Here is a 288358-nt window from a genome sequence, read left to right on the forward strand (position 1 = left end):
AGAGTTGGCAAAAATGACCGGGAAGATCAGAAATCAGAAAGACCAAGACTTCTAATAAAGATTGGGGAAAATTTATATTATACATGGGAGACGACTGTAAACAACTGGATTCTTTAGCAGGATTCAAATAACACTTGTAATGTAACAAAGACTTTGGATACAATGGATAATTGAACAATCAATAATATGCAGCAAAAAAGATTAGCAAAGAACCCGTGGGGGTTGGGGTGGAAGGAAGTCTAAAGATTTGGAAGAAACTTGGTTATTTGTTCTTATATGCGATTTTGAGTGTAATTATCAATTTGTAAAACCAAATAATTTTTTTATATTTATATAAAAAGAATTCTGAGAAAGAATACCCCTGAACCTCAGTGAACAGGTTTCTTTCTTCTTCCTCCTCCCTCCTCCCCTTTCTTTCCTCCACTCACTTGACACCTCAACATTCCATGAATCCAGGAAGCTCACAAGTCCTTATCAAGCGGTGCCTTTTTTTTCTTTTTAAAAACCTTTCTTTACAAACATATATACTTCTGCATATGTAGCGAGTCTCACGAGCAAGTAGAAACCAATACTTTACTTTTGGGTGCCCCCATTATGTTTCCAAACTGAGAGGTGCTCAAGCGCTCTTCTTTTGCTTGGGATTTGTTATTTTATTTTATTTTTGATATTAGACGAAATTAGGACGATGACATTTTCTGTGTGCGCCCTCTGCTGCCTGACATTCAGCATAGCACTTAAGCTGAGGTCTCATCCTCACAGATCAACAACAGGCGACCCGTAGACTTTGGTCTGCTTCTCTTCACAAAGGAACACAATAAACTGTCCTGTACTGAGTCAAATCATTGGTATGTCTAGTTCAGTATTGTCTAAACTCACTGGCAGCTGCCTTCCAGGATTCCTTCCAGTCAAGAGATCTTCCTAGTCCTACCTAGAGATACCAGGGATCAAGTCTAGAACCTTCTACATGCAAAGCAGATGTCCTACCCCTGCCATAAGGCAACATATTAAAACCTCTGTACAATAACTTTACAATACAATTTTACAGTAATTTTACCTAAAAATGCTAGCAGTTGACGTGTTACAGAAGATAGCCCTCTTACTTTCACCCTTTAAAATCAGTTTTTTGGGGGGAAAGTCATGGAAATTTTGCTTTGCACCAAAAAGAAAGAAAGAAAGAAAAATATTTGTCATGGCTTTAGGTGACTGAATTAGTGGGTGTTTCCCCCTTCTTAAAAATTTAAAGCAAGCTTTATATAAAAGCTTTTCCCAACTATGTTATGTTATGTTATGTTATGTTATGTTATGTTATGTTATGTTATGTTATGTTATTATTTCTTAATTGTGCAACCCACCTTCCTGCCAAATGATGCTCAAAGTGGCTAACAGCAGTGAAATACAAAGTATAGTACAAAATAGCAGTCAAAAACGTACAAACATCAATAAAAATCAATAAAGCTGATCGAAACAACAGCCAGTTGAACAAATTGCAACATATTAATTGTACCCATAACAAGTCAGCGCGTGACATTGAAGACTTGTCTGAATAAACACATCTTCACATGCTGGTGGGAGGCCATTGGAGAAGGGGCTTAGAAGGAATTGCCAAGCCTGGGAAGCAACACTGAGAAGTGCCTCTCCTGAGTTTTTCCCAAATGGGCTTCAGATGTTGGCCAGACCAGAAGAAGGGTCTCTCCTGGAAGAATACAGCCCTTCATATAATATCGGCTTGTATCCAGCTAAGTTCTCCTTAGAGAAGACCCACTGAAGTGAAGAGACCTAAGTCAGGGTGCCATCCTAATCATAAGCCCATCTGCCCTATACATTTAAAGTAGTTTCATTCCACTAGAGCAGCTAGGAGATCTCCTATTCCCCTCACAGAGCTACAATTCCCACAGTTCCTTGGGAAGAGGTGTTGATTATTAATCTGCTCTGGAAATTGTAGTTCTGTGAGGGGAATGGGGGGTTCTTAGCAACTCTTGGTACCCTTAACAAACTACAGTTCCCAGAAGCCTTTGAAGGAATCCATGACTGCTTAAAGTGGAAGGATATAGCATTAAATGTATCAGGCATGTGAGGCCCCTATCTACCATAGCTTTCAACGTTTCCCTTTTTTAAAGGGAAATTCCCTTATTCTGAATAGGATTCCTCGCAAGGAAAGGGAAAATTTGACAGCTATGCTATCTACTCAAGACTAAGTCCCATTGAATTAACAGACAAGGCACACCTGCAATCTGCAATCCTAACCCAATTTACTCCCAAGTAAATCAGACTAGGATTGTAGTTTAGTCATGTCCATTAATTTCAGTGATTCTACTCTGAGTATGACTAGTATTTGATACCACCCCAATGTAACCAGTACCTTGAATGGTGCCCGCAATTGGACCAATAACCAGTGAAATTATTGTCACAGGGAAATCACATTCTCCTTATAATGACCCCCACATTGTATGAGAGTACCAGTTAACCGCAACTGATAGCCCTTTAAATATACCTCGCAAGCAACCTAGCCTCAGCAAACGTGTCTACGTTTAGAAAACACCCCCCCCCCAGCTTTGATCTGTGCAACAGCCACTGCACAACAAAGTCATCCCCAAAATCAGCAAAACCTTTCACAGGAACTGATCACAACAAAGCAGTGCTTGAATCCAGGGCAAGAGTGTGAAATCATACAGTCAGTTTAGGCATACATGTTTGCATGCAGAGTCAGGAAAAAAACACCACAAGAATCAATCACAAGAACCAGAAATCAGTCCTGCAGAGCTCAGCAATAACTCTTTGAAATCAGTGTACTATCTGGTATGGATATGTTTGGTCCAGTTCATCAACACAGAGCAAAAACTGCAAGGACCTCAGAAGACGATGCCAGAGTTCTCCCAAGATTGGCCAGGTGGGGTCACTCAAAGGATGATCGGGCAAAAAACAGCAAGTTCCATTGCTGTCAAGGCTGATGGATAAAGGAGAGGGAGAGGTTCAATTCTTGGACCGAGCAACTTGCTGTTCCTTGAGCTTAGTCCTGGAAGAAGGAGGTAAGCTGAGTTAAGACTCAACGCATGGAGAGAAAAGGGGAGGCAGAGTTGAAGCCAAGAGTGAAGAGGCTGAGACTTGAAGAGTAAACTCCTAGTTCTTCTCCCATTCTAAGGTATTCATGAACAGTCTCTTCTCAGTAGCATGGATATCCCTTTTGAATTTGAGCCCTGAATGGCTGGGGCTGAGAACATAGCCCATGGGGGTCACCAAGTTGACTAAGCTTGGCCAAAGGCAGTCATCACGAAAAGGTGGAAACTCCGAGCCAGGAATCAGACGTAGCAAAAGCTTCTGTGAATGCCCAGAGAAGTCCCACCACAATCCAGAAACCTTCATAGTCCTTCCAGATGTGAGAGAGCCAATGGACAGCTGACCCAGAAATAGTTATTTTGGAGTCCTGGGGAAATTTGCTGCCCAGGGAATGTTCCAGCCTGTCATTTCAGTGGTGGACCAGAAAGGGCAGGAGAACATAGATCTGTGGCCTGCCAGTTAGCCCAGGCAGTTGCTGAATGCCTATGCTGCAGAATGTGGCAGCATTTGGATTTTTGTCGTCCCGGCTCTGGCCATTAGCAGTGGCAAAAAAAGATGGCGGCCATATGCTTTGCTGCAAGCAGACACCCAGCTCGTATTCACACAACTCATACTCTCAGCCTGGAAAAATAGTTCTGTGAAAGTGACCCAAACCCCCACCCCACACACATGCACCCCACAACGTACAAAACAAATGGGAGAAAGTCACCCATCAAGTCCAGAGAGAATATGTGTGCTCCTCTCTTTCAAATCAAACAGATGTAGAAAACCAGTGCTTTGCTGTACCCCTAAGTGAATCAGGATGGCTTGCCATGATAAGACAGCAAGCACAGCCGTCAATGAAATCTTCATGACTCCACAGTAGAGTTACATTGTTCTGTTGCTTTCAAAGAAGTCTTATCTGTGCATGTGCAGCTCAAAATTTGACTTCTGCTTCCTAATCAACAGTGATGCGAGAATCCAGCTGCTGCCTGTTGCATTATTCTTATCTCATCTCATCTCCATGGACCTACATAAATGGGTTCTTCAGTGCTTCTTGCAGAACCGAATTTCCATCACACAATTTCAGCTTCACAGAATAATTCGCAAAGATACTTGTAGGTCCTCCTTGCATGAATGTTAACTTTTTTTTTTTGGCATACCAAAAAATGGTGCTCCATCCTGAATGGAAGCCAGAACCTGAGTTCTGTCAAATGGCCACTTGTACCAGCAATTTATTCATTGGATGAGTGAATGGATGCTCCCCAGATGGATGAGAATTCTTCATTTGAGCAGTGTAGTCCAACCAATCAGTTTTCATTAGGGTAGCCCAAATAATCAGTGTTTGGAGACTTCATGGGCTGTTTTATTCCCCATGATGGTTGTTGCTCACGTTATTTCTTGGCACGAAAAGCATCTGCAGCAATGGCTGGCTTTCATCTGGATGCATTGACAAGTCATTGTTTTTTGGAATGTGGTTAAGACCTTGATCTTTTAGAGTCCGGATACTGCACCTTCTCAGGAAAGTCACCAGGATAGCCTTCATCATCACCATGGCAATAAACTTCCCAACACAACCACGGGGACCAAATCCAAAGGGCTGAAAGTAACGATGGGGGACCTTCACAAAAAAACAATTTTCGAAGAAAATTAAAATTAAATTAAAAAATTTCATAAACAACACCCCAAAACACTACACTACACACACACACACACACACACACACACACACACACACACACACACCAAGGGAGATCTGTTCACCCCTATTCCACAACTTTATTTTCCTTCCAGTTCACTCTTCCCTGAGTTCCACTCCAAAATTCTGGAGAAATTAAATAGGGAAATTACTAAAAGCAATTCTGGAGCACATGCAGTTTGCTGCAGTTTTTGTGTGACTCCCTTCCCATTACGAATCAGTTTCTATACACTGGTAAAACACTACAGAAAAAGAAATCTTTTGTCAAAATTCTTTTTGGACAGTGTTTTACTGGTGGGCACACATTCTCTTGTGGCAAAGTTGAATTTGAACTCATATCTAAGTCTGCCTTTACCTATTAGACTTAATTTTATCACCAAGAACTTCCCTGTCCTATACAAGGCAGGACCCAGATCATATGTCAGCGGTGGGGTCTCAGGGCCCTAGCAACTAATTGAAGAGACCAGATACTGATGCTAATGAAGCAACAGCCTCAAACAATTAAAAACAAACAAACCCCAAACTTACGTTTTTCTCAAAGTTGTCAAGTGAGAATTCATTTGGCTTTGGGAAGAACTCAAGCTTATGTATGCGCCCGATGTTCAGAATGATGTTGGTTCCTTTCTTGACAGGATAGCCATCAATCACATCATCTTGCAAGGCTTTGCGCATGACCAAGTCCACGACTGGCTGGTATCTCATGCTCTCAAGTATAAAATTCTCCACCACTTTTAGCTTTGGGATGTCCTCACTTTGGATATCTCTGTCACCTTTAGGAAGCATGTAAGATAAAACAGCTGGTCTCTGATATCACCACTGAGAAAGAGCTGAAATGACATTTCTGCACAGATTTGGAATACGGCAGAATTGTAGAATTCATTTGTACACTTTTAAAGCCAGCTTTTTAATTTTGCTTCAGTATAAAAACCTAAAACTTGAGTCTTGCTGATCACTTCTGAGAAACAGACTATCAAGACTACATCCTCACTTGATGTCTCTGTTGTGGGACTGAACCGCTGCAGATAGCAGGTGGGAGAATCATGTGAAAACAAAACAAAACCAATTCCCTGCACAGTCCAAACTAACAGAGCCATGGCGCTGAAGCCCTGAAATTAAGTTGGCTGTTGGGGTTTCAAAGACCCATACATAGTCCTCTGCAAGCACAAACAATCAGTGATCCTGTAGAGAGACACTTGAAATGATGATCAGCTGGTGGTGCTTGCAGAGAGCAGCACTGAGTGAGCACTTTGAAGTTCCAACCATCAGCTTATTGTCAGGACTCCAATGTGGCAAGAACTGATCACCCAATGTTGTTGTGATGTGAGGTGACCTACAGCTGTGTAGGAGACCATTCCCAGTTCCCCACTCCTGCTTTTGTTAGTTATCAACAGGTCAGCAACATTTCACACCAATGGAAGTTTCCAGAGTGCTTTGAATGCCACAGAGAGAGTATCACAATAAATAATCCAGCCTAATTTTTGAACATTCAGCAGTTATCAAAGGCACAAGAGCCATTCTATTCCCTGCCGCCAAATTAAAGCGGCGAGCCTAGTGTTCAGTGGGGTTTTACAGAAAACATTTGGATCATTATCTTTGGATCACTAATAGTTTGGACCCTTTTAAAAGAATATTTGAAATATAAATATAGTAGTTTAAACTCTGTTGCAGTATTCAAGGAACTTCAGTAATAGTTGCAAGGCAGATATAAGAATTAAGATATATTAAGAAAAAGTTTAATTATGATAAAAGTGTGTATTGGCAATAAGTAATATGAAATTGAAATATGGAGTAGACGGGAGGTTGGGTCTTTAGTGTTAAGACGAATTTATGTTTCATTGTTTGTTAAGAAAATTCTGTGTCTATGGTTATTCCTGTGTGTAATTTGGTATTTGTGTTTTCTCTTTTTTCTTTTTTTTGCTGTATCAATAATAAAAAAAGAATGCCACAGAGAGAGTATCACAATAAATAATCCAGTCTAATTTTTGAACATCCAGCAGTTATCAAAGGCACAAGAGCCATTCTATTCACTGCCGCCAAATTAAAGCGGCAAGCCTAGTGTTAGGTGGGGTTTTACAGAAAACTTTGGGATCATTATCTTTGGATCACTAATAGTTTGGACCCTTCCTAGCTCAAAGTACATATTTGTTCATTAGGGAAATCACCCTTCTCTTCCAGTGTCACTGAATACTTACCCATCACAGCCTCTATTTCCTTCACCATCTCCTTTTCCACCTGAGGGTGTTCTGCAATCAGCACTAGCATGAAGAACAGAGTCACCGAGAGAGTATCTGGAGCAGCTATCAGCATTTCCAAAACACACTGGTTGACCATCTCACCAGTTAGGTCTCCACGGCTCTGAAAGATTGAATGGGCAGGTGATGGCTACTAGACTTGGTTGCCAACAACAGTGTCAAAATCTACTCAGATCAGCGAGCAGTGAGAGAATGAACTCAGTAGGGCAGTGTGTCTAGGGCAATGCATCAATGCATCAGAGGACCAACAGCTGGTTATGTTTTGGAAATGTGCAAATCACTCAATTTTGGTTTCTCTCAGGTTCTCATTTCCCCCTCAGTCTTAACTCTAGTTCCCCACATTTCCACATCCAGCATGTGGACGTCTTTAAAAAGCTCTCGTGGAAATTTACCTGAAATTATGTGCAAAGTTCTCCTAATATACATGTGGCGTAATGGTTAGAGTATCGGACTATGACCTGGGAGACCAGGGTTCGAATCCCCGCTCAGCTATGAAGCTCACTGGGTGACCTTGGACCAGTCACTACCTCTCAGCCTAAACTATCACACAATGTTGGTGTGAGGATGAAATGGTGAGGTGGAGAACCATGTACACCACCTTAAGGTCCTTGGAAGAAAAAAGGTGGTATATAAATGTCTTAAAACAAATAAATAAACATTTCTAATATGCATACACTTGCAAACCAATTTCCCCCAATATAATGCATTTTTGCATGCAATTTCTGTGGACACTTTACCCTAGTATATGCCTTTTTGTACACACTACTTGGCAGGAGAAAAGTGCAAATTCCGAAGGACAGCTGCGCATAGCTGTCAACTTACAGATTTGAAAATAAGGGACCAGCAGCCTTGGAAATAAGGGATCAGCAGCCAAAATAAGGGATTTTCAGAGCACAGGTATGTTCAACCTCTGAGCCCCTCCGAGCCAAAGGCAGAAAGCCCAGCCAGCAGCCAAACGAACCCTCAAGCAGTGGTTCCCACAGTGCAGCAACCCGGCAAAGGGGATGCAGCAAGGAAAACCACCGTCACCTCTCCGCTGGGAAGCGCTGAGCAAAGGCGAGTCCCCAGGCAACGCGGCCGATTTGATCAGCACAAGGCATGCAAGCTCCACCCCCCAGTCGTTCTTAGACTCCTTATTGGAGCCTCCCTCCTCCCTGGCCGGCAGGGAGGGAGGGAGAGGAGCTGCTTCCTTTGAAACCCGGGAAATTTACGGGACATCATCAATAAGGGACAGCAGCGGGACACGGCGCTGGGATAAGGGAGTTTCCCGCCAAATAAGGGACGGTTGACAGCTATGCAGCTGCGTTTCAGTTTGCATACTGTTTCTGAAAGTGTGGATTGGATAGGTTTGCTGATTTCGCCGACGGAATCCCATCTCTCTCCCATCCCTACTGTGTTTGTGGTGGGAAAAGCCAGGAATAAATGAAGCAATTTGCTCACCACAGGTGGGGAGAAGTCATAGGTCCATGGCAGAACACATCCTTTGCATACAGAAGGTCACAGGTTTCATTTCCTGGTGCTTCCAAGCATGGCCATAGTCAAGGGGGCAGGCCCCCCTAGATCCACAGAAATTACTGAAAAGCATGCCCCCCATGATTCCCCCCCCAAAACTCACAACTTTGATGGATCTCCTAAAAAAAGCTCAACAGCTACCTCCCCCAACAAAAATCCTGGCACACCCATGTCTCCAGGTAGCAGATGAGGGGAAAGCTCAGTACTTTGAGAGTTGCTATATGTCAGAAGACATAATACTGAGCCATAGTCCCACAGGATGTAGCGATGGCCACCAACTAATTAATGGAGGATCTGGCTATCATTGGCTACCAGCCATGGTGAGGAGCGGGACTCTTCATGGTCTCATCTAGAGGGACTCTTCTTAAGTTCTTAAGATACATGAACTATCTGTTCTATTATTTAAAAAGGAACTTTCTGTAAAAGCAGCATTTTTTGTGCCCCAATGTGAGGTGATCAATTACAGATCATGCGTTATTTTATTTTTTTAAATCACCTGAGCAAAAATCAGCTGTGATGCAAAATCCATGTGGTCCTCCAGTTTCTCAAGTTTGAAAAGCTCTTGTCGTTTCTTCTCTATTAAGATTTCGATGACTTCTTTCAAATCCTTCCTAAAACAGAAGGGATCCAGTATATCACTTAGTACCTGCAGTGCCTTGGTGTAAGAATCAGACAGCCCTGTACATTTCAACCTATACTGCACTTGAACAGGAAGTAAGTGACATTTGTCTACTGCAGACACAGACATGCACACCCAAACAGAACCCCCCCAACCTTTCACAACCTGTGGAGACCATACCCTCCATTGTCCTGATTTTCCAGGGACAGTCCCGGAATTACAGAAGCCATCCTGGTTTCTGATTTGATCCCAGAATGTCCCAGTTTCCCTTTTTCCTCCCCTCAACATCTCGGGGAACAATTAAAAGTGGTGTGTGTGTGTGTGTCTGTAGATGCAAAAGCAGAGTCCTGTTTCTGCTGGAAATAAAATACCTGCACCAAAGGTAAGAAATGGTAACACTGACGTTTGAAGTCTTTCCTATAATTTTGAAGGAATCCACTTTAAATTATTTAATTGCAATGCTTTCTTAGGAAACATGTGGAGCGTTCAGTCCTTGATTGTAAGTGGAGTCTTACACTGTCTACTCAGAAGTAAGTCCCACTGTATTCAATTGAGCTTACTTCCAGGTAACTGTAAAGACGGTGCAGAATTACACTGCAATCCAAGCACTTTTTACTCGTCCCACAAACGAAGACTCTAGAGTAGGTGTGTAGGCAAGGCACGCAGTCCTGGCCCACTCTCAGTAAAATTGCTGCTGTTGCTGGTACTTACGCAGACTTCTCATACTTTTTATACAGCCAAGAAATCTTAAAGTAGATGTCAGGTTTCAGGAGCAGCGCTTGCCAAGCATCAAAGTAGTTTTGGATTTTAAGCACAACTTCGTTTTCTGAAATTACACACAAATGACAAGGGAAACAGAAACATAAATGGAAAGAAGCTCCAACACCGTGAACAGCAACCCATTGATGGGGCCAACCACATCCTTCTGGAAAATTGTAAGGCTAGGTTCTGATTCATGTATTCTTTTTTCCAGAAAGTGTGGATTAGGGAAGTCTGGTAAGAAGTGAATCTTAATTTCTCGACCATTCCAAGCAGGGAATTACATCCGGGTGTAGAGGGGGTCTCCTGTAACTATCGATTCATCCACTTATTTAGGAAAATTACATTGCTTCCTATCAGTGGAGAAGGAAAAAAACAACAACACCCAGAAGTGGCAGCAGTGAATAAAACAAATGAAGGAAAAGGATCTCAACAGGCAACTGAAATGGTTAATTAGGAAGGAAAACAGAGACCCAACTCTTTTTGGTGGGTTCAGCCAGTCTAAGATCTTCCAGGTGATACGTTAAACCAGCTTTCCCCAACATAGTGCCCTCCAAATATTTTGGACTACAACTCCCATCATCCCTAGCCAGCATGGCCCATTGCCAGGGATGGTGTGAACTGGAGCTCAAGACATCCACAGATCCCCAGGCTGTGGAAGTCTGTAGTAAATGCACAATGACTAACTGACAATCTCACAAATTAAGTGGGACATCAAGACTGTGCTCACCCACCCCAAAGGAGTCTATGGGTTGTAGTGAACAGTCCTACTCAGAGTACACCCATTGAAACCAATTACCTAAGTCATGTCTATTAAGTTCAATGGGTCTACTCAGAGTACTACTTCCAGTGCACTGGAAGAAGCAAAAATCATGAGTGTCAAAGCAATGATTCTTCAACATTAACTTCGCTGGACCGGTCATGTTGTGCGGATGCCTGATCATCGTCTTCCAAAGCAACTATTCTATTCTGAGCTGAAAAATGGAAAGCGTAATCCTGGTGGTCAACAAAAGAGGTTTAAAGACTCCCTCAAGGCAAATCTAAAAAATGTAGTATAAACACCGACAACTGGGAAACACTGGCCTGTGAGCACTCTAATTGGAGAACAGCCTTTACCAAAGGTGTCGTGGGCTTTGAAGATGCTTGAACTCAGGACGAAAGGGAGAAACGTGCTAAGAGGAAGGCATGCCTGACGAGCCCTCACCATGATCAACTCCTGCCCAGAAACCTGTGTCCTCCCACTGTGGAAGGATGTGTGGATCCAGAATTGGCCTCCACAGTCACTTATGGACTCACTGTCAAAACTGTGTTCATAGAAAACAATCTTACTCGGCTATGAGTGATCACCAGAGAAGAAGAGACTCTGAGTAGGGTTTGCATTGAATGGCTTAAATGGGTGCATTCATATGTACATAGCCTGACATCCCTTCATCCCCCAAAAAGAGATTTTGTACTTCTGCCTTCCTTGGGGTTCCACCACACCTCCCCAAATTTCCCTCTTATGTGCAGATAGTGATGATTTGGCTAAATAAGCACCCACACCCATCAGTGGACTTTGGAAATAGAGGGGTTGATTATGGAATCATGGCGAAGCCTAAGAAAGATAATTTCAGTACCGTCAAGAGGAATCCCAAGAAAAAGTCTGTTTGACGTGTCCAGCATGATACGTCTCATGAGATTCAGGCTGTTGAAGTATTCAGGCTTGGGAGCCGACTCCGTTAGGTGGTTCAAATGTTCAGCCGTTGAGTCAACACAAATAGATACCATCCGCACGAGACCCGGGCCAGAGAGAGCTGCAATTTCACAAATTTCCTTATAGTCTAGACAGTTTGGTACTGAGCTATATATTTCAAGGGGAAGTGCCCAATCGGGGAAGCAAAATGGAAGTCTCTAGGGCTAGCACTAGGCTCCAGTAAGCCTTAAATTAATATCACACACAATTTTATACCCCCTCATGTAATAAAAATCTCTAAGCAGTCTCCAAGCAACCATATGAATACAACTGTGGCCTTCAATACTAAAAACTAGATAAAAACCTAAGCACAACTGTCCAAATTGAAGTAGGCAACAGGGGCAACAGGGGGTTAAAAGCGAAGAGGCAAAGCCCAGGAAAACTTTGGAATATATACACAATTTTTAACTACTATCTCTGCCTCATGAATTACCTAAGGGAGGGCATGCCAGAGGGAGGTTGCTCTTGCCAAGAAGGATGTCTTCTGCATCCTCACTGAGTGACAATAAACCAGCCTTGGACTGACCAGAAGGGTTTCATCAGAAGATCCTTAAAGATCAGCTTGGTCTGCACTAGGGGAGGCAGTCTGCTAGCTATAATGGTCCCAAGTTGTTTAGGGTGTCTAGTGTCAGCAGAAAACCCCTCTGAATTTGGCTCAGGAGCTAGGAGGCAGACAGAGCAGATCCTTCCGCACCGGTGTAATATTTGTAAAAATGGGTGACCCAGCAAGCACCCTGGCAGCTGCATATGGAAGTTGCTGCATCTTCAGAACCTGGTGCAAAGGAGGACCCACACAGAGGACATTGCAGTAGTCTAGCAGCGAGGTTGTCGTCACATGGACCTCCACGGCAAGGTTATCCTGTGCAAGAATGGGCATAGCTGGTACACAAACTGGAACGGGTAAAAGGTGCTCTGAGCCACTGAGGCACAGTGGCAGCAGGGGCATCTGGGACTTCAAATTGGCCCCAGTGGTTTGGCTGGGTTGGGCCAGTCAGTGAGGGTCTCTTCTGAGCCCCGAGACCCTGGGCAGCTCCTCATCCCTGCTGAACCCTGAGACCAGGCCTGGAAGTATCTCAGTGGAGTTACTTGCCGTTGTTTGAGTTTGAGCTACCCTTGCTCATTTGGCATGGCAGCCATCCTCTCCTACTTATTTATTTAAATGACATAAACTGACTGCACTTTCAAAACAGGAATAGATGCTGCAGGGAGAACCAGAAATCCAGAGCTTACCTTTGGTGAAGAAGGGTCGGATTTCTTTCCAGAGTTCTGGGTTATTGTTAAATATGATTCCGTTCTCATGCATGCCGATGCACTTTAAGCCCAGCTTGCTCCCAAATCGAGAGGTGTAATGCCCGTATTTCATTACGTGGAACATACCTGAAGATCTAGCAAGCAGAAGAAAGACTATTAAGACCGCATTCACATGGCAATTCATTCTGTTTCCTTGATGTTTCCCTAACTGTTAACTGTGGCATTGTATTCAAGATTCCAAACCATGTAAAATCCACTTCCGGAAAACAAATGGAATGTCGCACACGTTTAGCACTCATTTTCGTGTTATTTGAATCCTGGTGAAAAACCACATTTGCAGCCCCCTTAACTTGGGAATAAAATGACAAAATTTAAAACAGTATCCCAGCATGCAGTTATTTCCTGCAGTTTTCATGAGGGGAAAGTGGGATAACAGAAGTGCACATGTGCAGAAATGATGGGGGAACAGCAACGTCGCTGAATCAGTCTAAAAGTCACAGGGCTATGGCACAACAGGTACTGCAGTATGAAAGGAAGAGGAGACCTAGCGTTATATTCTGGAAAAAGAATGCAATATTCCCCATGTCAACAAACTCCCCCAATGTCAGCAAATTGCTTCCAGTCGGATCATCGCCAGTGGCCAATCTCTTCCTCTGATGGAACAAAATAAAACCCACAGATTTTTTTATTTTATTTCTTAGCTCAGCACAGAAGAAGACATAACAAGTTGATTGGCAGAGTGTTTGACGTTGTCTTTTATTACGGCAGCTGTACACAACTCCTTCTGTGAGATTTTGGGTCACTTTCTGGCACAGACACTATCTTTGCAGACCATTGCAGTCTTGTGAGATCCAAAACCAGAACAGATGCTGAAAGCTAGGCAGGGATGTTGAGGCTGAAGACATTGGCAGGCTTGAACTTCAGCAGTTGGCATCACCAGAAGCAATGGCCTGGTTTGTTCCCACCCCTCAAGGATATCCCAGAGGGTACCACTTGGCTTTCTCCAAAGAAATGGCGAGCTGCTATTGGGAGTACCTTCATCAGACATCTGCTGAGGCCTCCACCTGCAAGGGGTAGTTTCTGATTTTTCCAATCTGATGTTCAGTTTTACACACTTCCACATCCCTTTGCAATTTTTCCAGGGAAGACGTCAGGAAAACTCTTCAGCATTTTAGCACAAGTTTCTCCACACACATTTCTGTAAAGCGTTTTTCTTCAATACAATGCATTTCTGCATGTTCTTTTCACAAAGATATGCACTTATATGCACACACTTCCCATAGTGTTTACATGTTCTTTTTTTTTATTAATTGAATTTAATTGTGACTACCAGGTTACAAAAAAAAGAAACGAAAGAAAAGTTAGTTTCAAAAAAGATAAGTTGCCACACTGAGATCCAGCGCTGAGGGCCTTCTGGCGGTTCCCTCATTGCGAGAAGTGAGGCTACAGGGAACCAGACAGAGGGCCTTCTCGGTGGTGGCACCCGCCCTGTGGAACGCCCTCCCATCAGATGTCAAAGAGATAAATAATTACCTGACATTCAGAAGACATCTTAAGGCAGCCCTGTTCAGGGAAGTTTTTAATATGTAACGCTGTACTGTTTTTAACACTGATTGGGAGCCGCCCAGAGTGGCTGGGGAAACTCAGCCAGATGGGCGGGGTATAAATAAATTATTATTATTATTATTATTATTATTATTATTATTATTATTATTATGAGCCCACATTTGAGAACATTTGTTGAAAGATGGTTCACAAATAAATCATGCCAATACCAGAAATAAATTAAAATGTACGATTCAGGTTTTCATCATTTTTCTGTTTGTGCAGCTGCCGGTTTATCCTAAGACCAGCAACTGAAGCTGAATGTCCGCAAGAGGGAGCTATAAGCTAAGAAATATCAGCGTGGTGTCAACAGCAAAGCTCCACAGTGCAAGGAATGTGATGAGGTTGGGTTGTCACATGGGCAGGAAAATGCAACCAAGACAACGCTCAACTTCTGGCCTGGCCTTCTCCCATCTCTTAACAGAGGTGCGCCTTGCAGAAATTAGCAGGTGACTTTTTAATGGCACAAAACTACATAGGACATGAGTCAAGGCATTTGCTTATGACGGTTGAGTTTTTCTGACAGCCTAGATAGCTCAGTGGGCTAAAGCATGGTGCTGATAATGCCAAGGTCACAGGTTCAGTCCCAGTGTGGGACAGCTGTATTTTCCTGCATTGCAGGTGGTTGGACTAGATGATCCTCATAGCTGTCAACTTTTCCCTTTTCTCACAAGGAATCCTATTCAGAATAAGGGAATTTCCCTTTAAAAAAGGGAAACGTTGACAGCTATGCTCAGGGTCCCTTACATTTCTACAATTCTATGATCTATGACGTGTTCTCTGAACTCTACAGACTAGCCAGCATCGGGGCTCCTAATCTAGATTAGGATCCTGGCATGTGGCTGGGGGCTTTAATTCCCCCACACTGAAGCCCTGATTCAGATTGGGCCCCTTGCAACAAAAGCAGGCAGTGTTTTCTACTGCTCTTTATGAGCCTGGTTTTCCCAGTAGTGATGTATGGAAGTGAGAGCTGGACCATAAAGAAGGCTGATCGCCGAAGAATTGATGCTTTTGAATTATGGTGCTGGAGGAGACTCTTGAGAGTCCCATGGACTGCAAGAAGATCAAACCTCTCAATTCTTAAGGAAATCAGCCCTGAGTGCTCACTGGAAGGACAGATCCTGAAGCTGAGGCTCCAAGACTTTGGCCACCTCATGAGAAGAGAAGACTCCCTGGAAAAGACCCTGATGTTGGGAAAGATGGAGGGCACAAGGAGAAGGAGATGACAGAGGACGAGATGGTTGGACAGTGTTCTGGTCCATGGGGTCACGAAGAGTCGGACACAACTAAACGACTAAACAACAACAAAATTCTTTACACAGAGAAAGATTCCATTTCAAATTTTCCTCTTTAGATTCTCCTCTCACTGCCATGGGAAGTCAGCAGTAAAAAGAGTGCAGTCAGCTCCATAAAACTAGTGAAGAAGGATCTAGCCAGGGTTGTGCCAGTATTGGATTTAGGGCGATGTGGGTGGTTCCCCCACGAAGGTGGTGCAAGATTGAGAAGATCCATTTTGGGGTACCAGATTTTGACCTCACCCAGGGCACCATATTAAAAAGATTGCCCAAGCCCACCCCTGGTTGTGCCCTACCAATCAGACCTATGATGTCATTGTAATTAATCAGTATATACGTTCTCTCAAATACACAATAAATAAATTAGAGTAACCAGATGCAAACACTAAGAAGTCTCAAATGCCGCACCCTTTCCTTGTAGAAATTATGTCAACCAGATCGCCTCATGCTCTCCGCTGTTGACACTCTCAACAGACTCTGAAAAGTTCATGAGACAGGACTTGCCCTTGCAGAAGCCATGCTGGCTGTGCTTTAGCAAGGCTTGTTCATCTACCTGCTTGGTTATTTTATCTTTAGTGGTACTTCCCACCTGTTTTTTCAGGACAGATACCAAGAAATTTCCTCTTACATCTGGACACTCTAATAGCAATAGTTACTCTCCATCCAGACTTTCAGAAATCAAAGATTTACTTGCTAATAATGAGGGTCTCTTCTCCGTTGATCCAGACTCTCATAAATTCACCGTACATCTTGTTGTAGTAGTTACAGGCACTGCCAATACCCATCCAGAGGAATCTCCAATGCGAAATAAGGGGACCAATCCCCATACAGTAGCCAGGGCCTAAAAGAAGGGGGGGGGGAAGAAAGATGGATTTTATCAGTAGCATCCATTCATATATAATATTTTGTTTGTTACTATGTTATGTATGTTTGTGATGCTATATTGTAAACCACCCTATGAGCCCTGGATGAAGGGTGCAATAGAAATGGAATAAAAAAAATTGAACAATGTGGTGCTTCAAAATTTCCCTTATTGTGAGGATAAAAACGGGGAAGGGAGAACCATGTATACCAACTGAGCTCTGGGGAGCAGTGTGTGTGTAAAAGTGGCATAAAGGTAAAGGGTAAAGGGACCCCTGACCATTAGGTCCAGTCGTGGCCGACTCTGGGGTTGCGGCGCTCATCTTGCTTTATTGGCCGAGGGAGCCGGCGTACAGCTTCCGGGTCATGTGGCCAGCATGACTAAGCCGCTTCTGGTGAACCAGAGCAGCGCACGGAAACGCTGTTTACCTTCCCGCCGGAGCGGTACCTATTTATCTACTTGCACTTTGACGTGCTTTCAAACTGCTAGGTTGGCAGGAGCAGGGACCAAGCAACGGGAGCTCACCCTGTCGCGGGGATTTGAACCGCCGACCTTCTGACCGGCAAGTCCTAGGCTCTGTGGTTTAACCCACAGCGCCACCCGCGTCCCTCCAAAAGTGGCATACACATAGCTTATTTCTCCAGCCAAAACTTGCTGGAACTCAGAATTGAGCCCCAGGCAGCTTGTCGTGTACAATAGGAGTTGTAGTCCTGTAACATAGGTTCCCCAATCCTGATACTATCCGTAAGGTTGTTACAGTAATTGGAAGGATATGAGAGGGCTAGTTTAATCCAGCCTGGCATTTGTTTCACTGCTTTGTTTATTTTGAGAGTATGCCGCAACCTTTTACGCCAAATGATCTCTCAAGGCTGCCCCAGTCATATGCTCCAAATGCGGTTTGAAAAAATGCAGACAATGTTTTGAAAACAGAGCGAGGCAAATGTGTAAGATATTGGCTCTTCTCCAGGTTGTGGAGAATGGAAAAGACCAAATGCATTTCAGCATGAAATTGCTCCACTGAGATCGATGAAGTGATGCTCTCACACGAACTTCTACAGTGTCAAGCTTCCTGATTTCTCTTAGTTTACATTTTTACAAGGCAGATTTAAAATAGCTTCTTGGCAAGTACGTATGTTTAGAGTTTTTGATATATCCTGTGCTTCTTGTAGGTAGATTTAATAAATGATAATATCCCATCCTAAACTTGCTTGCTTAGAAACAAGTGTTGGGATCACAACACTGGACTGGTATCTTAAGTCTTGTTTCCCTGAGAAATAAATGCAGCTAATTCAGTCTGGCTCCCACCCAGAGTTTCCAGTAGGCAGAATCATCTTGCTGGATGCGACAGAGCTGGGAGCAGTGAAAGTTTTTCTAGAAAAAGAGGTGCTGGAACTCACCATGAACACCTCCCTCGTTCTCTTCAAATGGCAATGGCACCCACCTGAGAGTTCTGGCTGAAAAAAAGCCCTGGCTGGGAGACAGTGACTGAGCCAAGGTCACTCAGTGATTTTCACTGTCTGAATGGGGCACCCAACCCTGGAATGACAAAGGTGTGTGTCGAGAGAACACAGGGAGCTAGCCTAGTCTCCCTGGTCCACTGACTGCATGCCACTGGTGTTTAGGATTCCAAATCTGAAGGACCAGGCACTTTGAGAAAGGGAATTTCTCCCATTGATGGGCTGACGGGAGATCAATCAATCAATATCCTTTATTCGACCGATAGTCAGAAATAAAACACAATAATTATAAACTATAACATCATAGGGGTACATAAATAAGGTAGGGCCACAGTACTAGACCTCTCACAGATAACCCACATCAAGGCATTCAGTTATACGTTTCCGACACTTGAGTGCTAGGAAAAGAAATTTAGCCACTGACAAAGTTGTTTTCCCAGAAGACTTATTTAGCAGATATGCTGCCTGCTTTCCTCTTTGTCGGGAACTGAGCTGGGGTAAGTATGGGGTTATAAGATACTGTCTTAAATCGTTATAGCTGGGACAGCTCAGTAAAATGTGCTCTGTGGATTCTACCTCACCCAATGCACAGTGGCATAATCTCTGGTCATATGGGACTCCTCCATATCTTCCCTTCAGAACCGCCAAGTCAAGAACATTCAGCCTAGCCGCAGTAAATAGTCTGCGGTATTCCACGTAGTGGATATCCGCCAGGTAGCGAGCTGGAGCAGCCCGATACAACTGCTCCCCCAGAAACAACCCAGGTTTCACACGGGCTATGTCCTCCTTGTTGACGGGAGATGAGAATTCAGCAACCCTGGTTCATGGAATCCTCTGCTACAAGGTCCCACTCACTTGTATGGCTTTCAGGGGGAGTTAAACATCAAGTCAGAAGGGACCTCACAGGAACAAAGGATATGTCTTATGCAGGGTCACACCATTAAAATAATAATAATAATAATAATAATAATAATAATAATAATAATAATAATAATATACCCCGCCCTCCCCAGCCAGAGCCGGGCTCAGGGCGGCTAATACCAGTAAAATTATAGTAAAAACGTAATAGGGAAAAAACCCAATTTAAAAGACAGGTTAAAATGCAATTTAAAATGCAGCCTCATTTTAAAAGTAGCCCATAGATCAAAGCATAAGGGGAGGGAAACATAAGGGTCAGACTGAGTCCAAATCGAAGGCCAGCTCTGTCTTGCAGGCCCTGCGGAAAGATGCCAAGTCCCGCAGGGCCCTGGTCTCTTGTGAAAGAGCGTTCCACCAAGTCGGGGCCAGTACTAAAAAGGCCCTGGCCCTAGTTGAGACCAATCTAACCAACTTGCGACTTGGGACCTCCAAAATGTTGCCATTTGTGGAACTTAAGGTCCTCCGCAGGCATACCAGAAGAGGTGGTCCTGTAGTTACGTGGGTCCTAGGCCGCATAGGGCTTTAAAGATCAAAACCAGCACACCTTAAACCTGACCCTGTACTCCACCGGGAGCCAGTGCAGTTGGTAGAGCACTGGATGAATGTGATCTCGCGGCAAGGACCCCGTAAGGAGCCTCGCCGCGGCATTCTTCATCCGCTGCACCATGAACTAGGTCCATCTAGCTCATGGTTGTCTATATCATGGGTAGGCAAACTAAGGCCCTGGGGGCTGGATCCGGCCCCATCGCCTTCTACATCCGGCCCGCAGACGGTCCGGGAATCAGCGTGTTTTTACATGAGTAGAACGCGTGCTTTTATTTAAAATGCATCTCTGGGTTATTTGTGGGGTATAGGAATTCGTTCCCCCCTCCAAAAAAAAAATATAGTCTGGCCCCTGACAAGGTCTGAGGGACAGTGGACTGGCCCCCAGCTGAAAAAGTTTGCTGACCCCTGATATTGACTGACAGCAGCTCGTCAGGATTTCAGACAGGCACCTTCTAAAAGCAGAGTACAGTGGTACCTCGGGTTAAGAACTTAATTCGTTCTGGAGGTTTGCTTTGATCTTAACCTGAAACTGTTCTTAACCTGAGGTACCACTTTAGCTAATGGGGCCTCCTGCTGCTGCCATGCTGCCGCCACACGATTTCTGTTCTCATGCTGAAGAAAAGTTTTTAACCCGAGGTACTATTTCTGGGTTAGCGGAGTCTGTAGCTTGAAGCGTCTGTAACCTGAGGTACCACTCTAGATACTGGAACTGACTTCCGGTGAGTTCCAACTGAAAAAAACCAGCCCTGGCTGGGGACAGTGACCGAGCCAAGGTCACTCAGTGATTTTCATTGGCTGAATAGGGCATCAATCCATGAAGCTGACTATCTATGACCAGTTTATCCTGGTGGCACAAAGGATCGGTCTATCTGGCTCTTAACCAGAAGGTTGGTGGTTTGAGCCCACTCAGGGTGGCTGTGAGCAGGAATCAGGGCATTTCAGGGTGTTGGACTAAATGGTCTTCCAGCTCCACAATTCCGTGATCCAGTAATATGCAAAATCCTGTCTGAACATGAGAAATAAGCAAACAATTAAAGTGACACCAATGCCAATAGATATGTATTAGGAGCAAGGCACTAACAGCAGCATCCTGCAGAGGTCTACTCCGAAATGAGACTGAGTTCATCGAGAGTTCAGGCTGCAGTCCTAACACTGAACGCAAGAGGACTTGCTTATGAAGAGACAAGGTTAGGATAGCACTCTGCTCATGCCTCAGATCAGTGGTCAGCAAACTTTTTCAGCAGGGGGCCAGTACACTGTCACTCAGACCTTGTGGGGGCCGAACTATATATTTTTTTGGGAGGGGGAGGAATGAATTTCTAAGCCCCACAAATAACCCAGAGATGCATTTTAAATAAAAGCACACATTATACTCATGTAAAAACACGCTGGTTCCTGGACCGTCCGAGGGCCGGATTTAGCAAGTGATTGGGCCGGATCCGGACCCCAGGCCTTAGTTTGTCTACCCATGCCTCAGATGAATCAGTGGCAGGGACAAGTAACATGAGGAGATTAGTTCTAATGGGATGAAGCGTGAAGGGAAGATTGAAATTGCAAGGTGCTTTCAGCTCCTGAGAGGCCATGCACTTTTTTAAAATTGCAAATAAAATAGAAGATAGCCCAGATTATAATATGATTGCTTTCATTTGCCATTTCTAATTCTCCTTGAAGGTGAGATTTCTCCCCCTGTCTTCTGCATATACAGTGGTGCCTCGCAAGACGAAAAGAATCCGTTCTGTGATTCTCTTCGTCTAGCGTTTTTTTCGTCTTGCGAAGCAAGCCCATTGACGGATTAGCGGATTAGCGCTATTAGCGGCTTTTAGCGGCTTATCGGCTTATCGGATCAGCTGATAAGCGGCTTAGCGGCTTAGAAAAAAGGGGGGGAGGGAAAAAAACCAGCAGGAACTCGCAAGACATTGTCGTCTTGCGAAGCAAGCCCATAGGAAATTCATTTTGCGAAGCACCTCCAAAACGGAAAACTCTTTCGTCTAGCGAGTTTTCTGTCTTGCGAGGCATTCGTCTTGCGGGGCACCACTGTATTTAAAAGTGGAAATTATAGGCTATCTCATACACAATGGATTGCATTCAATGTTAGTCAGAGTAGTGTGACGCAGGATGTTGGACCTGGGAGACCTGGGCTTAAATTCCTACTCTGTGCCCTTCACCACCATTCAGCCTGGCCTACCTGCTAGGGTTGTTGTGAAGCTCATATGAAGAAAGGAAAATCCATGGATGCAATATTGAGATCCTTAGAGGAAAGGTAGGGTTTAAATGCAGTAACCGGTGAACGAATTGAAATTCATGAACATGGTTAGGAACATATGACTTATCCTAAGTCAGACCGTGGTTCCATCAAGTTCAGTATTGTCTACACTGACTGCCAGCAACCCTCCAGCAATTCAGGCAGTGGTCTCTCCCAACCCTGCCTGGAGATAAAGCTGGGGTCTTTTGCATTCAAAGCCCCTTTCCCAATTATCTCAGATCCTTTACTTGAAATGGGTCTTCTCTGAGTAAAAGTTGGATGCAAGCCTCTGCTTTGAAAGAACTTACCTGGTATGGTTGTTGCTTCTTCAGAAGTCCACATCAGGAACAGGAAGCCTATGAGGAGCAAGACTGGGACTGTGGCAATTGGCATCGTCTCTGAGACCACGCTGGTGATATTGTACTGCATCGGATTGAAGGCTTCCATGATCGTCTTTGCCCAAGGCCCGAGCTAATCGATAGTCCTGCAAGAGCAAAATGAAAATCCAGCGTGTTGGGAGAGCACTGACAAAACACTCCGTCACTTTGGGTTGTTATCGTGGCTCCAACTGATGCCTTGCAACGCCCCCCTTCTCCATCCCATAAACTGAGAAAGCCTGTCCCACTACCAGCTTTACTTTATGACAAGGCCAGTGGTTTAGATTAGACAACGGCAGCAACAAGTCAAAACAAGAGAAGATACGCTCTTTCTTTCCCCCCACCAAACAAAAGGGACTCCGACCTTGGAATTGGCGCGCAGGTTTGTTCGCGGCATTTCAAGCCAAGGGAGTTACTATCTCCCAAGCTTCCCTCAAGTAAGTTGGTCGGCCGGCCAGGATGCAGACCTGGGACCCTGTGCCAAATTTCTAATCAAAGGAAAAGGAAATTAAAAACCCTGGGCTGTGAGCAGAGCCCCGGAAAGCCTTTCATCCTCATCACCTTCCGACAACCATTGCAAGGAGTGACAGGAGCGTCCTTGAATTTCAAAGACGACTGAACATATTTCCCCGGCCACACTGGGAAGGCTGGGCCGTGCCTGTGAACGAAGAATTGGCAGGGTCTGCGACTAGAATATCTCTGCGTGGATTGTGCAAAGCTTTAATTTGTAATGGCCATCCATTCGGCTGTCAAGGTTGGCCCAAGGAACTTTGCTGTCCGTGGCAAAGAACAAAACGGTGCCACGCGAATGCCCATTCTGAGTAGAGTAGCCGACAGGACTGGCTGCTGAATCCTACTTCAGTGCTGGCAACGGGGCACTGCCCTGCCCCGAGGGAGATTGTCAAGGTAGTTATAAAAATAGAGGGCAACACACAGCTCTCTTGTCCAACAGAAGGGCCTGGCTCAGGGAGATCGGGAGCAAGGGCTGAGGGGCAATAAGACCTACACCAGCAGCTGATACTTCCAGGAGGCTGGGGAAAATACCCTCCAAGTGTCCTGATTTTCTAGGGACAGTCCCATGGCCGCTGCTGCCAGCCTCCTCCCTTGGGCAGCTCATAGCAGCTGTTGGATAGTAAGGAAGAAGGAGAGGCTGTGTGGCACACCGGCTCTGGGGGCAGGTAGAGGGCAGGGCTGCCCTGAGAAGGAATAAAGGAGGAGCAGAATGGAGCGCAACGAGTCTTGATTTATTATTATTATTATGTGCGTCTAATCTTGCCCCTTTCTAAAATGCATTTATTGGTGGCACAAATTGGAGGCACAAATACAAGATGGGTGACACCTGGCTTGAGAGCAGTACATGTGAAAAGGATCTAGGAGTCTTGGTTGACCACAAACTTGACATGAGCCAAAAGTGTGACGCGGCAGCTAAAAAAGCCAATGCAATTCTGGGCTGCATCAATAGGAGTATAGCATCTAGATCAAGGGAAGTAATAGTGCCACTGTATTCTGCTCTGGTCAGACCTCACCTGGAGTACTGTGTCCAGTTCTGGGCACCACAGTTCAAGAAGGACACTGACAAACTGGAACGTGTCCAGAGGAGGGCAACCAAAATGGTCAAAGGCCTGGAAACGATGCCTTATGAGGAACGGCTAAGGGAGCTGGGCATGTTTAGCCTGGAGAAGAGGAGGTTAAGGGGTGATATGATAGCCATGTTCAAATATATAAAAGGATGTCACATAGAGGAGGGAGAAAGGTTGTTTTCTGAAACAACCTGAAACGGTTCTTAACCTGAAGCACCACTTTAGCTAATGGGGCCTCCCACTGCTGCCGCACAGCCAGCACTCGATTTCTGTTCTCATCCTGGGGCAAAGTTCTTAACCTGAGGTACTATTTCTGGGTTAGTGGAGTCTGTAACCTGAAGTGTATGTAACCTGAAGCGTATGTAACCCGAGGTACCACTGTACCAGAAACTTTATTGTCAGTTAATGCTCGTTTTGCTTTGCATTTGTGTACTTAAACCGAGATTGGGCATTTGTTTTTTGTTAGGTAATGATTGAAATTACCCTGTGTTTGACATGCTCTATATTTCATATAAGGGACGCGGGTGGTGCTGTGGGTTAAACCACAGAGCCTAGGGCTTGCTGATCAGAAGGTCGGTGGTTCGAATCCCCACAACGGGGTGAGCTCCCATGCCTCAGTCCCTGCTCCTGCCAACCTAGCAGCTCGAAAGCACATCAAAGTACAAGTAGATAAATAGGTACCGCTCTGGCAGGAAGGTAAATGGCGTTTCCGTGTGCTGCTCTGGTTCGCCAGAAGCGGCTTAGTCATGCTGGCCACATGGCCTGGAAGCTGTACACTGGCTCCCTTGGCCAATAAAGCGAGATGAGCGCCGCAACCCCAGAGTCGTCCACGACTGGACCTAATGGTCAGGGGTCCCTTTACCATTATATTTCATATAGTTTGATGTTTTGAATGTTGTAAGATAAAGCAATTTAAACAAAATAGTAGATAAGGACAGATGACTTTACTATTTTGTTGAGATACATCTGGCATGAAACCAGTGACAGAGTTTTGGTTAACGAGAATTGTTCCTGGGCCAGAAAAAACACATCACAATTTCCCGCCGCATTGTTGCAACAACAGGAAAGAAGCATGTTTCATCCTTTCCTGGGATGGACTGACGATTGTCTGGTTAAGTTTAGACAGACAGGAGCAATTGCTCCCTGTAAAGGGGGGGGGTGACATTTGGGATGGCCCACCTTCAGAGACTAATGGAACCTGATGTGTTCCTAAATGCTCTGTGGGGATTTCCAGTGGAGAAGGTTGGCAATCTGAATGGCAGATGAAGGTGATAGACTATATGGGACTGGCTGAAATGACCGGCAGAATCCGTGACCAGGGGAAAGAGACGGCGGAAGAAGATTGGAAGAAATTCAAAGTTTATCTTAAGAAACATTGTAAAATCAATGAGTGCTAAAATGTCGAGGTTTTAGGGAAAAGGGGATTACAGCTGTAAAAGATTAAGTAAAAGAAAAGAATAAGGGAAAAATTCGATAAAACCAAGTGTTAGGATTTGCTGAAATAATTTTGGAAATTGGGATGTAGAAAGGGGAGGTATGGGGAAGTCGGCGAAGTAAGGTTTAAGAAAAAGGGATATGAAATTATACATGTTTGTTCGTGTGTTTGTTTGTTTGTATTGTGTATTGTATGTGTTTATAAAAACTGGGAAAAACCAATAAAATTTTATATATATAAAAAAAGAAGGTTGGCAATCTGGTTGAAGCCTTTGTCTCACTATGGAACGGGAAGATTAAGTGAGCGGTTGACACAATCTCTCCTGAATGCCCTCTATGGCATTTTGGAGCTTGAGCAGCCCCTTAGTATTCTGAGTAGCTCTGGGTTATGAAACATGCCTGATCAAATGATGCATGATTTCCCGCTTGGACTACTGCAATGTGCTCTACATGGGGATACCTTTGAAGGTGACCCAGAAACTACAACTAATCCAGAATGCAGCAGCTAGACTGGTGACTGGGAGGGGGCGCCAGGACCACATAACACCAGTCCTGAGAGATCTGCATTGGCTCCCAGTACGTTTCCGAGCGCAATTCAAAGTGTTGGTGCTGACCTTTAAAGCCCTCAACGGTCTCGGCCCAGTATACCTGAAGGAGCATCTCCACCCCCATTGTTCAGCCCAGACACTGAGGTCCAGCTCCGAGGGCCTTCTGGCGGTTCCCTCACTGTGAGAAGAGAAGTTACAGGGAACCAGGCAGAGGGCCTTCTCAGTAGTGGCACCTGCCCTGTGGAACGCCCTCCCACCAGATGTCAAAGAGAAAAATAACTACCAAACGTTTAGAAGACATCTGAAGGCAGCCCTGTTTAGGGAAGTTTTTAATGTTTGATGTACAGTGGTACCTCAGGTTACATATGCTTCGGGTTACATACGCTTCAGGTTACAGACTCCACTAACCCAGAAATATTACCTCAGGTTAAGAACTTTGTTTCAGGATGAGAACAGAAATTATGCAGTGGCGGCACGGCAGCAGCAGGAGGCCCCATTAGCTAAAGTGGTGCATCAGGTTAAGAACAGTTTCAGGTTAAGAACGGACCTCCAGAACGAATTAAGTACTTAACCCGAGGTAACACTGTATTTATCGTGTTTTCAATATTCTATTGGGAGCCTCCCTGAGTGGCTGGGGAAACCCAGCCAGATGGGCGGGGTATAATTTTTTTATATATTATGATTATGATTATTTGTATTATTACTACTTATATTACTACATCTAAGTGGTGTGCGTCTCACTCAGAAGCAGAGGTGTACCTAGGGGCTGACCAGGGGAGCACCACCAAGGGCACAGGACCAGGGAAGCACAAAAAATTCATCTTCACTCTGCCTGTGTGGTGTAGTGGTTAAGAGCGGTAGACTCGTCATCTGGGGAACCGGGTTCACGTCTCCGCTCCTCCACATGCAGCTGCTGGGTGACCTTGGGCCAGTCACACTTCTTTGAAGTCTCTCAGCCCCACTCACCTCACAGAGTGTTTGTTGTGGGGCAGGAAGGGAAAGGAGAATGTTAGCCGCTTTGAGACTCCTTAGGGTAGTGATAAAGCAGGATATCAAATCCAAACTACTCCTCCTCCTCCTCCTCCTTCTCCTCCTCCTCCTCCTCCTCCTCCTCCTCCTCCTCCTCCTCCTCCTCCTCTTCTTCTTCTTCTTCTTCTTCTTCTTCTTCTTCTTCTTCTTCTTCTTCTTCTTCTTCTTCTTCTTCTTCTTCTGCCTCAGAGTGGCTAGGAGCCTGTTGGCCCATCTGTGCATTCCCTAGGCTGCTCCTCCACTGCTTTGGGTGGCCGGGCGAGGTGCGCAGCCTCCTCTGGGCATCTCAGCAGAGGAGTCTGGTCCCTGGCATGGGCCATCACAACAGCCCTGTGGGGCCCCTACCCAGTCGGCCAGCGGCGCTATTAGAAGTGTGAGTGGAGTATTCAGTGGGGCTTGGAGGGAAGAAAGACGGAGAGTGTAGGTGAGAGTTGCAGGAGGAGGGAAAAGGAAGAGAGGGAGGAGGCAGAAGGGAAAGCAGTGTGCAGAGGGAGGGAGGGAAGTAGGGCGGCAGGCAGACAGATGGACCGATGGAGGAGGAGAAGGAGGCGATTGGGAGGTGGAGCAGAGCAGACCTGACCCCAATGACTGCTGAGGAATTCACTGGTGGAGAGTGAAAGAAGAAGAAGAAGAAGAAGAAGAAGAAGAAGAAGAAGAAGAAGAAGAAGTAGTAGTAGTTTGGATTTGATATCCTGCTTTACCCAAAGGAGTCTCAAAGTGGTTAACATTCTCCTTTCCCTTCCTCCCCCAGAATAAACACTCTGTGAGGTGAGTGGGGCTGAGAGACTTCAAACAAGTGTGACTGGCCCAAGGTCACCCAGCAGCTGCACGTGGAGGAGCGGAGACACGAACCCGGTTCACCAGATTACGACTCTACTACTCTTAACCACTACACCACACTGGCTCACAGGCAACCGAAAGCAAACTTTTTGCACTTCTGGTCCATGGTCTTTCCTGGTTTCGGAGATGCTGGTACATCTTCTTGCCAAGGGTCCAAGGGCTGTGGGTGGGTGCCAATACAGCTCCTTGCATGGGTGCATGGCAGCCTAACTACACCTTTGCTCAGAAACCAGTTGAACGTTGGCCAGAGCACAGAATCGTGCCTACCATGTGGCTATATGAGCTGCCAAAAAAGGGCTGATTTCGCAGCTTGCATTGCATCCTCTAGTAGCTGGCTGGCAGAGAACATCACCTGGAGTCCATTATTCCATATTCTAGTGCTTTACCAGTTGCACTGGCTCCCAGTGGAGTATCGGGTCAGGTTTAAGGTGTTGGTTTTGACCTTTAAAGCCCTTTGTGGCTTAGGGCCCTCATATTTACGGGACCGCCTCTCCTGGTATGCACCGCAGAGGACCTTAAGGTCCATGAATAATCATAGTTTAGAGGTCCCATGCCCTAAGGAAGTCAGATTATCCTCCACCAGGGCCAGGGCCTTTTCAGTGATGGCTCCAACCTGGTGGAATTCTCTGTCCCATGAGACCAGGGCCCTGCAGGATTTAACCTCCTTCTGCAGGGCCTGTAAGACAGAGCTATTCTGCCTTGCTTTCAATTTGAACTTAGCCTGATCTTTTATTCCCCTTCCTTCCCTCCCCCTTCCCTTTTTATGAAGATTACCCACTCTAGGATCCCACAGCTAATTCCCCCCTGGTCTCCTCGCTGGCCCAAATAGGACTGATTTAGCCAGCTAGCCCTGGTGATCATCTAATGTTTATTGGATGGATTTCCCCCCAAACTGATTTTTGAGTTTAGAATTTATCGTTAGTTACGTTTTATACCTATTTTATGCTGTTTTTGTTGCATCAATTAAGTGTTTTATTTTTGTTGTTAGCCGCCCTCAGCCCGGTTTTTCTGAACTGGGAAGGATGGGGTATAAATAAAAAATTATTATTTATTAGTAGTAGTGGTAGCTATTGTGACCTTCTCTCTGAACTGACTCTCTTCAGCTAGATATGTGTTATATGTGTGCATATCTTCAGTAAAACAAAATCTCCTTTTTTCTATGGATTGTTCCCCCGGCCCCCCTTGCAAATTGCAAAGCAAGTGTGGGGAGGGTGATTTCCATCAGGATTATAATTTGGGAGCTATGCTTCTAATGGAAATTGCCCCACCCCCGCCATGCCCAAGATTGCATTTTAAAGCCCATTGACAGGGTTGCAAGCAATGCAATTAACATAGCGTGTAAGTAAGGCTGAGAGATTGTGACTTGAATTTGAACTCGTGTCTCCTTGTGTTTAGTCTGATACTCACAGGTGGACTACAGTTCTCATCACCTCCAGCCATTGGTCATGTTGGCTGGGACGGATGGAAGTTGGAGTCCCACAATCTTTGGGAGGCCAAAGACCACCCACTCCTGCTCTAACCACTGAACCACACTGGCTCTTATCCTTATGCCAACGCTGCAAAGTAGATTAGTATTGTTGCAAGCGTGGGCCCATCACGGCTAGCCTCAAATGGTGCCCCTTTCACAGAAGCTGATGTCAACACTCTGGGGCCCCATGTAATTTAGTTTGCCAAAGCCCCTTCTAGCAAGTTGGTGGTTGAGGTGCAATTCGAAAAGAAGAATTGCCAGATATTATTTTTAGCCAATGCGCTATGGCAATGGTTCCTAATTATCTAACTACTGTGGACTCCCTGTTTTGTAAAAGCTAAACTATGGACCAGCTGCTTTTGATTTTCTTTGTATCTCTGCGGTAGTTTTTGTTATGTGCATGGTGCCATGGACCCCTCTGTGGTCTGAACCACTGAGCCTCTTGGGCTTGCTGATTGGAAGGTTGGCGATTCGAATCCCCACGACGGGGTGAGAGCTCCTGTTGCTCTGTCCCAGCTCCTGCCAACCTAGCAGTTCGAAAGCACACCAGAGCAAGTAGATAGATAGGTACCGCTGCAGTGGGAAGGTAAACAGAGTTTCCGTGCGCTCTGGTTTCCATCACAGTGTCCTGTTGTGCCAGAAGCGGTTTAGTCATGCTGGCCACATGACCCGGAAAGCTGTCTGTGGACAAATGCTGGCTCCCTCGGCCTGAAAGTTAGATGAGCGCCACAACCCCATAGTTGCCTTTGACTGGACTTAACTGTCCAGGAGTCCTTTACCTTACCTGGGTGGGTTACTCTGCGAGCTACCAATTGGGAACCAATGCCCTATAACATCCTTCCTGTGTGTTAAAGCACATTTTTCTTAATCTCTGTCTTCCTTTGCTGTCTAGGATGATGCAGCAATTCAGAGATTTTCGTTGTCCTTGAATCCGGGCCAGATGAGATTTTGCTGAGTAAGAATTGCGGAAAGTTTTCAGATATAGGGAGAATCCATTTATCCCTTAAGTCTCTGCGCAAATCACATTCCAGCACATAGTGTTCTACATTTTCAATGACAGAATACGAAGACCGGCAAGCTCTGTATCTGTGGTCTATTAATTTACTTAAATCTGAACGGCGACAGGCAAATAACTATTGACTGAAACCCTCCTGCTCCTATTACATACTGAAACCGACCTCTTATGGCTTCCAGAATGAAAGAAACATTCAGTTGCTACCTGTAAGCTGTGTATCTGGTCTGTGCCACGGATCTTGGGTTGAGACGGGGGAGAATTTCGACTCGGTTCACATTTAAAGGTGTATCTACCCAATTCACACTTCCTGAAGCGACTGAAGAACTGATACACAGCCATCCTTTGAAATTTGCAAGGATCTGACTTTTGCGATGTAGTTTACAAAAATGGTTTCTTTTCTTCTTGTTCATAAATAGTGGGCAAGGTATTCTATATCCCTGGTCTCTCAGGCACAAGAGGGCAAGAGGGCACATGGGGACTCATTGAAAGTGGGCCAATATATGAGGCACAGGATCCATGCGATAATATGAATCTCTAAATGCATAGGAGCAGAGTGATCACAATATTATGTTGGCAGATACTTTCCTCGATTTGCCTTGTACAAGCTTGCAAGTGTGCATAGTTTAATGAAAATTCATGCTTAATGGGAATATAAAAATTGTTTAAAATGTATTTATTAGGGATAATCTGCACAAATACGAATAAACTAATGGAAATAAGATGCTAACATTTGTTAAGGGAAAACAGCTTGCAAAAATGGATCCACTAGTCAAAATGGCATTGTGAAAAATGTGTTGGGAGAAATCTGCGCTAAAGAGCATAGCTGTTGTGGCTAGTAGCCATTGAGAGCATTATCCTCCCCCCTTGTCCCTTAATATTTTTTGAATGCAGTCTCTTTTTAATGTAGTTGATGGAAAAAACAACAACAGCAACAACACACACATACCAAATGCAATTTTGTCATGGCATTCATTGGAGCCGTACTTCTTTCAAAAGACACATTTTATGGGTTCTCCAAAGATGAGGACACCTGCTCACAAGTATTTAGACTTCCCTGTTGGTTTGCCCATCACATTTTTTTTAAATGTACCACTTCTTTAGTTGTTGCTGTTTAGTCGTTTAGTCGTGTCCGACTCTTTGTGACCCCAGGGACCAGAGCACGCCAGGCACTCCTGTCTTCCACTGCCTCCCTCAGTGTGGTCAAACTCATGCTGGTAGCTTCGAGAACACTGTCCAACCATCTCATCCTCTGCTGTCCCCTTCTCCTTGTGCCCTCCATCTTTCCCAACATCAGGGTCTTTTCCAGGGAGTCTTCTCTTCTCATGAGGTGGCCAAAGTACCGGAGCCTCAGCTTCACGATCTGTCCTTCCAGTGAGCACTCAGGGCTGATTTCCTTAAGAATGGAGAGGTTTGATCTTCTTGCAGTCCATGGGACTCTCAAGAGCCTCCTCCAGCACCATAATTCAAAAGCATCAATTCTTTGGCAATCAGCCTTCTTTATGGTCCAGCTCTCACTTCCATACATCACTACTGGGAAAACCATAGCTTTAACTATACAGACCTTTGTTGGCAAGGTGATGTCTCTGCTTTTAAAGATGCGGTCTAGGTTTGTCATTGCTTTTCTCCCAAGAAGCAGGCATCTTTAAAGACTTCTTTAGTACATTTATATAAAAAAGAAAAGGTAAAGGACTCCTGGACAGTTAAGTCCAGTCAAAGGCGACTATGGGATTGCGGTGCTCATCTCGCTTTCAGGTCAAGGGAGCCAGCGTTTGTCCACAGACAGCTTTCCGGGTCATGTGGCCAGCATGACGAAACCACTTCTGGCACAACGGGACACCATGACGGAAACCAGAGCGCGTGGAAGTGCCGTTTACCTTCCCGCCGCAGTGGTACCTATTTATCTACTTGTACTGGCATGCTTTTGAACTGCTATGTTGGCAGGAGCTGGGACAGAGCAATGGAAGCTCACTCCGCCACGGGATTCAAACTGCCGACCTTCTAATCGGCAAGCCCAAGAGGCTCAGTGGTTTAGATCACAGTGCCACCCGTGTCCCATATTACATTTATGCCCAAGATTTCTCACCACCACCAAGCAACTCAGTGCAGCAGACCAGGGAGATGGGTTGTCCAATCTGGGCACTGACATGCCTCCGATCTGCTTAGCTAAAGCAAGGCAATTGCGCCACATGTTTCTTGTGAAAGCCATTGGCTAGAAGCATTAATGTTCGTACACAGTGCACTTCAGCACATGTACCAGTGGTAGCAAAAGAATAGCAGCGGCAATGAACCGTTAAGCTTCCAGCAATGGTGCTGTGCTACTTCTATAGCTGTGCAACTTCTGAAACTGTAACAGCTGACCACTTTGCAAATGGTTCCTGCAAACTTGATGTTCTGACTGTGAGAGATACCGGTGTAGCCACAACAATAATTGCCCTAAAATCAGCAGCTGCACTGTGGCTGCAATCTGAAATATCATACGAAGTAAATCCCATTGAAATCAGAAAGGCCAGGGTGATTGTGAAGGTTAGATAGCAAGATAGCAAGAAGTCCAGAGACCAATAGCCCTCTAGCTATTCTGGCTTTTGGATAGCCCCCCATGAAGCCTCCGTAGGGCAGCGGGAGGAAGGCTCCCCGCTGCCCTGCGGAGGCTTTGTGTGGCTCTTGTGGGATGTGGGGGGCTCTGTCACTTCCCCCACCTCCCAGAAAAGCTCCCTTTAAAGAGCGCACGTTTCTTGCGGGAGATGGGGGAAGGTACAGAGGGCAGCTTACCCGCGCACAGCCTCTTCCAGGTAGGGGGAGCCTTCATCCCATTGCCCAGGAGAGGCTTCAGCGGCTATCCCAGAAGCCAGAACAGCAAGAGGCTATCCCAGAAGCCAGATCCCTCCTGCTGTTCTGGCTTCTGGGATTCGGATTCCCCCCCCCCTTGTTTCCACCCCCACCCCCACAAACTAGGTGCGTCTTATCGTCTGGTGAGTCCTATAGAGTGAAAAATACGGTGCGTTTTTTTTGCTCTAAAGCAGGGGTGGCCCTCCAGATATTGCTGCCCCACAATGCTCATCAGCTCCAGCAAGCATGGTCAATGGCTAGGGCTGATGGGAGTTGTAGTTCAACAACAACAACAAACCTATGGTTACGTAAAACATACACGATAAACACACAAGACGTAACCGGCTGTACTTTTGAATAAACAAGGTATACTATTCATTGTATCAAATTGTAGATTTCAACAGAAGTTTCATAAAGTTCAACGAAAAAAGCAGAAGACCCAGTAGATCAGTTCCACCCGTCTGTTCATAGAGTCCAATAATCCACCTGAAGGGTTGTTACAGTCCCACAGAATCCTTTCACAGAGTCTAAGACAAGGTTTTTCCGGAATATTAGCATTGTTTCGCCATCCTAGGCTTCATCAATAGAACAGGCTCATATGTAAGATTACAGGATATTGGATCTTATAGCATAGTAGTGGTTGCAGTAAGAAACGACTGTTACCAGTCTGTTCTACTGATGAAACCTAGGATGGCGAAACAAGGCTGTAACAACCATTCATGTGGTTTATTGGACTCTATGAACAGGCAGGTGGAATAGACACTTATACATGTATGGTCCTTATGCATGAACTGACTAGAGAATGAACTGATCTACCAGGTCTTCTGCTTTTTTCATTGAACTTTATGAAACTTTTGTTGAAATCTACAATTTGATACAATGAATAGTATACCTCATTTATTCAAAAGTACAGCCGGTTACATCTTGTGTGTTTATTGGGAGTTGTAGTTCAGCAACTTCTGGCGGGCCAAAGGTGCCCCAGAGCACAGTGGAGAGCGATGATGACACCAGCGCCACAAAACACAGCAGGAGAGCCAACATTGCTAGGCTGCCCACAAATGTCAAAAAAGAGAGCAAAAGTATCACTGCCAAATCAGGCGTGTGCACCCTGTGGCGTACTGACAGGCCACCTGAGCCACCCAAAAAGGCAATGGCTCACAGTCATGGAATGAGGAAAAAGTGAATGTTTTACCCATCAGAAACAGCGAGAGCCGGGTGTTTTTCAAGAAGGGGGTCAGGAACCAAGCAGAAGTGGTGGTGGGACAACAATGGGTGGTCAGAGGAAGAAGACTGGGAAGAAGAGGGGTCAGAAGCTGAAGGGGTTAGTGAGCTGGGAAAGTCGTGGAAGAGAGACGTCCAGAATCAGAGACAGAATAACAACAACAACAACAACAACAACAACAACAATTTATTATTTATACCCTGCCCATCTGGCAGGGTCCCCCCAGCCACTCTGGGCGGCTTCCAACAAAACACTAAAATACAATAACCTAGTAACCATTAAAAGCTTCCTTAAACAGGGCTGCCTTCAGATGTCTTCTAAAAGTTTGGTAGTTATTTTTCTCTTTGACATCTGGTGGGAGGGCGTTCCACAGGGCGGGCGCCACTACCGAGAAAGCTCTCTGCCTGGTTGAAGTTGAAGCTGGTGAGTGGGAGGAGGAAGGCCAAAAGCCAGAGATGTGTCAGGGTGGGGAAGAGTCACAGGGTGGTGAGAAGCTCCCCTCCGCCTTGTTTCTCAGAACCAGAAGAGGCATGAAAAGGGTGGAGAAGAGGTTGGCTGCACAGAGGCACAGTCTCTGACTGCTTGGGAAAAACCCTTTGCTCAGCGCTTCCTAGCAGAGAGGTGACGGTGGTTTTCCTTGCTGCATCACCTTTGCTGGGTTGCTGCGCTGTAGGAACCACCACTTGAGGCTTTGTTTGGCTGCTGGCTGGACTTTCTGTCTTTGGCTCGGAGGGGCTCAGAAGTCGAACATACCTGTGCTCTGAAAATCCCTTATTTTGGCTGCTGATCCCTTATTTTCGAGGCTGCTGGTCCCTTATTTTCAAATCTGTAAGTTGTCAGCTATGCTACTGACTGTGAGGCATAGGTGACAAGTCTCTGGGGCCCTGGGTGCCTGAGCATCCACAAATTTCCCCATGAAGGGGCCGGATACCCACAGATTTTGGTGCCAGGGCCATGCACGCTGCATGGCACCCATGGCTCCGGGCATCCATGGTCATGGAGCCAGGTTGGCGCTCCTGCTGGGCGAGATGCCTGCCTGAAACAATGGAAAGGCACTGCTAGTCTGTCTAGACAATACTTGGCCAGATGGACCAATGGTCTGGCTCTGTATAAGGCAGCTTCCTATGTTTCCACTTCTCCCAAAGTTTCCTGGGAACTGTAGTTTGTCAAGGGTGCTGGGAATGGTAGTTCAGGGAGTAAAGTACAATTTCCAGGATTCTTTTTCTGACTGGGGAAATTGTTTTAGATGTATGGTGTGTACAGAGCTTTGGTTCCTCCCTGCTCTCTATATTGGGCTACCTTTGAAGGTGACCCGGAAACTGCAACTAATCCAGAATGCGGCAGCTAGACTGGTAACTGGGAGTGGCCACCGAGACCACATAACACTGGTCCTTAAAGACCTACATTGGCTCCCAGTATGTTTCTGAGCACAATTCAAAGTGTTGGTAAAAAAAAAAAAGGTAAAGGTCCCCTGACAGTTAAGTCCAGTTGTGAACGACTCTGGGGTTGCGGCGCTCATCTCGCTTTACTGGCCGAGGGAGTTGACGTTTGTCTGCAGACAGTTTTTCTGGGTCATGTGGCCAAAGCAGCGCATGGAAATGCCATTTATCTTCCCACCAGAGTGGTACCTATTTATCTACTTGCACTTTGACGTGCTTTCGAACTGCTAGGTTGGCAGGAGCAGGGACCGAGCAACGGGAGCTCACCCCATCATGGGGATTCAAACCGCGACCTTCCGATCAGAAAGCCCAAGGTTCAGTGGTTTACACCACAGCGCCACCCCTAAACGGCCTCGGTCCAGTATACCTGAAGGGGCGTCTCCACCCCCATCGTTCAGCCCGAACACTGAGGTCCAGCTCCGAGGGCCTTCTGGTGGTTCCCTCACTGCGAGAAGCGAAGTTACAGGGAACCAGGCAGAGGGCCTTCTCGGTGGTGGCACCTGCCCTGTGGAACGCCCTCCCATCAGATGTCAAGGAAATAAACAACTACCTGACTTCTGGAAGACATGTGAAAGCATCCCTGTTTAGGGAAGTTTTAAATGTTTGATGTTTTAACGTGTTTTTAATATTCTGTTGGGAATTGTCCAGAGTGCTAGTCTGTGTAGACAGTACTTGGCCAGATGGACCAATGGGTGGAGTATAAATAATAAAATGTTGTTGTTGTTGTTGTTGTTGTTGTTGTTGTTGTTGTTGTTGTTGTTGTTGTTATTCCTCCCCTCTTTCCTCCCTCCCGATCTTTCTCTTTGACTTATTTTCTTGCAGCTGCTACTTTTCCTTCCTGCCTCAGCAGAGGAGTCAGAAGGTGCAGTTTGCAGACACAGTCTTACTGTGATCATGTTGCAACAACAAACAACAGCAACAACCCTGAGATTAAGGTCATGACTGGAGTCCCTGTCACTCTCTTAGGTACCATTGTACTCCTGCCTGTATTTCATTCAGCACACTGGACAAAATATTGGACTGAGTCATACGTTCAATTAGAGTAAAAAAAAGTGTGGCTTTTTACTATATTTCCTTTCAAAACACTCTCAGCAAAGTTCAATCAACAAGTCTAGCTGTACCTTGGACAGAGCCGCCGTGTGTCCCCATGGGGAATAATTTTTCCCTGCTGATATTTTTGAGGTTATTTGCAATAACCTGAAGTCACAAGAGTGAAGCTCCACACACACCCCGTCCCGTCTGAATGGGAGTTAAAATAGTTCAGACCCAACCTAGCTAACCCAAGGAGAGGCCAAAAAACGAAGGGGAAAGTTTGACAGAGACAGAGCCAAATGGCCGAAATATTGGGAAATTCTGGTGCAAGATGGAGACAGAATAAAATTGCAGAGCTTTGAAAAATTGAAAAACAAAGTGCGAGATTGGCTCCATTATTATCAAATAATGGAGGCATACAAATTGGACAAAAAAGTTGGTTTCCAGGTGGAAAAATCAAATTTGGAAACAGAATTGTTAGATCCAAAAACCAAGAATTTGTCAAGAATGCATAACTTGCTGTTGAAATGGAACACTCAGGATGAAACGGTGAAATCAGCTATGATTAAATGGGCACAAGATGTTGGACATAACATAATGATGGCTGACTGGGAACAGTTATGGACCACAGGTATGAAATTTACGGCATGTAATGCCCTAAGAGAAAATTTAATGAAAATGATTTATAGGTGGTACATGACACCAGTTAAGCTTGAAAAAAATTACCATTTGCCCGATAATAAATGTTGGAAATGTAATGAGACTGAAGGTACATTCTTTCACCTTTGGTGGACGTGCCCAAGGATTAAGACATTCTGGGAGATGATTTATAATGAAATGAATAAGGTATTTAAATATACCTTCCTTAAGAAACCAGAGGCCTTTCTCCTGGGTATGGTCGGCCAATTGGTGCTAAAGAAGGATAGAACTTTTTTAATGTATGCAACAACAGCAGCAAGAATACTCATCGCGAAGTATTGGAAGACACAAGATTTACCCACCAGGGAAGAATGGCAGATGAAGTTGATGGACTACATGGAATTGGCGGAAATGACTGGCAGAATCCGAGACAAGGGAGAAGAGTCGGTGGAAGAAGACTGGAAAAAATTTAAAGACTACAGCAATATTGTAAAATTAAGGAATGCTAGAAGAATGTTGGAACGAAGTGATATGGCTTTAGTAGAAAGGTTATAAGGAATTAAGTACAAATAGAATAATAGAGTATTAAAGGAAAAATAAGGTTGAAATGTGTTAAGATAATTATAGGATAGGAAACAGGGAAAGATGGAAAGGAATTGCTGACATAATTAATAGAAGTGGAATACAAAAAGGGAGGTGTGAGGAGGTCGTGGAAATATGTGAAAGAAAGATAAGATATTGAAATTTATTTTTTTCCTTTTCTTTTCTTTGTTGATGTGTTTTTAAATTGTTTTTGTTTTGTCTTGTTAGTTTAATGTTTTAGTGTAAGGTAGTGTTTTTGTATTGTAATGTATTGTTTTTTCTTTGTTTTTTGTAGTGTTTAAATTGTTGTAAAAGCAATAAATATTATTTAAAAAAAAGTTTGACAGAGACAGAGAGGGAAAACAGGAAGGAAAAAAAGTGGGTCTAAGTCTGCTGAATCAAACTTCTCCCCTTTCTCTAGCCCCCACTGCTCTGGCCGCTATGGTTTCCACACTTTCATTTATTATGTATTTATTCCATACAATTTATACCCTGCTTGATTGTAAAAAGAAAAGGGGGCTGGAAACCCTCAAAACGGTTTCCCAAAAAGGGGGGGGGGGAGGAGAAAGCAACAAAATTATCAATAAGAAAAATTAGCAACAACAATGTGAGGAATAAGTGGTATAAAAATGTAATAAATAAATGCAACCATTGGCTTCTAATGAGATGTGCCTTTTTCAAACCACACCTCCTTCTGAGTCTTCTTAATTATTGTTATATGATTAAACCCTGAATGCTCTGCCTGAAAAGTTCTTCACATTGTTACTACCATTATTATCAATAAATGCAGTCTAATGAGCTCATCAAATGGCAAATTTACCAAATTCATCTCCAGCTAAGTTTCACCCAGACTAACCCCCCCCCCCGAAATTTACTGACCTAAGCTTCTTGGACCTATTCATTTCAGAGTGCATACAACCCATAATAATGGTCTTTGCTGAGAGAGGTGGGGGGGGGTTTCGATTTATGGCACCAGGTGGCAAATCATCGAATTGGAATTGGAAGGGACCCCATGGAGCATCTAGCCCCCTGCAACGCAGCTGCCCCATACAGGGATCGAACCTGCAACCTTGGCATTATCAGCACCACCCTCTAACCAACTGAGCTATCCTAACATTATTCTAAAAACAGATTAAAACTCGCGGCAACTTTCTTAACATCTGGGCAGGCTTGTCTAAAGAATACATATATATATATATATATATATATATATATATATATATATATATATATATAGCAGGTACTGAAAAGTGTACAGTGATATCAATAGGCAGGGAGTTCCAAAGATGCTGCCACACAAAACGATCAAGTTATTACAAATTTGAAACAGGTATTTCTGTGGTACTTGTAGCAGTGCCAGTTCTGCCAATCACCTTGCCAACAAAGGTCCGTTTAGTAAAAGCTATGGTTTTCCCAGTAGTGATGTATGGAAGTGAGAGCTGGACCATCAAGAAGGCTGATCGCCGAAGAATTGATGCTTTTTTGGACTGCAAGAAGATCAAACCGATCCATTCTTAAGGAAATCAGCCCTGAGTGCTCACTGGAAGGACAGATCCTGAAGCTGAGGCTCCAAGACTTTGGCCACCTCATGAGAAGAGAAGACTCCCTGGAAAAGACCCTGATGTTGGGAAAGATGGAGGGCACAAGGAGAAGGGGACGACAGAGGATGAGATGGTTGGACAGTGTTCTCGAAGCTACGAGCATGAGTTTGACCAAACTGCGGGAGGCAGTGGAAGACAAGAGTGCCTGGCGTGCTCTGGTCCATGGGGTCATGAAGAGTCGGACACAACTAAACGACTAAACAACAACAACAACAACAACAACAACAACAACAACAACAACAACAACATATCTACTAAGGCAGTCTTCATTCATACTTCTGTATATTGGCCTGGAATCTTTTGTTGAAGGTCTAGTTGAGAAACATTTTTAAATTAAAATAATAGGACTGCGTCCTAAGGACATGTAGCTGGGCTACAGACAGGAAGGGAAAGGGGTGGAGTATAAATTTCCAAGTAGCAGCCAACAATCACGATAGCTTAAGTGGCTATTATTTACAGAACACAGAGCTGTTAAGTGAGGGACACAACATGCCGCTCAGATACCTAGGATAATATAAGGGTAATTGCTTCCCTTTTAAAGGAGAATGGGACAAAATGAGGATTTTCAGGATGTTCTGTCTTGAGTTGTTAATTCCACTGTGATATATTTCCACCTCTCCTCTCCCAAAGCACATCCGACAATGCCAGCTTTGTTACTTTTCAGAAAAAGAACACCAAAAACAGCAATCATCAAAAGTAGCTTCCAGAATAGATGGTAATTTCACATTGCACCTTTCGCCCTCCATTCAGCAACTTTTTGAAGGAGAACAGTGGGGACATCAGCTCAAAATAGCCATCAAAAGGAGCAATTGGTACCCAACATCTCTGTTTATTGTGGTTTTTTTGGAGAGGGAGAAAATCTGTCCTGTGTGACCCTCCCTTTGCACACTGTATCATTATTTTGCAAGATCTCATTCATCTCTGTTGCTTCTAAGGGCTGCCTTAAAAGTTAGAAAAGCTAAATAAAAAGACACTTAAGTTTTCAAAGGTGCTTGGTGGGGGGTGGGGTGGGGGAGAGAATGAAATATTTTATTAAATTTCGCTGAGGCTCAAGTTACACTTTCCATAGAATTGAATGGTCCTTTCCTGTGTTGGAATGCTGCATGGAGAAAAAGGCTAGCTAACTCTCAGCTTTCTCTGCTCTAAGTCACCCTCCCAAATATGCTCTGTCTCACTGTCCCAAAATGACTGGTTAATCATGGAATCAGAGAGCTGGGAGGAACTTCAGAGATCTTCTAGCCTTCCCTGTTTCCTTGCTTTCCTCATCCATTTTAGTTTCATTCAGCTCCTCAGTTTTATTGTTTGCCTTTTCATCTGAAGGCATTTCAGAAGTGAATTTATTAACCATGGTCTCATTCCCTTCATTTTTAACTAGACTGTTATTTTGTATTTTATTAGTTTCTGTAAAGGCAGATGCTTCCAAGCCTACTCCATCACAACAAAGGGTAGTACAACTTTTGCCACTCTTTCAGTTTCTTTAGTTGCTGATTAGGAATTTGAGGGACCAAATGGATGGAACGGAACATCAGGCAAATCGCCAAGAAAATCTCCACGTCTAATGACACAAGAACCAGTACAAAGTCTGCGGCAGAGCACACTAGCCAAACGTTCAGATGTGTCACCATCTGTTAACCCCCCCAAATCAGGGAATTTTTCTCACTTACCAGGGACCAGTTTCCTAACTAAAAATGAAAATGGACTGGTCATTTCTTCGTCAGAGGGCAAATGGGCAAAGTTAGCAGAGGATCAAATACTCCCCCCCCTCACTGTATATGTAAATCCCCCCTCTCTCTCTGGGGTAGGGGTGGGCAACCTTCAGAGCTTACCTGTTGAGGGCTGCATGGTGCTGGTGTGCAGGGCAAGAGCTAATGATGGGCAGAAACAACAGTGTCCTGGATGAACTAGTCTGTTATAATGGCCACCTGCTAGTCCCTGTTCTCTGTGACTATCTGAAATTAGAATTCAAAATCCTATGCAGAAATGAGCCTCACTGGGATTGCTGGGATTAATCTCAAAATAAAAATTCAATGCACTTTTTTTTTTTAACTACAGTAGACCCATGCATTTGCTGTCCTGGAAATTGAGGGAAAGTAATTCCTTTCTGACTTTAGTGTGCTATACAGACACACTTGGTATAGAAGCCTACCAGTTTGTCCTCATGCAGCTGAGCAGTCTATTCCCCAAGCCATGCAACCAGAAAAGAAGGTTTTGTTTAAATTATGTTTGTGAAATAAATTACTCTTTGAAAGTACATAAGAAGATAAACACTTTTGAAAGCCAGGAAAAATAAGGAGGGAAGGAACTTGGGTGGAAGGGAAAATGGGGCAACTTTGGGTAGTTCAGGGGCAACAAGCAAAAAAAATGAAGCTTTTCTTCTTCTTTTGGCAAACCAAGGTTTCCTAATGCATTTTTTAAATGTTATTTTCACAAATATATGCATTTTTGTGCACACAACCCCCAGTATAGGCATTCTTGTATACATTCCTTGGCTGGAGAACTGCATTGCAAAATTCGGAGAAGTGTGACTTCTGAAGAGCGGCTGCATTTCGATTTGTGTATTGTTTTCGAAAATGTGAATGATGTATGGTAGGTTTGTCATTAAATGCCATCTGAATTGAATTCGCCCCCCCATCCCTACCTGCGCTCTAGGGAGTTATTGTGGGTCTGTTGATTTGCTGCTTCTTAGGAAGTGTCTCCCTCCAGTTAGGCTCACTTTTATCCTTGTAAATAAAGCTCACAGATTGCAGAGCTACCTTAAGTCCACCTTAGAAGAAACCCTGGGAAGTTCTGCCTCTCTAGACTAGATCGCTAGTCAAAGAAGTGGAGAAGAACACATTAACAATACGACAGAGTTTATATCTCATGTACATGGCTGGTTTTCCAAATAGCAAAAAATATTGCCGAGGCATTTAATAATCCACAAAGTGCTCTCTCTTTCTCTTTCTCTCTCTCCCATCTGAATCTGGGTTCTGTCACTACATCCAAAAACTTCTTTTTCTTTGTTCAAAACAGATGATCATCAACACCTCTCCTTCCTTCCCCAAATAAACATAGAACAGTATCAACAGAATGCAAAGCAACTCAGGGATTGAATGCATTATTATTTTTTTGCAACATTCTAAGGAGCTATTAGGCATTGTAGCCCTTGACAGAATTATTTCTTTTAAAAGAATAACCTTTGGGTGCACCCCTTGCTGTTTAAATGAATATCTAGGGTGTGAAACCCATGGAAACATATGAAAACAAGGAGAGAGAACATATATTTCAGAACAACAAAACAAACTTCTTTTAAAAACAATGGAAAGAGAAGAGCAAATTTAATTTAGGAGGCTGACTGGGGAATTTCTCTTTTCCAGTAAGCTGACTCAAAGTGTTCAAAAAGAATATCCGATAAAAACAGGCTTGTAGGTCTTGCCAATGTCATCAGTGGAGAGTCACCAGATCATTCATTCCTCCAGTTCAGCTACAGGTAATTCTTTTGCATGAAGGTCTTTTAAATTTATCAGTTTGGTCAATTAAGTTCTCCTTGCAGAAGCTGAACCCCTCACCGCCCCCCTGTCTAATTTGGAGTAACAAAAACCAACCCAAATTTCAACACGATCAACAAAGAAAAGCTTCTTCCTTTTGGGTGATGGAAATAATGGAAAAAGTAATGAAGTAGAGAAGCAAGTTTGCCTTGGGAAGCAGTCTCCCTGTTGCTCTAGCATGCCACACCATTAAAAGTTACAGAAATAGCTGCTTCTCTCAGCTCAAAAAGATTTAAGCCCAAAGCAAGTTTGGAGGAAAATTCTGATCTTCACTGAGTTACAATAACTACAGTTGTTCAGGCAGGGGGGAAAGGTATCCCCCCCAAAAAAAAACCCCCTCCCCAGGATACATTGAGATGAAGGCAACTCAATAAATAACTCACAATCAAAACTCCAATACTTTTTCATATTAGTTTTTCATCCCACTATAACACATGTTAAAATAGAAAAGTTTCATAAAGTTACCTGGTTGTTTTCTCACTTCCGTTTTCTAGGTTCTGCTCTGGAAGTCAGCTGCAATAGTTAAATGATGTGTGTGGTCTTTCTAAAGATCAGAAAAGATTTCCTGGTGATCACTCTTTTTGTAGCATCTTTTCCTGTCTCTCTCTCTCTCTTTTTTTTAAACTAAAGGTACTCCTTGTTGCTAAGAGATTGGTTGCTAAGAGATTTTTGTGTATGAGGAGGTGGCAGGTCAGGGGGCTTTGCAACCCCAAAGAGAATTTTGTAAATTAACCTCTCTAGCAGAATGTACTTAAGCCCCTGCCCCAAAATCCACTGACGGTGGATTAAAAAAGGAATCCAGCTGAAAAGAAATTAACCTGTTTGAATGCTCAGTGGCTTGACGAGGGAGCTACAAGAGATAGTTTGGCGAAGAGCAACAATGTGCTGTTAGTTAGGCAAAAACTTTGATGCTCAGCATCACAATGCGAAGATGAAGGTGAAATGAGACTTAGGATTCATGTGGCAATTGCAAACTTGAATGTAGCAATCCTGGCCATCGCTCCCTGTCTGGTTATATAGCCTGGAAGATGTGCTATCATTACATGGGGCATTTACTTGCCCTGTGAAGGGGAAATGGAATGGTTACAGACGCTTCAGGTTACAGACGCTTCAGGTTACAGACTCCGCTAACCCAGAAATATTACCTTGGGTTAAGAACTTTGCTTCAGGATGAGAAAAGAAATTGCACAGCGGTGACACGGCAGCAGCGGGAGGCCCCATTAGCTAAAGTGGTACCTCGGGTTAAGAACAGTTTCAGGTTAAGAACGGACCTCCAGTGTTCAACAAGCATTTGACAACAAACCACAGAGCAATGGAAGCTTAAAACTCTTTAAGCTAGCTCATAATCTGTCCAGAAGAGCACTCCTATCTTTTGCATGTGCCAGGCAGACAAAACATAACTGACAGCCCTAATGTGCATAATGCATAACTGGGGGAAACACACAAGGACATGAAGTAGGGCTGCTGTTTGTGTGGCCTGGGGAGGGGTCACAAGGGCCAGATGGAAAAGTACAAAGGGCCTGCACTAGACTCTCGATTGTTGTTGTTGTTTACACAGTAGCGGGACACGGGTGGTGCTGTGGTCTAAACCACTGAGCCTCTTGGGCTTGCTGATGGGAAGGTCGGCGGTTCGAATCCCCACGACGGGGTGAGCTCCCATTGCTCTGTCCCAGCTCCTGCCAACCTAGCAGTTCAAAAGCACACCTGTGCAAGTAGATTGATAGGTACTGCTGCAGTGGGAAGGTAAACAGAGTTTCCGTGCGCTCTGGTTTCCGTCACGGTGTTCCGTTGCGCCAGAAGCGGTTTAGTCCTGCTGCCCACATGACCCAGAAAGCTGTCTGTGGACAAACGTCAGCTCCCTCAGCCTGAAAGCAAGATGAGCTCCGCAACCCTATAGTCGCCTTTGACTGGACATAACCGTCCAGGGGTCCTTTACTTTATACATCAGCACTGTGCATGCTCGGAATACACACACCTGATGTGATCCAGGGCATGATCCTGCACTTTGGATTGACCCCAACGCAGGCCAATCTGGGACTGTCCTGACCTGCACCAAGGCCCTGAATAGATTTGGGGTCTGACCCTAATGCTAAATTAGGATTTAACTAAGCATGCAGTCAGGAGACGGGAGGAGGAAGAGGGAGATACTGTGTTTCCTCTCCCCACCCATGGTTGCACTGCAGGGAACAGGATTGAATCTTGTGCTCACCACCTGGTGAACAGAGAATTCAGTCCTGCCAAGTGCCGCTCTGCCAGGGAGTTCTCTGCTGGGAATGAGCTGGGGAAGCAGAACTTGCGGGCGCTGCCTGCCTCCTCTCCTCCAATTCCTCCCTCCCTGACCACCCCACTTTTCTCTGCCCCGAATCACTCTGGTTGGGCATTCTATCTCAATCTGATTTGGCTGAAGCCCACTTCAGCCCAAACTGGTTTGGGATTCAGGCATCAGATGATCTCCATGTACAGCCTCCTATTATTTCACTGCTCTTGCGCAAATATTTGTAGAAAACCCCTTCACCGCTGCTGCACTGCAGTAATCATTGCTGGGATCCTCACACAGCGGTAGCAGCCGAGACAAACTTTTCTAAAAATAGGCAGCACGGCAGCTGTAGGAAAATTGTTTGGTGGCCCAGGGCAATTGTTGGTCTTGCATTCCCTTTGTAGAAGTTCTGCATTTACTTATCAATGCAAACTCTTTTGCATTTGAACCGCTGGGCCACAACGAGAATGCGAATGCGTCTCGTAAGGTCAGCATCAAAGCGGTTAAATAATGCGAAACATTTTATTTCTTTATTTTTGTAATGAAACGTGATTCAGTGAAGACTTCTTTCATGTCAAAAGAATTCCTGGAACTTTGTATAATGAAATCGGAATAACTGGCACTGTTGTTTGTGACAATGATCTCTAGGTTGGACGCTAAACATTCTTCACCCTGTGTAGGCTTTTGAGTGAATTAACAAAGTTCTTTTTTATGCCATTTAAAATGAGGTAAGCCTTGTCGAAATTGACAATGGACCTTTGTGGAGGGAGGATGCAAAATGCTTTCTAGAACAGCAAGCAGAGTATTTTCCTTTTCCATGACACCCCACAGTTCTTTATAACAGCACCTAAAAAGAAACCTCTTTTTCTGCATGACTACTGCGGGGTGTATTGGGTGTTAGGGGAGATGTAGTACCTCTGGTGGGGGAGACGCCATACTCCTTTTGGGGTAATTTATCTGCCTTCGGTCCCCACCCTGCACTCAGCTCTCACCTGTGACTCCTAGAAGCTGTAAGCATGTGACAGAGGCCACATCCTGGGAAATGGCTTTGGCTGGCTGGCTAAACCAGGGGAGGGTAGCCAGTGTATCTCAAAAACTTTCAGTTAGGGACTTCGCTTGCATGTGAAGGCAGGTTCTGGTATAATAATAATAATAATAATAATAATAATAATAATAATAATAATAATAATTTATACCCCGTCCTCCCCAGCCAGAGGCAGGCTCAGGGCGGGTAACACCAATAAAATCACAGTAAAAACATAATAGGGGAAGAAGGAGGAGGAGGAGGAGGAGTTTGGATTTGATATCCCGCTTTATCACTACCCGAAGGAGTCTCAAAGCGGCTAACATTCTCCTTTCCCTTCCCCCCCCCCACAACAAACACTCTGTGAGGTGAGTGGGGCTGAGAGACTTCAGAGAAGTGTGACTAGCCCAAGGTCACCCAGCAGCTGCATGTGGAGGAGCGGAGACGCGAACCCGGTTCCCCAGATTACGAATCTACTGCTCTTGACTGGACAAGCCCAATAGTGGATCCAACAGACAAGAAGATGGTTTCTGCAAATGCTATAGAGGGAAGTGAGGGGCAGGTGGGGCTTGCCAACCTGGGAAGGTAGCCCATCTAGGCGAAGGAAAACTCTTCTCGTAAACCTCCACTGCCTTGTGGGTTATCTTCAGGAGAAGGAATCCTACACAAATCCAGAGTGGAGTCCTTAAGATGGTTGGATGGTGCCTTCCATGGCTAATTCCAGCAACTGCTGTAGCTAAACTGCTGCCAAACATTTTGCTCTGCTTTCCTTTGGACCATGTGTGTATCTGAAGAAGTGTGCGTGCACACAAAAGCTCATACCAAGAACTAACTTAGTTGGTCTTTAAGGTGCTACTGGAAGGAATTTTTTTATTTTTCCTTTGGACCATATCAGTGAGGGCGAGAGAGGGGTCTTGTCATCTGGGCAGCCCAGGAGCTCCAGACACGCTGCCCAGGTTTGCAACCCTTTGGTGCTGCTAACAGAAGCGGAGCAGGCTGGGAACGTGGCATATTTTGCTTGTTTATCTACAAATATACAAATAAAGCATAGACTCTCCAGCCAGTGGGCCAGTCCATGCCCAGCTGCCCATCAGATGACATCACTGGGTGCCATCCATCAGTCAATGGTCAGGAGCGTGATATTCAACCCTGCTGGGTCCTGCTTTGCCAGTGGGTTTCCTGAGAGCGTTAATCTCATGTTAGCAGTTCCACTGTACTTAGAAGTTCAGATTGTGGTGACCTGGAAGAGGGCATTCTCTGTGACAGCCCCTGCACTGTGACCTCCCCTTCCCACTTTCATTATGGAGTTTCCATTGCACGCTGAAGATCTACCTCTTTACCCTGGCCTTTCACCCCTGAGATTGATGCTTTTAAGACCCCGCTCTATGCTCTTGAGTGTAATTGAGTTTTTGAATTGATTTTTAATATCTTTAAGTTGTTGTAGCCCGCCTTGGGACCTCAGGGTAAATAGTGAGTAAGGAACTGAATCAATCACAACACCAGCAACTTCAGTGGGATGAAACTGGCACCCATCAAAGTGGTATGGGAAAGCTGGCGAGAGGATTCATTTGTTTGGCACCCCCACCAAGGTAAGCCATGCAAAAGTCCAGTGGGTTGATTTGAGTTCTCAAGCATGCATTTGCAATCCTGCTGCATGCCCTTCCCACACAGCTATAATTCTCATGCAACCATAACAAGGCTGAAGCCAAGGAGCTCACTCACCGAGACATCTGGTTTGGAAGCCTGCAAAAGAGCAGCTTAGGACAAGGATGGGCAGAAGGAAACAGCTGTGGTTTCCTAAAGCCAGGGACTAGTCAGGAGAAATCATAAACCAGGAATGCCTCAGGGCATACCTGCCCTACAATGTCTCAGCTTCATGAAGGTGCTGAGATTTCTATTTAAGATGAATATCCCTGCCTCCCATTTTTCAGAGCTACAGTTCCTAAATTTGATGGGGAAAGGAAAGCGTTATTAATCCTAGTCTAGGGATGGGAGGATCTCTCAGTCTGGACTCTTCCTTACTTTCCCACTCATAAATTCAGTTCTCCACATTTCCACATTAGTGCCCCCCCTCACTTTTTAAAGAGCAATCATGAAAGTTCATCAATATTTTAGTGCAAATTCTCCAAAATTTCTCCTAATATTCTTTTGTGCATGATTTTGCCTAATGTACACATATTTGCAAAGCAATTTATCCTAACTAAATGCATTCTTGTACAGTGGTACCTCGGGTTACATACGCTTCAGGTTACATACGCTTCAGGTTACAGACTCCGCTAACCCAGAAATAGTGCTTCAGGTCAAGAACTTTGCTTCAGGATGAGAACAGAAATCATGCTCTGGCGGCATGGCAGCAGCAGGAGGCCCCATTAGCTAAAGTAGTGCTTCAGGTTAAGAACAGTTTCAGGTTAAGAACAGACCTCCGGAACGAATTAAGTACTTAACCTGAGGTACCACTGTATGTCATTTTCACTAACATATGCATTTCGATGGATGTTTTACTCTAGTAAATGCCTTTTTGCAAACATTGCTTGGCTGGAGAACCATATTGCAAAATTCAGAGGAGCAATTAATTTTGAAGAGACAGCTGTGTTTCAGTTCACATATTCTTTCAGTAAGTGTGAATTAGGTAAGTTCATCTTTATATGCCAACTGATTCGAATTCCTCCCCCATCCCTATCCTAATCTGATGAGTAGATATGCCCTGAGAATATATTTTGATTTCTTGGTTGAGGTTTTATAACTGCAGTTCCTGCTCTTGGCTGAAGATCATGCCAAAAGGATGAGCTGAGAAACCAGCTGGTAACCTTTTCCTTAAACCCAGTAGTTTCACTGTGTAAGGGATGGAATTAAAATTGGCATTATTGCTTTCTCTTAAAAAGAGAGAGAAAAAAGAAACATGTTGTTCAGTTCAAGAGGTGTTCTCCACTGCCTAATTCAAAGCATAATAGGACCCCATCAGCGCTAGGAAAAGCGAATTGGGTTAAATTGGCCTCTTTTATGGCTTTCTTCCCTGTATCACAGTTAAATGCTTCCTTTCAGCAGAGAAGTTAATATATCACATCATTATGACATATTGTATTATTATGTACTCCCTGCACCCTCTGATGGACACCCAAGCCAACCTCATACTGAGTTAACAAGTCTGTGCTTTCAGAACGCGGGATCAAATGCTCCATAAAAATTTCCCCTGCACATAGAAAGGTAGGGTATCAGGAAGGCCCGCCCAGACATGTGACATCCCCACACACTTGCAGATTGAATGTCAAATGTGAAAAATGAAATATCTGTGGCTGGATCCATGATGGGATCTTCTGACATCTTTCTTTTATAAGCTTAAAAGCCGACATCTTTACAAGCACTCGGATTGGGCTCAGTGCAGCAGCACAGGGGTGGGGTGGGGTGTTGTGGGGTGGGTGGAGGTTTTTTTAACCCTCTTCTCTTTCATTTTCCTGATAGGCAGCAGGTGCCTCCAGGTTGTCAGTATTTTGCAGGAGGGATTCATACACATTCTGGGAAGTTTAGGTAAAGGTAAAGGGACCCCTGACCATTAGGTCTAGTCGCGGCCGACTCTGGGGTTGCGGTGCTCATCTTGCTTTATTGACTAAGCCGCTTCTGGCGAACCAGAGCAGCGCATGGAAAAGCCGTTTACCTTCCCACCGGAGTGGTACCTATTTATCTACTTTAGTCCTGCTGGACGCATGACATGGAAAACTGTCTGTGGACAAACAGTGGCTCCCTTGGCCTGAAGCGAGATGAGCGCAACACCTCATAGTCACCTTTGACGGGACTTAACCGTCCAGGGGTCCTTTACCATTACCAATAATAACAAACAAACAAACAAACTTCATGTTGAGTTCCCCCACCTTCCCCCCCAGAAAAGAAGCACTGGGGATAAGCAATAACAATCATTCCTAGTCATTACTGAGAGAGGTTACTCAAGGCTGTAGCTTTTGACAACAGCCACGTATTATCTCTATGAGTTGGTTCAGCCACAAAATATTTCTAGAATACTATTAATTCCTGTACACTTGAATATTTTGTGCACTTAAAAAAAATCTGCATTAGACTTGTTCCCTAATATAAAGCCTAGAGCTAGATTGGATATTTCTTGGGATTATTTATTAAAGAGGTCAAATATTTCTAAGGCAGAAGCAATTTTCTTCCTAGTATTGTGTGAACACCACTTGGAGAACAAGAAGGACCTCTTTGAGATCTCAGCCAAATGCAGTTAGATCTCATGCACTTGCAAAGACTCCACTTGTACCAATCTGCCCCCTCTCCAATCAACAGTTGTAAGATTCAGATGTACTTCATGTGACTTTTATGGTTCCAAAATTCAGGAGTTCACACTCCTGAATATTTGGGCCTTAAGTGATTTTGTGCTTCTTGTTGTAAAAAACACACAACAGAAAACAAAACAAGACCATCATTACCTCTCCTGTTCAATGTGTGTTTGAAGTTTCCACTGTTCAGCAATTGTTGTTTTCTCACTTTGCCCCCTTCTTGTTGCAAATTACTTTCAAGCTTCGTTGGCACAATGGAGGTCAAAATGACCCATGCCAAAACTTCATTCTGAAGCACCAGGTGCCTCTTATCCATTCTGTTCCTCTCTTTATTATATGCATGGCTTCTTCTTTTTAATCCAAATTCAAGCTCTGATTTACTTCTATGGCCAATAGGTTGACTCAAGGTTGGATCTCCTCCCTCTGGACTAACTGTACGTAATTTCTCCTGAAATTAACTCATACCAGGATCATCATTAGGCACTCAGTGGGATGAAATGAATTATCTAGACCAGGGATGAGGAAACTTTGGCCCTCCAGGTGTAGATGGACTCCAGCTCCCATCAGTCTCAGCCAGCATGGCCAATGTCCCATTACTAATACTGGGAGAGCCAACAATATTAGCCACCCATGATCTAGACCACCGATGAACAGACTTGGAGGGTTTCATGGAGGTTGGCATCTGGTGGGACTGGTAGGGGAGAAGGCAGGGACCCTCAGGGGGCAATCATGTTGGTGGCCCTAGAAGTCCCATGATTCCAGAGGGTCCTCGTTGATGCTGTGGAGCATTCAGGAAGGTCTGCAGGAAGGTCACAAGCAGTGAAAATCACTTGACCCAATGCAGGTAAGAGATCATTTCTGCACCTACGATGTGGCAGTGATTATGGCAAATGCCCCAGTGGATCAACCTTAACTGATCACGCATACAATGAACTCTCGAAGAGGGATGTATGCCAACCTTGTAATGGTCATCAGAATGGTAAAATCTGGATTCTGAAAGGATAGAACTGCAAGATTTGCCAGAGAGAGAGAGAGAGAGGGAGAGGGAGAGAGAGAGAGAGAAAGTTAAGTGGCAGACTAGGAGATGAGGTTTTAGTGGTCAGCATAGATGAAAATGCACAAGGATGGATCCTTGATTTTACATCCCCTCCATTCTCCATCTCAGACTCTCTGGCACAGAAAGACTCTGAGCAATTTTAATGGGTTGAACAACCTGTTGTCTGTTCCCTCACAAAACAAATGCATGAGGCCTCCCATATTAGGGTTGCCATATTTCAAAAAGTAAAATTCCTGACCAAAAAGGTAGAGCTTTTTTAGGGAAACCTAACCCAAAAATCTGTGGGATGTGGGTGGCGCTGTGGGTTAAAACACAGAGCCTAGGAGTTGCCGATCAGAAGGTCGGTGGTTCGAATCCCCGCGACGGGGTGAGCTCCCGTTGCTCGGTCCCAGCTCTTGCCAACCTAGCAGCTTGAAAGCACCTCAAAGTGCAAGTAGATAAATAGGTACCGCTCTGGCGGGAAGGTAAACAGCATTTCCGTGCGCTGCTCTGGTTTGCCAGAAGCAGCTTAGTCATGCTGGCCACATGACCCGGAAGCTGTACGCCAGCTCCCTCGGCCAATAAAGCGAGATGAGCGCTGCAACCCCAGAGTCGGCCACAACTGGACCTAATGGTCAGGGGTCCCTTTACCTTTACTTTAACCAAAAAATACTGAATTCAAGCTTTTTGATCTCTTTCTGCTGCTTTTTCCATTGCATTGCCATACATCCAGGTCTTTCCTGATACTTTTTACGGATTCGGCAAAATTCCCCCCGATGCCATTTTTACACCCGAAAACCAGGACATGTCAGGAATGGCAAGCCTATCCCAGTGTTTCCCAACCTTTTTTGGGCAAAGGGACACTTGTTTCATGAAAAAAATCTCGAGGCACACCACCATTACAGCCCCGTGACGTCAGCGCGCAGCGTCACGCCGGGAGGGACATGAATTGCTAGCAAATTACATAATCACCTCCTTGAGGGCTGGCTCATCTTCTCCGAAGGCAGAACCCCATTAATTAACAGGACAGACTCACACCATAGCCAAGACGAGGGGGGGAAACCTCAGTCATGCACAGTCATGCACATGTGGGGGCTAAATGAGGACGAAGACCGGGCAGAGAGCAGGGTTCAAATCACCCCACCTGGCCAGGACAATCCCTGGGTGCTCCCTTGGGCCACTCGCCTGACCCACCTCACAGGGCTGTTGTTGCGAGGATAACACGGGGAGAACCACGCGCGCCCCCGGGAGCTCCTTGGAGGAGAAAGCGGGCGATGAATGCAATGCACGAAATATATGAGAGGCGACCAGGTTTTGCAGGTGAGGGGCCCCCGCCAGCCTCCGCTTCCAACACCCGGCGCAACGACGCCGAAGTTTCCCCCCGGGCTCGGCTTGGGGAGCAGCGCTGCTCCCCCCGGCTCCCCTTCGCCCTCTCGGCTCTCTCTGCCGCCCACTGGGGACCCCCCTCACCTGCCAAGTCCGGAGCGCCGGTGGAAGTTGCATGCATGCATGCAGGGCGCCGCGTTGCCATTGCATTGCACTGCACTCCATGCAACGCCTGCACGCATGCATTGCCTTGCATGCCCGCCAAGGGGTCTCCCCACGGTCCGATGCGTCCCCTCCGGCGCGGATGCAGCATTGCAAAAATAACCCCCCCCGACGCAGCCCTACCTGGGGGGCAGCCTCCGCCGCCGCCGCTCCGCCTCCGCGGGGATCCCCGGGCTCCATCCTGCCGCCCGATCTCCGCCGGGGCGCAGGCAGGCTGCGCGGGGTCTGCGCGGAAGAGCCCCTGCCCGCCCGGCCGCCGCCGCTGCGCTCATTCCATGGCCGGGAGAAGAGCGCTTCAAACAAAACGCCCGGCCCGCCAGGCCACGCTGGGAAACGTAGTTTGCGCACCCCGCGCGGGCGCGGAGCCCAAGGGCGAGGGGACTACGGATCCCGGCAGCCCCCGCGCCGGGGACGGAGGGGGAGAGGCCGGGTGCAGGGATGGAGGGACGGGTGGGCGAGCGAGCGAGTGAGTGGCAGCCGCCAAGCCTTGGCCGAGAGCCAGGAAGGGCCTCCCCGGAGGAGGAGGAGGGAGGTGCAGAGCGGGAGGGAGGGAGGGAACCCCAGGGGTCATCTAGTGACGGCGCCCCAATCGAAAATTTGACTTTAAAAAAAAAATCTTTCGAATTTTTTAATTTTTCCCGCGGCACACCAGGCAACATCTCGCGGCACACTAGTGTGCCGCGGAACAGTGGTTGGGAAACACTGGCCTATCCCATACGCTCATAGAATCAGAAGGAGAAATGTCGTTTCCCCTCTAGTGATACATTTTATGAGGCAGCAGCTACCATTCAAAGAAGAAGCACGCACACACACACACACACGAAAGAGCTATCTGTGCAGCTGAGTCTTTATTTTATTATTATTTATTAAATTTGAATACTGCCCTATACCCACAAGTCTCAGGGCGGTTCACAACGTGAACTCACAAAATTCACAGCAAAGAGATAGGGCGCTTTAGACAGGTGGGTTATCAGCTGAGTATATAAGAGGTGAGACCATATTTCAGGTGTCCTGGGCCCAAGCAGTGCAGGGCTTTATGCACCAGAACCAGCAAGTTCCACTTGGCCCAGCAGCTAATTGGCAGCTAGTGCAATTCTTTCAGCAAGGATGTAACATGACAGCAATACCAGACCCTCCGAGTGTCCCTATTTTCCAGGGACAGTCCCGGATTTACAGAAGCCATTTCGGTTTCTGATTTGATCCTGGAATGCCCCACTCTTCCTCACGACTTCCCTATTTTCATTGAAGAAATGTTGGAAGGTATGGCTCCCGAGCCATCTGATGGCAGTCCTGTATAGGGAAGTTTTTTAAAAAATGTTAAATGTTTTATTATGTTTTTATATTTGTTGGAAGCCACACAGAGTGACTGGGGCAACCCCGTTAGATGGACAGGGTAAAGGTAAAGGTACCCCTGACCATTAGGTCCAGTTGCGGACAACTCTGGGGTTGCGCGCTCATCTCACTCTATAGGCCGAGGGAGCCGGCATTTGTCTGCAGACAGCTTCCGGGTCATGTGGCCAGCATGACTAAGCCGCTTCTGGCAAACCAGAGCAGCACACGGAAATGCCATTTACCTTCCCACCGGAGCGGTACCTATTTATCTACTTGCACTTTGACGTGCTTTCGAACTGCTAGGTTGGCAGGAGCTGGGACTAAGCAATGGGAGCTCACCCCATTGCGGGGATTCGAACCGCTGACCTTCTGATCAGCAAGCCCTAGGCTCTGTGGCTTAGACCACAGTGCCACGAGCGTCCCTATATAAATAATTATAAATAGTATTATTATTATTATTATTATTATTATTATTATTATTATTGAAATTATTATGGAATAGGATGCCCCTATTTTCATCCGAGAAATGTTGGAGGGTATGCAGTATCTTGCCCCAATGAGCAGTTGAGCCAAGCAGTTGAGCTGCAGCTTTCAGACTAACCTCAAAGGCAGTTCCACATCATGAATGCACATTAAAGAGGACAAGGGGCAGGGGAAAGCCCTCACAGTAAAAACTGTTGTGGCATCCACATCAAACAAAATTCTGATCCTTGGAGAATCCTGTCCCTGGGGTTGCACTGCATCTTGCTTATCTGGATTGTGACCAATAGAAACCCTGTGCTTTTGATTTTGTGCCGGCTGAGGCACCTGCCCATTTGAAGCTCTGCTAAAATGCCTGGCTCCTTTCCCACAGCTTGCCAAACAGATGCACACCAGCGAGGCTATCTTGGTTCGAGGCCAAACTCCGCAGCATTTTTTGTTGGTGACCCAGAGTTGAAAGGCTCTCTATCTCATTGTCATCCCCTGGACATTCCCCACCATTGGTCTTCGCATGCAGGAATGTTGACATTTTGATTTCCGTCTCCTACTCCTGCCTCTTCCTTGCTGAACTGGCACACGAGAGGAAAATGCTGCTTAGAAGCTGCCTTTATCACCCTTTGCCTGCAGAGAAGGGGCTGCTGCTGTTAACTTTGCAGCTGCAAAGAATATCCTGGTTTGAGCCAAACAGCTGCAGAACCATCTGCAGAACAAATAAGTGGTCCTTTCACAAGCTTCCTCTCTTCGGTACTCCCTCGCTGAACATTTCTTCAAAACATGTTCCAGTGGCGTGGAAGAGGAAAGACGAGTGTCAGGCTTATCTCCTCGGGTACTGAGCAAACAAAAACATGACCTGTCTCCATCTTCCTTAAATCATTAATCTTGAGATGCAAACAAGACTTGAGTTTGTGTCATCCAGAGGAAGATGTTTGAACCACTTACAGACAGATTTCTTAGAAAGTTTATTTGAATGCCTACATCTCCAACCCCAAATGGGTGGACAGGAAACAGGTGGTCCATGGGAAGGGTTTTCTAGCAGCACTTCAGAACTTTTCTGTCATTTCTCAAGGCAGACAGAAAAACACTTGGCTTTGCTTGCTTCTGTTTCCCGATGACTCTTCAAGCCGGCTAGCCAGGGCATTGCTGCGCAGATGGGAAAACTTCAATCGACGCCGTCTCTTGCTCAAAAAGTTGTTGGTTGGCACATCAACCACAAATATAAGGGGAAGGAGGGAAGCAATTTCTACCCAACAGGTTGCTTCTGCCTTCTAGTGCTAAGGCACTGAGATAAATCTACAAGCACTAGACTCTTAGTTTCAAAGAGTATACAATTTTTAAAAAAACTTTTAAAATAAAATTAAGCCTATTTAACTGCTTGTGTTTAGGTTCTGTGGTTCTACATTGATTCTCCTCCCTCCTGGTGTATATTTCCCCTTGTCCTCCCCTCTCTGATTCTCTGATTGGCTGGGGCCAGGCCGGGACCTACATCTCCACTGAAGCTTCTAGATCAGTTGTCCAAGGTCACAAGTGAAATAAGTCAATTTCTCCCCTTTCTCCCCTAAAAAGCAAACTTAAGGACACAATTATTTCTTCCTTGCCCCGTGCAATTTGATGCTGTTCACATGTAAGGACAAACTGATCCGATTTGCACTTTCCAAAGCACTACCGCCCTTCAAAAAGCCAGTCTCCTTCAAATTTTGCAATGCAGTTCTCCAGCCAAGTAAAATACATGCACTAGGATATGCATTTGTGTAATGTGCGCATAAAGATGCACGCACAAGTGAAAATATCGTACAAAAATTCATTTTAATAGGGGAGATTGCGTTGAAGAATGGAAATATTGGGCAAAACTGCAAAGAGAAATGTGTATCTTAACAGGAATTGGCATGTTCCCCCATATGAACTCCCAACTAACTTCACAATATCCTGTTGGCAAAGATGGAGAAAGACGACATTCCTTGAGGAGATGGTGAGGGGAAGTTGACAAGAAGTCCTCTGCTGAGAAGTGGTTTCAGGACTTCTCCTGCCCATGGTTTTCCCGCTGCCTCCTGGCTTCTCGTGGAGCAAGCAGATTCTTGACTGAAGACAGGGAAGCCTCTTCCTCTAATGCTTAGCAGTGACTCCAAGTTTTTCATGGCATCCTCATTCTCCTGTTCATTTTTTCCTTCTTCACACACACCAAGAAGCCACCCCATTTCATCTGCAAAGCAACCCTGTGGAGTGCATTCAAATGAATGGCTATCAACCAAAGACTGAACTACATGGCTGAGGACTTGGAAACTAGAGCTCCCAACTCCAATAATTGTTGTTGTTTAGTCATTTAGTCATGTCTGACTCTTTGTGGCCCCATGGACCAGAGCATGCCAGGCACTCCTGTCTTCCACTGCCTCCTGCAGTTTGGTCAAACTCATGCTGGTAGCTTCGAGAACACTGTCCAACCATCTCGTCCTCTGTCGTCCCCTTCTTCTTGTGCCCTCAATCTTTCCCAACATCAGGGTCTTTTCCAGGGAGTCTTCTCTTCTCATGAGGATCTGTCCTTCCAGTGAGCACTCAGGGCTGACTTCCTTCAGAATGGATAGGTTTGATCTTCTTGCAGTCCATGGAACTCTCAAGAGTCTCCTCCAGCGCCATAATTCAAAAGCATCAATTCTTCGGAGATCAGCCTCCTTTATGGTCCAGCTCTCACTTCCATACATCACTATTGGGAAAACCATAGCTTTAACTGTATGGACCTTTGTTGGCAAGGTGGTGTCTCTGCTTTTTAAGATGCTGTCTCCAATAACATAACACTCAAATTTCTACCTGTCATTGGCTGGCAAGTGGCTCTCTTCTTAGATTCCTTCCCTACCTGACAGATTGAGTGAATCATTTCACCTCACACTTCTGTTTCCTCATGTGGAGTACAACCCTCATCACCTGAAGGGATGTGACCATTTTGCCGTGTATTCTGCCTCCCATCCTACCACACGTATGTTATGGAGATTTTGCCACAATTTTTACCAAACATGTCGTCAACTTCTCCCTAAAACAGAACTGGATCCAGTCAAAGGGCCAGATGCGGAACTGGCCCACCCTTTGCGGGGCATGTGGGCAGGTGATTCAAATGTCAAGCTGTGGGAGAATCTGACAACCTAAAAGCAACACAACAGGCTAATAATTTGATCACAACACTTTATATAGCCACTAAATTGTATCTTCTGTGGGAGAAGGCAGAGTCTAGTCTCTGATTTTAGCGCTGTGCTCTCACAGCTCTAGGGACGCGGGTGGCGCTGTGGGTTAAACCACAGAGCCTAGGACTTGCCGATCAGAAGGTTGGCGGTTCAAATCCCTGCGACGAAGTGAGCTCCCATTGCTCAGTCCCTGCTCCTGTCAACCTAGCAGTTTGAAAGCACGTCAAAGTGCAAGTAGATAAATAGGTACCGCTCCAGCAGGAAGGTAAACGCCGTTTCTGTGTGCTGCTCTGGTTCGCCAGAAGTGGCTTAGTCATGCTGGCCACATGACCCGGAAGCTGTACGCCGGCTCCCTTGGCCAATAAAGCGAGATGAGCGCCACAACCCCAGAGTCAGCTATGACTGGACCTAATAGTCAGGGGTCCCTTTACCTTTACCTCACAGCTCTAAGGTTGGAGATATCCCCGACTCCAATCTTAGCCCTGTGGTGATTAGCATTACAACTGGAGAAAAGAGATACCTGATCTTGGATGGTGATAACAGTTCTTCATGCCTGCCATCATAGAACACCAGATGACTGACAGATGGGTGTGGTTTGTCCAAAACAGGCCAAATTCAGTGGCCTAGCAGACTGGACATGGCCCACCACTGTCCTGCAATTTCTCAGAATGCCCAAGTTACCCTCAGTGAGATGAGATAATTCACCGCAGACTAATCTGGTTATATTTATGGACTCAAGACAACAAGCTTACCATGCGGCTGCCTGCACACTACAGTGAATCACTCTTTGATAGCTGGTCATCTGTGCGAATCTAGCAGGGGAAACATTTCTCCTCTGGATGCTGCTGAACTACATTTCCCATAATTCCTGGCCATTGGTCATGCTTACTGGAGCTGATGGGAGTTGTAGTTAAAGAACATCTGGAGGGTCAAAGGTAGTCCACACCTTATGCAGCCAGCAACCTAGAACTTTTTATGCAATCCTCAGTCCAGTGGCTGATACTGGATTTAATGGTGCTACTCTGGGGTAAGAGATTTCAGAATTGCAGTGCTAGTAATCGTTCAGCAATGTACAGTTCAGCTTCTTAGGCTTATTTTCAGCAAGTATTAGAAGAGCTGTTGGCTTCCATTGCTCTTCATTTCAACAGCAATTTCGTCTCTTAGAGCTGTCAGCATTTGCTACTTGAGCACATTAGCGTCTGCTCAGGAAACATGAATGGCGCATGATGGACTTGTATACATGAGAACCCGGAGCACAATTAGAAGCCATTGGACTTAATTCAAAGCCCATCCAAAATGATTGCAGACATTATCTCTCTCTGGAATGACTTCGTAGAATTGCTACTCAGGGAACTTTAGATTAGGGAGGCTTTTTTGTCTCCTTGAGAATTAGAAAGTTGAGTGTGAGCGTTGTGAAATGTAGCCATGCCACAGCGAACGGTGAGAAAGGGTGGATGGAGTACCTGAAAGTGAAGCCTCTGAGATACTGAACAGCTCCTGAACTCTGGATGGGACTCACCACCCATGATAAGGGCCATTACATGCCATGACTATACCACTGCATGAGTACAGGAGAATCAGTCTCACAGTGGTCTTGGTGGCTGTTCCTGAGTCTGAATTAGAGGATTAAGTTGGATTCCAATATTTGTACCATCTGCCCTCAATACAGATGTCAAGAGTCAGCACATCAGCCTGCAACATTGGATTGTACATTTGGAGGAGGGATCCTAGCATCTCAGAGGGATGTTGGTGGGGAGCCTCTTCTGGTCTGAGGGTCTAATCATCATCATCATCATCACCATCACCACCACCACACCACCACCACCATTTATTTATTTATACCCCACCCATCTGGCTGCATTTACCCATCCATTCTGGGCAGCTCCCAACAGGATATTAAAAACACAATAAAACATCAAACATTAAAAACCGTCCCAGTTTCTGATTTGATTCCAGGATGTCCCACTGTTCCTTAGGATGTCTCTATTTTCACTGGAGAAATGTTGGAGGGTATGGAGTTATGGGACCCCTGAGCCAAGGAGATAAGTAACTATACAACCTTTAGAAGACATTTGAAGACAGCCCTGTATAGAGAAGTTTTTTTAATGTTCAACGTTTTATTGTGTTTTTATATATGTTGGAAGCTGCCTAGAGTGGCTGGGGCAACCCGGTGAGATGGATGGGGTATTATTATTATTATTATTGAATAGGCCATCACTATTTTCATCGGAGAAATGTTGGAGGTTGTATTCTTATGCTTTTATTTTTGGAGACTGAAATAATATTTACTGATACAGGAAGGCATCGCATTAACAATGGTGCATAGAACTGTTTTCTCACACAACCTAGCACACACTTCCTACTTTCCTAATTTATTTGTTTTAAAATTATACCCTACCCTCACCCTTCAGGGGAAAAAGCTCTTAGAACAGGTGGCAACCAGTAACAGCAAGGCAAAACCAATGAAAACACTAAAACAACCTCACATAATAAAAACAGCCACACCAATTAAAAACAGCAGGGGTTAAAGCATTGTCTCCATCACAGGAGAAGGAGAAAACCAAGTGCAACAGATATTTTAAAGAGAAAGCATGGGAAACAAAAACGTACCGTATTTTTCCGTGTATAAGACTAGGTTTCCCCCCTTTGAAATAATGTCAAAAATGTGGGGGGAGGCATCTTATACATGGAGGTCATTTCCCCCCATTTTCTTAGATCAGAGTCCCCCCAAATAGGGGGCGTCTTATACATGGCAACGTCTTATAGATGGGAAAATATGGGGTATTTTCATCTGGTGTTGGAAAAACTTCAGGGCTGCTGCCAGAGGAGACACCCTGAGGTGATTTTATCCCATATGGGGGTCCACAGTTGATGAGGCCCTCCTTCTGACCAGCATCCTCGTCCACCACATGACAGGATGAGACGGGTGGTAAAAACCTCTGGTGTGTGGTAAAATTGTCCATAGTTGGCCAGATGATACTACCATTTTGCCACACATTCTGCGTGGCAAGACATTTTCTCCTGAAGGTGTGATAAAATTTGCAGGTGGCAGGATGAGTTGACCAGTCCACCTTGCATTTTACCACACAACTACCCCTAACATGTGATAAAAGTCTCCTTAGACATTGACCAGATGAGGCAACCATTTCACTGCACGTTCTGCCTCATTTTATCACTCGTCTTTCCTTCCTGATGAGATTAATATCTGAGTTGCAATGGTGGTGGTGGTGGAATCCTTCCCGCTAAGCACCCTGGGCAAAAACTATTCATGAAGTCAGCCCAACAAAACATTATGCAAGTGGGGCTTAGCTGTCAGCATAATTCAAATAGAAACAACCTTCTTACCTGCTATGTTCCAGTGTGAAAAAGAGAGACTTATTTCAGCCAGAGATCAAGTGAAGAACTATTATCCATCCAGCAAATTTCTGATGGATTAGTCAAACTGTGTTGTTGTCTTCCTGCCTTTCCCCCCTTTGCGTTAAATCTTCCTACTTGGCAGCCGGGGGATTAATGTCACTTAGAGACCAATATTCCCCAGCCACGGTTTATATATTACAAATATTAGTCCATTGCAAGTTGGAGGAAGCAGCTGAGAAATAACGGCCATCTCTGCATAGCCCTGCGGCATCTTGGCTTCAGATACAGAATTCACAACTTGGAGAAACCACTTTGCCGGCTGCTTGTCAAGTTTACCAATCCTCGCATAGTAGGTTGCTTGTCTGTGAATGCATTTGGATTGGATTGGGTTCAGCTAGCCTTACCCATTTAGCAACTTCATCTGCAAGGAACCTCACTGCAATCCAATGGAATAAGGTGCCGTTCCAACGTAAGCAGAACCAGGGGGCTGCCTGCTGGAGTTCCAAGAGAATCTGGTAGTCGCTGGTAGGATCAGATGTGGTGACACCGTTTGCCAATCTTCCTTTGGAAACGAAAACCCCACAAGTTTCCAGTTGTCTTGTTTGTCAGTATTTAGTCAAAAACATGCCGTCACATTAGGGCAATTCAGATGAAGTTGTCTTTCTGGTGTAACCCAGACATATTCCATTAAAACCAATGAGTCAGTCCATCTATGCCCCTGAACGCCAGTCGGTAGAGAGCACTAAGCCGTGGTAGAGGGACACAGGTGGCGCTGTGGGTTAAACCACAGAGCCTAGGGCTTGCCGATCAGAAGGTCGGCGGTTCGAATCCCCGCGATGGAGTGAGCTCCCGTTGCTCGGTCCCAGCTCCTGCCAACCTAGCAGTTCAAAAGCACGTCAAAGTGCAAGTAGATAAATAGGTACCGCTCCGGCGGGAAGGTAAACGGCGTTCCTGTGCACTGCTCTGGTTCGCCAGAAGCGGCTTAGTCATGCTGGCCACATGACCCGGAAGCTGTACGCCAGCTCCCTCGGCCAATAAAGCAAGATGAGCGCCACAACCCCAGAGTCGGTCACGACTGGACCTAATGGTCAGTGGTCCTTTTACCTTTACCTAGAGAGCACTTGGGTAATGTTTGTGGGTTTCCCATAGGCATCTGGTTAGGCACTGGGAACTATCCTCCACCAGGGCCAGGGCCTTTTCAGTGATGGCTCCGAACTGGTGGAATGCTCTGTCCCATGAGACTAGGGTCCTTCAGGATTTAACCTCCTTCTGTCGGGCCTGTAAGACAGAGCTATTCCGCCTGGCCTTTAATTTGAATTCAGCCTGCTCTTTTATTTCCCTTTTCTTCCCTCCCCGTTTATGAAGATTACCTGCGCTGAGACTCCACAGGTAATTCTCCCCTGGTCTCCTCGCTGGCCCAAGTAGGACCAATTCAGCCAGCTAGCCCTGGTGACTATCTAATACTTATTAGATGGATTTTCCCCAAATTGATTTCTGAATTTTCTTGTTATTCGTGTTTTTATACTGTATTTTATGCTGTTTCAACAATTAAGTGTTTTAAATTTATTGTTAGCCGCCCTGAGCCTGGTTTTCTGAACTGGGAAGGGCAGGGTATAAATAAATAATAATTATTATTATATTATTTTAAAAAACCACTCACTCCAAGGTAACACCCAGCTGTCCCACTTTCTATAATCGAAAATTTGTTTCATTCCTCAAATCCAGTTACACAAGCTGACATTCCTATGAGCAAAGGCCATTCTTTCCCTCTTGCGGCCACTGAGATATTGTCGGATTCCAACTGCCATCGTCCCAGGTGATTGGCCACGCTGGTTGAGGCTGAGGTTGGGGGAGAAATTTGATTCCGTTTGCATTTCAACAAGATACAACTGAATTCGTACTTATTGGACCAATGCATGAACCGGAGCACACCGATCCTTCTCCGAATTTTGTGGTGCAATTCTCTGATAAAACAATGTTCGTTAAAGAGGAAAGTGTGCATGCAAATACAGGTACTAGTAAAAAAAATTAATATTAAGATGCATTGTATTAAGCGGAATTGTTTGCATTAGTCTGCATACTCAAATGTGTTCATTTGGAGAAATTTGTGATAAAATGCTGACCATTTTTCATGGGGATTTAATATTATTATTTTAGTAAAGGTAAAGGGACCCCTGACCATTAGGTCCAGTCGTGACTGACTCTGGGGTTGCGGCGCTCATCTTGCTTTACTGGCCGAGGGAGCTGGCGTACAGCTTCCGGGTCATGTGGCCAGCATGACTAAGCCGCTTCTGGCGAACCAGAGCAGCGCACGGAAACGCCCTTTACCTTCCTGCCGGAGTGGTACCTATTTATCTACTTGCACTTTGAGGTGCTTTCGAACTGCTAGGTTGGCAGGAGCAGGGACCGAGCAATGGGAGATCACCCCGTCACGGGGATTCAAACCGTGACCTTCTGATCGGCAAGTCCTAGGGTCTGTGGTTTAACCCACAGCGCCACCCGCGTTATTATTTTAAAAATGGCTAATTGCATCGGAAATGGGGAGAACTGAGCTGAAGATTAGAACATGAGGAACAGAGAGAAACCAAAATTGACAGCTTTGTTGCTGGGGCTGATGGGAAGTGGAGACCAAGGATGTTCCCCAAGTCTGCCTTAGGCTCTGGGTGAGTTATTAGAGTGTTAACGTCTTACTCACCCCACCAACATTTGGAGAGGCTCGCAGACAGGCACAGTGAGGCATGTGAATCTAAACATTCATCTCGTGATCTTGGGAGTTCTCATATGAGCTCATTTGCAGTGTATGCATCCCATGTGGGCGGGGTGTCGTGCTTATGGCTTCCCACCTCAGGAATCCGTCTCAGGAATCCCATGATAGTTTGCCATGCTGACCTTCTTTTGTGATTAACTGGGCATTGCAAGCGGGAAGAGAGCTGTTGTCCTCAGGTTCCGCTTCTGAGCTTCCCACACGCATCTGACCGACTGCTCTGACAACAGCATGCTGGACTAGAGAGGCATTTTGGTTTAATCCTGCAGCCAGGCTCTTCTTGTCTTCTTCTTGTTATGTTTCGCTTTCAGTTTTTCACATTTTATTTATACTTTTCAAGTTTATACATTTCACTAGCTTTTTACATTTCACTAATTTTACAATCATTTTAACATTTCAAAACTTGGCTTCTTTCCCCCTCTTTCTGTGGTTGTTCCTTAAATTTATTTTTAATATCCTCTGCAAATCCAAATTAATTTACCGTACTTTTCTGTGTATAACACGCCCCAGTGTATAAGACACCCCCTATTTTGGGGGACTCAAAATTAAGAAAATGGGAGGAGATTGTGTATAAGACTACCCCCCCTTTAACATTATTTTTAGTAAAAAAAACACCTAGTCTTATACACAAAAAGTACGGTAATTTGCTCATTTGTTCATCTACTTTAAATATAAAGGTAAAGGTACCCCTGCCCGTACGGGCCAGTCTTGCCAGACTCTAGGGTTGTGTGCCCATCTCACTCAAGAGGCCGGGGGCCAGCGCTGTCCAAAGACACTTCCGGGTCACGTGGCCAGCGTGACATCGCTGCTCTGGCGAACCAGAGCCGCACACGGAAACACCATTTACCTTCCCGCTTGTAAGCGGTCCCTATTTATCTACTTGCACCCGGGGGTGCTTTCGAACTGCTAGGTTGGCAGGCGCTGGGACCGAACGACGGGAGCGCACCCCGCCGCAGGGATTCGAACCGCCGACCTTTCGATCAGCAAGCCCTAGGTGCTGAGGCTTTTACCCACAGCGCCACCTGCGTCCCCGACTTTAAATATATACTCTTATAAAACTGTAGTTTATTACAATAACCCTGCCAATGATCTTATCTGTTTACAATTTATCTGTAAATATTCAATAAACCATTTCCATTCAATTATAAAAAGTTTGTTATCTTGATTTCTTTTTCTTCCGGTAAGTTTTGCCATTTCTGCATATTCCATAAGTTTCAGTATCCGTTCTTCCTTTGCTGGGATTTCTGCTTCTTTCCATTTTGGGGCGAGTAACATTCTTACTGCTGTAGTACATGAATATGCTTCTATACAGTTCTATACAGTTCTGACCCTGTAATTCCCAATAATTCTTCTTGCATTCTTATGCCTAATTTTAATATTAAGTTCACTTGGAACATGGCTTGGGAGGAGGTTATTTGTCTGCCGGAACAGTCTGTGCAGCGGACACGGTAACTGATTTTGCATCTAGTCCTCTTCCCCTCCATAGTTGCCTCTCCAAAGTCCTGACTCGAAAGGAGGGAATCATTAGCCTGCCCAAGAATAATGGCCGTAATAGTTAAGGACGGACACTATGGGCTCTACCAGAAGATCTGTTTATTGAGCATTCTTCCTGATTCACTTGCACAAAGCTTACACAGAGGTTCAGCTACTTCCAATCTCCACAGTGCATTCATTCTGATTTGTTTGCAGGTAGGTGATACAGTAAGGTAAAGGACCCCTGGATGGTTAAGCCCAGTCAAAGGTGACTATGGGGTTGCAGCGCTCATCTTGCTTTCAGCCTGAGAGAGCTGGCGTTAGTCCACAGGCAGCTTTCTGGGTCATGTGGCCAGCAGGACTAAACCGCTTCTGGCGCAACGGAACACTGTGATGGAAACCAGAGCGCACAGAAATGCCGTTTGCCTTCCCACCACAGTGGTACCTATTTATCTACTTGCACTGGCGTGCTTTTGAACTGTTTGGTTGGCAGGAGCTGGGACAGAGCAAAGGGAGCTCATCCCATTGCGGGGATTCGAACCACTGACCTTCCAATCGGCAATCCTAAAATGCTCAGTGGTTTAGTCCACAGCGCCACCCGCGTCCCCCAGGTGATTCAGTAATGAGCACTGGGGCTGCACTGATCTTCATTTGCTTGTAGGATGTTTATATATCTTCCCATTGATAATTTGCTTATTCACACCATACTTTCCAAAGCTTTACCACATCACAAAAGTCTCTCTCTTATTTTAGTGGAGTTGTTGCACAATATTGCAAGTGTCTGCTCCATCGGGGTGGTTGGGTCTGCTCCCATGTGCTAAGCTGGCACATGGTTCTAATACATATTTTTCCTAGGACTGCTAGGATAGCTCAGTCAGTAGAGCATAAGACTCAAGGTCATGGGTTCGAACCCCACAAAAGATTCCTGCATTGCCGGGGACTGAACTAGATGACTCTTGCGGTCCCTTCCAGCTCTACAATTCTATGGTTCTGTGGCCATATTTCAATGCATCCATGTTCATTCTATTTGTTTGTTACATTATTTTCAAACTTTTTTCACTATAGGAAGGAAACCTTTACAAAAAGAGGAAAGGAAAGGAAAGAGAAGAACATATTGTTATAGACTGAAGGGACTCCTAAACCCTAGAAATTAATAATGACTGCTCCCCACATCAAATGGGGGGCACCTTTTGTGTGGTCGCACGCAGCCCCCTGGATCCTAGTGTGGCTCCCGGTAGTACAGGCTGGCTTCACCGTCCCCAGGCTGGATACCTGGAGGTCTCCGCCTACTCACCCAATCAACCAATCCCGCCAGGGGAGGCATTGCCAGGGGATTGGCCAGGTAGGGAGAGGGACCGCCCTGCCCACACATCGGAAGGCGAATCTTACCTGTGATGCGTCAGTTGGCTCCAGAGCTTCTCCCACCCTGCCCTCCCTCAGTTAAGCCTTCTTTCGCAGGTTAACCTCTTCTCCACAGGTACACGGGCGCTGCTACATCATGGTCGCTGTTGAAGGGCCGGAAAGGAATTTTCCTGCATTGGCAGGTTTCACCTTACCCGTAGCAAAACATCACAACTTTGGCGGTCTGTGGACAAACGCCGGCTCTCTCAGCCTGAAAGCGAGATGAGTGCCGCAAACCCATAGTCGCCTTTGAATGGACTTAACCGTCCAGGGGTCATTTACCTTTACCTTATATTGTAAATATAAGTACTTTACCTGTATAGTTTTTACTGCTATGTTGCTGAGAACTAGCACAAGACTATGAGTAAGTAAACCGTATTTTAAACTTACTTCTCAGTCTGTTGTCTGATTCTTTGTTAAGCAGAGTAAGAAAAGAGTGGATAGGCTTGCTTTGCAGCTGGACTTAATTAAAATAAGGCTTCACAGGCTATTCCTATTCCTATTCCTATATGCTCTCCGTTTTTCTGCTTAGGATGAGACTTCAAACTCATCCAATTCCTTAAATTCAGAGTCTCCACATTTCAACACCTTGGGCATTTTTAGAAATTTTAGTGTCTGCCAAGCTGCTTGTAGTGACTTTTTCACCAAGCATGCCAGCAGGGAAGGGCGGAGAGATAACTTAATTTTCACCCTTATAAAGCAAAAGTTAACTTATGCAAAAAGTAATCTCCTAGGAAAACCAACAGGGACGAACCTTCCAGAAATGTGGCATTTTAAGAAAAGTTTCTTCCAGCCGTTTGGCAAGCCATGCTGAACAGTGGGAGTCCTTCTTTCCTCTTGCCATCTTTAGGTACCATCTCAGTGCCAAACTCATTGAGACAGCTTTTTAAACAGTGGGTATTTCTGTTGGGGATCCAAATCAACAGACTTGGAAATGTGCTGTTAAAAGGCAAAAATTGTCCCTTTTTAGAAATGAGGAGAAGGAGATATTTTGTGCTGACTCCAAACCCAACGATCAACAATAAGATGGTGCCCTGGGTAGAATTCAGGCACAAGCTCCAAGCCACAAAGGCTATGGTTCGAAGGCAAGGGTGGCCAATGAGGTGCCCTTCAGATATTTTTGGACTCCAAGTTCCATCAGCCCCAGCCAGCATGACCAATGGTCAGAGATGATGGGAGTTCAATGAGCTCCATTGAAAATGGCCCATCCATGAAAACCAGGAAGTGACCTCTCCAGGCAATGGGATGGATCTTCTTACCTCTGTGGCTGCAATCTCCTGGGTGATGTGGACGCCGTTAGGCAGTTGAATGTGCATGAAGACTCCATCCATTTCCTCCTTCCCACCCATCCCTCCGTACAGCCTCTGCTGCTGGTAACCCACACTATACCACTGTGCTGGTCCCGTGGGTTACCCGAGAGGCAAGGTCCAAGTCCGGTCCATGGTCAAAGGTGCAACATGGAGGCAGTCCGTAGTAGCTGAAGCTGGGTGCAGGGCAGGGAGCCGGGTGAAGTCAGGAACAGGCTTGCAAGCAGGGAGCCACGGCGGGTCAGGCAGGAAAGCAGGACAGGGTGCAGGCAAGAACTAGCAACCAACAATGTTGCTCCTGCAACTTGGGACTGGGGCTGGCCGGCTTTTATCTGCCCCAAGGCATAGGGCGGCCCCGGTCCACAGGTGACTCGCCTCTCCTGGCCTGGAGGTGAGCACTCCTCCTGTGGGAACTTAGTTCCCTCTGCCTCTCTACCCTGAACCTCTGCAGCTCAGGAGAGGCTGGAGGGTTACCGGACCCAGAGGCAACTTCAGCCTCCCCTGACGGGGCTGAGAGTGGAGCACCTGCAGGCAATGGGTCCTCCAACACCTCAGGCGCCAGAGCAGACTCAGCTGATGCCTGCATCTGAGGATCCAGCACAGGTGAGGACCCTTCAGGCTCAAGCCCCAGCCACGGCTCAGCTGGTTCTGGAGGCGGGGAATCCTGTGCAGGCTGGGATCCCTCAGGTTCAGCATCCGAGTCTGAATCCCAGGCCATCACAGCCACTGCTTCCTACACAGAGTAGACTCACTAAAATGGATGCATTTAAGTTACCATATTTTTCCATCTATTGGATGAGGTTTTTTGACACAAAAATCATGTCAAAAAAACTCAGGTTGTCCAATACATGGATAGTGGCATAGGGGGAAGATGGCACTGCGCGTGGGGAGCGATCTGGGGGCACTGGCTGGCGGTGTGCAGCTCCCCCCCCCCCGATGATGTTGCTGCAGAAAGCATCCTCTGGATCATTTCCTGTGAGCAGCAGCATATGGGAAGGTGCCCTCCAGCCAACTCGCTGACTGGCTGGAACGCAACTTCCCTCTATGCTGCTGTGTGAGGGAAACACTCCCTAGATTGTTTCCCACACACGGCAGCATCAGGGGAAGGTGCCCTCTTTAGGATGTGAAACACAAGAGCAGTCAAGTACAACATTCCTAGAGTGAACATGTTTGCACATGGGGAGGAATGTTTGTCCAGCCAGCAGGTAAACTTCCTGTTTCCTTCTAGGCTGGGACAGACTTCCTCTGCATGTGACTAGAGGTGGGTGTGACCTCACCTGTGCAGGTAATGACAAAAGCACAGGGCAGGGCAGCCATCTCTCTCTTTTTCACCACATGCATCGAAGACACAACATCTACTAAGCCAAAGATGCCCTCTTGGCTTCCAGTCAGGAAGGGACTGTCTTCTTATGAGATAGATTCCAAGTGTATGTTACTTCATTAAGCTAAGTCTGCCTTCTGGGATCTGATTGTGAACAGAATGTGAGTAAACTCTTTTTATACTTTTGTAAAAGACTGTGTCGTCTCTTATATTTTATGAGGGAATAAGGGGGAAGTACCAGAACAGTTATTATAGAGGCTTTAGCGAGCCTGAGCAAACGCATCAGTTGCAAAGTTTAAAATAAAGGGGAATGTTACTCTGCTGAAATTGTGGAACTTGTTAACACAAGTTGGATAAGGATATAATCAGACAATATATCCTCTCCTGCATCCCTGAACATTCCCACGCCCTCTGGCCAACCGGCTGGCTGGCTGGAGCACAACGTTCCTCGATGTTCTTGTGTGTGGCAAAACGATCTAGGGAGTGTTTCCTGCCCGCAGCTGCATGGGGGGAGAGGCTCAACAACTTTGGGCCATCTCCCCTCATTTTCTTAAAACTGAGTCCCCCCCAAATAGGGGGGAGTCTTATACATGGGGGCGTCTAATAGACGGAAAAGTACGGTAGTCCTTTCCAATAACTTCAGTGGGTGTACTCTGCATCGAACTAACATTGGTGTCAAGGACTGGGCAGAGGAGCAATGGTGGAGACCGCCTCCCCATCCTGACCCTTCCAGGGAGGAGGAAGAGGAAGATAGTATAGATTTACAACAGGGGTTTGAGGGAGGTAGCAGCTCAGAGGCAGATGAGGGGGAAAGCTGGGAAATCATGGGAGAGCCGGAACAACACCCGGCTGACACGTTGTCATTAGAAAGCATTCCAGACCCTCCATCTCCCAGAACCCGGCAAGCCTTAAAAGTAGGAGAGCAAAGAGTTCAAAGACAGAGGGCATATAGCAGCAGCCGTAGAAGTGACGAATGAGGAAGTGGGAGAGACGGGGGGGTGGAGATTCACTCGGGACAACACCATTATCTAAGAGGCTGGGTTCTATAGCCTCTCTCTGTAAAGACTGAAATAAAAAAGGATGGCAAGAAACTTTTCCATGTCTTTATACTTTCCTGGGCAGCCAGCCGGGAGCCACTGACAGCATCCTCACAATGGGATACAGCCCTATAGTGGGAATTGTAAACATAATGAGTAGGGAATAAATCCTGTTGAATGCTTTGGGACATTTGTCTGGGAAAACATGCCTAGGAACGCACTCTGAATACACCTAATGACGCACCACAGCTGGGTGTCCGAGAGGAGTTGCAGATTCTGCCAGAAGTTCTCCCCCACTACCCTCCTTCTCCCCAGTAGTATGTGACAGCTGACTCCTACTTGCCCAGAAGTGAATACTTCCATATATTAAAAGCACAGACAACTCTACCAGGATGCCAAAGGAGGGACAGATCACTCTTACTGGAACAGCATAAGAAAGGAAAGCAGCAAGTGTGTGTGATTCAGCCCTAAAACTTTGTGTCAGCTAATCTCCCACTCACCATCTCCTTCTGTATTCATCTGTATATTCAGATACATCAAAGAATATTCACCAGGAAATATCATCAATATTTTAATAATAATAATAATAATAATAATAATAATAATAATAATAATAATAATAATAATAAATTTTATTTATATCCCGCCCTCCCCAGCCGAAGCCGGGCTCAGGGCGGCTAACAACAATAAAACAGTACAAAAGTACAACATAAACAACATTCTAAAATCATTCATTATAAAAATTAATTAATTCAAGCCACTAGCAACCATTGGGCCAGAGCTCTGCGAAGATTGCCGAGGGAGGGAGTCAGGCTGTGCCCTGGCCAAAGGCCTGGTGGAACAGCTCTGTTAACATCTTTATATTGCAAATATAGCAGAAATAAAAGAAATGCCAGCTCACATGAACATCCGAATAATCCATCAATCCTATTTTAAACAGATATATTAATATAGGCAGCCCATCTAGCCAAGCAGATGTCCAAGTGAAATGGAGAGTTATGAGATATACCTTTGGATGGAGAAGGGGCGGTAAGATCTTCAGACCACTGAGGGCTGGATGGATGATCTTTTATCCCAACTACCTTGAAGTACAAGTCTCCTGGCAACCACAAGGAATCGCAGGATCCACATTTGTTGACAGTCTGCTAACTTCCACATCACCTGACTATCATTTAAAAGCATGTGGACATGTGCAAATATAGCGAATTTTTCCAAAATAAAGTTATTACGAGCAGCAATTCCTGACCGCAAAGAAGAAACTCTTTTTCAAATGCCAAATACTGTCTCAATAGTTTCTCCATGAAGGCCAGTGCTTCAGTCTAACTGTTTCCAAGTCCAGCCCTACCATGAGAACACACTGAGCCACTGGGCACAGACAAAAGATTGGGACAGGTGGGAGAAAGCCAATTTGCCTATCCTTGCCTGTTGCTGTCTCTAACCATCTGAAGAAGAAGAAGAGAAGAAGAGTTTGGATTTGATATCCCGCTTTATCACTACCCTAAGGAGCCTCAAAGTGGCTAACAATCTCCTTTTCCCTTCCTCCCCCACAACAAACACTCTGTGAGGTGAGTGAGGCTGAGAGACTTCAAAGAAGTGTGACTAGTCCAAGGTCACCCAGCAGCTGCATGTGGAGGAGCGGGGACGTGAACCCGGTTCACCAGATTATGAGTCCACCACTCTTAACCAATACACCACACTGGCTTTCACATCTGGGAGAATTGGTGGCAGTGCTGGGTGAGGGCCTAGGCTCAGGCAACCCCAACTGCTGCGGCTGACACTCCCACACCCCAAATTTGATTTTTATTAGACAATTGTCTGGAGACAGTGATGGACTACTGGTTGGTTGATTTATTTAAAATACAATAATTGTTACTGGCTAGGTCTGAGTGCATGCATTGTTCTTATGCATTTGCAGCAACATTAGTCCCAGCAAAGGAAGAATGGATACAAAAACTTATGGAATATGCAGAAATGGCGAAACTTACCGGAAGAATAAGAAATCCAGACAACAAACTTTTTATAAGAGAATGGAAATGGCTTATTGAATATTTATAGATAAATTGTAAACAGATATGAACAATGGCAGGATTATTGTAATCACCTGCAGTTTTATAAGAGTATATATTTAAAGCAGATGAATAAATGAGCAAATTAAGTTAATTTGGATATGCGGAAGAAATTAAAAATAAATTTAAGGAACCACAGAAAGAAGGGGAAGAAAGTCAAGTTTTGAAATGTTAAAATGATTGTAAAATTAGTGAAATGTAGAAACCTGAAATGCATAAATAATTTTTTTAAAAAAGCATTTGCAGCAACAAAAAAGCATTTGCAGCTTGCCAATAAGAAGGTCAGTGGTTCGAATCCCCGCAACGGGGTGAGCTCCCGTTGCTCAGTCCCTGCTCCTGCCAACCTAGCAGTTCAAAAGCACGTCAAAGTGCAAGTAGATAAATAGGTACCACTCCAGCGGGAAGGTAAACAGCATTTCTGTGTGTTGCTCTGGTTCGCCAGAAAGTGGCTTAGTCATGCTGGCCACATGACCCGGAAGCTGTCTGAGGACAAACGCCGGATCCCTCGGCCTATAGAGCGAGATGAGCGTGCAACCCCAGAGTTGGTCACGACTGGACCTAATGGTCAGGGGTCCCTTTACCTTTACCTATCTCATAACACCAATACTTTGGCCACCTCATGAGAAGAGAAGACTCCCTGGGAAAGACCCTGATGTTGGGAAAGATGGAGGGCACAAGGAGAAGGGGACAACAGAGGATGAGATGGTTGGACAGTGTTCTCGAAGCTACCAGCATGAGTCTGACCAAACTGCGGGAGGCAGTGGAAGACAGGAGTGCCTGGCGTGCTCTGGTCCATGGGGTCACGAAGAGTCAGACACGACTAAACGACTAAACAACAACAACATCTCATAACACCATTTTATAATGTTATATATTTCATCCCAGGGCTGCTATCCCCATTGATACACCCATCCCTAAATTCTGATGTACTGGTCTTACGATGTGTTCAGAAGGGCTGCAGGTCCGGCTACAACCTACGAGTCATGCAGTATGCAAATAGTTAGTAGGTCACAGCCAGGATGAAGTAATGAGATACTAGTGGATGTAGCAACCTCGTATCAATTGCCTTCATTCAGGTTTTTTGGGGGTTTTTTTGACCAATCACTTTGATCTGTTGCTTTGGGTCATGAATGAGCTGTTATAACCACCCTCTTTTGGTTCCATTTGATTCATTCATTTGAATCGTGTTCTTTGGTTTGGTTTGATTTGGTTTGATTGCTCCCTCTGGACCGCTTTTCCTGTCTGATTCATCTTCCCCTTTGCAAACAAATGTTTGATTGTATGAAGGAATTCCGGGGAAGTTTCTGGGAAAAGTGTCTCTTCGCTGCCAGTGAGTTGATCTTGTTTTTTAACCATCTCCTCATCATATCCACATTCTTGGTGTTTTCCCGGCATTTGTGTTGCTGAATAACTATTCTACCTAGTGCTGAAGACAGATGCAAAGAATTGCTGGCTTTTATTTTTCCAAAATAAAAAAGGATTGGGGAACAGCCACTGTTTTTTCTTTTATTTGCCTTGGCGGGTGTTGATATGACCTGAAATCTGTTTTGTACCAAGCATGATCTAACCTACCGGTAATTAACAGAGGAGTCCTAACTATAGGAAGCCAACAGATCTTTCAACACCTTCAGTGAAGCCACCGTAAGTGACCACTATCTCAAGCTTCATTCAGAAATGGGACTACTTTCGGTTGAGCTGGACCAAGCCAGGCAGAGGGAAAGCAAACATTTATATTAAACTCTGTATTATTGTCTTACTCTGCCCATTTCGCTAGGGCAAGTTCCACTGACATGCTAGGTCACGCAACCAAACTGAAAGGGGTTTGGAATAGGTTATGCCTGCCCTGCCCTGCCCTACCCCAGCCACAGGCCCAGAATACCTACTTTTCTGGACTTACCCTGGCCTCAGTCCAGCTGGATTTGGCCAATCTGGGATGAGGGACTTAATAATACAGTCATACCTCAGGTCGAAGTTGCTTCAGGTTGAGCACTTTTGGGTTGCGCTCTGCGGTGACCCAGAAGTAACGGAACACGTTACTTCTGGGTTTCGCTGCTCGTGCATGCACAGATGTCACGCGTATGTGCAGAAGCGACAAATTGCAACCTGCGCACGCGCACAGTCACAGGTTGTGTTCGCTTCAGGATGCGAATGGGGCTCCAGAACGCATCCCGTTCACATCCTGAGGTACCACTGTAATTAATAATAATAATTGTATGATTTATACCTCATCCATCTGGCTGGGCTGCCCCAGCCACTCTTGGCAGCTTCCAACACATAAAAGCACAATAGAACATCATCATCATTAGAATTTATATACTGCCCAATACCTGTGGGTCTCAGGATGCTTCACAGAATAAAATAAGCATATAAAACTGCAAAATACCTAATAAAAATAAAAACAACAACACAATATGCCCTCCCCCCAAAAAAACACATTTTAAAAAGGGCATGGGATGTAAATCAGATCAACCAAAGGCCTGATTAAAAAGGAACTTGTTTGCCTGGCGCTTCAAGGTGTATAATGCAGGCGCCAGGTGGACTTCCCGGGGGAGAACATTCCACAGATGGGGAGCCGCTGCAGAGAAGGCCCCGTTCTTGTGTTGCCACCCTCCAGACCTCTCGAGGAGGAGGCACACGAAGGAGGGCCTCAGAAGATGATCTCAGGGTCCGGGTAGGTTCCTATGGAAACGAATGGAAACATTAAAAACTTCCTGATACAGGACTGCCTTCAGATGTCTTCTAAAAGTTGTATTGTTATTTATCTCGTTGACAGCTGGCAGGAGGGTATTCCACAGGATGGACACCACTGCTGAGAAGGCCCTCTGCCCGGTTCCCTGTAACTTCATATACTCTGGCATAGCTCCTACTGAGCTGGGTGTGGGATGTAAACACAGGAGCAGTCAATGACAACATTCCTAGAGTGTACATGTTAGAACATGGGGAGGGATGTCTGTCCAGCAAGCAGGTAAACTTCCTGGGGACGGACTTCCTCCGCATGTGACCAGAGGTGGGTGTGGCCTCACCTGTGCAGGTAATGACAAAAGCACAGGGCAGGCAGCCATCTCTCTCTCTCTGCCATTTTCCTTCGATGAGGAAGCATCTAAAAGATGCTCTCTTGGCTCTCAGCCAAGAGAGGAGATAAGGTCTATCTTGCAACAAGATAGATTCTAAAATATATGTAACCTTTTAAGCCTGTCTACCTTCTGGGATCATGTTGTGAACAGATCGTGAGTAAACTATTGTATACTTTTATAAAGACTGTGTTGTGTCTTGTATTTTAAGAGGGAACAAAGGGGAAATTACCAGAGTAATTATTATAGAGGTTCTAGCGAACCTGTGCACACGTTACCGTTGCAAACTTAAAGGGGAATGTCTATAAACTCTGCTGATATTTTGGGAACTTGTTAGCACAAGTTGGATAAGGATATAATTAGTCAATATATCCTCTCCTGCACCCCAGAACATTCCCACACTGGGATGGGAGACTTGGCCGGGCCCAGGCTTAGCCTGAGATCTGCCTACTCGAGTCAGGCTCTTGGGTTTGGATTGTGCTGCTAGCCTGCCTATACAAGTGGCCCTTGCCATTTTATTTAGTGCTTCTCTTGATGGAGAAGCAGCCAGGGCTGGCCCATCCATGAGGCAAGGTGAAGTGACTGCTTCAGGTGGCAGAATCCACAGGGGCAGCAAATGCCTTGAGCTGGCCCTGGCAGTAGCTATTTAGCCTTAACTACATAAAACCTCCAGCTTAGAAGTCCTGGTGCCTTTGGATGCCAGATGCTGAGAAGCACCACCAGCAGAAAGTTGTTGGGAAATAATTTATAATGAATTGAAAAAAAAGTTTAAATATATCTGTAATGGGTTTGAGTTACTCGTGGGTAAATTGTCCCCGTTAGGGGGCTTAATTGCCTTGGTTAAACCGTCCTGACTGCACAGCCCATCTCAGCGTGGCTGCCTCAGTCGCTAGCAGAATCTGACTGTGGGCGTTTCTTAAACCTTTTCCAGCATAAAAGCTGTTCGACTCCCAGTCGTCTCCGCCTCTCACTGCGCGGGAGTCTTCTGCGCAGGGAGGGCGTGGGTAGTGGAGGATCAGTGCTCTCCTCACTGATGTCCAGGGAAGAATCCCGGAGCTCTCCCTCCGCTTCCCCCATTTGCCCTCCTTGATCCCTGGTGTTACGCCGATCTCCTTCCTCCTCTACCAAGCTGCGTCTCCCCCTGGTGCTGGTACCTTCTCCTGCAGAATCGGGGAGCCTCTCCTTCGCCCTTCACTCTGATGTCAGTTCCCTGACAATATCTTTCCCCCAGAAAAAACCTAGAGTCCTTTTTTGTTGTGGATAATTCAGATGGAAATTCCCAGGTGTCAAAAAAATGTTTTTTATTTTATTTTATTTTTAAAAGGGTTATTTATGTATGCCACTACAGTGGCCCGTGTTTTGTTAGCCCCAAAATAGAAAACGAGCAAGGTCCCAAGCAAAGAAGGTTGGTAACTTAAACTGGTGGAATATGTGCGGGTTGTGGGTCTAATGTATAGAATAAGAGAACAAGAAGAACATTCGTTTAAAGAAGATTGGGAAATATTTATTGAATATAAGGGGGGAAATTGTGTACACTTGAAAACGTTGACAACATTAAGATAAATTCAACAGTAATAATGAAAGTAATAATGGAATACTGAATGGTTTAGTTTATATAAAATATGCAGGGATGTATGCTATGTAAAATGAACCATGGAAAGAGAAGAAGGGAAGTCATTGAAATTTCAAGGTTGTATAAATGAATATTCTAAATTGCAAAACAGAAAATTTAATAAAAATTATATTTTTTTTTAAAAAGGAAAGGAAAAAAAGAAAGCTGTTGCCTTTCAGACTTCACTAAGGCGTCCAGTTGGCCACTGCAGGAAGTACGACGCTGAACTAGATGGACCTAGTTGCAGTTGATCCCTATAGATGTCAGCCTTTGCCAACCAGGTGCCCTCCAGATGGTTTGGGTCACAACTCCCATCAGCCCCGGCCAGAAGGGCACTAGGCTGAGATAAGTCCTCACACCTCAGTGCTTAAGCAAACCACAAGCTGCTTGTGTTTGTGTTTATCAGGATGTGTGAGAACCGCCCATTAGGTGTTCCTGTTTTCTGTGGGTCCCGGGGATTGTTCCAGCATTTGACATACGACTTGGGAGTCTCAAGAAGCAAAGTGTTTTTAAAGCACTGCTGCGATTTTAACAAAGGGTAACTGGAGGTATGATATGTGAAATGCATGGCACACAAATGAATACTTGCACAACCTGATACTTAGCAAAAGAAACAGCTGGAGCAAAACAGAGAAGAAAAGCAGCTTAAGAGAGCTTAGAGCAGGGGTGTGGAACTGGATCTGGCTGGAAGGCTCTCTACAAGCCAGCTTTGACTGGTGGGTGGGAAGCACCCACCTGTCAATCACCTGGTGTCATGATGATATCAGGTGATGACTTCAAAGGTGCTAGGTCTCAGCACCCATCAGTGGTGAGAGCAGCTCCATTGTTCTCACTAGGGACCTGCAAAGGTTTTACCTACCCCTCACCCAACAACTCATATGGCATCAGATGTTGGGCTGGTGGGGATGGCTTCAGGGAAATGGCATCCTGGGCCTCATTAGCCCTGCCTGTTAGAGGTTCCCCACTGCTGGCTTAGAGCAGGGGTGCCAACCTAAGTAAAAGATGGAGGGACCAGGTAATCCCCACCTGGCATAATCAATCACAAGGCGTGCCACACACAGCCCATTGGAATAGCAATGCCCATCAGCTTTGGGGTGGCCCAGCCCCCTCAAATATTTTATTGGAGGGGCAAAGGGATTGTGGCCCCCAGGAGTTGGCTCCTATGGCTTAGAGCAGTGATGGCCAAACTTGGCCCTCCAGTTGTTTTGGGACTACAATTACCATCATCCCTGACCACTGGTCCTGCTAGCTAGGGATGATGGGAGTTGTAGTCCCCAAACAGCTGGAGGGCCAGGTTTGGCCATCACTGGCTTAGAGGAACCACCAGGGTATGTCTTGATGCCTGCTGATGCTGTTCTCAAAGTGCCAGGAGATACAGAGGCGGAACCTGCTTCCTTCCTGCCTTGTGAAAGCAAAGTGATTTCAATAAATGTAATAATAAATAAAGTGCTTTTGCTGTGTCTAGCACCCATGGGTTGGGAGGAGTGTTTTTAGTTCATTCCCTTGTGTGGAACGTCTGGGGGCTGCGTGCCAATAATGATGCACAGTAGGCTATATCCCAGCCTTGCAAAAACAAGAGGGTTCTGTATATACAACCCCACCTTCATCTTGGCCAGCAAGAGGCATGGCCACGGTTGAGGGACACCTTCCAGGCAAGCAAATGTGCTCAAGGAAGGCATGGAGCAGGGCCACAGAGGGGCACAGTTTGGGGAGTGGGAAAGGCCCTGGGAGTGTATTGAGGGCCAGACAAGGAGGTCTGAAGGAACATAGTTGGCCCCTGAGCCTGAGGTTCCCCACCAGTTTCTACAAAACGTAGTTTGAAGACAATGAATCATAGAATCATAGAAGAGTTGAAAGAGACCACAAGGGCCATCGAGTCCAACCCCCTGCCAAGCAGGAAACACCATCAGAGCACTCCTGACATATGGTTGTCAAGCCTCTGCTTAAAGACCTCCAAAGAAGGAGACTCCACCACACTCCTTGGCAGCAAATTCCACTGTCGAACAGCTCTTACTGTCAGGAAGTTCTTCCTAATGTTTAGGTGGAATCTTCTTTCTTGTAGTTTGGCTCCATTGCTCCGTGTCCGCTTCTCTGGAGCAGCAGAAAACAACCTTTCTCCCTCCTCTATGTGACATCCTTTTATATATTTGAACATGGCTATCATATCACCCCTTAACCTCCTCTTCTCCAGGCTAAACATGCCCAGCTCCCTTAGCCGTTCCTCATAAGGCATCGTTTCCAGGCCTTTGACCATTTTGGTTGCCCTCCTCTGGACACGTTCCAGTTTGTCAGTGTCCTTCTTGAATTGTGGTGCCCAGAACTGGACACAGTACTCCAGGTGAGGTCTGACCAGAGCAGAATACAGTGGCACTATTACTTCCCTTGATGTAGATGCTATACTCCTATTGATGCAGCCCAGAATTGCATTGGCTTTTTTAGCTGCCGCATCACAAGGTAGGCTACATCCACTGCGTTCCCTTCATCTACCAGGCTTGTAATTCTGTCAAAAAAACGAGGTCAGGTTAGTCTGACATGACTTATTTTTCAGAAATCCATGCTGACTATTGGTGATCACAGCATTCCTTTCTAGGTGCTCACAGACTGTTTGCTTAATGATCTGCTCCAGAATCTTCCCTGGTATTGATGTCAGACTGACTGGGTGGTAATTATTTGGGTCCTCTCTTTTCCCCTTTTTGAAAATAGGGACAACATTTGCCCTCCTCCAGTCTGCCGGGACTTCGACTGTTCTCCAGAAATTCTCAAAGATGACTGCCAGTGGTTCTGAGATCACATCTGCCAGTTCTTTTAATACTCTTGGATGCAGAACAAGAACAGGTCAAGCCATGGCCACCCCTGAATGCCAGACTCTGGAAATGGATGAAGAAAGCATCTTGAAGAAAAGCAAACTTATATAAAGCCATGGTTGGCGTCTTAGAATGTCTGTGCATAAAGGGTTCTATAGCAATACTCCATTCTTATTATACTTCTAGTAAATAATGAAACAAGAACAACACATCTGAGAGAAGCCCAGATCTCCCACAAAGTTGCACAGATGGGGAACTGAGCGCTAATATTCCCCCCCTGCTATGCTCCAAATGGTGGTTCAGAGTGATGATGATTCCTTTAATCTATCAATTTGTTTTGTAATGGATAATAAAAGACGGGGATGGGGTGGGGAGAATGATCAACCACACTTTTTTGATTCAAATGCATAACTCTATTTAAGACACACTCATGAACTGCTGTGATCTTAGTTGGCCTCTATGTGGATTTATTGTTTTTTATCATAGCTATGCTCTCTCTTTCTATGTATATGTGTGTATTAGTTTAGTAAACTGTCCTACGCATTCTTTGGGGGTGATCTGTTGTGCAAACTAGATACATTCTAGCCGATCCTACCATAATTCCCCCAAAATTCATGTATAGATAAAGGTCACAACTGCACTAAACATAAGCTGTTTCCTAGTTCTGCTGGATCTCTCAGTATCCTTTGATACCATCAACCATGACATCCTTCAGGACCGTCTAGAGGGGCTGGGAGCATTGTTATACAGTGGTTCTGCTCCTTCCTCCTGGGCCATGTCCAGAAAGTGGTGGTGGGGGATGAGTGTTCGGACCCCTGGGCTCTCACTTGTGGGGTGCCCCAGGGTTCCATCCTCTTCCCCATGCTTTTTAACATCTATATGAAACTGCTGGGAGAGATTATCAGGGGGTTTGGGCTGGGTGTTCATCAGTATGTGGATGATACCCAGCTCTACCCTTCTTTTAAATCAGAACCAGTGAAGGTGGTGAAGGTCCAGTGTGAGTGTTTGGAAGTGTTTGGAGGATGGATGGCCGCTAACAGATTGAGGTTGAATCCTGACAAGACCGAAGTACTGTTTTGGGGGACAGGCGGCAGGCTGGTGTGGAGGACTCCCTGGTCCTGAATGGGGCAACTGTACCCCTGAAGGACCAGGTGCGCAGCCTGGGAGTCATTTTGGACTCATAGCTGTCCATGGAGGCACAGGTCAATTCTGTGTCCAGGGCAGCTGTCTACCAGCTTCATCTGGTATGCAGACTGAGACCCTACCTGCCCGCACAGACTGTCTCACCAGAATGGTGCATACTCTGGTTATATCCCGCTTGGACTACTGCCATGCGCTCTATGTGGGGCTACCTTTGAAGGTGACCCAGAAACTATAACTAATCCAGAATGTGGCAGCTAGACTGGTGACTGGGAGTGGCCACCAAGACCATATAACACTGGTCCTGAAAGACCTACATTGGCTCCCAGTACGTTTCTAAGCACAATTCAAAGTGTTGGTGCTGACCTTTAAAGCCCTAAACGGCCTCGGCCCAGTATACTTGAAGGAGTGTCTCCACCCCCATTGTTCAGCCTGGACACTGAGGTCCAGCACCGTGGGCCTTCTGGCAGTTCCCTCCCTGTGAGGTTACAGGGAACCAGACAGAGGGCCTTCTTGGTAGTGGTGCCCACCATGTGGAATGCCCTCCCATCAGATGTCAAGGAAATTAACATTTACCTGACTTTTAGAAAACATCTAAAGGCAGCCCTGTTTAGGGAAGTTTTTAATGTTTTTTTTTTTTTATAATAATTTTTATTGCATTTTTTCCAGATTACAAATAGAAGAGAAAAAAAACATAAACAGTAAAAAGAAAAGAAAAGACAGAAAATCTCAACCATTTCTTCAACTTATTTCAGAATTCTATCGGACTTCCCCACATCTCCCGCATAATGCATTCTTAGCAATAAAATTTATCAGCAAATTATAACCTTGTTTCATGTGTTTCTTTTTTGCTTTCAATTGCAGTTTAAGTTTAAATCTCTTGTTTTCCATTTACTCTTAAAATATAGCATATTGTCATTTTTACCCAGTTAAACCTTAATTCTTTCATAAAAATTATCCAATTTCTTATATAAACCACTTTTGTTGCTGGGGCTAACGTTCCAAATCATACGGCGTCTTAAAGTTCATATAACTTATAGTACTTTTGCAAATAGTCCTTAAATTTTTTCCAATCCTCCTCCATAGCTTCTTCTCCCAGATCTCGGATCCTTGCAGTCATCTCGGCTAGTTCCATGTAGTTCATCAATTGCGTCTGCCAGTCCTCCAGTGTGGGCAAATCTTGAGTCTTCCAATGCTTAGCGATAAGGATCCTTGCTGCAGTAGTAGCGTACATGAAAAGAGTTCTATCCTTCTTTGACACCTTCTGGCCGACAATGCCCAGGAGAAATGCCTCCGGTTTCTTAGGGAAGGTGTATTTAAACACCTTTTTTAACTCGTTGTATATCATTTCCCAGAAGGCCTTCACTCTTGGGCAGGTCCACCAGAGGTGAAAGAATGTCCCTTCAGCCTCCTTACATTTCCAGCATTTATTATCGGACAAATGGTAAATCTTAGCAAGTTTGACTGGGGTCATGTACCACCTGTATACCATTTTCATAATGTTTTCTCTCAAGGCATTACATGCCGTAAACTTTATACCGGTGGTCCATAACCTTTCCCAGTCCTCAGACATGATGTTATAACCAATGTCCTGAGCCCATTTTATCATGGCTGATTTAACTGTCTCGTCCTGTGTGTTCCATTTAAGCAGCAAGTTATACATTCTCGATAATAGCTTGGTCTTTGGTTCTAACAGTTCTGTCTCAAGTTTCGATTTTTCCACCTGGAATCCTGTTTTTTTATCTAACTTGAAAACCTCATTAATTTGGGCATAGTGAAACCAATCTTGCACCTTACCCTTTAACCTTTCAAAGCTCTGCAACCTCCAATTGTCTCCAATATTCTCTATTATTTCCCAATATTTCGGCCATCCGGCCTCCATATTGGGTTTTTTCCAAGCCTTGGCCTCTATTGGTGATACCCACCTCGGAGTCTTGCTTTCTAATAAGTCTTTATATTTTTTCCAGACCATAAATATTGCTCTCCTGACAATATGGTTTTTAAACATTCCATGTGTTTTTGCCTTGTCATACCACAAATACGCATGCCAACCTAACGAGTTATTAAAGCCTTCCAGATCTAGGACATCAGTGTTTTCCAACAAAATCCAATCTCTCAGCCAGCAGAAGGCTGCAGCTTCGTAGTATATCCTTAAGTCCGGCAGGGCAAATCCCCCTCTCTCCTTTGCATCAGTTAGTATTTTAAACTTTATTCGGGGCTTTTTGCCCTGCCAGACAAATTTAGAGATATCCTTCTGCCACTTTCCAAAACATTCCACTCTGTCCACAATCTGTAAGGCCTGAAACAAAAACAACATCTTTGGCAAAACGTTCATTTTTATAGCCGCAATTCGACCTAACAAGGATAACTTCAGTCTTGACCAAATTTCTAAATCTTTTTTAACTTCTAACCAGCATTTCTCGTAATTATCTTTAAATAGGTTCAAGTTCTTGGAAGAGAGATTAACCCCCAGGTATTTCACTTTTTTAACAATGTTTAGTTCTGTTTCCTTCTGAAACTCTTCTGTTTCAGTAGCTGTCAAATTTTTCCCTAACACCTTAGTTTTTTGCTTGTTCAACTTGAAACCCGCCACCCGACCAAATTTCTGTATCAGTTCTAAAACTCTTTTTGTACTAGATTCTGGCTCCTGTAATGTTAAAACCAAGTCATCTGCAAATGCTTTCAATTTATATTGTTTCACTCCGACCCGAATTCCTTGTACCTGCCGATCCTTCCTTATCATGTTCAGCAAAACCTCCAGGACTGAAATAAACAATAAAGGGGACAGGGGGCACCCCTGACGTGTTCCTTTTTCAATCTGAAGTTCTTCTGTCACCACATTGTTCACTATCAACTTAGCTTTTTGTTCGGAATAGATTGCTTCTATTCCGTTCTCAAACCCCCTTCCCACTCCCATCCCTTCCAAGTTTCTCTTCATAAATTTCCAAGAAATATTATCAAAGGCTTTCTCCGCATCAATAAAAATTAACACTGCTTTAGTGTTAATGTTTGTTTGTAAAAGTTCCAGAATATCAATAATGTTCCTGGTGTTGTCAAACAAATGTCTACCAGGGAGAAAGCCTGCTTGGTCCTTATGAATTACTTCATTTAAGACCCTTTTAAATCTATTTGCCAAAATGTCTGCAAATATTTTGTAATCCACGTTCAGGAGTGAGATGGGACGGTAATTCTTAAGTTGAGTCTTTTCAGTTTCCACTTTAGGTATCAAAGTGATGAATGCTTCTTTCCACGTATCTGGTGCCCTCCCTTAGGGAAGTTTTTAATGTTTGATTCTATTTTTAATATTCTGTTGGGAGCTGCCCAGAGTGGCTGGGGAAGCCCAGCCAGATAAGCAGGATATAAATAAATTATTATTATTATTATTATTATTATTATTATTATTATTATTATTATTATTATTATTATTATTACAGCACTGTTATACCACTGCAGTCATCACTTCTCCCAAAGAATCTTGGGAACTGTAGTTTGTTAAGAGTAGTTGTTTTAGGGGATCCCCCTAGTCCCCCCACAGAGCTACAATTCTCAATTTCTCTTCCCTGGGAATTCTGGGAATTGTAATTCTGTGAGGAGAATTGGGGGGCTCGCCTGCTGCTTTTGTTACATATCTTCAGGTGCCAAGCAAATACCTTCCTCTTCATCCGGGCCTTTGGTTAATTAACCAATCTATGGTCTTTTCAACTGTGTGTTGGGGGCAGGGTATTTTGCGGGCTTGTTACTACATTATGTATTTCTGTGCTTTTCTGTTGTGAACCACCCTGTGACCCTTGGGTGAAGTGCAGCATGGAAATTCAATAAATAACTTCAGATGGACAGCACAGCCTTCGGGACAGCAGAAGCTGCCTTTGGTCTAGTTGGATGACTCGTCCGTCCAGTGCAGTGCTGTTTGTGCTGTCTGTCGCAGGCTCTCCACCTTGGTCAGACCATACCTGGAGTCCTATGTCCAGTTCCGGGCACCACAATTTAAGAAGGATATTGATAAGCTGGAACATGTGCAGAGGAGGGCGACCAAGATGATCAAGGATCTGGAAAACAAGTCTTATGGGGAACGGCTGAGGGAATTGGTTATATTTAGCTTAGGAAAGAAGAGACTGAGAGGCGATATGACAGTCGTCTTTGATCAGCGATGGAGCAAGCTTGTTTTCCCCTGCTTTGGAGGATAGGACCTGTACCAATGAGTTGCACTTGCTGATCAGAAGGTTGGTGGTTCAAATCCCCGCGACGGAGCGAGCTCCCATTGCTCTGTCCCAGCTTCTGCCAACCTAGCAGTTCGAAAGCGCACCAGTGCAAGTAGATAAATAGGCGCCACTGCGGTGGGAAAGGAAACGGTGCTTCTGTGCACTCTGTTTTCTGTCACGGTGTTCCGTTGCACCAGAAGTGGTTTAGTCCTGCTGGCCACATGACCCGGAAAGCTGTCTGTGGACAAACGCCGGCTCCCTAGGCCTGAAAGGGAGATGAGCTCCATAACCCCACAGTCACCTTTGACTGGACTTAACCGTCCAGGGGTCCTTTACCTTTTACTTTTACCAATGGATTCAAGTTACAGTGGTACCTCAGGTTACATACGCTTCAGGTTACATACGCTTCAGGTTACAGACTCCACTAACCCAGAAATAGTACCTTGGGTTAAGAACTTTGCTTCAGGATGAGAACAGAAATTGTGTTCCGGCGGCGCGACAGCAGCAGGAGGTCCCATTAGCTAAAGTGGTGCTTCAGGTTAAGAACAGTTTCAGGTTAAGAACGGACCTCTGGAATGAATTAAGTACTTAACCCGAGGTACCATTGTACAAGAAAAGAGATTCCAACTAAATATCAGGAAGAATTTTGTGATGGTAAGAGCTGCTTGACAGGGGAACAGACTTCTTTGGTAGTGGACTCTTCTTCTCTGGAGGTTTGCAAGCAGAGTTTGGATGGCTGTCTGTCATGTAGAATCGAGTTGAGGTTTTTGCATTGCAGGGTTTTGTACTAGACGACCCTCGGGGTCCCTTCCAAACTCTATAGGGTTTAAAGAGCCCTGTCTGGAGCAGTCAGGGCTCGATCCATCTGCCCGCAGGACACGTGTTTTGCGCGGAGCCTTCTCCCTCGCGGGCTCGCCCTGCGCTCGCCTGCTGGGTTGGCCCGTGTCCCGGCCAGCCTCTCTCCGTCCCTCCCAGCGCCGGGGCGCCCGCCACTCGCAGCCCTTCCGCCCCCGACGGTGCAAGCCAGCCGCCCACGGGGCATAAGCGCCTCCCCGTCGCGGCCGAGCCCCTGCCACCCCCCGGCCGAGTTGTCCCAGCGAGGAGCGCCTGGTCCGTCGGGCGTCGCGATGCAGGGCCAGGCAGCGGGCAGCCGGGCGCTGTGCTGCGCGCTGGCTGCCGTCGGGTTGCTGTCGGCGCTCAGCGCCGCGGGCACCGTCTTCTTGCTGGGACAGTGGCGGGAGCTGAGCGCCGCGCTGCAGGCGACCCAGGAGGAGGTGGCGCAGATGCGACAGCCCCAGGTTCCGCCGAGCGCGCTGCGGCACCTCCGCGACAGCGGCACCCCGTCGGACGGCGGCCTCGCCCAAGCGCCGGGCGGCCGCGACAAGAGGAGCCAGCGGAGGCGCGCCCTCGCCAAGAGCCACATCCGCGCCGAGGACGAGGACATGCTCATGATGATGACCTACTCCATGGTGCCGGTAGGGGGCGCTCTGGCCTGTCGAGGGGGAGGAGGGGTCGGGGTCGAGACTGGGTTTCTCCCTAGAGATCCAGAGAGAAATCTGCGCTTGGAAAGCTCCAGTTATCTGCCCCCAAGGTCAGGCTTGCTACCCACAAGTCCGCACTGGCAGAGCTCCTGTTCTGCAGCCAGTGGAAATCCAACAGGTGCAGCTTGCGCTATGGAGAGGGGCAGAAAATCAGTCCCCCCGGTTGGACCCTTTTAGGGTAAAGGAGTATTGGGAAATGATCCACAATGAACTGGGAAAAAACAGAGTCCATTTTGTTGGGGATAATTCAGACTGAAATTCCCAGGTGTCAAAAAAGCTAATTTATGTCTGCTGCTGTGGTCCATGTTTTATTAGCCCCAAAATGGAAAACGAGCAAGGTCCCAACTAAAGAAGAATGGAATATGCACAACTCGCAGACTTAACATATAGAATAAGAGAAAATAATTCTGTACAGCTGAAAACGCTGGCAGCATTAAGATAAATTCAACAGTGTAAACCAAGTTTTGATGGGTGCAATAATGGAATACTGAATGACATAGTTTTTGTAAAATATGCAGGGATTTATGATATGTAAAATGAACCATGGAAAGAGAAGAATGGAAGTCACTGATATCTGAAGGATGCAAAATGAGTATTTTAAATGGTAAAACAGAAAACGCATAGAAGAAGAAGAAAGTTCCCCCTGTTGGATTTCAGCTGCTCTTCGCGGCACCGGAACGAGGCCAGCAGATAAAGATGGCAAGGGGGAATGAAGGCCCCGATATTTGGTGAAGGTGGGGGGCCTGAAATATCCAGGGTTAGCATCACCCCCTGTGTCAAAGGCTCCTGTTGCTTGACAGCTACAGCTTTCCCTGTCTCTGCATGGCCGCGCTTCAGAAAGGCACCACCTGTTGAATTTTGCGATCTGAAGCCTGTTAGAGGATTTCTCCATTCACAAGCTCAAAACTGTGCTCAGGATAATGTACTCTAATCAACCTGGGTATGTGCAGGATACCAGCCAAAGAGTTAATAATAACTGTTGAATTGTGTGCAGCCATAAGCAGGGTATCATTTTTTTAAAACCAAAAACCAAAACCCTATTGATTTAAATAGCCAGACATTCCCAGGTTCAATCTCTGTGATATCCAGGAAGGATAATGTACTCATGTTGAGTTGGAAGGGACCCAAAGGTCATCTAGCCCAACCCCTGGAATGCAGGACGGAGAAAGACTTCTATTCTGAAACTGCAAAGAGTAACTGCCAGTCAGTGTAGACACAAGCTAAATGGTCCGATTCAATAGAATGCAACTTCCCATGTTCCTCTTTTTGTTGTGCTGTGCAAGACCTCCAAGTGTGCTACACAGCAGGGGCTGGAGGAGAGGACTAGGGAAGGGGGCAGGTTGCAGATGCTGCAACTCTCTCCCCCTAGGTTTAAATGGGAAGAGTCAATCTCCAGGTTGTGATCCTGGTGGTATTTTGGACAGCTTGTTCTGCACTCCCAAGGTGAGCCAAAACATCAGCTGAACAGCAGTACTTAAAACATCAACACCTCTGTAAGGTGGCACTGTGGTCCAAATCACTGGGCCTCTTGTGCTTGCCAATCAGAAGGTCGGCGGTTTTAATCCCCATGATGGAGTGAGCTCTCGTTGCTCTGTCCCTGCTCCTGCCAACCTAGCAGTTTGAAAGCACACCAGTGGAAGTAGATAAATAGGTACCACTTCGGCGGGAAGGTAAACAGCATTTCCGGGTGCTTTGATTTCCGTCATGGTGTTCCGTTGCACCAGAAGTGGTTTAGTCCTGCTGGCCACATGACCCAGAAAGCTGTCTGTGAACAAACACTGGCTCCCTTGGCCTGAAAGCGAGATGAGTGCCACAACCCTACAGTCACCTTTGACTGGACTTAACCGCCCAGGGGTCCTTTACCTTTACCTTTTTTCCTAAAAAGGGCAACACCTCTTAATTTTTCTTTACAGCCCTGTAGCTTTGAGCACCTCCAAACCCTCTGATTTGTTGGAGGAATCAACAGCCTTAGCAAACTATCCGAAAACCCACACTCTGCCTTTATACCACTCTCATCCATACTTTTGCTTGACCTGTATTTCGATTATATTGTGTACCGATTGATTCCTCTGGGTCCAAGAACTTTTCTGGTTGTTCTGCAGCTGTGTCTTGCAAAGCTCCAGTCTTATCTGCTGAATTTGATCTTATCAGTTGCACAGAAAATCCAAAGAGAGATTTTGCTTTACGAAGCTTTGATTCGGTGGGTTAGATCAGATTTTCATGAGGCACAGCTGCATAACCACTAGAACAGATTTGTGATTATATGGTAGCTTATGTGCACACTCAGGGAGATGGCTTGACAGTGATAGAATTTATGATCCGTTCAATGTTTCCCCCATAAAATACTTTATCTGTAGCATTGACAGTTGCTGTGGGATATTTTGTATCCTAAGACAGAACCACAAGGTATGCAAACGCTATCTAATCCTAAACTGCATTGCAGTAAAAACAAAACCAGAACTTTCTTCCAAGATATACAACAGTTGTCTGAGCGATTATATAGTCACAACGTGTCTACAGCTGACACTCAGTTTAGAGAGTTGTCAACTGGCCCAGGCTTCTGTGCCTTTAATGATCTGTAACACTTGGAAGCTTGCCGTAAGAACATAGGAAGACAGTTCGGAAACTTCAGCTAGTGCAGAATTCAGCGGCCAGGCTGTTCACCGGAGCAAGATGATTTGAGCATATTACACCGATCCTGGTCCGGCTGCACTGGCTACCAATTACCGTATTTTTCACCCCATAGGACGCTCCGTCCCATAGGACGCACCCAGTTTTTTGGGGGGGAAATAAAGGGGGAAAAAATCCCTTTATTTCCCCCCCAAAAGCAGGTCGGGGAAACAGAACCAGGTCGAGGAACAGCGGGATGGCGGCGCTGCGCCTCCCTGCTGTCCCCCGAGCTTGTGGGGCTGGCCGATGTCTGCCCCGCACGAGGGGCGCTCTGCATCAGGGCGCCCCGCCTGCGGGGCCGGCAGGTTGCTATCCGCAGCGTGGGGAGCCTTGCTGGGAACTCCTGCAAGGCTCCCCACGCTGTGGATGTCTGCCTGGCACGGGGGGCGCTCTGCTTCAGGCCGCCCCTCGCGCCGGGCAGCAGGCTGCTATCCGCAGCGTGGGGAACCTTGCTGGGAAGTCCGGCAAGGCTCCCCACGCTGCGGATGTCTGCCTGGCGAGGGGGGCGCTCTGCTTCAGGGCGCCCCGCCCGCCGGGCGGCAGGCTGCTATCCGCAGCGTGGGGAACCTTGCCGGGAAGTCCGGCAAGGCTCCCCACACTGCGGATGTCTGCCTGGCGAGGGGGGCGCTCTGCTTCAGGGCGCCCCGCCCGCCGGGCGGCAGGCTGCTATCCGCAGCGTGGGGAACCTTGCCGGGAAGTCCGGCAAGGCTCCCCACGCTGCGGATGTCTGCCTGGCGAGGGGGGCGCTCTGCTTCAGGGCGCCCCGCCCGCCGGGCGGCAGGCTGCTATCCGCAGCGTGGGGAACCTTGCCGGGAAGTCCGGCAAGGCTCCCCATGCTGCGGATGTCTGCCTGGCGAGGGGGGCGCTCTGCTTCAGGGCGCCCCACCCGCCGGGCAGCAGGCTGCTATCCGCAGCGTGGGGAACCTTGCCGGGAAGTCCGGCAAGGCTCCCCACGCTGCGGATGTCTGCCTGGCGAGGGGGGCGCTCTGCTTCAGGGCGCCCCACCCGCCGGGCTGCAGGCTGCTATCCGCAGCCTAGACATCCCTGCCGGACCTCCCGTAGGGCTGCCTAGGCTGCGGATGTGTTCCTGAAGCCTGGAGAGCGAGAGGGGTCGGTGCGCACCGACCCCTCTCGCTCTCCAAGCTTCAGCAAAAGCCTGCATTCGCCCGATAGGACGCACCCAGATTTCCCCTTCATTTTTGGAGGGGGAAAAGTGCGTCCTATAGGGTGAAAAATACGGTAGTTTCCAGGCCCAATTCAAAGTGCTGGTTTTGACCTATAAAGCCTTAAACGGCTCAGGACTGCAATACCTCGAGGACCGCCTCTTTCTATATGAACCTACCCAGACCCTGAGGTCACCTTCTGAGGTCCTCTCCTTCGTGTGCCTCCTCCTTAAGAGGTCCAGAGGGTGGCAACATGAGAACGGGACCTTCTTTGCAGTGGCTCCCCATCTGTGGAATGCTCTCCCCAAGGAAGTTCACCTGGCGCCTTCATTATACACCTTTTTAACCAGGTCTTTGGTTGATTTGACTGATATCCTATGCCCTTTAAAAATGTGGCTCTTTTGGGGGTGGGGTGGCGGGTGTTATTGGGTTATTGTGTTTATTTTGATTTTATATACAGCCGTACCTCGGGTTACATACACTTCAGGTTACAGACTCCGCTAACCCGGAAGTAGTACCTTGGGTTAAAAACTTTGTTTCAGGATGAGAACAGAAATCATGCTCCGGTGGCGCGGCGGCAGCGGGAGGCCCCATTAGCTAAAGTGGTGCTTCAGGTTAAGAACAGTTTCTGGATAATAATGGACCTCCGCAATGAATTAAGTACTTAACCCAAGGTACCACTGTATTGTGATCTTTTCTGTGAACCGCCCTAAGACCTCTGGGTATAGGGCAGTGTATAAATTCAATAAATAATAAAATCATAATAACAGGAGGAGCTTGACTTCAGAATCAGGCGAAAGCCCCATCTAGTCCAGTATTCTGCTTTCACAGTGGCCAACCAAATGACTATGGGAAGCTTGCAAGTGAGACCCAAGCAGAACCGCACTCTTTCAACCATAATTTCCAGCATCTGGTATTCAGAGGCATAATGTCTCTGACTATGGAGGAAGAAAACAGCCATCAGGGCTAGTGGCCATTGATAGTCTTGCCAATGTCCAAGGAGCAGCATCACATTCCAATTGCTGCAGACTAAGTGATGGTTAAAAGTGCAGGTGCCAGATCTGGGTGTAAAGCTGGCGACCCTTTCTGTATTTACTTGCCAATACTTGACCAAAAAAAGTTTCCAGGGTGGTTTAAAGTGAACTGCAAAATGAAATCTGAACCCAGAATAAAACTGGCAGCGAAGAATGCCAATCTTAAAAAATGCAAGAAAGGAAAGGGGGGATACAATTGAGTGGCAATTTTATCCATTCATTACTTTAATTTTAAAGATGGGTATACATAGGATGGAAGAACTTCTATTGCACATGTCTTGCTTGTGGAGCTTCTGCCCAGACTCAAGTATCAAGTACCATTGAGCCAGGTGCTTGGATTATGTGTTCTGAGATCTAAGTCTTTGCTGAATTTTTTTCTGAATTTTTGTTTTGTTTTGTTCCTCCATCACGCCAACCTCTAAAAGGCATGCTTACTTTCCATGCTTGCTGCTTTCTCTTGCCTCCTTACCCTCTGAGTGTCAGAGAAGCCTGAAGAGCCTGCATAAATTACCCACGTCTTTGTGGCTCCATAAGGTCTCACCTGTTCAGACCCTTTCTTTAGATCATTCCTGTTAAAGGGCTGCTAAAGGGCTGCAGCACAGTGGTTAGATCATCTCCTTTGCATGCAGAAAGTCCTATGTTCTATTGCTGGCAGGTCCAGGGAGTCTGGAAGACAGCCTGGAGAGCCACTGTCAGTCAGTGCAGACAACAATGAGCTGGTCTGGTTCCGTGTAAGGCAGTTTCCTCATGCACATTTCTTGGGTCACTTGTGAAGGCTGTCAAATGAGCCAGTGTTTCGCTGCTTTTGCTTCATCTTCCTTCCCCAAGAGTGAGAGAACAGATCGAGCTCTCAAAATTTCAAAGGTAATGTCATCTGTTCTGCAGATGTTCTTCCCAAAGGTAAGAAATGGAAAGGATGGGGGAAAACAAACACAAGACAATTTGGTTTTTGTTATGTACTGAGTTGAATAGGATCCAAAAGGTAGCAGTCTGATTGGCCCCAGAACAATAGGATCCAGAATGCAGCAGTCTGATTGGTCCACAGGAGCCACCCAATCCAGCTCCCGGTGGAAGTGAATCCGCAACCTGATTGGCCTACAGGTGACTCCCGGAATTAGCCAATCACGTGAGGCCCATTGTGTAAACAATGTATATAAAGCAGAAATTCTGGGGGAACTTCCATTCTTCCTCACCACTATGAGCTGAATAAAGAGCATGAAATCCACTCTCGACTCCGAGTATATTTCAGTTTTAGTTGCTCTCTAGCTAGCTGTCCTCCTGCCAACCTAGCAGTTCGAAAGCACATCAAAGTGCAAGTAGATAAATAGGTACCACTCCGGCGGGAAGGTAAACAGCGTTTCCGTGTGCTGCTCTGGTTCGCCAGAAGCGGCTTAGTCATGCTGGCCACATGACCTGGAAGCTGTATGATGGCTCCATCGGCCAATAAAGCGAGATGAGCGCCGCAACCCCAGAGTCGGTCACGACTGGACCTAATGGTCAGGGGTCCGTTTACCTTTACCTTAGCTGGCCGTCAGTGTTCCCCTGAAGCTGTTTCCCAGTGTTGTTCTACTTTGTGTAGATCCTGGGAGTGGGTGGGAAATCTCAGTTAGTTTGTGTCTACATGTATTAAGTTGCTGGAGTGGCTTCGCAATCAAACCATCTTCCCAGGGAACCCTGGGAATTGTAGGAGTGTGTGTGTGTGTGTGTGTGTGTGTGTCCTGACAACCCTTGGCCTCCTGAACAAACTACAGCTCCCATAATTCTTTGTGGGAAGCCATGGCTGTTTAAAAGTGCCATTATAGTGTTTTACATGTATGCTGTAGGTGTGGGCTGAGTGTAGGGGGTCCATTGCAGGCCTCTATCCTGTCTTATACTCCCCTCCCATCTCATACTCTGGTTTTTCTTCAGATCATATAAATCTTCTGCTTTTTTGCTAAATCCCACTGTCTTTTGCTTGGCAACAGTGGTGTGGAAATTCTATGAGTAAAAGAAAGAGGCTTTCATCCTTTTTGCTGGGCGCATTCCTATGTCTTCAGTAGCTCCCGATCTAGAGACAAGTATTGCAGCAATGAAAAATCAGTGGCCATTTTTCCATCCCTCGATTCATTCTTTTGTGTCAAAACAAATTGCAGGACAAATTCCTCCTCCTCCACCCCCACCCCCAACCCTCTCGCTCTCTCTTAATAGACTCTCGCTATGATTATGCCAGTTGACAAAGTGTTTTCGTTGAAGAAGCTCTGCAAAGAGTGAGCAATCAGTCGCCCGACTTTGTGAACAAAAGCGTGGAAATGGAAGCAAAATAAGCAAAGAGGAGAGGGCAAGGAATCTGGAGGGCAGTCGTGATATTCTGGCATGGCTATAGATTGGACGACGGTGCAGAACAAAGAAGCCCAAATCTGTAGTAAATGACTCATTCTCAGTTCGGTGAAAAGCGCCGCGTGGAATGTGAGAGGAGCACTTTGATGCGCGTCCAAAATTCCTTGCTCATCAACCCTATTTGTATTATGTCGCTGAGCAGAGTTTGCTCGTGTTCCAGATAGGGCTTGCTAATAATCTCACATTCTTTTCTCAAGACCGCCCAAAGGCACAGCCTCAAAATGTTTCCCAAAGGCAAACATGGGTCGTGTGTCTAGATGCAGAAGAGAACCGGATCCTGCAGTACCTTTTAAATTGGGGTGGGGTAAGCCTGTGGATCCTGAGATGTTGCTGGACTACACTTCCCATCATCAGCAGCCATTGGGCATGCTGGCTGGGGCTGATGGGAGTTGGAGTCTAACATCTTCCTGGATAGCTCAGCAGGTTAGAGCATGGTGCTGATAATGCCAAGGTCGCTGGTTCGATCCCCATATGGGACAGCTGCCCATTCCTGCACTGGAAGGCCTGCATTCCTGAATCATCTGGAAGGCCACAGGTGCCCCATCCTTGTTTTCAGTGGTTGTACAGAGTATGGGATTATGTAATTGTTATGCAGGATGTTAAGTTGTGGGCGAACATATCAGACGACACAGCGATTCTTCCAACAGCTCTTGTTTATTCACAGGCCCAGAACAGAACTGGCCTGAAGGCTTCAGCCAACCTGCTTATATAGAGCTCAAATACAAAGCAACAGTAACACTTTCTGTAACTATCCAGTTACAGATAGGTAGCCGTGTTGGTCTGCCATAGTCAAAATAAAAAAATTCCTTCCAGTAGCACCTTAAAGACCAACTAAGTTAGTTATTGGTATGAGCTTTCGTGTGCATGCACACTTCTGAAGAAGTGTGCATGCACACGAAAGCTCATACCAATAACTAACTTAGTTGGTCTTTAAGGTGCTACTGGAAGGAATTTTTTTATTGTAACTATCCAATCACTGAACGTCATTTTCACTTCCTTATTTGCATATGTGGACCTGAGTGAAAACTATCTACAGTATCCCCCTGCTGGCCCAGGGTGAGAACTTCAGTACATAACACAGGATAAACTCCTGGGTGATATGAACAGTTTGGAAATGCTTGCCTATTGATCTTAGGCAAACTCCTTCTCTGGGCTGTTTTAGGCACCTGCTAAAACCTTTCTTGTTTAAACAAGCCTACATAGACATTGTGGGACATGGGTGGCGCTGTGGTCTAAACCACTGAGCCTAGGGCTTGCCGATGAGAAGGCTGGCGGTTCAAATCCCCGTGACGGGATGAGCTCCCATTGCTCTGTCCCAGCTCCTGTCAACCTAGCAGTTCGAAAGCACGCCAGTGCAAGTAGATAAATTGTGGCGGGAAGGTAAACAGCATTTCCATTCACTCTGGCACTCATTATGGTCTACCAGTAGCGATTTAGTCCTGCTAGCCACATGACCCGGAAAGCTGTCTGTGGACAAATGCCAGCTCCCTTGGCTTGAAAGCGAGATGAGCGCCACAACCCATAGTTTCCTTTGACTGGACTTAACCGTCCAGGGGTCCTTTATGTTTTACCTTTTACAGACATGTATATTTGCCATATATTTTAATTTGTAAGTTGTTTAACAATAATAACAATAATAATAACAGTAACAACAACAACAACAACAACAACAACAATAATAATAACAATAATAATAACAATAATGATGATGTATGACGTGTACCCAGCTAAAGCTTTCTCAGACTAAACCTGTTCATTCATTTTAATGGATGTACTTAGGGCAGGAGAACAACCACAAAACTAGGATGGCATAATTGGTAGCAGGGGGAGAAAAGAGGATGTGGAAATGATAGTGTTATAAATCCTGCTTCTATGCACGTAGCTCAGTGGGAGAGCATCTGCTTTGCATGCAGAAAGTCCCAATTTCAATCCCTGGCATCTCCAGGTAAGGCTGGGAATGCTGCCCCCCTGTCTGAAATCCTGGATAGACACTTTCCACCAGTGTGGACAGTACTGAACCTGATGGACTCGTGGTCTGGTTTAGTAGAAGGCAGCTTCCCAGGGCTCCCTACTTCAAACTCCCAGGTACCCAACAATGGCCATGCTGGCTTGGACTGATGGGAGTTGGAGTCCAACAGCACCCACAGGACGTTGTGTTGGCTTCCCCAGTTGAAGATTTCATACCCTCCAACATTTCTCTGATGAAAATAGGGACGTCCTATTCCATCATCATCACCATCACCATCATCATCATCATGAATATTATTATTATTATTTTATTTATACCCCATGCATCTGACTAGGTTGCGCCAGCCACTCTAACGTATATAAAAATATTATAAAACATTAAACATTAAAAAAACTTCCCTATCCAGGGCTGCCTTCAGATGTCTTCTAAACGTTATATAGTTACTTATCTCCTTGGCTCAGGGGTTGCATAACTCCATACCCTCCAACATTTCTCCAAGGAAAATAGGGATGTCCTAAGGAGAAGTGGAGGGACGCGGGTGGCGCTGTGGATTAAACCACAGAGCCTAGGACTTGCTGATCAGAAGGTCGGCGGTTCGAATCCCCGCGACAGGGTGAGCTCCTGTTGCTCGGTCCCTGCTCCTGCCAACCTAGCAGTTCGAAAGCACGTCAAGGTGCAAGTAGATAAATAGGTACCGCTCCGGCGGGAAGGTAAATGGTGTTTCCGTGCGCTGCTCTGGTTTGCCAGAAGCGGCTTAGTCATGCTGGCCACATGACCTGTAAGCTGTACGCCTTCTCCCTCGGCCAATAAAGCGAGATGAGCAATGCAACCCCAGAGTTGGTTACAACTGGACCTAATGGTCAGGGGTCCCTTTACCTTTAAGGAGAAGCGGGACATTCCAGGGTCAAATAAGAAACAGGGACAGCTTCTGTAAATCCGGGACTGACCCTGGGAAACAGGGGCACTTGGAGGGTCTGAGATTTGCAGCAGCAAAGGAGTGGGGTTAGGATGGAGGGCACAGATGGAGGGCACACCCTGCTCCCAGCCACAATATCACAAGTCATGACATTGGAGAGTTGCTGGGAGTTCACTCTGATGCTTATGCTTTGAATGAGTAGGAGCATGGTACCCGGTTCTTCTGATGCCTGATTAAAAAACATAGACCCCCACCCCATGGCCTTAGCAGTTAAGGCCAATGTGTTCTTTCAAAAATGTGCTTAGGTTGCATTTTGACGCTTGTCCTAACATTGCCCTCCTTTGGAACACTACATTCCCTGGTTTGTCAGCAATGATGTCTGTACAAAAAGTAACCAGCATTCATCCCTTTAAATTATTTCCTTTGTGCGGTGGGCCACTACACCCCCACCCCCATCCCAAGCTCTCTTCTGTCCTCCTTCCAGCTTATCAGAGTTCAAATACATTGGGAGTACAGCCTGGGAGGGGGTTCCAAGGGCCACATAGAAAGGATTGGAGGGCCACGATTTGCCTGCAGTCCTGAGGTTTATCACCACTGCTGTAGGAAAGAAGTCATGAATTAATAGTTAATAAAAGATCACAGATCCACTTCAAATTGGAAACTGGATTTTTGTTCCTGTTAGGCTTTCAAACAGAGGCTGGTTTGCCACCCAAGAGGGATGCTGTATCAGTGGATCACAGGCAGGGGTTGGGCTAGAGAGCCTTTGAGATCCCTTCCAGCTTTATGCTTACTATATAATTGCAAGTGGAGAGGGAGCTCAACTGGGTACTTGTACACTCAAAAATGTTTGGTCTGACACACTTGGGAAGCAAATCTTTAAGACTGTACAGTGGTGCCCCGCAAGACGAATGCCTCGCAAGACGGAAAACTCGCTAGACGAAAGAGTTTTCCGTTTTGGAGGTGCTTCGCAAAACGAATTTCCTATGGGCTTGCTTCGCAAGACGACAATGTCTTGCGAGTTCCTGCTGGTTTTTTTCCTTCCCCCCTTTTTCTAATCCGCTAAGCCGCTTATCAGCTGATCCGATCAGCAGATAAGCCGCTAAAAGCCGCTAAAAGCCGCTAAAAGCCGCTAATAGCGCTAATCCACTAATCCTTCAATGGGCTTGCTTTGCAAGGCGAAAAAACTGCTAGACGAAGAGAATCACAGAACGGATTCTTTTCGTCTTGCGAGGCACCACTGTATTTTGGGCCTCAAGTTATAAAGGACAACTTGCCTTTGGTGGCCCTCTCACACTTGCTGGGCTTCAATATGAGTTGCAGATCTAGACTTGTCTCCTGATTGGCAGGTTTACCTTGAACAGTGACTCGAGCAGAGACACAACAGGGATCTTCCAGCAAGGATGTAGAATTGCTCTGTATCTCTTCATTTGGTGTGATTGGATTACTGTAACACTTAAGACACAGAGATGCAGCAGAACCATCTCCTGCAGCAGCAGAGGCTGGTTGGAAGGTGGCAAAGTTGGGCTTTTTGACATGCAGAGACACAATGGGCAGCCACCTCTGAAGATCATGCTTAGTCTATGCCTTGGGAGTGGTTGAGTGACCATTCATTCCTGATGCAGAAGGATGCTGAATTCTCCAACTCCCTGCCCCAAGAAATAATGATCGGAAGAACTCAGAGTATTTAAGCATGCAGAGATGCAGCGGGCAACCTCTTAGGAACATAAGATGAATTTTGCTGGATCATGCCTGTCTAACCTCTGGATTCCTACGGGAACAAGCTAAGCATGTAGACATTCAGATTGCCTCTCACCCTGGAAATGTCATAAATCCATTTTGACCAACAGCAACTGATAGAGCTGGGCTCCATGGATTTGTGCTTTGGAGCTGAGAGCAGCCTTTCTGCGTTTAATTGATTTATTTATCTCGAGTTGTGGCACAGTCTGTTTTAAAGCATTATTCTGATGTGCTAGAATGGTATGGAAGCTGTCTAAATGTTGCATTCTGCACCCTGCCATAAAGATACCGTGTTTTATGATTTCAGGTCCGGGTGATGATCGAGATCTGCAACAGCACAAAGGGAGTGTGCTTGACAGGTATGCTGGAGAATTTGTGATCGGGCAAACTGGGGACTTTTTTCTGTCTGTGCCTATTTTATTGCTGCTACACCAATGGGAGAAATTTGCCACCAGTATCACTACCCAAAGCTGCTCTAAACCAGGGTCTTCTAGGAGCATGTCTAAGTGTGGAAATACAGCTGATTTTATCTATCTATCTATCTATCTATCTATCTATCTATCTATCTATCTATCTATCTATCATCTATCTATCTATCTATCTATCTATCTATCTATCTGATGGCTTTTATATGGTTAGAGGGAGAGGAACTGTTCCTGCTCCACTTCTGAATGCCTTGTTGCAGCCTGCTTGCATTGGCATGCTCTAGACCAGGGGTCAGCAAACTTTTTCATCAGGGAGCCGGTCCACTGTCCCTCAGACCTTGTGGGGGGCTGGACTATATTTTTTTTGGGGGGGGGGATGAATGAATTCCTATGCTCCACAAATAACCCAGAGATGCATTTTAAATAAAAACACACATTCTACTCATGTAAAAACACCAGGCAGGCCCCACAAATAACCCAGAGATGCATTTTAAATAAAAGGGCACATTCTACTCATGTAAAATTAACCTGATTCTGGGACCGTCCATGGGCCGGATTTAGAAGGCGATTGGGCCAGATCCAGGCCCCGGGCCTTAGTTTGCCTACCCATGCTCCAACCCAGCTTTCTGCAACCTGTTCTTACTGGACTGCAAAACCCATCATCCCCGACCATTGGCTATGCTGGCTGAGGCTTATGGGAATTAGAGTCCGAAACACCTTGAGGCCAGCAAGTGGGGGAAAGGAGCTGCTAACTTAAGCGAGTTTGCAATATTTCAGGTTGGTCCTGATAAAGAAATGGCACTACTGGTACTTTTGGATTGCTTTCTTAATGGCAACACGGCTAATGGAAACCTTTGGCTTCCATTGGCTTTGGCTTCCATGTTCTTCATTTATCCTTGGTCTCCCAATAGTCAGGGGTAATGGGAGCTGCAATCCAATCCAGTGTAGAGAGCCACAGTTTCCCCATCCCTGGTCTAAATGGAACTTGCTGGCTATAAAGATCCAGCACAGTCCATCAAGTGCATTTTTGGCCTAGGACCTCAGGGATAAACAATGACTTGACGTCTGTTTTTCTAGATCAGGTGTGGGGAACCGTTGTCCTTCCACCAGATGTTGCTGAACCAGCATGGTGAATAGCCAGGGATGATGGCAGCATCTGGAAGGTCCAATTTCTCATACCTGGACTAGATACAATGGGGACGAGTCGCTGCTACGTAATTCTACACATCTTGCATGCAAAGGCTGATGAATTTCCACAAGGACTTAAAAAAACAACAACCCACAAACTGATTTGGAGATGTGGAGAATTGAATTTAAGATTGGATGAAATGAGAAACGGTTAGAAACAGAAATTGATCAGTTTGCCCATTGCTAGTTTCAGGTTCCCAACAGTCAAGCAGGGACGAGGAAGCCTTAAAGCAGGATCTTCGCCACCATTTAATTCAGCTCCGTTGTTTTGTTTTGGCACAGCCTTCAGATCCCATGCACCATTTTCATGTGCGCTGAAAACCGAGATGCTGAGAGCTTCTTGGGAGGCACCAAAAATACAAAGGTGTAAAGGACTGGATTATGTTGGCTGGCAGGAGTGAAAAAGCGAGTGCGCCACAATCCTCAGCAATGAGACTACCCTGAGGAATGCATGCTTTGTCAAAAGAGCAATTGGCTGAAATTTAAGCGGGTGCTGGGCTTGGAACAGAGAAGGAAGTTTGTTTGTTTGTTTTGAAAGATTAGCCATCAGTGAACTGAACTGGGTGGTGGTAGAGGAAGGATTATGTTTCTGTATTTTTCAAAGTATTATGTTGTGCGTATTATGAGCAGTTTCCCACATAAATACAGCAGCAACCAATGCTTCCTTCCTGAGTAGGCGGGGCAAACATTTTTCGCAAGGTTACACCGACATTTTCGTTTAACCTTTGAGCACATTTATTTATTTAGAGCATTTGTACCCTATTCTTCAGGCTGCCAACCTCCCATCTTCATAGCTGTCAACTTTTCCCTTTTCTTGCGAGGAATCCTATTCGGAATAAGGGAATTTCCCTTTAAAAAAGGGAAACGTTGACAACTATGCCCATCTTATGTTCAGCCGATGTACATGTGTAAACTCAGAGACTGGGGCACATGTAGCCGAATTGTGGAGGAGGGTGTGGACTGCTGGTTGCCTAAAACCTGTAGAGATGGGAAACATGTGGCTCTCCACAAGTTGGACTACAATTCCCATCAGTCCCTGTCAGCATGGCCAACGGTCAGGGCTGATGGGAGTTGTAGTCAAACTGACATAGTTTACCCATCTTTGTTTCAAAGCAGGGATCGGGAACCTCAGGCTTGGGGGGCAAATGCAGCTCTCTGTCTCTCCCCTGGGACTCTCCCAAGGGACATCCTCTCTCCCCAGGCCATATCCCACTTAGGTTTCATTTCACACCTTCCTTGAGTGTTCTCACCTGGCTGCAAGGTGTCCTTGAGATGGATGGAGGACAGAGAGGGGGGTTGTGACAGTGTCAGTGTGTACAGCAACTAGCCTGCTGTACAGAGGTAAATTTACATTCATTTATCCTCTTTTAAAAATTATTTTTATTAATTTCCCAAATTATTACAAATCAAACCAAATTACTTTTATTTAATACAATTTCTTAAAATCAGGTATTCTGCTCCTGTGGCAAACATATGTCAATCATTTCCTCCCGTAGTTGCATCTTCTCTTGTTTAATGTCCAGTGGGTCTTTCACTTGTCGTTAGTCCATTCCTGCAGCTGACCACATTATTATTATTACAGTGGAAACTTGGAAGCTGAACGCCTTTAAAGTCAAACATTTTGGCTTCTGAACAATCAAAAACTGAAAACGTTTTTCAGAAGCTGAACATCTGACATGCCTTCCGCTGCTTCCGATTGGCTGCAGGAAGCTCCTGCAGCCAATCGGAAGCCACGCCTTGGTTCTCAAACCATTTCAAGAGTTGAACAGACTCCTGGAATGTATTAAATTTGAGAACCAAGCTATGACTGTATTATTATTATTATTACTTCCTACTTACAAACAGTGCCTCTGTTACATCTTATAAATATGAAATCCATTTCACGTGTGTAGTCCTTTTATGTACATTGTTGTTTCAGACCTGGCGTGCTGGGATAATTAATTAATATCTTCCCATTTTATATTTATTTAGTCATCTGCTTTTGCTTCAACATGTGACACTGCCTCCCCTCCCATAAAAAAGCTCCCCAGAAGGGAACACTTAGGCTGAAATATTTTCTCCACCCCTACCTAAATGGTTACACATATCCTTTGTTTGTTTCAATGTAATTTTCAGTGTGATACAGTGCTACCTCAGTTTAAGAACAGCCCTGTTTAAGAACAATTTGGTTTACAAACTCCGCCAAACCGGAAGTAGTGTTCCAGTTTGCGAACTTTACCTCGGTCTAAGAACGGAAACTGAATGGTGGAAGGGCACCGGCGGTGGGAGGCCTCATTAGGGAAAGTGTGCCTCTGTTTAAGAATGGTTTCGGTTTAAGAATGGACTTCCGGGACGGATTAAGTTCTTAAACCGAGGTACCACTGTACTGGGATATTCATTGGAGTGTTATTTCCAGTTTTGGAAATGAGTTTGGAATGCACTGACTATTCTCTCTGTCTCTCTCTGTATGTGTCTAGGACCACCAGGAATACCAGGTAATATCCCGTCTCCTGTATGTTCCCATAGCGCGATGCAACAGATTCTGTCTCTAAGCTTAAGCACTAGCTGAAATAGCTGCTTTTACTGTCCTTCCCTGCCTCCCCTTCCCCTTGTTTGTATACTGTAGACTAAAAAATTGTATACTATGATAACATGGTAGATAGATAATGTAAGGATATGTATAATTTTATAACATGCAGAGAACATGGAAGCCGCCCAGAGTGGCTGGGGAAACCCAGCCAGATGGGCGGGGTACAAATAATAAAAGAATTAAAAGAAGAATAATATGTGCTGAGAATCAGAGAGAGGAGCTGAGAGAAGTCTCTGGGAGGGAGGAGGGAGGGTTTGAAGGGGGAAAGGGTAAAAAATAATGAATATGATATGTTTTGATAATTTGTTATGTTGAAATTGTTAATAAAAACTTTTTTGAAGAAAGAAAGAGAAACAAAATAGATCCTGCCAACACAATCAATCAATCAATTGTATACTAGCATGATGGGGTGAGCTCCCGTTGCTCAGTCCCTGCTCCTGCCAACCTAGCAGTTCGAAAGCACGTCCAAGTGCAAGTAGATAAATAGGTACCGCTCTGGCAGGAAGGTAAACGGCGTTTCCGTGTGCTGCTCTGGTTCGCCAGAAGCGGTTTAGTCATGCTGGCCACATGACCCGGAAGCTGTACGCTGGCTCCCTCGGCCAATAAAGCGAGATGAGCGCCGCAACACAGAGTCGGCCACGACTGGACCTACTGGTCTGGTTACCTCTACCTTTTACACGATTCTTAAACATAGCCCTGTAGGAGAACGTCAGTCAGTGCAGCGCTTTCATTTTGCCCTAGCTGCAGTTTCTGGATCAACCCTAATGATAGCGGTGGCAGCTGTATCTTCTCCTTCTCTAGCAGGTCCCAGGGCTGGCTAAAGCAACATAAAATCCCGCATTAAAAACAGTTGAAACAAATGGCCACCACAGAATTGGGCTGCGTTGTAAAAAAAGGTAAAGGTTAAGGACCCCTGGACAGTTAACTCCAGTCAAAGGTGACTACGGGGTTGCGGCGCACATCTCGCTTTCAGGCTGAAGGAGCTGGCATTTGTCCACAGACAGCTTTCTGGGTCATGTGGCCAACAGGACTAAACCGCTTCTGGCACAACGGGACACCATGGCGGAAACCAGAGCACACGGAAACGCCGTTTACCTTCCCACGGCAGTGGTACCTATTTATCTACTTGCACTGGTGTGCTTTCAAACTGCTAGGTTAGCAGGAGCTGGGACAGAGCTATGGGAGCTCACCCTGTTGCACAGATTTAAGCCGCTGACTTTCCGATTGGCAAGCCCAAGAGGCTCAGTGGTTAGACCACAGCGCCACCCACTGGGTTGTAAAAGCACACATCTCAAGGGTCAAAGGCCACTTCTGTGAGGAGGGACTTCCACAATATAGGAATAAGTCTCGGAAGGCTTCTGAGGTCTCCTCCAGGAGTTAATGCGCTGAAGCAGGTGCTGACAACCTCCAGAAAACCCGAATGGACGACTATGTGAGAGTGCGGCAGAGGCAGCAATGGAACTGTGTTCCCTCCAGTCTTGTGCAACAAGAGTCAACAGGCTCCAATTTCCATTTAAATCAGTGGGGGCTTCTTCCAAATAAACAGGCATTGTGCTGATCTGCACAACTTTTTGTCTCAGTTGCAGTTGAGAGGTTCAGCCTTCCTTCTTGCTAAAGGACCACGGCTGTCTTTGTGAACAAATAGCACAAGTCTATGCAGGTTTGCTCGGCGCTGAAGCCTCACTGTGTTCCGTGGGTCTTACTCCCTTGTGGATTATGGAAACCTTTAAATTTCCCATAGGAACCCCCCAAAGTTGGTATGGATGCAGCATATTTCTGGAATGTTGTTGTCAGCATCTCAATATTCTCTTCCACCAGCTGCATTATTGCACCATCAAAAACTGCTAACTTTCCTCGTTCCAAGCCATTGGAAGGCAAACACAATGACTTAGGCCTGCTTTTAATTTCTAGTCCATAGTGTCTTTCCTCCCTTCCATATGTTCCACATGTTATCAGTTAAATTTCTGGATATTATGAAACTGATGACACAGTTGTCATTATGCTGTAGAAGAAAGCAGCATTTTCTTCTGGGTTTCTTACGAGACTGTTAACTTCAAAATAAAGCTTTGCAAATTAAAAAGGGGGAGGAAAGAATGAGGGGGGCACATATGATGCTAATTTAGCTTTAGATGTACTTCTGATGTTCATTTGGCATGAGATGTCCTTTGTTTATTTACCACTGAGGAACCTTTCCTTGAATGGTATTAATAAAAATGAGGGGGATGCAATTAATTCCCTTTATAAATCTATAAATACAGAAATTCTGCAGCTTAGCAGGTCTGGGAAGAAGGGTGAGAGGTAAATGCAATTTGAAAAGTAATGGAATAAATACTTTTTGATGATATGTAATATCCTATGCGGGGGCGTGGGACTCCCTGAAATGTATTTCTTTGATTTTGTCAGGTCCTCCCGGGCTTGATGGACTGCCTGGTCTTAACGGATCAGATGGGGATCCTGGCATCCCTGGTCAGAAGGGAGAAATTGGAAAAAGAGGGAAACCAGGTATATTTTTGGACTTGAGAATGACATATGCAGCTGACCTTCCCCCTTTATTGTATCTTCTCTCCCCACCTCGATCCTTGGAGGAAGTTCTGAAGAAGTTCAAACAAATCATGTGGTGCTGTTCTCTTGCGATGACTGTACCACTTCAGACTGGAGGTGGGAAACCGCATGTCTGAACACTGTCTCTTGAAATATACTTGGAGTCGAGAGTGGATTTCATGCTCTTTATTCAGCTCATAGTGGTGAGGAGGAATGGAAGTTCCCCCAGAATGCCTGCTTTATATACATTATTTACACAATGGGCCCCACGTGATTGGCTTATTCCGGGATTCACCTGTAGGCCAATCAGGCTGCGGGTTCACTTCCACCTGGAGCTGGATTGGGTGGCTCCTGTGGACCAATCAGACTGCTGCATTCTGGATCCTATTGTTCTAGGACCAATCAGACTGCTGCATTCTGAATCCTATTGTTCTAGGACCAGTCAGACTGCTGCATTTTGGATCCTGTTCAACTCAGTACATAACAGTCTCATTTCAAAATCCCTCTCCATGTGGGAGATAGCTAGGTCTGTAGCACAAGGGCTGCAAGAATGGCAAAGTTTTGCTGTTGGTGTTGTTAAAAAGGGAAACAAACAACTTCCCCTTGTCTTTAAAAGTAAGCCCATCCCACCTGACAGCTTTTTGATTGGGCCTGGCCCTCCCCAAAGATTTGCCAACATCCCTCCAACTTTATTTTTTTATTATTTATTTGCTTTTGAAAGGGATGAAAGGGTCTCCAAAAATGAGGTTTGTGTGCATGTATGTGGTCCAGCCTGAAGTGAGATTAGGGATTTGTTGCCCCTGGCAGGAATCAGATCTAGAATGTCTGAGGTAAACCGTGGTTACCTCACACTTTCTGAACATGCCCATTGTTCATTTCCTTCTTCACTGGACGTAAAGCTCAAGGCAGAGTTGAGCCCCACGCTATTTCTTTTGAGAAAATTACTTCAAATAAGCTCAAACCCACTGGGAAAACATGATGGATTGAACTTGAAAAACAAAGCATTGTTCTGGAATGTCCACAGAGGGCACTCGATTCTACGATATTCCCTTCTGGGTGTAGTTAATCACATCTCAAGAATGGTATTGAATGTTCCCTCTTTTCTAACAGGATTGAAAGGAGAACCTGGAGAGAAAGGTGAAAAAGGGGATCCTGGAGAAATTGGCTTGCCTGGGAAAGAGGGAGAGCAAGGAGAAAAGGGATCGAGGGGTCCCAAGGGGGACAAAGGTGATGCGAACAATGAACTCATGGCAGAAGGTGAGCTAACAGGCGCTCTAATAATGTATAACTCATAGAAAAACATCATATCAATGAACTCCCATAGAGTGCTCTTTGTGTTACTCGAAGCAATGGCCACAACCACACCATATACATTTAAAGCACACGGAAATTGTACGGTTTTTCACAAAAATAATCTTGGGAACTCTAGTTTTTTAAGGGTGTTGGGAATTGTTGCTCTGTGAGAAGTTCCAAGGATTCCTGAAGGGAAACCACGTGTTTCAAAATGTGCTTTAAAGCGGTGTGATCAAGTGTTCTCCTTGGCAGGGTTTTCTTCCTATATACATAAAAATGTAAGACTGTCGTCACACAGCTCCCACTGGATGATTCATTGCACTGTGTCACAGGTGGCTTTCTAGTTGGATGAAAGGAGTGCTTAGCCACGGCAACATTTTAGGAGGAGTAAGATGCAAAAGGTTACCATGGGGGTGGTTTGTGTGCAATGGGGGGGTTGCACAAAAGGAGACGGGGGAGGCATGGACCCTCAATTAGCTGGTTAAGATCAGTCGTTCTGAAAACTAGCCTCCTTGCAGCCTGGCTCCACCTCCCTGTAGATGTTGTTGGACTCCCATCACCCAATCATTGGCCATGCTAGCTGAGGCTGATGGAATTTGGAGTCCAACAACATCTGGAAGACACCAGGTTAGGGAGATCTGCTGCAAGCGATGTTGTTCAGACTCTGCAGAGCCTCAGATTATGGTGTTGGGCTTCCCAAAATAGGACATGGCAGTGTTTAAATTTGGACCTTGGGTCTGGTAAGCTAAAGCCATACCTCATGTTGCGAAGGCTGCGGGTTACGTCTTTTCAGGTTGCGTCCTGCGGCGACCCGGAAGTACTGGAAAGGGTTACTTCCAGGTTTCGCCGCTTGCGCATGCGCAGATGCGCAAAATGACGCAATGCGCATGCGTGGAAGCAGCGAATCGTGACCCGCGCATGCGCAGACGCGGGTTGCGTTCTGTTCAGGTTGCGAATGGGGCTCCGGAACAGATCCCGTTTGCAACATGAGGTATGACTGTATAACCTTCTGTCCTCCCGTGAATCTACTTGATAGCATCTCTCAAAGGGATATGTGCCAAACTTGTAAATGTACTGGCCAAAGGTAACTCCTCTGCTTTGGTGTTCTCTTAGGTGCAAAAGGTGAGCCAGGGCCTCCAGGACCCTCTGGCCCCCCAGGGCCTCCAGGACCTCCAGGGCCACCTGGGAAGCGGAAAGCTAAGGCCCAGGTTCAGGAGAAAATGTTCAGCTCAGAGTGTACAGGTGAGTGCTTCGTGATGCTGTAGCATATTGAGCTAAAATGTCGAGCTGCAGATCGGGGAGTCCTGCCTTTGTCATGAACTCACGAGGTGGCCTTAAGCATGCCCCTTCCTCTCAGCCTCGGTGCCCCCATCTGCAGTAGAGGGGACAATAATAGTAGCTTACCTTACAGGGTTGTGCTAAAGGTAACATAATAGATAATGTGCGAGAATCAGTTCGAACACTCGAAACTGCAATAGAAATGTTTGTTATTTTTATTAACGATATGCACTTTCCATCTTTACCATGGGCAGACTTTGAGTTTAAAAGGTCTACAGTGGTACCTCAGGTTACATACGCTTCAGGTTACATACGCTTCAAGTTACAGACTCCACTAACCCAGAAATAGTGCTTCAGGTTAAGAACTTTGCTTCAGGATGAGAACAGAAATCGTGCTCCGGCAGCGCAGCGGCAGCAGGAGGCCCCATTAGCTTCAGGTTAAGAACAGTTTCAGGTTAAGTACGGACCTCCGCAATGAATTAAGTACTTAACCTGAGGTACCACTGTACTTTCTGCTAGAACCCTGACATCCATCGATCTGAGCAGGGGCCAAACGGGGGTACAGAAGCTTAGGAAGCCTCCAAACAAACTTGCCGCATTTCAAGCTTAGCACTTAGGGTTGTGTCCAATTGTGGCACAGCCTTGCCCCACCAGATGCCCCTCATATGTTCTGGAACACATGACATACATGCCGACATGTTAACAATGATAATCATGGGCCCCTCGAGTGGAACCTCGAGTTGCGGACGTAATCCGCCCAGAGGCACGTCCGCAACTCAAAGCGTTCGCATCCAGAAGCTCTGCATCTGCGCACATGCGTGGCGCAATTTAGCACTTCTGCCCATGCACAAGCAGCAAAACCCAGAAGTAACTCATTCTGGTACACGCAACCTGAAGCGGACACAACATGAGGTATGATTGTACATTTGAAGCAGGAATATGCCACTTTGAACAATGATGGCTTCCCCCAAAGAATGCTGAGAGCTGTGGATTTTTAAGGGTGCTGAAGATTGCTAGGAGACCCCCCCATCCCAAAGCTCACTAGGAAGAGGTTTGATGGTTTAAGAGCTTGCAAATTGTAGGTCAGTAAGGGGAACAGAGGTCCTCCTGGAACCACTCCCTGCACCTTTAACAGGCTATATTTCCCAGAATTCTTTGTGGGATGCTTTAGCTGAGATTCCTGCATTGCGGGGGCTGGACTAGATGACCATTGGGGGGATCACTCCCAATTCTACAATTCTATGATTCTAGGACTTTTCAATGTGGCATGATGCATTCAGTGCCGATTGAGACGATGGCTTCTCTGAGGATGAAAAGATCTCACAAAGGGTTATTGACTTTCTTTCATTTCCCTCCTCCATCACTCCTTCAACCTGGAATCCCTTTAGTGTGGCTGAAGTGAGCTTGTCAGAGGCAAGGGCCAATCCTGTGGACATACTTGAAGAGATAAGGGAGGAAGGGCAGATAATGCTTCCTTGTCCAGAAAAAGAAGCCTTTGAAAGTGAAACTTTGCTTTCATTATTGCAACGAGAGACCAGGAACTGCCAAGGTTGCATTTAAATTAAAAACTCCATCGGTGGTCCCTGGAAAACTTGGCCTCACTAACGTGGTGCTTTTATCTTGACTTCTGATGGAAATGGAGCCCTGCTGCTGCATTTAGGTGGTGATGACGGATTCCTGCTCATTTTGTTGAGCGGGGTCCTTGACCTCTGGCTCAAAGTCCTGCCCTGGTACTTTACCAGCTTCACAGACTTTCAGCTCATCCTCTTGGACCACAAGCCATTTTGACCAACCTAGACATTTGGTCTAGTCATCATTTGTGGTGTTTTTTTTTCTGATGAGTTCTCCCCAGTACATTAGTTCGTTGTGTTGCTTCTCCCTCTTCTGTTTCTGGATTGGAGTCATCAAGGCTTGGTGAGTAAGAGGTGACATGAGAGAAGTTTATAATGGTGAATTTTGGACATGATGGAGATGTAAAAGATTTGGATTATTATAAAAGATGTAGGAGGAAATGATAAACAACAGGACCCACAAAGGGGAGGAGGGAAGTCCGGGAGATTCTTTGGAATCTTGCTTTTATGTTGGATATGTGATTGCAAAACTTTAATCTGAAAAAAACGAATAAATAATTATTTTTAAAGAGAAGTTTATAAAATTATGCATGGTATGGAGAAATTAGTATTAGTATTAGCATACCACCCTATACCCTCGGGTCTCAGGGTAGCAACATAAAATCACAATATAAAAACACAAAACCCATAATAAAATAATAAATAATAATAAAACAAAAACAACTTAATAATCCCCCCCCCCGCTCCCTGACACATTTTAAAAGGGCATTGGACGTCAGTCAGCCAAAGCAGATAAAGAAAAGTTTCCCTCCTCTCATTTGTGGGCACCCAATGGAGCTGAGTGCTGGAAGATTCAGGACCAGGAAAAGAAAATGCCATATTTTCCCATGTATAAGACTGGTTTGTTGTTGTTTTTACAAAAAAAAAAAAGGTTTAAAATTGGGGCTCGTCTTATACACGGGTAGTGCTGAGGGGTGTTTTCTTAACTTGGAGTCCCCCCAAATAGGGGGCGTCTTATACATAGAGTGCGCCTTATACACTGAAAAATACAGTACTACATCATGCAAGGCACCATGGCCAGATGCCACCATGGCCAGATGTTTCTAAAAAGCAGCTGCTGGGAACCACAGGAAGGGAGAAGGCTCTTGTGATCACATCCTGCTTACCAGTTTGCTATAGGCAGCTGGTTGGATCCTGGACTAGACGGCCCATTGGCCTGATCCAACGAGCTCTTCTTATGTTCCTACATTCTTCTCAAGCAATGTCCCATAAAGAACCTATTTCCCATTGTGCTATTTCTGGAGCGTCTCACCTTTCCTTTTAACACGGACCCTCGTAATGAGCCTGTGAAGTGGGAACGTGGTCCTTCTCCAGTCCTCGGAACAGGCTGTGCCACTTCAAGGATGGCAGAGGAGAACATTGCTCTTGCCCTCTCCTCCTTGTACTATTTTGGGGGCTGCTTGATTAGCTCACGCTAGGAACTAGCACCCCACAGATTCCATCCCATGCTGTGTCTAGCTTCTGTCTTATCTGGAACAAGGAGGAGGAGGGGGAGAAAGGGAGATTATTAGTGGTAGGGATATGAGCAGCTGTTTGCAAGGTAAGCCTTGGTTTGTGGGTAGCGGGCCTCCGGCGAACCCATGCTGATGCCTAAATCCATCCATTTCTCTCCTTGCTGTGACTCTGCTGGCAAGGCTAGAATTGGCGAGGGATGGAAGGGATCTCAGTCTCGCAATTTCAGCAGCCTCTGCTTAAATACCCCCCAGTGAAGCAAAGCTCACCTCTTCCTCAGTCAGATTGTTCCTCTGCAATCAGCTCTTGGGCTTATATACTTCTGATTTTCAGACAGTTGCCATCTATGTATCTCCAGGCCTTGGATGAACTGGAAACACAGTCGTCCTTAGACTTCCTTGTTTCCTTTCGTCAAAGCTTGTTCCCAAATGCAAATCCTGCTCTTGGCACATTGGGAATGCCAGCCTGGGCCTTGACTGTTCTACCCAAAAAGATAAAATGCTGTTTCAGAATGTTACGGGGCCTTGTTGAGAATGTGAACTGGGGGGAATGGATAGAGAAAGAGAGCATTCTCTCCTCGTGTAGCAACTCAGCACAACTTTGTAAGGTTGGCGGTTAGGCATTGGCTCAATGTTTTGTGGAGGGGAAGTGGTTGGCCTGCCCTTCCAATTGCTGCTGCTAGGGAATTCCGTTAAAGGAATCCAGGGGCTCGCCTTGCTTTTGTCCGAACCCTGTCAAGGGGCTAGGGCCACGCCAGAGCCCCTGGGAACAGCTGGGGTGAGCTGTGAGACTGAAGCCAGCTTCTCACTCACCCAGGATGCTTTCCCTTACTGACCTCTGGTGGTGCCCAATTGTCAGTCCTGTTCCTGCCGCAGTGCAGGTTCAGGTAGTCTGGAACCATGCCTAAGCAACCACTCACATGCTGTAATCAATAAAGTCGTGGCCAAAATTATTGCCAAAAGCCTTAACCAAATTTCTGTGTCTATTGTGTCTTTAATTTTGGGCTCTTCACACACAAATTGCCGTGGCTGGAAAGAGGTCACATGGTTAGATCAATGAGAGACACGTATGAAGCAAGGGGCTTTTTATGTACTAATGGATGTCTTGATTTCACAAACATCTTGGAGAGATGATGAATTTATTTTCCTATCTTTGGCAGCCCTGAAAATATGGAAGTCATAACAAAAGCCCAGCAGAAGCAAAACAGTGTTCTGAAAAGCCATTGGAAATAGTGGCTTTCCCTTAGCCATTCTTCCATTTAATTCTTGTTTTTGTTGTTGTGTAGATGGACTTGTCTCCAGCTAAGTAGGCCCGCTGTAAAATAGCCGTGTCCATTCACTTCAGATGGCCTACTCTTGAGTAGGACTGGTGTTGGATGCAACCCAGGAATAGTTCATGCAACGTTAGATTGCGTGTCAAAATAATAACAGCTCTCTCTGTGTGTTCCTCTCCTTCTGTGCACTGTTTAGGGGAGACCTGTGCTATCCCAAATGACGATACCCTGGTGGAGAAAGCGAAAGAGAAGGGACACCTTCGTCAGCACAGAAAACCAGGTAGCCTGTGCTAAAAATGATTGCTTGGCTTACTTAAGGCTGGCCAGTGGGGCTGATTTTGTTTTTTTGTTTTTTAAATGATATTTATTGAAATTTTACAGACAATAAAAGGTTACAAAATTAAAAATGAGAAATAAAAAAAGAATAACAATAATAAAAGAAAAAGAGATACAAAAATACAAAGACAAAACACATAAAAAGTAAGAAAAAATTAAAAAGAAATCAATATTTTCATGTCTTATATTTCATTTACTTGTTTCCTGACCTCCTCTCACCCCCTTTTTTGTATTCCAGTTCACATAGTTAATTCAGCAAATCCTTACCCTCTATCATTTATCTTTACTCAATATCTTAACCTATTATAACTATATATTTTAAACCATTATCAATCCGAATTCACATATTCTTGTTAATCTTTTTACCAATACCGCTTATTTTCAATCCAACATCCCTTTAACATTCATTAATTTTACAGTATTTCTGCAGGTAGTCTTTAAATTTCTTCCAGTCCTCTTCCACCGCCTCTTCTCCCTGATCTCGGATTCTGCCAGTCATTTCTGCCAGCTCCTGATTTTGTTTCTCTCCCCATCAGAATGCATCATTAAATCCATTGGAAACCCAGCTGAGATTATACAGTTAAGACAGAGCTACGGAGCGTGGATGATGGATCTCGCCAACCGAAGTGATGAAAAAATTTGGATCGCTGAACATTTTACAGGTGAGGATAGGGTCCAAATCTTCACTCAGCAATGCAGCAGGATGGGTGACCGTTGACTGCTTACACACACACACACTCAATCTAACCCATCTATACCTGAAGGAGCGTCTCCACTCCCATCTGCAGAGAAGGCCCTGTTCTCATGTTGCCACCCTCTGGACCTCTCAAGGAGGGGGCACATCAAGTAGGGCCTCAGAATGTGATCTCAGGGTCCGGGTAGGTTCATATGGAAAGAGGTGTTCCTTGCAGTAATGTGGTCCCGAGCCATTTAAGGCTTTATAGGTCAAAACCAGCACTTTGAATTGGGCCCAGAAACTAATTGGTAGCCAGTGCAGTCAGACCAGGTTCAGTGTAATATGCTCAAACCATCTTGCTCCGCTGAATTCTGCACCTGCTGAAGTTTCTGAACCGTCTTCAGAGGCAGCCCTGCACATTGCAGTAACCTAACCTATAAATGTAATAAACAAACCAACTTCTTCCATGTCTTCCTCCCCTGAACAGGCCACATGATTAAAGAATACGAGGACATCTCTGCGCTGTGGAACAACAGCTACAGCACCATCGAGCTCCCTTGGCAATATTACGGCTGTGGACATGCCATCTATAACAACACCTTGTACTATCAGCGTGTCGGACGCAACATTATTGTGAAGTAAGTAGCTGAGGGGGCAGCGAAGGGGCTTAGAATCATAGAATCATAGAGTTGGAAGAGACCACAAGGGCCATCGAGTCCAACCCCCTGCCAAGCAGGAAACACCATCAGAGCACTCCTGACATATGGTTGTCAAGCCTCTGCTTAAAGACCTCCAAAGTAGGAGACTCCACCACACTCCTTGGCAGCAAATTCCACTGTCGAACAGCTCTTACTGTCAGGAAGTTCTTCCTAATGTTTAGGTGGAATCTTCTTTCTTGTAGTTTGGATCCATTGCTCCATGTCCGCTTCTCTGGAGCAGCAGGAAACAACCTTTCTCCCTCCTCTATGTGACATCCTTTTATATATTTGAACATGGCTATCATATCACCCCTTAACCTCCTCTTCTCCAGGCTAAACATGCCCAGCTCCCTTAGCCGTTCCTCATAAGGCATCGTTTCCAGGCCTTTGACCATTTTGGTTGCCCTCCTCTGGACACGACGTCACATCAGGGAGAGGAAACCTGCTGACCTCTGCTGAATGGCACTAAGGTAGCTAAGCGGTAGAGGATCTGCTATCCTGGCATCTCCCAATTCTGGAGCCCTGGAGAGCCGCTGCCAGGAATCGCAGACCACACGGGGCTCCACGGACCGATGGGGCAAGTCTTTGTAAGGCTATTTCCTTTGTTTCTCATTGCTGCCATTCAACAAAGACTGGCTTTGAACAGCTTGCTTCGCCCAGGGCTTAGCTTACGGGACGAGTGTGTATCGTGAGGCTCCGTTGTGTGGGAGCTGGGATTGCAGCCTTGGCGTTATTGGGGTGGCTGGATGCTATTTCGAGAGCGAGCGAAAGATCCCCTCTGCTCTTTTGCCCTTTCCAACGTCACCCTTGATGCTGACGCCAACAAAAACATTTGCCTTTGAGAAGCAGGTGTGAGCGCCTCCTTGACCTTTCTCCCTAGGGAAGCAGGCAGAGAAATGAGAGAGGTTCCTGGGATCGTAATTTGCTCTGTTCGAGACACTCCCAGTTTCTTGGCAAGGGGCTTTAGAGATGCCAGACCTCTTCCAACAATGGTCTTTCATCTTAGCAGTGGAAGCGGCTGAAGTGGGAGGAATGTAATGTCTTAACTGTCCATGATTAACACTCAGAGGGAGATTGATGTTGCTAGCGGCCGTTTGAAGGCTTTGGGGAGTTTGGCTCCTCTGACAAAAAACTTGTAAACCAGGCAAGAGACAGATTGCAGACCTGATAGCATCAGGCAGTATCTTATGTTCCAAGACACGTGCATAAAAAAGCTTTCATGCTTGGTAGTGGCACCCAGATTGCAGAACTGCCCCCCCAAAAGTGGTTTGGTTGGCCCCATCTCCCTTGAGTTTTAGGAGTGAGGCATATATTTTTCTCTTCGGCTGTGCCTTTGATCTGTTTTGCCTTCCTGTTTTGGCAATGTATTTTGAAACTGACCTATGGTGCAATTCTATGGGGTGTGTTTGTGTGTGTGTGTGTATAATCAAATGCAGTTCATCCACCTCACAGTTTGACCTAGCAGGCTCTTGTTCTTTTCCACAATGGCTTGTGGAAAAACAATACTACTTCAAATGGTTGTTTATGGTCCCGTCTTGCTGTCCCTATGGAATGCAGTTGGTGCTGTGGTCTAAACCACTGAGCCTCTTGGGCTTGCTGATTGCTCGTTATTTAATCATGGTCAAATATTGTCAGATATTCAATGAATCTTAAGAATTGCCTTGTGGCCAAGGAGCAAAGTAAGTCTTAGTTATTGACCATCGGTTGTAGCAAAGTAAGTCTTAGTTATTGACCATTGGTTCTATATCCAGCGAGACGCAAGTTTCAAATGGAACAGAGTGGTGTAAATTTGGCAGAAGAGGTGAGTAGCAAAAGCATTGACTTTGCTGCCTACCTAACTGCATTCAGAAGGGATGTGGGTGGTGCTGTGGTCTAAACCACTGAGTCTCTTGGGCTTGCTGATTGGAAGGTCAGCAGTTCGAATCCCCCTGCTCTGTCCCGGCTCCTGACAAGCTAGCAGTTCGAAAGCATGCCAGTGCAAGTAGATAAATAGGTACCACTATGGTGGGAAGGTAAATGGCATTTCCGTGTGCTCTGGTTTCCGTCATGGTGTCCCATTGTACCAGAAGCGGTTTAGTCCTGCTGGCCACATGACCCAGAAAGCTGTCTGTGGGCAAACGCCGTCTCCCTTGACCTGAAAGCGAGATGAGTGCCGCAACCTCATAGTTGCCTTTGACTGGACTTAACCGTCCAGGGCTCCTTTACCTGTACCTTTTTACCTTGTTTCCCTAAACCATGGTTAACACTAAACCCAGGTTTGGTTCAGTGATGGTTAATTGAAAACAGAAGTGAAACCTTGCAGCCTTGCTGTGGCTGTACCAGAGGAGAACCAGAAACTGAGCAGACTGCACTCCCATGACCCTGCGGTTCCAAACTGTAGTTTAGTGTTACATATGAACACAACCATTGGCTCTCTTGGGGGCAATGATAAGAGAGACAGGTGCGTTCTGCTATTCCCTCTTAAGTGGCATGTTCTGTACTTTGAGGAACAAAAGGGAACATCATTTGTAAGAGCTTCTTTGCCTTGCTTGCTTTGAATGCTGAACTGTCCTCAGAATGACCTTTTCCTTCAGCAAACTTTGTGGCAGACTTGCTTCTCAGCCTTGTGGTCCCAATCTTAGGGTGCATGCTCATCATTTTGGACCCTTAAACCACAGTCAAAGCTTCTTTCCCTCAAATAAATCTGGGCACGGTGGCTGACTCCCCACAGAGTTTTAATTCTCAGCAATCCTTTGAGGGGAAAGCATGCCACAAATGTGCTTTAAAGGTATAGCATATGAAACCTGTGGGTAGCATCATTAAGGTAGAGCTCATTTCCTTTGGGATGTGTCTTGCGGTCAACTCAACTTTTGGAAGATTCTCGACAAACTGTATCAGCCTGTGGAAAAATGCCCGTTGGGCACTTTTTAAATTACGTTTCAGGGCTTCCTGATCACTGTGGCTCAGTTATCCAAACATTTCCAGTATTATTATTTTTAAAACAATGCTTTTGTACTTCAGAGAGTTGCTCATCCCGGCTCTGAGAGGGCAAGAACAAGGCCAGAATGCTTGCTCAATCTCCTTGCTTGGAAACAATTTTTGTTTTTATTTCCTGGTCCCAGTCTATTTGATTGGATTTCAGAATTTGCCATCCAAGTCATTAGAACGTAAGAAGATTCCCAATGGCCCATCTAGGCTGTCATCCTGTTTGGGGAAGTTTTTAATGTTTGGTGTTTTGTTGTGTTTTTAGTATTCTGTTGGGAGCTGCCCAGAGTGGTGGGGTATAAATAATAAATTATTATTATTATTATTATTATTATTATTATTATTATTATTATTATTCTCACAGCAACCAACCAGATGCTTGTGGGAAGCCCAGAAGCAAGACACGAGTGCAAATCTCCTCTTGTGGTTTCCAGAAAGCACATTCAGAGGCGTGCTCCAGTTTAGCCACTGATTTCCATGGAAATCAGTCCAGTCTTCTGATGCCTGTAAATTGGACATTTGCCGTCCAAATGGCATCTAATTTGCAGGCATTCTTCTAATCCCTCAGGACATAAAACCTACTGGAATTTTGACAGGTTGAACAAAGGACTCCATATTGATAACTGAAATGACGCACACGGATCCAAACTTGCATGAGCTTTCCAATCTGCCTGTTTCAATGTTCTCTCCGCCTCTTCTCCCCGTAAAACCTTTTTTTTTTGGGGTGATCTCTACAGAGGCCCCGTCCGCACTATGCATTCAAAGCAGTATCACCCCACTTTAAACTACACTTTTCTGGGAAGGGGAGTTTGTTAAGGGTGCTTTGTGTGGTTTCGGAGACTCCTATTCCCATCACAGAGCTACAATCCCTCTTCCCAGGGAACTCTGGCAATTGTTGGACTATGAGGGGAAGTAGGGTATGCGTGGCGGTGTAAAAACTAGTCTACTTTGGTAAAAATTTATATTCATTGCTTCCTCCTGTTTCCCCCCTAGCCCAGTCCACCATTGGGATGGGGCCAGGGGTAGGGTTCAGCGATATATGGTTTTCAACATTGTGATATATCACCAGCTGAACCACAATATGCCAATATATCACGATGTCTGAAATAAGGATGGAGCTCTGTGGAGGCATCGGCTGGCTTCATAATAATAATAATAACAATAATAACAATAATTTTTATTTATATCCCGTCTTTCCCAGCTTAAGCCGGGCTCAGAGCGGCTAACAACATTAAAATGATACAACAGTCTAAAATCATTTCATTCTAAAATCAATTCAAATCAGATTGATGGCAACCATTGGGCTAGAGTTCTGTGAAGAATTACCAAAGGAGGAGGTCAGGCTGTGCCTTAGCCAAAGGCCTGGTGGAACAGCTCTGTCTTGCAGGCCCTGCGGAAAGATGTCAAGTCCCGCAGGGCCCTAGTCTCTTGTGACAGAGCGTTCCACCAGATCGGAGCCACAGCCGAAAAAGCCCTGGCTCTGGTTGAGGCCAGGCTAACCTCTCTGTGGCCTGGGACCTCCAAGATGTTTTAGTTTGAAGACCGTAAGGTCCTCTGTGGGACATACCATGGTTTTTCCTGCATCGTGATTTTTGCTGGCACCTGCTCTTGTGATTCGCTGCCCCTTGCAGATGGCAGGGGAGAATTGAGCCGGCCGAGTTAAAAGGGGCTGCAGGAATCGAGAGAAGCATTGGCTGGCTTCATGGTTTTTTCTGCATCGTGGTTTTTGCATAGCACACACATTGTGATTCGCAATATATTGCCAGGTCCAAAATTTTAATAAGGAATGGGGAAAATGCATAACTTTTCTTAAAGACCATTGTAAGCAGCTAAAATCGTTAGTAGGATTGGAATAGCACTTGTAGTGTAAGGTTGATTCTGGACATAATGGAAGAGGTAAAGGTTTTGTATTAGCATAAAAGATGTGGGCGGAATTGATTGATAATAGGACCCACAAAGGGGAGGATGAAAGTCCATGAGATTCCTTGGAATCTTGCTTTTATGATTTATGTTTGATATAACTCTGTAAAGTTGAAAAACCAAATAAATAAATTAAAAATATATATATTATGCAAGCAATATCATGATACGGACTTCGGTTTTGGATGATATATTGATATATCACCCAGCTCTGGTAGGTTACCCAGAAGGGAATGTGGACTTGGAATAAAAGAGGTTCCCAATCTGGATTCATGTTCTTCCATTCCTTTCAATATAAAACACATGGAAACAAACGGGGTGTGTTAATTTTGTTTTATAAACCCCTGCCCTCGTCAGTGGCGTAGCGTGGGGGGTGCAGGGGGGGCCAGCCGCACCGGGCGCAACATCTGGGGGGGGGGCGCGCTCGCACTCTCAGCTCTCTGCCCCTACCTGGCTCACTTACTCTCTCTCACTGCAGTGCTGGCTGTGCGAATCCGATCCGAGCCGCCGGGTCGCCGCCCACTGTGGAGGGGGGGGGGTGCCAGGCGTGCGGTGCAGAGAGAGAGAGCGAGGGACTATCTGAGGGAGGGACAGTGCAGCGGCCGCCCAGCGCAGTGCTGAGCACAGGAGAGAACCACACCAGACCAGCCCAGGCAGCAGCAAGAAGAAGCTGGCAGCGGCGGCAGGTTAGGGGTTAGGGGGCGCAAATTACTTGCCTTGCCCCGGGTTAGGGGGCGCAAATTACTTGCCTTGCCCCGGGTGCTGACAACCCACGGTACGCCACTGGCCCTCGTGCCGCTTGAGCCGCTCTGAAGTATTTTGCTTCTCCGCAGGTACGACTTCGCGACACAGTCCTCGCAGACGCTGTCTATCAAAAACGCCTGGTACTTTGAGCGCAAGTATCTCTTTGGCGCTTCCAAATCCTACTTCAGCGTCACTGTGGACGAGAATGGGCTTTGGGTGCTCTACCTCTCGAGGCCAGACGAGCACATCATGGTGGCGCACGTAGACATGGACACCTTCTCGGTGCTGCGGTACATCAACACCACGTACCCGCAGTCCAAAGCTGGCAATGCCTTCGTCGCCTGCGGGGTTCTGTACATCACCGACAAGAACCACACGCATGTCGCCTTTGCTTATGATCTCTGGAGGGAAAGGCAGCTGGACACCAGCTTTGAGTTGAAACTGTCGCTATCCGACGCAGGCTTTGCTTCCAAAGTTTCCCCAACCAAGCAGGACGATTCGTCGTTTGTGCCTGTTCTGGCCATGCTTTCCTATAACCAAGGGGACAAGCGCCTCTACACATGGGAGCATGGCTTTCTGATGCAATACCTTGTCCATTTTGTCGGCTGAATGCGCTTGGTACCAGTCCACGAGGGCCATCTTTGCCTGTCGCCAATATTGGAGATTCGGCTCTCCAAACCTTTCGGCGAAAACAATTGCACACCTCCCATTTGAGGAGAGTCGCAAAGCAATGTCCATACAGAGCAGCTTGTTCTCATCCCCCTTTGTGTCCCCAGTGTAGATGTTTAGATTACGTAGGCTTCTGTGGCTTTGCAGAACAAAGGCCACTCAATGTCGTAGCGAGTGGTGCATGCCGGCAGAAGCCCAGTGAGGCTTTTGTTTCGCAGAGAGGCTGTGGTGTGGGAGGAAGGCCCTTTCAAATGCCATGTGCTTCGAGCACGAATGGAGGCATGTGGCACCTCTCGTCAAAGGATCCCAGGAACGCGCCTAAAAGCCTGCAGCTCCCATACGGCGCTCCTCCTCATGACCTGGGTCACAATGGCACCATACATTTAAGGCATGCTTGGACCACTTTCGTGTTGGAGTGGTAGTTTTTGTTAAGGGTCCTGTGGATCAGAGGTCTTGGGTTGTCTTCTAGCAACCCCCGACACCCATTAACCGACTGCAGTTGCTGGATTTATTCTGGGAGGAGCCAGAGCTGTAAAAGTGGTGCAAGCATCCTTTTAAATGTATGGCTGGGGTCCACGCCAGCCATTTTTAAACTTGCGAGGGCTGTGCCCGGTGTTCCCTGCCCACTAGCACAAGGCTTTTGCATAGCAGGTGGGAGATTTTAATGTTGGGGAACAGTGGAATCCAATGCAACAGAAACTTGTTGCACAGCAGCGACCCACCTGCAGGCAAAGAAGTCCTCCTGCCGCAAAGCACCTTGCCAGCAGAAGAAGTATACCACTAAGTGACAAACGTCGGGATGCAACCTTCAGTTTATTGGTCTCTTGGCTGCGTGTGGCTGCTTAGGTGGTCATGCATATTGCTCTATATCAGCCTTTCTCAACCTGTGGGTCCCCAGATGTTGTTGAACTACAACTCCCATCATTGCTAGCTAGCAAGGCCAGAGCTCAGGGATGATGGGCGTTGTAGTCCAACAACATCTGGGGACCCACAGGTTGAGAACCGCTAAATGGTCTTATGGGCCATCTCATCGAACCCTGATCTCATTCTAGGATCTTGCAACTCTCACAGCAGGCTTGCGGCAGCTTTGGCCCTCCAGAAGTTGCCAGACGACGACTCCTGTCATTCCTAGCTTCCTGAGGCTGATAGGAGCTGTTGTTCAGGGACATATGGATGGCCACAGGTTCCTCACACCTGCCTTACAGCTTCTGCTCGAATATCTCATGACAAAGAGGCCACAATTGCCCTGAAGCAGCCTCTTATTTGCGTGACGTTTTTGCCAGAATAGGATGCCCTCCCATTTCAACTGGCTGTTGTTTTATGCTCTGGAGCAAAAGAGGGAGATGTATGTGGAACATACTGGGGGGGATGCTTCTTAAAACACCCCCTTCAACTCTCTTTAACATGATAGTCTCCAGCCCTGCTCTGACCACTGAAATGTGTCCTTGAATCCGAGATATCATTTTCAATTCTCCGTTGAAGTCATCCCCCCACTCCCAGCACCTTTTAGCTGTAATCTTGGCTGAATGTCTCTCTCTGTGTGTATATATTTCTCAACTGGGGCATAAAGATGCATGTATGAGAATCTTGGCAAATAAAGGGGACATTGGCCCAACTGGCATGGACTCCCTGACTCCTGTTGCAGCTGAACACGGCTGTTTTGGAAGGATGTGTCAAACGGTGATGGGAATGGCAGTGTTTGTTCCTGGCAGAGAAATGTTTCTCAAAGTGGGAAGTCTGCAAAAGTAATCCGTCAGAGGGCAACCTCTGGGAATGATCTGGGGTCAAACAAATGCCAGAAACAGCTACAGCTTCACCTACCATCGTGAAGCCAAAACTAACTTTATATGCATCCTTGCATTTAATGTGCAAGGCTTTTTCTTTTTAAAAATAAATAAATTAAAATAGCATTAGCAGGTAAGTGTGTGAAAGAGAATTGTACTCTGCGGAGGAATATAAGCCTTCCCTTTCATTTTTGACACTGCTCCTGAGGAAAATCCCTCTTCAAATAATGGGGGGGAAACCAAATGGAAGATGTAGACCCCCCTTTTTTATACACACAGAATTGCATGCAAGGAATAGGAGCCCAGCATTGCTGCAAGACGACTGTGTGCAAGACATGGGATCTGGGGAGAGGGGCAATATTATTATTATGATGCCTCTGCAGTAGATTGGAGGGGCATGAAGAGAGAGGAAGGTGTGTCCTCTCTGTGTTCTAGGATGCATCTGAAAGTTCACACATTATAAAATCGAAAATAGCACTTTGTTTTTTCTTCATGAAGCTTATAAGAACACCATGGGACGCGGGTGGCGTTGTGGTCTAAACCACTGAGCCTCTTGGGCTTGCCGATCGTAAGGTCGGTGGTTTGAATCCCCGCGACAGGGTGAGCTCCTGTTGCTCTGTCCCAGCTCCTGTCAACCTAGCAGTTCGAAAGCAAGTAGATAAATATGTACCGATGCAGCAAGAAGGTAAACGGCATCTCCATGCGCTCTTGTTTCCGTCATGCTGTTCTGTTGTGCCAGAAGTGGTTTAGTCCTGCTGGCCACATGACCCAAAAGCTGTCAGTGGACAAACACCGGCTCCCTTGGCCTGAAAGCAAGATGAGCGCCGCAACCCCATAGTCACCTTTGTCTGGGCTTAACTGTCCAGGGGTCCTTTACCTTTTTTTTATAAGAACACCGAGCTTTAGAATAGAGATGGAGAAATGCGGCCCCAGGGGCCTCTTTCTCTGGACCCACTTTGTACCCCTCCTTGAGTATATTTGCCTGGCCGTAAGGTGCCCTTGAGAAGCGGGTGGTGCTGTGGGTTAAACCACAGAGCCTAGGGCTTGCCGATCAGAAGGTCGGCGGTTTGAATCCCCGCGATGGGGTGAGCTCCCGTTGCTCGGTCCCTGCTCCTGCCAACCTAGCAGTTCGAAAGCACCTCAAAGTGCAAGTAGATAAATTGGTACCGCTCCGGCAGGAAGGTAAACGGCGTTTCTGTGCGCTGCTCCGGTTCGCCAGAAGCGGCTTAGTCATGCTGGCCAATAAAGCGAGATGAGCGCCGCAACCCCTGTGTCGGCCACGACTGGACCTAATGGTCAGGGGTCCCTTTACCTTTACCTTTAAGGTGGCCTTGAACTCATTCTTGCCTGGATGGAAAGTATAGAGGGGGGGAATGAAGTAACTAACCTGCTGTATTGTGCCACCCACTTTTGCCTCTGGCCCCACCCACTGGCATGTGGCCCCTGGAAAGTTGCCCCGAAGGGAAAGCAGCCCTCTGGATGAAAGGAGGTTCACCAGCTGAGCTGGGATAGCTCAGTTGGTAGAGCATGAGACTCTTAATCTCAGGGTTGTGGGTTGGAGCCCCACACTGGGCAAAAGATTCCTGTGTTGCAGAGGGTTGGACTAGATGACCCTTGGGGTCCCTTCCAATTCTACAATTGAAAGTTCTGGTTTTGACTATAAAGTGCCTTAAACAGCTCAGGACCGCAATACCTCAAGGACTGCCTCTTTCCATATTAACCTACCCTGGACCCTGATATCATCTTCTGAGGCCCTTCTTCGTGTGCCTCCTCCTCAAGAGGTTCAGAGGGTGGCAACAAGAGAACGGGGCCTTCTCTGCAGTGGCTCCCCATCTGTGGAATGCTCTCCCCAGGGAAGTTTGCCTGGCACCTTCATTATACACCTTTAGGCGCCAGGCAAAAACGTTCCTTTTTAACCAGTCTTTTGGTAGACCTGATGAACATCCCATACCCTTTTAAAATGTGGCTCTTTTTGGGGGGGGTGTATTATTGGGTTATTGCTTTTATTTTTATTTTATATACTGTGATTTTTTTTTATGTGAACCGCCCTGAGACCTCATATATTCCATATTAAACACCTGGGGGCAATTGTTGCTATTACGCCTTACAAAGTCTCACGCTACCACGACGACAAGGACATTCCGTGAAATAAAAGGAATTTATTTAACTTACAAAGGTAAAACTAACAAAGGACATTTGCTTTCCTTTCATATATATATATATACTTTGCAGCTTGCACTTAAAATTGCCTTTAGACAAAGGTGCATTTTACTCCATCTCATTCATATATATATATTTCTCATATATATATATATTTCTGATTTAGAATACAGCACAGACACATAAATTCTCACTGGAGGGGGAAAAAATACAATTTGTTAAACATTTAAATACACAGACATCAGCTCCGTTATATCTTGGTAAAGAACGTGTCTTCCTGTTTTACAACAGAGAAAAATACATCTAAGTATGATAAACAATAGCTGGTATATTACAAGCAAACAATATTGACCTCTGCATAGTTTATACAATATGCCGTGGAAACAGTTCAAGATTACCAATTTTGTCAACTATTTACTAGCTGGCCACATGTAAGCCTGACATTCATCTGAAATGTGGCATGGGTCTATATCAGTAGTTTCTTCTACAGCTTTGCTTTAAGAAAGATCAATCTGTATGGTTTTTTCCCCTTCCTTCTTTTGCTTTTTTTTTTGCCCTACGTAAAAATAAAACTCAGAACTCAAAAGGATGACTAGAAAGAGGTTTCCTGTTCACAACAAACACTTAGTGCTCACAAATTACATTCCTAACGCAAAAGGCAGGACTCGAAATAATGGCAGGGGGAAGGAGTAAGGTGGAATCTGATATTAGGAAAATCACGGCGCCTCGGATGAAAACAGAGACCTGTGTTGCATTCTCTCCCACCCTCACCTCTCAGTAGTGACTTGAACTGATGTCATAATGTGGCTTGGTTTCCTGCCCTGTCCGGCCAGTGGTATGGATTGGAATGTGAAGAAAGAAATGCAACAAATCGTATCGGGACAGTGGTCAGCTGTACCAAACGTTAGGAAAGGGAAAGGGGGAGAATGCCACAGGGCCTCCGTTTTGGTGGGCGGCCTGGTCTGTTTCAAAACGGCTTCAGCACAAACAGACAGAAAATCAAAAGTGGCATACGATTCCAAGGAAAATCCCACAGGTTCCGAGAAATGTTATTCTGTGCAAATTACAGTACTCCAACGGTGCATTAATGCTAATTCTGGGAGGGGGAAACATAATAAGGGAGTCTCGGCATCAAATAATATACACATCAGCCCACAGTACATTCCCCATTGCACACAGCTTCACGGATTGTGTGGTAGTCACATTTTCATAGTGGCATGACCCAAAATAATAATAATAATAAATAACAACGACATCAACAATGTAAAATCACGCTCACTTCGAATACCCTTCATTATAGCAAATCATTTTCAAAATTGGAGGGCGGGGGGCGGTTTGCAGACATGCTTCAACTTAGCGGCAACGATTTGGAAGAGAATATCCTGAAAAGTACATCAAAAATAGCTTACTTTTAGGGATTTTGCTGCAACTGCAGGAGAATAAGCATCTTTTTGCTTACTTTAAGTAAACAAGGCTCATGGGTCACAGAGCACAAGCCCATCGGTCACTCTGCAAGGGACGTTGGCGCCCATACAGTGCATGCATTCCCAACCCATCAATTCATAAACGCAGTGCTTTAAACGAGAAAAAAATAAAATAAAGGTGTGGGGGTGTGTGTCGAAACACTGCTCTTCCTCTTAACTCAACTATATAGCAACTAAAGGCTGCAATAATTAACTCTCGATTATGAAGCGTGGCGACACCCCTTCTTAAACGCTCGCTATGCCACGGTACCGGTTCCAGCCACGTTTCTCGGACAGGGAATGGCGGCGGCAGCAGCAAAGTCTACAGAATGTCGCAGAGGCTCGACGGGATGCTGAAAGCGTTGGGCAGAACTCGCATCTTCAGGGTACCATCCGCTCCACAGGAGAAGATGCGGTTGCCTTGTGCCATCTCAATCTGCATGACTCCGGTGCTGAGGTTTCGGAAGATGGACTGCTTGGCGTGTTCGTGCTTAAACGAGTGGATCAGACCGTAGCCTGTCAGCCTCCACACCTGCAAGAAGAGAGGGCGGACAAGGACCTTGTCAGTCGATTTTGGGGACCCAGGTGATCTCATTTTCCCCCTCTAACGGAACAGCTCGGTGGTAGAGCTCGTGTTTGGTATGCAGGTGTACCTAGGTTCAATTCATGCCATTTCCAGTTAGTAAATACCAGGTAACAGGTGACAGTAAAGGTGTCTCTCCTGGAGACCTTGGAAAGGTAAAGGTCCCCTGGATGGTTAAGTCCCGTCAAAGGTGACTACAGTGGTGCCCCGCAAGACGAATGCCTCGCAAGACGAAAAACTCGCTAGACGAAAGAGTTTTCCATTTTTTGAGTCGTTCCGCAAGACGAATTTCCCTATGGGCTTGCTTCACAAGACGGAACGTCTTGCGAGTTCTTGCGAGTTTGTTTCCTTTTTCTTAAAGCCGCTAAGCCATTAATTGCCGCTAAGCCGCTAATAGCCGTGCTTCGCAAGATGAAAAAACCGCAAGATGAAGAGACTCACGGAACGGATTAATTTTGTCTTGCGAGGCACCACTGTATGGGGTTGCGGCACTCATCTTGCTTTCAGGCCGAGGGAGCCGGCGTTTGTCCGCAGACAGCTTTTGGGTCATGCGGCCAGCACGACTAAACAGTGTGTGGCGCAATGGGACACTGTGATGGAAACCAGAGCGCATGGAAACATCATTTACCTTCCCACCACAGCGCTACCTATTTATCTACTTGCACTGGTGTGCTTTCGAACTGCTAGATTGGCAGGAGCTGGGACAGAGCAACAGGGGCTCACACCGTTGTGTGGATTCGAACCACCGAACTTCTGATCGGCAAGCCCAAGAGGCTCAGTGGTTTAGACGACAGCTGCTAGGTAAGAGAGACAATATTGGGCCTGGGTGTACAAATGGTCTAGACCTGGTTTAAGCCAGTCTTGTTTAAGCCAGTCTGGTTTAGGCACAGACAGGCTTAGCCTCCATGAATTTGCCTATCCTCTTTCTTTTTTAATTTTATTTATACTTTTCAGGTTTGTACATTTCACTAATTTTACAATCATTTTAACCTTTCAAAACTTGACTTCCTTTCCCCTCTTTCTGCGGTTCCTTAAATTTATTTTTAATATCTTCCGCATATCCAAATTAACTAAATTTGCTCATTTATGCATCTACTTTAAATATATACTCTTGTAAAACTGCAGGTTATGACAATAATCCTGCCAATGTTTTTATCTGTCTACAATTTATATGTAAATATTCAATAAACCATTTCCATTCTTTTATTTAAAAAGTTTGTTATCTTGATTTCTTATTCTTCCAGGAAGTTACCTGCCCAATCCTCTTTCAAAGCCTCCAAGTTGGTGGCTGACCCTGCTTCCTGTGGCAGTGAGTTCCATAGTTTTAACTATGTACTACGTGAAGAAGTACCGTATTTTTCGCTTCATAAGATGCACCTTTTTCCTCCTAAAAAGTAAGGGGAAATGTCTGTGCGTCTTATGGAGTGAATGTGTGGTTGATCACTAGCTCCCTTACCGGCCCCGCCCCCTTGCCCAGGCCTCCATTGTTGAATGTTCTGCAAGGAGGCTGTTTGTTTCCCCAGCGACATGCGACTGGCTGATGAGATTATCTGTCTGGAAACTGCAGAAACGGCTCCCTTTCCTTTCCTAAAGAAACTGCAGAACTGTGAGTTGAACCCCATAAAAACAGGATTTTTTCCCTTTGCAAAGTAACTCAACAACTTTGAGCTGATCCTCAAAAAAGGGACTTTTCCTCTTTGCAAAAGAAGCTGTACAACTGTGAGCTGATCCCCCCAAAAACAGGGCTTTCCCCCTTTCCTCCTCTAAAAACTAGGTGTGTCTTATGGTCAGGCGCGTCTTATGGAGCGAAAAATACAGTACTTTCTTTTGTCTGCCCAGAGTATTCATAGAATCGTAGAGTTGGAAAGGGACTCCAAGGGTCATCTAGTCCAAACCCCTGCAATGCAGGAATCTTTTTGCCTAGTGTGGGGCTCAAACGCACGACCCTGAGATTACGAGTCTCATGCTCTACCGACAGAGCTATCCGGATGAAGGTGGTGGATGGAAGTCACTGCATGCACCTCAATTTTGAGGAGCGGAGCAGTCAGCCTTGCAGAACGGGGCAACACCTGCACCATTTTTCTATGCAGTGCACACAAAATGTCTTTTGCCAACCTGTATCAGAGGTTACAAGGGACGCGGGTGGCGCTGTGGGTTAAACCACAGAGCCTAGGACTTGCCAATCAGAAGGTCGGTGGTTCGAATCCCCGTGACAGGGTGAGCTCCTGTTGCTTGGTCCCTGCTCCTGCCAACCAAGCAGTTTGAAAGCACGTCCAAGTGCAAGTAGATAAATAGGTACCACTCCGGCAGGAAGGTAAACCGCGTTTCCATGTGCTGCTCTGGTTTGCCAGAAGCGGCTTTGTCATGCTGGCCACATGACCTGAAAGCTGTACGCCGGCTCCCTCAGCCAATAAAGCGAGATGAGCGCCGCAACCCCAGAGTCGGTCACGACTGGACCTAATGGTCCGGGGTCCCTTTACCGTTACCTATCAGAGGTTACAGAGCACAAGCTCGCCTGAACTTCCGCTTACCTTCACATTGCCTTCTGCGGAGCCCGTGCAAAAGCACTCTTCGGAAGAGTCGAGGGCGAGCGCCTTGATCGAAGAGTCGTGGGCTTGGAAGGTGTGCAGGGCCTGCCTCTGTCGGATGTCGAAGATGGAGATGTGCCCTTTCCTGCCTCCCGAAATCAGCAGCTGGTGCTTGGGTGCGTACTGTAGCACGGTGGCACCGTGATCGTGACAAGTGAAGGCTGAGCGACGAAACAAACGACCAAGCAAGCTTTTAGTACAGTGCTACCTCGGTTTTTGAACAGCTTGGTTCCTGAACAACTCGGAACCCGAATGCTGCAAACCCAGAAGTAGGTGTTCCAGTTTTCGAATTTTGCCCCGGAATCCGAACGTGCTCCTGAGCGTCCGTTTTTACTGTTTTGCAGCAAATTTGAGTCCCCCGCACAGTAATTCAGGCTTTTTTGCTCCTGTTTTACCCTTAAGCAGCAAATTTATCCCCCCATCATATTTAAGGCTTTTTTGTGCTTTTTTTTTTTTACAACAACAGTAGTAGTAGTAATAATAATAATAATAATAATAATTGTCAGGGAATTGCCATCAGTGGCACGGGAGAAGGAGAGGGTCTCTGATTCTGCAGGGGAAGGTCCCAGCGCTAGAGGGAGACTCAGCTGGGAAGAAGGGGAAGGGAATAAGTGTAACACCAGGGATCCAGGAGAGCAACGGGACAGGGAGGTGCAGGGGCTCCAGGACTCTTCGTTGGAAGTTAGCGAGGAGAGCCCAAGCACCCCATTGCCCACGCCCACCCTGCGCAGGAGACTCCCGCGCAGTGAGAGGCGGAGACGATTGGGCGTCAAACAACTCATATGTTGGCAGCGCTTTAAGAAACGCCCACAGACAGATTCTACGAGTGACTAAGGGCAGCCACGCAAATATGGGCTGCGTAGTCCGGAGGGTTTAACCAGGCAATCCGATGCTCAAACGGAGCAGGATTACGCACGAGTAACTGCCAACCATTATAATAATAATAATAATAATAATAATAATAATATAAAAGGTTCATCCTCCCCATCCACTGGCCATGTTGGCTGGCACCCATGGGCATCAGTGTCTAAAACCAGCAATTTGTATCTGAGTTGACAGTACCTCAGTGGTGGCAGGCATCTGTGAGGTTAGTGGGGCAGAAGGCAGTGAACCCAAACGGTAGGTGGAGCCAAAACCAATGAAAAGCACAGCTGCCCTGTGATTGGCTGTAGGTATGACAGCTGGCAAGCGGTGGCTGGTAGAGGGCTGGCTGCGATTGGTGGAGCAGTGCCCCATTTGCCTTAATGGACCGGCCTCCACTGCTGTACCTGGCATGACTGCCAGCGGCAAACATCGGGGCACCTCCAACAAAAATATGAGCTTGTGGAGCACATGATCGCTAGCAAAAGGGCAGTACACACCACCATCCGCAGGACTAAGCAAGACTCCTAACCACAACTTCCAGGAATACAGGAACGCATCTCAAATCACTTGCACATCACAGAGCTAATACAAAGATGTATTGCAATAAACCTACCATGTATGAGGCTGTTGGATGGTGACACCAAGGTGTCCCACAAACACACATTTCTGGGAAGAAGAAAAGACACGCAAAAATAAAATTAGTATTGCTTATTCTCCACGTGTACCGATCGCTCCTTCCTCCCATTTTTTTTGCCCTTTGGACAGACCTGTTGTCACTGGACTGCCCAGAGGTGGCTACCAGACTCGAAGAGGTAATGAATGCAAAGTCACTTGTGGTTTTGCTGTGGCACTGCCAGCTCTGAAAAAGAAAGCAGAAGAGACACAGAAATGCTATCAGCCACGAGGTACGAAAGGGCTCGCGCCAACTTCAGAGGGTTCTGCGACATCATCATCACAAGCAAAACAGTCGGGAACACAAATGTTATAGCTACAGATGAACAGCGTAATGGCAGCTTGAAAACGAACAGGAAATGGAACAAAGCAAGCAATTAACCCTCTCATTTATAACTGCCATTTCTCTTTCTGCAATTGCTGAGAAGATAAACAATAATGAAAAATGTGAAAGTCTTAAAGGACATTGCACTCATAAATTAAGGGTTTCCTGTGCCTTGCAAAGTTCAAAAACCAAACCATGGTTAACCATCTAGTGCAGGCAGGGCCATAACCCAAGAAACATGGGTTTGCTTCTTTTGTTTGAAACACTTTGAAAACCACCTTTCATCATGATGGATTCTAGGGCGATGTACAGCAATATAAATAGAACAGAATAAAACATCACAACTGGCATCTTTCCTTAAGAGAGTAAAATGAAGGGGCAACAGAACACTTAAACTATAAAACATATGAAGCCAGGAGGCACCATAAGACAAATATAAATGCCTGGGCGAAGACGAATGTCTTGCTCTGATACTGCAAATGTTGGTTCCTTGGGAGGGTGTTCCAAAGAGCACCCCCCTAAAAGGCTTCCCCCTTTCTATTTGTGTAACCACACAGTTGCTCTATGTTTAATTTTATTTAAACATTTCATTAAGGAGCTCAAGGTGTACAGAGGTCCCCTTGTCTCCATTTTATTCTCACAACAACAACTGTTAGGCTGAGAGTGAGTGAGTGGCTGGCCCAAGGTCACCCAGTGATCGGGTGGGGATTTGAACCCTGGCCCTTTGGGAGTTATTCCAACACTCCAACCATTACACCACTCTGGCTGTATGTGTTGATTACAAAGGGATAGTAGATTATTTACACTCTGCATCCCAAGGTATTAGTCGCCTCCCCACACCCACAACTGAGAACAATCTTTAAACACAGAACGATAAATCTCCCTCTGCTTTTTGTCTAACTTCCCTTGGGAAGAAATATATATGATTTTTTATTATTACGGTCACAGGGCAGTTCCAGCTCACTTACAATATCAGGAAAATCATAAAACACAGCAGGAATACATTGAATTGCAGTTGGGTATAACAGAGACAATTCAGATACAGCGGCAGTTAAAAATATATATTAAATCTTGATCACTAAAATATAACCTAAAATTGTCATTTAAAACCTTAATCATTTTGGTAGTACAGCTTGTTCCCTACGTTTTATGGCAGTCGCACAGAGTTTGGCCACCCTTAGCGTGATCTCTAGATCCTTGTCCTCTAGAAGAAATATATATACTTATCTGAATAAGTGTGCATGCACACAATAGCTTATACCCAGAACAAACTTAGTTTGTCTCTAAGGTGCTACTGGACATTTTATATAAAATTTTTATATATTTCGACTGCATCAGACCAACATGGCTAACCTGAATCTATTCCCTTAGGAAGGTCCATGTCACCTCCTGGGAATCAGAGTTCAAAAATCAAGTTCAAATCTGCATGCATTTAACACTGCCCTTTACAGAAGCTGCTCTCCAGGTGCTGCAGAACTTGCAACTTCCATCAGTCCCAGACGATGGTCAGGAATGAGGAAGGTTGAAATCCAAGGCATTTGGAGGCCACTAGGTTGGGGAAGACTGCTGACGGTACACCGAAGAGGCAATTCGAAACTTGCAACCAAATTGACTCCTTGGATTTCCTACTTTGAGTTTTCCTAAAACTTGGGGAGTGGGACCAGAAATGAGGTGACTCAAAATAAAAACTTGGCTTGATTTACTTACCAGATAAGGTTTAGGATTAGTTGCAGTTTGGTTTACTTGCCAGATACTTAAGAATCCCTCTCCATCAGCCACACCACACTGCAAGAGACAGACGCCACTCATTTCATAACAGAATTCTTGACTTTTATGAAAACGGTGTCAAGAGCAGCTATTTTTTCAGTAACCAGGGCCTATATTGCTACTGTTATTCCAGGCTACTGTCACGGAGGGGTTGGACGCAGAGGAATGGTGGGAGGAACCAGCTGGGAAACCACCAAGTGGAGAAGGCTCGGAGACTGGGGAGTGGTGGTAGGACAGCAGTGAGTGGTCAGAGGGAGAAGACTGGGAGGAGGAGGTGCTGGAAGCTGAAGGGGAACAGGGCTTAGTGAGCAGGGAGAGTCTGTGGCAGAGAGAAGTTCAGAATTAGAGGCGGAAGCTGAAGCAGGAGAGGAGGGAGGCCAACAGGCAGAGATGATTTAGATTTGTGAAGTGTCACAGGTGTCTCCCTGTCCTACTGCGACAAGCCCCCCTCCCCACTTGTCTCCCAGAATCAGAAGAGGCATAAAAAGGGCAGAGGAGACGTTGGCTTCACACAGATGCAGTCACTGATTGTTTGGGGGAATCCCCGGAAAGGAGGGGACTTAGGCAGATGTGGGGAGGCAGGGGCCTTCAGTCTCAGCAATTGATCCATGGGGGAAGACCTACCAGGGGTGAGCTGCTGTGCTCATGACACTCTGCCAGCCTGTGCAGATCATATTTTTGCTAATAAAGAGTTAACCCCAACTTGCACAGTGTGATTCACTGCTGGCTTGCTCCCGACAGCTACGCACTTAACATTTTCTTAAATTCCAACTTTTTGCAGCTGTTAGATGGGATAGTTTATTAGAGACCAGGAACCATCACTTTGGGCCAGAAATGGGGACACTTGTGGCCCTTCAGGTGTTGTTGAGACTACAACTCCCAGCATCCAATGACATTTGGATGGCCACAGATGCCTCATCCCTAGATGGGCATGCGGTCTGAGGTTGCAGAAGGCAGCTCCCTATTTCCCTTTGATCACAGCTCTGTGGTCAGCACAATTTTGTGTTCGTTCTCTTTTTTAGAAAATGCTTGTGACCGAAGTTTTACAATGGACTTTTCAGTAATGCTCGTTAACAAACTCTTAACACAGCTTGTTGCTGTATTTATGCTTCTTCCATTCAACATCTTTTACCTCTACTGGTGTGACTAGTCCTATTCTAATGACTGCAGAACACTGTCCTTTAAGGAAAGGATCTGCAGAACAATAAACAATCCAGTCCTACTAAGCACTAAGCCCCATGAAGTTCAATGGGATTTAATCCCAGGTAAGCAGGCCAGAGGAAGCCTGAGTGCTGATTCAGAAGTACAAATGGGACCACTCACCTTATTGCCCTGAGAATTAAAATACAATCTAGTAACTCGTGCATTGCCTGCTTGTCGGAAGCACACCAACTGTTGTGGCCTTGTCCATTCAAACATCCGGACGCTACCATCCTGGGCTCCTGTAAGGTCTGAGAAACACACCCACAAGAGACCAAGTTAACACTTCACTAAAGGAAAGAAGAAAATGCAGTAGATCGCAATTACTATACCCCTATTTCCTGCTCCTATGAAATCTGCTCCAACTACTTTCTCCCTGTTTCCTAACTTTTTATCCCCAATCTTCAATCTGCTAAAAACTTTTTAGAAAAGTCAGCAGGAAAATTCATATGCATTTCTGCACATATTTCTCCTAACAAATGCGTTTTTTGGTAAACAAATCTGCCCAATATGCATGGTTTGAAAGTGATTTCCCCTAAAATACAAAAATACTGTATCTTACTTTCGATGATGTACACATTTTTCTGTCTACTTTGCCCCCCCCCCACATGCACAACTTCTGTATTCCTTTTTTGGTGGGAGAACTGCGCAGCAAGACTGGGAGAAGGAAATCAAAAGATGGCTGCATCTCAGTTTGTGTACTGGGCCAGGAATTGCAGATTAGTTAGACTCCCACGGAATTGCAAACATATTACATTTCTCTCCCCCCCCCCCCCCGTTATTTCTCCCGCAGTTAGAACTGCTGCACAGAAATTACTCACAATACTGATGGACTGGATGGGAAGTCATTCTCTTAACGTTATTCAAATTCCGCTTGATGAGCTTAATGCGAAAGAAATTGAAACCATAATCAATCCACTTTTTCTACAAGTCTGGACAATAATACTCAAGAGTAAGAGATTACAGTGGTACCTCGGGTTACATACGCTTTGGGTTACAGACGCTTCAGGTTACAGACTCCACTAACCCAGAAATAGTACCTTGGGTAAAGAACTTTGCTTCAGGATGAGAACAGAAATCGTGCTCCGGCGGCACGGCAGCAGCAGGAGGCCCCATTAGCTAAAGTGGTGCTTCAGATTAAGAAGAGTTTCAGGTTAAGAACGGACCTCCGGAACGAATTAAGTACTTAACCCAAGGTACCACTGTATGTGGGTTCTGGTGTCTTTTCGTATTCAGATGTCCTAAACTTCCCTACACTAATTTGGAAGCATCTCTCAGTGAACTTGGTGCGATTTATATCTGAGTGGATCAGAGCAAAATCTCATATTTCAGCTCAGAGGCTGTATGTCTCTGCATGTTATGGCTGCAGGTTCAAAACTACCATACATGTCAGCTATTGCCATGTAGTCATCCCTTTATGCATGAGAGCTTATCATGTGGATAAAGCTGTTTTATTTGTAAAAATAAAGAAGAAATAAAGAAATGTAAAAAGAAAGAAGGTTCTTTTTATCATATGTGGTGGTCTTGTGGTAAGGTTAAAGCTTACTCGGAAATGATATATAATGAATTGAAAAGGATGTTCAAAATAATCTTCGTAAAAAACAAACAAACCGAGAAGTTGTTTTTTTGGGGGGTGGGATTATAGGGACAGAACTACCTAAACTGTATAGAAACTTATTCATGTATGCGACTACAGCAGCAAGAATGCTACTCGCCCCAAAGTGGAAAGAAGCAGAAGTCCCAGCAGAGGAAGAATGGATACAAAAACTTATGGAATATGCAGAAATGGCAAAACTTACCGGAAGAATAAGAAATCAAGATAACAAACTTTTTATAAAAGAATGGAAATGGTATATTGAATATTTACAGATACGGTAAATTGCAAACAGATAAAAACATTGGCAGGATTATTGTAATAACCTGCAGTTTCATAAGAGTATATATTTAAGGTAGCAAATTAAATGAATTGGGATATGCAGAAGATATTAAAAAATAAATTTAAGGAACTGCACAAAGAGGGGGGAGGAAGTCAAACTTGGAAGTGTTAAAATGATTGTAAAATTAATGAAATGTATAAACCAGAAAAGTATAAATAAAAACTTTAAAAACATTTGTGCCACCTCAGATCTTTTTGATTTTTTTTGGGGGGGGGGGAGATGTCTGTGTGTGTGTTGGGGGGGGGGACACAACCATTTGCAGTGGTGTGAGGAAAGCATCTTGATCCATGAGCTGAGTTGCTGCACATGGCTATTTTGGCAAAGGGAGCAATTTCAAAGCAGCCTCCGTGCCCTGGTTGTACAAAGCATGGTTTGTCGGCCCTAACTTCTCAGCAGCAAAGATAAAATAAAATTTAAAAAATTGAACATGTTGGTCATTTTATCCTGCACACTCTCCCACCTCCAAACATTCTTGGCACATCCTGCTATGTGAAAGAAAATGCAAACTGCATTAGGCATCCTGGAGTTAAACAGCGCGTGGTTTTTCTATGATCAGGACATCCTTTACGATGGGGTAAAACTTGCAATTAATTTGGCATGTGTTGCCATCTAGTGGCCATTACACCATCTCATATCTTTTATGGAATTAAGGGGGCACAGGGACGACAAAGGGCTGTATCCAAAGCTCCCTGTTTGTTAGCACACTAGGAGACAGATATAATAATAGAATTGTAGAGTTGGAGGGGCACAGAGGGTCATCTATTCCAACCCCCTGCAATGCAGGAATCTCAACTAATGCATCCATGAGAGATGGCCATGACAAGTGAGTTTTAATTGTTGAGCAACAGAGAAATCCAGTGGAAAAACTTGGGCAACAGATCGCACTACTATTGTGCAAACAAGTTATCAGCAACCTTCTTATGTAAGTAAAAAGGTAAAGGACCCCTGGATGGTTAAGGCCAGTCAAAGGCGACTATGGGGTGCAGTGCTCATCTCGCTTTTAGGCCGAGGGAGCCAGCGCTTGTCTGCAGACAGCTTTCTGGGTCATGTGGCCAGCAGGACTAAACTGCTTCTGGCGCAACGGAACACCGTGACAGAAACCAGAGCGCATGGAAACACCGTTTACCTCCCCGCCGGAGCGGTACCTATTTATCTACTTGCATTTTGATGTGCTTTTGAACTGCTAGGTTGGCAGGAGCTGGGACAGAGCAACGGGAGCTCACCCTGTCATGGGGATTCAAACTGCCAACCTTCCGACTGGCAACCCCAAGAGGCTCAGTGGTTCAGACCACAGCGCCACCTGTGTCCCTACCTGCTTATGTACTGTCTTGCCACAGCAATGTTCCACAATGCTTGCTATCCATGGTTGCTAGACATGATGACTATTGCTTTGCCTCCACTGCTGGAGGCTGAATGCAGGGACCAGGGAGGGCTTTTGTGCTTGGATCCAGCTTGCGGGTTTCCCCACAGGAACCTGCTTGGCTCCCAGTACGTTTCCGAGCACAATTCAAAGTATTGGTGCTGACCTTTAAAGCCCTAAACGGCCTCAAAGGCCCAGTATACCTGAAGGAGCGTCTCCACCCCTATCATTCTGCCCGGACACTGAGGTCCAGCGCTGAGGGCCTTCTGGCAGTTTCCTCACTGCAAGAAGTGAAGCTACAGGGAACCAGGCAGAGGGCCTTCTCGGTGGTGGCGCCCGCCCTGTGGAACACCCTCCCACCAGATGTCAAAGAGATAAACAAATACCTGACATTTAGAAGACATCTGAAGGCAGCCCTGTTCAGGGAAGTTTTTAATATGTGACATTTTGATGTATTTTTAATCTTTGTTGGAAGCAGCCCAGAGTGGCTGGGGAAACCCTGCCAGATGGACGGGATACAAATAATAAATTATTATTATTATTATTAATTATAATTATAATTAGCCACTGTCTGAACAGGATGCTGGACTAGACTGGCCACTAGTCTGACCCGGCAGCCTCTTCTCACGTTCTTAAAGTGGCTTTAACTTAGAGCTGCAATGAGTGCAACCCAGGCTTGTTTGAAAACCTGTGGTGTGGCGGATTAGAACAGCCACACGGAGACACAGTCACTTACCACGCCAGCTCCAGTACTTGTTTGCCCGCTGCCCAACCATGGCATAGACGAAGTTGACGAAGAGGAGACAGGCTGCATCTGAGCCACCGCAAAGGACGCCGTGCTCGACTGCGTGAGCGTCGTGGTGGAGCCACGGAAGTCGAGGTCGTCCGAACTGAAAAGGTGAAAAACAGACCTAGTTAAGATCTAGTTACTTTGTCTTAAGAGAAAGTTGGTGCGACACTGGCTGCACCTACGCTTTTCACAACGGATAATGCAGTATATGTCAGGGGACTGCCATCAAGATAGGGGAGGGAGGCAGGAACGTACAGGCAGTCTCCCCCTTTGCTGAGCAGCAACACCTCGTCAGAGACTGGTGAAGGCGAAGCCTCAGGAGAAACGGAGGAAGAGAGAAAGGGGTGTGTGTGTGAAGCAAAGGCTCACACAGGCTGAGATGAGCCACAACACTGCTCCCAAGGAAACAGAAAGGGGGACTGACGTGCCGCTTCCGTCGCATAGTTTTTGCAAGGGAATTAAACATAAGGAAAAGAAGAGGAGAGGGGGGTTGCCCCGGCTTTTGTGCCGGAGGGGAAACCGGAAGAAAGCACTCTTGGAATCTGCTAGTGATTGAGGCAGACATGGATTTTGGACTTCTGCACTGTACATAGTTTTGCACCAATAAAACCTGTAAAAGGCAGGTTGGAGTCCTGGCTGTTTACTTTGTGAGCAACTATACGCATTCCTGACAGTATATCTGCAGGGCAATCCTACCGTTTATTCGGTCAGAGTTGGGAGTGGGGAGATGCAGAGGCAGAACAACTGTCATGGGCACTGCCCTGATCGTTCGCTACAGGCAAGACAGTAGGAGGTGTTGGAAAGCTTCTTCCTTCTTCCTCCCATTATCAGTATGAAGTAATCTAGGAAGCTTACTTGTGTAATAGCACTGTATTACCCACACTAACCGACAGCAGTTTTCCAGGCTTTCAAACAAGGGACATTTCCACCGCTAACTGGAGATGCTGGATATTGAACCTGAGACTTGAGCGTGCAGACACCAATCTGGAACCTCTCCTGATTCAGATCTTACAATGAAGTAGAGCTGTGTGCTATCAGTGTAAAGGGACCCTGACCATTAGGTCCAGTCGTGACTGACTCTGGGGTTGTGGCGCTCATCTCGCTTTACTGGCCTAGGGAGCCGGCTTACAGCTTCCGGATCATATGGCCAGCATGACTAAGCCGCTTCTGGCGAACCAGAGCAGCGCATGGAAACGCCGCTTACCTTCCCGCCGGAGCGGTACCTATTTATCTACTTGCACTTTGATGTGCTTTCAAACTGCTAGGTTGGCAGGAGCAGGGACCGAGCAATGGGAGCTCACCCCGTCACAGGGATTTGAACCGCCGGCCTTCTGATCGGCAAGTCCTAGGCTCCGTGGTTTAACCCACAGCACCACCTGCGTCCCGTATGCCATCAGTGTACTTGGTGGCTATTCCAAAATGCCTTAGGACTGCTCCCAATGGTTTCATATAAATGTTAAATAGCACTAGGGAAAGGATAATATGCTGAGGAATCCCATAGAACAAGTGCCAGGGGTCCGAGGAACACTCACCCAGGCTACTCTTTGGACACAGCCCTGGAGATACGGACAGAACCACTGTCATACGGTGCCTCTAGTACACATCCCATCGCATGTCCAATGGTATCAAAAGCCACTGAGAAACCATGCAGAACTAACACGGTTGTACTCCTCCTGTCCCTTTCATGATAAAGGTCATCCAACTGGGCAACCAAGGCCAATTTGATTGTGTGTGAACCCAATTTGAAGTGGATCTAGATAATCTGTCTCTTCCAGGAACACCTGCAGTTGCCTGTAACCAAATAAAATACTGGAGGATACAGGCAGGGTACGGAAGAAACACATTGTCTGTATGCCTGTCTGATCCTAACCCCCATTTTCGCTGGCCAGGTTTAATTCAAGTCCATCAAACCTCCTTTGGGGAAGGTTCTCAGGCAGGGTGGAAGGAGAAAGAACTTGCTCATGTGAAGACCACCTGGTGGAAACCCTTACACATATGGTTCTTAATTGTAAACTATATGCTGATCTCCGTCAGCAATTTCTAGATCAACTCTGTATACCCAAATGGAAACCAGAGTTGGAGGTCATACATTTTCTATTACTGGGGAATGATCAGGAGCTCACCAAGTTAGTGGCTAAATATCTCTATTTGGTTTTTTGTCATGAAATACACTGCAGATGCCTGACCTCCCTGGAGACCTAGAGATGCGGCGATAGACTGCTCTGCCTCCTTTCTTTTAGCAAATGTTTTGTGCCACTGGGGAAGTGGTCATTCTGTATTGATTTGTTTTGAATGTTTGTATGTGATGCCAATAAAAGGTTTGATGATAATGATGATAAACTGCTTTTGATCAGAAAAATGAAAGATCAGGAGTAGCTGGGCCTATAGATCAGGCTTGTGGAGGGACGCAGGTCACACAGAAAGCCTGCTCATTCACAGAAGATCAAAGTATATGCAATGCGTTCTCAAGTTATGCAGAACACAAGGCACATCCCCCCCCCCTGCATTTCCATAAAGAGCCTCTGTGAATAATGCAGTCTTGCCAATGCATTCTGCACCAGCTACCACTTCTGTATCAGACACAACAGCATATTTTAGGTATTTATTATGCATTCAACTCTCCAGTTAAATAGAACCGCGAGGCATGAATAGCCAACCTTTTAGATTCTCGGTCAAACTCCTCTCCAATCCATATGTAAGACTGAGCAGCCAGCAGGGCTGTGACATCAAGTTCCTGAACATCATGCGTAGAAGCTAACACTATCTCGTTGATGTTTGCCTGCACAGCACAAAAGAGAGAAGCGAGACGCTTTAAGCCCTGGGCCCTACGGCAAGCACAAGGACATTTGAAAAGCAGTAACTTTACTTAATAATGTTTATTTGTTGCACTTACATCCCGCATACTTGGTTCTTCAGCCACATCCGCACCCAATTAATCCCCACAATAACCCTGCGAGGTAGATTAGGCTAAGAGGCAATGACGCCCGTGAGCTTCATGGCCAAATGAAGATTTGAACCCTGGTCTCCCAGCTCTTAGTCTGACACTGAACCACTACACCACACTGGCTTTAAAGCAGTGGTTCCCAACCTCTTTTTGGCCATGCCCCACCTAAACATCTCTAAAATCCTGATGCCAACCCGCCCCCCGGTGACATATAATTCTTATGATTCAAAAAGTGAACTCCTATTCACGTGCAGGAAGCCTAAAAGGCCATTAACTTGGTCTAAACAAGCTTCCAAAGAACATGTTTTCAGTACCAAAAACTGGTATTCGTCAGGTTCACCAGTGCTCAGAGAAGGTAGTGGCCCAAAACACCACTCTGAAAAATGGCGACGGCTCCAACTGAGCCGCTACTGAGCTTTCAGGGGAAAATTTCACAACTGTTGACTGAGCACTCCCAGAGCGCCAATCCCCCTGAATGTGCCCAGTGCACTTTCTGTTTAGATAACCTTTTCTGTTTAGATAACCTCTCTATGGTCACCAGCTGACCACCGTGTACATTCTGATTTTAATTTTTAAAATGTGTATGTCACAATACATATTTATACAGTGGTGCCTCGCAAGACGAAAAGAATCCGTTCTGTGATTCTCTTCGTCTAGCGGTTTTTTCGTCTTGCGAAACAAGCCCATTGACGGATTAGCGGATTAGCGCTATTAGCGCTATTAGTGGCTTTTAGCGGTTTATCTGCTGATCGGATCAGCTGATAGGGGGGAAAGGGAAAAAAACCAGCAGGAACTCGCAAGACATTGTCGTCTTGTGAAGCAAGCCCATAGGAAATTCGTTTTGCGAAGCACCTCCAAAACGGAAAACTCTTTCGTCTAGCGAGTTTTCTGTCTTGCGAGGCATTCGTCTTGCGGGGCACCACTGTATACTGTATATGAGTCCCCTAGAATCATAAGAAATGCAAAAAATCACTGTTAATAACTCATTCTCAAATTGCCCCCTTGTGGGGTGTGCGCCCCACATTGGGAACCATGGCTTTAGAAGGAGGCCGGGAGAGGAAGGACTTTACCTTATTGACTGCAAAGGCCATGATCATATCAGACTCCTTGTGTATAATTTTTGCTCTTCCTCCAGGGTAGCCGAGCTCTGCTTCGACCTACAAAACATTACAATGAGATTTTTTTAAAAAAACAGGTTCACTGAACTGTTTTGCAGTGGTATGAATCAACTGAAAAGACAAGACGCAAATGAAGCATGCAGAAGAGGTTTAATAGATGTGGTTTTGGAGGAAACTCGTCCTTGGGCTTCCATGTACTCTCCAGAGCGTTCCAGGAGCCAAAAGATGTTATGTTTCCAATCCTGACACACAAAACCGGCGTGCAAGCAAGTGACCCAAGGTGTTATGCAGCATATCTCAGCATTAGTAAACAGGTTTGGGTCCCAACGGAGAGATTGCACAGATCTGTGTTGTTATTGTCACTTTAGCAAGTGGGAGTAAGGAAAGGCAGCCCCAGAGAAGCTTCAAAAGTGCAGCGAAAGGTTCGGGAGGTGGGATACTACTACCTTGTGTTTGTAATCGTCCGCTACGCTGTTGTGAATGACCTGCTTCTCGCGATCTTCTACAGACTATACGGCACCACAGTCACAAACACAAAACACATGCACAAACAAATACAAAAAGGAGAAGAATGAAAATGTTCCAAGCTGGTGTTTAAAACGACACCAGCTAACCATTGCACAAATGCTTTTAAGGGCGGGGGGCTGAAACAAATTCACTAGGAAAGCAACACCTCCATGATGAATGCAAACACATATGGCATAGTAAGCAAATAATAATGAAATGAGATAAATACACACACACAAGCTTCTTACTAGCAAGATTTTCTTACTAGTTAGAAGTTACGTGGCCTGTAGTATGAAAGAGGGAGGCAGACTTAACACAAAGAACTGAAATAGGAAACAGGGTGGGCTTGGTCCAGGCGAAATGTACCTGGTTATTAAACCATGGCTTGGCAGCAGGGAATACTATGGGCGTGCTTTTGAACTGCTAGGTTGGCAGGAGCTGGGACAGAGCAACTGGAACTCACCCCGTTGTGGGGATTCGAACCGCTGACCTTCTGATCAGCAAGCCCAAGTGATTCAGTGGCTTAGACCACAGCGCTATCCGCGTCCCTATCAGCCATAGTAGGCATGCCCAATGGCCAGGGATAATGGGAGTGGCAGTTCGGCAACATCCCAAGGGCCAAAGGTTCAACACACCTGCTTTACACTGACACTAATATCCTGCAAAAGTCAGCTAATGCGTGTCATCATCATTTATGTAAGACAATTTGTACTGCTCTTATGGTATTTTGTGTTCTATTGCATTTGTACTTATTGGTGTACAATGACTTGATATGCTTTATATGACTGGACAATACAAATGTGTGTGTGTGTGTGTGTGTGTGTGTGTATTTACAAATGAAAAACACAGTGCATAGTCAGGCTCACTTTAACACACCGCTAAAGCTAATGGAGGACAAAAAACCCAGTCATTATAACAAGCACTAAAACCAGCAAATGATTCCAAGGCAGAAGAAAACTCTTATAACTTCAATGAGTATCATTTGAGTCTTTCTTCTTTTGCACATTACCTCACTTTGCTTTCTTTTCTTGGTGAACGTGTATCGGAGGAAAGTATCTTGCAATAATTCTTGCTTCACCAGAAAATGCCACAGCCTTTTGGCTGGCTGTGCTGAATAATCTTTTGATCTGGGGGGGGGGGGAGAGAAGAAGGGTGTTACTGTAGAATTCTCTTTTTCTTTTTAAAAAAATGCAAGGAAGGATAAAACTGGAAGAAGATAAAAAGAGCCCAATAAAATACTAGATACAGGCGGGGTTTGAAAGAAACACATTGCTTGTGTGCCATTCTTAATCCTAAGGACCTGTCAACTGCTTTTGATCAGGAAAATGAAAGTCCAGGTGTAGCTGGGCCTAGGAGTGTGGTGGAGTCTCCTTCTTTGGAGGTCTTTAAGCAGAGGCTTGACAACCATATGTCAGGAGTGCTCTGATGGTGTTTCCTGCTTGGCAGGGGGTTGGACTCGATGGCCCTTGTGGTCTCTTCCAACTCTATGATTCTATGATTCTATAGATCAGGGTTGTGGAGGGACGCAGGTCACATGGAAAAAGCCTGTTCATTCACAGATCAAAGTATATACAGTCTGTTCTCAAGTTTAGCAGAACACAAGAAGCATCTCCCCAAAGAGAGTCTACAAGGAGCCTCTGTGAATAATGCGTTTCATGGAGTCTCATCCCATTAAAAGCCCAAGCAAAACCAAAAGAGAGAAAACTGCTGAAAGAAGCAAATAAATCAACAAAGCACCACCATATACCATAATGTAAACCAAAAATAAAGGCCACGGGCATTTCAAGCTTTTTAAGTGTATCTTGGAGAACAGGTGAGGTCCCTGCAGACCAGAGGTGGGCAAATATCCCCATCTTCAAAAAGTGGGGGAAAGAAAAGTCCTAGAACAGATAATTAAACAGTCAGTCTGCGAGCACTTGGAAAAGGATGCTGTGATTACTAAGACCCAGCTGTGCTGCCTAGGATTGATGGAATTTTGAGTACAACAACTGGAGGCCCATGAGTTCCCTATCCCTAATGAGATGATCATGTCCGTTACTAAAATTGGTTCACTTTCCACTAGAGCCCACAGTACTACTTTCATTGGGGCAGGGGGAACCTACTTGAACGGTGTGTTTTCAGGGTCAACCATTGCTTTTATTCGGGTGGCAGCTGCTCCCGGTCCTATTCCCGCTTCAGTGAAACAGGTATTGATATAATTGGGTGGTGGGCCTTCAAACTGGTCCATTCTTTCTTGAAGGATTTGTTCCCAGTTTTCCAAATTTTTAATCACAGCGATACCCAGCGGTGAGGTGACTGGAAGTTCTAAAACAGAAATGTAAAATTCAGCAACTATTCACATAAAATTGTACGCATTGGCAACAACAACAACAACATCCCCCCCCCCCCGAAGGACCCGGGACAAAGGCCAAGCACAGATCTGAATAAGACTCTGCATAAAACTTCCCTTGTCCTTGATCTGGAAGCTGCTGATAGTGCAGAATGTTGTAGCATGATTGCTGTCAGGAGCGAGACCTTGTCAGCGTGTAAGACCTGTGCTCAGTGATCTATACTGGCTGCCAAATTGCTAGCAGGTCAAGTTCAAGGTGTTACAAGTATATCTGAAGGAGCGTCTCCACCCCCATCCTTCTACCCGGACACTGAGGTCCAGCGCCGAGGGCCTTCTGGCGGTTCCCTCACTGCGAGAAGCCAAGTTACAGGGAACCAGGCAGAGGGCCTTCTCGGTAGTGGCGCCCTCCCTGTGGAACGCCCTCCCACCAGATGTCAAAGAGAACAACAACTACCAGACTTTTAGAAGACATCTGAAGGCAGCCCTGTTTAGGGAAGCTTTTAATGTTTTATGTATTACAGTATTTTAATATTTTTTTGGAAGCCGCCCAGAGTGGCTGGGGAAGCCCAGCCAGATGGGCGGGGTATTAATAATAATAATAATAATAATAATAATAATAATAATAATAATAATAATAAAGCCCTTAAGAACTTGGGAACAGTTTACCTACAAAATCACCTTACCCCATATATGCCCACTTGGGCACTTTGATCGGCAGAAGGGCCGCATAAAACCTGTTCTGCATTCATAAGAACTTCATCTTACACTTTGGAACTCCCCGCCTAGTGAAATCAGGCAGGTTCCTTCACTGCACTCTTTTTGGCACCTGCTAAAAACATTCAGCCTACCCAGACACATAGAATGTTGATTAAAAATAAATAAAGTATCTTGCTTGATGTGTTTCCTTTGCAATGACTCTTCAGGTGCCTTGCATGCCATTCATAGAAGAAAGGTGGTACAGTCAAACCTTGGTTCTCAAACGGCTCCGTTTTCGAACGTTTTGGCTTCCGAACGCTGAAAATCTGGAAGTAAATGCTCCAGGTTTTGAACGTTTTTTTGGAAGCCGAATGTCTGACATGGCTTCCGCTGGAGTACAGGAAGCTCTTGCAACCAATTGGAAGCCGTGCCTTGGTTGTCAAATGTTTCGGAAGCCGAACGGGCTTCCGGAACGGATAATGTTTGACAACCAAGGTTTGACTGTATATTATTTTTGAGTAAACATGCTTCAGCTTGGATTTAGGATTTGCTTCTTCACATAGAATTGTTTTCACAAAGCGTGGAGCAACTCACCAGGTATTTCTAAACCAGCAATTGGGAAAAAGGTCTTAATACTGTTCAGAGCAAGTTTTACCATCGCCAAATGGATAAGAGCCCAGCTGCAGGGGGAAAAGGAAACAATTGAAATGTTACCAAGTGCAACACAAACTCTCTATCTCTCTCTCTTTTCTTTTTACAACAGCTGGTATTTAGCACCACCACTTCAACTGCATTTTAAAATGTGTTCCACAAAACAAACTGGATCTGAAGGTGCTCAGGAACTGAGTGCTCAATTGCCAGAACATGGGGTTGTAGTATATCAAGTCAAATTTGGAATAGACCCACTGAAATGAATGAACCTGTTATGTGACATAATGCCAATGGGCCTACTCTCTGTAGGATTAGCACTGGATAGAACCCATTAAGTTTTAAGGTTCGCTTTTAACAAGCAAATCAAAGGGGATATCCAGCATTAATCATACTCAGAACATTCTACTCAGTTCAATGAGTCTACTCTAAAGTGCGATTAATATTGGACATCACCCTAAGGTAGCAGACTGTTTAATTTTTTATTATTATTAAAGCATGAAAACAACATCTGCTTTTGCTACATCTCAGCAACTAAAACAAAAGAAAATCAGATTTTTAAAGTAACCAAGTTTCCCCCTTCTGGCACCACACCTAGAAATGAAGGCAGATTATTGATACACAAAATATAACTATAACCCTTCAGACGTCTATCCCTTCAATAAATATGTAGCCACCCTGATAGATACAGTCGTATTTGCACTACCACTTTCTGCAGTTTCACCTTAGCATCTGATGAAGTGGATTGTCGACTAGAATAGCGTACGTATGCTATTTTGTGAGAAAGCACTTCTAAAATGTTAGTCCCTTTATTAAAATATAGAATAGTAAAAGGGACCCCCAGAAATCTAGTTTATATCCAGTGCTTTTTTTCCCTGGGGGGATGCAGGGGTACGCATACCCCTAAACATTTTGTGAATCTAACGGGAGAAGAAACTAAAATTTATTTTAAAAAATAGTTTCTTCTGTAGCATGGTGAATCGTCAGTTCCGTTGCTACTCCCGATGGCAGCCTCATTTCCTGTCACGGTGTTTCCTGAATCTCAGGCGGAAGCGAGCGTTTAATGTGTGAAGTAGGAGTTGGAATATAGCACAGTGATTGGTCAGTTTCGTTGTTACCACCTCCGGTGGCGGCTTCATTTCCTTTCCCAGTGTTTCCGGGAGGAATTGGAAAGATGTTAGTGCACACAACCTCATGCCAGTGTGGAAGTTACTGTGAGCTGTCAGCGGTGCAATATGAGGTAACACATGTTCTTTGTACTTTTGTCCATTTACTGTATTTATTTCCCCCCGATTTGAATTGTAAAATTGTGGTTTTCTAAGGATTTTTTTAAAGAAAAAAACAGCACTGTATATCAGAAGAAAAGCTGAAGGTTCTGCATGCATCCATTTCAACCCCTGCTGCTACCTGTAAGAGTTGGCATCCTTGTGCTCCAGGATTTGCATATCGGAGAGGAAAGCATCCTCATCCTCGTCTTCACTGTGGATGCTCTCATCAGAATCATATATCACACCACTGTCTGAAAAAGGAAGGAATGGCTGTAAAGAGAGGACAGAGTGAGATATCAAAACATGTTTTACACCACATTGTTTTTTTCCACAGATGTTACTTCGATTCATAAAAGGTAAAGGGACCCCTGACCATTAGGTCCAGTCGTGACCGACTCTGGGGTTGCGGCGCTCATCTCGCTTTACTGGTCAAGGGAGCCGGCGTACAGCTTCCGGGTCATGTGGCCAGCATGACTAAGCCGCTTCTGGCGAACCAGAGCAGCACATGGAAATGCCGTTTACCTTCCCGCCAGAGTGGTACCTATTTATCTACTTGCACTTTGATGTGCTTTCAAACTGCTAGGTTGGCAGGAGCAGGGACCGAGCAACGGGAGCTCACCCTGTCGCGGGGATTCAAACCTCTGACCTTCTGATCACAGGGAGGTATATAAATTCAATAAATAAATACAAGTGTTGGGAATGTTTAACCTGGAGAAGAGGGAATTGAGAAGTGGTGTGATAGCAACCTTCATATATTTGAAGGTACATGATGTTGCCAACTATTTTTCCTATAGCTCTGGAGAGCAGGACACGAACCAGCGGGGCTGAAGCAAATGAAATGTTAAGGAATAAATTCCTGAGGGTTTACATTAATCAACAGTGATATAGGCTGCCAGGGAAGGTGATGTACACTCCTTTGTTAAAAGATTTCCAAACAGAGGCTGGATGGCTAACTAGCAGGGGATGCCATAGGATGCAGGATCTCCTGCATCAGTAGTGGGTTCAGCTAGATGACCACTGAGGTACCTTCCTGCTCCTGGACTCTTTAACCCCTGCCACCCTCCAATTATTACTATTAGTATACCCGGAGGTCTCAGGGCGGTTCACAGAACAAAATCAAAATAAAATCCACAAAATATATAATCAAAATAAAAACAAAAACCCAATATGCCCCCCCCAAATAACCCACATTTTATAAAGGCATTTTAAAAGGTCAATCATTCATATATATAAATACACACATATAAATACAATATATTTCCCATACGGTTGCCATCAGAAATGATTATTTAATTTAATTAAGGGTTATTATCAAAATGTACAGACTTTCAGCTGTTTGCAAGGAGCAAAGTTGCATAAATGATACTTTAACTTTTTAAAGGTGATGATGGGCGCTGCTGCCTTCGTTTAAAGGGAGGGAGGGGAATCAGGCATTCTTGAGATAAACAAAAAGAATTACCTTTGCGACAAAATAGTCCAACATGCTGAGTTCCGGAGGGATGAATTTTTCTTTGTAAGACGGTCTTTCTGCAGGCACAGGTGGAGGGACAACACTGTCTTTGACTGGCCTTCCTGGCACTAACATTCTCATGTTGAATCTGCGGCGATGCTTGTCCATTTCTTCCGAAGGAACTGGAGGGGCTGAATGTAGAGGGGTTTTAATAGCTACAACTGTGGCCACGAACCGGCACTTTTAATCATGATGTGGGTGTGCATTTCAATCCTAATCAAAAGTGCACAAGTAATCAAGAGTTGTTAGATTGAAAGCATAAAACAAGCGGTGATAAAGCTCTTTGGTACGAAGTCCATACCTTAAAAAAAGGGGGAAGGGCAGAGATAACTGTAATCTTCAGACAGATCCTATGCAAGTAGAAAGCTACTTTTGTATGCGATGAGAAAAAAATAGCAATACGTAAATTAATTTGATCAGAGAAGCCTCCTAGTTTTAGAACTGCATTTCCTTACAATGCTACTTAGGCATTTGTTCAATGTTAGCGTCATGCAGATAAAACTGGATTATTTTCCCCTCTCCCAAACCCTGGTCAAGATGTACTGAAGATTACATTTACTTTCGAAACAAAATGTGCTCAAATTTTAAAAGTACAGATCTTCTCTCTAACACAGGTGGGGCTAGGAATTAAGACAGCCGAAATATAGTCAACAGGCTGACTCATCTAACACTGGTCAAATATTGCCAAACATCAGTCAATTTTCTTATTTTTTAAAAAATCAATTTATCAGGAAAAATACCAAAAAGGTTTACATCCTCAACAATTTAGACTTCTACTCTGATTACAAAAATAAAATGAAAGGGGGCAGGGAAGCATGTTACTGTGAAACAATAAGGAGAGATATTTTCATTTTTTAAAAAATTCAGTGGTTCATATTTGTGTGCTAACAAAAGTTTCTCTTCTATAGTGCTATTAAAGTCCAGGAACCTGCAGTGTTATGGCAAACAGTTATAACACAGTTAAAGATGAAGTTACATTGAAATTAGCATAGCAATTGCAAAAGAAAAAGAAAAAGAAAGTCAATAAAAAAGGTAAAAGGTAAAGGACCCCTGGACGGTTAAGTCCAGTCAAAGGGGACTATGGGGTGCAGCATTCATCTTGCTTTTTAGGCCGAGGGAACCAGCATTTGTCCATAGACAACTTTCCAGGTCATGAGGCCAGCATGACTGAACCGCTACTTGAGCATGGAGGACCGTGATGACTGCCAGAATGTATAGAAAGTCCGTTTACCCTCTTGCCGCAGTGGTACCTATTTATCTACTTGCACTAGCGTGCTTTCGAACTGCTAGGTTGACAGGAGCTGGGATAGAGCAACAGGAGTTCAACCTGTTGTGGGGATTTGAACCACCGACCTTCCGATCGGCAAGCCCAAGAGGCTCAGTGGTTTAGACCACAGCACCACCCGTATCCCTTCTGAATGCAGTTAGTTAGGCAGTCAATGCTTTTGCGATTCACCTCTTCTGCCAAATTTACACAACTCTGTTCCATTTGAAACTTGCATCTCCCTGGGTATACAACAGATGGTCAATAGCTAAGGCTTACTTTGCCACAAGGCAATTCTTAAGATTCATTGAATATCTGACAATATTTGACCATGATGAAATAACGGGGAATCACTTGACTGGTCAAACCGATTTGACTACCCATTCCTACACACAAGTAACGTCTGGCTACAGTGCACATCTTTACAGACCTTCATTAACGTCCTTTGTATCATCAGAAACTGGATCAGCTACTAGATTTAAAGAAATTTGTCTTCATTAGAAGGGAAAAGGGCATTGTGGAATGAGACAGGGAGGAGGCATTGTGGAAATTAACTCTACAACCAGTTGCTTAAAATTAAATATATAGAGAGGGAAAGGGAGAGAGGGAGAAGGAGAGAGATGTCAGCTAAAACGAAAGAAGTAGCTAGAGCTGAAATTTTCCAAGATCTGAAAATCTACTAAAATAAAAATACAACACACACAAAAGCACACACAAACAACCCAATATATGCACCCATTTCTGATTTCATAGCTACTTCCCTATTAATATTTTTAATAAATATTTTCATTTTTGTCAGGGTAGAAGTCAAACTATAATAGAAGTGGGAGGCCTGTTTTAAATAAAAATGTTCTTCTAAAAGTATATATTCATTTTGAACACATCCCTCTTTAATGAATATTTCATATCATTTTTGTGAACTGCTCAGAAATGTATATTTTATTAAGTGGAATATAAATATTGGTAAATAAATTAAGAGCTTGCAAGAGTAAGGGGGTTTGTTGTCTTAAACTGCAAGCATAACTGCTGCAGAAGTATGATCACAATGGGACAAATGAGAAATAAAAAAATAAGATCATGCATATAAACTTCACAAATGTGCTCAGTGTGGAGACAGAAGTTAAGCATTGTGGTTTATCTGAATTTAACAGATTAGGAGACTGATTACTTTATTGGCAACCAAAGAGAGCAGGGGAGATAGCCCTTAGTAGTTAAGTATAAAAAGAACTTGCGGGTAACAGGCAACACACCAAAAACTGATCCAAAAGTAATAAACGCAGATCAAAGATTGGTCTCCATTATGATAAGCCCATATCATAAACCCCCAGTTATGAAGAAAAGAGAACGGAGAAGATAAAGGAGAGCATCTTCCAAAAAGCGAAAAACAAAAATCCATGCCAAAAATATCCAGTTTGGAACATATTTCTAATGGAAAACAAAACATGCACAGCAATCAGCACCCAGATTTCTCTCACCATCCTTCTGGCATAGACGCTCTAAGTCATAGCCAGAAGCCATTTCATTGCTATTGGATAAAGCAACCTGGTGCGATGACTGCAGATTTTTTAAGGACACTACGTTTTCTACGTTGGTGGTTAAGCACTGCGGTTTATCTGAATTGAACATATTAGGAGACTGATTACTTTATTGTTTGCGGCAGCTTAGAGGCTCAGAGGCGGTAAACAAATTGGAAAAGCATCTGCATGTATTCTGAGAGCATACAAAACATGGATGTATATATCAATCACTAAACCAGCTCTGCAAGAACATATATACTATATTTTTGCATGCAATTTGTCCCTTTTTCGTCAGGGAGAAAAAAGGGCAAGGAGACAGACCGAAAGCTCACCCCCTGGAATCCTTACTTAGCATCTCCTGAGATTTTACCACTCGTTGCCCACAGACAGTCAAGCCTTTCCTTGTGGTCATAAGGGCTATAGAAGTAAGGCTGGTATTTTCAGGGCATAAATCCTTGGCCTAAGAACAAATTAGGTACTTGCACTGCACTTTTACTAGTATCTGAATGGTCTTGTATGGTGACATCTATATTCTGCATGCCAGTCTTTCTAGGATTTGTCCGAGACCAAACTCCCTTGCTGCTTTTGCTACTGAAACATTGGGGTTTGTTCTTTTCTTGTATGCTGTTACATTTACTCTATGTAGCTGCTTTATTGATGCTCTTATTATGAGATCATTCTTGCAGTTGTTGATCTTGTGATATATGGTATTGTTCTGGTTGCTGTGTGTTGCTTTGAGCACAGTTTTTTTAAAATGGAGAAGTCGCATATAAATAAGGCAACGATTTATGCTGAAAATGTTCTTGTGCAAGCTGTGTTCACCTGATTTTCTCCTATTCTCCTTTTCCAATGCATCCATCCCTGTCACAAATACCACATACTTCCTAAGGGGCACAGCAGGCTGCAGTGGGCAGGAAGTCTCACTGTGTCAGTTTCCACTAACGCAAACTCTGGATTCCTAGCCGACACATTTATGAAGTGTTCATCTGTGCAGCCTTTTCCCACTAGGCAGTTAGGCCTTTAAAAAGAGTATAATTCCAACTCAGAATATAGTTCCAAACAACCAGGTCCTATGCATATTCACTTGAAAATAAATCTTACTGAAAGTACCGGTAACACATCTACACAGTGTAGCTAATGTAAATTTTGAGTGGAAGATTAACAAATGGTAAAGTATCAATGCTAGCCCTACTTGGAGCAGATCCCATTCAAGTTAATGGGCATGGCTATTCATGCATCTCAGTGGGACTACTCTGAGTAGGACACTGGATGCAACCCTCAGTGTTTGCATGCAGGAAATTCAATCTATTTAAAGTGCTGTGTGCGTAATATAATCAAAAGGCTGCTGGTAGACCAGCTCACGAATACTGCCAAAACTGAAAACCAGAAGCCTTCTGCACACAGGGTTGAGATGAATAACTGCTGTCAAAGTGGTTTAAACCCGATGAAGTGAAAAATACATTGGGAAATGGCTTATTTTACAGGAGTTTACATTTGATGAGTTACTGGTAGCTTGGCAGGTATTGTCAGTTTCTTCCCCCTAGATAGAGGATGCCAGCTAGTAAAATGGTATTAGATCACACTTTCTCATTTGGGATGCAACAGGAAACAGCAGCTTAAGTTAATCAGGATCAGAACGCTGAAACCAACATGCAAAGGGAGGTATCGGCAGGGCAAAGGTGGAATGTGCAGGCTTGGTGCTCATTCCTGCCTTGTTAAGCTTTAGTTCAGCAAGCCAGGATGGTAAACGTCCAAAGTGTGTTTGTGGAGCAGCCCCCCTTTCACAAACAGAGAAATGTATACCATCGACCCTTAAAATCATGCAGTCGAGGGGCCTCTGAAGACCTTTTCCCATCGTACTGGACAGGGATGAGGACCCTGTGGCCCTCTAGATATTCCTCGACTACAGCTCCCACCAACCCCAGTCAATGGCCATGCTGGCTGGGGTCGATGGGACTTGGAGTCCTACAAATATCCAGAGAGCTACATGTTCTCCATCCCTGATGCAGGAGGATGCTTCAAGAACATCAAATGCTTCCACAGTGCTGTGATGGAACAAAATACCCCCAAGCTTAAAAGGAGTGTAAGAAAAAGTGTTTTAGATTCCAGGACTGTGCTTTTAAGTTTGTATTGTAACTCACAAAATTCTCATTCCCAACGCCTCCCACGCCACCCGCGTTTACAGTCTCCTAGGAGATACGCTACCTGGAATATTTTCCGACTGCCGCCTTGGTTTGATCACAAGTTTTACTCCTCCTCCAAAGACAGCAGCCCACATTCGGTTATTCAAGGGGTGGGCTGCTAGTCGAAACAATTCGTTGCAAGCGTTGGTAGCCAGAGCATGTATCAGCAGGCTTAGGTAGACTGCTACAACCGCTTCACAAAGCAAGACATTCAGCTTTGGCTGGTCCTCATCCTGGGCTGTATTTAAGAGGTTTATGAGTGAGCTCACACCTGAAAAACAAAGATGAGAAGAGATGATGGGCACATTAGATTATGATGTGTTTGTCCATTCTCCCCACTGAAATATGAGAGGCACCATCAGTATTGGCACACCACTGGCTCTTGAAGGCACACCTGTTTAGACAAGCATCCTTCTGGTCTCCTCTTTTAACTGCTTGCTTAATTATACATTTGAATAGTAAAGGTAAAGGAACCCCTGACCATTAGGTCCAGTCATGGCTGACTCTGGGGTTGTGGCGCTCATCTCGCTTTATTGCCCGAGGGAGCCGGCGTACAGCTTCCGGGTCATGTTACCAGCATGACTAAGCCGCTTCTGGCGAACCAGAGAAGCATGGAAACGCCGTTTACCTTCCCGCCGGAGCGGTATCTATTTATCTACTTGCACTTGCTTTCGAACTGCTAGTTGGCAGGAGCAGGGACTGAGCAACGGGAGCTCATCCTGTCGTGGGGATTTGAACCGCTGACCTTCTGATCGGCAAGTCCTAGGCTCTGTGGTTTAACTCACAGCGCCACCCACGTCCCTATACATTTGAATAGTAGATGCTTATTTTAATGTTTTCATCAAATTGTTATAGTGTGCATTTTAATTATACATGCTTTTTTAAAGTGGTCTACACTTGTGAACTGCTTAGAAGTCACCCTGGCAATTAATTGTTATATAAATAATGAAAAAAAATGGATAACAGCAATAAGAATAATAGAACTATCTCCACTTAATGTGCCGAGATATGATCATGCAAACATGAACCCAAAGTGTCCAGATGACAGAATGTGTATTGAACAGAACTTTCTTTGGCCTCCTTCCAAATTACATTTTAAAGACAAAATTGGGAAATCCATTTTATATATGTACCAAGTTATTAAGATACCCAATAGCTACTGTTCTGAATTTTCTATATAAAAAAAGAAAAAAACCAGTTACATTAAAACAATACAAAACCACTACCTCCACCCCATTTATAAAAGCAGCATTACAATAAACTGGAGCTAAAAACTATTACCAAGCAGAAATCAGATATCAAATCTGTCTCCTGAGGAAAGCACGTGCTTTCTAGATTATGCTTCCAAGTTTTGCCAAGGAAGTGTCTTCACTTGGACAGTGAAAAACAGTTGAGGGTGAGACGGGAGGGAAGTTCTACCTCAAAGAAGCTTTTCAAATCCTCTCATTACTCAGACATTGATGGCATTAGCAAATTCAACAGGATCTCCTTGTAAACTGGGCATATCGTGCAGCCGGCTTGTTTCATCCAAGCAGTGTTTCAGTAATCACATAAGCCCCGTGCAGGCAGACAGTAAAGAAAGCTGTGCCTGTCTGAGAGATCAGGATTGTGCTTTCCAATTTTGGCAAGTTCCATGCACGTAGGCTCTGTACGCATGATTTGCAGGGTTTCCATCAAGCTGAAGTGAGCCTATATGCAGAGGCACTGCTTGCTACTGAAAAGGGGCCCTTGCCCATCACATACTGTATTTTTCGCTCCGTAAGACACACTTTTTCCCTCCTAAAAGGTAAGGGGAAATGTGTGTGCATCTCATGGAGCGAATGCAGGGGGGAGGCAGGCAGGAAAAGCCCCCAAGAGCCGCACACAAGCTCCGTGCGGCTCTTGCGGGCTTTTCCCCAGGAGGGAGAAGGGACTGACACGGCCAGTCAGTCCCTTCTCCCTCCTCGTAGAAAAGCCCGCAGGAGCTGCGCGCTCCTTAAAAGGTGCGCGGCTCCTGTGGGCTTTTGCGGGAGGTGGGGGTATTGCCATAACCGTGCACAGCCCTTCCCGGCTGGAGAGGTTGCATGCGGCTAAAGAGGAAGCCAAGACAGCGAGCGGGATGGATCCTGCTCGCTGTCTTGGCTTCTTTGCTCTTTGGGGCTGGGGGGGGGGAATAAGAATTTTTTCTTGATTTCCCCCTCTAAAAACTAGGTGCGCCTTATGGTCCGGCGTGCCTTATGGAGCGAAAAATACGGTAAATCTGAACGCAACTTGCATACAGGGGAAGAGTTGTAGCTCAGCAGTAGTTTTCCAGTTCAATTCCTGGCATCTCCAGGTAGGGCTGGGAAAAACTCCAACCTGAAATCCTGGAGAGCCGCTGCCAGTCAGTGCAGGCAATACTGAGCTAGACAGACCATGGATCTGACTCAGTATAAGTTAACATACCTGTGCTAATTTATATGAATCAAATCTTAGCCCTCCCCTAATTATTATACAATTTAATTTTATTGTTCTAGCCAAAGGCCATGACAAACCTGTGGCGACAGTACCAATAAAACAATATAGCTCATACATCCATAATATGAGCCAACATCCGTGATGTAAGAGAGGTTGCCAGAGACACCAACAAACTCAAATCCAGCTTGATTTCAAATTAAACCTCAGAATCATCACAATTTATAGTGATTTTTTCTCTGAATCATCACAACAATTTACAGTGATTTTATCTAACTCTTTTTTCCATATATCTATATGGTTCCCAGATGATCTAAAGGTGGTCATTCATAACTGGCCAGTGAAGAAATCCAGTGGAAGAATGAAAACAGAATCTTAACTACATGCAGGAATTCAAGCCACATAGCCACTCACTGCTAGCAGTATATGAAAACAAACAATGGCTTGACAATGCAGGCATTGTGCCTAACAGTAGTTAAGCTTCCTCAACTTCATGGTTTGGTTTGGTTTTTGAATCGAGCCTTTATAGTTGTACCTTGGATCCTGAATGCCTTGCGACTCTAATGTTTTGCCTCCCGAACTCCACAAACCCAGAAGTAAGTGTTCTGGTTTGCAAACATTCTTTGGAAGCTGAACGTCCAACACAGCTTTGGCGGCTTCTGATTGCATGCAGTGAGCTCCTGCAGCCAATCGGAAGCCGCACCTTGGTTATCAAATGTTTTTGGAAGTCGAATGGACTTCCGGAATGGATTCTGTTCGTCAACCAAGGTTTGATGTACACCTATTGAAGCACTTGCATGATATTGTTAGGGAAGGTGAATTGTCTTACCAGGCCACTGTGCGGGCAACGAATTTGGTGTAGCATGCTCTTCAATGCTCTCCGTCCTCAGTCTGCGACGGTCACTCAATAGCAGTCCTTGATAAACCATTCCTGTAAACTGATTTGTTTCGGTCTGACTGCTAAAAACAAGTTTGATTTTGTTGTTGTTAATGTGACAAAAATGGCAATTGAGTTTCAATTTCAAAGGGCGGGCTCCAACTGGTGCATTTGGACTCACTGAATATGATCCTAAGGTAAGAAACGTAAGGCGGTTCACTAAAGGAAAGTTTCATGTCTTTTTCTGTCTGCATCATTTCCCATGCTCTTTGGCCTCTTTAGAGAGTGAGGGTTGCTGGGAGAGGAAGGAGTCAGCCCCAAACTGGGCATGGATCTAAAGATAAGTTAACTTAAGCAAGCTTCTATCCCTTTCCTCCTCCAGCAGCCACCCCCCCAACTCCCCAGAGCAGGTGGCTGAAGAGACAGAACCGGGGGGGGGGGGACTTTCCTTCCATGAACTTGCTTAACCTACCTTAGAATCCAAGTCACAAAAAGGCTTTTGATCCAGTGGAGTGTCTGCTAACGGAAGGAGAAGGAAGATATTTTTGGCCAATTACCCATTCTCCCTGCATCCCCCCAGATCGGCTCCAGACAGTGAGGGAACCCTTCAGAAAAGTCGGTGGAGCGACTGCAGGAGAAACAGGCAAAAATAACCTCCCTTCTTCTTCTATTAGTGGACACCACTTCTGGATCAAAACCCTTTCCATGAGCACCAACCAGGTTTCATCCAAAGATTCCTATTTATAATAAGGCAGAAAGCTTCTTTATTCTTCTGATCAGTGTCTATGTAATTATTCTCTTCATTACAAAATAAACTGATACCAGGGCTCTTTACTCTACCACACTAGTTGGGAGAAGCAGCCTTTTAAAAAATGCTGATTGCATCCTCATACAATAAGCTTAGTGCCTTAAAAACACTGTCAACATTCAGAACAACCGTCACAAACAAGCAAAATGAGACTATATAAAGCAAGTGACTACACAGTTTAGGACTACTGTGGACTACAATTTACAATCTCCCTTTTTAATTTTAGAATTATTAGACTGTCCCTGATCAGAAGCAGAGTGTCCTCATACAACCTACTAAGCACAGAAAAGAGATTACCTGTAGCTGTGGCTGTCACACAAGGCTTGGTAAATAGATGCAGAAAGGGAAGCGGCTAATGAATAGAGGGTATGCACCTAAAAGAGGAAAAATACAGTATTTATTTTACAGGGGTGTAATTAATATATGCTTTTGCAAACTAGCATGGCACTGAACTTTTGGGCAAACTGATCTTCCATGAAAAGCTGCTGTTTTGGAGGTGTGGCTGTACATGAGAGGCAGAAAGTGTCCATGGAAAAAAGGTAAACGGCGTTTCCATGTGAGCTCATCACAGTGTCCCGTTGAGCCAGAAGCGGTTTAGTCCTGCTGGCCACATGACCCAGAAAGCTGTCTGCGGATAAATGCCATCCCCCTTGGCCTGAAAAGCGAGATGAGCACCACATCCCATAGTTACCTTTGACTGGACTTAACTGTCCAGGGGTCCTTTACCTTTTTACCCAAGAAAAAAAATACCCAGTCTTTTAAGCCTTTTGTGGGTTCGGAGTAACTAAAGATGCACCCCTTTCAGCAGATCTTGCAAGTAGAACAGAACTGCTGCTCTTATGTGGGGTTCAGAGATTTGTTGCTCTTTAGTATTCAGCCTGAGCCCTGCACAAAGCAAGGTTTTGCTTTGCCATATGACACATGCAAGGGTGGCGTAACTACAGAGCCTAGGACTTGCCGATCAGAAGGTTGGCGGTCGAATCCCCGCGACAGGGTGAGCTCCCGTTGCTCGGTCCCTGCTCCTGCCAACCTAGCAGTTCGAAAGCACGTCAAAGTGCAAGTAGATAAATAGGTGGGAAGGTAAATGGCGGGAACGTAAACGGCGTTTCCGTGCGCTGCTCTGGTTTGTCAGAAGTGGCTTGGTCATGCTGGCCACATGACCCGGAAGCTGTACACCGGCTCCCTCGGCCAATAAAGCAAGATGAGCGCCGCAACCCCAGAGTCGGCCACGACTGGACCTAATGGTCAGGGGTCCCTTTACCTTTACCTAGGACACATGCAAATGTCAGGCAGGTACAGTCCTACTCCATTGAAGCAGAGGGCTTACACCATAAAACCCCTGTGTGTATACGACTCTTTTTTCATTTATTTATTTTTCATTTATATCTTGCTTTCTACCAAGGAGCTCAAGGTGGTGTACATGGTTCACCTCTCTTCTCCATGGTTTTTCTTTTTTAAAGTACTCCTGAATGGTTAAGTCCTGTCAAAGGCAACTATGGAGTTGTGGCGCTCATCTCGCCTTCAGGCCAAGGGACCCGGCGTTTGTCCATAGATAGCTTTCTGGGTCATGTGGCCAGCAGAACTAAACTGCTTCTGGCGCAACGGAACACCGTGACGGAAACCAGAGCTCACAGAAACGCTGTTTAATTTCTTTCCACAGCGGTACCTATTTATCTACTTGCGCTGGTGTGCTTTCGAACTGCTAGGTTGCCAGGAGCTGGGGCAGAGCAATGGGAGCTCACTCTGTCACAGGGATTCAAACCACCAACCTTCTGATTGACAAGCCCAAGAAGCTCAGTGGTTTAGACCACAGCGCCAACCGCGTCCATGTTTAACCTCACAACGACCCTGTGAGGGAGGTTAGGCTGAGAGACTGGGACTGGCCCAAAGTCACCCAGCAAATCTCATGGCCGAGCGTAGATCCAAACCCTTAGTCCAGCACTCCAACTACACTGGCTCTCAAATATTAGCTCAATTCTGCTCTGTTTCGGATCTGAACCAAGGCTCCCATGCCCACAATACCACTCTATGACCATGACAAGCTACCGGGATTCTTGCTACAACATGCATCAAACCATACTCTTCACATTCTAAAAGCTCATTTCCCCTTTCGTTACCTTTACATCTTCAACATTAGGATGGGGTGGCGTTTTCATCTGCACAATAGTATGAAGGATATCATGAATGTGGTTGTTTAAATACAGCACAGGATTGGCTATAACCGTTTTTGTTGAAGCAATGCTTGCCGACAGTAACGGTAGCGTGGTGGGTAACGGGAGGGGCGACTGGAGTTGCTTGACTGTCGTTTCCTAGTGGAACAAAAACACAGCCCAAAAAAGTGTCACATGACTACGAGCATCACAGCACTCTGAGATCACACAACATGTCCCATCAGCCCTAGCCAGCATAGCTAATGCTCAAGGATGATGGGAGTTGTTGTCCAGCAAGTATGTAGAGGGCCACAATAGAATGTATTGTTAAAACGTTAGAGAAAATATATGAATTTGGTGAAGTTTCAGGTTTCAAATTAAATAAGAAAAAAACAAAGCTCTTGGTTAAAATATGGATGAACAAGGAAAGCAAGAATTACAAAAAAAGGAAAGTATCTTGGTTTTTGGCTAACCTCAAAAAATATTAATTTATATAACAATAACTACAATAAAATTTGGAAAGAAATTAAGATATGGAGACCTGGAGTAGGTTAAAATTGTCATTATGGGGCAGAATTTCAGCCATAAAAATGAATGCATTGCCCAAAATGCTATTTCTTTTTCAAACAACAGGACAAGCTCCCTTTAAAGATTGGCCAAAATAACTTTCTAAATTTATCTGGCAGGGGAAAAAAACACAAATAAAATAGAAATTATGGACAGAAGTAAATGAGAGGGGTGGTTTCGCCATGCCAGACTTAAAGTTGTACTTTGAAGCCGCATGTCTGTGCTGGATTAAAGAATGTATGGTACTGAAGAATACTGATATACAGGATCTCAAAGGTTGTACTTTGAGATTCTGCCCCATAATGACAATTTTAACCTACTCCAGGTCTCCATATCTTAATTTCTTTCCAAATTTTATTGTAGTTATTGTTATATAAATTAATATTTTTTGAGGTTAGCCAAATACCCAGATACTTTCCTTTTTTGTAATTTATAAGTCTTTGATAACAATTTCTTATTATTTTGTAGTAATTCTTTTTCTATTTCTGAAATTTCTTTTTGGAACCCGATTTTAATGTCTAATTTAAACACCCAATTCAATCGATGGTACTGAAACCAATCTGTGCATAGCTGTCTAATTTCCTTGATTTTTTTAAATTTAAGTTTACCCGCTTCTTCTTTCAATAAATATCCATAGGTTCCCTGTTTCCCCTTCATATTCTTTTTCTTTACTGAGATGGCGGAGCCTGTAACCTGAAATGTATGTAACCTGAAGCGTATGTAACCCGAGGTACCACTGTATAATAATAATAATAAATAATAATAAATTTTATTTATATCCTGCCCTCCCCAGCCAAAGATGGGCTCAGGGTGGCTAACCACAATAAAATAATACAACATTCTAAAATCATTTCATTATAAAATTAATTCAAATCAAATTGATGGCAACCATTGGGCTAGAGTTCTGTGAAGAATTACCAAAGGAGGAGGTCAGGCTGTGCCCTGACCAAAGGCCTGGTGGAACAGCTCTGTCTTGCAGGCCCTGCGGAAAGATGTCAAGTCCCACAGGGCCCTAGTCTCTTGTGACAGAGCGTTCCACCAGATTGGAGCCACAGCCGAGAAAGCCCTGGCTCTAGTTGAAGCCAGCCTAACCTCCCTGTGGCCTGGGACCTTCAAGATGTTTTTGTTTTGTAATAGTCAATAAAAAAAGAGAATGGAAACTGGGCCTTACCTGCTGAGATTCTTGCAGCAGAAACTTGAGCTCCATTCTCACAGAGGCAAGACCGCCACCCTGTGCCCCGTGGAGACTGCAGTAGCTTAGGAAAACCCTCAGGAGAGCTTGGTTCTTCTGCAGCCACCACTTTCGCCGCTCTGCGTGCTCGCGCTTGGCTTGCAGCCTACGCCGCTCGATCTGGTGCCGCTCGTACGAGCCGATGTCCCCCTTGTCCCCCACTTCTTCGCGGTCAAGGAGGTCTCCGTTTATCTGGGCACTTGCTTCACCCTCGCCCTTCCCGCGCGCTTCGTGGTTGCAGATGTCGTGCAGAGCAGCAATTTCCTTCTCCAGCCAGTTGTAGAGCTGGAAGCGGAGCTTCCCTCCGTCGACTTCGTAGCCGGTGGCCAACGTTCTGAGCTCCGTCATGAGGATTTTGAGGCACGCTCTGAACTTCAGCTGCTCAGCGATCACGTCAACTTCAATGTCGTCGATATAAGCATCGTCGTCCGGGCTTCTCCCGGCCTGCTTTGCACTTTCTGGTTCCTGTTTCGAGCCCTTCATTTGCAAACCATCCTCCTCCTCCTCTTCCTGCGAGCTGCTTTTGTCTTCCCCCCAGTCCAATTTCAGAGGCTCATCCTCAAACGTTATTGCCGGCTCACTCCAGTCAACGAGGGCTGCGGACTCCATCTGACTCGTCAATTCCGCTGAGCTCTCTCCGGGCTGCGACCAGTCTGCAGCACTGCCTTCGCCCGACGCCTTTGGTTCCAATTTCACACCGTTCTGCGCAGCAGGACTCTCGCCGGCTTCTTCTGTCTTGATGAAGATATTGGATTTGCTGCTTATTTGGGGGAGCTTGGAAAGGACTTCGAGGGCTAGAACGGGACACCCCACTTTAAAATGAGCATTTGCAGTAGTGAAAAACAGCTTTCTCTCAATAAGATTGATTCTGTCGATCAAGCTTTTCTCGGCTTGCAATCCCAAAGTGGCAAAGGCCCCATCGGGCAGGCAAAAATTTCTTCGGATGAGCAAGGGGTGAGTGCGAAGGTAGTTGTAGAAACTGAAGACCACGGGATTGCACGATTTGACAATGACTAGAGAAATCAGATTAGTGACACACCAGAAATAGTCATAAAGGCTATGGTAATTGAAAGCAGCTCTGGAAAGTCTTTGGGGTTAGAGCAGGGGGGGATACATACATGTAAATCAGGGGGGACTATCCTGTGGGTTGCATCTGGCACCCCATTTCTTTGCCAACCCCAAGACCTCGTCCTAAATTTGTCATTGAAAAAACTGTCAGTTTTAATGACTGGTTCGATGATCTCCCCCCTTGAACTATCGGGATGCCAAAAGGATTTGTCCCCCCTTGTCAAAAGATAAATTCTTATATTAAAAAAACAAAAACAAAAACCCTTCTTTCTAACTGGTCCCATAGGTATTCCACTGTGATGTCAACATGTTTTTGTGCGCCCACAAATGGCTTTTAAAATGGTTTTCAATTTTAATATTCCTTTTTAAAAAACATGGGTCCCTGATGTGATTCTTCCAACGCCAAAAAGGTTTTGTGACTCCCCTGCTGTAAACAAATGGAGAAACTGCTTCACAAAATCAGGGCTCGTTAGGTTGCAAAATGTGACAATGGCCAGAACATCAGAAACAGGAGGTTCAGAATATAGTCTGACAGGCAGAGATCTATGGTCACTCCACAATATTCTGGCCCATTATTTGATTCTTAATTTTTTGTTTTGGAGCTTTGGAGCTATTTATTGGCTTTTCTCTTTCTAATGGTGATTATTATTACTTAGCAATACATTATATATAATTTATTAATTAGATTTATATAACCGTGATCACTGCCAATGTTGTAGGGCTGCTGGGGCTTTAATTTTTGTTTTCTTGCTTTCATTTCCGTTTGTTCTCTGCAAGTTTCTATTTTATTGGTGTTATATTTTTGCTGCAAGTTGCCTTGAGGGTCTTTTTGGCACAGGGCAGTGGAAAAAACCAACCAACCAAGTGCTTTTAATAAGTAAATGAAATGAAGCAGCATTCCTTCCAAGACTGAGGCTTTCCTAACAATCTGAAACAGTGGCGTTGCGGCCTTTGGGTGTGGCACAGAGGGTGAACATAAAATCCATTGCATCAACCTAGCCTTTGCTGCCAACACTGCCAGGCAAGTGTGGGGCACGGAGGGTTCGCAGGGCCACGGTGTGCCACTTGTGTGCCTGCGCATGGGGGTGCCGAACTGGCCAACACGGCCCTTGGCAGGTGAATCCTCTCAACGTTGGCCGGGCAGCCATTCAGTGTGGGTGCTGGGGATATAGCGGCACGGCCAGGCCCAGACAAGGTGGGGAAGGTAGGGGATCCCTGTGGGGGAACGCCTGGTTCGCATCCCCTCCAAATTGTGCGCCCGGGACTCGGCCCAGCTGCCCCTCCCCCAGCACGCTACACCCCTGATCTGAAACAGTCTTTACCTGGGTTTTCATCATCTTCCTTTGGTGTTTGTTCCAGTAAAGTGTCGAGTGCTCTAGTGTACTCTTTCATTACCCAGTAGGAAAGACTTCGCAGGAAAGGGTCCGGGTGCAGTTTTGCACAGCTGAATCCACTTCCATCTTTCTCACAGCCCAATATCTTCTCATAAAGGATGGCTGTATAGGTGGAGGAGATCTCAAATTCGGATTCATACAGACGAGCGATAACCATGGCTAGCTGGATGTCTTCCATCTTCTCAAGACACACCTGTGGAGAAAACGAACATCAAGGTTCCATAAGCACACATATTTCTGCGTTTATTTATTACGTGTAGGGTAGGTTGCAACGAATATAACACCACGTGAAAAACAGTTTAAAACAATTTAGAGTCGCAAAAGGAAGATGGGTCCAAGTTTTGAAATGTCAATATAAATGTAAAATGAGTGAAATGTATAAAATGAGTGAAATGTACATACTTGAAAAGTATAAATAAATAAAATTTGGGAGAAGGGAAGAGACTATAGTCATACCTTGGAAGTCGAACGGAATCCATTCTGGAAGTCCGCTCAACTTCCAAAATGTTCAGAAATGAAAACATGGCTTCTGATTGGCTGCAGGAAGCTCCTGCAGTCAATCGGAAGCCACGTTGACCGTTCAGCTTCCAAAAACAGTTTGTAAACCAGAACACTCACTTCCAAGGAGTTTGCGGCGTTGGGGAGCCAAAACGTTCGAGAACTAAGCTGTTCAATAGCCAAGGTACGACTGTACTACAGATATATGAATGAACAGAAGAACCTATAAACCACCACAACAAAAACACCCATGTATTTGGGGCAACAATACCTCAATAGCATCCTTTAGTGACCCAGCCAACAAGAAAAAGGCAGCTGACTGCTCAAAGCGCTGTTTCCCCAGCAAAGCAAAAGCATTTTTCAAAGCTGCTTTGCGCCATCTATCTTCACTGAAATTATGGCTGAAGAACTGTGTCATTTTCTCATCATGCTGAGACCTGTGTTGGAAAACAAAGGGAGAGAGAGAGATTTTCATTAGGGCTGCACCTTCTATGCACATTCACCCAGAGGTAAGGCCCATCAAAACTCAGTGGGACTCACTGCTGAGTCAACGTGAAGGATTGCACAGGACGCAGAGTATCAACTAGAAAAGTGGCACAAGCCCCCGTAATTTTATACAAGCTTTCGCCTATATCCTAACTGGGTTTTTTTTCGAGGGAAGGTAAGATAAAGGTAAAGGACCCCTGGACGGTTAAGTCCAGTCAAAGGCGACTATGGGGTTGCAGTGCTCATCTTGCTTTCAAGCTGAAGGAGCCGGTGTTTGTCCACAGACAGCTTTCCGAGTCATGTGGCCAGCATGACTAAACCACTTCTGATGCAATGGAACACCACGACAGAAACCAGAGCGCATGGAAATGCCATTTACCTTCCCACCGCAGCGGTGCCTATTTATCTACTTGCACTGGCGTGCTTTCGAACTGCTAGGTTGACAGGAGCTGGGACAGAGCAATGGGAGCTCACTCCGTCGCGGGGACTTGAACCGCCAACCTTCTGATCGGCAAGCCCAAGGGGTTCAGTGGTTTAGACCACAGCGCCACCCGCGAGGGAAGAAGGAAAGGCCAAGTTAATGGAACTTACCGAAACAGACCCCACACCACTGCTTTTTTCTTCATCGCGAGGTAAAATAGCGCAGCATCCAAGGCATCGTTGTTCCTCTGAAATGCTGCTTTTGCAACCTGTCGTATTTAGGGAAGAGAAAAAGGAAAAGAAAAGTCCACAGTATCACAGAGAGTAAGGGCTGCAAGCAGATTAAACTACACAAATTGCAGGTGGTCTGCAGCTCTGCCTCTGGCCTTTCACCCAACCAACCTGCCTTCAACTGCTTTCCCTAAGCAGCAAAAGGGCATATTCCCATCATTGTTTTGTCTTCTTTCCTAGAGGCAAAAAGGTATGGTGCCTTCACTGATGCCATTACCTCTGTCGTATCTGCTTTTCTCAAGATCCTAAATGAAATAGCAAACTAATAAAATGCTTTGATTTTTGTCAATAATAGTATCCTGCTCTCTCCTGCTTCCCACCCAAAAGCCTTTCTGCAAAAGGAAAGCAGTATATCAGGGTAGGTAGATAAACAATAATAATTGACTGGTTAGCAGGAATATTGATCCTATTCATGCTTTTCTGAATACAGAGAGAGTAATTGAAATATAGAAATTGATATAGCTCAGTGTTGGACAAAATAATACCGTAATATGAAACATTTCTGAGCATATTGGATAAGCTCAATGAAAATGTCAACACAATGTGTGGCAACCATGAAAAAGGCAAAAAGGGATGGTTTGGAAAGAAACGGAAAATAAAACTGCCAGTATCATAATGCCATTACACAAACCTATGGTGTGACCACATTCAGAATAACGTGTTGAGTTCTGGTCACCTTATCCCCAACAAAGCTATTATAGTGCTATAAAAGGTTCAGAAAATGGCAACCAAGATATCAAGGGGATGGAAAGACACAGTCATTATGACTAGTAGCCACTTAGAGATCCATCCTGCATGAGGGGATGTACAATTTACAGTGGTACCTCTGGTTACGTACTTAATTCGTTCCGGAGGTGCGTTCTTAACCTGAAACTGTTCTTAACCTGAGGTACCACTTTAGCTAATGGGGCCTCCCACTGCTGCCACGCCGCCGCCGCCCGATTTCTGTTCTCATCCTGAAGCAAAGTTCTTAACCCGAGGTACTATTTCTGGGTTAGCGGAGTCTGTAACCTGAAGCGTCTGTATTCAGCTTTATTGGATGCCCCTGAGTTCTAGTATGAGGAAGGGAGGCAAACTCTGTACTTCATCTGCATCAGGAATAGTTTTAAATACCTCTGCCACATTCCCACTGCCCAAACACCCTTGCCTTTTTTTGGCAAAGAATAGTCCCAAATGCTGTAATGTTTCCTCAATGGCGAGTTGCTCTAGCTTTATTATTATTATTTATTGAATTTATATACTGCCCTATAACCTGTGGTCTCGGGGAGGTTCACAGAATAATATATTTGGTCTTGTGTTTTGAACAATTCCGTACCAGCTCAAACTTGCTTCGGGGAAGAACTTTGGAGCTTTATGACTGTAACTCCAACAGCAAATCTATTTAGGCTCAGAATAGTCAAAGGGCATTTTCCAGCTTAACCACAGTTCTATAGCCAATCTCTTCAAATGGCAGCCTGTGATCATGTCTTGCATGCCTGCATTTAAGCTGAGAATAGACAGGGGAAGTCCATTTTGACACATTCTTTAAGAGTTCTCTTCCCAATTCTCACACAATCCCAATAGCTTAATCTACTTCTGCCAAACTACAAGAGCCTCAGGGATGCAATTTTCCCAAGCTCCTACATAAGCGTTGCCATAAGCTCTAATAATAATAATAATATTTTTTTATTTATACCCCGCCCTTCCCGGTTCAGGAAACTGGGCTCAGGGCGGCTAACAACAAATTTAAAACACTTAATTGGTTCTACAAAGAAAAAAGAAAAAGAAAAAAGCATAAAATGTGGTATAAAGCTTAAATAACAATAAAATAAAACATAAAAAATCAATTTAGGGGGGAAATCCATCCCCCTAAATTAGTCCCACTTGGGCCAGTGAGGAGAGCAGGGGAGAACCAGCTGTGGGATCCCAGAGCGGGCAATCTTCACAAAAAGGGGAGGGGGAGGGAAGGCCCCTTTCCAGCTCTACAATATCCTTTTTGAGGTGAGGCAACCAAAACGATGCCCAGGATGCCGAGTGAGGTCACACCATAGATTTGTATAACAGCAGGATGAGATGCCTCACCACAATGTAACTTGGAACAAGGCAGATTCAAAGGCTCATGACCTTCCAGTTATCACCAAGAATGGCTCAAATTACCTTCTCCATGCACCTTCGGAGTGTGTTAATGTTTCTGACCCACCAGCCTATACCCATAGTTCTTAGTTCGGACCACTGGGGGTCTCCTCTTTGAATTGCAGGGATCATGTTGATTAACTCTTCCTCTGCCTCCGAATGAAAAGCCCAGGCAAAGTGGCAGGTAGAAACACCTAAATCATAGCACAGGGAAATCACAGGCACAAGGCAATTACAACATGGTGAATTAGATCAGAAATAATAGCCTAGGGGGAGGTGGGAGCATGTTTGACTTACTGGATTTAAAGCCACTGGGGACAAACATTCATAATTTGTTAAGAATGATGCAAAAAGTTCATTTTGTGCAATTTTTGGAACAAGCGTGCATTCAGAGCTTTAGAATTCAGAACATTAATTTAAGAAAAACTGAGTGTGGCCACCTCCAATTCCACCAATCTAGTGAATAAAATTGTCATCATAACACTAGTATATCTCGTCCTTTTCCCTACCCAAGGAGTCCAGGGCAATAAATAAATAAAAAGGTTAAAGCAACACAACTAAAAATAATATACAAGATATTTAAAATATTTAAAAACAATTATAAACATCTAAATACCAATCCCATAGTCTCACTATTAGTAATTCAAAGTTCCTAGTATCTTTCAGCCACTAAACACCTTTTAAGCAGAATGTTTCTAAATCCCCCCGAACTTGAATAATAAAGGAGGCACCTCAATGCCACAAACAGGGAGCCATCACCAAGGAGACCCTGCCATGGGTCAACACCCAACAGCTCACAGTCACTAGATGACCTATTCTTCCCATTGCTTGCTGCTTCTTAGAGTGATTCGCAACAGGCAGTTCGCACCAAAGAATTACCTTGATGAAGCAGCTGAACGCGATATAAAGGTGGGAGTGATGTCAGAAGGCATGTATGCAAACGCATAGCTAGCAGGTACCGCAGGCCGCATTCATCTAAAGTTTCTCTCCCTGTGAAAACGCACCAAACGGTTAAAACAATACACACAGGTGTCCATGTTGCTTAGTTACAATATTCATATGAGGCCTTTTCAAACAAAAGGTTCTAAAAACAATTTACATATGGAGGGCATAGCAGAATATTCAAATGCACACAACCATAGTGTGACCTTATAACCCTTGATAGCTTCACACTTGGCTTTTTAATTATTCCAGATACTTGAAATGTTTTATAATGTGATGCCAATAAAGGTATCTGATTGACTGATTTGGGGTAGGTTTGCGGGTTTGGCAGAAGGAGATAGGATCTGCCCATGCGATGCCCACCTGGTGGAAACTCTAACTCACATGGCCCTTAAATGTAAAATGTCTGATGATCTCTGCCAACAATTTCTAGACCATCTATGTATTCCAAAATGGAAACCAGATATGGAGGTTATGCGCTTCTTATTACAGGGGAGAGACCAGGAGCTCACCAAGACAGTAGCTAAGTTCCTCTACAGTGGTGCCCCGCAAGACGAATGCCTCGCGAGACGAAAAACTCGCAAGACGAAAGGTTTTTTCGTTTTCGAGTTGCTTCGCAAGACGAATTTCCCTATGGGCTTGCTTCGCAAAACGAAGCTTGCCCCCGCACCCCAGACCTCTTTTGAAGCAAGGGGTGGCGGGGAGAAGATCGCTTCTCCCCGTTGCCAGCCCCGCAATCTCCGGGGACAGAGGGGAAGGCGCGCGAGCGCCTTCCCCTCTGTCCCCGGATCCCTTTTGAACCAAGGGACGTCAACGGAGAGAAGCGATCTTCTCCCCTCCGCCCCTTGCTTCAAAAGAGGGGACAGATTCTCCCCGCTGCCCCTTCCCTTGCTTTAAAACAGGTCCGGGGACAGAGGGGAAGGCCCGCGGCGCTTCCCCTCTGTCCCCGGACGGTCTCCATAGGAACGCATTGATTGATTTTCAATGCATTCCTATGGGAAACCGTGCTTTGCAAGACGAAAAACTCGCAAGAAGAAAAAACTTGCGGAACGAATTAATTTTGTCTTGCGAGGCACCAGTGTATTTAATTTTCTGTCGCTACAGGATCCTGCCCTTGCTGGAAACCCACAGAGATGAGGCAGATTGCTCGCCTCTTCTGCCCTTTGGCGGGTGACAGTGCCGTTGGGGTGGCGACAAGATCGCACTGGCCTATCTATTCTGAATGTATTTTGAATGTTCTTACGTGATGCCGACAAAGGTTACTTGACTTGATTGACTGATTGATTGCATGTGGGATGTGTGGGTGGGCCCAAGCAGGATATATTTATGAAATATATTTATCTAAAATAAATTAGAGGTCAAGAAGAACACGCACACTAATTTAAAAATGTCTTGCACCACTTCCTAAATGTCGCATCTTCCCCTATTGCCTCAATAAGCATTCCACGAGAAAGTGGGCAAGTTGTTTACCTGAGTAATGCTTATCTCTGTTTTCATCAAGCTCAGTGCTTGTGGTAGCAACAGTGTCTGCTAAGGCGACCAAGAACATCTGCTCAAGGCGAGTAAGTCCCGGTAAACTTGAGTGCATTAGATGGCTTGAGAGGACGCTGGCATGCTCTCGCCCAAAGTAAGTCGGACCGTACTGAGACAGGTTGATGACTTTGGATTTATGCTCTCTCCTTTCTGGCTCAAAATCAATGAAGTCGTCCGTCGTCACCTGCTGAACCTGGAACAGATCTGAATAGTGATCCTCTGGCTTCCTTTTGGCATGGTCTTGTGAGCCTTGGGGCCTTTTGGTCGCTTCCTCCGTTTTGTACGTGGAATCCTGGTCTGCCGAAAGCAGCGCGTACAATGGCAATGGAGGGATAGAGTCGATCTCTGTATAGTCTCGCGTCCCCTCTTTCCCCGTACTGACCGCGTCCTTTGCGGTGCTGCCACTTACACTGATGGTGCGAGAGAGGTGCCGTTTGGAGCCGCCGTCGGCCGACTCGGGGTCTTTCACAATGGCAACTTCCCCCGCAATGCATTTCACCAAATGCGAAAGAATGGCTTTTGCTCTGCGGACTTTACCCAGGTCCATCAGCTCCAAGAGCTGGGTTGGGTGGTACTGCGGGAGGGTAGGAGAAAGGACGTGGGCGGCTTCAAAAAGCCCGCCATCTTGAATCACAGTGGGGGTTCCGAAAACATCGTCCACAATGCCTGCTCCGTCAATGATACTGGTTTTCTTGGCCATCCAACTGGTCTTCAATGGATCTTGCGTGGGGGAGTCTTCGCCGAGGAAACAGTCGCTCTCGCTGCCCCCCGATTTCATGGCATGCTTCCACTGTGCATAGACGTGCATTTCACAGTCCATTCCCACGACCAGTATCCCATCTCTTACCCAAGACAGAGAGACTGGCAATGAAGGGGTGCCATCTACAGAGGACACCAAGTCTATGGATCTCAGCAGCACCCATTTGGACCTTATGCCTTGCTTTATGCTACCACCTAGTGGTAAAGTAATGACTGCGACACCCTCTTTGCTGCTGGTTTGCTCAGTCACAATTCCCGAAAGTCGGCCGTACATGAATATATTTGCACCCATGCTGACCGTCAGAATATGTGAGCCGTCTTCTTTCGAAACCCAGTCCAAGTGGACCAGATGCTTGGTGTTTGGCATCAGGTGACGGTCCTTATTCAAAAATACATCCATTTTACTATATACAAATAAATTGCTGTCCACGCTCACTCTCGAGTCAAGGACGCTCCCGACTTCCACTAGATCGTCCAGGTGAATCGTCTGCTCCAAGACCCATTCCGACCCTCCGGTGGATTCACATTCAAATATACAAACGTGCATAGAAAATTCTTTGGAAACAAAACCGTTGTGTTGCATGGGCTGTTTGTATGCCACAGCCAAGCGCCCCGTATAGGAGCAGCTGACAGCAACAGGCCTTCCCGAAATGCCCACTGTGCTGCTGTCGTCTTCTTTCGAATCGTTCATTAAAGGCCACTTCTTCCAGTGATAGGTTTCCTTCGTTTCGTTTCTGCTGTTCACCACCGTCTCTACAGAGCACCTCCAGAACCGGACTCTGTCATCCGAACAGGAAGTAACCAGCAAGTAAGGTGCAAGGCAGACTGGGTAAATTGATGAAGAGCTCAGGTGTCCTAAATGAATCAGAGATTACTATTATTATCATTATTAAAAATTGTATACCGCCTTTCATTTGAAGATCCCAAGGTGAAACAGCATTTACATGACACAAACACAGCCTCCTAAGAGAGCCCGCAAAAAGTTACTAGCCTGCTGATTTGTGGCAGGTCTGTGGTCCAAAAGAGTGAAACTTACACCCTCTTGAAATTTAAAAAGCTTTCTCCATCTAGGAAATGTCTGCAGGCAACTGGCTATTTACAAGCCTGCATGAAGATAGATCTGTTTTGATTTCTTAGCAGTATCGAACATTTCAGTCTCCAATCCATTTTGTTCCTAATTCACGTTTCTAATTCACAATATACAAGAGTGAAAACTACATCCAAACAATTTTTTTTTTTTTTTTTGTATCTATAGGGTTACAGCGGACCAATGAATGCAGAATTTGCCAAAAGTCTCAAGACTGGTAACCAAAGTTATAGGAACCAGTGTAACTAAGTATTGAATCGTCGTCTTACCTGCAGAAGGAGTAGCTCGTACAACTTCTACACCAACTGGAATATCCAATGGGCAACTGTAGACCAGGCTAGAACTCAAAATAAGTTTACTAGCTGTCTGAAGATTAGCAACAGATGAAGAACGGGGCATGGGTGCTGCACCTGGCGAGGTATCTGGAGATGAGTCGACAGTCTGTTGCCCAGGTATGCCCAGCTGGTTTCCTGATGGTTGAACTTCAGCAGACTTTGCTTTAAAGATGCATTATTACAAACAAAAAGTTCAGTTTGTTAATACGGACATACTTCCCATTTAAAACATAGGCAAAGATTTGTTTAGATATAGCATGCAGGGTGAAAAGCTTTAAAAGAGGATTAGACATATTCATGGAAGACAACACCTTCAATGGCTGCTAACCCTGATATATGTTTTTTGCCTCCAATGTTGGAGGCATAGTATGTCTCTGAACAGCAGCTGCTAGCAATCTCAAGTGGACAGAATTTCCCTGCTAGGATCTCTTTGCACACGTCTATCAAGCATGTCCACAGACAAGCGCATGAACTGAAATAAGGAGAGCCCTGCCGCTTCAGGCCAAAGACCCATCTAGTCTATCATCCTGTTTGGATGGGAAGGCAGGATCTGAGTGCAGAGGTATTCTATTCATGTTTGCTCAGAAGTGAGTTGCAGTCCCACTGTGCTCAATGGGGCTTACACCCAGGTAAATGTGCATCAGATGGCATCCTACAATCCTTAGCATTGTCATTAAATCCCACTGAAGAGTCCACGGTTCTCAACCTGTGGGTCCCCAGATGTTGTTGGACTACAACTCCCATCATCCCTGAGCTCTGGCCTTGCTAGCTAGGGGTGATGGGAGTTGTAGTTCAACAACAACTGGGGGCCCACAGGTTGAGAAAGGCTGAGTTAGGAGCATGTAACTTAATGCATCTGATCAATTTTATGCAGCCTGACCACACACAAGCTTAAGAAGCATGAAATAGGTTTCCTGACATGTCACTACTGTGATTAAATGCTCACAAATGTTACACAAGTGAATAATTCTAACACACTGACAGCAATGCAGCAATTAAAAAAAATCAGTGTGATATATCTCTTGTGCAAACAGAGACCCCTTGCCTAATAGGGCTGGGCAATATCAGCTTTCCAACATTGCAATGTATCACCAGCCAAACATCGTGGTGTAGTGAGACATTGCAATGTTGAAAAGGGGAGGAACGAGCAGCATTGGCCCCAGCCCTGCGAGGCACCAGGGTAAAACTGCTGCCACTCTCGCTGCTGCCTGGTGCAGGGAGGAAGGGGCGAACAGAGAAGGAAGGCAAGCCCCACCTGCGATGAAGGCGCCATCGCCCTCAAACCGGTCCTGAACGACGTATCAATACATCGCCCAGTCCTATGGCCTACATAGGTTGTGCCACTGAAATGGGGGGGGGGGGGAGGTGTCAGTCTGCGCACAGAGCCATGGACTTGCATGCAAAACAACCCAAGTTGGAGGAACCACCAGAACATATTTAAAGGGCCTTTACAGGAGGAGGAGAGGAAGGGAAAGTTTTGTTGCACAAGCAGAAATGCCTGCAATGATGGAACACTGTTCTTAATGTGACACTGAATACAACCATTGGCTCAATGAGTTCTTTATTATCTATGTTGAATTTCCAGGATGAGAGTGGCTCTCCGGGATTTCAGACACAGAACGTTCCCGGCTCCACCTGGAGACTGAATCTGGGGCCTTTTGCATAAAAGGCAAATGCTCCACCACTGAGTTATTCTGTAGCTCTGCTTGTCTTGAGGCTTGGGTGGTATTTGCAAATTCTGCTATTGAATTGTTACTGGGCTTTATACACTGTCTTATTAGCTGTCTTAAGCAGCCTTGTGTGCTTTCCCCCAGCTGCAAGGCAGGATTTTAAAAAATGCCTTAAATCAACCAGCGCATGATTAGAGTAAAAATACATGTTCATCTGGAAATTTCTTCACTCACCTACACATGCTTGAACAGATTTAAGATGCAGATGCCACATGTGAAGTATGGAACACCCATTTGTGTCTTTTTCGATTACAACTAGATAAAACTTTTCGGAGAAGGGTGGTGGCCGATAACCTGTCCAAAATCAAAACCAAATATTAATGGCAAGCTGGAATTTCAATGTAAGTGATATTTATAAGCAAACAAACAAACAAACAAACAAACCTATAGCTCAGCCTTCCTCCCAAAGATGCCCAGGGCGGCAATGACATTTTATTAAACATGGACCATGCTGTAAGGGTCATATTAAAAAAAAAAATACCACTTTCTGCCACATTTTAAATACTGTAAATCATTAAGCAATATGTTCATGGTACATAAACCTAAAAGTGTACGCAAGAAAGAAAAGTTAAACCAATCTGATTTAAAAACAAAAAAACACAAAACCTGCTAGTATTAGGCTGAAATTAAGTCACAAAAACTCAGAAAACCTTCTGACTTCATTGCTCCAAATTTGGGGACACACTTTCAAATTCCATTTTATATTTTGGAAGTGAAGTCTCATCTGAAAGTTGAGTGTTTTAGGCTTGTTGACAACTTGTGTATTATTTTAGCACATTTCAGTACAAAATGTTGTAGTGCGTGAATTGTCAGAAACCGCTCAATGTTAAATACCGTTACAAGTTTTCTACCAAAAGCTACCAGATACTAAATACTGCATTACCAACTAGCAAAGGATGTCAAATCAGAAATATATTGGAAATATATGGAGAATGTCCTCTGAATAGCCCCAGCAGCTGCCAAACCCTCACTGCAGATACCTTTAGGGGAATTTTGGCTCTACGTACTATTCATTCTTCAAACGAGCTACAATTCTCAGAGCAGTTTAACAGTCAATTCCTCTTCCCAGGGAACTCTGCAAATTGTAGCTCCATTTTTTTTTTGGGGGGGTGTCTCCTAACAACTCTCAGAGCCATTAACAAACAGTAGCTCTCAGGATTCATTGGGAGAAGGCATGGCTGTTTCAAATGTTATGGCAATGCTTATAAAAATAGGCAAGTAAGTGGGAACATGATAAAAATGTAAAAAAATGATGCATAGGCTGGGGGTAGAGAAAGGCATTTATCTCCCTCCCTCCCCCATAATAGGACCCAGAACCACTCAGTGAACAAGGGAAAGTAGATAGTACTTAGTTCAACTATGGAATTTGCTACCACAAGATATAGTTTCATAACAGCCACCAACTTGGAGAGCTTTAAAAGAGGATTAGACAAATTCACGAAGGATAGGGCTATCCAAGGCTACTAGCCCCAATGGCTAGGATCTTGGCTGCTGGAGCGCATGAACAGAAAAGGAAGATGGCGGTCACGTTTGGCTTGGGGGGATCTGGCTGACCTCTGTGGGAAAAGGATGCTGGATTAGTCGATCCCATCCAGCAGGAGATCTTCCGTTGCCTCCCAGGGGCAACATTCCTTAAAGATTCCTTGCTTATGAATAAGAGTAGAGTACGAGTGCTTCACTATACCTTTGGAGGGCTGGAAAAATATCTCGGTTTCTTTCAGCTCCGCATCCTCTTTATGCGGTTTGTATCCCAAAATGAAGTCCTCTTGAAAGACGTGAAGCAATTGCGTGTTTGACCCACACTAGAAAGAGTGTTAGACAGAAATCAACAGCTTTCCCCAAACAGTTATGCGCAAGAACGTTCAAGGTATCCAATCATATTCCATGCGCGTTGTATCATCAGCTATCACAGGTGTGGGGTAGCTTTGGCCTGCCTGGTGCTTGCTGAATTACAGTTCCCATCAGCCCCAGCGATCATGGCTGAAGGCCAGGAGTGATGGGAGTTGTAGCTAAGCAACAGCTTGAGGACCAAAGGTTTCCCATCCCTTGATCTACATAGAAGGCAGCTCTGGCTTCCATCCAGAACAGCCGCCACATGGTGCTTGGTGCCTTCAGTGCTGTTCCAGCTCCTCATTCCTGGGATTTTCACTTTGTTTTCTAAATGCACAGCAGTCTTTAGGCCAGTCTTCATCAAGCAAGCGCCCCCCAGGTGCTGCCGCACTCTGACTCCTATCAGCCCCAGCCTGGTCCCTGGCAGGACGTCCCAGACTCCTTTTGATCTCCAAAGTGGAAAGGGCAGGATCATTACCATTAGAAAAAGCTTTGGGAGTCGTGCATTTCAGCCCGACATAGGGAATCTAAAATGCTGCTCAAAAATCTGCGGCAGGCTTGCTACAGAAGCAGAGTAAGCTCAAAGCTTTCTTTGATTAATTACGCAGGATGTGTTCCGTTGATTAATTTAACACAGTAGGGAACAAAATTAATACTAAATCCCATTGGAGATAGACAAAAAACCTAATGCACTAAGGACTTCCTTTTGGAGGGTTTGGTTTGAGGATTAATAAAGGAGCACACTATTCTGCCAAGGCCTAAAATTTATAAGCTGGCTATAATGGTGCTAAAATCCTTGGGGAATCCCAACCCCTCTCCCTGAAAACTCCTATGCACATTTATTCTAAACATGCAGGTCCCAAACAAGGAACATAATAAAGCAATAATATTATTTTTTAATGGAAAATGCAGGATAGCAATTATTTAAACGTTTGTAACAAAGAGATTTCCATGCCATTTTGTAAACAGACACAAAATACAGAGAGACCAAGAGCTCATTCAAACTAAATAAATAAATATTCTGCTGGAAAACAGCAGGATAGAAAGTTGTCACGATTATGTGTGCAATCTGGGAGTAGGTCCCATTTAGCCCAGTGGGATTTATTCCAGAGTAGATGTGTGCAGGACTGAACTGTCATTGGACATAATCATCTGTAGCAGCTACCAGATGGTGGCCATTATCTTGTAATTTGAGGGTGGGTGGAGGTGAATGTATGTGTGAGTGAGAGTTAGGCCCCATCTGCACTATACGTTTAAAGCAGATTCATACCACTTCAAACAGCCATGGCTTCTCCCAAAGAATCCTGGGAACTGTAGTCTGCTAAGGGTGCTGAAAAGTTTTCAGGCGACCTCTATTCCCCTCCCAGAGCTACAATTTTCAGAGTGGTTTAATAACCAATCGCTCTTCCCAGGGGTCTACGGGAATTGTAGCTCTGGGAGGGGAATAGCACCCTCCTAAAGGTAAAGGACCCCTGGACGGTTAAGTCCAGTCAAAGGTGACTATGGGGTTGTGCCACTCATCTCGCTTTCAGGCCGAGGGAGCCAGTGTTTGTCCACAGACAGCTTTCCGGGTCATGTGCCCAACATGACTAAACCGCTTCTGGCACAACGGAACACCGTGACGGAAACCAGAGTACACAGAAATACCATTTAGCTTCCCGCCGCAGTGGTACCTATTTATCTACTTGCACTGGTGTGCTTTCAAACTGCTAGGTTGGCAGGATCTGGGACAGAGCAACAGGAGCTCACCCCGGCGCAGGGATTCAAACCGCCAACCTTCTGATCAGCAAGCGCAAGAGGCTCAGTGGTTTAGATGATAGCGCCACCAGCACCCTTAACAAACTACAGTTCCCAGGATATTTTTATTTTGGCAGGGAGCCATGATTGTAACATGAACGTTGCTTTAGATGTAAGTGTCCTAAGTAAGGAAGCCTCTGAATTTTGTGTGGCCGGTATGTAGCATACCGCGCAAAAGTCTGTTGCACCTATTTCTCTGGCCCATTTCCCCCCTGGCCAACCCACCACCAACACATGCCCCACTCTCTACCCACAAAAACTGAGAAAGGTTGCCCATCCCTACTGTCAGCACGGATTCCTGGTTTTTAATCACCATCTCCCCACTCATGGTCTTTAATTAACAAGCAAACAAGCACCAGGCATGGTTAAATGACCCATTAGAGGGTTAACTAATTTTTTACCTGGTCGGTTATAGCATCTAGTTCAATAATGCATCCCGGCCGAGCTGTTGATTGCTGGCTCACAATGTTAAAAACTTCACCGATGAGTTTCTGAAAGAGAAGGGAAGTTGGGAGAGCATTTGTATTTCGAGCTAATAGCTGCAGCTGAAGTTCCACTGGTACCAATAGCATCCGGGTGACAAATAGCCACTTTGTGCCGTGGACCAGCATGGGGGTTTGGCTGACCTTGCTCTAGATCATCATGGTTTTAGTTTGCGTGTGGTCTGATGTTTAGAAAATAATGCAGCCGCTAGTATGAATTCTCACTCTCTTTGCAACCTGATCGTACAGATTGCACTCCCCCTTTAAGTTCTATCCTTAGGTTATGAATAAAGGTAACAGTAAAGGGACCCCTGACCATTAGGTCCAGTCATGGCCGACTCTGGGGTTGCAGAGCTCATCTCGTTTTACAGGCCGAGGGAGCTGGCGTACAGCTTCTGGGTCATGTGGCCAGCATGACTAACCAGAGCAGCGCACGGAAACGCCATTTACCTTCCCGCCGGAGCGGTACCTATTTATCTACTTGCACTTTGACGTGCTGTCAAACTGCTAGGTTGGCAGGTGTAGCTTATGAATAGCTGCCATCTAATCAGTACTTGTAATTTTACAGAAAGGTCACTGAGCAGGGACGGAGGTTACCAGCCAAAATAGTTGCCCAAGATGCCTCTGTTGTCCTCTTTGGGAAGCATATACAAAAGTTACAATACATTTTCAATCAATATATCTGCCCCACAGACACCTCTGTGATGGTGGTGGCATTAAAAAATCCTGTACATATATGTCAGGGAACTGCCACCAGAGGCACGGGAGAAGGAGAGGGTCTCTGATTCTGCAGGGGAAGGTCCAAGCGCTAGAGGGAGACTCAGCAGGGAAGAAGGGGAAGAGAATGAGTGTAACACCAGGGACCCAGGAGAGCAACAGGACCCGGAGGTGCAGGGGCTCCAGGACTCTTCGTTGGAAGTTAGTGAGGAGAGCCCAAGCACCCCGCTGCCCACGCCCACCCTGCGCAGGAGACTCCCGCGCAATGAGAGGCGGAGACGATTGGGCGTCAAACAACTCTTATGTTGGCAACGCTTTAAGAAACGCCCACAGTCAGATTCTACGAGTGACTAAGGGCAGCCACGCAAATATGGGCTGCGTAGTCCGGAGGGTTTAACCAGGCAATCCGATGCTCAAACGGAGAAGGATTACGCACGAGTAACTCCCAACCACTACAATATATTTACAGGATAAGTGTGTGGGGGGGGAGAGGTTCTTCTTTTTTAGCTCTTGTTATATTATGTCTTTTGTGTTTCTGTACTGGAAACTGCCCTGTGATCTTAGAATGAAAGGCGGTATATAAATTTAATAAATGATAATAAAAATAAATAACAACAGCGACAACTTCTTACAGAGGATCCTGGGTCGCTCAGTTCATCCAAAAGTTTTCGTGCATCCACCACAGCTTGGTATAGCCTCAGGTTTTTGCCATCCGATGCCACGAAACAGGCACTCGCAGAATTGCAGTAGGTACCTAATTTAAAGGCAGGAGTCAGTTTTTGACATTTAATGTAAGCTATATGTTTTAGCAGTTATGGTTGGAGAGGCATTAAGCAGTTTCGTAATATTCCACCAATGCGACAAATTCCCTGTTTAGGGAAGTTTTTAATATTTAAAGCTGTATTGTTTTTAACACTTGATTGGGAGCTGCCCAGAGTGGCTGGGGAAACTCAACCAGATGGGCGGGGTATAAATAAATAAATTATTATTATTATTATTATTATTAAGAATGTTGCTGCAGTCTCGCAACTTCTAGCTGAGTTTGAAATAAGGCTGTTTTGCAGGAAGTGCTTGTCTACGCCCTTCCAACATTTAACAGATGAAAAGGGGGGAAACCGTAGCCGTTGAAATTAACACATCTAAGTTAGCCCTGTCCATTGGTCAACCTGTGTAAAACTTAGCTGGATACAACCTGATGACTCAAAGCTCGCCTTGAAGGAGAGAGGCACAATTGCCACGCCACAGACCCATTTTCTGCACTAACTGCTTGCTATGCCGCTCGAACACCCAGGGAAATAAAACTTTCAACTAGAAGGGTTTACCTTTTCATATAACTTCCGAACTAAAATACAGAAGAGCATTCCCCCAAGGGGGGACTAAAATAAGAAGAAATATTTTTGGAAGTCGGGCAAAGTCATGGCTCATAAAGGTTATCTTCTTCTTTTTTAAAAAACAAAACCTGGCTTCTGTCAAGTTTTATTGTATACAACAACAGCACTCACCGAGACAATAGCTAGGAATAAGAGTTGGGAGCCAGGCCACATTGGAGAAGGCAGAGGTATGGAGAGAATTGATACGAGCCAATTCCGATACTCCACCCGTGTACGACAAAGGCCCAATGGGGTCCACGCGCCACAGAATCAGCTCGCTGTAGATGGCGTTTGGATCGTGGAATGTAAGCGTCGCTGCGTTCCTAAACTGCTGCCTGGAAGAACCTTTCAGGTGCCTCATGGGGTCCATCATTTTGTTCAAGCCATCAGAGTCCCATGGCTGACCGGCCTCCGGGGTCCGCAGGGTGTTGTGGTGGGAAGACGTCAACAGGAGCGGGAGCACCGAGTGGCAAGCGAGGTCGTTGAGATGAAAGCGGTGCCCGCAGTACCTAAACTTGTGGGTGACTGTGTGCACCGTCGTGAAAGCAGACTTGTCCGCAAAAGAAACCGCCCACTGGTTGAGCGAGCCATCTATGTGCTTAGAAACCATCATGACTGTGGGCACCGTGATGTTCGCGTTGAAGCTGTCCTGGGAGCATCCCGGCCTCCATCCAGACAGGCTGTCGGAAATGCTAGTTCTCTTCTGGAGCAGCGCCTCGCTGATTTCTTTCGCAGACGTAGTGCAGGCATACATCATGATGTTTTTGCTAAGGGAGCTGGCGTCGCCGGAGGGAAACGCGACAGGGATCTGAGAAGAAAATGAAACCTAGAGGAAAGGGAAGGAAATAAGGCGAATGTGTTAAGGCAAATAGTAATATTTCTATAGGAAAGGTCCCAATTTTCCCCTGCCCCAAGTATATGGGGTACCTCGGTTGTCGAGCGTAATCCGTTCCGGAAGACCATTCGACTTCCGAAACTTTCGACAACCGAGATGCAAAGGGCCACTTGCAGTTTCCATTGAAACACTATACCTGAACTTGCCGAAAGATCCCTGGATTATACTCATCCAAATATTTCACGTGCCACACTAGAAAGGTGCCGTCTACGGGATGGATGGTAAAGAGCATGTCTGGGTTCTTGTTCCATTCCTTAAGGAGCAATTCAATTTTCTTATCTAACAAGACAGTGGGAAGCGGCATGGGCGAGGCAGCTGGTGAAAGGATTTTGGGGCTCCCTTCTCTTTCCCCATCTTCATGTTCTGAGGATCCCGTGCCAGTCCCCGTCTCAGACTCTCTATCTAAAGACAATTCTGGAATCAAAGGTAAAATACATGAAACAAAATACATTGGACCAGTTTGCACATCAAAGTATTTTCTTGTCAGCATCGCCCTAGAGCCAGTGCGCCAACTGGACTTATTTATGCACCTCAACCCCGACTGGGCTAGGCGAGCTGGGTAGCACTGCCAGAGACCTCCTTTCTCACAGGAACAGGTCACAGTGCTGTGGACTCGCAGCTTAGAGCTGAGAGCACCGGATTCACTGTCTCAATACTACAGTCGTTGCGCAGCAGAGTTTTGCAGAGTCTTGCAGAGTATAAACCACTCGGAGAGCAGCTCTGTAAAATATCTTCCTTTTATTCTGTAACTACAACTATGATACAAAACTATATACAGAGCTGAATATTCTAAGCATAAATCAATGCTACACTGAGAGTCTGCAGCTGCTCTTAGCAGCAACCTTATCTCTAGGATCTCCAACACTCTCCGATACACTGACTGACTGACTCTCCGATACACTGACTGACTGACTCTATCTCACACACACAGATATGTTGCTGGGCAGAATAAGTAGATAGGCAGGACACGCCTCCTTCTCTCTGGAGAGTCAGCAGAGACCATCAGGAGATGATCAGGAGATTCTTGGGTATGGGAGGGGTGAAATCTCCTCATTTCTTACCCTCCAAGATAAATATAACTTGTGTTTTATTTATATGTTAGATGGTCTACTGTGTATTTTAGACCAGGGTTTCCCAAACTTGTATCCAGCTGTTATTGGACTACAACCTCCATCATGCCAGTGGTCAGGGATGATGGGAATTGTAGTCCCAAAAAATAGCTGGAGGCCCAAGTTTGGGAAGCCCTGTTTTAGACTGCCTACTGTAAACCACTTAAATGATTTTTTGCTGTAGTAATAAGCAGTATACAGTGGTACCTCGGGTTACATATGCTTCAGGTTACAGACGCTTCAGGTTACAGACTCCGCTAACCCAAAAATAGTACCTCGTGTTAAGAACTTTGCTTCAGGGTGAGAACAGAAATCGTACTCCGGTGGCGCGGCAGCAGCAGGAGGCCCCATTAGCTAAAGTGGTGTTTCAGGTTAAGAACAGTTTCAGATTAAGTACGGACCCCTGGTACGAATTAAGTACTTAACCTGAGGTACCACTGTACAAATAAAATAACTGTGTACAAACCAACAGTATGCAAATAAAAGAGGAGTAGGGAACCTGTGCCCTTCCAGATGCTGCTAGACTCCAGATGTCTTCTATGCCACTTGAAGACGTCTAGGTCATGAGCAACTAGAAGGTCTAATAAAAAGCAGCAACTGTAGTCAGCCCGGCCAACGGACAGGGATGATGGTAGCTGTCGTTCAACAGCAACCAGAGAGCCATAGGTTTCTCATCCCTGGTTTAAAAACAAGCCATGTTTTAGCGTGAAGAAGTAGCGGGCTTGTGCTTACTGCTCAGAAGTTCTCACAGCACTCCAAACCCGCTGCTGCCACAGGCAAAACAAAACAGAGCCTGGTTTGTTGTGTCATCTGAACCTGGGTTGATGGTTTGTTTCACCCAAACCATGAGTGGTAAGGCAAACCCTGCTGCTAGTCGCTGATACTGAGAAGAAGAAGAAGAAGGGGAGGAGGAGGAGTAGTTTGCATTTGATATCCTGCTTTATCACTACCCTAAGGCGTCTCAAAGCGGCTAACAATCTCCTTTCCCTTCCTCCCCCACAACTAACACTCTGTGAGGTGAGTGGGGCTGAGAGACTTCAGAGAAGTGTGACTGGCCCAAGGTCACCCAGCAGCTGCATGTGGAGGAGCGGAGACGCAAACCCGGTTCACCAGATTATGAGTCCACCACTCTTAACCACTGCACCACACTGGCTCTCCTGAGGTGGATGGGTCAGTGGCCTGACTCAGTATAAGACAGCTTCCGGTGCTCCTTGGCAACATTTTGTGGTCCCCTAGTTCCTTCCCTTACCAACTATGAGCTGGGGATAGTGAACAGTTGCAGAACGACCTGGTCTAGCTACTCATGTGCTGCTACCTACAAATTAGGAAGTCTTTCTCTTTTAGAGGAAAATATTCTGTGTAGACTGTACCAAACTACCCTTCTGACAACGAAACAGCATGCATGAGGCACAGTACAGTGGAACCTAGGTTCTCGAACGCTTTGGAACTCAAACATTTCGGCTCCCGAACACCAAAAACCCAGAACTAAGTGTTCTGGTTTTCGAATGTTTTTCAGAAGCCGAACGTCCGATGCGGCTGTCGGTTACTGTGTCCGGGGCGCCTGCACCAATCAGAAGCCGCGACTTGGTTTTCGAACGTCGAACGGACTTCCAGAACGTATTAAGTTCGAGAACCAAAGTACCACTGTACATCATTTTGAAAGGAAGAAAAGAGTCTTTGTTACATCTCTTAAGTCATTTACAAGAATTGCTATAGGATGCTAACAGAAACATCCCACAAGTTGTGGTGATGACTACCAGTTTGGACAGTTTTAAAAGAGGATTGGACAAATTTACCCACCCCCATTCTAAATACTCATCAAATGCAGACATCAAGGAAAAGGAAGCCATGCTACTAACCGTGGTCAAGTTTCATCAGCAAACCTCTCTCCCTCTCCCTCTCTCTCTCTTCCTCTCTTTCCTCCTCGTCAGCATCTTCTTCTGCTTGTTTCATCTGTTGATCTGTAAGCTCTCGTAGGTGTTGCATAAAAATTTCAGTCGAGGATGTAAAATGGAATTCTTTGTTATTTAGCCAATGAACCACAAAGCCTTCGTTTCCTTCATCCAAGTGAAAAGCCGTCTTGAGCAAAGCTGGCGGAATGTCTGGGGAAACAAAACCATTTTCCCTCAAAGGAAAGAAGTCTAAGATATTTAAGAGATGATTTATATTTCTGCAGGAAAGTGGTCTTGCATAAATGACTGTAAAGTTGAGGAATAGAAGATGTGTGCTATGTAAGATGGAACTAAACCATAGCATGGAGGGTCATTCAAGAACTGTGGGCTTGGCAACTCTCTCTCGGCTTCATTTTCAGTTTGCAATTCAATAGGTAAAAGGTAAAGGTAAAGGACCCCTGACAGTTAAATCCAGTCACAAACGACTATGGGGTTGCGGCGCTCATCTCGCTTTCCTGGCTGAGGGAGCCAACGTTTGTCCGCAGACAGTTTTTCTGGGTCATGTGGCCAGCATGATTAAGCCGCTTCTGGTGAAACCAGAGCAGTGCACAGAAACGCCGTTTACCTTCCCGCCAGAGTGGTACCTATTTATCTACTTGCACTTTGATGTGCTTTTGAACTGCTAGGTTGGCAGGAGCAGGGACCGAGCAACGGGAGCTCACCCCGTCGCGGGGATTCGAACCACCGACCTTCTGATCGGCAAGCCCTGGGCTCCGTGGTTTAGTCCACAGCGCCACCTGCGTCCCTTTTAATGTAATAGGTAAATATAGCTAATAATTGGTAAATAAATAATTGTTTTATTTGCATCTGTTCTCTAAACCAGAATCTGGAAATCCCCTTCTAATGTATAAAGTCCTATTCTGGTCTGGAGGGCAAATACAAGCCAGAGTTTTCCAGAAAAATATGTGATGGGGAGCTGAGGAAGCACGCAAGCCTCCCTCCAGAAGAATCAACTGAATAGCGCAATATTTCAGGACCCATCCTACTCCTGTATTGTCATTTGTTTCAGTTGTTTTTAATTCTGGATTTTAAATTGTTGCAATCCACACCAGAACCAGCTGGCAAAGGACTGGTAATAATAATAATAATAATAATAATAATAATAATAATAATAATAATGATGATGATGATGATGATGATGATAACAAGAACGTTAACACAGAAATAACTGCACAAAGGGTCCCTTAAATAAGCCGTGTTTCTAATGTGCACCACAGAAAGGAAATCCAAATATACATATGACAAAACATTTAGAACAGGCCAAGATAACATTTGTTAATGTGGGGGAAAGTGCTTTCCAAGAAGTACAATTAACAATGTCACCATAAACACTGTTTTCTTTAAACATGCACAAGCTTCAGGCAAGGAGCCCAAAGCAAGGAAAACACACATCATCTTTCTTGGCATTTTCACACAGGACAATAGGGATGAAATAATTAATCTAATTCTTTCTAAGCCCACTTTGCTCCATTTCCACATTTAATTTATATAACTTATTTTTAGCTCTCCTCAGCCAACCCTCAAACTTACAATCTAGCAGACACAACACATAAGGAAAATGAATATTTTTTGGGGGGGGTGCGCACTTGTTACTTTAAGCTGAGAGCCACACATCAACTTTCAGGTAAGTGTGCTAAATGAAGGACAGATGAACTCCAAATCACACATTAGTCAAGCATGGGATAAATTCCAACTTGCACATTAGTTTAGGATAGCCTTTTCCAACCTGGTGAGCATCTCCAAGGCCACGTTCCTGGATTCCATCCCTACACCACTCAGCATGGTCATGCTGGCTGGGGCTGAGTGGAGTTGAGAGTCCAACATGGGTAGGCAACCTAAGGCCTGGGGGCTGGATCCGGCCCAATCGCCTTCTCAATCCGGCCTGCGGACGGTCCGGGAATCAGCATGTTTTTACATGAGTAGAATGTGTCCTTTTATTTAAAATGCATCTCTGGGTTATTTGTGGGGCCTCCCTGGTGTTTTTACATGAGTCAAATGTGTGCTTTTATTTAAAATACATCTCTGGGTTATTTGTGGGGAATCAGAATTCATTATTTTCCCCAAAAAAACATAGTCCAGCCCCGCACAAGGTCTGAGGGATAGTGGACTGACCCCCTGCTGAAAAAGTTTGCTGACCCCTGGTCCAATAGGTAAAAGGTAAAGGACCCCTGGACGGTTAAGTCCAGTCAAAGGTGACTATGGGGTTGCTGCGCTCAACTTGCTTTCCGGCTGAGGGATCCGGCGTTTGTCCACAGACAGCTTTCTGGGTCATGTAGCCAGCATGACTAAACCACTTCTGGCACAACGGAACACTGTGACGGAAACCAGAGTAGACGGAAATACCATTTACCTTCCCACCACAGTGGTGCCTATTTGTCTACTTGCACTGGCATGCTTTCAAGCTGCTAGGTTGGCAGGAGCTGGGACAGAGCAATGGGAGCTCACTCCGTCGCCGGGATTTGAACCACCAACCTTCTGATCGGCAAGCGCAAGAGGCTCAGTGGTTTAGACCACAGTGCCACCTGCGTCCAGAGAGTCCAATAACCTCTGGGCAGCTCCACATTGACGACGCCTAGTGAAGGCTGGCCTAGGAGGTGCAGATCAGGTGAGTTTGCATTAGAATTTGGAAAGATTCCATTCCTCAAGGTCTCCCTAGGACAACCTGTGGACCAAGTTCCCAGGAAATGAATTGCTTCTCTTTTTACCTGTGTTCGGGTTGATGCTTGCAGTTATGTGGAAATGGCAGAGCGCGTTAGCGTGGTGGGAAATGTGCCGCTGAACCTCGTGTGTTCCCAGCTGATCAGGGAGATCCTCAGTGTGAGTGATCAGTACGGAGGACCTTCGCTGACCCTTTCGCATGTTTTTCAAGTGATGAATTGTCTGAAGCAGGAGAGAGAGTGAAAGAGAGAGAGAGAGAGAGAGAGAGAGAGAGAGAGAGAGAGCGCACACATAAGGCTGGCCTATTATGAGGAGAACTCAACCATGGAAAACACAAATAGTTTCTCTTTCTAAAATTCGGCAGAACTAACAATAAATCCCTTCATTTCCTCTTCTAGTAGAAGAAACCTTTAAAAGCTTGGTACATGACTCATTTTTATTTAATTTTAACTATATAAATATATATTTTAAAAATCTGTCTCTTTCATGAGATCTGTTCCATATGGTATTGAAACTAGGTCTTTAGTGTGCTAGTACCTACTTTGGAACTACTTTCAGATACATAATGTCTTTAGAGTGTGATTCCATTGTAATATTAGCTATAAATGACCTACAATGAGGTCAAAAGGCAGCATATAGATTATTATTTTTTGGTAAGTAAACAAATTTAAACGTATGCTAAAAATAGAATGCAGTGATTGGGCTTTCCCCTTTAGGGTCTTATCTGCACTGTGCACTTAAAACAGTACCATACCATTCAGGGTATCCCCCAAAGAATTCTGGGAAGTGTAGTTTGCTAAGAGTGCTGAGAGTGGCCAGGACTTCCCCATTCCCCTCACAGAGCTATAATAATAATAATAATAATAATAATAATAATAATAAGAATAAGAATAAGAATAAGAATAAGAATAATGATAATTTATTATTTATACCCCGCCCATCTGGCTGAGTTTCCCCAGCCACTCTGGGGAGCTTCCAATCAAGTGTTAAAAACAATACAGCATTAAATATTAAAAACTTCCCTAAACAGGGCTGCCTTCAGATGTCTTTTAAAGAGAAGATAGCTGCTTATTTCCTTCACATCTGAAGGGAGGGCGTTCCACAGGGCGGGCGCCACTACCGAGAAGGCCCTCTGTCTGGTTCCCTGTAACCTCACTTCTCACAATGAGGGAACCGCCAGAAGGCCCTCGGTGCTGGATCTCAGTGTCCAGGCAGAACGATGGGGGCGGAGACGCTCCTTCAGGTATACAGGACTTTAAGGGCTTTAAAGATCAGTATCAACACTTTGAATTGTGCTCGGAAACGTACTGGGAGACAATGCAGATCTCTCAGGACCGGTGTTATGTGGTCCCGGTGGCCACTCCCAGTCACCAGTCTAGCTGCCACATTCTGGATTAATTGCATTTTCCGGGTCACCTTCAAAGGTAGCCCCACGTAGAGCGTATTGCAGTAGTCCAAGCGGGAGATAACTAGAGCATGCACCACTCTGGCGAGACAGTCTGCGGGCAGGTAGGGTCTCAGCCTGCGTACCAGATGGAGCTGGTAGACAGCTGCCCTGGACACAGAATTAACCTGCACCTCCATGGACAGCTGTGAGTCCAAAATGACTCCCAGGCTGTGAACCTGGTCCTTCAGGGGCACAGTTACCCCATTCAAGACCAATTTGCAGAGTGGTTTACCATCCAATCCCTTTTCCCAGGGAACTCTGGGTATCATAGCTCTATGAGGAGAACAAGGGTTTCCTAACAACTCTCAGCACCCTTAGCAAACTGCACTTCTCAGGATTCTTTGAGGGAAGCCATCACTCTTTAAAGTGGCTTGATACTGCTTTAAATGTATAGTGCAGATAGGGCCTAAGATTCACATCCAGTTGTGTACTGATTTCTACTTTACAGGCCAACAAGAGCAGGCAGGAGTAGCTTTGTTGTTCCTTTGAGAGTGGGATGAAGGTATACAGAAGCACTGCTTTGTCTCACAGCCACATATTTGTTGACTTTAACAGACCTACCGTATTTTTCGCCCTATAAGACGCACTTTTCCCCCTCCAAAAATGAAGGGGAAATGTGGGTGCGTCTTATGGGGCGAATGCAGGCTTTCGCTGAAGCCTGGAGAGCGAGAGCGGTAGGTGCGCACCGACCCCTCTCACTCTCCAGGCTTCGCGGACCTCTCCCCAAGCAGCGGGAATGCTCCCGCTGCTTGGGGAGAGTTGCCGGCATCCCGAAGCCTGCGCGCGCTGATCCCAGCGCCGGCAGGCTTCGCGGATCTCTCCGCAAGCAGCGGGAACGTTCCCGCTGCTTGGGGAGAGTTGCAGGCATCCCGAAGCCTGCCCGCGCTGATCCCAGCGCCGGCAGGCTTCGCGGATCTCTCCGCAAGCAGCGGGAACGGTCCCGCTGCTTGGGGAGAGTTGCAGGGATCCCGAAGCCTGCCCGCGCTGATCCCAGCGCCGGCAGGCTTCGCGGATCTCTCCGCAAGCAGCGGGAACGGTCCCGCTGCTTGGGGAGAGTTGCAGGCATCCCGAAGCCTGCGCGCACTGATCCCAGCGCCTGCAGGCTTCGCGGATCTCTCCGCAAGCAGCGGGAACGTTCCCGCTGCTTGGGGAGAGTTGCAGGCATCCCGAAGCCTGCCCGCGCTGATCCCAGCGCCGGCAGGCTTCGCGGATCTCTCCGCAAGCAGCGGGAACGTTCCCGCTGCTTGGGGAGAGTTGCAGGCATCCCGAAGCCTGCGCGCGCTGATCCCAGCGCCGGCAGGCTTCGCGGATCTCTCCGCAAGCAGCGGGAACGGTCCCGCTGCTTGGGGAGAGTTGCAGGGATCCCGAAGCCTGCCCGCACTGATCCCAGCGCGTGCAGGCTTCGCGGATCTCTCCGCAAGCAGCGGGAACCACCGCTGGGCTCCCACGGCTTGCAGAGAGCTGCCTGTTTGCGGGCTGGGGTCGGGGGAAGCTCGGGCTGCCCCAGCCCCGCGCCTGGGGGGGAAATATTTTTTTTCCTTTATTTCCCCCCAAAAAAACTAGGTGCGTCTTATGGGCCGGAGCGTCTTATGGGGCGCAAAATACGGTAGCTCTCCAATGCTTTTACGGAAGGAGCGGGGAAACTTTTTCAGCCCTAGGGACCATACTTCGTCATAGGCAGCCTTCCAGGGGCCACATGGCATTGGGGGGCGGGGCCAGAGCCAAAGTGGGCGGAGCAACAGATGTGGCTTTTGCACAGTAGGCTACATTCCAAGCATTCAGGTAAGCAGCAGATATCATCACAGTTCAATGACATAATCCCAGGCAAGCAAAAGAACTTGAGGAGGGAACAGAGCACAGATGGGGAGGGGGCTTGGCCTGAGGAGAGTCCTAAGGGCCAGACAGCAAGCCTTGCAGTGCCTTGCAGGATGTTCCAGTCAAAATATAAAATTCCACGTTTGATAGGTGAGCAAAGGGTTAAGACACATGGAATTCCTGGAAATTCCTAGAAGGCACTCTTGTGAGGTCATAGCCTGTGCTTACCCTGGTGGAAAGGGTAACAATAGGAAGATAATTCTTATCACTTCCTCCCAGCTGGTTCTCATCATGCAACTACTGTATAGGAATTGAATGCAGGGTCTATGTGTTCCTGAGCGCAGGCACCATCTTTGCTCTAAACCAGGGATGTCCAATTCCCAAAAGACTGCAATCGACTCTCGGGGGGGGGGAATCTACCCATTTGGGAGGGAGTTCAGATGTGTTGAGCTTTTTTTAGGGAGGCAGGTCAAAGCTGTTGATAAGGATCCCACGATCGACCACGAACATCTGGGGATCGACCTGCCGATCATGATTGACCAGTTGGACACCCCAATCTAAACCGTGTACTTTGTAATTTAGAAGTCTATGTTGCCTGGTGTATTTCATTTTTTAAAAATAATAATAATTTTAATTTGCTTTTCTGTTTTATCGTATCAGCGATGTATACTGTGTTACAGTCGAACACATGGTAATAAGAAAGGAAAAAGTTAGCATAAATACAAAATATACGTATGTGAATTCTAAAGCTCAAGGCATAAAAAGGAGACTAGGGAAACGGGCTGCTTAGCTCGCCATACCTCTAAAGCGTGCTGGATGTTGTCCTTGTGTCTTCCGGAACGGGAGAAGCTGCTGGTGCTGCTAATGCTGGAAGTGCTGGTCTCGCAAATCTGCTCCCCCAGAAGGCTGTCTTCGGGTAACAAGGTCTCTGCCCACAACCGGCAAATGCCATCAAGGCAGGAAGTAAGCAGCACGTTGCAAACAGACCCCCTAAAGGCAATGCAAAAAGGGATATTTGCACTTGTAGATTAAAAGGTTCATAGAACTGGAGGAAGTGCGGAGTGTAAGATGGCTGTTTGAAACGAGACATGGGGCCTGCAGCAAAAGGTTGCAGAATAGCCCTCCCCTCCTAAAAGTTGCTCTACCCACCAACACTATTAAGTCTACATTCCCTGGCTACTGAGCATGTGCAATCCTTATTGGACATGGGGCTGGTTTCTGGGTTCCCCTGAGTGTGCCATCACCTTTCTTGCCCCTTAGAGCAGGGGTAGGCAATCTAAGGCCTGGGGGCCAGATGTGGCCCAATTGCCTTCTCAATCCGGCCCACGGACGGTCCAGGAATCAGCATGTTTTTACATGAGTAGAATGTGTCCTTTTATTTAAAAGGCATCTCTGGGTTATTTGTGGGGCCTGCCTGGTGTTTTTATATGAGTAGAATGTGTCCTTTTATTTAAAAGGCATCTCTGGGTTATTTGTGGGGCCTGCCTGGTGTTTTTATATGAGTAGAATGTGTCCTTTTATTTAAAATGCATCTCTGGGTTATTTGTGAGGCATAGGAATTTGTTCATTTTTTCTCCCTTTTCAAAATATAGTCTGGCCCACCACATGGTCTGAGGGACAGTAGACCAGCCCATGGCTGATAAAGGTTGCTGACCCCTGCCTTAGAGGCTTCAATCCTGTCAGCATTCATTAGCTGTGTTTGCTATTAGGAGTGATGCTTCACAATAGCTTCCCAGTGTCCCAATCGTGCTTAGATCTAACCACCGATAAATTATTGCAAAAATGCAAAGAACAGTGGAGCTCATTTCACTCCTTTCTTCTCCCTTCCAGTCCAAACTACCACTCTCTACCCGCCCCCCCCCCCGAAAAAAAACCAAGAACAGCAGCCAATTCAGAGAATGCTACTTCTAAAACTGATGGAAGTTTTCAAAAGCAGTCTCTCTGGTGCTACAGGAGGACCAGCCGTCAACAAATATACACTGCTTCAGTCTCTCTTACTTGTGAAGCATAAAAGTAAATAAAAAAAAAGTAAAATCGTGTGTTTCTTTAAATGCAACTGGGCTTCCACAAGTCCCTTGCATCTGGCTAAGGATGCAATCCTTGCATTCTTTCTCATAAGTAAACCTCAGCGAGCCAAGTGAGACTTATTTCTGAGTAAACATGAATAGGATCTGTAAGGGAGCTCATTGGGCCCTGGTCTGGGACTCTCTGCATTACCTGCCTAACCTTTCTATACAAGATATACAGTGGAACACACTGAGAGCCAGTGTGGTGTAGTGGTTGAGAGCGGTAGACTCGTAATCTGGTGAACCAGGTTCGCTTCCCCTTTCCTCCACATGCAGCTGCTGGGTGACCTTGGGCTAGTCACACTTCTCTGAAGTCTCTCAGCCCCACTCACCTCACAGAGTGTTTGTTGTGGGGGAGGAAGGGAAAGGAGATTGTTAGCCGCTTTGAGACTCCTCAAAGGGAGTGAAAGGCGGGATATCAAATCCAAACTCTTCTTCTTCTTCTTCTTTTCAAATGTAATCCATTCTGGAAGACCGTTCGACTTCCAAAACGTTCAAAACCCAAGGATCAATGGGCTGGCTGCAAAGTCAATTGGGGGGGGGGGAGGAAAAACTCGCCTCGGAAGCCGTTCGACTTCTGGGACGTGTTCAAAAACGGAAGCAATTACTTCCGGGTTTTTAGGATTTGGGTTCCGAATTGTTCGGCTTCCGAGACACTCAAAAACCGAGGTTCCACTGTAATTCCCTTGCACAGACTCCCTAATTTATAGCATGCAAACTGTAAAATTAATGTGTGATGGGTGCCTATGTTTTTGCACTCAAGTTTGAACCCTTTTTAAGAGGCGGGGAAGGAGGAGCAAATTCAAACCTGGGCATAAACTTGCTTGTGTTTCTCCACGAAAATCCCGTCACCGATCGAGGATGTGCCAGATACACAAAGGCGAAATGAACTGGTGTGGAGGTCCTTTTCTGTTCCTCACTCTCTTGGGGGAGAAGAGAGGATTTCCAACCAGTCATCGGATACCAGACTTTTAAGAGACAATCATCCTAGACAAACCAACACATAGCAAATTGACAGTGTACGTGCATAATTACAGTTGTGGTTTTTTTAAAAAAAACAGCTGCAGGAAAACAGAAATTAGATTAGGGCTGTAGTGATGTGGGAGTAAGGAAGGCCCCTAGCTCAGTTGATGCTCTTGCATGTAGACGGTCCCAGGTTCAGTTTCTAGGGTCTGCAGATAGGACTAGGAGAAACTTGCCTGAAACCCTCAACAGATGCTTCCCATCTGTGTAGATATTGCTTCCTACATGGTGGGCACAGCTCAGTGCTTCTCCCCCATAATTGAGATCCAACTCCAAAATGACAATTAGCCATACAGAAGAAACAAAATATAAATAATATCACCAGTTCTGCCTTGGTTTTGCAGCAGACAAAATGGTCTTCTGAAGACCATTGTTTGCGTTACTGTTATCGTCACCTATGGAATATACCGTCTTTCCCCGAAAGTAAGACACCCCCCCTAAAATAAGACCTACTTCCAGTTTTGCCTCTCGCTGTAACATAAGGCATCCCCCGAAAATAAGACCTCCCCGATAATAAGGGCTCCCCTGAATATAAGGCCTCCCCGGAATATAAGGCCGCCGAAGCTACCGTAAGGCGTCTGATTCCTCTGGACCGTAGCTGCTCTGCCCTGGCGGAGTCTGGCTGACTCACAATTAGACAATAAATGTGTACCGTATTCTTCTTCATGGAAAAATAGGACATCCCCTGAAAATAAAACCTAGCGCATCTTTGGGAGCAAAAATTAATATAAGACACTGTCTTATTTTCGGGGAAACAGGGTACTTCAACAAGTGAACTATCCACAGTAGCGTGTTTGCCAATGTTGCACTTAAAAGGGTTTGGATAACTAATATAAGGTGATGAACACATTAAACGAAACATTAATCACTTAACTATTTGTTTGGGCGAGATTGAAACCACAGATTACATTGTTCAACACAAGAGGCACAAGGGACCGGTGGTCTTTCTCAACTCTCTTTTTTTCTACCCATGAAGACATGAAGAACCAATAAAACTTGAGGGATCAACGAGAGACAATGAGAATGAGCCTCACTAGACATTGTCTTAACCTGAGTCAGACCAAAGGTCCATCTTGCTCAGCAATTTACACCAGGGTGACCAAAATGAATATATATAAGGCTACTGGGCAGTGCTTGTTGAGACTGATGGGAGTTGTAGTTCGGTCATGTTTGGAGGGACAACATTCCCCACCCCTGGTCAATACTGACAGGCCAGTGGCTCTCTGGGGTTCCGGCTAAGAGTCTCTCCCAGTCCTTTCTAGATATGCCAGGGATTGCATCTAGAGGTGCAAACTGTTGTTATAAGAATTCTAAGGTCCCAAATATAAACGTTCGTAAATTTACAAGGCAAACACGTAAGTATATAAACCATGTGTCTAAAATAGTATGGGAGAACAATCCTGAAGTCATTTTGACTCTCCCAGTGGCCTCAAATATTTCTCTGCAAGGAGGAAGGAAATGGGAAAGCCTCTCCATTGCCTTTTGCCTTAAGGGCGTTACTTGTGTGGGTGAATAGGGTGAGCCTGTGAGCTGGATTCAGGAATTAAAGTATTTACTATCACAAAAGAATGGCCAGGCTGGCCAGGTGGAGCAATCAAGTGACCGTTATCAGTATCCTGCCATAAAGGATTTGTGCTGTAGCCCGTCTCCTGTGATGTATTTCTGCTGTAGACCCGCCTCCTTCTGTGATGTATGTATAATGTTTTGGGGGGTGGTCTCTGGCTACAGGGTGGGCAACTTCAAAAGTCTATATAAGGGCTTGCGTGCCATTGTTCTGAGTTCTTCCTCCCTCCTGCCTGTGGTGAGTGGGGTCCCTGTTGCAACAGTTAATGAAGATCAGGCTTACTAGCTGCCTTGCTTCTCAATATTATCTGGTTGGCCTCTGTTATTTTCTCCTTCCAATAGGGAACCTACTTAAGGACTCTATACGGGCTCTTGGGTACCCCATAAGGGAAAAGGAGCAGTTTTTCTTACAACAGTTTTATAACACTGTGGAAGACTGAGGTTGAGTTTAGGACCTTCTGCGAAAAATGCAGACTGATCTACTGGCAGAGAGAGTGTTCCTGGAGCCCAGAGCCCATTGGCTCCAGTCCTTGGCCAGGCTCTGACCTCACAACCAGCTGTGGAATCCTGGGGAATGTTTTGTTTCCTAGGAGACCAGGTGAGTTGCTTGAAAAGATCCCTGGGTCAGTTGAAAGCCCAGTCAGTTGGAGCAGTTAGCAGCCATTCAGATCCCTCCTTCTGTTCTTGTCTTGTCTTGAAAGCTGTTCAGATGGACTGACTGACTTTCTGGACATCTTCAGTTTTCTACCCCCAGGGAACAATGTCCCGCTGGTTGCGCAGAAGGTAAAGTCATGGGAAAGAGGGGAGACATCCTGAAGATTCATGCCCCCCACAACATGCCCAGTTTTTAAAGATGAGATTTTGAAAGGTCACATAACCTTGGTAATCTGACCTTTCTAAATCCCATACTGGGTGTTACATGAGCCAGCAATTTTCCGAGGGAGTTTTCTGATGAATTTTGAGTTCCCCTTTTTGTCACCATCCAAATTGCAGCAGAATTACCACCCCACCCCAAATATTCAGGAGAATGCCCACCCCACCCCCAATCATACCGCCTACAAACAGGATGGGGAATTCTGGGAGATCATTTTTCACTCAACCCCATGATACACACCCCACCTCTGTAGGGCTCCCACCTGCACCCTTGGGTGCTTTCTTCCTCAGCTACATTTCCAGCATCTTGAATTAGTTTCCCAAGTCCCATCAGCCCCAGACAGCAGGTCCAGGGGGGCAGGGAGAGGGGGAGGAGGGGAGTTGGGGTCCCACAGCAACATCTGGAGGCTTGATGCAGAAAACATCAGGGTAATTTAGCATCATAACACTGGCCAGGAGTTTATTTTGGCCCTGATCAGGTGAAGCCAGAATGAGCTATTTGCTGTCCAATGTGGAAAATGGAGCAAATGGTTTTGCTAGTCATCCTCAGGAGAGCAGCCCTGGGGATCAGCTCTGCACTCTTTGCAAAATGAGAAATGGGTTATGAAACATGCCTGATGAAATGGTGCATGCTCTAGTTATCTCCCACTTGGACTACTGCAACGCGCTCTACAGGTGAAACTCGAAAAGTTAGAATATAGTGGAAAAGTTTATTTATTTCAGTAATTCAACTTAAAAGGTGAAACTAATATATGAGATAGGCTCATGACATGCAAAGCGAGATAGGCCAAGCCTTTATTTGTTATAATTGTGATTATTATGGCATACAGCTAATGAAAACGCCAAATTAACCTTTTGAAGGTGACCTGGAAATTACAACTAATCCAGAATACAGCAGCTAGCCTTGTGACTGGGAATGGCCACCAAGACCATATAACACCGGTCCTGAAAGACCTACATTGGCTCCCAGTACGTTTCCGAGCACAATTCAAAGTGTTGGTGCTGACCTATAAAGCCCTATCTGGCCTCGGTCCAGTATACTTGAAGGAGCGTCTCCACCCCCATCATTCAGCCCAGATACTGAGGTCCAGCTCTGATGGCCTTCTGGCATTCCCCTCAAGCGAAGTTACAGGGAACCAGGCAGAGGGCCTTCTCGGTAGTGGCGCCCACCCTGTGGAACGCCCTCCCATCAGATGTCAAAGAAATGAACAACTATCTGACATTTAGAAGACATCTGAAGGCAGCCCTGTTTAGGGAAGTTTTTAATGTTTGATGTTTTATCGCATTTTCAGTATTCTGTTGGGAAACCCAGCCACATGGGTGGGGGTATAAATAATAAATTATTATTAAAATGAAACACATTTACACTAGATAGACTATTAACCTCTGTATGGAGTTTAAGCATGATCATGAGTCAGTGGCAATGAGTTCTTTATGAACTACTTTTAATATAACATGCCACCCGTGTGGTGTGTAGTTTGGCCCCAAGAATGAGTTCGCTATGAAGGTTTTATTTCTTCTAATATTTAAAAGGCTGCTGGCTCTTAAAGGCTAGAAAAAAAAGAGTGAGGGGTGCAGGCAACCTCCACTGAACTGACCCGCATTAAAAGCAAGTCACAACTATGCTGCCTAAGCGAAATCACACTTATTCTGGGGTAGAGATGGGGGGGGAGAAGAGAAGAATTACAGCCTACTCCAACTCCCATGAGCCTCAGCCAGCAGAGCCAATGGTCAGGGGTGCTGGGAGCTGTAGTTCACCAATCTGGAGGGCTGCAGGTTCCCTAGACTTGGAGTAGCCAGAATAGAAGACACTCCAAGTTGCTGTTTGTTAACAGTTATAATGCTCAGTTATTATCTGTATACAGGTATAAGCAAATAAATTCTCCAGCAAAACATACAAAGTGAAAATGGGGAAGAGCATCTCAAGAAATGGAACATAAATATCTCTTAGCCACATTTTAGTTAACGGCCAGCCTGCTTAATACACACACAGAACTGATATGATGTCTGGCAATAGAAAAGCCATTTTGAAGTCGTAAACCACAAATCATAGATTTACATCCACAACTGATCTGGCACAAATAGCACCTTAGGGATCGCTTTAGCTGTCTGCCCCCCCCCCCCCAAAACAAATTAATTTTGCAGCTAAGGTTAGGAATCGCTGAGAAGATGGAAGCTAAGGTCATTATGTTGATCATATGAAATGATTATTAGATTGCATTTGCCAAAGAGATATTTAGTGCCCTTTGATACATCAAGTCACTTTCTTCTTAAAGACAGATGCTCAGGGGTCTAGTGTCGCCCCCCCCCCCTTAATCCATCCTCCTGCCCCATCTTCTGCATTCCATATTCAGGCCACAGGCCTACTGAATAATGTAGATACACACACACACACACACACGGGGTATAAATAATAAATAATAATAATTATTGTTATGATGATGATGTTTCCCATGCATTTTCCTTGTATGGCATTCCCTTTGATTATATCAATTTTTATTGCCTTTTCTTCAAAATTAAGGGAGTTCTTAGCTCAGTGGAACAGCAGATGTGTTGCATGCACAAGGGCTCCAATTCCTGGCATTTCCAGTTAAAGGAGATCAGGCAGCAGACTGGGAGAGACCTCTGCCCTGAGGAGCTTCCAGATTTAGCTGTACCCAAATCGATGTCACTCAATTTTAAGTTGGAAGTGGGATAGCAACTCTGCTTCCAGACTTCTAACATACTGTGACCAAGGGGGCAGTGTTGGAGGAAAGGTAGTTCCACCCTGCATACGCACACATACTCACTGCAATTTAGAGGGGAAAGAAAATAGTCACAGCTACAAGGGCAATGCTACACGGAAAGGGAATGGTTAAAGTAAGAGAGGTGACTGCTTGAGGAGAAAAACAGACAATACAGACGGAACTTACTTGAGCAGGACTTGAGCAGGTCTTCAGTTGTTTTGGGACTACAGTTCCCATCATACTTGACCACTGGTCCTGCTAGCTGGGGATGTTGGGACTTGTAGTCCAAAAACAGCTGGAGACCTAAGTTTGGGAAACTCTGGTCTAGACCAGCCTTTCTCAACCTATGGGTCGCCAGATGTTGTTGAACTACAACTCCCATCACCCCTAGCTAGCAAGGCCAGAACTCAGGGATGATGGGAGTTGTAGTCCAACAACATCTGGGGACCCACAGGTTGAGAAAGGCTGGTCTAAAACATCTGGAGGGCTGAGTTTGCCTATGCCTGGTCAACAGCATGTGGCTATTCCACAATATTTGCTCATGTGGAAGCAGCTTAAGACCCTAGGGAATGGTTGCCAATCTGAGCAGATGGGCTAGAGAAGGGTAGCCAACCTGTGGCTCACCAGATTTTGCTGGCCAACAATTCCCATAATCTCTGACCACTTGCCACTCTGGCTGGGGATGATGGAATCTAGAGTCCAGCAACACTTGAAAGGCCACAGGATAGTCAACCCTGAGCCAGATGGACAAATGATTTGACAGCATAAGGCTACTCCTTATATCTTTGCAAATTTTCCGTTGGATAACAGCAACTTGCTGAGGAGCAAGTTTCCACGCTTCCTTTTCACCTCTCTTGAAACGCTTTCCTATAATGCTTCTTCCTGATCATTTTCCTGCACCCCTTTTGTGAGCACCCTGACAACTGGAGAATACAGAGCTTTACCTACAAGCACTGTCCGAACTCTTCCTCTCCCTTGGTTTTCCATTCATTACATTCTCACCAGGGAAGATGTGATTTGGCTACAGCATACCTGGTTCCCAAGGTTTAGCTACCCTCTTCTAGTAACTTGATATTCCCTGATCTTAGCCAAAATGCTAAGAAACAATTACACTTTTTATATTGGGAACATGGCTTGGGAATGCAGTTAGGATAATAAATTATTAGAAGAGATTGTAGAGCTCTCGAAGTACTATCTGAAAGTAATAAATCCTAAAGGGGTTTTTTTTTTGGTTTGTTTTTTTTGGCTGGGGTGGAGAGGAAGGACAACACAATCATCTCTGCAGAGACCCAATTAAACAAACAATATGTTTTAGCCAGATGCAGTGCCGCGATCACCAATCTAAACCAAATTGAGCCACAATGCAAGAACTAAAATGGCAACCGTCTCTGGCACAGGCAGAAAATGGCTTCCGAGACCATCTGCTTCAGTTACTTAGTCACAGACCTCTGGCGCTGCACACAATGGGGCAAAACAGATGGAGATCGATGGAAATGAAAGAGCCTTTGACAACCTCCTGCTACATCACTTACTACTAACAAAATTCTGAATTAAATGTAATATTGAGAACATAAGAGGTGGCTAATGGATCAGGCCAGCAGTCCACTTTGTCCAGCACAAAGTCTCACAGTGGCCAACAGCTGCCTATGAGAAGCCTACTAAGGGAACTGTTTTGTCTTAATGGACATGTCTAATGTAGGCTATTAATTTCAGTGGGTCGCCTCTGTATAGGCCCCATCTGCACTATACATATAAAGCAGTGCAGTACCACCCTAAATGCTCATGGTTTCCCTCAGAGCCCATGACACTGGACAAAACACCTACCTCCGGCGGCAGAACTGCGGGAGGCCAAACTACGCAAGATTCTCATTTTGCCTCAGGTGGCGAGCCTTGAAAGGAGACCCCCTATCCTCCTCCCCCCCCCCCGAGCTACAATTTCCAGACTGGATTAACAATCAACCCCTCTTTCCAGGAAACTCTGGGAACTAACTCCAATGTCCAAACATCACCTTTAAAAAAACTACAGCTCCCAGAAACCTTTTGGGGAAAACCGTGACTGTTTAAAGATGAATGATGCTGCTTCAAAGGTATGGTGCAGATGGGGACTTAACTGAGTACAAATAGAATTGCAACTATATAATAACTCACAAAATAATAATAATAATAATTTATTTATATCCTGCCCTCCCCAGCCGAAGCCGGGCTCAGAGCAGCTAACGACAATAAAAGTAACACCATTTACATAAAATCACAATCACTTAATTGAAATACATTCTAAAATCAATTCATTCTAAAATCAATTCAGAATCAAATGCTCATTAATTGTATCAGGGTGTACTTAAGTACAGGGGACGGTAGAAAGCTCAGTGGCATCTACTGGCAGATAACTGGATTTGCAGTAGATCAGGAAGCAAAGGGCTTTTAGAATCCCGGATCTGTGTAGTAACTTAACCAATATAAAGGCACAGCTTATCCAGGTCAGCTAGTGTATGGCTTGTGGATGCTGTAAGCAACTGGATCTGACAAGTCACTGGCCGTTATTTGGTTCCCGTCGGTCCATAGGTGGGATCAGATGCACCTGTCCAGAAGGAGCGTAGGTGTGCAGAACTATGGGGAGACAGTCTCGTGTTTGAGCTTGCCCTGCCTCGTCATTCAAAACTGGGCGGGGAGAGTAGTGTCAAGTGTCAGGACTCTTCCTTTTGGTTATGAACCTGTTGCCTTGCTCACGCACCTTGGTATTCCGACTTCTGGACCTTATGCTTGCTGATAAGCCTGTACTAATATTAGCCTGAAGGAATAGATCTCCCTCACTAGCAAGTAAGAGTCACTGGGTTTGGGATGGGAGCCTGACATGTCTCTTAAAAGACAGTAAGTCTAACACAAAGGACAGCAAAAGCATCTTGCTGCCTCTAGTGCAACATTCCTTAGGCTGCAGCTAGATCCAATTTAGGGTCCTGACTCACTAGCTGAAGACCAGCGCATAAGATGTTATATGGCTATTCCCTGTTAGATATGCGAGGAAACAATTCTATTTTACTAAGCAGAGTTAATACAATTCCTGGCACACTCCAGAAGTGCAATTCACTTTCTCATCCTTACCTTTCCGGCTGTGGCAAAATATTCGCCATCTGGGGACCATTCCATCAGATGTACAGACACGGCCGTTCTAAAGAGCAAAGCAAGAGAAAAGAATGCAGTTCTCCACTGAAGGGGAATTTACTTTTTTATAGACACAGCTATGGCAGCCTAAGGTTATTCTCGCCATTGACATCTCGTTACACATACAGGAGAAGTTAGCTAAAAATACTTTAATTGCCGTATGGCAATGATCAGTAACCTGTGGCCCTCCAGGTGCTGTGGAACTACAATTTCCACCATACCTGATCACAGAGTATTCTGGCTGGGACTGATGAGAGATGGAGCCCACCAACATCTGGAGGACCACAGGCAACATCTGCCGCACATCTCTGCTGAATGGCATTACTAACTTTAAAAGCCAATTGTATTATTGAAGTAGGATCAAGGGTTTTTGCACTCTCAGTGAAGCAATGAAATGGTGCTCCATCCCTTTAGCAACCCTGAGGCCTCATAACTCATATTTTTAGTGTTTATCTGTAACTGTTGTCACATTCTCTGTAAAAAAAGAAGAATCTCATGTCAGCGTTCAGTATGAGCTGCCTGAACCAAATATGCTTGCACCCTGGATTTTGCAGCAAAATGAAGCCAACTCCCAGATACATAAAAGAGGCACAATGTTTTCTCGTTCTATACTAGTTTTGTTAGGCACAACATTGTGAGCATTGTTCGAAATGAAAAGAAGACTGCATCTTGAGGGGAAACGACTATTGACTACAACAGAGCTCCGTGGCTAGGCAAAACGTTTTGGAACAGAAGTAATCATCTGACAGAGGATTGTTTTGAACCAAGTTCTTCTCACAGCAGACCCACTGAAATCAATGAAGCTAAGCTAACTCTGAGGACTAGAGTTGAATACTACTAAGAACCTCATTTTATATGATCCTATAGACCAGAAACAAATTGTGGGTTTTTAGCCCTTTGCCTTCCCCCAACATTTTCCTCCTCTCTTGAGAAGCATCGCTTCCAGTTTAGCATAAGCCACAGTTTGACAACCAGCCAATTTGAACATGACAGCACTGATCCCACCCCAAAATTGGAAATCCACTTCAATCTGTGGTTTCTATTTCTGGTTTGGAGGCATAGTTTGTTGATTCAGATGTCCCTGTAAACAATGGTTTGCGCTAAGCAAAAAACTGGAAGGGAATCTGCATCCATTAGGGAGAAGAGGAAGCATGCAAGCCCACAGCTCAAATCCAATCCCCAGTTGTCTGAACCAACTAGAGATTTGTTGTGTTCAGTTATGCTTCCCTGGAAGAAGAAGTCAATATGGTTTGGAATGCACTGGAGACTTTGCACCTAACAAATGTGCATATATACAGAGAAGCTTGTTGCTATTCTGTACTGGGCTTTCAAGTAGCATAAAGGTAAAGGTACCCCTGCCCGTACGGGCCAGTCGTGTCCGACTCTAGGGTTGTGCGCCCATCTCACTTAAGAGGCCGGGGGCCAGCGCTGTCCGGAGACACTTCCGGGTCACGTGGCCAGCGTGACAAAGCTGCTCTGGTGAGCCAGCACCAGCGCAGCACACGGAAACGCCGTTTACCTTCCTGCTAGAAAGCGGTACCTATTTATCTACTTGCACTTAAGGGTGCTTTCTAACTGCTAGGTGGGCAGGAGCTGGGACCGAAAGACGGGAGCTCACCCCGCCGCGGGGATTCGAACCGCCGACCATGCGATCGGCAAGTCCTAGGCACTGAGGTTTTACCCACAGCACCACCCGCGTCCTGTTTTCAAGTAGTATACTTGGAGCATAAAAAAACCAGCAGGAACTCGCAAGACATTGTCATCTTGCGAAGCAAGCCCATAGGAGATTCGTTTTGCGAAGCACCTCCAAAACGGAAAACTCTTTCGTCTAGCAAAAAGCATATATGGCTTTTTAATGAGCTGCATATGTAAAAATAATTTCAGGTTCTAAGAGCGATTAGGGATGGGACTGTAAGATGTCCCTGCCTTTCCTCCATAATCATAAAGGTAAAGGACCCCTGATAGTTAAGTCCAGTCGCGGACGACTCTGGGGTTGCAGCGCTCATCTCGCTCTATAGGCCGAGCAGCCGGCGTTTGTCTGCAGACAGTTTTTCCGGGTCACATGGCCAGCACGACTAAGTCACTTCTGGCGAAACCAGAGCAGCGCACGGAAATGCTGTTTACCTTCCCGCCAGAAAGGTACCTATTTATCTACTTGCACTTGGATGTGATTTTGAACTGCTAGGTTGGCAGGAGCTGGGACCAAGCAACAGGAGCTCACCCCGGCGTGGGGATTCGAACCGCTGACCTTCCGATCAGCAAGCCCTAGGCTCAGTGGTTTACACCACAGCGCCACCCGCGTTCTCCATAATCATACTCTCACACAAACTTACTTGCAGTGCCAGACACATTTCCAGTCGCTTAGAACAGGATGGATTTTATCCTCTTTGAGCTCCAAGTCAGGATCATCTTCCTCCTCCTCTTCTAGGATATCACTAGATGGAGGGGCCCATAACTGCAAATAATCTGTTGCAGTCAGCAGCCGGTTACCTGGAAGAAATGGATATTTAAGCAAAGTAGACAGCAATATTTGGCCTACATGCATTTTACCTTCTACTGCTTCTTCCAACATCTGTGAATGACAATACAGTGGTGCCCCGCAAGACGAATGCCTCGCAAGACGGAAAACTTGCTAGACGAAAGAGTTTTCCGTTTTGGAGGTGCTTCGCAAAACGAATCTCCTATGGGCTTGCTTCGCAAGATGACAATGTCTTGCGAGTTCCTGCTGGTTTTTTCCCCTTCCCCCCCTTTTTCTAAGCCGCTAAGCCGCTTATCAGCTGATCCGATCAGCAGATAAGCCGCTAAAAGCCGCTAAAAGCCGCTAATAGCGCTAATCCGCTAATCCGTCAATGGGCTTGCTTCGCAAGACGAAAAAACCGCTAGACGAAGAGAATCACAGAACGGATTCTTTTTGTCTTGCGAGGCACCACTGTATGGGGCTGGGGAATCGTGGAGGACAGAATTCTCCTCTACAAAGACTATTGCACTAACATAAGCATCTGCTTTTGTTACTGTCGGCATTATCATATTCAAGACAGTTCCATGTGCTGTTTGTGAGCTGACCCCGCCCCCAAAAAAGACACTTCAGAACGTAAATCGAGCCTGAAGAATAGAGAAGAGACACTCTTAAGAATATTAGGGTGATGGGCAGGGGAAGCGTGGCTATGTTTTTTGCAGTCTTCAGATGAGAACTGGACCATGTGAAAAATGAACATAAGATTTTTAGCTGCAGTTTATTCATTTTCAGCTTTGTATTCTTGTTATAAAAAAGTGCACCTAGACATTCTGCTGTTGGCCCATAACCTAGGTTTAAGGTACCATTTAGCTCCTGGTTTTCATATCTCGGTTTCTAACACTAGAAAGTCCCAAAAGCTGCAACCTTTTTTCATAGGGGAATCACTTCATTCCCTGGATCAATCTGGCTGCTCTTTTCTAAACTTTTTTCCAGCTCTACAGTATCTGCTTCGAGGTGAGGCGACCAAAACTGTGCACAGTATTCCAAAGGCAGTCTTACTGTTGTTTTGTACAACAGCATTATGATATTGGCAGTTTTATTTTCAACTGCTTTCCTAACGAACGGAATAACACACTAGAGGGAGGCAAAAGTACCTTGATAATATTAGAGGAAATCACAAAAGATTCCCCCTGAAGAAGATCCCTCACAGTAACATGCTGCAAAGCGCATTAGGAAGTGGGAACTGACTTAATGTTGACTTCGTATTACCTTGAGGATCCCATGCTAGGTTGAAGGTCATAGAACTGAGGAAAAACTGCCCTGTCTTCAGCCATTGACACTTCAGTTGCTGCAATGCAAACATTACAGAGTTAATTCTTAGGGGGCAAAAAACACACCACACAGGACAGGAGCAATCTTTTCTTCACATAGCTATAAAATGACATTTCATGGTTTGTTTGTTTTTTTTATAAAAAAAAATTGATGTGATTAAGCAGTTACTTTTGCTGTCAAACAGCATTCTTCAAGGGTGACAATTAAAACCAATAACACGCCCCAAATAATGCACTTTTCAAATAACAGATCACAGCCATGGCTGTGGCATAAACACAGGCAACAAATTTGCTTGCACCCCTGCTGTTCTGCATGAATAGCTGATTCATTAAAGAAGGGGAGGGAAGTTATTTTGTGTCCCATGCCTTCATTACAAAGAGCAAAACTAAAGATCTGCAACAGGGAGAGGGGTTCTTCTCTTGTACAAAACAATATATTTCTTTAAAAAATAATCATAATCATAAATACAGTGGTGCCTCGCAAGACGAAATTAATTCGTTCCGCAAGTTTTTTCTTCTTGCGAGTTTTTCGTCTTGCGAAGCACGGTTTCCCATAGGAATGCATTGAAAATCAATCAATGCGTTCCTATGGAGACCGTCCGGGGACAGAGGGGAAGCGCCGCTCTGTCCCCTCTTTTGAAGCAAGGGGCTGCGGGGAGAAGATCGCTTCTCCCCGCCGCCCCTTGCTTCAAAAGAGGTCCGGGGACAGTGGGGAAGACGCGCTGCGCTTCCCGCTGTCCCCGGACCTGGGGCTGCGGGGAGAAGATCGCTTCCCCCCGCCGTCCCTTGCTTCAAAAGAGGTCCGGGGACAGCTTCCCGCTGTCCCCGGAGCTTGCGGGGCAAGCTTCGTTTTGCAAAGCAAGCCCATAGGAAAATTCGTCTTGCGAGGCAACTCGAAAACGAAAAAACCTTTCGTTTTGCGAGTTTTTCGTCTCGCGAGGCGTTCGTCTTGCGGGGCACCACTGTACATTCTATCTATTCAATGATGAGACATGTTAAGACCACCAAACAATGGAAATTAAACTTAATACATCCTTTACAGCACACGTAGGGAACCTCCTGTCTGCAGGTTAACCGTGCCCCTGGGGGGTGAGGTCCAATTTGGCCCATGGCGCCATTTTCTCCAACCATGCCCGTCAACTGACATTTCTAGGTGAAACTGCCAGAGACTATGACATGGTGGTAGAGAGAGGAAGGGCTGGGGAGGCTTGCCTGTCAGTTCCAGGAGACGGCAGTGGAGGCTGCCCCCCCAAATTCAGCCTGCCCTCAACCAGCCCTCACCTGCCTACCTACTCCCTTCCTTCCTTGCAGCCAGCCCAGGGTGTTCCCCTGCCTGTCAGCTTCCTCCTCCTCCTTAGTCTCAACCATGGATAGGCAAATTAAGGCCCAGGGGCTGGATCCGGCCCAATCGCCTTCTAAATCCGGCCCACGGACAGTCCCGGAATCATTGTGTTTTTACATGAGTAGAATGTGTGCTTTTACTTAAAATGCATCTCTGGGTTATTTGTGGGGCATAGGAATTCGTTCATCCCCCCCCCCCATATAGTCCGGCCCCCCACAAGGTCTGAGGAATAGTGGATCGGCCCCCGATGAAAAAGTTTGCTGACCCCTGCAGCATTTCCCTTACAGAACTCAGCAGAGATGTAGGATAGGAGCAAAACTAGCATTCATTGGCTCTGACTCCACCACCTATGGTTGGCCTCTCTGTCTTCTGCTAACTGCTAGGAATGATGTTACCTGCTCCATGATAAACAAATAAAATAAAATGTGGATTTTATATCACGTAATAAATACTTACACAATTTCTCTTATGAGAATTCACCCCAAGGGGCTCAAAAATGCACACGGCATTTCCATAAGAGGCTGCAATCTAGAACAGATTGAGTGAAGAAGTTAGTCTTTTAAAAAAAAATTAACTGTGAATATTTTACTATTTATAGATACCAATGCATTCATCAGAGTGTTATGTACAAGGACAGATTCAGGGGAAAAGAATTTATACGAACATCGCTTGGCTGTTGTACCAGACGCTAGATTTCAAGGGATATGCTACAATGAACCACATTCTGTTTATTCAAAAAGAATGTAACTATTCTTTACATACTGTATTTTCCAGAATGACTGCCAGTAGCATATCATATCATAAAAGGCCAAATTGTGCTCAATTCATAAAGCAGAGTAATTTATTTAAGTGTTAATTAATTCATTAAAACAGATATGATTTGCCAACTAAAACTTCTTAAGGCAGGGTGCAGCCTTAAAGTTTTAATTCCTATATTTAAATTTATTTATTTATTTATTTAGAAAGAACACTTTCCTGTCTCCCACCGCTCAAAAGTTCTAAAAACCAGGGGTTCCCAAACTGTGGTCTGTGGACCACCCAGAGTCTGCGAGCTACATTCAGGTGGTCTGTGGCATGTCTGTGAAGAACATTTTCAATTTGAATTCCATAGAATTCTTTGGAATTCAAATTGCAATGCAATCAAATAACATACAAGAAAAAAATAAGCAATAAAGCTGCTGTTAAAAGCATCCAGCATCCAGCACAGTGAATTTAAAATTGCTACAAGAGGCAGAGAAAAATCATAAAGTGGTCTGCCAAGATCCTCAGCAGTTTTCAAGTGACCCATGGGCAGAAAGTTTGAGAACCAGTGCTCTGAAATCCTTACCCTTCCTTGCTGGGAGCACTCCACGCAGCTGACTTGTATGTTTCCATGCTTAGCACCAGGAATAATTTGCACACATTCAAAGTCATTTGCCAGGATAACAATATCGCATCCAGAGCCGTATGCCTAAAAAGAAATGTGTCAAAAAGGATTTCATTATTTTTCATTTTTCAATTACCGCGCTGTACACATGTGTATTTTCTTTTTAACCTGTTTCCAACCTCCCCGCCCCAAATCATCACAGGAAGTAGAAACATCAACAATACTACTGTTTTAACACCGCCATTAATTTCTGTTTCAGTATTGTAACCTGGTGCATGTATGTCAGTCTGTTGTACCCCAAAAGACCCACAGACTGATGGTACCTTAAAAGGCTAACAAATTAATTATGCCATTATGTAAGGAAGTCAATCCTAAATGTTGGAGGGGATGTACAAAGGAACAAATTATCATATGTGGTCGTGTTGTGACATTATCAAATCCTATAAGCTTGATATACAACAAAACAATTGAAATGTCCCCTGTACTAGCGCTACTTGGGCTTAAGATCCCGTCTGCTCACAATTATCCTAATGGTGACCTCTTAGCCTTTTTATGGATGGCTGTTTGTATGGAGATAGCTAGATGTTGGAAAACCGGTGATGGGCTGAACATTGATTCTTGGTATAACAGAGTATGGTCAATAGCATTGGCTGAGAAACTAACATGCCAGGTGAGAGCGGAAAAGGGCAAACACAATCCATATTCCTTTTATAACATATGGCAAATGTTTATTGAATACATATATTGTTCAGACTATGGCAGGAATCCACCCAGAACTCATGGGAAAATGTGGCGTGATCTCTCAGAGCAATCAAATAAAACTTTAACACATGGCATGATAAAAGTCTGTAATTTTATAGTTACTTGTTTACTGTTGTAACAATAGTTTTTTCAAAATTTATCTTCTGTACCATGAAAATAACTAAAAACAGTATTTTGAAAAATTAATTATGCCATTCACTAATCACCCTTCTTTGTGCAAAAAGAAACTCCAAACTCTATTTATTTAGAAAAAAATTATATACTGCTGTATCGTATATCATAGTGGTTTAAAAGGTAAAGGTACAGGTACCCTTGACCATTAGGTCCAGTCGTGGACGACTCTGGGGTTGCAGCGCTCATCTCGCTCTATAGGCCGAGGGAGCCGGCGTTTGTCTGCAGACAGCTTCCGGGTCACGTGGCCAGCATGACTAAGCCGCTTCTGGCGAACCAGAGCAGCGCACAGAAACACCGTTTACCTTCCCGCCGGAGCGGTACCTATTTATCTACTTGCACTTGACATGCTTTTGAACTGCTAGGTGGGCAGAAGCTGGGACCGAACAATGGGAGCTCACCCCGTTAACAGTTAAAAGCAAGTTAAAAGCCAAAAGGAAATTTTAAAATGAACAGCAATAGACCGGTGTGTGTGTGTGTGTGTGTGTGTTGTACTCTTAATTGCCTGCATAGGTCCAGCGGCGTTTAAAAGTTGGCACAGAAGGCGTCTGCTGAATCTCTTTTGGCAAGACCTTCCACAGACCTGGGCCAATGGCTCCGAAGTTTCAGTTTCTCCCCTTGTCTAGGCATTACAAATTATAAACCTAAACACCAACTACTTCACAAATTATCTTGGGTGATATTCAAATACTGGTTCCATCAGTGCAACTCCCCCTTCCTCACCAGATCCGCTCTGGCAAGTTGGAGGAACCCCCAGAACAGATTTAGCGAACACAAAGGGAGAGGAGAGGTGGAGAAGTTCCACTGCACAAGTGGAAATCCTTGTGCATAAAGGAACGAGTTTGCTGGATAGTGCCATCTGCATGTTATGATTAGAAACAGAACCGTCCTTTCTCTGCTGAGGATATTTTTCTTCCCATCTGCCAAACTATCGTTGCAGAGCTTCAGAAGGAATTGCACCCAACATTGCGCCTTGACATGCATATACTGGAATCTAGCAATTCTGCGATGAGGCACAAGAGGGGCATCTGGCAACAGACAGTCAACCCCCTCACCCTGAAGGAGCAACCATACAGCCCAGGGGTAGGAAACCTTTATAAGCCCAAGGGCCTCATTTCCCCATAGGCAACCTTCTGGGGGCCACATAGCAGTGGCAACTGTGGGTGGAGCAACAGTTGTGCCTCTTATCATTGTACAGTAGAAAATACTTAGGTGATAAAAAAGTCCGAGTTTTTATCACTTACCTACATGCAACAAGTCTCTCCATTCTCCAACCAGGGGAACGAGAGGTGTGTTACATCAGGATGCATGCCAGCTGGGCAAAAACCCTTGGGGAGGGTGCAGAGCAGGGCAGGGCCATTGAGGGGAATAAAAAAGGTAAAGGGACCCCTGACCATTAGGTCCAGTCGTGGCCGACTCTGGAGTTGCGGCGCTCATCTCGCTTTATTGGCCGAGGGAGCCGGCGTACAGCTTCCGAGTCATGTGGCCGGCATGACTAAGCCGCTTCTGGCGAACCAAAGCAGCACACGGAAACGCTGTTTACCTTCCCGCCGGAGCGGTACCTATTGATCTACTTGCACTTTGACATGCTTTCGAACTGCTAGGTTGGCAGGAGCTGGGACTGAGCAATGGGAGCTACCCTATCACGGGGATTCGAACTGCCGACCTTCTGATCGGTAAATCCTAGGCTCTGTGGTTTAACCCACAGTGCTACCTGCATCCCCCTTGAGAGGCATAGTCTACAGATAATGCTTGGAATTTCCAGACCCAAGCTCCAAATTTAAACACGGCCAAGTTCTAGTTTTGTGATGCCCAACACCACAATCTGAGGATCTGCAGAGTCTGAACAGCATCACTTACAGCAGCTCTCCCTAACCTGGTGCCCTTCGGATGTTGTTGGACTCCAACTCCCATCAGCCTCTGCTAGCATGGCCAATGATTGGGTGATGCATTCAGTCTCTGGGTTTGAGGTCCCTCATCACTGATACTATGCCCAATGATATCTAGCTACAACTTACTTGCTCCTCTTTGCAGCCCCACCCCATAAATAAGCCACTGGTGAACATTTCGGGGGGGGGAGCTCCCCACCCATTCATGTGTAGTCGCTCATTTGAATGTAAAGCAATGCCGCACACTGGTGCGTATGCAAAAGTCTGGTTTGTACACATCCTACTGCCTCCATTTTCTCCGGAATTCCCTTGAGCAAGCAGCCGAATGAAAATATTGGACTTTTCCATGATGTTTCAAAATGTACTGAGAGAGAAGGAGAGAAGGTAATTTATCACCTGTGAATTAATAAAATATTTTATGGAGAGAGGAGCCCTGCTTCCACGATTCCCAAAGGTTTTCTGCTGCAAAAACAGGATGATGGACTAGATGGTCTTCTTATGCATAACTTGGGTCTTATTAAACTACAGCATTGTTATTTTCAGTATATGAGAAAAGTCTGCTTCCACTGACGTTCTTCCACTACATGTTCTTTTCCAAGTTATTACGTACATTATCTTTAATATACCACTTACCTGCAGCGACCATATTTCTGGGTAAATCTCATTACAGTAAAGATGTTTCTAAAGAAAAGGTGATAAAAAAGAAATACCCTTTGCTACAAGCATCTAAGCTCCTGACCATCAGAGCTAAACAACGATATCCTTTCCCAGCTGCAATATCCTCTCTTTGGGAAGTTCAGAGAGTAAAAAGATAAACAAAAAGAACAAAATATATTTGGGTCTAAAGAAAAGAAGAAGAACTGTTGTATGATGAATTGCTTTTATTTTTATTTTTTAAAAAATAGCCATAGATTTTGAGCACACTGCTTCACTGATGCCTGATATTAAAACAAGATGAACAAGTAGGTTAACACCCCTTTCAAATTTTTATCTCTCAAAGGCACTAGCAAAGGTGTTGCTAGATAGCCAGCACATCCCATCCTAATAATCATTAATCAACCTTGAAATTAAGCTCTTGCCTGGGGCACTCCATTTGAGGGGCAAAGCACCCCGCTGCTCCCCCAACAGTTAAGGAGAAGGGAGAGCAGCACACAGTAGCCATAACAATGCAATGCTGTTTCCAGTGTATTGACCAAGCTTCCTCAGACTCGGCCCTCTAGATGTTTTGAGACTACAATTCCCATCATCCCTGACCACTGTCCTGTTAGCTAGGGATGATGGCAGTTGTAGTCCCAAAACATCTGGAGGGCCAAGTTTGCCTATGCCTGGTTTTGATCCAGGAGAACTGTATACTAAGATAACACAACAGTTCTGCCTTTGGAGCCAACAGCCTAGAGCTCCCAAAAAGAATAAAGATTGCAGAACTACCCTGCCGGAATGTCTAGGTGCACAAGGGCAACATTGCCACTATTTCCACCTTGGATTAAAAGCAGTGCAGCATTGTTGTTTCAGTTTATAGACCACTTACCATCTGAATCAGAGTGGTTTGCAATGGATATAAATATATATATATGTGACACACACACACACAGAGCACAGCACAATAAAAGCATGTCAAATAATTCACATAGCAAAATGCATACAAGTTATCCATACACCTATTATAAAAATAAGTAAAATCAGAGATCACTGCAAGGCAGTGTAATATAACATTTCAGACAGCGCAGCGTACACATAATCCTTCATCCCATCTCACTCAACAACCATTTCACACAATCATTCGCTACATGAAACACTACCAACCACTCAGGCATAAACCACTCACACTCAACAATACAGTGGTACCTCGGGTTAAGAACTTTGCTTCAGGATAAGAACAGAACTGCTCCGGCGGCACGGCAGCAGCAGGAGGCCCCATTAGCTAAAGTGGTGCTTCAGGTTAAGAACAGTTTCGGGTTAAGGACGGACCTCCAGAACGTTCTTAAGTACTTAACCCAAGAATTAAGTACTTAACCCAAGGTACCAGTGTACTGTTATGCGGTGCCTGCCTCTGGAGCTTCCATTGTTGGGGTGGAGACTGGGAGAGTGAATTGAGGCTCATAAGGCTTTGGCGTACCTCTTAGCAAGCAGCTCAGTGGGAGCTGTCCATGGTGCTGCAGGCTCATCCATCCTGTCTTGTGAGCTCCTTGCCAGGATAAAGAGAAAAATGCTTCTCACTTGTACACAGGAAATCAAACTACAGGATCAGAATCTGTTCCACATGCATAAAGCTATTTTACATGCCTTATTGTCCCTCTATGTACTTGATGGCTCCTGTGCAACTTCCTTTCACTCCTCCGCTCTCGTGTTTCAGTTTTTGGAAACAGCTATGGCTAGCTTGACATATGCACTGGCACAATCAGGAAAAAGCCAGTTTGCAAACCTGGTTTGTAAACTATGGTTTTGTATTAACCATGGTTGGTGAAAACACACAATGCTCACCGTGGCTATCTTTGAAAGCGAAAGGGAAATTCAAATGCAACTCTCTGGTTTAACCATTGAGTTGATGCATACAGTTGATGAAAAGGGTAAGGAGGGGCACGATGGCACCGAGGTAAGGCGTGCTTAACAGAGCTCCACATATTCCCTTTCAATTACATGATGGGGGTTTGCTTTGCAAGCTTCTCCCCTCCTCTTTTGTTCTTTTAAAAATTCCTCTTATCGAAGGCAAGGTTGTTTTATGTGTTCCAGCGACCCCAGGAATTTGCGCCATAGAATTTTGTGAAGCTAGCATCGTAAATTTGTTTTAACGAAGGCTAACAGCCTTGCAGCCACCGCCCTGGTTTCCTGTCAGCTATATCTCCACATTTTAAAAACCTCTTTAAAAGCTTTTTTAAATGACTTTTAACCTTCAAAACCTTTTAATCTCTTAAAATCCTTTTTATTTCCTTTGACCCGCTATATTTTAAACAAACTGAATTGCACACAGTGTGTTTTCACTGTCAACGAGAGGAGAAGGTATCTCTACCAAGGTTTGCATACAGTTTTCTAATATCTCAACAGGATCTTTTTCTGCCCTATCACATATCCTGTATATAAAAAGCGACAGCCAATACAGCAGCACCCTGCAGACATTGCTGGACTACAACTTCCACAATCCCTGACTACCACTATGCTGGCTGCTGCTGAGTAGAGATGGAGCCCAATAACCTCTGAAGGGCAATGCGTTAGCTACCCTTGATCTAGAGTGACCACACCTGGGACCTGGTCCATGTTGACTCACGCATTAGAAACCAATGATCGGGCTTTCTTAAAATACAAGACAAATGTTCATTTCCCGGTATCCTGAATGTCTTGAGGACTGCGGTGCAGCAAACCAGGCTTGAAATCCCCCCCCACTTGCTTAGTCCTCCATGATGACCATAAATTACCTTCAAGCAACCAGGCTTTACATAAGAAGTTAAGATTACAAACAAATTGCACAAGCATGCGTAGGCACAAAGTCTATTAAAAATGCATGGACTAGTATTTTTTTCTGGAATTATTTGTGAGGCTGCAAAAAATTATAAGCATTCAGGAACATTGGCTTTTGCTTTTAAAATCATGCTAAAAAGCACTGTACCCTGTTAATATTCAATTACATCTTGGAGTGTTTTGGAAGGGTAGAAAGAAGGAAGCAAGCTTGAGATGGTTCCCAAAACACAGAAATGCTGAGGGGAAGCTGGGCAGAGTTTCCTGCAGCAATAAGGATAGCAGCGCATGAGTTCTGTAGATTTAAAGCCCTGACAAAAGCAAGGAGCATGAAGCAAGCTTAAGTACCACCCACACACAGAGTCTGCTCTGCTTTAGTCACTCTGCTACCTGCAAGAGAAAACTAGATGGGAGTTTGCAAGCTGCCAGAGGAGCTGGAATGACTTGCAGGATTCTCAAAATGTAAGAAAAACTGCACTTCTTTTTGCCAGAGCTTGCATTAAGATGAAGCCTGTTGGCCCGATCCAAGGCAGTGACAAAGATCTAGTAGATTCAGTAGCCAGACCAAGATAAGCACAGGCAGAGAGAGAATCTTTCAATAAATAAAAGGGCTGAGAAGTGTTGCATCTTAAATAGCTCACAGGCATGTAATTTTCCACTTGCCAGAAGCAGGTAAGAACTGCCTTCAGGTAAGCTCCACAGTGACAAATCAGTCTGTGCTCTAGGAGCCAAGCTATGCACGTGAAGCACTACTAATGGCTGTATGTCCATCTTGAAAAAAACTGAAAGTGCCCAGCCAGTGTTTCTTAATTTATTTTTTGTTTATTTCATTTATAAAATTTCTATCCCACCCTTCCTCTCAAAGGAGCACAGTGTTCTGAGAATCTATAAAGGTAAAGGGACCACTGACCATTAGGTCCAGTCATGGCTGACTCTGGGGTTGCGGCGCTCATCTCGCTTTATTGGCCGAGGGAGCCGGCGTACAGCTTCTGGGTCATGTGGCCAGCATGACTAAGCTGCTTCTGGCGAACCAGAGCAGCGCACAGAAACGCAGTTTACCTTCCTGCCGGAGCGGTACCTATTTATCTACTTGCACTTTGATGTGCTTTCGAACTGCTAGGTTGGCAGGAGCAGGAACCAAGCAATGGGAGCTCACCCCGTCACGGGGATTTGAACCACCAACCTTCTAATCGGCAAGTCCTAGGCTCAGTGGTTTAACCCAAAGCGCCACCTGCATCCCTCTGAGAATCTATAGTCTCCTTGTAAATATACCCATAAGAGTGGCTAGCCTGCAGAAATGCTTACCAGTCTGTGAAGGCTCACATAGGAGGGACTGAGAGTTACATCCCTCTTTCAGCAGCCCTCTGAGTATATTCTGATGGACATGGAGGCAGGGGCTTGCCTCTTCTACAAGCACACTTGTTTTGTATGCTGGGCATGGAGGAGGGGGCTTGCCCCTTCTGCCAGCACACTTTGTTTCAATGTAGGGCATAGAGGAGAGGCAGAATCATCCCATTCCTTCTCCACCAGCTGATTCACTTTCTGATATGAAGTTTCTGGTCATACTTCTGCTTCGACTATGGCTAGTAGGTTAGTGCTGAAATATGAGGCAGCTCTATGGACAAATTTAACGGTGGCTGGTTTCCAAGCCTGCCTATCTTATTTAAAGACTAATAGCCAACCTTTTGATCAAATGATACTCAATAAAAGAGTTCAAAAATTCAATACGCAGCACTCCATGCCAATGGAAAGGGAACTCTTCCTAGCTCTCTGGCACTTCTGCCACTGTTATTCTATGTGGTGACTTCAAAATATCCTTGATCTCCCCACTCCATCTCCAAAAGCAAAACAAATATGCTGCCAGGAAAAACTGGGCATTAACTAAGTGACTTATCCAGGGGGTCTCCTCTGTTTGGATCCAGATTTCCCCAGGTTCACCCTCATGTCAAAAATAATAAAATACTGCAAGCCATGTCTGCAACCTCCAGCCCACGAAACACCCTCCCTGCTTTATCCTTTCCTTTAAAGGGGTGGGGGAGAGTATTTGGAAGGGTTATGGTAGCAGTAATATCATCCCACCATGCAGCGCATCGAGACTGAGAAAGGTAGACCTTGGGAACTGGGGCTTTCTCAAGAGGTACAGTTGCCCACCCCACTCCCCATGTGAAGTAAGAGAAAAGTGGGGAGGGCCCTCTGTAGGTTCGACAAGGGAAGGAAACTCTGAGGAACTTCTCTGGCTCCAATATCCATCCAGGGTCTTAACAAGCTCATATGTACTTGGAGGTAACCTTTTCAAAACCATGGAGGTTCATTTTTGGGTCCTACTTGGGTGAACATTCATGATGTATCAAGATGGTGCATCACAAATTAATGGTGCTTCTTTTTCCATAGGTGGAATACTTCTCTTGGTGGTGGGTAGCTAAAGGACATTCAGGGGGTGTGGGTCATATTAAAGCCTCTCCCAAGGGTCTTTTTTAACATTCCTGGCCAGGAGTGAGGAGAGAAGCTGCATGTAAATGGAAGCCCTCCTCCAAACTTGGATAAACTGTGCATCCTGGACTCCTCCGCATTAGGGGAACGATCCAGGTACAGGGTGCTTCAATCCCATTGATATCAAATAAATGCAAACACAAACCTAAGTGTTTAAGATCCATTGAGTCCAGCAATGTCACTGTGCTTTTCAACCATCATTTTCACAGCAGCATACAATGCACATTCCTAGCGTAAGTTATCAACTAAAACTTCTGAAAGGAATTATTAATTCAGAACTGTGTAGCAAGATTACCTTCCCAAATGTCCAATGTAAGAAGACCATTTCAGTCTGCTTACGAAATGCTATGTAAACCAGAGCTCAATGAGGAAGTGAGTTCCACAGGTCCAGGGCAACTGTAGAAAAGGTTGTGTTATACCTGGTATTCACAGAAATTGACTCTTGCAAGAGGGCCTCTTAGATTACCTCAAATCTAGAGAGAGGGTTCGTGTCGGTGGAGTTACACCCCAACACTATAAAGCTGATGTTTTTTAGATACTTGTAACTGTATTTGGTGTGACTGGACATTACAAAGCACGGATGAAGTGGATTTGGGACACTTCCAGTAGAACTTCCACCTGCGACTGTAGCAAAGTGCTAAACCAGTCTGCAGTAGTTAGAAATTTTTAAGAACATGAAGTTATTTACCAAAATAACTACAGTGCTACCTCAGGTTAAGAACTTAATTCTTTCTGGAGGTCCATTCTTAACCTGAAACTGTTCTTAACCTGAGGTACCACTTTAGCTAATGGGGCCTCCTGCTGCCGCCACGCCGCCGCTACATGATTTCTGTTCTCATCCTGAAGCAAAGTTCTTAACCCGAGGTACTATTTCTGGGTTAGTGGAGTCTGTAACCTGAAGTGTCTGTAACCTGAAGCATCTGTAACCTGTGGTACCAGTGTATACATTGAATTAAGCAAAATCTATAGAATTCTGGAACATGAAAGTATACAAAATAGGGACAACTTAACAGCATGTTCTTTTTTATCCTGCATAACAGAACACTGCATTATTAAATTACACCAGCAACAGCGTCATTTATGTTGGTTCATTATTCAAGAACACCCTGACTAACCAATTTCTAATGCAATGCACAATTGCACTTTCCAATTGTCTTTCCTTGCTATTAAATCACTTTCTTCAGACAGTTTTCAGCACTGGAGCTGTCCAAAAAGGAATGTGTTTTTACAGAGGTAGCTGATTGTTAGCACAGGTCTGCCAAAAGTAATGCTAATTTAAAGGATTCATCTATCGCCCGTCCCCGTCCCAACTTATATTCGGGATATTAATTTAAAAATAGGAATTCCATGATATAAATATATTTAAAAGAGAGAACATTTAACAACACTTACAAAATTGTTGTGAACTGCCTTGAGATCTATGGCTGAAAGGCGCTATACAAACTTAATAAATAAAAAAATTAAAAATTAAAAATCAAGCTATATTCTCAATTAAATAAACAGCATTAAGTGTGTGACATCTAGCAAAAGGGTCTGGTGCATATGTAAAAATTCTATACCTCTCAACTACTGTTAAGAGACTAGGAATATCCTCTAATTCACACAATATCCTTCAGTGTTAACCACAGTTTCATTATTTCTACACTAACATTAACTATGTTTCGCCAGGGTTTGAAGCTGGTTTTGCAAAACCATATTAAAAGTAGCCACAATTTGCATTAACGTTAGAGCAGATGTAATGCCATGGTATCTACAGTATAACACAGAAAAAGGAAGAGGGTGAATTGTTCAAGAGGGAAAAGAGGATGGGCCACACAAGTCTGTAAGACACTTCCGGTTTCTTCACCACAATTAAAAGCTTAGAAAACAGTGTGTCTGAACAGGAACACTTTGAGGTGCTTTCAAACTGCTAGGTTGGCAGGAGCAGGGACCGAGTGACGGGAGCTCACCCTGTCTCGGGGATTTGAACTGCTGACCTTCTGATCAGCAAGTTCTAGGCTCTGTGGTTTAGACCACAGCGCCACCAGTGTCCCTAAAAGCTCTTTATTTCCAACAGGTTCAGACGTAATAATCCTGCTCTGATAAGCTGTGCTGCATTGACCTCAGAACAAGCTTGCCCAGCTTCAGTGACACTATCTTAGTTTCTTAAACCAGTTTCCCAATTCGCATGGCACAGGAAACTGTGGTTTAAGAAACTAAGAGACCTTAGCTTAAGGCTTAAGCTGAGTGCGCCAAGGAAGGAGGGAAGCAGAGACACAAGGTGTCAGTGCAAGGGCAGACAACTCATTCACAGGTTAATAAAACTTGGTTTATCAGACTGGGATCATTACATGTAAACCAGGACACTGTTTTGCAAATGGCTGGCAGAAACAATATTCTTGCAGTAGAATACATCTCAAGAGCCAAATACAGATTCACACAGAGACACTGGAAAAAGCTTTGGTCAAAGTAACTATAGCTTCTTGTTCCTTGGCTAAACAGACAAAACATTAAAGAAAACTGCCCTGAGTAATTCCCAATATCTGTGAGAAAGAAAACTCCTATGGTTTCACTTAGCATTAGGGTCACTGGCGTTCTAATGAAGAGGTGGGGAACCTCTGGACCTCCAGAGATTATTGGACTACAACTCCCACAATCCTTTACCATAAGCCATGCTGGTTGGGGTTTATGAAAACTGGGAGTTCAACAAGATCAGGAGGGTCACTAGTGCCTCACTATGAATCTAAACAGGAACAAAGACAATCGCAGGGATGACTAAACTATTCCCAAAACGCTCATATCTGTCAGGTTGCACAGGACAGAGATGGCGAAAGTTAAGGACTCCCAAGTCATGCACAGACATGGAAGGTGGAAACTGACTTGTTTTAAAAACAGTAACTGGCACAGCTTGCACCACCAATATGATGTCCAAACAACAGATGAATGATAGGCCTGGGAAGTCTAGCCATCTTAGGATCAGTTGCAGCATGACTGTTTGATGCTTTTAATACCCTCACAAAGCAGAATCATCATTCTGCTCACGCTACTGTTTAACGGAGGAATTAATATCCCTAAACTACCAGAGATCAGCATTCTACAGTGTTCTGCTGAAGGGGATGCTTGCTACCTTTGCAAAAATCCCACCCACTCCATTGCAGAGTCAGCAAGATCGACTGTCCTCAACGGGATAGGAGGAGAAATTCCAGGTCCACAGCACAGAACTTGGGGTTGCCTGCAGCTACCTTTCCTCCACCTCTTTATTTGTGTGGTGGTTCCAGTAGGCACCTAGCAAGCAGAACCCCAGGCTTATTGGGGAAGACATACACAGACAAAGAACTCGACATCAGTAAGCCCATATTGACAAAGGAAATGCCCTGCGTGGAAGAATAAAATATGGGGCAAATGTCAAAGCACCTCTCAAGTAGAGATGAAGATTTACTTGTTTCACCTTCATCCAACTGCAGCCATGTAGCACTCCAATTCCACGCTTGTTGCTCTGACCTTGCAACTCCTCTCCTAAAATCCCTTCCAGGGCTTCCTGTCCACTCCCTGATCCTGTGCAATCTTCCTCATCTTTAACCACCCCCCTTGCATGGCCTTTCTTATCTATCTTCACTTATTTCCCAACACATCCCTTCCAGTGACCTTTGCCCACACAGCTCTACCTGAAATGATTTTGTCTTGCTGCCGCTTAAGGGTGGAACCACCACCATTGTGCGATCACCTCTCTTATTTCTTTAAACGTCTCCTCAAAACAGTAACGTATTGAGAACTTTCCCAGGAGTCCCTTTACCTAATTTACCTAATTGTAACTCCAGGTTCTTTGTAAAGCATCATGTATATAGATGGGGCTGCACAGATTAATAATAATAATGAAGCCAGCAAAATTACTTTCAATAGCATCTTGTAGGATAGAGGAGACTGGGGCAGGTAAACCTGGATATTACGAAAAGGTGAGGGTTGGTGCATTTGTTTTTTTCTGGTTTAATAGGGAAGAGAGAGAGGGATTGTGATAAAAGGGGGCAATTCCTTAATTATAAGGATCTCTATTTGCTGCAATCATTCATATGGTGACTGCCAATGTCTTGCCTCCTTTCTAATTGCTTGCAGACACAATATATAATTTAAACACTGAGAGTCTGATAGTTCAGACCACCAGAAAACTAAGTCTCTGTGGCATGAGATAGCTTACTGCATTCAAGCAATAAAACCACTCAACAAACAATGGCTCTTTTTTAAAAAGATCATTTTTAGGAGAATCACAGCAAAGAAAGACCTTGAGGCATTGTCATTTACAACCTGGGCTGGCGTAGATTACAACACAAACACATCTAATACAATTATTTTACACTTTCCAATCATGATTTCAGCCCCCCCCCCCCGAGTTCCTTAAACAGAACATACATATAAGAAAACCAGCAATGCCAAGAATGATCTATGAAATCAATTCATCTCTCCTCTCCTTCAGCCTCACGGTCTCTGGCCTGTGCTGTTAGCAAACTGACATTAAAACAGTACGTATCCCAAAGATCTGCAGTAAGAGTCCGTTCATTTTTATAACGATCAAAATTTGGAGAAAGCATTCAGACAAAAATGGCTACACAATATGCAGCCCACATATTATTAGATGAATTCCACTGTGATGAAATAAATACTACGGAGTACGGTTTTTATGAATGTCACAGGAAGCAGTGGCTGTGCAGTGTCCTTAGACGTCAGTAGAGCTGCATAGCAGCAGAAAAAACACTCTGGAGTGAATACCTATACTTTATTTTCTTGGCAGAATTGTTATTAAAAGGGCAAAACTGTGTGGAACCATTTCTGAATAGAAAGGTTTTTCAACAGGCCCCCAAAGTGTCTGAGAAATAGATGCTATAATCAGAATAATTTTGACAAAAATTACTTCAGGCTTGTATATGTCACAAAGATTAACATGCCCAGTCTCCTCACCTCCAAACGCTAATTATTATTGTTGTTGTTTTTAACTGCTCAAAAACTCCTAAAAAGGAACACTTTTTTGCACAAGCTGTTAGGTGCAAGATCCCTCCCACTTTCATTTATTATTAGCAAAGGAAGTTATATTCCATTCAGTTGCAAAGCTCATCCACAGCTAGCCCAGGAAACATTTATCACAGGTAAGGTGTCTTCAGCCAGCTACGTGTTGCTTGACTACAGCTCCCATAATCCCTGATCGCCAGCCATGCTGGCTGGGGCTGATGGGAGTTGGAGTCCAGCAACACCTGAAGGGCCACAGGTCTTCTATCCCTGATTTAAGCAGGCTTTTGCAACCACATAATTTTTCATTACAAGATGGACCAGGGTATTTTCTGCATTATGCGATTTTCTCACTGAAAAGACTTGCATCAAGAAAGTCAGACTATGCGCATTGCCTCCACCGTTCTCTCCCAGGGTACTCAAGGGGAAAGAAATGTACCCTAAATCTTTACCACTCGCCACCAGTGGGACTAAGGACATTATTACATCATAAACAAACGCAATGAAGTGAAGAGATTATGCAGCTCAGCCTGGAAGGACAGCCAGGACTGACCAACGACACTATTTATTTCCACAGGCCTTTACTTTAGAAGTTACAGCCCCTGCCTTCCCATGCCTAAAAAGACAGGCATCAACACCACTGGTAGGAAAGGAGAAGATATATTACCAACCAACACCCCCCCATAAGACTGCCAAGTTTTCAAGAAGGCCTGTTAACAGCAGTCATGAAGCAGTTGCATGATTCAGTTGTTGATTTCTGCAGATCAGTGCTCATGTAAAAGCAAGGGGGAAGGCCAGAGCGGTTTAGTGACCACTTGGCAATGCTGTCACACACACCCCCCAACACACACACACACACCCCAACCATCCTATAATTCCCTCACCCTGTTGGGAAGCACCTGCCAGCTCCCACACCTTGCCACTAAAGCCACAAATATATAACACTGTTTTAAAAAGGAAGTAAATAGGACACACACAGGTACACTATTTTAGTTAGCAAGGGCAGGTCATAGAATCCTAGAACCGTAGAGGCGGAAGGGACCACGTGGGTCATCTAGCCCAACCCCCTGCAATACAGAAACCTTCCGCCCAAATTTGGGGCTCGAACCTATAACACTGAAATTAAGAGTCTCATACTCTACCAGCTGGGCAATGCATGCCTCCCTGATCCGATGCACACCTTAGATAAATATATAGACACATCCATTATTATGGAATATAAATAGAGATTCGATACTTCAGACACGTCAGAGCCGTGGTTCCCAACGTGGGGCACATGCCCCACAGGAGGGCAATTTGATTTTTAAGGGGGGCAATTCCAGAACGAGTTATTAACAGTGAATGGTCTTTTAGGCTTCCTCCACGTGAATGGGAGTGCACTTTTTGAATAAGAATAATTATATGTCACGCGGGGGGGGGGGATCAAGATTTTAGAGATGCTTAGGTGGGGCATGGCCAAAAAAAGGTTGGGAACCACTGCGTCAGAGGAATATCCGTGTTGGGTTGCATCCAACTAAGTCAGAGTGGATATGTTAGGTGTGCATTAATTTCAGTTGGCCTACTGTGGGTTGGACTAGCACCGAATACCACCCACAGGTATATTATACATTACAGTAGAGTACAGTATAAAGATTCAAAACCTTTTGGGTCAAGGTCCAGCCGAATTTTGTGGACAAATATGCAGACAGCGTAACAACATAACACTACATTATAGTATATTTCAGTATATTATAGTATACAGATTCAAAACCTTTTGGGACAAGGTCCAGCTGAATTTTGTGGACAAGTACGCAGACAGCATAACATGACATAACATTATATTATAGTATATTTCAGTATATTATAATATAAAGATTCAAAACCTTTTGGGACAAAATCCAGCCGAATTTTGTGGACCACAGACAGCATAACAACATGACATGACATTATATTGTAGTATATTATAGTATAAAGATTCAAAAGCTTTTGGGATAAGGTCCAGCCGAATTTTGCATCGCATATACACACACGCACACACACCAGGGCATGGAAACCAGACCAAGAATAGCTTTTTTTTGGGGGGGGGGGAGAATAGAAATTTTCAGTGCCCCACCCAGACCCCGAAGGCAGAAAGCCTGGCAGGACGACGAGGGTGCCTTCTTCTGCATCTCCTTTGGGTGCCACCCTCTCTCTCCTCGCCTTCCCTCCCTTGACCCTCCGCCTCAGGACGGATCCGTCCCTCACCGTGAACGGGGTGTCCTCGACGCTGCCCACCGAGTAGCAGTTGTCTCCCGGGTTGACGGCGCCGGTGAGCACCTGGTGCAGATGCATCGCTGCTGCTGCTGCTGCTGCTTCGGCCTCCGGCGGCCGCCCGCCCAACCGGCAGGGATTCCCTCTCCCCTCCGCGAGGGCGAGCGCGGGGATGCGCAGAGAGACCCGGATGGCTTCCGCTCCCCCCCCTCCTTCCCTCCTCCTCCCTTCCCGCGCTGAGGAAAAAAAAAGAAGAAGAAGGGGGAAGCTTCGCTCTCGCAACCAGGGCGCGCGCGGGCGGCGGGCGGGCGGGCGGGCGCGCGCTCAGCGGCAGCCGCGGCGGCGGCGGTAGGCGGGCAGGTCAAAAGAGAGTGATGGGACGGAAGCGGCGTGCGCATGCGCGGGAGGGGGGAAAGATGCCGGCTGAGGGACCACCTCCGTCTGAGGGAGGGGCTCCGGACAGGTGAGTCTGGCGGGGGGGGGAGGAGGGGGGACCCGCCAGGTAGGGAGACACGCTGTGGAAAAGGGGAAAGGGGAGCCGGGAGGGTGAGATTTACAGCAGCAACAAGAACGGGGATGGCCGCCTCTTCGGCAAGCAGGAGTTTGTTCCCTGAGGGCGCGGCCACACACTCGGCGTTTAAAGCGCGACGGTGCCGCTTTAAAACAGCCGCGGCTCTTCTTCTCAAAGGGTTCTGGGAGTTGTAGTTCGTCGAGGATGCTGGGAGTTGATAAGGAGACACACGCACACCACATTTTCTTTTTTAAAAAATTATTATTATTATTATTATTATTATTATTATTATTATTATTATTATTATCAGTGGTTTTTTTCTTGGGGGGACGCATACCCCTAAACATTTTAATATATAAAAAAATAATAAAAAGTCCAGTAGGACCTTAGAGACCAACGATGTTTGTTCTTGGTACAGTGGACGCTCGGGTTGCGAACGTGATCAGTGCGGGATGCACGTTCGCAACCCGCAGCGTTCGCAACCTGCGTCTGTGCATGCGCGGGTTGCAATTCAGCGCTTCTGCGCATGCGTGACCGCCAAAACCCGGAAGTAACCTGTTCCAGTACTTACAGATTTCGGCGGTCCGCAACCCAAAAAAAACATAACCTGAAGCGGCTGTAACCCGAGGTATGACTGTATAAGCGTTGGGTGCTACTGGACAATTTTTTAATTTTCTATATATATTTCGACTGTGGCAGACCAACACGGCTACCCACCTGAATCTAGAACCCTAAACATTTTGTGAATCTTTGTACTTTTGTCTATTTACTGTATTTATTTTTCCAGATTTGAACTATACAATGGTGATTTTCTTGAGTCAAAATGAGAGTACCCCTAAACATTTTTAAAGAAAAAAAGCACTGATGATTATTATTATTTTATTTTGACAAAGTAATAATAAATAAGAATAAGAATGTGCACCCCACCACCAAGACCATTCCATTGTAACCGTCCAACCTCCCAAAGTTTCAACACCTCTTGCGATGGTTTGATCCCTTTCCATTTTAACAGTACAAATTCTACAATCACCTTCCGTATCTCCTCAAAATCATTTCTCCTGTGTATTACCTGTATTACCTTAATGGCACACGTTAATTTATCATTAATAGCTATATGCCACACCTCTTTATAGCATTCTTCCATTTTATATTCTGCTTGCCCCTTCCACTTCCTAGCTATCATAATTCATGCAGCTGTCAATAAATTTGCTCAGGAATGAAAAGCTTGTCTGTGGTTTGGCTTTGGTGGGAAATAGTGGCAAGAGCAATGTGACAAGAGGCTGGCTTTGTGTTGTGTATTGCAGCTGTTATTCTTTCATATATATATATATATATATATATATATATATATATATATATATATGCTTTCGTAGATTTTCACGGGTACAGGAATGCAGGTTTTGGTGTCTTCGGGTGTCTTCCCGTGTAAGAGTTGGGGTGTCTAGGCGACGTTTCGACGAGGTCTCACTCGTCATCTTCAGGCTGGTGCTTTCGGCTTCTTGTTACTGGAACAGAGCAGGATCTCAGTGTTTGAGTTCCTATAAATACTGTTGAGGGGGTGTGGTGTATAGCCTCCAACGTTCTGGGCAGAGAGGAAGTTCCCAGGTTAGTGTGCCTTTTCTTCTTTTGTTCATTAATTACTTGAGGGATATCTTGAGTGATTTCTTGAGTGATATTCTGAGTACCACTTAGGAGGGTCATTAGGTGTGGATTAGTTGCTAACGCTTTCGTGTCTTGACCTCTTGAGCTAGTGAAGAGTTTTTCTGAGAAGATGGCTGTACTGCAAATAGTTGTGCTCTGGCTTGGCTTCGTGTATAGGGGCGAGCTGTGGTTTTGTGCCCTGTGCCAGCCAGATCTGTGTAGGGATTGCAGGGGGGTGCAGCATCCGGAGGTGCCACTATGGTTTGGCTACTGGATGGTGTCTGTAATTTATCTGTGGAGAGGGTCTGGGTTTGGGTCTGGTGTGGTTGATTGGAGATGGCGTTCTGTGTGCCTCTGGTTCTGGTGTCGGTTTTTGTGGGGAGGGCTAATTTCCAGATGTCTGGCAGGCGGGACGTGTCGTCACGCTTGTTCATGTTGTGAGGGTGTTTCTCTATCTCGATGGCTTCCATGATTATTCTCTTGTGGTGATGTTCCATGTTAAAGAGCAATTTGGAATCTGCGAAATTAATTTCGTGTCCTGTTTCTTTCATGTGTTGGTAAAGAGAGGAAGTTTTTTCTTCTTTTTTGACGGCATTCTTGTGTTCTGCGATACGTGCATTTATTCGTCTGTTTGTTTGTCCAATGTACGTGGCTGGGCAGACTTTGCAGGGTATTTCATAGACCAAATCTGTACATGGAACACTTTGAAACCAATGCTTTAGACAAGTCAGAACACAAACCCAAACTTTGGCTCAGATATGTTGACGACACCTTTGTAATTTGGCCACACGGGAAGGAAAAACTAGATAGCTTCCTCACACATCTCAACAGCCTACACCCCAAAATACAATTCACTATGGAAATAGAAGCCAACAACCAACTTCCCTTCCTTGACGTCCTAATCTACAAAAAACCTGATGGCTCCCTAGGACACACTATCTACCGGAAAAAAACACACACCAACCGCTACTTACATGCACAATCACACCACCACCCTGCACAAATAAACTCCGTAGCCAAGACTCTCATCTCCAGAACCAAACGCCTGGCTGACAAAGACCACTTGACAACTGAGTTACAGAATCTCTCAAATGTGTTAATCGCCAACGGATACCAGCAAAACAGGGTTACGAAGCTAATCCAAAAAGAAACACCCCCCAAAAACCAAGACACAGAAGAAAACAATGGCATGGCCCTCCTTCCTTATATCAAGGGCACTACAGATAAAATTAGCAAAATCCTCCATAAACACAATATCAAAACAGCCTTTTGCACCAACCAAAAAATAGCCAATATCCTCAGAAACCCCAAAGATAAAATCCAGCTAGAAAACCAAGGGGTCTATGAAATACCCTGCAAAGTCTGCCCAGCCACGTACATTGGACAAACAAACAGACGAATAAATGCACGTATCGCAGAACACAAGAATGCCGTCAAAAAAGAAGAAAAAACTTCCTCTCTTTACCAACACATGAAAGAAACAGGACACGAAATTAATTTCGCAGATTCCAAATTGCTCTTTAACATGGAACATCACCACAAGAGAATAATCATGGAAGCCATCGAGATAGAGAAACACCCTCACAACATGAACAAGCGTGACGACACGTCCCGCCTGCCAGACATCTGGAAATTAGCCCTCCCCACAAAAACCGACACCAGAACCAGAGGCACACAGAACGCCATCTCCAATCAACCACACCAGACCCAAACCCAGACCCTCTCCACAGATAAATTACAGACACCATCCAGTAGCCAAACCATAGTGGCACCTCCGGATGCTGCACCCCCCTGCAATCCCTACACAGATCTGGCTGGCACAGGGCACAAAACCACAGCTCGCCCCTATACACGAAGCCAAGCCAGAGCACAACTATTTGCAGTACAGCCATCTTCTCAGAAAAACTCTTCACTAGCTCAAGAGGTCAAGACACGAAAGCGTTAGCAACTAATCCACACCTAATGACCCTCCTAAGTGGTACTCAGAATATCACTCAAGAAATCACTCAAGATATCCCTCAAGTAATTAATGAACAAAAGAAGAAAAGGCACACTAACCTGGGAACTTCCTCTCTGCCCAGAACGTTGGAGGCTATACACCACACCCCCTCAACAGTATTTATAGGAACTCAAACACTGAGATCCTGCTCTGTTCCAGTAACAAGAAGCCGAAAGCACCAGCCTGAAGATGACGAGTGAGACCTCGTCGAAACGTCGCCTAGACACCCCAACTCTTACACGGGAAGACACCCGAAGACACCAAAACCTGCATATATATATATATATATATATATATATATATATATATATATATATATATATATATATATATATATAAAATGTGGGAGGGTGTTCAGTTGAGTTGGGTAACTCTTTTAACAGCCAAGTCAGTTATGTAATAGCCGTAACCAACTTTTCAAAAAAAAAGCGTATACTATTGGAGAAATCAATGGGCAAGTGCAAACAAATAACAAACGTTGGGAACGGATGAAAACTTACCGTATTTTTCGCTCTATAAGACGCACCAGACCACAAGACGCACCAAGTTTTTGGAGGAGGAAAACAAGAAAAAAAATATTCTGAATCTCAGAAGCCAGAACAGCAAGAGGGATCACTGCGTGGTGAAAGCAGCAATCCCTCGTGCTGTTCTGGCTTCTGGGATAGCTGCACAGCCTGCATTCGCTCCATAAGACGCACACACATTTCCCCTTACTTTTTAGGAGGGAAAAAGTGAGTCTTATAGAGCAAAAAATACGGTATATAGTAATCATCAGGCATGGTGCCATATAACAACAACAACAACAACAACAACAACAACAACATAAAAATCTCCATTTAATATTACAGATTCAAGAAAAGGGAGATGACACATAAGGAAAGAAAAATAACAACTCTGGAAACTTTAAACAGATCCTTTTAGACACAAACGGCGGAGATCGATCATGTTCTTGGATGTTGACAAAGGTCACAAAATCAAACCAAACAAATACAAACTTATTTCCATTTATTGTTTACAGCTACGTAAATTTTGCTATATTTTTGTAATTTTGTCAATCCTTTGTTGTTGTAAGTTGTCTTGAGTGTGGTTTAACTAAGGAATGGTGACATACAAGTAAATGTTGATGGTGTGGTGTGTTGCTGGCTCCCAGAGGGCACATTAGATTTGTAGACTACTTGAACACTTTTGCTTTTGTGATTAAATTAAAAGCAATTTGAAGCCTGTATGTTTTCTTTCTTTCAAGCTCTGGAACAATCAAGCCCCAAGGATAATAAACATTTATGGAATTGGTTTCTGGATGGCAGTAGCTGGCTTAAGGATAAAAGAAAGGTTGGGTTTGTTTACAAAGGACTTTAAAATGTTAACTTTTAAAGGTGAAGACTAGTGACCTCCAGACTTTGAGAACGATGAATCAAGTTTAAAATTACATGGTCAAGTCAGTGTCAAGGGGAGAATTGCCTAGGTGAGAAATAACTTTGCAATCCAGTACTGTATATGCAATTTATCATAGCTTCAAAGTACGGTTTTTGGATTTTGATTTGAGTTCTCAAAAACTTTTTTTTAAAAAAATAAGCAGCTAAAGTTCCTGTAGTCTAGGAATATTTTTCCAGCATGTCATCAGGAAAGGGATTTTTTGGGAACAGTAATGTTAATTTTCCTAATACTTTGTTAATGAGTTTCTTCCTCTGAAGTCTATGGGAATTTCGTCATATGCTGCCTGCCGTAAAATCAGACATCATGAGTGGTGGGATTATGAACCTTTAATAAATAAAGTAAATGAAAGGAAAGAAAGGAAAGAAATGAAAGGAAGGCGGTCCAGCGCTGAGGGCCTTCTGGCAGTTCCCTCCCTGCGAGAAGTAAGGTTACAGGCAATCAGGCAGAGGCATAGCTGTCAACTTTTCCCTTTTCTTGCGAGGAAAACTATTCGAAATAAGGGAATTTCCCTTTAAAAAAGGGAAATGTTGACAGCTATGGGCAGAGGGCCTTCTTGGTAGCGGCACCCACCCTGTGGAACGCCCTCCCACTAGATGACAAGGGAAATGAACAACTATCTGATTTTTAGAAGACATCTGAAGGCAGCCCTGTTTAGGGAAGTTTTTAAAGTTTAATGTTTCATTGTGTTTATAATATCCTGTTGGAAGCCGCCCAGAGTGGCTGGGGAGACCCGGCCAGATGGGCGGGGTATAAGTAATTATTGATTGATTGATTGATTGATTGATTGATTTGATTGATAAGCCTTTGTCAGCAAAAGTTAGGAATGATTACAGCCAGCTCAGAAAACAAAGCACCATAATGCTGCTCCTGTAAATACAGTGACACATGTGGACAGATATGCATTTACATACATTTACAGTATGTTTAAATACTGTATTAAATACAGAATGTGGTTAACCTTCACTACAGACTTGGGAGAGGGCATTCTCTGTGGCAGCTTCTAAGTTGTGGAATTCCTTCTCTACAAAGGTGTGTTTTGCTTCTTCATTAAAAAGCTCTCAGGGAATTCTGAAAACAGACCTCTTTACTCCAGCCTTTGACCTCCGAGACATATGTTTTCAGGGCCTATCTGATTTCTGTGGCCACAATCTCTTTTAACTGTTTTCAATTATGAAGTGGAAATTGTTGTAACCCTGCAACCTGCTGGTGAAGGTTGTGCAATATTAATAATATCATGGAGTAAAGAAATGCCCAAGGTGATTGAAAAGAAAGCAATAAAATAAAGACATCATCCAACAAGACACAGGAGAAAAAACAGCAACTCATGCTGCCCACTGAAATGCGCTAAATTAAATCAGACCAATATTAAAGCACTTAAATTATTTTTTCCCTTTTCTTTTTTAAAAGTTGGCTATCCTGCCTGAGTTAGGGGACGCAGGTGGCGCTGTGGGTTAAACCACAGAGCCTAGGACTTGCCGATCAGAAGGTCGGCGGTTCGAATCCCTGCGACGGGGTGAGCTCCCGTTGCTCAGTCCCTGCTCTTGCCAACCTAGCAGTTCAAAAGCACGTCAAAGTGCAAGTAGATAAATAGGTACTGCTCCGGTGGGAAGGTAAATAGTGTTTCCGTGCACTGCTCTGGTTCGCCAGAAGCGGCTTAGTCATGCTGGCCACATGACCCGGAAGCGGTACACCGGCTCCCTCGGCCAATAAAGTGAATCATAGAGTTGGAAGAGATCACAAGGGCCATCGAGTCCAACCCCCTGCCAAGCAGGAAACACCATCAGAGCACTCCTGACATATGGTTGTCAAGCCTCTGCTTAAAGACCTCCAAAGAAGGAGACTCCACCACACTCCTTGGCAGCAAATTCCACTGTCAAACAGCTCTTACTGTCAGGAAGTTCTTCCTAATGTTTAGGTGGAATCTTCTTTCTTGTAGTTTGGATCCATTGCTCCGTGTCCGCTTCTCTGGAGCAGCAGAAAACAACCTTTCTCCCTCCTCTATGTGACAGTGAGATGAGCGCCGCAACCCCAGAGTCGGTCACGACTAGATCTAATGGTCAGGGGTCCCTTTACCTTTACCTTATCCTGCCTGTAGCCAATAGAGTGGGCTGGTGAGCATCCCACACAAAGCATATGGCTCTATAGCTCCACAGATAATGTGCTCTACTGGTCCAAGCCTTGAAGCTAATGAGTTGAGAACTCATTTGAAGATCAAAGAACACAAGAAGAGCCTGTTGCATCAGGACAATGTCCCTTTTAGTCCAGCATCCTGTTCCCTCTCTCAGTGGTAACCAGATGCCTGTGGTAAGCCTGTAAGAAGGACCGGAGCATAACATTGCTCCCCCTTTCTGGCAAGTTCCGGCAACTGGTATTCAGACATTTTACTGCCAACAGTGCAGGCAACAGATAGCCAGCCATGATGGCTAGTGGCCATTGAGAGCCTTTATCCTCAGTCAGTTTTTGTCTAATCCTCTTTTAAAGCCATCAAAGAGAGGAGGAGGGACAAAGAGAGAGCTGAGGAGCTAGTACCTGGAACAGATCTTTCCAAAAAGCAAAATTCTATGGTAGCAAATAAAGGGCAGTTCAGCACACAGGTTTGTTGCAGAATGTGTGTAGTGGTAAAGCAATGACTCACATTTGTGAATCACCAGGGACCCATCACTTCCATTCATCTGTTGCTAGCTCAGAAAGACAATACTTTTGAATGGAAATAGCTCACAGCCTTTAGATACGAGTCTGTGTGTGATTTCTGGTGGTGATTCATGGTGCCGTTCTTGGATCATAGAATCTTAAGAGTTGGAAGGCACCCCGGGCGTTGTCTAGTCCAACCGTCTGCAATGCAGGAATCTCAGCTAGATCTTGCATGACATACGGCTGTCCAACCTCTGCTTAAAAGCCTCCAAAGAAGGAGAGCCCACCACCTCTCATGGGATGGATACTGAAAGTGGACTATGGGGGGAGGGGGGGTCACCACAGCCTTAGATAATGCCCTGGAGCAGATGTGTTGTTGTTGTTTAGTCGTTTAGTGGTGTCTGATTCTTCATGACCCCGTGGACCAGAGCACGCCAGGCACTCCTGTCTTCCACTGCCTCCCACAGTTTGGTCAAACTCATGCTGGTAGCTTCGAGAACACTGTCCAACCATCTCGTCCTCTGTAGTCCCCTTCTCCTTGTGCCCTCCATCTTTCCCAACATCAGGGTCTTTTCCAGGGAGTCTTCTCTTCTCATGAGGTGGCCAAAGTATTGGAGCCTCAACTTCACGATCTGTCCTTCCAGTAGAGCAGATGCAGGGAACTTTATCCCTTCTGCAAAAGTGGGCAGAACAACTAATGTTGATTTTGCCTTTCTATGGAAGGCTTGTTTCTATATGCAGTCACCCCTCCCTTTCTATTATTTATCCAGGCAAGCAAGGAGCATCACTGGAGTTCAAAGACACATGCTAGCAAGGCAAAACCACCCAAGGAGAGGGCAAACCAGGGTTGGTGAGGCGGGGGTGGGATCCCAAGGACCAGACAGAGGACCAAATTAATCCATTGAGTCTGAGGTTTTCCCAGCCTGGCCCTAGAAGTTGGAACCAATCAATATGTTCCAAGCAGAGCAAAATGATTTGCAAACCTCTCACCTAAACATTGTTTTCTACTTAGTTAGCAAAAAATGCTCTTAGTAATGAATTGTGGTGGTTTTTTTCTCCCTCTTCCACTTGGCTCACAAGCTTTCCATTAGCAAGGGCACCCAATAGATTTAGTCACCGTCTCCTGCCCGCGTGGGCACAGTAAGGATGTTGGGGCGGAGCCCAGTCTTCTGTTACTAAATGATGCTCAAGCTTGCCAGGAATTTTAGTTTCTGTGGCAGTCATAAGATAATTGCTGCAACTTCCACTCTTGGCAAAGTCTTTGAGATGAAAGACTCCCTGGGATACCTGTTCTTTTGGTCCACCACTTTGAGCTGACCTTGGTAACCAATGCAAAAACTGGGGGCACCTGCTTGGTATGGGCAAATCTGTCGATTTCTGTTTCTCTTAGTTTCTCATTTTTTCCAGTCTGAAATTCAGTTTTCCACATTTCCACCTGAGCTTGAGGTTTGTTTGTTTCTAGAGTTCTCATGAAAATGTACCAGGATTTTAGTGTGAATGTTCTATAAAATGGACATTTTGTATGTGGTTTTGTTGAATTTACACATTTTTGCAAAGGGTATTTCCCCTAATATTTCTGCTTCGTCTGACATAATGCATTTCTGCACATCATTTTCACAACATATGCATTTCTATGCATACTTTACCCTAACTTAGTGCATGCATTCTTGTACCCTCTGCTGGATTGCATTGCAAGATTTTGATGAATGCAACTTTCCATGGATGGCTATGTTTCAGGCTTGTGTATTATTTCAAGAAGTGCAAATTAGATAGGCTTGTCTTTAAATGCAAACTGGATCAAATTTCTCTCCCATCCCTGTTCATTAAACAAACATATGAGGCCACAAAGCAACTCACAAGGTCAGCCCTACCACAAATTTCTCTCAATATGCTTGCATCTGTATGCAATTTTGTCTAATACATTTTTGCAATGCAAAGCAGTTTTTCCACAATGTAATGCATCGTTTTAATGTTGTTGTTTTTTGTCTAAGGTATGCATTTTATAGACGTTCTGCTCAAGTTCATGCACTTTGTACACATCACTCACATACCCTCTGTTAAGTTGTGGGTGAACATATCAGACGACACAGCGATTCTTCAAACAGCTCTTGTTTATTCACAGGCCAGAACAGAACTGAACTGAAGGGTTCAGCCAGCCTGCTTATATAGAGCTCCACTAGAACGCAACAGTAACCATTTTCTGTAACTATCCAATCACTGAACATCACTTTCGATCCCTTATTTGCATATGTGGACCTGAACTATCTACAGTATCCCCCTGCTGGCCCAGGGTGAGAACTTCAGTACATAACACCCTCCAACATTTCTCTAATGAAAATAGGGATGTCCTATTCAATAATAATAAATTGTGGTGGTGGTGGTGGTGGTGGTTTTATTTATACCCCACCTGTCTGACTGGGTTGCATCAGTCACTGGGTGGCTTCTAACAGATATAAAAACACAATAAAACATTAAACATTTTTAAAAAACTTCCCTATACAGGGCTGCCTTCAGATGACTTCTAAAGGTTGTATAGTTACTTCTCTCCTTGTCTCAGGGGTCACACAACTCCATACCCTCCAACATTTCTCTGGCAAAAATAGGGACATCCTAAGGAAAAGTAGGACATTCGAGGATCAGAATAAGAAAATGGGAAGGCTGTAAATCCGGGACTGTCCCTGGAAAATAGGGGCACTTGGAGGGCTAGTTAACTCGGCTGGAGAACTGTGTTGCAATTTTTTTTAAAGTTTGCATTGTTTCGGTTTGCATATGGCTTTGGAAGGGTGAATTATGTAAAGTAATTCACCTTTAAATCTGAACTGAAGCAAATTTCTCTCTATCCCTGTCACCTGATCCTCTCATGACCCTGATCGCAGCCAGATTTTTATACAGGCCCAGGGTCTTTATGGCGTAGTTGTATACATGCCTCCACAGAAACAAACACAATTCACTTCCATGTGATCTACTCCTCTTAGTGTGATTACTATTGCAGCCTTTGTAATGCTGTACCTTGGATCTCAAATGCCTTGGCTCTCGAACAATTCAGGTCCCAAACGACCGAAACCTGGAAGTGATTGTTCCGGTTTCTGAACGTTCTTTTGGAAGCTGAATGTCCAACACGGCTTACAGGGCTTCCAATTGGCTGCAGGAACTTCCTGCAGCTAATCAGAAGTTGCGCTTTAGTTTCCGAACATTTTGGAAGTTGAACGGTCTTCCGGAATGGATTCCGTTCGACTTCCAAGGTACGACTGTATTTAGGATGTGGCTTTAATTCAGGGATGGAAAGCCTCCAGGTAGAATCCAATTCCCATCAGCCTCAACCGGCATGGACAATGGTCAGTGATGATAGTTGTAGTCTGGTAGCATCTGAAGATTCCAAATCCCTTCTAAAAATCTGATTTTCATTTTGCAAACTGCCCCAGGAATTTGTGTCAAAAGGGCAGAGTAAAAACGAAAACACAGGCAGGGAAACATCAGTTCTCGTTTTGTGGGAGGTTTTGCTATTGGTGAACTTAAAATATTAAGTAAGCACAGTTATTTTGCTGTGAGGATTTGCTGTCTACATCTGCGAAAGGCAGGCGTTTTCTGTCCTTAAGGAGATAAAGAAAGCTGCCGCAAAGGTGTATTTATAGCTCAGACTGCCCTCCAGGAAGTGAAAGAGAAGGAAAGACACTTCCCTGCAGTCAGTTTCAGACGACATAACTTCAAAGCTTAAAGTTTCAGCAGTAATTCCCCTATTTAAGCCATATGCCTTACACGTAACTGCAACTGACACACAGCTGTTCAAATGCTTGCTTTACCAAATAAGAGATTTTACCCCAGGATTTTTTCTGCTAAAAACTTTGAGCTAAGTCCTCCCACCCTTCACCTGAAAAACAACCCTGTTCCTTAAAAGCAGTGTGTGTTTGGGGGAAATCATCACTTTTTCTTTCTGATTTTTTCTAAACAACTTTAAAGTAACTATGGAAACAGATGCTCAATGAGTTTCCAAATCCATATCATTGCAATACAATCTTATTAAGAGTTGTAGTAAATTTTATACCACTGAAGAAGAGATCAGAACAGCCCACTTTATTGTTTGGGGACGTCTTATAATCGTCTGTACAATTGGTCATGTGGAAGGAAACCCAAGGATGTTTTACGGAGAAGAAAACAGGATTTATTGTTGCTAAGTAAGAGCAGAAACAGCAAGCTCATCCAGTTGTGGAACACAGAAATGCCTGTGGGATCCCAGCAGAAGAGAACTCTAACCTCCTGCAGTTTCCAACAACTGGTGCTGTATTCAGAAGCATTACTGCTTACCCAGCATGACCACATAGCCAACTGGGGGGATGCGGGTGGCGCTGAGGTCTAAATCACTGGGCCAGGAAAGCTATCTGTGGACAAACGGCGGTTCCCTTGGCCTGAAAGAGAGATGAGCACCACACCCCATAGTTACCTTTGACTGGACTTAACCTCTTTTTTTTACACTTCAGCAGACAGAAAAAGTCTCTGTAAAATTTTACATTTATATACTATAAACATAGAGAGAGATCTTAGAATGAATTTTTGCAAATAATAATTTTTTAAAAAGGACGCGGGTGGAGCTGTGGGTTAAACCACAGAGCCCAGGGCTTGCCGATCAGAAGGTCGGCGGTTGAAATCCTCGCGACGGGGTGAGCTCCCGTTGCTCGGTCCCTGCTCCTATCCACCTAGCAGTTCGAAAGCACCTCAAAGTGCAAGTAGATAAATAGGTACTGCTCTGGCGGGAAGGTAAACGGCGTTTCCGTGCGCTGCTCTGGTTTGCCAGAAGCGACTTAGTCACGCTGGCCACATGACCCGGAAGCTGTACGCCGGCTCCCTCGGCCAATAAAGCGAGATGAGCACCGCAACCCCAGAGTTGGTCACGACTGGACCTAATGGTCAGGGGTCCCTTTACCTTTTATTTTAAAAATCAGGTGGAAAGTATCCACTCTTCTGACAATAATTGAATTTCCATTCCTGCAGGTTGTTCCCATCCACACTTTATTAGGGATGGAAGGATCTGTCAGTTTTGGTTTTCTCAGCCAAGAGAATGAGTCAAATCTGAGTTGGGGCAGTGCTTTCTCATTCCTGCCATCACTCTGACATCTTGTGGATAACAAGGAATAAGGGGGAGAGGGAGAACTGGAACATACAAAGTCCATGCTTCGCTGGCAGTGACTTTCCAGGGTTTCAGAGAGTGGAAATTCACAGCCCTACCTGGAGGCACTAGGGACACGGGTGGCGCTATGGTCTAAACCACAGAGCCTAGGACTTGCTGATCAGAAGGTCGGCGGTTCAAATTCCCGCGACGGGGTGAACTCCTGTTGCTCAGTCCCTGCTCCTGCCAACCTAGCAGTTTGAAAGCACATCAAAGTGCAAGTGGATAAATAGGTACCACTCCGACGGGAAGGTAAACAACTTTTCCGTGCACTGCTCTGGATCGCCAGAAGCAGCTTAGTCGTGCTGGCCACATGACTCGGAAGCTGTATGCCAGCTCCCTCAGCCAATAAAGCGAGATGAGTGCCACAACCCCAGAGTCGTCAGCGACTGGACCTAACGGTCAGGGGTCCCTTTACCTTTACCTGGAGGCACTAGGGATTACCTGGGACCTTCTGCCAGCAGGGCAGATGCTTTGCTACTCAGTTATCGCAGAGGATGGCAGAGGGAGTCTGGTTGCTACCCCCAGGAGCACAAGGAGATGAAAAACATGAGTAAACAGGAGGCTCCCCCAACACATTGCAACCAAAATTTCTTTCAGCCGTTGTGTCATATCCAGCTCCCCACTGACGGCCATTTCAGCATTTTCAATAGGCGTTAGGTCTGTCTCCATTTTCCACATCGGTTTTGAATTTGGTGGCGGTGCCTGTTTGAAATGCATCTCCGTTGCAATCTTCAAGCGGTTTTATTGGGATGAGAACAAGCAGCTCCGTTAACGCCTGCCTTGCAATGCTGCAAGCTGTTTCCCTGTTACTATATATAAATGTCGAAGACGCACAGGAAGTTTCCACTTCAGTTGGAAAGGGCGGGCAGCACGGGAGGTGTTGCAAAATGGGGAAGCTGTAGCTCAGGGACAAAACAGCTACTCTACAGGCAGAAAATCTCAAGTTCAGTCCCCAGCATTTCCCATGTAGGACTTGGAAGGACTGCTGTTTGAAATCCTGGAGGAGGGATAAAACAGGTTTGGAAGACCGGTTGTCAGTTTTCACCCCTGAAGCGTCGCTGTCCATCAAACTAAAAGGTAAAAGGTTAAAGGTAAAGGACCCCTGGATGGTTAAGTCCAGTCAACAGCCGTTTACCTTCCCGCCGCAGTGGTACCTATTTATCTACTTGCACTGGCATGCTTTTGAAATGCTAGGTTGGCAGGAGAAGAAGAAGAAGAGTTTGGATTTGATATCCCGCCTTTCACTCCCCTTCAGGAGTCTCAAAGCGGCTAACATTCTCCTTTCCCTTCCTCCCCCACAACAAACACTCTGTGAGGTGAGTGGGGCTGAGAGACTTCAGAGAAGTGTGACTGGCCCAAGGTCACCCAGCAGCTCCATGTGGAGGAGCGGGGAAGCGAACCCAGTTCACCAGATTACGTGACTACCGCTCTTAACCACTACACCACACTGGCTCTCAGGAGCTGGGACAGAGCAACAGGAGCTCACCCCATCATGGGGATTTGAACCACCGACCGTCCAATCGGCAAGCCCAAGAGGCTCAGTGATTTAGAGTGTACACACAGTCTCTGCCGTTGCAAGGTTTTAGTGTGGATGTAAACCTTACACCGTAATTATATATATAATTTTAAAGGTTGCAAACATTTTCCCCATAAACCTATATGTAATATAAATAGCAGGATAATAAACACGTTTATAAAAAAAGTTAAGCATTATAAACATTGCTTCAAAATCTTTAATGAATGAACATTCAATGTAATAAACAATATTTACAAAAGATTTACAGGCTGGTATTCAGCTAGTGTAGGCCCACTGAGATAAATGGAGTTCTGAGCAATACTTTGTAAAACTCATTTTCAGGGGCTGCCTCAAAACTGCCAAGATCTGACAACAATCCATGCTCTAAAATCTTGCAGACAATATAGGTACAAACACAGATATTGTGTATATACATGCCTGTTGACTGGCAGCACTGAAAATCAGGTTGGCTATGCCCAAACCACCAGGGCACTTGCTATTTCTTTGGACTTATGGTTTAAAAAGTCATTTTTATTGCCATCTCTGAAAAACTGACCCATCAGATAACATGGTGCTAGGGGCAATATGGACCCATCTGTTTGGGGTTTTTTCATGATTTATAAGTCCAAAGAATTTCTTGGTTGGCACATTCCTACTAAATACGATTTGATCTGGCAATGTTTATGAATATATATTGTGCATAAATATGAACCTCATATCCCACCATGGGATGTATTTTGTGCCAATCGTTCTTTTTCTACCTCTTTTTCTAAAATATTGTATTTATATTCTCCTTGCTTTAATGGCTGTTTTTCCACTGTCATTTAGTTTGTTGCTTCATTTATTGTGTTTGCAAAAAATTCAGCCAAGAGATTTGCTTTGTTCATCCTGGCCTCAGCAGCCAAGCAGCTCATCAATCATCATTGCTTGGAGCACAATACGGAAACCCTGTCCTCTTCTTTGCCCATGCTTTCTGCCATCTGCTCAACAAAGATCTGCAGAAATCTAAAAGAGCAGTCAGCAACGCACAATGGAAATTTTAAGCAACATTCCACAGAGACTTCACAATGCTATCCTAGGCATATCCACTCAGAAATAAGTCCTATTGAATTCAAGAGGGTGCACTTTTGGGAAAATGTGTTTAGGGTTTGCCATCTCAACATCACATGTTAGCCAAGCCATTTTTATATCTGCATTTGAGATGCCCAGTGATATAGTCATCCTGTTTAATCCTCTCCCCAGAAGGGCTTCCCAGAGTTCCCTGGGAAGACAGGTTAATTGTTAAACTACTCTGGGAACTGTAGTGGGATGATACCGCTTTAGATGCCCGGTGCAGATGGGGCCTGGTTATTTTGGAGTCAACCCAGGAGGAAGCAGCCATCCGCCTCTCAAGGAAACAGCAAGCAATTTTAGGAATATGCAGGAATGTTTTATTTATATTTTTAAAAAAAATTAGGGGAAACTTCTTACACAGCAGTCTTCAAAAACCAATTAAGAACAAGACATGTGCAACATAGATTCTTGCTAGCTAAATGGCCTTTGGTCCTCTTCCATCTCTTGATAAAACTTGATAAAATGGTCACTGATTGCATTACCTGGGCAGTCTGGCCATTCTTTTGTGATGGTTAATACTTTATTGTGTTTGCAAAAAATTCAGCCAAGAGATTTGCTTTGTTCATCCTGGCCTCAGCAGCCAAGCAGCTCATCATGGTTTTCCATCATGGCAGCTCAGCCATGGTTTTCCCAGTAGTGATGTATGGAAGTGAGAGCTGGACCATCAAGAAGGCTGATCGCCGAAGAATTGACGCTTTTGAATTATGGTGCTGGAGGAGACTCTTGAGAGTCCCATGGACTGCAAGAAGATCAAACGTATCCATTCTTAAGGAAATCAGCCCTGAGTGCTCACTGGAAGGACAGATCGTGAAGCTGAGGCTCCAATACTTTGGCCACCTCATGAGAAGAGAAGACTCCCTGGGAAAGTCCCTGATGTTGGGCAAGATGGAGGGCACAAGGAGAAGGGGACGACAGAGGACCAGATGGTTGGACAGTATTCTCGAAGCTACAACCATGAGTCTGACCAAACTGCGGGAGGCAGTGGAAGACAGGAGTGCCTGGCGTGCTCTGGTCCATGGGGTCACGAAGAGTCGGACAAGACTAAACGACTAAACAACAACAATACTTCAGTTCCTGAATCCGGGTCACAGGCTCACCTTATTCATACATAAATATGCTCTTAAGACAAGATTTGTAAGCAAAAAGACAATAGGAAGGCTTTCCCCATTTGCCTCCCTTACTTCAGAGGAATATTTGAGCTCCTTAGGAGAGTCAAAATGGCTTCAGTATTGCTCTCCTGTACTATTTCAGACACACACACATATATATTTAGATATGTGTACATTTATGAATATTTATTCTATATTTGAGACCTCAAAATTCTTATAACACAGGGAAGCAGAGCCTTCTCAGTGGCATCCCCACAGGGACTCTGCAAGGAAATCTGTATGGCATTGTCTCTGTTGATTTTAAAGAAAACCCCGTAAACTTTTATTATTTATCATTCCAGTCTGTGTTCGGTTAAGGTACTGTGCAGAAAGAACGGTTAGCTGCCGCAGGAATCAGCTTAATGGAATGGCTTGTAGCCAAGGCAGCGCTAAGCAACTTGTTCCACAAGCACAAAGATTTATCCTTGCGCAATGAAACTTTCCTCCTCCTGCCATGTGTCCCCTAAATCTGTTACGAAGGTTGCCCCAATCCTCGGGAGCAGATCTGGGGAGGGAGCACGGAGCGGGGAATTCTGTTGCAAAAATGTAAATCCTTGCATGAACAGAGCGAGTGTATCAGATACTATCCAGTGATTCAAATTAGTGGGATATTGCTTTTTGATGTTTGCAAATTGCCTTGTGTCCTGAAAGGTGTGTCAGAAATCCTTTAAATCGGGGACAGGTAGCTGGGGAGACTTCTGCCAATTTTTGTACTCCAGCTCCCAGCAGCCCCAGCCAACATGTCCAGAGCAGCGGCAGAACAAGCTGATTGGGCGCCTGGGGCGGTGCATGTGCCCTGCACTCAGGGGCGGGGCCAGCCGTCCATGGGGGTGGGGCCAGCTGCCCATGGGGCAGGACACTCTGTGGGGCCTCTGAGGAGTGTGCTGGTCCCGTGGGTTAACCGTGAGGCAAGGTCCGAGTCCAGTCTGAGGTCGAGGTATGGAGGCTGTCCATCAAAGCTGAAGCTGGGTCCAAGGCAGGGAATCGGATGAGGTCAGGAGCTCCAGCAGAAAAGCAGGACAGGTTGCAGGCAGGAACTAGCTAACAACAACGTTGCTCCCGCAACTTGGGACTGGGGCTGGCCGGCTTTTATCTGCCCCAAGGCATAGGGCGGCCCCGGTCCACAGGTGACTCGCCTCTCCTGGCCTGGAGGCGAGCACTCCTCCTGCAGGAACTTAGTTCCCTCCACCTCTCTGCCCTGAGCCTCTGCAGCTCAGGAGAGGCTGGAGGGTTACCGGACCCAGAGGCAACCTCCTCTTCCCCTGACGGGGCTGAGAGTGGAGCACCTGCAGGCAATGGGTCCTCCATCACCTCAGGAGCCAGAGCAGACTCAGCTGGTGCCTGCACCTGAGGATCCAGCACAGGTGAGGACCCTTCAGGCTCATGCCCCAGCCCCGGCTCAGCTGGTTCTGGAGGTGGGGACTCCTGTGCAGGCTGGGATCCCTCAGGTTCAGCCTCCGAGTCCAAATCCCAGGCCATCACAAGGAGTCTGCTTGCCTCCTCCCACTCAGCCACCTTACAGCTTGGGATAGTACAGAGCCTGCAGGTGTCCAAGTCACCGCGTCACTCCCAGGAGAGACGTGTGGCTCAGGTGTGCAGGCCCTGCGGTGCGCAGGTGCGCAGGCCCCACAGTGAGTGCCACCCGACATTTTGTCACCCCCCTCAGTGGTGACACCCGGGGCAAACCGCCCCCAACGCCCCCCCTTCTTTCGCCCCTGGTCCAGAGGTCAAAGAGACGGAACTTGGGAGTCCCACATTACCTGGAAGGCTGAAGTTCTCTTATCCCTGCTTTAAAGAAAACATAAGAGTATATTTCCCTTCCTCCCTGGACAGTGGTGAGAAATGGCAATTTTGGAAATGGAGATTGGCAAAGCAGTGGAAGACACAAGACTTACCCACCTTGGAAGAATGGCAGATGCAACTAATAGACTATATGGAAATGGCGGAAATGACTGGCAGAATCCGAGACCAGGGAGAAGAGTCGGTGGAAGAAGATTGGAGGAAATTTAAAACTTATTTACAGAAATATTGTAAAATTTTTGAATGCTGATGACATTGAAATGAATTGAAGGGGTTCTAGCAACAAGGTAAAATGTAAGATGGGATTGATAATAGATAAACTAATAGGATATGAATTTGCTGAACCAATTCTTAAAAGGGATACAAAAAAGGGAGGCGTGAGGAAGTCAGGAAAATAAGTTAACTAAAGACGAGAAATCAAGAAAGGGGGAGTTTTGTTTTCTTTTATATGTGTTTTTTCTTCTTTTTTGTGTTTAATGTTTGTATGTTTGTATTTTGTAATTTTGTATTTTTCTGTTTTTGTATTTTTCTGAACTTTTCTATTGATAAAACTTAATAAAATATTAATGGGAAAAAAATGGAAATGGAGATTGGCGAGTGATTTGTCTGGTCTTCAGCTCTCCCTCAAGCGCTCTGCAGCACAGTGCTGCTGGCTCATGGATTTTTGTCTAATCTCTGCCTTGCCAAGTGATGCCTGACGCTTGCCTGGCAGTTGCAAGGAGAACATCTGGGGATGTCCATGTGCGATGCTCCGCACTGGCGTGCCGCATGGGATTGAATGCTGAAAATAGGTCACTGCGCCATTGGAGGAGGCAGAAGGAAACAGTGGGTTGATTTATTATACATGAGCGGGCATAAACACTGAAGGAAAATGGGCTCTGTCCTGTTGTAGGCAATTTGTTTCAGTGGGTTACGGACAAGATAACGTGATTCAGGACAGGAGAGACTCACCGGTGTCTACAATGCAAACCAAACAGCAAGCGTGGTGTAGTGGACCAGGGAGCCCACAGTTCAAATCCTGACTCAGCCATGAGGTTCACTGGGTGACCTTGGCCATTCACTCACACTCAGCTTAACCTACCTCACAGGGCTGTTGGGGGGTTAAACGAAGAGGGGGAGAATCATGTAAGCCACCTTGAGCTACAAGAAGAGGCTGGGAATTGAACCTGCAAGCTTCTGATTCCTTAGCCCTAATCAAAGTGAACTGACTTCATTTGTACCTCCGACTAAGGGATCATCCACACTTTATCTTTTGCCCTGCATTTCTAGGCAAAGGTCCACCACTTTAAAACTCAAGCTCAGAGCACTCTTTGTTTTCAATGCCCCAGTGCTTTCCCTGCAAGAATCCACTCTTTAACCCACTCTTTAAGGTCTTAAATAGAGAATAAATGTTGATGATTGCACAAGGTAAACACACATATACCACATGTCTAAAATAGTACAAGGCCGCAATCCAAAAGCCATCTTGGCTCCCCTAAAGACTCAACATTTCCTCTGCCTCCTTAATCTCCCTTGTCTGAGAACAGGTAAGCAGTGAGCAATCAGGGGAAGTTCCTGAAGGGATTCCTCTCTATATCTATGAAGCTCCTTTGTATATTAATTCTCACTGTTTGCCCAGATGCTCTGCATTGAGGGATGTCTGACAGGCATCATGATGGCCTTATCAAATGCTAATGTTTTGTGTAAACTGTGTCTGGAACTATGTAAAACTTGCTAAATCCTCAGGAATATCACACTTTGGCTTACCTGAACCACAGTAACCCCACTTTAGGTGTGATGCAATTTCTTCTCTATGCCAAAATGTCCTTCTTCTCTACGCCAAAATGAAAACCCTTAAAAGAGATGTTTCTTCTTGGTTCTGGGTCTCTCCTGCCTCCTTGCTAGGAGGGGAGGGAACTCCGTTGCAACAGAAAAATAAAGATCCACCTTGCTTTCACTGCTTCCTGCCTCCATCCATCCATCTCTGACTGATCCTGGACTTAGGGGACTCAGTTCCTTGGGGAGCTGGGCAGCAAAAGCCAACTACAGCGGTACTTCGGGTTACATTACCTTTGGGTAATGTAATTTCGAGTTACGAATGTGGCAAACCTGGAAGTGTGTACTTCCGGGTTTCGCTGTGCGCGCATGCGCAGAAGTGCTCTATCACGCTGCGTGTGTGCGCAGAAGCGGTGCCTCCGGATACAGACTTTTCAGGGTAAGTACGGACCCCTGGGATGAATTAAGTTTGTACCCCAAAGGTCCACTGTACCCCTGTTTTTCTATATTAACACTGAATCACAACAAATGGCAATTCGGGTTTTCTGTGTACTGGCAAGCTAAAGAGCTTCAGTGCATCATTTGCACTGATTGAATGTTAAAGAGAGGGGTTTGTGGGGAAAGCACTGGGGCAAAATGAACAAGCACTTGCAACACAACACTTTAAAGTGTGGACCTGTGCTTAGAAACACAGCACAAGAGAAAGTCTTTCCAATGAGCCATGGGTCTTAACACAGATCCGAACGTAGTTATCCTTTAGATCCTGCATTTCTCTGAATTTCATATTACAGCTCTTGGCTCAAAAAGCAAACTAAAATGCATTTTTAACATGTATTCTGTAATCAAATATATTTAGACATGTTTACGTTGAGATAAAATGCATGTTTATGTTTGTGAAAAGAAGGCATTTAAGCAGGTATTTAAAGACGCATTTTTGTACAGGGACTGATGCAAAAACAGAACAGGATGGAACTACGAATGATTCATACAATAGCTGAAAGGAGGGATGCCCACTGCAGCAGCTCTTGCCAAAATGAAGCAAGCAGCCTCCTCCAAGAAATGAGTCATTCTTCTGCATTTCCGGGTCTGGTGTGATTGGATCACTCCATCAGCTCTGACACAGCAGACTGACTGTGTGCTACAGATTTTAAATAAAGCCCCAGTTGGGGTTGTGTGAATCAGGTCTCATTAAAAAGCTCTCAAAGCAGTAAACACTCTACCCTTCCTTGTGATATATACCTCCTGCTAGCCGTAATGCCTAGGTTGGTTGGTTGCAAGGAAGAGGGTCCCTCAAATATTTGGGTTCCAAGGAATTTATGGCTTTAGATATTAATAGTCATTTAGGGCTTTGGATGCCACATTGTATTGGGACTCTGTAGCTCACCAGCAGCTGGTACAGTGCTCTCAGAATTGGGATAATATGCTGCTGCCACCAACAAATGAACAGCTATGTTAGGGGAAGTAATGGTATCATTCGATTCTCTCTTGGTCTGACCCCACCTGGAGACTTGTGTTCAGTTCCAGGCACTAAAACGGAAGGATATTGACAAGTTGGAACATGTGCAGAGAAGGGTGACCAAGATGGTAAAGGATCTGGAAACCAAGCCTTATGAGGAATGGTTGAAGGAGTTGGGAGGTGATACAATAGCCATCTTCAAATATTTCAAGGAAGAGGGAGCAAGCTTGTTTCCTCTTGCTCCAGAGGGAAGGACTTGAACCAATGGCGGTGTGGTGTAGTGGTTAAGAGCGGCAGACTCGTAATCTGGTGAACCGGGCTCGCGTCTCCACTCCTCCACATGCAGCTGCTGGGTGACCTTGGGCTAGTCACACTTCTCTGAAGTCTCTCAGCCCCACTCACCTCACAGAGTGTTAGTTGTGGGGGAGGAAGGGAAAGGAGAATGTTAGCCGCTTTGAGACTCCTTCGGGTAGTGATAAAGCAGGATATTAAATACAAACTCTTCTTCAAGTTACAAGAAAGGAGATTCTGAGTAAACATCAGGAAGAACTTTGTGATGGTAAGAGCTGTTTGACAGTGGAACAGTCTCCCTCTAAAGGTTGTGGACTCTCCTTCCTTGGAGGTTTCTAAGCATCTCAAATAAAGCATGAATGTTTTAGTTAAGATTCCTTCATTGAAAGGGTTGGACTAGATGATGCTCATGGTTCCTTCCAACTTCACAATTCTACGACTCTATGACTCACAGGTAAGTAGCTGTAGGATTGCAGCTTACATTCTGTAGGTGAACTATAATTATTATTATTATTATTATTATTATTATTATTATTATTATTATTATTATTATTATTATTATTTATACCCCGCTCATCTGGCTGGGCTTCCCCAGCTACTCTGGGCGGCTTCCAACAAAATATTAAAATACAGTAATGCATCAAGCATTAAGAACTTCCAATATAATAATATTGGAGTCTGCAAAGAAGGATTTTTCTTACATCTGCCTTAAAATCTTAAGCTTGTTACTAACATGGTATTCAACCAGGTAAACCACTCTTAATGATGTGAGTGGAAGATGCAGGCACTGCCCACAATAATGTCAGATAGCAGCAGTGGCAGAGCTAGCCGCTCAGGTGCCGGGTGCGGCACACATGTCCTGCAGCCAGGGGTGGGGCAAGCCATGTTAGGATCGTCCTACTCAGGTATAGGACCCTGGCAGAGACTCATGCCCGACTGGCATGTTCTCTCCCTCCTGGTTGATCATTTGGGAGCTTCAAAAGCTTTCTCCAGCCCGAACATCACAGCGACTGATACTAAGAAGCATCAGCACACTTAGGAACCTGCGGAGTATTTGCGGTTTGTGTAACAGAACTCAGTAGCACGGCATTTTGGCTAATCTACTTTATTTACATAGAAGCATTCTGCCTTAGCTCCTTCCTCTTTCTCATCAGACAGCAAAGAGAGAAAAACATAGGACAATAATCCCACATCACGGAACACAGTAACATAAACATCCTGTCTCCGTCACTTCCCACACTGTGGAATGAAAACATACAGTGGTGCCTCGCAAGACGAAATTAATTCGTTCCGCGAGTTTTTTCGTCTAGCGAATTTTTCGTCTTGCGAAGCACGGTGTCGGAAAAGTTTTGGAAAAGCTTCAAAAATCATCAAAAAACTCAAAAAAGGCTACCACACCGCGTTCTATGAGTTGCTCCTCGAAGTCAAGTCGCAACTGTATTAAGGTTGTTAAGAAAAAGGAAACAAACTTGCAAAAAATGCAAGACGTTCTCGTCTTGCGAAGCAAGCCCATAAGGAAATTCGTCTTGTGAAGCAGCTCAAAAACTGCAAAACCCTTTCGTCTAGCGAGTTTTTCGTCTAGTGAGGCATTCGTCTTGCGGGGCACCACTGTACACCGTCATGTGATAAAACAACAATCTCATGACTGCAAACATGGAGCAGGAATCCTAAGAAGCTGCCCATGGGGCAGGGCGCACTGCATGGAGCCTCTCCGTGCCACCTCCCCCTCAGAGGGAGAGCGGCTGAGGGAGAGGTAGAGGGCAGGCGCAAGTCCCACGTTGCCGTTTCAGGCAGCATGGAGCCTGCAGGTGCCCAAGCCACCATGTCACTCCCAGGAGAGGCATGCTGCAGGCCCCGCGGTAAGTGCCGGCCACTGTGGTGTGGCGCCCAGTGCTCGCCGCGTTTCGTTACGTTTGTTGACTGAACTAAAAAGTTTCGTGAGCCGAATACAGTGGTACCTCGGGTTAAGAACTTAATTTGTTCTGGAGGTCCGTTCTTAACCTGAAACTGTTCTTAACCCGAAGCACCACTTTAGCTAATGGGGCCTCCTCCTGCTGCCACGCCGCTGCCGCACGATTTCTGTTCTCATCCTGAAGCAAAGTTCTTAACCTGAGGTACTATTTCTGGGTTAGTGGAGTCTGTAACCTGAAGCGTCTGTAACCTGAAGCTTCTGTAACCCAAGGTACCACTGTTCTTTTAAAACTCATATTTTTGTCATTTTGTCACTCCCCCCCCCCCCCAGTGATGACACCCGGGGCGAATGGCAACCCCCCCCGCCCCCCCTTCCTCCGCCACTGGATAGCAGAGATGTTGGTTCCTGTGACATCCTATGCAGTTGTGGCTGGAGCATAGCTGTCAAGTGTCCCTTATTTGGCGGGACAGTCCCTTATCCCAGCACCATGTCCCGCTGCTGTCCCTTATTGATGAGGCTTCATTTGGCTGCTCGCTGGGCTTTCTGCTTTTGGCTCTGAGGGGCTCAGAAGTTGAACATACCTGTGCCCGGAAAACCCCTTATTTTGGCTGCTGATCCCTTATTTTCGAGGCTGCTGGTCCCTTATTTTTAAATCTGTAAGTTGACAGCTATGGGCTGGAGTCACTGTATTTCATGCTAATTGCTAGCAAAACTGGCCTCCCCCAAAGGCTGAAAATTTGGCTTTCCCAAGCTGCAGATGCACCACAGCTCTCTGTAAATATCTCTTTTTGGAAAGCTGACTCAGATGGCAGCTTCTGCTTTGCGTGCCTGCCTGCATCTCTCCACAGTTAAGCAATCATTTAAGCAATCTGTAATAGGATGTGAAAGCAGCCTCTTTCAGTAGACGCTTTGAGTGCATTCCAAGTTTAAGATGTCAGAGGTCAGACGGCCACATGTTCTCTGCAGCTTCCAAATATGCAGAGCTCACATCCCACAGTGGCTAAGAGGCTGAGCTGGGACTCAGGATCAGCTCTCGCCCTTTGGCATGGAGTGACAAGGAGGCCTTAGGCCAGAGGTGGAAGAACTCAGGCCCGGGAGCTAACTGCGTCCCCTCCAACATTTCTCCTATTAAAATAGGGATGTCCTAGGGAAAAGCGGGACATTCTGGGTTTTTTAAAAAAAGTTTTTGTTTATTCTTTTCAAATTTATACATTTCATTATTTTTTACAATCATTTTAACATTTCAAAGTTTGACCTCCTTCCCCATCTTTCTACGGTTCCTTAAATTCATTTTTTCATATCTTCTGCATATCCAAATTCATTTAATTTGCTCATTTAATTATCTGTTCTTATGAAACTGCAGGTTATTACAATAACCCTGCCAATGTTTTTATCTGTTTGCAATTTATCTGTAAATATTCAATAAACCATTTCCATTCTCTTATAAAAAGTTTGTTATCTTGATTCCTTATTTTGAACATCCTTTTCAATTCATTATATATCATTTCCCAGTAAGCTTTAACCTTACTACAAGACCACCACATATGATTAAAAGAAGCTTCTTTCTCTTTATATTTCTAACACTTGTTTGGTTTAGATTTATACATTTTTGCCAGTTTACTCAGTGTTAGGTACCAAAGATATATCATTTTCATATAATTTTCCCTTAAACCATAACATGCTGTAAATTTATATCCATATTCTACAATTGTTCCCATGCTCCATGTCTATATTATGACTGATATCTATTGCCCAGTGTATCATTGAGGATTTTACTTGCTCATCCTTTTTCTCCCATTCCAACAATATTTTAGACATTTTAGACAACACTTTTATATTACATTCCAACAGGTCTCATTCAAACAGGCGTTTGTCCGCAGACAGCTTTGGGTCATGTGGCCAGCAGGACTAAACTGCTTCTGGTGCAATGGGACACTGTGCCGGAAACCAGAGTGCACGGAAACACCATTTACCTTCCCGCGAGAGTGGTACCTATTTATCTACTTGCACTGGCATGCTTTCAAACTGCTAGGCTGGCAGGAGCTGGGACAGAGCAACAGGAGCTCACCCCGTCACGGGGATTCGAACCGCCAACCTTCTGATCAGCAAGCCCTTGAGGCTCAGTGGTTTAGACAGCGCCACCCTCTGACCATGCATTGGCACCCCACCACCAAATCCATGGCTTTTGGCCTTCTTCCCCTGGGGGTTCCCTCAGGGGTTCCCCAGCTGCTGCCTCCTGCCCCTTCTCTGCATCCAGCCCATACATGCCAATGCTTTAGCTTGTATGCTCTAAAAATCTCCCAGTGAGAAGCATTGTCTAAAAGAGTATTCTTCCTGTTTTAAAAGGAAAGCTGTTTTCCCTCTCTCATGGATGAACAGTGACATCCAGTGGCTGTATTGATATGTTTTCAGAAAACAAACTTTGCTGAAAGACAACCGTTCCCCTGTGCATTGCTCACGTGCAGGACTTTCATGTGGGGAAGGGCAGGGGGACCCTGTTGCTGGCACCTGCCCCCCACCCTCAAGGGGATCCTTCTTAGAGCCTAGTTGCTCCACTGCAACAGATCCACCTTATTAAAACTTGACTTTTTGCTGTTGGAAAGGTGAGGCAACATGGTAGAAATTTATAAAATGTTGTACGGCATGGAGAAAGTGTATAGAGAGCAGTTTTTGTCTTGTTAACAGAGAAATCTGAGGGCTCCCTTGGACAAAAAAACGAGGACACCAGCCAGGAATACCAGAGCAAAACAGCAGCCAGTAGGCTTGGTCTTTATTGAAGACTGTCGCGACAGGACTCCTACCTGCCACCAGGTGAAACAAGATGGAAGCCCAGAACAAAAGAAGACCCCAACTTTTATTAGTTACTAATTCCCCAAACTACACCCCTAAAACTACATCACAACTACATCACTGATACATCACAAAAAGGAGGGGTTGAGGGAGGAGTTGTGGTGGTAATCTGAGTGTCCTGTCACCTGGCTGGTTCCCCCTTTCCCCCTCCCCATGAGTATTTTCCAGGTGGCAAAGTGGAATTTGCAGTTTCCTGCTCCAGAGGGAAGAGCTGATCATTGTCCTTTGTTCCAGTCCATGCTGAATCCACTCCTATATGCAAGTATTTGTGACCTTGATGGTCTTCTGTCTAGGACCATCAGGGATGGCATAGCAACTGGGCAGGGCTCCTGTGTATGTGCTGGTATGCTCAAGGGATTATGGCTGGCCTGTATCAAACCTTCCCCATTTTGTAGTCCTTCCTTCACGGAGTAAAAAAAAAAGTGGAACGGTGCAGATCTGATGTATGGTTGATTTTCTATGAATTTATAACAGAAGCGCCACGTATGTCGTGTGTGTTGAGTTTGTACAAACTGAATGATTGGGGGGGAGGTTTCCTTCGACACTCTCTGTCCCACAACTTGTGGACATTCAGTGAAGCTGAAGGTTGGAAGATTCAGGGCAGATAAAATAAAGTGCTTTCTTCACCCAACCCATAGTTAAAACTATGGAACTTGCTTCCACTTAAGGCAGTGATGACCTTGAAGGCTTTAAAAATGGATTGGGCAAATTCACAGAGTAAGAGAGCTAGCAGAAGCTACTAACCATGATGGTTATTGCTCTGGTTCCACAGCTGAAATCAGTACAGTGGTACCTCGGGTTAAGTACTTAATTTGTTCCGGACGTCTGTTCTTAACCTGAAACTGTTCTTAACCTGAAGCAACACTTTAGCTAATGGGGCCTCCCGCTGCCGGTGCACAATTTCTGTTCTAAAATGAGTCACTGGCTTGATCCAGAAGGCTCCTTTTATGTTCAAATGGGGGAATTCTCTGAAAAGTGTGCAGTGAATGAATGAATGGGATCAATGATTAAAGAGAAAATGTATAAACAGCCTGCAATGAAATCAAGATGAATACCCATTGCTGTATAAAGAATAAAGCATAAAAATAATAAAAAGTGTTTATCCATCAACGAAAATAGTTTGCAATCCTGCTCCACTAAAAAGTAAATTTCACATTAGTTCAGAATCATACCACAATATGATTACATTAAGGTGTTTTTAAAAAGTTTTTTTTTAAGCCTAGCATCTAAGAAGTCTGATAACATTGACCCCGGGTGAATTTTCTCTAGAGGAAGCATTTTTTAATTGGGGGGGCCACCACAAATTATGTATAAATGGATTTAGGCACTAGGAAAAGATATATTATTCAGTTAATATCCTTCCTTGCTCATGTGAGTGAGATCAGCAGAGTACCATCCTTTGTAGCTTTTAACTTGGAAGCTAAGACAAGGTTGATTTAACCTTCTAGAAACAATAATCCAGGATGCTTTAAGGCCAACTGGATTTTCCCTGGTATTACTCATTTTCTTACTCATTTAACTCATTAAAAATAAGAATCACACACACATTGTATTGTGAAGAAGTAAAAGTAGTATTTACTTACATAATCTAGGTTTCGAAGCAGCAGTAACAGTAGCAAAATGAAGACAGGTTTATCACGACTATCTAAGCTACAAAAGTACAAAATCTAAGTTCAAAATGGTGACTGAGCTGCAGATCTGAGACATGCATGCTTGGAAGCATGATGAAGAAAAAGAGAGATAGATGCCCAGGTAGGAAATATGTAGTGTCACAGCTTCCTGCCAAGGCAGACAAAGGAATTGATCTCACAGAGTTTTCTAACAAATTTTATAGGAAGGTTCTGTGAACCTAAGCCCCTTCATGTGCCTATTGGGCAAAACTTGGATTGTTGATTTAACTGCGATAATGTCCCACAATTTATGTAGTAAAGGGTAGGATTGTGCAGCAGATCTGGATGAACCCTGAATCAAAATAGGGTGCTTTGGGGGGATTCTGGGCTTCAGCCCAGTTGTTTACTAAAAGAGAAAGGAAGGTCCAAGCTTTTCATGTAAGCTTCCATAGCAGGGATGTAAGAAGGCTTTGATATCCATTCTGACTGTTGCATGCAGTGCTGTTTCTGTTCCGCTGCAATTCAGCTTCTGACAAAATTATGTTGCTTGGCTTGCTGTCTGCTGCTGCTGCAGATTTTTTTCTCTCAATTAAACAATTCTGCACCATTCGTTTCAGTGCAAAGGAAACATGATGCATCCATTTTCTATCGTTTGTGGACTGAAAAAGAACAGCCATGAATTCCAATTGCATTCGCTGGATTGATTTCCATTCCAGACATGGAATGGAAAAGCAAACATTGGGGGATTTCTGCTCCTCTTTCCATTTCTTATCAGGATTATGGGGGTGAAGAGGGAGGCAGAGCAAATAGAAAGGTAAGGAAGCAGGGGAAGGAGAGCCTGATTATAACTGACAGTTCTAGCTTGCATGCAGAGGGAATGCTTTGCCTCTCCAGTCCTAGTGCACTCCGAGGCTCCTGCTGGTGTTGTACCGTGGAACCCTTCCCCATCTCAGCTGCTTCCTGAAGTGCAAGCAGATGGCATGGCTGGTATCTACTGCCAACTTGAAAGGATCCCAGACTCTGCTCTACCGCTTGCTGCTACTACTAGTGGCAATGGGGGGGGGGGAGAGCAGGATCACCTGCCCCTGATATGGATCAGAGCTGCTTCTGCCTGCAACAGTGAAATTTGTGTTTGAGCTTGGTAGGAGGAGAAGCAAATGCAACTGCTGCTGGCTATTGCTGCTCCGACACTGCAGTTCTGAATACCAGAAATCAAGAGCAAATTCATTGTCCCAAATCATAGAACTGATGGGTTCAAATGGACCAAAAGCGATTCCAACTGAACATCAAGAAGAACTTGGGTAGGTTTAGCCTGGAGAAGAGAATACTGAGAGCTGATATAATTGTTGTTGTTTAGTCGTTTAGACGTGTCCGACTCTTCGTGACCCCCTGGACCAGAGCACGCCAGGCACTCCTGTCTTCCACTGCCTCCCGCAGTTTGGTCAAACTCATGCTGGTAGCTTCGAGAACACTGTCCAACCATCTCGTCCTATGTCGTCCCCTTCTCCTTGTGCCCTCCATCTTTCCCAACATCAGGGTCTTTTCCAGGGAGTCTTCTCTTCTCATGAGGTGGCCAAAGTATTGGAGCCTCAGCTTCAGGATCTGTCCTTCCAGTGAGCACTCAGGGCTGATTTCCTGAAGAATGGAGAGGTTTGATCTTCTTGCAGTCCATGGGACTCTCAAGAGTCTCCTCCAGCACCATAATTCAGAAGCATCAATTTTTTGGCGATCAGCCTTCTTGATGGTCCAGCTCTCACTTCCATACATCACTACTGGGAAAACCATAGCTTTAACTATACGGACCTTTGTTGGCAAGGTGATGTCTCTACTTTTTAAGAAGAAGAAGAAGAAGAAGAGTTTGGATTTGATATCCCGCCTTTCACTCCCTTTAAGGAGTCTCAAAGCGGCTAACATTCTCCTTTCCTTTCCTCCCCCACAACAAACACTCTGTGAGGTGAGTGGGGCTGAGAGACTTCAGAGAAGTGTGACTGGCCCAAGGTCACCCAGCAGCTGCATGTGGAGGAGCGGGGAAGCGAACCCGGTTCCCCAGATTACGAGTCCACCGCTCTTAACCACTACACCACAAGATGCTGTCTAGGTTTGCCATCGCTGATATAATAGCTATCCTCAAATCTAGAAAAATGCAACCTGTGCTGCTGATAAAAGTAGTACGACTCATGCAACACGTTGGCGACTAATATACACACAATAATTACCATTCTTTATCAATCTTCTGAGAAAAATACAAAACCTTGTACAAAGCCACAGAGACTTACGAACTACCCAACCTAAGATTAATTTATAATCTCTGGTTTCAGTGGGTTTTTCAAATGCTTGACTCAGTCTTTTGTTGTCTTTATCTTTTTAGGTAAGTTCGTGAATGTACCAACAAAGGGTAAGATCGGTGCCGTTCACAATACTGAGAGATGCTAGTGAAGTTGTAAGGTAAAGGTAAAGGGACCCCTGACCATTAGGTCCAGTCGTGACCAACTCTGGGGTTGCGGCACTCTCCTTGCTTTATTGGCTGAGGGAGCCGGTGTACAGCTTTCAGGTCATGTGGCCAGCATGACTAACCCGCTTCTGGCGAACCAGAGCAGTGCACGGAAACGCCGTTTATCTTCCTGCCAGAGCGGTACCTATTTATCTACTTGCACTTTAATGTGCTTTCGAACTGCTAGGTTAGCAGGAGCTGGGACCAAGCAACGGGAGCTCACCCCGACGCGGGGATTCGAACTGCAACCTTCTGATCAGCAAGTCCTAGGCTCTGTGGTTTAACCCACAGTGCCACCCGCATCCCAAGTAAAGTTGTAGATGGATGTTAATGAAGTTGTAGACAGGGTGCCGGCGTTTTGCACCTGTTTTGCCCTGGCAGTCCAAGTAAGGCCGCTGTTCGCCCCCGATGGGGCCCTTTTACTGGGGCTTGCAGGTAGCACACTCCCAAGGTCGTTTTCTGGGCTTCTTCAGTGGTCTAATCTCAAAGTCTTGATACGTATATTGATATTCAATTTCATAAAGAATACTATTTCTTGGCTTAAGCTTAAGAGACTGATTTGCTTATTCGTTGTCCCAAAGCATAGAACCAATGGGTTCAAATGGACCAAAAGGGATTCCAACTAAACATCAAAAAGAACTTGGGTAGGTTTAGCCTGGAGAAGAGAATACTGAGAGCTGATAGCCATCTTCAAATCTAGGGCTGCCATACATCTGGATTTCAAAGGTAGAATAGATGCTTTGTTCTGGATCTTCGGCAAGTGAATTGAAAAATTGGCTTGGGTCTTCCGGAAAAAGCTCAACAACTTCCGGGGTATTTCGGATTTTTACTTTTAGAAATATGGCAACCCTATCAAATCTCTGAAGGGCTTTCACACAGAAGATGGAGCAAAGTTTCTGCTCTGACAGCCTGTTCCAGGAGGATGTGGAATTTCCTTTGTTGAATGTTTTGAAGCAGAGGCTGAATGACCAATCAGTGACAGAATAGCCTATCAGGGAGGATGTAGCAGTGAATCATATGGCAAGAGGCCACGCTGCTTAAACACTGGCATCTCATTCAACCAGGGCCAGATTTAGTTTTGATGAGACCCTAAGGAATAGGGGAGACATTTAAAGCTGAACTTGCCTAATTTGCACTTCTTGAAACAGTAAGTGAACCCAAACACCCTCATTCTTTCAAATTTGCAATTCTCTGTATTTTACTTTCCCCCCTCTCCAGCCAAATCATGTGTACAAAGATATATAGGCATATAATAGAATAAAGTGTGCATAAAACTGCATATATTAGTGAAAATAACATACACAGATGCATCATTTAAGAGGAAATTGCTTGTGCATATGTGCCTATTAGTCAGAACTACATAGAAAATTGTGTTTATCTGGAGATATTTGTACTAAGATGCTGACAAATTTTCATGAAGTTTTTTCTTTGCAAATTGCTGCAGAAATGTGGAGTACTGAAATGTGGGTAGAAAAACTGAGAGAACCAAAACTGACAGATTCATTTCTCCCTATTAGTGGCACAATCCTCTAAGGACTGAATAAACAAGCAAAGGACTGTGCTATAAGTAGGATATTCTCATGATTAGTTGTCATGATAAAATTCCATCCACCAGAGGGTGCACAGACACTCTAGCATCCGTTGAGTGCTCCATTTCCTTTTGCTCTTGCTATTTATGTATTTATTGCATCCGCGACGCCGCTTTTCCAAACCTCAAAGTGGTTTGCATAAAAGAGTATCTTTTTCTTAACGACAGAAAAATCACGCAAAATCTAAAAACAACAACACAGTAATGAAAAACCATTTAATTACAACCAATGCGCAACCGATGAAAAATGGCAGCCACAAAAATAAATAAGATTTAAATAAATAAGTTTGGGAGCCACTCTGGACTGCCAGAGCTCCGAGAAGCCATCGCTCAATGTTCCAGCCCTTGCTTGGCATGCAAAAAGTCCCAGATTCAACCCCTAGGCAGATATGGGAAAGACCCCAGTCCTAAACTCTGTCCTGTAGACTAGAGGTGGGGAATCTCAGACCTGGTGGTGAAATGTAACCCTCTAAGCCAGGGGTCGCCAAGGTTTACTGGCCATGGGTTAGATCACTCCCACAGAGATCCTCCGTGGGCCGGACCAGCGCAGTACGATGCCAGAAATCGCATCTGCACATGCCCAGACGCTGAAAATTACACCTGTGCAGAAGTGATTTCTGGCATCTGGGCATGTGCAGACACGATTTCCGGTATCTGCACATGCACAGACACGATTTCAAGCGCCGCTTGGCAAGTCCCCATGCTGCTGGTTTAGCCCAGCGCACGGGGGACTCACCAAGCAGGCGACTCAGTTCGGGGGCGGCTTGTGGGCCGGTAAAATGGTCTTCAAGGGCCGCATCCAGCCCATGGGCCACACGTTGCCGATCCCTGCTCTAAGCCATGGGTAGGCAAACTAAGGCCTGGGGGCCGGATCCGGCCCAATCACCTTCTAAATCTCATGGACGGTCCAGGAATCAGTGTGTTTTTACATGAGTAGAATGTGCCCTTTTATTTCAAATGCATCTCTGGGTTATTTGTGGGGCCTGACTGGTGTTTTTACATGAGTAGAAAGTGCCCTTTTATTTAAAATGCATCTCTCGGTTATTTATGAGGCATAGGAATTCGTTCATTTATTTTTTTTCAAAATATAGTCCGGCCCCCCACAAGGTCTGAGGGGCAGTGGACCGGCCCCCTGCTGAAAAAGTTTGCTGACCCCTGCCCTAAGCCTATCTTCCTAGTTCTCAGGACTTCCCCCCGGCTACCCTCCTTCCCCACCCCAGCACATTGTGGATTTTTGAAGTGTTAGTTGCACGCTCAAGAGTTTTTAGTTGACTGGAATGTGTCCTTGAGTTCTGAATATTAACCACCACAAGGGTTCATTTTCTCCTTCTCTCATAACACAAGAACCCAGTGTTTCCATTCAGGCTTACATTGAGTTTTATTGCAAAAGAGATTTCACAAAATGAAAACGAAGTTGACGCAGGGCTGATGTTCTCGTCTGCCCCTCGCCACCACCACTTTGGCTCGATAAGAACGAACTCAGCTATTCAGATGCTCTTTTGTTCAGTGTGCTCCTTATAACCATGGGAATGTGTTTATCGTGCTTCCAAGGAAAAAGTGTGCAGCACCACAAGGAGGTATTTAATCGAGACCGTGGAGATCGCACTGCTGATTGCCAGGCTCAGGCAGTGTGACAGTCAATATCAAATATGAGCAAATAGCAGAAGTAAAATATAATCTGCATTTTGAAAGAATTGCATTAAGGTGAGCATGTCTGGAGTGATGCACCAAGAATTACTCTCATTAACTTGGCTCGGGAGATGAAATTATAGTGCGTATTGCTTTATGATGGCAAATGATCTTTCAATGTATATGATCAATCAGCATTCTCGGAATGGAAGGTTATTCGTTTCAAGAGGGTTTGTCACTTGCCTCAGTGACGATATTGCTCATGATCATTTTTGCAATGCTGTAATTCCCCCCTCGCCTTATTTTTTTTATAACTTGGTTATTGTTATGCAGTTTGAACATCTCAGACACTTTCAGCAGAGATGCCATTCATAAATATGGATTCAGGTGGGAATCGTAAATGCACTTAACATTGAGCTCGAATGGGTGATATCCAATGGAGCCCATCTGTGACTGGAGCAGAATTCTGCTTGGGCAATGGCACTTTCTTCTCCCTCTTCCTGCAGCCCATGGCATACCCCTCTGGAGAGTTGAGGGAAAACATATCAAGGTGACTGTCAGGAATGAGCCAGCTCCCAGCAAAGATTTACAGCCAACGACAGTAAGCAGCCCAGAGGGACACAGGTGGCGCTGTGGGTAAAAGCCTCAGCGCCTAGGGCTTGCCGATCGAAAGGTCGGCGGTTCGAATCCCTGCGGCGGGGTGCGCTCCCGTCGTTCGGTCCCAGCGCCTGCCAACCTAGCAGTTCGAAAGCACCCCCGGGTGCAAGTAGATAAATAGGGACCGCTTACAAGCGGGAAGGTAAACGGCGTTTCCGTGTGCGGCTCTGGTTCGCCAGAGCAGCGATGTCACGCTGGCCACGTGACCCGGAAGTGTCTTCGGACAGCGCTGGCCCCCGGCCTCTTGAGTGAGATGGGCGCACAACCCTAGAGTCTGGCAAGACTGGCCCGTATGGGCAGGGGTACCTTTACCTTACAGTAAGCAGCCAGGAACAGAGAGGCCCGGATGTTAGTCAGGCAGGGGAGAGCCGGCAGCTGCAGACTTCGGCTCTTCCTGACCTTGATGAACCAGCTGATAAGGCAGTAGCTGAGAGCAGGTGGGAACACTGCCAAAGCTCTCAGGAAGCACAAATAGGCACAAATAGACTCAGCCTCTCAACACAGGAAGAGGTTGAAGCTGATCCATTAAGTCTGACGAGAGGGCGAATAGGAGGGCTTCTAGACAGGAAGCAAAACAAGAGACGTAAGAGTCGTAAGTTCAATATCTTCTGTCACGGCCGAAAGGAGTCTTCAGAAGGGTCATCTTGAGTAATGATGCCGGAGGCGTTGTCAGAGCCTTCCGGAGCTATCTGTTTGTTTTTGCAATAAATCCTTTTTAATTAACTACACTTACTGTGTTACCAAAGAGACACAGGTGGCGCTGTGGGTTAAACCACAGAGCCTAGGACTTGCCAATCAGAAGGTCAGCGGTTCGAATCCCCACGGCGGGGTGAGCTCCCGTTGCTCCTGCCAACCTAGCAGTTTGAAAGCATGTCAAAGTGCAAGTAGATAAATAGGTATCGCTCTGGTGCGAAGGTAAACGGCGTTTCCGTGCACTGCTCTGATTTGCCAGAAGCGGCTTTGTCATGCTGGCCACATGACCTGGAAGCTGTACGCCAGCTCCCTCAGCCAACAAAGCGAGATGAGTGCCGCAACCCCAGAGTCAGCCACAACTGGACCTAATGGTCAGGGGTCCCTTTACCTTTACTGTGTTACCAAGCTGGGAACCTGGACTCCTGACAGTGACACACAGAAGAAGATGTCGCACAGTGACTATGATCAATACAGCTTCTGATAAGGTGGAGTGCTTAGTGCATGTTAGTTGCCCATTTGAACCCTAGTGACTATCTGGGGTTCTGAATGATGTCAGTATTAATTCTCAGTCTGTGAGATAAGAAGGCAGTGGGGCTGTGATAGGCAGGTTTGGGGGGGGGGCCTGTGGCCCTCTTATTGTGACTGGATTCCAGTTCCTATTGACTCCAGCCAGCATGATCGAGAGGACCGGAACAGGAATGTGACCCTAGATTTATCTTGGGAGAAGCCCCAATGAACTCAGTTGGGCTGTCACCCCCACCCAGAGAAGATATGCATAGGATTGCAGAGTTAGTGGTTTGGAGCCTATCCTGCATGTTAAGATAGCTTCCTTTAATATAGAGGTTCTTTTGAAAAATCTCAGTACAACCTGGAATGTTGGGGAAAGTTCTGAAGATGTAAAAAAAACAACAGGGTTGCCAGAGGAGCTGGCTATATGAAATAATGGGCCTGGAATGGAAATCCTCAGGGATTCAAGTTGTTCTGCTTTAATTCTGGCTGACATTCATTTGCATTCTCAAATCCTGCTCAGGTCACCCATTTCCCTGACCCTTTTTTTTATTCACCAGTCACAACCACTACAAGAAGCAGAGTTGAGTTTTGATGTCTCTTTGTACTATGGCTGCTATTTGCGCTATATCTATATATCTATATCTATCTATCTATCTTCTACTTTTTTAAATCTGAATGATATACAGGAGGGAATAGTTAAGCTTAATAATCTTTTATGCTTCTGCTCATTTCCCCCTTCCCTTTTGTCCCTGTTTAAATGGCAATAGACGTGGACTGTCAAGAGTGGTCACATTTTAGAATAATGAGAAAAGGCTGTGGGCACCTGTCACAAAATGGCTGCCATACAGATAAAGAGGCAGGGCAACAAAATGGCGCAGGCATGCCCCCCCGCCCCCACATTGTGCTGCTGCTTCTTCTTCTTCTTCTTCTTCTTCTTCTTCTTCTTCTTCTTCTTCTTCTTCATCTTCATCTTCATCTTCATCTTCTTTGGCAATCACTCTTAGCCGAGTAAGATTGTCTTCCAGGAACACAGTTTTAACAGTGAGTCCATAAGTGACTGTGGAGGCCAATTCTGGATCCACGCATCCTTTCACAGTGGGGACATCGGTTTCTGGGCAGGAGTTTATCACGGTGAGGGTTTGCCAAGTGTGCCTTCCTCTTAGCACGTTTCTCCCTTTCGTCCTGAGTTCAAGCATCTTCAAAACCCTGACACCTTTGGTAAAGGCTGTTCTCCAGTTGGAGCACTCGCAGCCCAGTGTTTCCCAATTGTCGGTGTTTATACTACATTTTTTTAGATTTGCCTTGAGAGAGCCTTTAAACCTCTTTTGTTGACCACCAGCATTACGCTTTCCATTTTTAAGTTGGGAATAGACTAGTCGCTTTGGAAGACGATCATCAGGCATCTGCACAAGATGACCAGTATAATGAAGTTGATGTTGAAGAATCATTGCTTCTTCATTGGCCTAATCAGCTATCACATAAGTGATAGAAAAGTCACCCACACCAGTCCCTACTTCACTCATTCACAAGCAGAAACCCTTTGCGTGTTTCATTCACATTTAGGGTCGGCAGGCTTTCAGGTGTCACCTAAAGTCTCCAGGTTTACTGGGCCCCATCCAAGTGGCAGGTGAGGAGCTTGAATCTCCAGGTAGGTGAGAGTACCAGCAACCACCACCACAAAGAATATTGTGCATGCAGCTTGCAAGCTTCCCCCAATAGTAGCTGAATGCAAATCACTGCATAGACACTATGGGGGATCTGACCTCCTCTGCTGCCCTCTCCCAATTAACCTCCATCTCCATGGCTCACCCCATCGCATCACCAGAAACCTCCGTCACCAGGAGGCCCCAACTAGCACTGAGGTTTGGGCATTGAAATCTCAGAGTCCGGGATGCTCTTGACCTGGCAACCCTATGCACAACGAACAGGAGAGTGTATGTTGAATCCTGCAACCCAAGGACATGACGTGTCCGTGTGAGCTAGAGCAAATGGGAACTGAGCAGTAAGCGCAGACAATCTCTTGTGCGTTGTAGATCTTCGAAGGGATATTTGCAGTTAGAAGACTCCTGGGAACAGAAGTTTTTTAATTTATTTACAGTGGTGCCTTGGTCTATGAACTTAATCCGCTACAGAAGTCCGTTCTTAAACCAAAGCATTCTTAAACCGAGGCACACTTTCCCTACTGAGGCCTCCTGCCACCGTTCGGTTTCCATTCGTCTTCTGAGTCAAAGTTCGCTAGCCGGAACACCTACTTCCGGTTTTGCAGAGTTCGTTGCCCGAATAGTTCGTTAACAGGACTGTTCATAATAATAATAATTTATTATTTATACCCCACCCATCAGAGACCAAGGTACCACTGTATTTGGTTTCTCAGATTAAAATTTTACAATCATACATCCAACACAGATCATATAAACAAGATTGCAAGGAATCGCCTGGACTTCCATCTTCCCCTTTGTGGGTCCTATTATTAATCATTTCCTCTTGCATCTTTTACGATGATCCAAATCTTTTACATCTCCACTATATCCAAAATTCACCCTTAAACTACAAGTGATATTCCAATCCTATTAGCGATTTTAACTGTTTACAATGGTCTTTAAGATAAGTTATAAATTTTCCCCATTCCTTATAAAAATTTTGGTCTTCCTGATTTCTGATTCTTCCGGTCATTTTAGCCATTTTGACATAGTCCATCAACTTCATCTGCCATTCTTCTCTGGTAGGGACTTTATGTTATTGGCCCAGAGGTGGAAAGAAGAAAGAAAGAAAGAAAGAAAGAAAGAAAGAAAGAAAGAAAGAAAGAAAGGGACCTGCAGGTTTTAAAGGATGCTGAGCATTGCTAGTAGGCCCCTATTCCCCCCGCAGAGCTACAATTCCCAGAGTTCCCTGGGAAGAGGGATTAACCCTTAAACCACTCTTGGAATTATAAGTCTGTAAGGGGCAAGGTGGCCTCCTAGCAACTCTCGACACCGGTAACAAACAACAAATCTCGGGATTCTTTGGGGGAAGCCATGGTTGTTAAAGTGGAATGCTGCTGCTTCAAATGGCTATTGCAGATGGGGCCATTGTTGTGTGGGAGGTCAAGTTAGAGACATGATGACATGTGTCGTCTGAAAAGGTCTCTCCTTTGCTTTTGTTAGGAAATGCTAGAAGTTAAGATATATTTCATCAAATGCTCAAATGAATAAGTTTTTGATAAAACAGCAGAGGCGGGGGACAGGTTGACTGAAATTGGGGTCTAACTAATGTAAAGATTATTCGTGCATGCAGAATCTCCTGCTGGAATTAATAATTATGTAGAGTCCTGCTGTGGCAGTATATGCTCTGTGCATCAATTGGGGAGAAATATGCATAAATGATATAGACAGGTGCGTGCTTAGATGCTTAGGCAGGGTGGGTGAAAGGAGGATGGGTATGGACCTGATCTATATGTGGATTTCCACCCCCACCCCAAATTTCAAAATAATGATGTAGAAACAGTGGCAGCGATGAATTAATGCAACACTTACCTGTCAGGGAACTGACATCAGAGCGAGAGGCGAAGGGGAGGCTCCCAGATTCTGCAGGCGAAGGACCCAGCAGCAGGGGGAGAAGCAGCTCGGTAGAGGAGGAAGGAAATCAGCGCAACACCAGGGATAAAGGGGGGCAAATGGGGGAAGCGGAGGGAGAGCTCCGGGATTCTTCTCTGGACATCAGTGAGGAGAGCACAGGTCCTCCACTACCCACGCCCTCCCTGCGCAGAAGACTCCCGCGCAGTGAGAGGAGGAGGCGACTGGGAGTCAGACAGCTTCTATGCTGGAAAAGGTTTAAGAAACGCCCACAGAGAGATTCTGCTAGCGACTGAGGCAGCCACGCTGAGATGGGCTGTGCAGTCAGAACGGTTTAACCAAGGCAATTAAGCCTAGAACGGCGGCAGTTTACACACGAGTAACTCATACCCATTACAGCACCATATTAATGCAATGATGTCATTAATTCTATGCCGCCTTATGACATAATGGTTCGGTGAGTGGGGTTATAATAGCTGATAAAAGGCCGGTGTTTTCCATGCTCCTTTGTAAGTTTTAAAGAGGAAGTATTTATTTATTACATGACTATCGTGCCTTTCTTCCATTGTGAAATCAAGGAAGAGTAAATGGGATCCTCTAATGGATGTCTAGGTAAAGGTAAAAGGTAAAGGACCCCTGGACCCCTGGTTAAGTGCAGTCAAAGGTGACTATGGGGTTGCGGCGCTCATCTTGCTTCCAGGCCGAGGGAGCCGGCGTTTGTCCATAGACAGCTTCTGGATCATATGGCCAGAATGACTAAGTCGCTTCTGGCGCAATGTAACACCGTGATGGATGATTATTATTATTATTATTATTATTATTATTATTATTATTATTATTATTATTATTAATTTATTTATACCCCGCCCATCTGGCTGGGCTTCCCCAGCCACTCTCGGTGGCTTCCCAAAAAATATTAAAATACTGTAATACATCAAACATTAAAAGCTTCCCTAAACAGGGCTGCCTTCAGATGTCTTCTAAAAGTCTGGTGGTTGTTGTTCTCTTTGACATCTGGTGGATGTGCACAGAAACGCCGTTTACCTTCCTGCTGGAGCAGTACCTATTTATCTACTTGCACTGGCCTGCTTTCGAACTGCTAGGTTGGCAGGAGCTGGGACAGAGCAACGGGAGCTCACACTGTCGCGGGGATTCGAACCGCCGACCTTCCGATCAGGAAGCCCAAGAGGCTCAATGGTTTAGACCACAGCGCCACTTGTGTCCCTATTGCTGAGCAATAGACAAGACAGACACAGAGGAAGAGCTCCCAGTCTCTGTCTGTTGGGGAGGGGTCCAGAGGGACAGGGACAGAGGAAGAGGGGTGCGGTGGGTGCGGTCCGCCCCAGGTGTCACCACTGAGGGGGTGACAAAATTCTGGCAGTACTCACTGCGGGGCCTGCACCACGCCTAAGTCACACGTCTATCCTGGGAGACACACAGTGGCTTGGGCGCATGCAGGTCCCACGCTGCCCAAATGTTCCACCCACTGCCTCTCCCCCCAGCTGTAGGGCAGCTGAGTGGGAGGAGGCAGGCAGATTCCAGCGGCCTTGTGGTGCACCCCGCCCCTATGGGCAGCTCGCCCCGTCCCTGGGCACGCCACCCCAGGTGCCCAAGTGGCTTCTTTCGCCTCTGCAGAGGGAGAGGTTAGAGGGGAAAGGCAGGGCCGGAGCTCAGCTTCTTGCAACTTCTCAAGCTGAGACCTAGCTGTGTTACTTTCTGTGAACATAAAGTCCATTGTGTCCCAAGCCTCTGGCCTCTTCTGGACCTGTGAGGGTCCGGCACCTCCCTGTCAGCCATTGTGACATGAGGAACCTCTAGGGCTTGAAGCCCTCTTTTTGTGGCCCTTGTGACTTTCCCCAAGCCACAGCCTTTGCTGACCCTGCTTTGCACTCTTCTTGAGCGTTTATGCCTGGCTGGACTAAGCCCTTGAACTCTGATAAGGTTTTTTGCATGCCCTGGTTGGAGGATAGAGTGTGCAAACAAACCGTAATGTGCAAAGGGGAATTGGCCTCGCCCACTTTCGCCTCTGGCCCCGCCCACCACTAGCATATGTTTCTCATCAGGGAATACAGCCCTTGGGCTGCAAAAGCTTCCCCAGCCTTCCATGGAGAGAGGTATTATTTTTGTCCAGTGGGTAATGCAGATTTCCTCCTTGCGTTCCGGAACACCAGTGCGATCATCTCCCTCTTTGAAAGGCTAATGCGCAATGCTTCGGCAACAGGGATCCTAGCGGGAGTGCATAGCAATTAATCATGGCTCATGTTCGCGGAAACGAAGAGCGGCGACTGTCATTGCATGCAAACGAGGCCTTTTTCTTCCCTGCCACTGGAGCAAAGCTCCTGCCTGGGTTCCGTCATTGCTCCATTTGCATTCAAGCCACTGATATCCTAGGAGTCCCTAATGCCCGGCACTGAGGTATTTAAAAATGTTTAATGAGTTTGGATTCCCAATTTGACTTTTAGCTTGAATGAAAATGCATTGCTTCTTTTAATAGCTTATTGTGAGTGTGTTTCTGGGGGGGGGGGTGAGTTTAGCAACTGCTGTTTCCAGTCGTGGCACTGGGAGGCAGTAATTAGTCAAGCTTGTATGTTCTTATTTTGGGGGTATTAAAAATAACTTTAAATATGTTAAGATGTTCTACTTGGAGAAGAGCCATTGAAATAAATGGGGCACAACTAACAGCCATTCATTTCAATAGGTCTTAGTATAACTTAGGTCACATCCACACCATACACATAATAATAATAATAATAATAATAATAATAATAATAATAATAATAATAATAATAATAATAATAATAATAATAATGCCCCACCCATCTGACTGGGTTGCCCCAGCCACTCTGTAAGATGAAAGCAACCTTACATCACTTTGGGAACTGTAGTTTGTTAAGGGTGATGAGCGTTTTAAGGAAAAACTCTTAACAAACGACGGTTTCTGGGATTATTTGGTGGATGCCATGACAATTCAAGCGGTGTAAGATTGCTTTAAATGGATGGTGTGGTTGTGATGTTGGTTGGATACAACCCATAATATGAAATGTTTCTGGTGGTTGGACATCTGCCATGTTGCTTCCCATCAAGCTTGTTGGATTGCAATTTCCTTTTGCGCTGACCATGCAGCTGACCACAGAAACATGAATGGCGCCAAGTTTCTGATTGACTATTCCTGCCTTGTCTTGTCTTCTGTAAGGCCATTTCTGTCGATGACAACCCCATTATAGATGTAATTTTCTCATCTTCTGCATCATTTAAGTTTCTGCAAAGGCGAACTAGGGATTTTATTATTATTATTATATTTTTGCTGGATAAGGTACCGTATTTTTCGCTCTATAACACGCACCAGACCATAACACGCACATAGTTTTTAGAGGAGGAAAACAAAAAAAAAAAAATTCTAAACGAAACAGCGGATGTATGATTTTTGTGGTTCATGCTGTGGCCACAGACATGTGATCTGACGCTGAGTTTGGGGTAGCCCAATGCAAAAATCCTGAGGATCCATGTGGATCCATGCTTTGTAACCACGTTTTTGCACCACTGCGGCTCCAGGCAACAGTGGGTGCATGATTTTTTTGGTGCAAGCCGTAGCCATAGACATGCTATGTGATCTGATGGTGACTCTGGGGTGACCCAGTGCAAAAATCCTGAGGATCCATGTGGATCCATGCTTTGTAACCATGTTTTAAGTGGGGAGGGAAGGAAAAGCGCTCAAGGGACAAGGGACACGCGTGGGGTGGGTGGAGAAGGATGCTGTTAATAATGCAGAAGAGGGGTATAAGAGGAGAAGGCTCCTCTCCTCTCCCGCTTTGCTCCTTTAAAGCAAGCAGGGTCTCTGTCCCTCTCTCCTCCCCACTCAGCAGCTCTTCTCCCACTTTGCTGTTTCAAAACGAGCCACGGAGGAGGGAAGGAAGGGGAACCATGGATCCTCTGCTCACGACTGTAGCAGATCCCCCCGCCACCCGTAGGCATTCGCTCCATAACACGCACAGACATTTCCCCTTACTTTCTAGGAGGAAAAAAGTGAGTGTTATGGTGCAAAAAATACGGTAAATCTGTAGGAATCCATTTCCCCCCTCAATCATTAAGAAGTTAAGGCTGCCTGAGCTTCATTAGCATTCAACTTCATTGTTTTCAAGTTTTTTCCTAGGTTAAGTGGGGAATGAAAGAGACTGAAACATTAGGGAGCACTTTCTGAAGGTAAGAGCTGTTCAACAGTAGAACAGGCTTCTTATGTAGGTGATGGACTTTCCTTCATTAGGGGTTTTAAACAGGGGTCGAATGACTATCTGTCCGAGAGTCTTTAATTATGATTCCTGCATTGCAGGAGGTTGAGGTAGATGATGATGATGATGATGATATATCTATATGCTGTCCATCTGACTGGGTTAACCCAGCCTGGTACCTGAAGACAGCTCCTTGTAGAGAACGTCTTTGGGGATCCTTCCATCTTCCATTCTGTGGGCATGACCAGGTCAATGTCACTGAGACAGAAGGTGCAAACATACTGGGAAATGGGGCTTGGAAGAGCACATCTTTGTTTGAAATTCTGTCCTGCCGTGTGATACCCCAAATCCTCCTGATGTTGTGCATGTGGAAGATGTTGAGGTGTTGCTCCTTTCTTAAAGCATCATGCTCAGCACAGAAGCCTGGTAGACCTTCATCTTTTTATATATATAATTTTTTATTAGTTTTTTTAACATATCATTTTCAACAGTAATTAAACATACTTTTACATCTTATTCAAATTTTTGACTTCCATCGATCCTGTCTGAAAATTTTCCAATCCAATCTCTCAGTATGCATTTCTTATCTTCCCTATTACATTTCAAACTCATAACCAATATGTCTATCTTTTTCTACTTTGTAACACTTTGTATATTTCTCCTTACAAAACTTCTTGCAGTCCTACTAGCGTAACTTGTTGATTACAGTTGCTCTTCAAATAATTCATAAACTTCTTCCAATCTTCTGTAAATCTCTGGTCCCGCAGGTTTCAAATCCTTCCTGTCATTTTGTCCAATTCTGCATAGTCCAATAATTTCGTCTGCCATTCTTCTTTCGTCGGAATTTCTTCTTGTTTCCATTTCTGGGCTAACAATACTCTTGCCGCATGGTAGACCTTCATCTTGGTTTTGGATGCTAGAATCACATTCTCCCATGCCTTTTTGGAGAGGCGAGCCATTCCCGTAGCTGCCTTGGTTAGACCATTACAATAATGAGTACTTGACTATACCGTTGTACATTCCAGCCAGGGAAAGCATCTTTTGGTCTTCCCACTTACTGCCTGATCATGTCTGTTCCAACTGCACCCCCCCTTTTGACCACAGACTGTCCTTATTATATAGTACCTGCTCTAGACAAACCATCATCCCTATTTTTAACTTATGCTGCCTTTGCAGGAAGATGATGGAGGAGCTTCGACATTGGGGACCTTTGCTTCTTCCAGTACACTGGCATTAGTTCACCTGTCTTCCCAGGTGATGTGTAATTTTTTCCGGATACACCATTGATGGAATCTCTCAAGGAGTTGGTGATGGCGTTTATAAGTAGTCCATATTTCACAAGCATGCAGTAAGTTTGGCAGCATTTTGGTTTCCCTGTGAATTTCCCGGCCCTCAAACACTCTGCCCTTCAATCAGGAGAAAGCTGCACTCACTCGCAGAGCTCAGGCGATGCTGGATTTTGGCATCAACGTCATCCCTTGTGGAAAGATAACTGCCCAGGTAGGAGAAGTGATTGTCACTTTCCAACGTTACACCATTGATTTGGATCTGTGGCACTGCAGAGGGGTTGTTTTGTGCTTGTTGGTGCAGCACTTTGGTTTTTTGGATGTTGAGCGGTAGGCCAAGCTTTCCGTAAGCTTCATATTTGGGGTGGTTTGGAGGTCATCCTCTGAGTGTACACACACTACGCTGTCATCAGCATAAAGGCAAAGATAAAGGGACCCCTGACCATTAGGTCCAGTTGCAGACGACTCTGGGGTTGCAGTGCTCATCTCGCTTTATTGGCTGAGAGAGCCGGTCATGTGACTAAGCCACTTCTGGCGAACCAGAACAGCACACGGAAACGCGGTTTACCTTCCCGCTGGAGCGGTACCTATTTATCTACTTGCACTTTTGTGCTTTCGAACTGCTAGGTTGGCAGGAGCAGGGACCGAGCAACGGGAGCTCACCCCGTCATGGGGATTTGAACCACCGACCTTCTGATCGGCAAGTCCTAGGCTCTGTGGTTTAACCCACAGCACCACCCACGTCCCCCATACTGAATCTCTATGATGGAAGTTATGGTAACCTTACTCTTTGCTTTCAGCCTACACAGATTATCTGTTTGATATATGATTTCTACCACGGTAGGGAGTTTCCCTTTGACAATGTGAAGGGCATTGGATGTCAACCAGCCAAAGGCCTGGTTAGAGAGGAATGTTTTTGCCTGGTGCCTAAAGGAATATAATGAAGGCACCAGGCAATCTTCTCTGGGGAGAGCATTCCACAGACGGGGAGCCTCTGCAGAGAAGGCCCATTCTCGTGTTGCCACCCTCTGGACCTCTCAAAGAGGAGGCACATGAAGAAGGGCCTCAGAAGATGATCTCAGGATCCGGGTAGGTTCAGCTCTTTCCAATAATGATGGAACTCTTCTAACAGCTGAAGGGCTGCCACATAGAAGAGGGCAAAGTCTTGCTCTGTGAGGACTGACAGGGCAGGAATAGATCCAATTGGCTTAAGTGATAGGAGGGCTGAACATCTGATGAAACCTTTTGGTGGGAGCTGTGCCTGGAGGAAGAACTGTGAGGGGAGAGACTCCATCAGGCAAGGTCTCCTTCCACCTGCCTTGCCCCACCCCCCGGCCCTGGGTCTCCTCATAAGGAAGCTGTGCCTGGAGGAAGAACTGTGAGGGGAGAGACTCCATCAGGCAAGGCCTCCTTCCACCTGCCTTGCCCCACCCCCCGGCCCTGGGTCTCCTCATAAGGAAGCTGTGCCTGGAGGAAGAACTGTGAGGGGAGAGACTCCATCAGGCAAGGTCTCCTTCCACCTGCCTTGCCCCACCCTCCGGCCCTGGGTCTCCTCATAAGGAAGCTGTGCCTGGAGGAAGAACTGTGAGGGGAGAGACTCCATCAGGCAAGGCCTCCTTCCACCTGCCTTGCTCTACCCTCTGCTTCTCAATGTGTATTGTATTGTTTTATGTACTGCGGTTTGCCGTTTTATTGCTCATAGTTTAGATATTATTGTAACTATTGAGTGGATTTCTGTTTAACTTTCCGAGCACAATTCAAAGTGTTGGTGCTGACCTTTAAAGCCCTAAACGGCCTCGGTCCTGCATACCTGAAGGAGCCTCTCCACCTCCATCGTTCTACCCGGACACTGAGGTCCAGCACCGAGGGTCTTCTGGCGGTTCCCTCACTGCAAGAAGCCAAGTTACAGGGAACCAGGCAGAGGGCCTTCTCGGTAGTGGGGCCCTCCCTGTGGAACGCCCTCCCACCAGATGTCAAAGAGAACAACAGCTACCAGACTTTTAGAAGACATCTGAAGGCAGCCCTGTTTAGGGAAGCTTTTAATCTTTGATGTATCACAGTATTTTAATATTCTTTTGGAAGCCGCCCAGAGTGGCTGGGGAAACCCAGCCAGATGGGCGGGGTATAAATAATAAATTATTATTATTATTATTATTATTATTATTATGATGTTGATATTATTTTATAATATTCTAATTATTATTGAATGTTACTTTTTTGATGTAGGTTGCCTATTTTAAAATTATGTTGTATTATCACATTTTTGTATTGCATTAGATTGTTGTAAGATGTACATTTTTTGTTTCTTCAGCGTGTAAATCGCCTTGAGTATTGTAAGATAGAAAGGCGGTATACAAATTAAAAATGATGATGATGATGGTAAGAGCAGTTTGACCATAGAAGCAGTGGCCTATGGAGGTGGTGAGCTCTTCCTGAATGGATGCCTTCAAGTTGGGGCTTGTCACGCATCTCTTGGTGGATTCTCGTTCTCTGAATTGCCTGCATCTAGCAGGATCCTCACGCAGGCTATACATGTTTAACTGTTGGTATGTCCCCAAGCACGACGGCGCTCATTTCTGAGTAAGCGTGCACAGGAGTGCACTGCAAACAAGTGAAACAAACAACTTAAAAACTCCAAGCTAAGGCTATCGTGCTGCCATTAGCTCCTTGAGAGCCGAGGGATTCCGAGATCCTTTTAATTGCTTTCTTATTAAAGTGGAAAATCTGTGGCTCTCTGGAGGAAATGTGATTGAATCATGCAAATTTAAAAACGGACCTTTTGGAAAAGTTAGCTTCATTTGAGAATTTCTGACGTGTAACCGTTTACAATCCCCGGGCCTCAGCTTGAGAGGAACGTGCAGAAATAAGACTTCAGCCCAAAGGGAAGTTTAATTAACTGGCAAGACCATGCAACATTCATTAGAAAAGCATTCAGCTGCAGCTAGGGTTAAAAAGTCACGACGTTAGACAGTAAGAGGCGTCAGTGAAGTGTGTTATGCTCATACTTCATCATCCTGATGCGTTTCAGAATTGCGGCAGGCAATCTCACTAGAGGGAAAACGTACTCGAACTTACTTGAGCGAAAATGTTGTAATGCGTCTAGGTGATGGTTTGGCCCAGTTGAGATGTAACAATAAACTATGGTTTGTTACAATATGAAGCTAGGACGAGCCTCGGGTTTTCATGCTCCTCTTTCTTTTATGTGAAGAAATTAATTTCCATTCCCCATGTTCAAAAGTAGATCAGATATAATGGAAAAAACTGCAGTTTGGGAACAAACCCAAAATGGAAGCTTTAAATCTTGTGTGTGCGTCCTATGGAGTGAATGCAGGCTCCTTGACTTCAGCGAAAACAATGCGAAGCCTCTGAAGCGCAGAGGGAGCGCTCCCTCCACGCTCCAGAGGCTTCGCGTTGCTTTCGCTGAAGCCTGGAGAGCAAGACTTCAGCAGAGAGGGAGAGCTGTGCAAGGCCCCTTCAGCCAAACAGGAGGAGAAATGGAAGGGGCTCCGTTTCTCCTCCCGCTTTGCTAAAGGGGCGCTGAGCAGAGAGGGGGATAATTTTTTTTCTTGTTCTCCCCCTCTATAACAAGGTGCGTCCTATGGTCGGGCGCCTCCTATAGAGCAAAAAGTACGGTATATACAAAAGCAAAAGTTTAAAACGTGTTAAAAAACTTTTTACTAAAAGTTCTCACCCCAAAACTATTAAAAAGTGGATGAATCCTACACTATGGAACTCCCTGCCTGTTGACAAAATACAGGCACCTTTGCCTACTGCTTTTGTCATCTGCTTAAAACATTTTTGTTCAAGCAAGTCTGTCCAGACATTTAGATGTTGACATGTTTAAATCTTTTTAGTATGCTGTTAGTATTAATTATATTGCAAGTGTTTTTAATCATCTGTGTTTAGCTTTCCATTGATAATTTTAATAGTATGTGTATGTGTTTAATTTTGGGAGTGAGTTTATGTTTTTATCTGTTCTTATTTTATGTGTAAGCTGCCTTGATTCCCTGTCGGGGAAATATGCTGGATATTAAACAAACAAACAAGCAAACAATGAACAACAACTGTAAACCACTTAGAGGTTTTATTACAAGCAAGCTGTATATAAATATTGCTAAAGAAAATACACAAATTTTACAGGAAGAATAAGAAATCAAGATAACAAACTTTTTTATCAAAGAATGGAAATGGCATATTGAATATTTCCATATAAATTGCAAGCAGATAAAAACATTGGCAGGGCGATTGTAATAACCTGCAGTTTCATAAGAGTGTATATTTAAAGTAGATGATAAATGAGCAAATTAAGTTAATTTGGATATGCAGAAGATATTAAAAAATAAATTTAAGGAACTGCAGAAAGAGGGGAAAGGAAGTCAAGTTTTGAAATGTCAAAATGATTGTAAAATTAGTGAAATGTATTAACCTGATAAGCATAAACAAAATTAAAAAGAAAAGAAAAAAGAAATAGCAGATCTTTACAAGAAAACTGATTATGCTACATGTGCAAATTATATGTATTTTGTTCTTTATAAAAGAGCACCCTCGAGGGGAAAGTGGCGTGAAATGGGCATTTTTACCATTTATAGAAGCCCGTTTCGCTCTGAGCAGCAGAAATTAAGCCAATTTGGAAATAATAATTGTGAAGGAACCGGATTCTTTGTCCTTGTTACAAGTGTCACTGCTCAGCAATTGAGACTAACTGCGTGGGGGGATTTTACAGGCTAACTGGGCCCCAGAGACCAATCCTTGTAGCATTGCCAAAATATACCCCGCCAAGGAGAGGAGGACAAGCACAGTGACAAATTATAAGCACGAAGCCTTATGATCGATGCACCTTCTGACAAGGTGGAGGGCTAAGGGAGGGCTGGTTTGACTTCACCCCCTGAGGTGCACTCCATTGGAGCCACCCACCGCCTGCAGCAGAACATCTTCTCTTCTTGGGACTATGAGTCCCAGGGGGAAGGCACATCATTCCATGGATAACAAGTGTGTGAGGCATGGGAAACCCTAGACCAAGGCCAGATTTAGGTTTGATGAGGCCCTAAGCTACTGAAGGTAATGGGGCCCTTCATATGTCCAGCTGTCCTTTGTCAACAACAAATTGCCGCTGTTTATTTGTGTTGAATATATGCTATATAGTGGTACCTCTGGTTGCGAACGGGATCCGTTCCAGAGGCCCATTCGCAACAGGAAAAGAATGCAACCCACAGCAGCACGTCTTCGCATGCGCGGGTTGCGATTCACCGCTTCTTCGCATGCGCATGATGTCATTTTGCGCGTCTGCGCATGCGTGAGCGGCAAAACCCGGAAGTAACCCGTTCCGGTACTTCCGGGTCACCGCGGGACATAACCTGAAAGAACGTAACATGAAGCAGACGTAACATGAGGTATGACTGTACTGTATAGCATGGGTAGGCAAACTAAGGCCAGGGGGCCAGATCCGACCCAATCACCTTCTAAATCTGGCCCGCAGACAGTCCAGGAATCAGCATGTTTTTACATGAGTAGAATGTGTGCTTTTATTTAAAATGCACCACTGGGTTATTTGTGGGGCATAGGAACTCGTTCATTCTCCCCCCAAAAAATATAGTCTGGCTCTCCCCCCTCCCAAGGTCTGAGGGAAAAAGTTTGCTGACCCCTGCTATATATGGTAATTTATGGACCTAATAGGTATCTAAAACCATTTGCACATGCAGAATATAGGCACCTATATATAGAAATGAGCAAACCAGTGATATTTTAGGGAGCAGGCTAGCAGGCGGGGCCCTTTACTTACATCATAGGAGCCTACACAACACAAAACACTGTTGCTGTATGTAGATTTTATTTTATTTGTTTTTTATCTTATATTTTGGAAATGTACATCCAGGTGTTTTTTCCCTTTAAATTTTTTGGAGGCCCCCAAGAGAGTGGGTCCCTAAGCTATAGCTTGTTTAGCTTATATGTAGATCCGGCACTGCCCTAGACTTTTAATAATAATTTATGTACAGCTCAATGCCAAAATAGACATCTGATCCCTTGCACGGTAACTGCATTCATACAGGCGTATTTGATTTTGACCCAAGTTAATACAGTAGCCTTAGCACAAATAACTAGAGAAAAATGTCCTAACTTCCTCACCTCTCCAATGGTTTGTTACAAATGTGCTTTCTGAGGTTGTCAGTTTTCTAATTTCCTGGGGAAATTACTACTTTGGAGCTTAATAATCATTAGTGCTATTGCACAGCCAATAATTAGAGAGATTGGCCGTGAGTGCCATTGTCACATTTGTGGCTGTCCCTCCAGGCAAAGTTCTTTGGAGTCAACACAGACCTGGTTGCATCTTGAGAAGAGAGTTGTCCCCAGCAAGCCGCACTCTACAATGCGTAACTTTCCTTTTTGCCATTTTCATTCGACAACAGCAGGACATGTATTGTTTCTGGAGTCGGCTTTCACTTAAAACATCGTTTCTTTGTAGCTTCATTATGAATTAAAGGAAGAAAGAAGAAAACCTGTCCAGGCAATCAGAGGACGAGTGCTTCTCATTAGACCTGATTATTATGAATTTGAAGAGAACTATCAAACATGCTCCCAGTCATTTGATTAAGGTACCTTTTCTCCATTACCGAAATAGCTATAATGTGAAAATTGCTGACAGGAGAGATGGCAGAGCGTTGCCATATCTTGAGGTCAGGTGTTGTAAGTTAAGGCATTAGAACAGAGAGAGGTTTCCCATCCGTTTTGCATGTATCATTCTGCAAAACGATCAAGGGGGTGGAAGAACTCCCCGATGAGAAAAAGGCTGTAGCCTTGGAGACCTTTGGGTTGAAAGAAAAAGTGAGTAAAAAGGGGGAGGCGCAGGAGTTTACAGAATTATGCATGTCAAAGAGAAAGTGGTTAGAAAAAAAGTTTTTCTTCCTCTCTCCTAACACTAAAACTTGTGGATGAAGGTGAATATAGGAAGGTTCATGTAATGGGTGTGAGTTACTCGTGCGTAAACTGGCACCTTTCTCAGTTAATTTGCCTTGTTAAACCTTTCTGACTGCACAGCCCTTGCTCATCGCGGCTGCCTCAGTCACTGGCAGAATCCGTCAGTGGGCGTTTCTTGAACCTCTTCCAACATAAAAGTTGTTTGACACCCAGTCTCCTCCTCCTCTCACTGCGCGGGAGTCTTCTGCACAGGGAAGGCGTGGGTAGCAGAGGACCTGGGCTCCAGTTTTCCCTTAATGGACCGTGTTGTGTATTGAGTCAAAGGATTTTATATCTGTATTATTATTGTCTGTATTTGCATTAGGGTAAAGTAACTGCCTTTTGGTTTCAAAGGGTACAGCTACTATTGGTTCATTTAAGCTGCTGTATTTGGATCCTCTGTCTTATTGGTTTCCTCCAAAAGGCAGGACTGTGATTGCCTGATATTGTTCCCTCCAAAATGTATCCTTTCTAGCTAGTTCCCTGGAGACTACGTCTTGCTCTCCTGGCTTCAGCAAAAGGAACCTGAAGCCTCCAGAGCGCAGCGGGACCTCCCACTGCGCTGAATTCAACGAGCTTGCATTCGCTCCATAGGATGCGCACACATTTCCCCTTAATTTTTGGAGGGGGAAAAGTGCATCCTATAGAGCGAAAAATACGGTATGTAGGTTTTATTACAATTGCAAGTCCTATTTATCTACTTGCACTTTGATGTGCTTTCGAACTGCTAGGTTGGCAGGATCAGGGACCGAGCAACAGGAGCTCACCCCATCACGGGGATTCGAACCTCCAACCTTCTGATCGGCAAGTCCTAGGCTCCGTGGTTTAACTCACAGCGCCACCCGCGTCCCTGTTATTGGTTAATTGGTTAATTTTTTTGTTGGTGGAGGGGATGTGGTTGGCTGTGCCTGCCCCTCCAATGAAGCTGCTGCTGCAAGGGTATTCCATTAAAGGAATCCAGGGGCTCGCCATGCTTTTGTCCGTATCTCTGACAAAGGGCTAGGGCCACGCAAGAGCCCCAGGGAGCATTTGGGGAGAGGTGTGAGCCTGGCACCCAGCTTTATTCTCTCCCCAAAATTGTTTACCCTTACTGACTTCTGCATGGGTGTGGCTGTCAGTTCTGTTCCTACCTCCAAGTGGGAAGAGATAGTCGCTAACCAATGCCTAAGCAACCACTCACATACTGTAATTCAATATAGCTGTGGCCAAAATTATGCCAAAAAACAAAACAAAAATGATGTGTGAACTGTGTTTTTATTCAGGGGTGTCTTGGGGGTCCTTGACACGCAATAAGCAGCTAACAAATGGGCTTGTTTGGGAGGAAAAGCAGGATATAAATTGTATAACAACAATAACAACAACAATAACAATAATAATAATAGGATTTCCTGCTTCTTATCTAGATGAGCATTTTGCATCCAAGAACCAGCAACGCTTTCATTTTATTCTACTATAGAACAAACTCTCCCCTTCAAATATGCACCTAAACTTAAGGTAGTTAAAGGGTTTTTTGGGCCTAATGGAAAATGCTAAAAAGAGCAATGAAATGGCATATCACTGATGCATGTTGATCAAGCCAATGTAATCTCTAAGTAATTGCTGAGTTTACTGGCAGTATGTCAAGCAACTCCGTAGAAAACTCATTTTGTTTTCTGCAGAAATGTCTGTCAAGTAGGCTTTTTTGTGCGACTATTCTTTGGATATCTGGTAGTTTTCCTTCTCCTTGATTGCTGGACAATAATAATTTAAGCCCACGAAGGGACTTTTCTTGGAATAAATTAGTAGTTATTTCCTGGGCTTTCTTCCAGGAAAAAACCAAGTTTTCAGTTTTTGGATTTGACTTTACTTTCCAGAGCCAAACACAGATGATTCCTGTTTTACATTTAATAGCTTCATTTCTTGATGAGTTTTGTATTTAAAAACAGCAACATTTCGACTGTTGTAATTAGCTCTCCCACTGAGATCCTTTCCCCCTCGTTATTCGAGTTCGGAATTTTATTTAATTTAGAAACACTTTAGACATTGGGGATCTAACAAGAGTTCACAAAAATAAAATGTAACAGCTATATTTGTTTGCCACCTTAATGTAAAGTTCTCTAAGTGACCTTAAAGGTAAAGGGACCCCTGACCGTTAAGTCCAGTCGCGGACGACTCTGGGGTTGCGGCACTCATCTCGCTTTACTGGCCAAGGGAGCCGCCGTATGTCCGCAGACAGCTTCCAGGTCATGTGGCCAGCATGACTAAGCCGCTTCTGGCAAACCAGAGCAGCACACAGAAATGCTGTTTACCTTCCCGCTGGATCGTTACCTATTTATCTACTTGCACTGGCGTGCTTTCGAACTGCTAGGTGGGCAGGAGCTGGGACCGAGCAACGGGAGCTCACCCCATCACGGGGATTCGAACCGCCAACCTTCTGATCGGCAAGCGCTAGGCTCTGTGGTTTAGACCATAGCGCCACTCGCGTCCCTGAGTGACCTGCAATAAGTAAAAAAAGAGAAAGAAGTCAAATACAAAATAATACATAAAATCAGAAGTGGTACAAATACAATTGTTGTGAGGCTTCAAAGAATCAGCTTCCTCCCCACTTTGGCAGTAGATAAGCAGAACAAAGGAAAAGGAGTCTTCTTACCAGTTAGAAACTTTAATGATCACAGAGAGAGAACAAAGAATCCATTTCCTAGGAATGAAGGTGCTCCCAATTAAGGGTTCCACCCACTTCCTCCCTAGTCACCCCCATCACTGCTGCATCTTGTAACAAGATCTCATAACCACTGTGCTTTCTGTGCTGCCACCTTATCTACTCTTCTTGACCTTGGGGAGAGCGGATGAATGCTTTCCAGAGACAGTGAATCTGTTAACTCTCTCTCCTCCAGTGCTTCTTCTCCATCCAGTATTTCCCAGCTTCTGCTTTCTGAACCATGCCTCTCTGCAAGCCACTGTTCCAAATCTATACTGTCCTCCTCCTCCTGGGAAGATCCAGGATCAGGGGAATGGGGATGGCTCCCACCATTCCTCCACAGTACAGCCCTCCCCAGCACAGTCCCTGACAGCTGCCATTTAATAAGGACTACAGTGTTGCTCTCTGTGTTTTAAATTGTGGGATGTTAACTATAATTCTATGATTCCTTTCACCTTCAGCAGACATTTATCTTTAGCAGTCTCCCTACTCCTGATGTCTGGATTTGCTTCAGGGCTTCCTGCTTCACCTCTGACATGCCCCAAATCCCTCTCTCCCTCTTCACCTTGGGATTCTTCCTCATCTGGACGCATGCCCCTCTGCAAAAGCACATCCACATGTCGAATTTCTTTGGAAGAGGTGTCAACAAGCAAAACAGTAGGTCGATAACCGATCCTATTAAGATAATAAGAACAATACACATTTGATAAGACGGCGATTAACAAACAGAGAAGGTCCAGATGGTCGACCGGATTCCATGCCAAGTCCAGCAAATGCATCAGCCTAGAGAGGATGTGGGGGGCTGAGGCTGGGATTTAAAAGCCAGACAAACCTTAAACTGTGAGTAAAACATAAAAATGCACACAACAAGAATGGTGGGGATCGCTTAAATCAACTGGAACACTACCAAGCCTCTGCCATACAAGGCTCACAGCTCTGAAGAAACTCACATTATTTTCTTTCTCTTTGGGGCTTGGGGACAATTAATAAAAGACCCCCAGGTCCCATGATCTACAGCAGCCTTCCCCAGTGTGTTGCCTTCCAGTTGCCATGGCACTTTATTTCCCATCAGCCCCAGCCATCATGGCAAAAAGTTATTGACAGGCGTGAGACAGCAGTATATCACACCAAGCAAGCTGGGGTTAACTCTTTACAGTGGTACCTCAGGTTAAAAACTTAATTCGTTCTGGAGGTTGGTTTTTAACCTGAAATTGTTCTTAACCTGAAGCACCACTTTAGCTAATGGGGCCTCCCGCTGCCACCACGCCGCTGCCGCACAATTTCTGTTCTCATCCTGAAGCAAAGTTCTTAACCTGAGGTACTATTTCTGGGTTAGCGGAGTCTGTAACCTCAAGCGTCTGTAACCCGAGGTACCACTGTATTAGCAAATCAGGATCTGAACAGGAGTGTAATGCCAAATGAGCACTGTAATAATTAATTATTATTATTATTATTATTATTATTATTATTAAACATCCCCCACCTATCTGGCTGGGTTTCCCCAGCCACTCTGGGCAGCTCCCAACAAAATACAGTGGTACCTCGGGTTAAGTACTATTTTTTTTTTTGCAAAAAAATTATTAGTTTTTACAATATCAATGACAAACAAAAACATAAAACAAACAAAGCATAACAAACATAAATCATAACCTTATTGAAAATAACAGTTATTTACTTTGTAAACTTAATTCGTTCTGGAGGTCTGTTCTTAACCTGAAACTGTTCTTAACCTGAAGCACCACTTTAGCTAATGGGGCCTCCTTCTGCTGCCGCACCGCTGGAACACGATTTCTGTTCTCATCCTGAAGCAAATTGCTTAACCTGAAGCACTATTTCTGGGTTAGCGGAGTCTCTAACCTGAAGCGTATGTAACCTGAAGTGTATGTAACCCGAGGTACCACTGTATTAAAATGCAGTAATGCACAAAACATTAAAAAGCTTCCCTAAACAGAGCTGCCTTCAGATGTCTTCTAAAACTCTGGTAGTTGTTGTTCTCTGGTGAGAGGGCGTTCCACAGGGCAGGTGCCACTACAGAGAAGGCCCTCTGCCTGGTTCCCTGTAACTTGGCTTCTCGCAGTGAGGGAACCGCCAGAAGGCCCTCAGCGCTGGATCTCAGTTTCCGGGCTGAGCGATGGGGGTGGAGATGCTCCTTCAGGAATACTGGGCCGAAGCCGTTTAGGGCTTTAAAGGTCAGCCCCAACACTTGGGGGTCTTGCCCCCAGGAAGCAGTTGCCATGACTAAAGGTCCCTGTCTCCCCACAGCTAGCTACGTCACCTCTTCTCCAGGGTGTTTTCCAAGCAATTGCATACTGCCTGTGTGCCTGTCTTTGCTCCTCCTGCTTCATGCCTCTCTTGGTTCTGGGAGATCAAGGAGATGAGGAGCTTGTGACAGCAGGCCTGGCCAGTTTGGTCTTCCTGTTATATCCTCTGGGCTTTACAAGGCATCTGGCCCTCACCTGAGCCTATTCCAGCTGAGGCATCACACACCTGCTTCCCAAGCTACTGAGCCCCACCTGGGCTATTTGACTATGCAAGTCAACTTTGCAAGTTTTCATTTCCTTTACTCTCACCAAACCGTTTTTGGCTGGTCTGCTATAATCCTGTTTCTGGAGCAAAGCACACAAGCGCCCCCAACAGATCCATTATTTTCAAAATCTTGTGCATACAAAGGACCGTCTTTGGCTGTAGCACCCTGCTCGTGGTTAATGCTTAGCTGGAATGAAATATTCAACGCAGCAATAGAGAAATTAAAATAATAATTTATTTGTCAGACAAATAAATGATAGGCACAGTGGTATATGGTTACCAAAAGCTCTGCCCCCTCCAGCCCTCATGGCCAGCACTTATATTCCCTCAGCCCAGTCCCCTTGCTCCTCCTTTGGCTGCCTCTGTCCAATCAGCCTGGTTGAAATTCCTATTGGCTGTTTGCTAGAACCAATCATAAAAGATACACCCATTTCCTATTACCTTTTATGGGAGACAAAGAGCTATATTTCCTTCTGTCCATAAATGGCAGACAAGTAGCCATATATCTTACATTTGCCTCGACAAGGCACCTTAATTACCAGATCACCTTTTGCCCCTGTTGCCCCTGCATTCCAAAACAAATGGCTAAAACAAATGGCTCATGGTATTAAATTCTATCTAAACAGAGATCTTGGGTTCACATTCTCACACACCATCAATGAAATAAGAATCTAACCTAAGAATCTAACATTTCTTACTTTCTAAATCCTTTGCATAATTACATTAAGCCAATAAATCTCATACATAACATAGATAGCTTTTTAGAAGAAAAGGCCTTTGCAAAGTAAAAAGAAATTCAGTAAAAACAGCTTCAAAAGAAGCCTCTTCAGTTTACACCCCCCTTTCCCAGCCAGCTGCTTTTCCCATTAGCTCTTACCTTAAACCTTAGGAAAATATGACTAGAGTCTGATGGGAGGCACATGGTATTATTTTCTGTTAAACAATAAATCTTACTATTTACCAACTCTTAATTAGTGTTTTTGCAGCTTGATTGTATTCTGTAATATGTAGGGTCAGTGTAACCTTTGCTCCCAGCCTGTAATTCTTTTACAACTTTGAGAAACTTGTCTCCTGCTACTGCTATAAATCAGGGGGGGCCTTGTTCAGGGCCCTTGTTCAGGAGAGCAGGAAGATAAACAACTGCCAAAGTACTTAGCCAGCTGGTTTCATACAAACATTTGCAAATATATCTTTAAGCCCATTTTAAAATACAGGCCTTGATCAGATGCCTCGTGGCAACTGGACATTTGTTGTGATTCAAATTTACATTAAAACCATGCTTGGTCAGGGTTGGCACACTCAGCAAACTGTCTGTTAATTCCGGCAAGTAAACTACATGTCTCAGTTCATTACAAACAGTTTTTCTACTTGCAACACACTTGAGCAGACTTCCTCAAACTCGGCCCTTCAGATGTTTTTGGCCTACAGCTCCCATGATCCCTAGCTAGCAGCACCAGTGGTCAGGAATGATGGGAACTGTAGTCTCAAAACATCTGGAGGGCCAAGTTTGAGGAAGCCTGCACTTGAGCGAACCTGCTCCTTTTCCTTGCGCAGATATTTTGTGGCCATTTGCTGTCTCTGATGAGTTTTCACTTAACTCTGATGTCATCCGATTCACTCCAAAGCGCCTGCAAATGTCAGCATGAGTCCCCCTGAAATGTCTGGCAGTTAAAACAACACGTTTCATAGCGCCCCACAAAATGATCCCCTTGGCACCCTAATCCGTGGCATCAAGATTTAACCAAAGACAACACCGCCCGATTCACACAAAAGCGGATCCAAACACTGGCACAAGCCCCCTCCAAGGTTTGTTCGTCAAAACTCCACATTTCACAGCACCCCACAAAATGTCCCCTCGGTGCCCTAACCCACGGGGTCAAGATTTAGCCGAAAACCCAACGTTGTCTAATTCTGTAAAAAGTCCCACCAAATTCCGACGGATGACGTCAGAATTTTGGTGAAAACCATGCCCCCGTGGGTTAGGGCGTTGAGGGCTCATTTTGTTCACCGCCAAACATAAAAGGCAAGAATAACAAGCAGTCCCTATTGTATGGAATGATGTGACCCCCGAGCCAAGGAAATAAGTAACTACGTCCTTTAGAAGACATCTGAAGGCAGCCCTGTCTAGGGAAGTTTTAAAATGTTTAATGCTTTATTAGGTTTTTATATATCTTGGAAGCTGTTGAGAGTGGCTTGTCAGATGGGTAGGGTGTCAATCAGGCATGGCCAAACTTGGCCCTCCAACTGTTTTGGGACTACAATTCCCATAATCCCTGATCACTGCTCCTGTTAGCTAGGGATGATGGGAGTTGTAGTCCAAAAACAGCTGGAGGGCCAAGTTTGGCCATGCCTGGTGTAAATGTTAATGGTACGATAATGATAATAAAAATAATAATATTTATACACTGCCCGTCTGGTTGGGTTTCCCCAGCCACTCTAGGGGGCTTACATCACATATAAAACATAGAATTATGATTATGATTATTTTGCATCATCATTCCTTTATTTGTATGCAGCCTTTCCAAAGTTAAAACCATGCTCAAAGCAGCTTACACCATGTAAAAGAAATACATAACTACAAACATAACAAAAGTAGACATAAACAATAAACAGAACATTTAAAAAGTACACAGCCAATTTGAACCATTTCTTCATAAATTGTAAAATCCAAAATAAAGATACCAAAAATTCTGTGGCACCCCTGTATTATTATTACAGTGGTGCCCCGCAAGATGAATGCCTCGCAAGACGGAAAACTCGCTAGACGAAAGAGTTTTCCGTTTTGGAGGTGCTTCGCAAAACGAATCTCCTATGGGCTTGCTTCGCAAGACGACAATGTCTTGCGAGTTCCTGCTGGTTTTTTTTCCTCCCCCCCCTTTTTCTAAGCCACTAAGCCGCTTATCAGCTGATCCGATCAGCAGATAAGCCGCTAAAAGCCGCTAAAAGCTGCTAATAGCGCTAATAGCGCTAATCCGCTAATCCTTCAATGGGCTTGCTTCGCAAGACGAAAAAACCGCTAGACGAAGAGAATCACAGAACGGATTCTTTTCGTCTTGCGAGGCACCACTGTATTATTATTTTGATCAGTGAAATGTTGGAAGGTATGAAACACCTCTGTGCTCACATAGACATGGATCGATACTGAAAAGTGTGTGGATACTGCATTTCTCTGAGATGGCCATTTGGAAAAGAAAAAGAAGAGGCGCTTCAAGGTCAGGATATTAAGATGTGGTGCTCAGTAAGTCTGGGTGGGTGGGGGAAGTAAGGAAGAAGTCATCAAGGAGAGAAGCGATCATTCAGCAAGCCAGGAAGCCATCAGATGCTGAAGACATGTTTACTGTAACAAAGCAATTTTCTTTGCACTCTTGCTGTTGTCTCGGCTTTCTGGCCTCCGTCTTCTTGTCTGATCTCGTTAATCACGGGGCGGCTGCTTCCCATGTGCATAACTGCCTCATCAAAGACTGAAGGGAGAGTTTCGAGCGTCCCTCACTCGCTGACCTGGGAAAGAGTTACTTTCGTCAGGCAGTAAATTAGCCGAGGTGGCAACGACCCCTCACGCTAATTGGCACAGAGAATTATCTGCATGTCGGGGATAGATGGGCCGCGGACGAGGCGAAAGCTCTTCAAGTCAAGAGGCGTTTCTAATGATCAGAGGCTAGGCCCAGAGCTAATGTCGGAGACAAGCGCTGTCTGTCACACAGATGGAAATTTCTCCATGACGGATGGGTGCTTTTTCTCCTCCAGAGAGTGGGCGCCTTTGCCTCGCTTGCGTCTCGCTCCATGTTAAGGTTACCGCATGACAAGGATGGGCTGTGTCCGGCCACTGTGGTTTCTGTAGATGTTCACGCATAAATATGTGTTTGCATTAATCTACGGTGATTAATATAACAGTTCGTGAGAAACTCAAGGTTAGATTGCTGTAATGCGCTATACCTACAGCTGCCTCTGAAGACGGTTCGGAAACTTCAGTTGGTGCAGAATTAAGTGGCCAGGTTGCTCACCAGAGCAAGGTGGTTTGGGCATATCACACCGATCCTGGTCTGACTACACTGGCTACCAATTAGTTTGCGGGCCCCATTCAAAGTGCTGGTTTTGACCTATAAAGCATTAAATGGCTCAGGACCGCAATACCTCAAGGACCACCTCTTTCCTTATGAACCTACCCGGACCCTGAGATCATCTTCTGAGGCCTTTCTTTGTGTGACTACTCCTCAAGAGGTCTGGAGGGAGGCAACACGAGAACGGGGCCTTCTCTGCAGTGGCTCCCCGTCTGTGGAATGCTCTCCCCAGGGAAGATCGCCTGGTGTCCTCATTATACTCCTTTAGGCACCAGGCAAAAATATTCCTCTCTAACCAGGCCTTTGGCTGATTGACATCCAATGCCCTTCACATTGTCAAAGGGAAACTCCCTAACTTTATGCGCCAGGCAAAAAAATGTTCCTTTTTAACCAGGCCTTTGGTTGATTTGATTGACATCCTATGCCTTTTAATAATAATAATAATAATAATAATAATAATAATAATAATAATAATAAATTTATTATTTATACCCCACCCATCTGGCTGGGTTTCCCCAGCCACTCTGGGCGGCTTCCACAGAAACCAAAAATACAGTAAAATCACACATTAAAAACTTCCCTGAACAGGACTGCCTTAAGATGTCTTCTGAATGTCAGGTAGTTGTTTATCGCTTTGACATCTGATGGGAGGGTGTTCCACAGGGCGGGCGCCACTACCGAGAAGGCCCTCTGCCTGGTTCCCTGTGGTTCTTTTTTTTTTTTTTTGGTGGGAGGATGTTATTGAGTTGTTTTTATTTTTTTGTTCTGTAAACTGCCCTGAGACCTCTGGGTATAGGGCGGTATATAAATTCAATAAAGAAATAATAACATAAATAAAATTCACATTCAGATATGTATCTAAACAGATGGGGCCGGCTCAAGACATTTTGCTGCCTGAGGCAAAGGACAAAGCCACACCCTCCCATACTGCCAGGTTGCCAGGCAAGGCTTACGTTCCCTCTCTCTGTAGATAACAGCATGAAGCAAAAGCAGTCTTTTGGCAGCAACAGAGAGGTTTACTGAACACAGCACAAACATTCAGCGTCCGTTCTCACTGTGCAGGTGCTCCCAGCTGAGTTCCTCCCACTTCACTCTAGTTCCTTCTGTCTTCCCGTCTCCTCACCACGTGATCCCTCCACCACTGAGCCTTCTGAGAGGCGACCCTATCCAGACTCCTGGCTGTAGGGCTCATGCACTGCACATTTTCTAGTGAGGGAAAACCAGTTCTCTCTCTTCCAGTTCCTCTCCCCTTGGTTGCTCATCTCCCAACTCAGCCCAACTGTCAGTTTCCGAACTGTGTCCTTCCTCGAACCATTGCTCTAGGTCGATACTATCCTCCTGCTCCAGAGGAGCTTCAGGATCAGGCCCTTGCGCAGAGGGAGAGGGGAGCTCCCACCATTCTTCCTCAGAGCAGTACCCTGCAGTCTGGTTCTTGGCACATGCAGAAGCCAGCTGGACAGGTAGTTGAATCTTACTCCAATACTAGAGAAAGGACAGCGTCTTCCACTGTACTTGAGGGCAGCAGGGGGTTAAAACATACCTGCATACCCTCCAACATTTCTCTGATGAAAATAGGCATGTCCTATTCCATCATAATCATCATCAACATCATCATTATTTTATCATTTATACCCCACCCATCCGACTGGGTTGCCCCACCCACTCTGGGTGGCTTCCCACATATATACAAACATAATAAAACATTAAACATTAAAAAACGCTTCCCTCTACAGCGTGGGTAGGCAAACTAAGGCCCGGGCCCCGGATCTGGCCCAATCACCTTCTAAATCTGGCCCAGGAATCAGCGTGTTTTTACATGAGTAGAATGTGTCCTTTTATTTAAAATGCATCTCTGGGTT

At 45.3% G+C, this 288358-nt stretch overlaps 3 protein-coding genes and 1 long non-coding RNA gene across 12 annotated transcripts; 2 read left to right on the forward strand and 2 right to left on the reverse strand.

Moving 5' to 3' along the window:
- Positions 1-1302: 1302 nt before the first annotated feature.
- CYP19A1 (cytochrome P450 family 19 subfamily A member 1) lies at positions 1303-43780 on the reverse strand. Of its 2 annotated transcripts, none has more exons than XM_081170049.1 (10): positions 43407-43780; positions 22091-22266; positions 16448-16598; positions 12837-12991; positions 11491-11667; positions 9827-9941; positions 8993-9107; positions 6925-7087; positions 5261-5502; positions 1303-4654 (listed from the first exon to the last, which is right to left on the reverse strand). In XM_081170049.1, the coding sequence occupies exons 2-10, from the start codon at positions 22227-22229 to the stop codon at positions 4400-4402; spliced, it is 1512 nt and encodes a 503-aa protein (XP_081026175.1). In that variant the 5' UTR covers positions 22230-22266; positions 43407-43780; the 3' UTR covers positions 1303-4399. The 2 variants fall into 2 exon arrangements, with proteins under 2 accessions (XP_081026175.1, XP_081026176.1); XM_081170050.1 differs by lacking the exon at positions 43407-43780 and adding an exon at positions 22524-22618.
- A 42959-nt stretch (positions 43781-86739) lies between these two features.
- Positions 86740-122301, forward strand: GLDN (gliomedin). The gene is made up of 10 exons (XM_081170043.1): positions 86740-87098; positions 99337-99388; positions 103099-103116; positions 105615-105713; positions 106863-107009; positions 108159-108287; positions 112876-112959; positions 113552-113677; positions 114179-114329; positions 120107-122301. The coding sequence occupies exons 1-10, from the start codon at positions 86751-86753 to the stop codon at positions 120624-120626; spliced, it is 1674 nt and encodes a 557-aa protein (XP_081026169.1). The 5' UTR covers positions 86740-86750; the 3' UTR covers positions 120627-122301.
- A 2245-nt stretch (positions 122302-124546) lies between these two features.
- DMXL2 (Dmx like 2) lies at positions 124547-225022 on the reverse strand. 7 transcript variants are annotated; one of them, XM_081169946.1, is made up of 45 exons: positions 224820-225022; positions 208822-208944; positions 207951-208022; positions 206091-206169; positions 204700-204856; positions 202307-202373; positions 193831-194009; positions 191757-191946; positions 187742-187916; positions 184944-185186; positions 182112-182389; positions 181213-181906; positions 180343-180464; positions 178913-179002; positions 176569-176686; positions 175059-175178; positions 173089-173316; positions 170911-172587; positions 169378-169488; positions 168523-168692; positions 166267-166364; positions 165461-165626; positions 164620-164884; positions 162170-163242; positions 160399-160590; positions 158579-158655; positions 157426-157553; positions 154186-154434; positions 150894-150935; positions 149149-149330; positions 147829-147959; positions 146368-146453; positions 144851-145052; positions 143758-143875; positions 142688-142750; positions 142194-142280; positions 140837-140958; positions 138126-138279; positions 134914-134974; positions 134216-134343; positions 132833-132910; positions 130896-130987; positions 130742-130794; positions 129208-129425; positions 124547-126625 (listed from the first exon to the last, which is right to left on the reverse strand). In XM_081169946.1, exons 1-45 carry the CDS (start codon positions 224904-224906, stop codon positions 126416-126418), a joined length of 9255 nt encoding a protein of 3084 aa, XP_081026072.1. In that variant the 5' UTR covers positions 224907-225022; the 3' UTR covers positions 124547-126415. The 7 variants fall into 7 exon arrangements, with proteins under 7 accessions (XP_081026072.1, XP_081026078.1, XP_081026074.1 ...); XM_081169952.1 differs by having other exon boundaries at positions 157426-157556; XM_081169948.1 differs by lacking the exon at positions 150894-150935.
- LOC308573300 lies at positions 195910-230199 on the forward strand. 2 transcript variants are annotated; one of them, XR_014002011.1, is made up of 3 exons: positions 195910-196391; positions 210734-210876; positions 229825-230199. It is a non-coding gene; the product is annotated as an uncharacterized lncRNA (long non-coding RNA). The 2 variants fall into 2 exon arrangements; XR_014002012.1 differs by lacking the exons at positions 195910-196391; positions 210734-210876 and adding an exon at positions 225134-225288.
- The last annotated feature ends 58159 nt before the right edge of the window (positions 230200-288358 follow it).

The sequence above is a fragment of the Podarcis bocagei genome, assembly GCF_964188305.1.
Source record: "Podarcis bocagei genome assembly, chromosome: 14".
Taxonomy (NCBI): domain Eukaryota; kingdom Metazoa; phylum Chordata; class Lepidosauria; order Squamata; family Lacertidae; genus Podarcis; species Podarcis bocagei.

Coding starts and splice junctions, on each gene's coding strand:
- CYP19A1 (XM_081170049.1), bottom strand. CDS start 22,229: ATGGAAGCCTTCAATCCGATGCAGTACAATATCACCAGCGTGGTCTCA. Junction 16,599..22,090: donor AGAAGCAACAACCATACCAG/GTAAGTTCTTTC, acceptor CCCTTCTTTTAG/GCCCTGGCTACTGTATGGGG. Junction 9,942..11,490: donor TCTTGGGATTCCTCTTGACG/GTACTGAAATTA, acceptor GTGTAATTTCAG/AAAACGAAGTTGTGCTTAAA.
- GLDN (XM_081170043.1), top strand. CDS start 86,751: ATGCAGGGCCAGGCAGCGGGCAGCCGGGCGCTGTGCTGCGCGCTGGCT. Junction 107,010..108,158: donor CAATGAACTCATGGCAGAAG/GTGAGCTAACAG, acceptor GTGTTCTCTTAG/GTGCAAAAGGTGAGCCAGGG. Junction 113,678..114,178: donor GATCGCTGAACATTTTACAG/GTGAGGATAGGG, acceptor TCCCCTGAACAG/GCCACATGATTAAAGAATAC.
- DMXL2 (XM_081169952.1), bottom strand. CDS start 224,906: ATGCATCTGCACCAGGTGCTCACCGGCGCCGTCAACCCGGGAGACAAC. Junction 157,557..158,578: donor TGTGACAGCCACAGCTACAG/GTAATCTCTTTT, acceptor ACTTGTTTTTAG/CAGTCAGACCGAAACAAATC. Junction 154,435..157,425: donor GTTGCCCGCACAGTGGCCTG/GTAAGACAATTC, acceptor TTTGTTTTTCAG/GTGTGAGCTCACTCATAAAC.